The 258,713-nt window shown below is 47.0% G+C and overlaps 7 protein-coding genes and 1 pseudogene across 7 annotated transcripts; 7 read left to right on the forward strand and 1 right to left on the reverse strand.

Moving 5' to 3' along the window:
• The first annotated feature begins 3,966 nt into the window (after positions 1-3,966).
• Positions 3,967-27,313, forward strand: LOC146335410 (arylacetamide deacetylase-like 4). Its single transcript, XM_084821676.1, has 5 exons — positions 3,967-4,021; positions 7,828-7,934; positions 13,848-14,064; positions 20,333-20,396; positions 26,539-27,313. The coding sequence occupies exons 1-5, from the start codon at positions 3,967-3,969 to the stop codon at positions 27,311-27,313; spliced, it is 1,218 nt and encodes a 405-aa protein (XP_084677802.1).
• A 56,400-nt stretch (positions 27,314-83,713) lies between these two features.
• LOC146335411 (arylacetamide deacetylase-like 4) lies at positions 83,714-117,909 on the forward strand. Its single transcript, XM_084822248.1, has 4 exons — positions 83,714-83,887; positions 103,597-103,813; positions 107,423-107,486; positions 117,129-117,909. Exons 1-4 carry the CDS (start codon positions 83,714-83,716, stop codon positions 117,907-117,909), a joined length of 1,236 nt encoding a protein of 411 aa, XP_084678374.1.
• Positions 117,910-127,396: 9,487 nt separating this feature from the next.
• Positions 127,397-139,929, forward strand: LOC146335412 (arylacetamide deacetylase-like 3). The gene is made up of 4 exons (XM_084822225.1): positions 127,397-127,570; positions 130,502-130,718; positions 137,579-137,642; positions 138,416-139,929. The coding sequence occupies exons 1-4, from the start codon at positions 127,397-127,399 to the stop codon at positions 139,194-139,196; spliced, it is 1,236 nt and encodes a 411-aa protein (XP_084678351.1). The 3' UTR covers positions 139,197-139,929.
• Positions 139,930-155,627: 15,698 nt separating this feature from the next.
• On the forward strand, positions 155,628-169,239 carry LOC146335413 (arylacetamide deacetylase-like 3). Its single transcript, XM_084822272.1, has 4 exons — positions 155,628-155,801; positions 160,186-160,402; positions 164,350-164,413; positions 168,459-169,239. Exons 1-4 carry the CDS (start codon positions 155,628-155,630, stop codon positions 169,237-169,239), a joined length of 1,236 nt encoding a protein of 411 aa, XP_084678398.1.
• Positions 169,240-181,045: 11,806 nt separating this feature from the next.
• LOC146335414 (arylacetamide deacetylase-like 4) lies at positions 181,046-197,256 on the forward strand. Its single transcript, XM_084822392.1, has 4 exons — positions 181,046-181,564; positions 187,357-187,576; positions 192,250-192,313; positions 196,451-197,256. The coding sequence occupies exons 1-4, from the start codon at positions 181,388-181,390 to the stop codon at positions 197,220-197,222; spliced, it is 1,233 nt and encodes a 410-aa protein (XP_084678518.1). The 5' UTR covers positions 181,046-181,387; the 3' UTR covers positions 197,223-197,256.
• A 4,769-nt stretch (positions 197,257-202,025) lies between these two features.
• On the forward strand, positions 202,026-218,797 carry LOC146335415 (arylacetamide deacetylase-like 4). The gene is made up of 4 exons (XM_084822275.1): positions 202,026-202,305; positions 204,721-204,937; positions 208,705-208,768; positions 216,059-218,797. The coding sequence occupies exons 1-4, from the start codon at positions 202,129-202,131 to the stop codon at positions 216,831-216,833; spliced, it is 1,233 nt and encodes a 410-aa protein (XP_084678401.1). The 5' UTR covers positions 202,026-202,128; the 3' UTR covers positions 216,834-218,797.
• Positions 218,798-219,914: 1,117 nt separating this feature from the next.
• CFAP107 (cilia and flagella associated protein 107) lies at positions 219,915-225,940 on the forward strand. Its single transcript, XM_084821677.1, has 4 exons — positions 219,915-219,998; positions 222,456-222,569; positions 224,287-224,464; positions 225,671-225,940. Exons 1-4 carry the CDS (start codon positions 219,915-219,917, stop codon positions 225,877-225,879), a joined length of 585 nt encoding a protein of 194 aa, XP_084677803.1. The 3' UTR covers positions 225,880-225,940.
• Positions 225,941-233,592: 7,652 nt separating this feature from the next.
• Positions 233,593-234,471, reverse strand: LOC146335417 (F-actin-capping protein subunit alpha-1 pseudogene; annotated as a pseudogene).
• Between the last annotated feature and the right edge of the window lie 24,242 nt (positions 234,472-258,713).

Genomic DNA, 258,713 nt, shown 5'->3' on the forward strand with positions numbered 1-258,713 from the left:
ATATTTACATAGCCTATTACGGCAAAACAAAGGGGCACAAATGGCAGCCACTACACCATTTGCACCCCTCTGTTTTGCCATGATAGGCTACGTAAATATGTAGCCTCTCACGGCGGGGAAAAAAAGGGGACGCAAATGGCGGCTGCCGTAGCTGCTGCCATTTGCGTTTAAATCTTATATTTTTTAAAAAAACAGGACAGCACTTATAGTTGTTTGTGTTTTTGACAGAGTTAAATAATATTTACAGGCATATTTTCTCCTTCTGTAGGGATAAAGCCTTCCCAATTTCATTCAGGCAGGTGCAGGGATTTTGGTTTAAAGAAAATCTTTACAGTTTGGGGAGTGGTTAAAAAATCATTAATCCCACATCTTTTGTGGGTGGGCAATTTGGTGGGCAAATTTGTATGAAAACAGCAAACAGTATCGTGCCTTTTGGCGACCTGATGAATTATAGAAGCAGAAATGCATGTGCCCTTATGCTAGGCACCATCAAACTTGATTTTGTGCATGGACCCCCCGATCCACTTCCGATGCCACTTTGGATCCTCAGAAGCGACCCCTATCCTCCTCAGGCCGATTCGGCCCCCCTCTGCTCTGACTCAGATCCAAATCCAAAGCGACATTAAGATATCCGGATTGCCCGTTTTTGGCTTTTCCCATTGACTTGCATTTCTTTTTTTGTTTTTATGACACAGGCATGACATTTGGGGAATCTCTCCACACCCCTGGAGAGGAGGCCACCTGCAGCATTTCAGACAGTAAAATCTGATGTTTTCCACAGAAACTCTCAAAGCAAAGAGCTGTAATGTCTCACTTTTTCCAAGCACGCATGTGAAACTATGCCTCCCCCAGGCTGCCACAGAGATTACTGTACAATGACAGACAGGACACTCATGAGGTAAGACACTTACCTCGTAAGTAAGGTAAGCACAAGAACACCAAACCCAACCCAGGAGAATTTCTTCAAGATTTATCCTCTTTTGGATTTCTTTCTGAAAGCAATTCCTTTTCAATCAAATTGAATGAGAGTGGTTGAAAATAATGTGGGAGAAATTTTTGGCACAGCACGAGTGTGAATGTCTCCCACAGAAACCTCCTGGGACATAATGGTTTATCCCTTAAAATAATGCACAGCTCCACAGATTTCCTTAGGAGACCTCTTTATTTCTCTCTCTACTCCTTCCCCACCCCACCCCACCCCTCAGATCTGTTGTGGGAAATGTCACTCTGTTAGAATATGCTGGCTGGGGATGTCGGGAACTGTAGTACTTATTTCCATCTAAACAATCATAGGATTGTGCTTGTAGATAGTGAGTGAGATCTCTCCTCTCACTTGAAGTAGAAGTCCTATAATTAGAAAGTTACGAATTAATTTCTTGCCCCCTTTGTAGGAGTTCCACCCTCTGCACTCCTCTGGCCCATTCCAACTAATGTTCCCCAATGCCTCCCAATTTAATTTTCACTGTGTATCTATTATCTTACAAAGGTTCCCCCACCTCCCAATCCTTCTGCCTTGCCCACTCTTGGCTTTCTGCTTTGCTTGCTCAAAGACCTCCCTGCTCCTCTTTCTTTGGTGTGCATGTGTCATTTCCCCTTCCCAAGTCTGTCCTTATGCCTCTCTTATCCATAGTTTATACAGGCTTCCGGTGGGTTGCAAATTAGATGTGATCCTCTTCTTTGATGTACACTTGCTTTGAGCAATCCATCTTAGTAGGGTCCAGGTTATCTGAAAGACCATATTCTCCCCTATGAGCCTACTCCTGCCCTGAGATATTCAGGGCAGACACTTCTCATGGTCCCGCCACTGTCACAGACATGTCTGGTGAGAAGAGAACACGGGAGAGAGCCTTCTCAGTATCTGCCCCAAGGCTCTGGAACTCCCTTCCCAGGGAGGCAAGAGTGGCATCCTCCTTAATAAGCTTTCGCAGGCATGTAAAATCTTTTTTGTTCCAGCAGGCCTTCGGGGATAGCTAGTCTGGACCTGTGGGAATAGGAGGGATGGATACTATATTTCTTGTTGTCTTTGAACGTTTTGATATTTTCTACCATTTGCATACTATTGATGATTTAATTATATTTTTAACTTTTGTATACTTCTATTTATAGGTTTTAATTGTACAAGTTTTAATGTTGTAAAGCTGCTTTGAGTCCCAGTATTGGGGGAAAGGTGGGTATAATAATAATAATAATAATAATAATAATAATAATGCTGCTGCACATGGCATGTAGCTCATTAAAGTCTCAGGAGAGGCACTTCAGAGCCACAGCCCAAACTAAAAGCTGAAGAGTCTAAGAGCAACTCACCTGACTGCCATCCCCTTCTCTCCTTCTCTCCCCACTCCATCCTCCCTTTGCTGTGTGTGTCAGCCCCATAATATCACCTCCGTGCAACTTCCCCCTTCTAGGTGCACCACCTGCTGGCCACCAGTTTGGATGGTTGGACAAATTCCTGGAGGAGAAGGTTATCCAGGGCTACTAGTCCTGATGGCTCTGTGCTACCTCCAGTACCAGAGGGAACGGGCCTACTCACACCAGTTGCTGGGGAACATGGGCAGGAGGGTGCTGTTGTGCTCATGCCCTGCTTGTGGGTTTCCCATGGGCAGCTGGTTGGCCACTGTGTGAACAGAATGCTGGATGAGATGGACCCATGGTCTGATCCAGCATGGCTGTTCTTATATTCTTATGCTGTGATCTTGGGACTTTAAGCCCCAGCTCAGTTCCTCCACCCACTCTCTGAAAATAAGTTTCCCTAATGATGCTCTTCCCTTGTCTAACACCCATGGTATTACTTAAGCTGATGACTTCTGGGTGTTAAAGTTTGCACATGCTATAGAACCAACCAGGGACCTTTTCACCAGCAATTTTGCTTGCCTGAAAAATAAGAGTAGGCTTGCTAGATTTAAACCACTACTCCCTAAATCCCATCCACCTACAAATGCTGAAAGAGACAGCAAGCTTCGGGCTGAGCGTGGGTGAGTAAGAGAGAGAGAAAGAGACAAAAGAGGGAGGGTGCTTTAATGGCTACTCCCTGCGGTTAGTGATGATATTGTGCAATATCACAGATTGTGCTTGGTGACAACGTATTCTCCATGCAGTCACACTTCTCCTTGATCTTTCAGACTCAAATCCAGTTGGGGAGGATGGGGTGCCTGGGGCCAACAAAGACGTCCCACATCGTCCTATTCCTGTATTGCCTTAAGCATCTGAGTCTGACTGTGGTTCTAGACCTTTACTGCCATTTTTTTTCATAAACTCAGCAAGATGAGAGCCAGTGTGGTGTAGTGGCGAGAGTGTTGGACTGGGAGCGAGGAGATCTGGGTTCTAGTCCTCACTCAGCCATGGAAGCTCACTGGGTGACTTTGGGCCAGTCACAGACTCTCAGCCCAACCCACCTCACAGGGTTGTTGTTGTGAGGCTAAAATGGAGAGGAGGAGGAGAACGTAAGCCGCCTTGGGTTCCTCAAAGAGGAAAAAAGGTGGGATATAAATGTAATAAATAAATAAAATAATAAATAAAGATGACAAGAGCTGAATGTCCTAGAAGTCCTGACAAGGATGAGGAAGTTGATAATGATGTGGGGTCTTTCAGCCTTAGGCAGAGCAGTCTGGATCATTACTTTTTGCCTCCTGAAGTTAATTTAATACTGGAGCCTTTGCAATCCCATTGTCATTGCTGCTAGGGTTTATTCTGGTTGTACTTTTATATTGTAGTTTTAAGCTTTCATATTTTATATTGTTTTATGTTCAACTTTACGGTTTTACTTTTTGTGAACCACCCAGAGAGCTTTGGCTATTGGGAGGTATAGAAACGAAACAAACAAACAAACAAACACATTATGGGATTGTTTTAACTCTCTGCATGCAGAAATGGCTGAGCAGGTACTCTCAGGATCGGACGAGAAGGAAAAGGTTAACAACATGAACATTCCCTTAGGGAGCAATCCTATGGCTGCTAGTCAGCAGCTAGATGGCCATAGGATATGTCAATTTCCAGGCTCTGACCTCGGAGCCCATGCTCCAAGGTTGGTTCTCTGAGAATTGGCCTCCACCCCTCCTGCGATGCCTGGCAGGCAGCTCAGAAAGGCCCCATGCTCTGCACTTGGAAGAGGAGCACAGAGCGGCAAAAACAGGGCATTCCAGGGGGCATTCCAGGGTGAGGAAGGCAGAAATGCCGGTACGACACATCCAATGTTTCGTTCGGCAGCCACTTCCCCCACTCCGCCTTCCAGTGGCGAGACAGCTGAAATCGGCTGTCTAGCCGCAAATGCAGGGCAGCTCAAGTGCAGACGGGACGATCCCCTCCATGTTTCTCCTGCCTTGCGTTGGAGAGGCAGTCACCTCTGAGTTCGGAGGCAGCCACCTATCCCGGTAGGATTGCCCCCTTAATCGCTGAACAGAGGATGTTGGACAGAAAAGCAGAATTGCTAGGGGAGTATTGCTGGACAGTTCAAACCAAATCAAATACAACATCAAGGACAACAAAATACAGGGAAAAAATTAATCAATATCCTCATTCACAAGTTGTCACGCCTTAATGTATAGGGTTTTTTTTTTTAAGGTTAGTACGGGAACTTTTAAATATATAGATTTATTTCTTTATTGCATTTCTATCCCACTTTTTTCCTCTTGCAAGGAGCCCAAGGTGGCTGACATTATCCTCCTCCTCTCCATTTTATCCTCATGACACCAACCCTGTGTGGTAGGTTGGGCTGAGAGTCTGTGACAGGCCCAAAGTCACCCAGTGAGCTTCCATGGCTGAGTGGGGACTAGAACTCGGAACTCCCGGCTCCCAGTCCAACCCTCTCACCCCTACACCAGACTGGCTGCAAACCCACCCACCTCTGGAAAATGATATCATGAGTGAGACACAAATCTGATTGTGTGACCTCAGATTCCTGGCTGAGCTATCGCGCATTAACCACACCAGAAATAGGTAGTCATCTCCCTAGAATTCAGAAAGATACTGTTACCCAAAGATGGGTTTTCACCAATAAGAAGAATGGAAGTGTGTGTGTGTGTGTGTGTGTGTGTGTTTAGAGACAAGACTGGCAACTTGAGCAGGGTGGCTGAGAGCAGGGCCTTAAGGGACTCAGGGTTAAAATGGCTGACATGGAATATGGCAGGATGGCGATCAAAGCAGTACATTTATTGGACTATATTGAGAGTTTTGACATTCTCCTCCTACAGGAAACATGGCATAATGAAACTACAGTACTAAGGGTGCAATCCTATGGCTGCTAGACAGTGTTCAGGTGGCCATAGGATTTTCCAGTTCCCAGAAACCTGACTCCCTTCCCTCTCCCCCCCCCCCCATAGGCAGCATGGTTCATCTGCAGCTCTGCACTTGTATGATTAGCATGGAGCGGACAAAAAGGGGGCGTTCCTGGGGACAGGGTGGGGAGGAGACTGTGGAAGCACATAACAATGTTTCTTATGCACCATCGGACCTCTCCCCTCGCCCCCCACTCCAATGCGCCCTGGCTAGACAACTGAAATTGGCCATCTAGCCACAAAAGCAGGGTGGCTGGAGTGCAGAGGAGAGGATCCCCTCCATGGTCTGCCCATCCTGCATTGGATAGTTGGCCACCTCCGAGTCCGGAGGCAGCTGACTATCCCCATAGGATTGCACCCTTAATTGTTATAACTGCCATTCTATGGCAGCCATTCCCTCAAAGATGGGTGGGAGGGCCAGTGGTGGGCTAGCATGTTTCCACTCTACAAAGGCGAAGGCGACTCTAAGAGCTACGGCTCCACGCAGTTCTTTTGCAATTGCTGTTCTTGTTACATTCTTGGAAATGTGTTTAATGCTGGTCAATGTTCATGTACCACCGTGCTTTAAAAAGTCTACTGTGAATACTATTTAGGCAGAATTAGAGAATTATATGGAATCTTTGGAACGGTCATATTCTAATACAGTATTATTGCAGGAGAATAGTGAATACAAAAATGTGGCGGAACATTTCAGCACAACACTATACATTAGCAAACAGCACACACAAACAATGTCTACATTGAAGAAAGTGCATGTAAAAATGCATACTAATTGTCATGCTTGAGGGGTTCATAGAATCATAGAATAGTAGGGTTGGAAGGGGACTATATATAATACCATCGAGTCCAACCCCCTGCTCAATGCAGGAATCCAGGTCAGAGCATCCCTGACAGATGGCTGTCCAGCCCCATCTTGAATGCCTCCAGTGTGGGAGAGCCCACCACCTCCCTAGGTAATCGGTTCCATTGTCATATTGCTTTAACAGTTTTTCCTGATGTTCAGCTTGAATCTGGCTTCTTGTCACTTGAGCCCATTCTTCCGTATCCTGCACTCTGGGATGATCTAGAAGAGATCCTGGCCTTCCTCTCTGTTTCACCCTCTGAATTAAGGTATCTGAATCTGAACCTAAGGTTGGTATATCTCATGATGATTTTGAAATCACTGCTGTGTCTATAAAGGGAAGAGTCCTGCTTCTCTCTGAAAATCAGTAAGTGGTAGCAGTGATTATTTTGAAGAGTATTAGGGTATGTCTGAACTCAGTGGATCAGCTAGGTGATTAGGGTCTAGAGACTCCTAGATATGTCATAACTACGTTTAACTTAAAACCTGGTTCCCATCTTCCTATTACTAAGTGGGGCTGCAGTTGTATTGTGGATAGGGATGGCAGAGAATTCCGCCACGGATCTCGGGGAGGCCGAATGCCAGTGCATTCAGCCCCCCGAAATCTGTGGCGGAACGGCCTGCCCCCCGCCCCCCCCGCGGATCCCCCCAGGACGAGAATTACCTGGGGCGGATCTTCCGGGTGGTGGCGGCTCCGGCTCGGCAGCAGCGGCTGCGGCGGCTGGTCTTCCGACTGGCCGCCGCCATTTGCAGATTTTGGGGGGGTTTTTACACACACGTGATAGGCTACGTAAGTTTTCACGTAGCCTAGAACGTCTGGGGAAAAAAAAAAAAGTGTACGCAAATGGCAGCGGCTATGGCCGCTGCCATTTGTGTATGTGGGTTTTTGTGTTTTTTTTCCCCCCAGAGCCCTCTGCGGCCAGAAATCCGGCTGCGGAAGGCTCTGGCCTGGCTGGGCCTGGCCAGCTGCTCCGCAGAGCTGCCGCGGAGCACAGCCGGCTGCGGAGGATTCCGGGGGGGAGGAACGGAGCGCCTCCCACCTGTTGAGGATTCCGGGGGGAGGGACGGAACGCCTCCCCCCCCATAAACATAATCCACGAACAGGTAAGTGATTTTCGTACATCCCTAATTGTGGACAGAATTTTAGCAGAGGCTGAAACATCAGTGCAATTATGATGGATAGCTTGAAAAGATTAGGACAATGGGTGGAGACTGTTCTTATGAAATGAGGTATTTACATTTATATGAAATCCCTTCCCATAAACACTTCAGGTCAACACAACCTTACATGGAGAAATATGATGTGCTAACCATCTGAAGAACTGTACAACCTACTTGGCAAAAAAGAAAAGAAAAAGAGAGTAAGATCCTACACTTGGAATCTGGGGAAGAATTCATTGTGCAAGTCCTGATAATCTGGATGACTAATCCCATTTAAAATACTTGGAAACAAAATAACAATTGATTCAAACATCATAGATGGTGTCCAGCACCCAATTTCTAAGCCAATTAGTGTTGTTCTGAGGCAATAGTTATGTGAGCAGAAGGTTGTTTCAACAAACTCAGTGGTTATTAGGGAGAGTGAGCAGACCTAAGCCATTAGAAGTCATTGCTGCCACCAGAAGTAACATCTACAAGCCTCTAGAATGGCTTTTGGTCAGAGTCTATGGATGCTGGTATTATATATGAGCATTTTTATTCTATCATTGTTGTTAGCATGGGCAATTTATTATAATTTTACAAGGACACATATTCCCCATGGAATTAAAAGGCATAGACAACTTCAATTTGGTGTTTTACTTCTCAGTATTGCATTTGGAGTGGTAAGTTTCCCTGATTTTCTGAAGATCTTTGTACATAGCATGCAAGTTGTATTCTTTAAATACGGGATATGCAAATCTGTCAGTCTCAATCTCATGGTGTCTTCATCCCTCAGCATTGGATTCTGAGGTCCCTATGAAAACACGTTTGTATTTTCATGCACATTTTCTACTGTACACATTTTGTATGCATTTTCCATTGCTTAAAGCTTGCTGGTATGCATTTTTTGTAAGGTGTGCATTTTTAGAGATGCATATTTTTTTCAAATGTATGTATAGCATCTTGCACATCTCTCTCTCTCTCTCTCTCTCTCTCTCTCTCTCTGAAAGTCATTGCAAGTTTCATAAATGTACAGATTTCTGAGGCAAGATGTGTCCCATTTTGGAAGCAGTCCTGGGAGGTGTGATATGGGTATTTTTTATTCATTCATTTATTTATTTATTTATTTATTGCATTTATACCCCGCCTTTCTCCCTCTCGCAAGGAACTCAAGGCGGCTTACATTATCCTCCTCCTCACCGTTGTATCCTCACAACAACAACCCTGTGAGGTAGGTTGGGCTGAGAGTCTGTGACTGGCCCAAAGTCACCCAGTGAGCTTCCATGGCCGAGCGGGGAATAGAACCCAGATCTCCCGGCTCCCAGTCCGTCACTCTCACCACTACACTACACTGGCTCTCTGGAATGCAAATCAAACAAACATCTCACTCATCTCTAGTTTATAATATCTGTCACAGAGGAAGAGAATCCCCATTTGCTGAATTTACATACCTTGTGATATTACCTTCCACAGTTCCTATTTCAGTAGCATAATGCCTCTTCTTATACGTGGTAATGAGGAAGATGAAACCTTGTATTTTTCATCCCAGCTTGTAGCAAAATGTGTTGGTTACTATGCAGACGGCATCTCTGAATTGCTTTTTGTGACAGCAAAATGTGTGTTCACAGGTGTAGAGACATATGAAGAGAATTCAAGCTAAGGTATTCTCTGTTTTACCCTGTATGTGACACACATGGTGACGCTGGTGTGAAATCTTTATTACCATCAAGCAAAAGTAATTCGAGTTACACACATCATCCTCTTTCGCTAGCATCTTTATCATTGGGCCTGTTCAGATGTCACGCTAAGCCACGATGGTCTGGAAATTTCGGCAAACCGTGGTGGCTTAGCATGTCGTTAGCATGGGGGAGAAAACCACGTTCCCTGTGGTTGGCAAGCCACCCTGACTACCCCCCCCACAAGAGGGTTAAGGGCCCCTGGGGTGTCTTAATGTGTCATCTGGGGGGATCTCCAGTGGTTAAAATGGGCTCTGGAGGACTTCCAGGCAATGACCATAGAGTTTGCCAGCTAGACTGTCTGCCACTGTGGCCACCAAGAATCTGTTCTCACTGTGGAGGATGGGATACTGAGTAACATGTACAAGAGTCAGCGTGGTGTAGTGGCTGGAGTGTTGGACTGGGAGTCTGGAGATCCAGGTTCTAGTCCCCACTTGGCCATGGAAGCTCACTGGGTGACTTTGGGCCAATCACAGACTCTCAGCCCAACGCACCTCACAGGGTGGTTGTTGTGAGGGTAAAATGGAGAGGAGGAGGATTATGTATGCCACCTTGGGTTCCTTGCAAGAGGAGAAAAGGTGGGATATAAATGTAAATGGGATGAATAATAACCACTCTGGAAAGATATCCAGGTAACTATGGAGGGGGGTGATTAGTGGAACCACAGGTGTCGCATGGTTCTGTGATTGTCTGTTGGGCCAGCATGCTGTGGTTTCACCCCCCCCCACTCCATAGCTACCCTAACCACCCTCTCCCCAAGTGCGTCTGAACAGAGCCATTGTCTTTGTAGCTGGCTACCACAAAAGGAAAGTTAAAAGGAAAACTATCTTCTCTTATTCTTCCATTTCATTTCCACAGTAAATTGTTTACTCCACCCTTTTACTACTTCCTCCACCTTTGCCCCCAGCTCTTAACGGGCCTTCATGAGGAATGAGTGGATAATACTCTTAGGGATGTATGAGAATTTTGTTTCTGTTCACAAATGCCTCAAAAATGCCCTATTTGCAACCCAGAATGAGGCCCAGGTAAGTGCAGGCGGCTTGGCGAGCCTGGGGGGCGGGGTGTCGAGCAGGGGCAGGGGCTCGGTGGGAGTGGCTTGGTGGGGTGCAGGTGTGGGTGGTCTGCTGGACTCCCAGGCCAAGACAGGTGCCCACTCCGTCCCTAAACAATTGTGGAGGGAAATCTTAACCTGTGTCCCGAGCCCTCTTGACAGCCAGAAGATGGACATTGCAACATCAGAGGGATAAATGTTCACCTCCTATAATGCAATGGATTGAGGGTAGAGGTGGACTGGCTGAGCAGGTAAGGATAATGCCTCTTTAAGACCAGGTGTGGTTCTGTCTGTGGTCCTGTAAGGATAATGCCTCTTTAAGGCCAGGTGTGGTTCTGTCTTGCCTTAAGCAGGCAGTGTCAAGACGCTTCTTTTAAAAATCCTCCCTGAATCTTACTGTGTCAGATACCCCAGGGAGTGCATCCTTGTTAGATCTGCTGTTCCTTTTGGTGCCTTTCGATACCGTTGACCATGGTACCCTTCAGCAATATTTGTCTGAGGTGAGATGGGGAGGAACTGTTATACAGTGACTCCAGTACTTCTTGGAGGGGCAATCTCAGACAGCAGTGCCGGGGGATTCCTGCTCAACGCTGTGGCTGTTGGCCTGTGGTGACCCTCAGGGTTCCATCTTATCCCCTTATGCTATTTAACATATGCCTATATGTGAGTCTGCTGGGTTGGGTGCTGTGTGTGTTTTTTCATATCCCCCCACCCCTGTAATTATGTTTTTATTGTATTTCAGTGTGTGGCTTTCTTGTTTCAATCCATTTCAATTGACTTTGTAAGCTGCATTGAGGGCCATTTTTTGATAGCGAGGCAGGGTGCACATCAAATAAATAAATAAATAAGGGGGTGGGGAGAAACAATGTATGCTGCCACTGAGGGATGGGTGGGGTCAGATGGTCATGTCATCCTAGAAGCATAGAATCATAGAAGAGTAGGGTTGGAAGGGGCCTACAAGACCATCGAGTTCCTGCTCAATGCAGGAATCCAAGTCAGAGCATCCCCGACAGATGGCAGTCCAGCCTCGTCTTCATAGAATCATAGAATACTAGGGTGGAAGGGGCCTATAAGACCATCGAGTCCAACCTCCCACTCAATGCAGGAATCCAAGTCAGAGCATCCCCGACAGATGGCTGTCCAGCCTCATCTTGAATGCCTCCAGTGTGGGAGAGCCTACCACCCTATATATTAATAGCAAATGCTGGAGCAAGGCTCTTGACTGGGGCTGGTTAAAGGGAGCACATGACTCCTTTGCTGCAACAGCTTCACTGGCTACCAGTCTGTTTCTGGGTAGAATTTAAAGTGCTGGTTACAAACTATAAAGCCCTATACAGATTGGGAGCGGGCTACCTGAAAGATGGCCTTCTCCCATATGAGCCTGCCCGCTTCTTAAGCTCTTCTGGAGAGTACCTTCTTTTGAGACTGGCACCTTCAGAGGTGTGCTTGGTGGCAACCCACGAGAGGGCCCTTCCAGAGCTCCCAGGCTGTGGAACTCCCTCCCAAGGGAGGCTAGGTTTACTCCCTTTTTGCTGTCTACCCATCTGTCTGCCTGCAGGCAAAGACCGCTTTATTCAAGAAAGCCTTTGGCCTGTAAAAGGGTCAGTTGGGTTGCATGCTGTTTTTAATTTGTCATTCTGTAATTGTTATTTATTTATTATTTATTATTTAATTTATTAACCGCCCATCTGGCTGGTCACCCAGCCACTCTGGGCGATGTACAGCGTATAATAAAACAGTTTAAAACAATAAAATTCTACAATAAAAATGTTTTCTAAAATACCCTAGCCCACCCCAAATGCCATATATATAACATTTATATTCTGTTATTCTATATATTTTTCTGTAATATTATATTCTGTAATATAACAGTTATATTCTTACTGTCTTTTTATGTATTGCTCTATTGTTTCAATCCATTTTTAATTGTGTCTGTAAGCCACCTTGAGTGCCATTTTTTGGTAGAAAGATGGGGTACAAATCAGATCCAATGAATAAAATAAATATCTCTCCCCAAACCTGCCTGCCCATTTCCCCCCCTTCCAGCATTCCCATCTACTTCCCTTCCTGATCTTCGATGCCCCCTTTCCATATGTTTTTTGCCCCACTCTCCCATCCTCACCCCATGAAAATGTGCACCACTTCCATTCATTTTGAACTTAACTTATTGAAGTAATGATTAATGATGAATGAAATGATGATTAATGGGGTAATGAGCAGGGATGGATGGACTCAACTGTGCCCAGCTTCGTCAGGCACTCGCTGAGCCGTCATCAGCCCCTCTTCGCGGTGCTGTGTGAGCTTCTGGATGGTCTGGCGAGCACCTGCCAAAGCCGTGGGGCCTTACACCCTTATAGTGAGCCACCATTTTGAGCAACAATGGCAGGTGGGGCTCTTCCGGGAAGGTAATGTTGTCTAACTGGCTGCTGCAAAGGGGCCATTTACACAGCATTGCAGCATTTGTGCCTGTAATGTTGCATAAATTGCCCCTTTACTGCTGCCAATTACACAACATTACCTTCCCGGAGGAGCCCATGCTGCCATTCTTCTGCAAAAAATAGCATCTCACTATGAGGGCACATGGCTGCCGGGTGCTCACCGAGGTGTGGGGTGAACATAAGAGCATAAGAACATAAGAAGAGCCCTGCTGGATCAGTCCAAGGGTCCATCTAGTCCAGCATTCTGTTCACACGGTGGCCAACCAGCTGTCGACTGAGAACCCACAAGCAGGGCATGAGTGCAATAGCACCCTCCTGCCCATGTTCCCCAGCAACTGGTGTACATAGGCTCACTGCCTCTGGTACTGGAGGTAGCACATAGCTATCAGGACTAGTAGCTATCGATAGCCTTTTCCTCCAGGAATTTGTCCAACCCCCTTTTAAAGCCATCCAAGTTGGTGGCTGTCACTACATCCTGTGGTAGCAAATTCCATAGTTTAACTATGTGCTGTGTGAAGAAGTCCTTTGCTTTATCTGTCCTGAATCTCCCACCAATCAGCTTCATAAGATAATGCTGGGTTCTAGTATTTTGAGAGAGGGAGAAACGTGTCTCGCTAGCCACATACTCCACACCATGCATAATTTGGTACCCCTCTTGATGAGCAGATCCTCAAGTGCCCCATGGCTTGGTGAGCGGGGTCCAGGAGGGGGAGCAAGGGGGAGTCCATCGGGCTCCACCCACACACACACACCGTAGACTGTTGCGACATTCCTAGTAATTAATTGAAGGAAATTCATTACAATTTGGAGCAGGATCTGGATAGGAATTGGGAAATTGATTGGGGCTGAGCCCTTAATTTGACCTTGGCTTGCTTTTGGATTAGCACTCTTGTCAAATTTTTGAAACACAATTTTGGTGAAAAACTTTGTCATTTTAAGTGTGTGTGTGTGTGTGAGAGAGAGAGAGAGAGAGAGAGAGATCTACCAGCCATTCTTTTTTTTTGGGGGGGGGGGTTTCCACACTATTGCAAATTAATTGTAATTGAAGAGGAACTACTGATCGGATATTATCTGGGCAGGTTGCAAATTAATGGAATAATTTCTTTTACTTCAGGTGATTTGGATGAGAAATTAACTGGCTAGCTTTTTTTAAAAAAATCACCCACGAATACTTATTTCTACATTTATATATATATATATATATATATATATATATATAAATTACCATGTGCAAATTTATGCAGATTTGAATCCTCTGGGCCAAGGCCCCTAATTTCGTAAGTGCCTAGCAATGTCCCTGACGGCATTGATGGGACATAAATGCAAAATGCATCTTATGCTGCTTTCTTCCCGATGTCTTTCTCTAAACAGGCCATATTCCTTGAGAAACTTGGCATTTGCCATAGATATAAAATCTGGAGGGTTATCATAAATGGAATACCACCAAGGAAGAGCTCAAAACTCATAATCAAGGATCTGCTTTTTGATGAGGTGCCAGTGAGGGTGTACTGGCCTAAAACACCAACTACAGGTAAAAGAAGAGCGCTCATCTATATTCATGGAGGAATTGGCCTGTTTGGAAGCATCCGTAAGTACTTTTAAAGGAGCCTACAATTTTGAATTACCTTGCTTTAGAAGAATTTGGCATATCAGTTTAACATAAAGATTCCTGAAATGTTTGCTAGCAACTAGAGTTGGTTACATCTTTCAGAAAATGAAAACAGTTTCTCTCTGTTTCTCATTTTTCCAATCTTGAATTTGGCTCATCTCAGACTTTCTGAATTTCTGAAATTTTTGAATTTCTGAATTTCTCCCAGCTTAAGAGCATCCCTAACTTTGACATTTTTTAAAGCTTCTATGAAAATTCCTCAGTATTTTTCTGCACATTTCTCCCAATATATGCATTTTGCCTAATATACAGGGTGGCCCAAAAGTAGGTATACAGTTGTTTAGAATGTTGATGGGAGGGGGGGAGAATTTTCAGTCTTCCAGTACTGCTTTAGAATCCACGTTCTTTGTTCGTGACTCAAGTTCTCTGCCATCATTCACAATATCAGTAAAAAAACCACACCTAAACAACTACACAACTGTATACCTACTTAAGGGCCTCACTCCCCTCACTCTCTACACTTAACTGATTTAACTGTCACTCCCTGTCACTCACTCTTCCCAACTGTCATTCTGACTTTACCCACACATCTTCTATTCACACATTCTCTCCCCCTCCCATCAACATTCTAGACAACTGTATACCTACTTTTGGGCCACTCTGTATACATTTTGTCAAGCAATTTCCCCAATATAATGCATTTTCATGTTATTTCCCCTAATATATCAATTTTATACTTTTTTTGACAACACCATTGCAAAACTCAGAAATATGCAAATTGTGTATATTGTCTGTGTGCTTTTATGTAACTGGATTTTAATCTTTGTATGATGGATTTTAATGTTTAAACCACCAAGAGAGCTTTGGTTATGGGGCAGTATAGAAATGTAATAAATACTACCACTGCTACTCCTACTAATTTCAAAGGATAACTGAGTTTCAGTTCAGACAGAGATTCCAAAGTGTGAAATTAGGCAAGTTCACATTAAAATGCAAACTTGCCTTATTAAAATGTGAAGTGAACTAACTTATCTCTCATCCCTACTGGCATGCTGACAAAATTTTGTCCAGTTAACTGAAAATGAGAGAGACATCCTATTGCAATGATACACGATGCATTGCAAACAGATATTAAACAATCCTTAGAATGCTATAGGAGGGGCTTCTGCCTCACACCTCAAGGAACTTCTCAATATACTTTCAGAAATGGGTAGACATATTTGAAAACGATCCCCAAAATATGGGCTTAGATTTGTATCTAGTCTGCTTTTCACCCAATAACCTCATTTGATGTTAGTAATTAGGAAACTACAAAATTTACATGATATAGTTTTTATTCATGTGTCTTTTCAATTTTGGATGGTGTTGATGTTCCCCTAGCACCTTCTCTAATATGTCTTCTGCATGGGCATGTCAGTTAGAAACAAGGAGATCCAGTCAGTAGTATGGGCAGAAAATAGATCTCCAGAAGTTTTGGACTTCAACTCCTAGCATGCCTGACCATTGCTTATGCTGGCAAGGACTTACAAGAGTTGAAGTCCAAAACATCTGGAGATCTACCTTCTGTCTACCCCTATCCTAGGCTACCACTTTTGCTGAAATGAATTTCATTGACTTTTGTGTCCTCTACTGCTGCAACTTAATTGAAGACATTGTCCTTCAGCACTCTGAAAAATATACAAACTTTGGATTAGAGCTGTACGCAAATGTCAGCTCAAAATTCTCCACCAATTCGTGGGCAGAGAAATTGGGTGAACAATTTCACCAAATTTATCCAGGGGGAAGAGACATTCTCCAACACTTTCTCACAGGTGGGGCTCACCATTGTCAGCCATTGTTACACAACTCATTTCTCTTTACCTAGAGGGTTTGGGGGTTTTGTACTTCCAATGTATGTTGCGGGAGTAACAAGTGTGTTGGCAGTCTAGCCCCAGTTTTGCATCCTCCCCAATGCAGGTGTGAGGAGGGCAGTGGTGTGTCTAGCTCCAGAGATAGGGGTGTAAGAAACACTTACCTGGCTCTGCTGGGGCCATCCGCGGTGGGAGGGTAGGCGCTCTGTTCCCCCTCCCCTGGAATCCTCCCCAGCTGGCTCCACTCCGTGTCGACTCTGCGGAGCCGCCGGCCAGGGCGGCCCACAGCTGGATCTCCGTCCGCTGCTGGGCTGCGGCCGCAAATGGCGGCCACCATAGCAGCCGCCATTTGCGTCCCTACCACAGCCATGATAGGCTATGTATATATTTACGTAGCCTATCATGGCAAACGGCAGGGATGCAAATGGCATCCCTGCATTAGCCGTGATAGGCTATGTAGATACTTACGTAGCCTATCACGGCTTGGCAGGGACGCAAATGGCAGCTGGCGTAGCGGCCGCCATTTGAGGCCACAGCCCAGCAGCAGCCAGAAGACCACCTGGACCCTTCATCGCTGCCGGAGCCGCCGCCGGAGCTGCCACTGCTGCCCGGTAAACTCCGTCCCAGGGGAATTCCATGGGGTAGTGGGGGGATTGCACTGTTATGCCACGGACTCCGAGGGGGGCGATTCTAAAGAATTCTAAAGAATCTGGCCTCACTGGAGTCCATGGTGGAATTCTCCAACATCCCTATCCAGAGAACAGGTGGAAGTAATGCTATGTTAAAAATCTGTCCTCCAGTTACCTGAAAGTTTTCTTCCCCCATGAATCAGTAATAGAATAGTAGGGTTGGAAGGGGCCTATAAGACCATCGAGTCCAACCCCATGAAAGAGGCTACAATTTTTCTGTCTCATTCTTGGGGCAATTATCTTGGTGGAGTTTTTGAGCATACCTAATCACTGCAAGGTGGCCAAGGGTGCTGTGTGTGTGTGTGTGTGTGTGTGTGTGTATTTTATCTTACTATTGTACATCTCTCCATTGCTCTGCAACCTCCCAGGTTGCCTGTGCTTCTTGATCTGAAAAAGCCCTAGGGGAGGAATTACCTCATGGTGTCTTTCCTGGGGCTTTAACTGAAGTGCAGGAAGCCAAGGAGACTACAGGCTGCCAGATATATGATTGTACAATGAAAGACAGGACACACACACATATACACACTCCTCGGCCACCTCATAAGTAAGGTAAACACAAGAACCCTGACCCTAACCCATGATAATTTATCTGAAATTTTCTTCTGCTTTGATTTTTTTCCCCCCAAAAGCAATTCCTTTTCTATCCAATTGAATGAGAATGTAGGATGCATTTTTGGCACAGCACCACTTCAGATACATGGAAATGCCTCCTGACTCCCATGGCACCACCTGAGTCAAGCAACCCATGAGAGTCATTTTAAATTCCCTTGGCAGGAAATATGACTCCATCAGTATCCATCCTCACCTCATGGTAGAGCAGCAGGTTAAAGCATCACTTGAGTATCCTCACAGGATGGTTTTGTTATGACTATCTCTCCCTCACTGTCTCTTGGATGCATGGCTTTTGTAATGCATCAGTCAGCTAGCTTTAATGCAGTCAAGCATCCAGGAATGCAAAGAAAGGCCCACTTTTATCCTCCAGATTCAAAGTACTTCTGGAGTCCATCCAAAGTTGTTGCTCCTTTGTGATCCCACTTGAAGTCTATAACCGCACTTATGGATCAGGCACCCAGTATGCTTCTTGGGCAACTCATCATGGACAGATTCTCAGAGCAGCAACTCCAAGATCCAACTGGCTTGTAGCCCATCCATCATTCTGCTTCCTAACACTCTGCCTCCCTTCACTCTGCTTCCTAACGCTCTGCCTCCCTTCACTCCTCCCTCTCTGTTTCTATGATGAAAGTCCCTTTCTTCTTCCTTAAACTGCTTCACTCTCTTGCATGCCCATCCTCTGGTTTCCAAGTGGGCTTTCATTTCAGTAACGCAGCTCAAGCTCAGGGTAAAGCCAAAAGACCTACCTGGGACACCTGAGGGCCTCCCATCATGGGTACATGACCATAATCTTGGGCTGCAGATCTATTGGGGGCCTCTCAGAAGCTCATGGAGTGCAATGTGAGAGAAAGAGGTGTCAGTCACTTTCTTGCTGGAAACCTTTATTGAAAAATAACCCTTCTGCATTTCAGCTCTAAGTGTCCTCAAACTAGGGATGTATGAGAAATTAGTTTCAGGTCATTTTTGATCTGGATTTACTTTCCAGACTGAACATGGACTCAGACAAAATCTGTGGTCAAAGTCCATACATCTCTGAGCTTGAAATGTGATTTGCAGACCAAACAAAATGCATTCAATAGCCTCCATACATTTGGGAAATGTGCCTGAAAAATGCATACTTTTGAAACACACACACACTTTAATCAGTGGGAGAAGAATGCGGACTTTTAAAAGATGAGCACAACTGATAGGTATATTTGGAAAAATATGCATGGATTTTTATGAGAAAAAAAAGAAGAAGCTTTCAATGTGATACGGACTTTAGTCAGAACGACCCGAGAAATGGAATTTGGAGAACTTCGTTGAGCTTGAGTTTTTCTGATTCACAGATCCCTACCTTAAGCTAATTCCTCCATTTCGTCAAAGACATTATATAATAGAGCTGTGCACAAATGGCCTCTCAAAATTCTCCAGCCTATTTGCAGGCAGAGAAATTAGGGGACAATTTCACCAAATTTCTCCTAGGGGAGGAGAAATTCTCCAACAGTTTCTCACAGGTAGGGCTCACCGTTGGGAGGGCTTGTAGCTAGGGATGTCGGAGAATTTCTCCACGAATCTCCGGGAGGCCGAATGCCAACGCATTCAGCCCCCCGAAATTGGTGGAGAAATGGTACGCCACCCCCCCGCCACCCCCCGGGATGGGACTTACCTCTTGCGAATGTCCCTCGCGGCGGCGGGTCCCGGCGGCGGTGGGGTGGTGGCGGCGGCGGCCGGTCTTCCGACCGGCTGCCACCGCCACCATTTCCAAGTAAAAAAGAAGTAAAAAACAAAACAAAACGTGATAGGCTATGTAAATCTTTACGTAGCCTATTACGGCTGACTTTGAAAAAAAAATTGTGTACGCAAATGGCGGTGCCCATGGGCGCCGCCATTTGCGTTCCTTATTTGGGCACGGGTAGTCTATTTACGTAGACTATGGCGAAAATGAGGGCAACGCTATTTGCGTTGCCCTTATTTTTGCCGTAGTCTATGTAAATCTTTACGTAGACTACCCGTGCCCAAATAAGGAATGCAAATGGCGGCGCCCACGGGCGCCGCCATTTGCATACGGACTTTTTTTTTTTTTCAAAGTCAGCCGTGATAGGCTATGTAAATCTTTATGTAGCCTATCACTTTTTTTACTTCAGAAGAACTTTCGCAGCCGGAGAGGCGGGGCACTCCCCCCTGGCCAGAATTTCGGCGGGGAGGGATGGGGCGCCTCCCCACCCGCCAAGAATTTTGGGGGGAGAAACGGAGCGCCTCCCCCCCACCACGAAGCAAGCTGCGGGAACAGGTAAGGGACTTTCGTCCATCCCTACTTGTAGCACAGCTTCTTTCTTTTTTCCTCAGGGTTTTTGGTTTACTGCTCTGCTTCTGTAGGTGGCCACAGCATCAACTGTGGTGAGGCTTCTACTTTTCTGAGGCAGAATTTTGAATTTCTTTTGGCTTTTGAGCTTTCCTAATCCCTGTGAGGCAGCCGCGGGTGCTGTGTGTGTTTTCTCTCTCTGTTTCACACCTTTCCACGGCTCTGCAGCCCCCCAGACCACCTGAACTTCCTGAATTGAAAAAGCCCCCTGGGAGGAATGGCCTCACGACCTCTTCCTCATGATGGCTTTGACTGAAGTGCGGGAAGCCGAGGAGGCTACAGGCTGCTAAGAGATTATTGTACAATGACAGACAGGACACGCATGCTCACTCCTCAGTCACCTCACAAGTAAGATAAGCACAAGAACCCCAAACCCAGCCCATGAGAATTTATCCAGAATTTCTCCTCCTTTGAATTTTTCTTCCAAAGCAATGTCTTTTCTACCAAATTGAATGAGAACAGTTGAAAAAATGTGGGAGAAATTTTCGGCACACCACTAGTATATAATCTACCCTGTGTGCACCTCTGCAAAATATCCCTACGTTTCCGGGTTCGCCGGGTACAACGGTACACATGCAAGTTGACCTGTACTTGTGAATCATAAGTATATGGAAAACATGGTACCAGAGCTCTGATTTCCTCATTTGCATCATAATTGCTATGAGAATGGAACATAGCCTGAATGCTTTGTCTCTTGATAAATGGACAATAGCAACTAACACGTCATCTTTGGAACCGTTTATATTCTTCAGAATCGTATGAAAGGTGCTGCCGCTCTATTGCTGAAGAGACTGATTCTATGGTTGTGAATATAGAGTAAGTGTATTTACTCTGTTGTATAAAAAAAGAGACAAATTTAATCTTCTAACAGAGTATTGTCAGAGTTGTGACCCATGCTAGCTTTCCCATTCCCCTCTATAGTTCCCCCATTGACTCCTGTTGCCTAAGAGAGTAACACTTCCTGAACCAACAGTCTCCTCATCTGAGAAGCCAAAAGCCGCCTCCAGAACAGAAAGTAGGATCTGGGGTGGAGGTCGTGGTGGAGGAGATGCAAGGTCATTAAAACACGATCTGGTCTCTTCACTGCAGGGAGGAGCTGATGGAGAATGCTAGGTACATCGGAAGAGCCCCAAAGAACTGGCTGGTCTCATAAGAGCTGGAGGGCTCCTTTATCCATGCTCTGGCCTATCCTATGGCCTGAGCTGTGAGAGACCATGCAACAGTTCTATGTCGTGCTGTTCTCAAGTTATAGAATGGCTGTCAGGATGGTAGTGGGTATGTTTTTTATGATCTGTTCTCAAATTCCTTGGGCTTTTTTTCCCAAGCAGCGAAAAAGACAGAAAGTGGAAGAGGTGGGTAAGTGGGGATTGACAGGTGACAGAGTGAGTGCGGGATGGCAGATAGAAGGAAATGGACTGGCAAAAGTGAGACAGTATTTGGGATGTTGCATGGGAAGCAGAGCAGGGAGACCCTAGCTGTACTGAAGGATACGAAGCAAAATGAAAGAGAAGGCTACTCTTAGCTGGAAGGATTCACACTAATACTGTTTCCATACATGGGAAACAGTTCGCGCCCACCTCAGAGATACAAGTTAATCCATTCAAAGGTAGTGGTTGCTCTTTATTTTTCAGGTGCTGGGCTGGGAGCTGGGAGATTGGGGTTCTAGTCCCTACTTGGCCATGGAAGCTCACTGGGTGACTTTGGGCCAGCCACAGACTCTCAGCCTAACCTACCTCACAGGGTTGTTGTTGTGAGGATAAAATGGAGAGGAGGAGGAGGAGAATGTAAGCTGCCTTGGGTTCCTTGCAAGAGGAAAAAAGGCGGGATATAAATGCAATAAAAAATAATAAATAAATAAATAAATAAGACAGTTCTCCTTCCTGGGTGAACGTATGTGTTCAGGTTTCACCAAATAAATAAATAAATAAATAAATAAGACATTTCTCCTTCCTGGGTGAACGTATGTGTTCAGATTTCACCAAATAAATAAATAAATAAGACATTTCACCTTCCTGGGTGAACGTATGTGTTCCGATTTCACCAAATAAATAAATAAATAAATAAGACATTTCTCCTTTCTGGGTGAACGTATGTGTTCCGATTTCACCAAATAAATAAATAAATAAATAAATAAGACATTTCTCCTTCCTGGGTGAACGTATGTGTTCAGATTTCACCAAATAAATAAATAAATAAATAAATAAATAAGACATTTCTCCTTTCTGGGTGAACGTATGTGTTCCGATTTCACCAAATAAATAAATAAATAAATAAATAAGACATTTCTCCTTCCTGGGTGAACGTATGTGTTCAGATTTCACCAAATAAATAAATAAATAAATAAATAAGACATTTCTCCTTCCTGGGTGAACGTATGTGTTCAGATTTCACCAAATAAATAAATAAATAAATAAATAAGACATTTCTCCTTCCTGGGTGAACGTATGTGTTCAGATTTCACCAAATAAATAAATAAATAAATAAATAAGACATTTCTCCTTCCTGGGTGAACGTATGTGTTCCGATTTCACCAAATAAATAAATAAATAAGACATTTCTCCTTTCTGGGTGAACGTATGTGTTCCGATTTCACCAAATAAATAAATAAATAAGACATTTCTCCTTCCTGGGTGAACGTATGTGTTCCGATTTCACCAAATAAATAAATAAATAAATAAATAAGACATTTCTCCTTCCTGGGTGAACGTATGTGTTCAGATTTCACCAAATAAATAAATAAATAAATAAGACATTTCTCCTTCCTGGGTGAACGTATGTGTTCAGATTTCACCAAATATCATCAGGCCCTTCCCTCCTGTTTCCAAGGCTAAATTCTAGGTATAAGTCATATCCCCCCCACACACACACACCGCCCCCAGCTTATTTAGTGTAAGCTGTTGATATGCACTAAGTATGTGCCCTGTCTTATCATCAACCATTTTCATTTTTAATCAAAGCAACCAACACGTTGGACTACAGCAGCTGCTAGAGCTTGTAGTAGACCTTCCTCTTCATTGGACACACACAACACCTTTCTCAAAAGATGCAGTATAAACAGAGAAAATGGCTGATCAAGCCCAACCCCTGCAAGGCCATTGGGAGAAAACATGGACAAAATATGCCAAACTGCTGGAAGTCTCTTATTAAACTTTTAAATCCTAGAAATATACTATGTTTACCCTTTCTGCTACCAAGTCAACAGGGCCTGTCCTCAAACATTCCTCTCTTACACTGCCAAGTTTCAGATCAATCCATTGAGCTAGTTTCTAAGTGTACACCATCGCACCCACAGACCCCCCCCCCTGCAAATCTCTGGTTACGATTGCGGAATGTGATTCAGAAGAGGAATGAAAGTAGGAGCGTAAGAGGCCATCAAGACAATTCAGGGGTAATAACTGTGTTTGAATGGTGTAAGAGTCAGATTTGGTGCACGGGCATTTCTGCCACTGTGAGGAAAAATGGATGCCCATGGGTAAGGCAGGCCGAGAGTAATCTTTTACTGGACTGGAAGCTTAGGACCAATAGAGTTCAAGTTGGAGCTTCTGGAGAAAAAGTGAACTTAGGTACAGAGAAGCAAAACTATGCTCTGTGTGTGTGTGTGGGGGGGAGAGGCTGTATGTGCGTGTGAGCATGCATGCGTTGTCAATAAAGGAAGCATCCCTCTGCTCACTCACACATGTAAGCAGGCCAGAAATTGATACTAGAGCCGTGCGCAGATGGCCTTTCAAAATTCTCCACCTTATTTGCGGTAGGGATGTACGAATCCCTTACCTGGCTCTCCGCTCGGGCATCTGTGGTGGGGGGGAGGCGCTCCGTCCCTCCCCCCGGAATCATCCCTGGCTGGCTCTGCTCCGCTGCAGCTCTGCCGTAGCGGCCGCCATTTTCATTCTTGCAAGCAGCCATGATAGGCTATGTAAGTATTTACATAGTCTATCATGGCAAAGATAGCCATTTGTGTGGCTGCCTTTCCTGTGATAGGCTACGTAAATACTTAGGTAGCCTATCACGGCAAAGAGCAGGGGCACAAATGGCGTAGTGGCCGCCATTTACGTCCCTGCTCTTTGCCGTGATAGGCTAAGTAAATACTTACGTAGCCTATCAAGGCAGCAAGAACGCAAATGGCGGCTGCAGCAGCCCAGCTGCGGCCGGTTGGGAGACCAGCCGGAGATGCCGCCACCACCAGAGATGCCGCCGAGCGGCCACTGGAGTGGCTGCTGCCGCCGCCACATCTACCCCAGGTAAGTTCCATCCCAGGGGGGATTCCATGGGGGGGCGGGAGGCCATTCCGCCACGGATTCTGGAATCCGTGGCGGAATTCTCTGACATCCCTAATTTGTGGGGACATGAATTTGGGAGATAATTTCAGCGAATTTCTCCAGGGGAAGGATAAATTCTCAATCGTTTCTCATAGGGGTGTATGAAACCCTGCTTACCTGGCTCTGCCGGGTCCCGCAGGTGTGGGGAGGCAATCCATTCCTCCCCCCAGAATCCTGCCCGGCCGGCTCTGCTCTGCTGCCAGGCTGTGGAGCTGCCAGCCAGGCTAACCCGCAGTGGGGCCTCCAGCCGCTGCCGGGCTGGTGCGGACGCAAATGACATCCTGAGTGGGGGACACCATTTGCATCCCTATGGTAGCTCGTGATAGGCTACGTAAATATTTACATAGCCTATCACAGCTAAAGCAGGGACGCAAATGGCATCCCCTACTCAGGACGCCATTTGCGTCCGCACCAGCCTGGCAGCAGCCAGAGCCGCCGCCGCCAGAGCTGAAGCCGCCGCCGCAGCCAGGTAGGCTCCGTTTCGCGGGGCTTTCACAGGGTGGAGTGGTGGAGGTCTCCATTCCACCATGGATTCTGGGGGGCCGAATTCACTGGAATATGGCCCCCCTGGGATCTGTGTGGAATTCTCTAACATCCCTAGTTTCTCACAGGTGTCTCCCATTGGCAGTTTGTAGCACAGCTTCTTTCTTTTTTTGGTAAGGATTTTTTGGTTGTTCGTGCCGCAACAGCATCAACTGTGTTGGCAGTAGGGATGGCAGAGAATTCTGCCATGGACTCCAATGAGGCCAGATTCTAAAGAATCCCCCCCCCCAGAGTCCGTGGTGGAACAGAGCACTCACTTCCACCTCCCCCCGGAATACGCCTGGGCCGGATCCGTGTTGGCGTCAATCCTGCGGAGCTAGCCGCCTGCTCCGCATCACAGCTGAATGTCAATACAGCCAGCAGCCACTGCCGTGCCGTATCGCTGTAAGTCTCCAGATGTAAATGGCATACTGGGTGCCATTTGCGGCTGTAATGCTAGTAGATTAGCGTAAATGCAGCCCCCCGTGGAATGACAGGTAGGGAATCCACCCATCCCTAGTTGGCAGGCTGGCCCCCAATTTGCACCCACCGCAATGCAGGTTAATATGTTGGGGGGGGGCAGTGTTGTGTTGAGCTCCAGGGATGAACTGGAGTTAGTGTTTTGCTAAAATCTGTCCTCCAGTTTCTTGAAAGTGTTCTCCCTCCATGAAAGGGGCTTCCATTGTTCTGCCTCATTCTCAAGACAGTCTATAATTAATGTTGAATTTCTTTTGGTGGTGTTTTGAGCTTACCTAGTCACAGCCAGGCTCCCAGGTTGCCTGCACATCTTGATCTGAAAAAAAAAGCAAACCCCAAGGGAAGAATTACCTCATGGTGCCTTAAACTAGCCTTCAGTTGAAGTGCAGGGAGCTGAGGAAGCTACAGGCTGCCAGAGAGATGGTTGTACAATGAAAAAATGTACACTTGTGATCACTCCTTGGCCACCTCCAAGAAACCCAAAACCAACCCTTGAGAATTTCCCTGAAATTTCTTCAGTATTGAATGTCTTTTCAAAAGCAATTTCTTTTCTATCAAACGGAATGAGAATGATCGGGGAAAAGAATGTGGGAGAAGGTTTCAGCTCAGTGCTAATTAATACATAACGAATGCTTGAGAAAAAGACATGAGGAAAGAGTAGTTAAATCTCATTGAAGAGTCACTAGAGAATTGTAGGGAATCTCATTCCACGTGGACTGTTGCCTTTCCTTAGCTACTGTTATTTTCGTTTTCTTCATTTTACCTTATCCTGAGTGTTATTAAAGATCTTAAGAAGCTATTTAAAGTTTTAAGGAGTGGGATTATGCAGAGTTAAATAGCTGTATAATACTCCATAATCTGAGTATGCTTTATTTGTAGAAGTGATTAATCAACATCAGAAAACAGTAGCAAAGAGGAACATATTGCTATTAAAAAGTTGCTTCACTTAGGGATGGACGGACTCACTTCCATCCGGGGGGGGGGGAGCTGGACGAGCAGCTGCCCCTGTTCACACAGCCTGGACTTGCTCGGTGAACCTCCCTGGTTACCCCACCCCCACCCGCTAAACTGCCCAACCAGCCCCTCTTCTGTGTGCTGAGGACTCCAGCAGTTGTGAGCTCAAGGGCTTTATGCACACAAGGGCTTGACTGCTGGAGACCTCAGCACCACACACACTTCAAATGCTCTAGCCATCTCCTCCTCGCAAGGAGGAAATGGCTAGAGCAGTTGGGGCACATGTGGCACTGAGGTCTCATCCTGCCAGCTGTTAAGAACTTGCTTGACAGCTGGCAGGGGAAGGACAAGGCCTCAGTGCTGCATGCAACCCAACCACTCTAGCCATCTTCTCCTTGCAAGGAGGAGATAGTGAGAGTGGTTGGGGCACACCCAGCAACAAGAACTCTGGTCTGCTCCCGGCCTCTCACCAAGCTCTGGGGCACTCAGCAACCAGGTCCATCAGCGCCCCTCGGCTTAGCAATTGGGGTGCAGGGGGACAGGCACAGGGGAGTTGGCTGGCCTCCCAGACCAAGCCGGATGCTAGCAACATCCCTAGCTCAGCTTGGCAAATGTAGAAACACACATCATGCAGAAAAATGGTGCTTTCCCATAAAATGAATTCAGACAATTGTTTGCTTTTGCTTTAGATATCGTTTAGCTCCGGAGAATCCAAGCCTAACCTCAATACTGGACTGTTGCACTGCTACTGTACACCTTTTGAAGAACGCCAAAGAATATGGAGTGGACCCCAACTGCATCAGTATTGGCGGGGACAGTAGCGGAGGCACATTTGCCTCTGCAGTTTGGCAACATCTGTTGCCAAGGACGGATCTCCCAAAGCTAAGGGCTCAGGTCCTTCTCTACCCATTCCTCCAGGCGATGGACTTCAGCTTGCCTTCCTATCAGCAAAACCATTCAGTTCCTATCTTGTTCAAGAAAAGGGCTATCAAACATGGCTTCTTCTTTCTCTGTGGGAAATACGTTGATACTGATGCAGTTATGAAGAATGCCCATGTTCCTGAGGATATCAGGGTGAAGTATAGAAAATGGATTAGTGCTGATTACATTCCAGAAGAATTTAAGGCCACAGGCTATGTGCCACTGAGGCCAGCTCCATTTTCAGAAGAACTGCACGAAGCATGCAAAGCAGCATTTGATCCAATGTATTCCCCACTTTTAGCGGATGATTCTGTCATCCGCCAGCAACCCGAGACTTTCATTTTAACCTGTGAGTATGATGTTGTCCGGGATGATGGGCTGCTGTTCAAGAAACGGCTTGAGGACAATGGGGTGCCAGTGACGTGGTGTCATGTTAAGGATGGATACCATGGAATAATGTTCTTAACAGGTTTTGGCCCATTTGAATATCCAAGCACACAGAACTGTTTGCAACAAATAGCTAAATTCTTTGAACATTTGTAAAATTTTGCTCGGTGTGTTATTCTTTCACTTGGGTGGTGGGATATTTCTTTTGAGGTTAATAACTAGGGATGTCAGAGAATTCTGCCACGGATCTCAGTGAGGCTGAATGCCAGTGCATTCGGCCCCCCAAAATCCATGGCGGAATGGCCTGCCACCCCCCCGCGGATCCCCCCCGGGACGAGACTTACCTGGGGTGGATGTTCCAGGTGGCGGCAGCTCCGGCAGCTTCGGTGGCTGGTCTTCCAACCGGCTGCCACCGCCGCCATTTGCAGTCTGGTCATTTGGTTTTTTTTTTTTTTTTTTTTTTACAGAGACGTGATAGGCTACGTAAAGGCTTACGTAGCCTATCACGTCCTGGTTAAAAAAATAACGAACGCGTACGCAAATGGCGGCTGCTACGGCCACCGCCATTTGCGTTCCTTATTTTTTGCCGTCTTTGTCCACGTAAATATTTATGTAGATTATTACGGCGAAAATAAAGGGGAACACAAATAGTGTAGTGGGCGCCATTTGCATTAGGGATGGCAGAGAATTTCTCCCCGAAACTTCGGGGGGCCGAGCGCCAACGTGTTCGGCCCCCCGAACAAGTTTTGGGGAGAAATTCTCCACCCCCCGCCCCCCCCCCCAGGACGGGACTTACCTTTGGCAAATGTCCCTCCCGGTGGTGGGTCCGGCTGGCGGTTCGGCGGGTGTTCGTGTGGGGCGGGAGTGGCAGCCGGTCTGTCGACCGGCTGCCGCCGCCGCCATTCCAATAAATGAAAAAAAAACAAAAACGCCCCCGTGATAGGCTACGTGACGATTAACGTAGCCTATCACGGCTAGATCTGCAAAGTCAGCCGTGATAGGCTACGTAAATCGTCACGTAGCCTATCACGGGTGACTTAAAAAAAAAAAGCGCGTACGGATAATGGCGGCTCCCATAGGGAGCCGCCATTCCCATTCCTTATTTGGTCGCTGTAGTCTACATAAATGTTTACGTAGACTACGGCGAAAATAAGGGCAACGCTATTTGCGTTGCCCTTATTTTCGCCGTAGTCTACGTAAACATTTACGTAGACTACAGCGACCAAATAAGGAACGCGAATGGCGGCTCCCTATGGGAGCCGTCATTATCCGTACGCGCTTTTTTTTTTTAAGTCACCCGTGATAGGCTACGTGACGATTTACGTAGCCTATCACGGCTGACTTTGCAGATCTAGCCGTGATAGGTTACGTTAATCATCACGTAGCCTATCACGGGGGCGTTTAAAAAAAAAAAAAAAAAACTTTGGAGTTCGCGGCCGGGCAAGGCGGGAAGCCTCCTCCCCGGCCTGAATTTCGGCCTGGTGAGGTGGGAAGCCTCCTCCCCCTGGCCTGAACTTTGCAGGGGGAGCAACGAAGCGCCTCCCCCCCACCGCGAACGAGCTTCGACAACAGGTAAGTGACTTTCGTCCACCCCTAATTTGCATCCCTTTTTGATTCGCCATTTTAGCCTACGTAAATATTTACGTAGGCTAAAACGGCGAATCAAAAAGGGACACAAATAGTGCCCGTTACTCTATTTGCGTTCCCCTTTAGTTTCGTCGTAATAGTCTACGTAAATATTTACGTAGATTAAGACGGCGAAAAATAAGGAATGCAAATGGCGGCGGCCGCAGCCGCCGCCATTTGCGTATTTCGTTGTGTTTTTTTTTTTAACCCAGCAGCCACCGCGGCTGGAAATCCGGCTGCGGACGGCCCTGGCCTGGCCGGCTGCTCCACGGAGCTAACGCGGAGCAGAGCCAGCCGTCGAGGATTCCGGGAGGGAGGACCAGATCGCCTCCCTCCCCATCGAGGATTCCGGGGGGAGATGGAGCGCCTCCCCCCCTCCAGTGGACGCTGCCACCGGAACAAGGTAAGGGATTCGTACATCCCTATTAATAACCTCTTTGGAAACTGGTCCTTTACATCCCTCTAGTGGTCTAAACATGATGCTGCTATCCAATTATAAAGAGTTTATCTAAGTTATTTTGAATAAACAAATGCTACATTTGCCAACACTGGAAAGTAAAGTGGCTAGTGGTTGCCAATTTTGTATTTTATACTGCTCTCAAATCAAAGCAATACTAAATCGGTTCTTATTTCATCATATTGTCTAATGTAGTATTTTACTGACAACACAACCTTGCCTCATATGTAGTCAAGATGATAGTCAGGCAGGTCAGGCAGCAAAAGATATTCATGAGTGAAGAAGTCTCCACCTGTAAAGCAGGATCTGGTGGTCTAGCTTAAAGCTTTGCATCTAGGATTAGAGCTGTGCGCAAATGGCCTCTTGAAATTCTTCACTGTGCTTGTGGGCAGAGAAATCTGGGAGACAATTTTACAGAATTGATCCAGGGGGAGGAGAAATCCTCAGCTGTTTCTCCCAGCTTGGGCTCCCCATTGGCAGGGCTTGTAGCGCATCTGACTTTCTTCCTAGGGGTTTTGGGGGTCTTCGTGCTGCAACAGCATCAACTGTCTTACCATGCCAGCCCCTGGTTTGCATCCACCATGATGCAGGTGGGGGCAGTGTTGTGTCCAGCTCCGGGGATGAGGTGGAGTGAGTGCTCTGCCAAAATCTGTCCTCCAATTTCCTGAAAGTTTTCTCTCTCCCCATGAAAGAGGCTTCCTCATTCAGGATGTGTTATAATGTATTTTTGGGGTGTTTTTGCACGTTCCCAATCACAGCTAGCCTGGTCAAAAAAATGTGGGATAAATTTTTGGCACAGCACCATCTAGGATCAACTCTTTTAAGAGAAGGCAGGGGTGGGGGAGGAAAGCTTCTGCTGTTACTGCATATCTGCTAAGCCCCTGCCCTCCAAAATGTCTTAGATCGTCTTCCCACTCACCGCCAAAATACCTCCATTGTGAGTGGAGATGGGTTAAAGAAGACGCAGACAACAAGTTTTGGGGTTGAAAATTGGGCCACATTTATTGAAAATATCTGCAAAGGGGTACCTAGGGCGGGCACCTGACTGTGTCAGTGACTAGCTGGCACTTCCTAGGTGAAAACACACCCAGCCTGAGGGGTGGCGGTGATCTCGCCATCCCTCCGCACTGCCCCTTCTGGGGGAGGTAGACCTTCCCCTGTCACCCCCTCCTGGTGCCGCACACCACCTGGGCGAGTGAGGAGGGTTGGCCGGCCTCCCAGGCAACCCTTATCCCCCGCCAAGCCGCACCACCCCATCGGGGGGTTTGAGGCATCACCTGTCACCATAAGGTGCCTCTGCATGCACACCATCCCTAATCTCTTTCTGCTTTTGCCCGTCCTAGCCGCCACAGGAGTCACAAGCCTATTGCTTGTGAAACTCCCCCCACCTGCGAAGAAGAATTTCCCGCAGGCCCCTTTGCAGATCAGACAACAATATGTCGTTCCCTGCATCAGACAGGTGGACACCATCCTGCCTGTAAAGCTCCCTCCTTTTCCACAGAATTCCCTGGTGGGTGATGCACCCATCACTGTGTTCCAATAGCCGCTGTGCCAGTTCTCTGTTCACCTTCCGCCATGCCCGTTCTATGGCAGCATTACTCTGCGCCCTCCAAATAATTCTTGGGAGCATTGTGGACCACAATATGGTCACATCCCAGCCAACCAAGTCGGACTGTCTGTAAATGGACCAACGCCTGCTCGACCAAGCCCTTTCCCGGCTTGCAGCCCAGGTCGTTCCCTCCCAGGTGTAGCACCAGGACCTGTGGAGGAAATCTGACCAAACCTCGATGAAACAGGGTGGGAAGAAGTGCGTCCCATCGCATACCCCACCTGCCAAGCCACTGTATCGACACCTGTAAGGGAAACTGCAGCTGGGATCTGAAGGCCGATGTAGAAGCCCTTCAAGCAGCCCAATACACCATACTGTGCCCACAAATGAGCACCCGTACCGGCGTAAGTCGAATCCAATCTAAAGAATAAAACATCAGGGAAGGTGGAGAAAATCATTATGAAGTAGTGGGCAAATCGCGGACGTATGACCGGAAAGCTCTGGAGCAGCATCTCCCTACAGCCATCACGTGCCTGGATGAAAAACCTACAGCGGCAGCCGTAGAGACCACCCCAATGTGGAAAGAGTGGGTCCCAAAACGACAATGACCGAGACCCAGTGTGGCTAAGGCTGACTTAGTGACTGCCCAGAATTGAAACTTTGTCAGCAGTGAACCATCAGAATGGCAGAATAGGGGACCATTGCTCGCCCCGTGGTGTGTCAGAAACACCTGCAAGGCCCTGACAGGGCATAACTCCTTGGCCTGGGCTTGGCTGAGGGCCGCCAATGCTAGGGATGGACGAAAGTCACTTACCTGGTCCCGCAGCTTGCTTCGCGGTGGGGGAGGAGGCGCTCCATTCCTCCCTGCCGAAATTCTGGCAGGGGGGAGCCGCCCCGTCCCTCCGGCCAAAATTCTGGCCGGGAGGGAGGAGCCCCGTCCCTCCAGCCAAAATTCTGGCTGGGGGGGAGGCGCCCCATCCCTCTGGCCACGAATGCTCCTGGCCGGCCGGGACGCAAACGGCAGCGGCCGTAGCCGCCGCCGTTTGCGTCCCTGCAGTCAGTCGTGATAGGCTACGTAAATCCTTATGTAGCCTATCACGGCTGACTTTGGGGGAAAAAAAAAAGCTCGTACGCAAATGGCAGCGCCCATGGGCGCCGCCATTTGCGTTCCTTATTTGAGCACGTGTAGTCTATGTAAACATTTACGTAGACTACGGCGAAAATAAGGGCAACACAAATAACATTGCCCTTATTTTCGCTGTAGTCTACGTAAATGTTTACGTAGACTACACGTGCCCAAATAAGGAACACAAATGGCAGCGCCCATGGGCGCCACCATTTGCGTACATGCTTTTTCCCCCCCCCCAAAGTCAGCCGTGATAGGCTACGTAAGGATTTACGTAGCCTATCACGGTGTTTTTTGAAAATCTAGCCATGTTAGGCTACATAAATCTTTACGTAACCTATCACGTTTGCTTGTGGGTTTTTTTTTTCACTTGGAAATGGCGGCGGCGGCAGCCGGTTGGAAGACTGGCCGCCGCCACTGCCGCCGAACCGCCACCGGGAGCCGCCAGCGCCAGGGACATTCGCCAAAGGTAAGTCCCATTCCGGGGGGGGGGCGGGGGGGTGTCGGAGAATTTCTCCACCAATTTCGGGGGGCTGAATGCATTGGCATTCGGCCTCCTGGAGATTCGTGGAGAAATTCTCCGACATTCCTAGTACGTGGCAGGTGCAGAACCAGATGTTGTGGCGTAGACAATGGAGGGTAAATGCTCTGACCAAAACCATGTTTCTAGAGGGCAATGTGTTGATGACGTGCACAGCGGCCATGTTGTTGCACTAGAAGAGGGCAACGAAATTGGCCATCAGGTCAGCCCAAATGTGTACTGCTACGTAAACGGGGAAGAATTCCGGGAAGGTGATGTCCTGACAAATACCGGCAGTGGCCCAGCTTTCCAGCCATTGGCCAATGCACCACCGATCCCACCAAATTAGTCCGAAACTGAAGGTGCCAGCGGCATCCGAATGAATCTGCAGGTCGGCTTGAAGAAGCAACTAGCGCCTCCAGAAGGAGACACCGCTAAAATCCCTCAGGAATTTAAGCCATACTAGCAGGTCCATGCACATGGCGGAGGTGATGCGGGTGCGATGATGCGGACATTAGGACCCCGCATTGCCCAGCAGAGCTGTCGCAGGAAGGCATGGCCAGGGACCACCACCCTACAAGTGACATTCAAATGCCCCACTACTTCTTGCAGAGCTCTGAGGGAGACTTTACAAAGCTGCAAGGCGGTCTAGAGCATCTCCCTTAGGACCAGAAGTTTGTCCAGAGGGAGACGAGAGCACTGTGTGAAGGTATCCAATTCGATCCCCAAGAATGTTAACATAACAGATGGGCCCTCTGTCTTCTTGTGGGCCAAAGGGACACCCAGGTCAGAGGAAAGGGATATAAATGCACTGATTAAGTCAGAGCATTGACTGCTGCCCCCAGGTCCGGCAAACAGGAAATCATCTAAATAATGAATCATGTTTCCGGAGCCCGTCCTATCCCTTACGGCCCATTCCAGAAAGGTACTGAACCTCTCGAACATGGCGCAAGAGATGGAGCATCCCATGGGGAGGGCGCGGTCGATATAAAATTTGTCCTGGAAACAGAATCCCAGCAAATCGAAGTCCGTGGGATTGATAGGCAAAATGGGAAAGGTGGATTTAATATCACACTTGCCCATCAATGCCCCATGGCCGAGATCCCGGATCATGGCCACCGCCCTATCAAAGGAGGTATAATGCACGGAACACAGATAATCCAGGATCTCGTCGTTAACAGACTGGTCCTTGGGGTAAGAGAGGTTATGAATTAACCTGAACTCCCAGGGGGATTTCTTGGGGACTATTCCCAAAGGGGAAATCTGAAGGTTGGGTATGGGGGGGGCAGAAAAGGAGCCTATGACTCGACCCGCAAGATCTTCCTTGTTGATTTTATCCTGAACCAGGCGCTGCATGACAAGGATGGACCAGTGATTACCAGTGAAAAACTGCCTGCTCTGACCCCTGAAGGGAATCCTAAAACCCTGAGTGAAACCACGTTCCAAGTAGGGATGTACCATGTACGAAAGTCACTTACCTTTTCGAAGGGTGACATTCACGGTGGGGGGGAGGTGCTCCATCCCTCCCCCTGAAATTCTCTCCGGCCGGCTCTGCTCCGCGAAGATTCCGTGGAGCCGCTAGCCAGGGCCGCCCGCAGCTGGACATCCAGCCACTGGGCAGCCTGCAGGGACGCAATGGCGGCGGCCGTAGCCGCCGCCATTTGCATGCCTGTATTTTGCCATGATAGGCTATGTAAATATTTAAGTAGCCTATCACGGCAAAAAACAAAACAGCGGACACAAATGGCGGTGGCTACGGCGGCTGCCGTTTGCGTCCCCTTTTTTTGCCGTTTTAGCCTACGTAAATATTTACGTAGGCTATTATGGCAAAAAAGAAAAAAGGGAACGCAAATGGCGTAGAGGCATTTACGTAGGCTAAAATGGCAAAAGAAAAAGGAACGCAAATGACGGCCACTACCAAATCAACAAGCAAGTCAGCGCGGATGGCAGCAGGTAAGTGCTTTGTGGGGTGGGGGTGGGGGGGCTTCGTTCCACCACTTAACTGGGCTGGGGCCCTTTGGGAGGGGGTTGATGCCCACCACCCTGTTTCCTACTGCCATGGCCCTGCTTTGGGGGACCCCTCCATCCTCTGGCCCTTGGGCAGGAAGTGCAGGAGTGCTGCCCGCCACAAAGGGGGCATTTGTGATGGAAGCTGCATGGGTTTCGGGAGCAGGAACCGTTGGAGCTGAACTCTGAGCACAGCCTGCGGTGTTGAACCCCTGGACCTGCAGTAGGCCTGGAGGCCATTGCGGCAGACAGCTTGGCGAGAATGTGGCTGCTGTCGGATCTGTCACCGAAGCCCAGCCTGGAAGGGGTCATAAACCGGAGCCAAAGGTCCTGGGCCTTCAGAGCCCAGTGCATTGAAGTGTCAATGGCGGCCCTCCAGCGGAAGGCCTCATCATAGGCCAGCCATGCGCTCCCTTCATACAAGCTCTGTATATTATGCCCAGGCATTTGGTGAGGACCCAACCCCTTTTGTGAAATCTCTGTTGGTGGATGCCAGCATAAATTAAGAAACCTGGCAACCAGTTTGCCCAGGTACGCAGCACCTTACGACCCTTACTCTGTTCAGGTTCCTTATCACAGTTCTTATCTTTGTCATTGGAGTCGGGGTCCCGAAAGAGCAGGGGAAAGACACCTATAAATTCTAGGGATGTCAGAGAATTCCGCCATGGATCTCAGTGAGGCCAAATGCCAGTGCATTCGGCCCCCCAAAATCCATGGCGGAACGAAGCCCCCCCCATCCCACGAAAGGCATGCGGAATGGAGCACTTACCTGCTGCCATCCGTGCTGACTTGCGAATGGCGGCCGCGCTGCTGCCGCCATTCACTTCCTCATCATAGCTGTCATAGGCTACGTAAATAATTACGTAGCCTATCACAGCTAATGCAGGGACACCATTTGCATCCCTGCAGAGGCCGTGATAGGCTACGTAAGTATTTACATAGCCTATCACGGCAAGCTAAACAAAAAAAGCAGCGTACGCAAAAGGCAGCGGCTACGGCGGCCGCCATTTGCGTTCCCTTTATTTTTTGCCGTAATAGCTTACGTAAATATTTATGTAGGCTAAAACAGCGAAAAAAAGGGAATGCAAATGGCAGCTGCTGTAGCTGCTGCCATTTGCGTACGCTGTTGTTTTTTTGCCTGCAGGCTGCCCAGCGGCTGGATGTCCGGCTGTGGGCAGCCCTGGCTGGCAGCTCCGTGGAATCTCCGTGGAGCGGAGCCAGCCGGGTTAGGATTTTGGGGGGAGGTGTGGAGTGCCTCCCCCCCACCGCGAATCACCGCATCGAAAAGGTAAGTGACTTTCGTACATCCCTAATAAATTCTCCGTTCAAAATATTTTCCCTGGTGGCAACAGTCAGGTGGAAGCCAACAGGGGAAGAAGTAGCACCAGTGGGCATAGCTCCCCTACCAAGGTTAGTGCATGGATTGGCCAGAGGGATCTGCGATGTTGGTAGTGGGGGTGGCGGGGGGGCAAGGGGTCCTGGGCCGATCCAGCGGGTCCCTGCCAAATGCTGGCACAATCTACGTTAAGCGGCTGAGACTGGAGTGATGGTGTGGGCATAAGGGAGGTGTCTCCTGTAGACACAAGCGGGGGGGGGGTGAGGTGCAGAGCCCCACAGAAGTAGAGGAGTTGGGTGCGTGTGCAGTTGAATTGGGAATTGTGACTGGAGCCATGGGCTGAGGAATACTGGCTGTGGGGGCCGCTGTGACTGAAGGCAGTGGAAGTGGGGGGAACGGCCATCCCTGCAGGGTGAACCAAGGCATCCAGCCCCAGGGGTTGACACGCCCCGTGCCTGACCAGGCGAATTGAGGTGTGAAGGCAGTCTCACCTGAACCCGATGTAGCTGTGTTCTGATCCCCAACCGGCAAAGCGGATGGCGTCAGTTGGGTCACAGGGGATGAGGCAGCTGCAGGAGGGAGGAGCTCCTCTGGGGGTGGTGGGCTCTCGAGAAGAGCCGGCGAGGAGGAGGTGGAAGCTTCAACGGCGTCCAGACGTGCTGAAATAGAAAGTAGCAGCGAGCGTGGGGTCTGCTGTCGTGTTCTTTTGGGTTGGACGGCCGCGGTTTTCTTAGGCCTGGCTGGGGGAGGGGGAGGGATCCCTGAGGAATGCTCAGCAGCCTCCAGGCGAGCAAGGATTGACGCCAATACCGGGCCTGCCTCCTCTGACTCGGAGTTGGGCCTAGGCTGAGGTCTCTTGGAGGGGGGGCGCGGGGCCCTGCCTTTCCCCTTCTTTCCACCCTGGCCCTTCTTCGGGGGCATGATGTAAGAAAGGTGGGGTTTAGGGGTCAGCGCCAGAGGCCCAGCAGCAGGGAAGATAAACAAGGACCCAGGTCCCAGCGCAACACTCCAACCACCACATGGCCAATCCCTGTGAGCACAACCGTGGGCCTAAACCCACAGGAGATCCTAGAGAGGGCTAACAAGCAGGAACCCAGGTCAACCGAGGCAGCACCTATAGCCCCCTACTGTAGGGCGGAGGCAGGCCAAGGGTATGAATGGGCCGGATGCCCGGCAAGTGCAGGCTGGTCACTGCCCACCACCCTTAGTCAAGGACAACGCCAAGGGTGAACGGCTGGGAGGACTCCCCAGTTGTCAGTGAGGCAGTAAAGCGCGTCGCCCATGGGGATCACTGATGCCCCTGCAGCAGTGAGAGCAGCCGCTGCCGGAAGGAGCAGGGCCACTCACCATGGCTGACAGTGGGTAGAGAGGCAAGTGGCGCGCGCACCACCAAAGGCGGTCCAGCGCACCCGGTGGTGCAGCAAGAGGGCCGCGCTTCCCAGCGAGCTGGAGGCGAGGGGAGCGTGCACTGCCGCAGCGAGCGCTGGCACTCCCGGAGGCACGGCAAGTGCTGGCAAGAGGGCCGCCCCCCCCGGCGAGCTGGAGGCGAGGGGCACGCACGCCGCTGAAGTGAGCACGGGAGCCCCCGGAGACGCGGCAAGCACTGGCAAGGAGGCCGCAGCGAGCCAGAGGCAAGGAGAGAGACGCGGCGAGTGCCGGCGGGAGAGAGCCGCGTCCGCTGGTGAGCTGGAGGCAAGGGGCGCACGCGCCACCAAAGCAAGCGCTGGTGCACCCGGAGATGTGGCAAGAGCCAGCAAAAAGGCCATGGCGAGCCAGAGGCAAGGTGCGCATGCGCTGCTCAAGCGAGCGCCGGTGCCCCCGGAGGTGCGGCGAGTGCCGGCGGGAGAGAGCCACATCCTCCGGCGAGCCGAGAGGCAAAGGGCACGTGTGCTGCCAAAGCGAGCTCTGATGCCCCTAGAGATGCATCCCGGTGGCACCAGGACGGGCACGCCAGCTGCGCGCTGTATCTGGGTGGGAGCGACGAAGCAGGTCTGCCGAAAGCCAGGAGTCGGTCATCACTTCCAGGTCAGGCTCTCAAGCTGCGTGAGCCAGAGAGCTGAGATTGGGAGGGGGGCTGAGCTTAAGGCAACTCATCCTGCCCCTCCTTGCATGGTGGTGCCACTGGGGTGCACCAACTGCAGGCCCCTACGTCCTCTCACCCCACCCACCCGCAATGCTGCCCCCATCAGCCAGACAAGCTGGCACGGGGTTAGGGCATTTCTCTCTTCTGCCTTTCTCTTTAAAAAAGCAGCAATCTGAAAATGAACTCCCATCACTACTTGAACGTATTAAACTCACTAGGGTGTAGGCTTTCCCCCCCTTTGGCTTCTTGCTCCAACCCTGTCGTTAGACCAGTTCATGATGACCTCTGAATAGGGATGTTTATTTATTTTATTCATTTACAACACTCGTACACCGCTCCCCATCCAAACAGATTCTGAGTGGTGAACACAAGAAGTACAATAGTCAAAAAGAAGAAGAAGAAGAAGAAGAAGAAGAAGAAGAAGAAGAAGAAGAAGAAGAAGAAGAAGAAAGATAAAAGATTAAAACACCATATTAAAATTAGTAAAAACAGAATGCCAGTAAAAGCGTGGCTGGTCATTTAAGGAATGCTTCCTGGAACAGAACTGCTTTCAGGAGGTGCTGGAAGCAACAGAATGTTGGTGCCTGCCTGACCTCCAACGGCAGGGATTTCCACAGGAGGGGGGCCACCACGCTGAAGGCTCTTTCCTGGAGGCCTCCAACCAGGCCATGGGTCCATGTGGAACCACCAGGAACATGCCCTCTGATGACCTTAGTGATCAGGCAGGTTGGTAAGGGAGAAGGTGCTATCTCGGGTATCATGGTCCCAAGTTATTAAGGGCTTCGTACACTGGAATGAGAACCTTACACTTTGGCCGGTAGTGAATAGGCAGTCAGTGCAGTTCCCTCAGCAAAGGAGTTGCATGCTGAAAAGGGGCAGCTCCCGATAACAGATGAGCTGCTGCATTCTGCACCAGCTCCAGCTTCCGGACCAGCCTCAAGGGCTGCCCCACAGAGAGCACATTACAATAATCTGGTCTTGAAGTTACTAATGCCTGTACCACAGTGGCCAAGCTGTCCCTGTCCAGGAGAGGCCGTAGCTGGAGAACCAGTCGAAGCTGGTAGAAGGCACCCCGAGCCGCAGCGGCCACTTGGGCCTCCAGTGACAGTGTCTAGGAGGACCCCCAGACTATGAACCAGATCTTTCAGAGGGAGTGCGACCCCATCCAGAACAGGCAATGAGTTTCTATGAGGAAGAAAGCTGGGATAGAAATGAAATATTACAAGAGTTAGGAGCTTAATTTGTGGATACCTGGCCAACTTGCTTGGGGGAAAAAAGAGACAGTTTGGCACCAGTCCCCCCGCCACTCCGCTTGCCTCATGGTGTTCTTTCACAGTCTATGTACAAAAAAGTTGGGAAGAAAGGCAGCCACCAACTAGACATGGGAAAATATCGGTGGATACCCTTAACACAGACTTTTAACAACAATGCACTCAAAATCCTCTGCCTGGATAGATGAAACGTCAGTTTCACTTTCTCTCACATACATTTTTTTTTAAAAAAATCTCAAGTTCTTTCTGTCCCATCCATGAAGAAATCTGTGAACTTTGGTAAGCTGTTATCGAAAAGTGAACCAAGCGAAATTTGCACCAATCCCTACTCATAACAAAAGCATGAACCTTGCATTGTTGTTGTTGTTCGGTCCTTCAGTCGTGTCCGACTCTTCGTGACCCCATGGACCATACACGCCGGGCCTTCCTGTCCTGCGCTCTCTCCCGGAGCGTGCTCAAGTTCATATGCATTGCATCGGTGATGCTATCTAGCCATCTCATCCTCTGCCGTCCCCTTCCCCTTTTGCCTTTAGTCTTTCCCAGCATCAGGGTCTTTTCCAGAGAGTTTTCTCTTCGCATTAGGTGGCCAAAATATTTGAGCTTCAGCTTCAGTATCTGTCCTTCCAATGAGCACTCAGGGTTGATTTCTCTCTCTATTACACATAGAGAGTATGCAAGGTATGAACCTTGCATACCACCAATGAAAATTTCACTGATCTTTTCTTCTCCTCTGATTTTTTTTCCAGAAGGCAATTTATTTTCTATCAAATTAAATAAAAGAGTAAACAATGTGGAAGGATTTTTTTGGGGGGGGCACAGCACTAGATGAAATATCTCGCACACCCCTGTCTTCTAGAAATTAACCACAAGTGATTCTCCTGCTTTTACTAGCAAACCACAACCCTGTTCTTCTGTACATAGCAATGCACTTATTTTCTTCCCTCCCATTTTAATGTTTGTGAGCTGCCTTGGGGGCCTTTTCTCCAGAAATGCTGCACAGAAGTAGACTAGCATAACTTGCTCTGGCTAGACTGACTCATTAGAGTACATGGTTGAAATTAGTGCTGTGCCGAGAATTTCTCCAGCATTTTTTCTGACTGTTCTCATTCCATTTGATAGAAAAGAAATTGCTTCAAAAAGAAATTCAAAGGAGGAGAAATTGAGGAGAAATTCTCCTGGGTTGGGTTTGGGGTTCTTGTGCTTACCTTACTTGAGAGGTGACTAAGGAGTGTGCATGAGTGTCTTGTCTGTCATTGTACAGTAATGTCTGTGGCAGCCTGCAGCCTCCTTGGCTTCCCACACTTCAGTTAAAGCCATCATGAGGAAGACGTCGTGAGGCCATTCTTCCCATGGGTCTTTTTCAGTTCAGGCAGTGCAGGTGGCCTGGGAAGATGCAGAGCCATGAGAAGATGTGTAATAGAGAGAGAGAGAAACACACACAGTACCCTCAGCCACCTCGCAGTGATTAGGCAAGCTCAAAAACCAAAGAAATACAAAATTCTGCCTCGGAAAAGTGGAAGGCTCAATATAGTTGATGCTGTTGCCACTTGCAGGAGCACTGCAATCAATGCCAAACCCTTAGGAAGAAAAGAAAAGAAAAAACCTGTGCTACAACCCCTGCCAGGAGTGAGTCCTACCTGTGAGAAGCTGCTGGAGAATTTCTCCTCCCTTAGGAGAAATTCGGTGACCCCCCCCCCCAAATTTCTCTGCCCACAAATAGGCTGGAGAATTTTGAGAGGCCATTCGTGCGCAGCTCTAGTTGAAATTAGGGATGTCAGAGAATTTCGCCACGAATCTCGGGGAGGCTGAATGCCAGCGCATCCGGCCCCCCGAAATCAGTGGCGGAACGGTCTGCCCCCCTGCCCCCCCCCGGGACGGGACTTACCTTGGCCGAATCTTCCTGGCGGCAGCAGTGGCGCAGCGGCAGCGGCCGGTCTTCCGACCGGCTGCCGCCGCTGCCATTTCCAGTAAAAAAAAAACACGTGATAGGCTACGTAAAGATTTATGTAGCCTATCACGGCTAGATTTTTAAAAAACACCATGATAAGCTACATAAATGTTTACATAGCCTATCACGGCTGATTTAAAAGGAAAAAAAAACAGCGCGGACACAAATGGCGGCGCCCATGGGCGCCGCCATTTGCGTATGCGCAGGTTTTTTTTTTCTTTTAAATCAGCCATGATAGGCTATGTAAACATTTACATAGCCTATCATGGCTGACTGCAGGGACACAAACGGCGGCGGCTACAGCCGTCGCCATTTGTGGAGCCGGCCGGCCAGGATTCGGGAGGGGAGGGACGGAGCGCCTCCCCCCCCGGCCAGAATTTTGGGGGGAGGGATGGGGCGCCTCCCCCCCCACCGCAAATGTCACCCTTTGAAAAGGTAAGTGACTTTCGTACATCCTTAGTTGAAATACACAAAGTTTCCAGCACCTCCAATGAAGAGAACAATCCTGCGGACCTGGGAAGGGGGTATCAGGTGCCATAGGTCATAGTCTAGCTCCCCCTCTGAGGGTGGAGAGAGAGAGGTCGACCTTTGGAGGAGATCCAGTCTTAGGTTCCACCTCCCAGCCACCATGGAAATCTCCACGGTGGCTTCCTCTCCGAGGTTGGAACTCTGAGCTTGGGCAAGGGGGGCGCGGGGGGAGGCAAGCAGGGATATGATGGTGGGTGCAGAGGTAGAGCTATGACTCTCTAAGATCTACAGACCTTCTTTCTTCTAGCCCAAGGACTGGCAGAAGGTTACATTTACATTACCCCTGGAACTGGCATTACCTCTTTTCCTCCCTTTGCTCACAATGGGAGGTTGGGTTTGTTCATGTCACCAACAACAATGAAAAACCAGTGGAGGGGGAAAACACACATACACACAAAACCTTGGCTCCCATCTCCCTTCTGCCCTACTGGCAAGAAGAAGAAGAAGGCAAGAAGCAGGGCAGAAGATAGATTGGAGCTTGCAAAATTGGAGTGCTCTATCTCAGAGAATTGGGGGCTGCGGTGGCTTAGTGGTTAAGATGCTGAACTGCAGACCAGAAGGTCGGCAGGACAGCCGTTCGAGACCCGAGTGCTGCGTGATGGAGTGAGCTCCCGTCTTCAGTCCCAGCTCCTGCCAACCTAGCAGTTCGAAAGCAAGAAATTGCAAGTAGATAAATAGGCACAGCCTCGGCGGGAAAGGTAACAGCGTTCCGTGCACCTCGGTGTCCAGTCATGCCGGCCACATGACCACGGAAGTGTCTTCAGACATTGCTGACTCTTCGGCTTAGAAATGGAGATGAGCACCACACCCTAGAGTCGGACACGACTGGCTGGGGACACCTTTACCTTTTTATATATATATGGTAAATGTTCTCCAGTTCCCTTGTTTTTCGCCGTAATTGCCTACGTAAATCTTTACGTAGGATAAAACAGCGAAAAATAGGGAATGCAAATGGCGGCCGCCATAGCCGCCGCCATTTGCATATGCCATTTTTTTGGGGGGGCATGCCGTGATAGGCTACATAAATACTTACATAGCCTATGACGGCAGCCTGGAAGGACGCAAATGGCAGCCGTTGCAGCCCGTCGACAGCCGGAAGTCCGGCTGCGGACGGCCCTGGCCGGCTGCTCTGCAGAGCTGCCACGGAGCAGAGCCGGCCGGGCAGGATTCCGGGGGGGAGGACCGGATCGCCTCCCCCCTGTTGAGGATTCTGGGGGGAGGGAGGGAGCACCTCCCCCCCCCAGCGGATGCCCTGACTGGAACCAGGTAAGGGATTTGTGCATCCCTACGGGGAACTGTCAGTTGGTGCTGCGTGTTCTTTCTAGCAGGGAGGGGTGGAGCGAGTTCCTTGCAGCTCTTCCCACTGTGGCTGATGTCTAGGACCAAGTTGGTTTCCCGCTTGTGATGATCTACTTGAGAGGTGGGATACTCTACCAAGCACTAACTGTTCCTGAATTTTCTTTAGCCATTCCATGCAATGCCATCATCTTTTTTAGTCCTGCATTCATTTTCCAGTATTTAGCACACACACACACAAAAGTAAATACTTTCCCTTGGGGAAAGGCTGTAGCTCAGATTGCAGCCTTAGAGTGGTTGATGGCTGAGTCTGAATTCATAGAACCATAGAGCTGGAGGGTACCGTGGGGTTCATGTATTCCAACCCCCTGCTCAAGGCAAGATGTGCAATGCAGGATGAAGCTTGAACATCCCTGATAAATCCCCATCCAGTCTTTGCTCCCACGAAGGAGAGCTCACAATCTGGGCTTCTTCACAAGGAGCTTTTGTCATGCTATTGAGATTGCTCACTCACGGAAGTTTGTGGACCGTTTAGATGACGCCGTGACCCTCCAGGGCGTCTCCTGCACTACATGACCTTTATTCCATTTTTAAATATATCGGAGATAATGAGCTATCAAATTACTCCGCTTGTGTTCTCCTCGAGTTCCCTCCGTGAAAAAGGAGAAGCTGCAAGAAGAGGAGCGAGATCAGTGAAACATGTGGAAGACTCAGATAATGGGGAAAGGGGAGGGAGAAAAGGAATCACGTGTAAAGTGAGTCTGTTGTGATCCTGCATTTAAAATGGAAGCAGAATGCCCCATTTTGAATGCGAAATTTTAGGCTGGTGTAGAGGTGCTCTCTGTCTAGGCAGTCTATTCCATCGTAAGACAGCTCTTACCATTAGGAAGGTTCTCCCAAAGTTTAACGAAAGCTCTTCCCTGTAATTTTGGCTCAGTGGGTCTAAACCTGCCCTCTGGAGCACTGGAGAATCACTGTAGAAGGGACGTCTCTCTACATATGAAAAGAAAGGGGTGTGTGCGTGTGTGGTTTTTTTCTTGCAGAGTTCTAGAAGCTCGATTGAAAAGATAAAGGAATGTTCAAACACAGTTTCGTAAGAGCGTATCGCTAGCAGGAAGCAAGCTCCAGGTAGAGGTAGAGTTATGCTCTGATAACTTCTCATCTGGATTACTGCAATGCGTTAGACGTGGGGCTGCCTTTGAAAACGGTCCAGAAACTTCAGCTGGTCCAAAATAGGGCAGCAAGATTGTTAACAGGGACTGGCCTGCGAGCTCATATTATGCCAGTACTTTTCCAGCTGCACTGGCTGCCAGTCCATTTCCGGGCCCGATTCAAAGTGCTGGTCTTAACATTCAAAGCCCTTAACAGCTTGGGGCCAGGTTACCTGAAGGATCGCCTCCTCCCATATGTGCCTGCCCGGACCTTAAGGTCATCGTCAGCGGCTCTTCTCTGTGAGCCCCTGCCAAAGGAAGTGAGGCAGGTGGCTACTAGGAGGAGGGCTTTTTCTGCTGTGGCACCCCGGCTCTGGAATGAGCTCCCTAGCTAGGTTCGCCTGGCGCCTACATTGTATTCCTTTCGGCGCCAGGTGAAGACCTTTTTATTTTCCCAGGCATTTTAGCATTTTAGCTTTCTAAATTTTTATCTTTGCTGTTTTAAATCTGTATTTTAAACTCCTGCGCTGCTGCTAGGTTTTATTGTGGTTGTATTGTTATATTGTGGTTTTAATGTTCTGTATATTTTAAATTGTTTTATTGTGTGTTGTTTGGTTTTAATTTTGTGAACTGCCCAGAGAGCTTCGGCTGTTGGGCGGCATAGAAATAAATAAATAAATAAATAAATAAATAAATAAATAAGAGTTATGCACAAAATGCACAAAATGAGTTATGCACAAAATGACATCTTTAAATTTTCCATCCTCTTTGTGCACAGATAAATCTGAGAATCCATTTTAGCAGCTCCATTTTGGTTCCCTGATTGCTTTCAGTTCATCTGGGCTTGTTCATCAGATTAATACTCTGTTAAAATCCAGCCCCCCACAAAATGTTTGTAATTAGGTGCCACCCTCCAAATGGGCACTTAATACGTAATATTTCAGGGATGCACCCCAGAGGCTGACCTCAAAGGATATCAGTAAAAATGGAATTTGCTTGGTTTTCTCTTGGATTATCTCCACTGGGAGAAGGATCCATCTCATCAGTGATTGATCCCTTAAGGTGTTGGTCATTTGTGCCACTTCTGGTGAGAAATGGAGCTGTAACTGTTTAATTGGCGGCCACAGTGTTAATGTAGATGCTGCTGCTGATGATTTGCTGCAGTTATACATAAATAAATAATCTCCTAGCCAGGAGTGCCCTCTAGTGAACAAAGATAAGTACTGCAGGCAAGCCTTCTCAAGGCAAAAGTACGCCAAGTGTGCATGAGTTTTATTTATTTATTAATTAAATTTATTAATCGCCCACCTGGCTGGTCACCCAGCCACTCTGGGCGATGTACAACAATAGAACAGTTTAAAACAATAAAATTCTACATTAAAAACATCATATGTCTAAAAATACCCTTGTTGCTGCTCAGCCATTACGTCATGTCCGACTCTTCGTGACCCCATGGACTATAGCACACCAGGCCTTCCTGTCCTCCTCTCTCTCCCGGAGTGTGCTCAAGTTCATAAAAATACCCTAACCCACTCCAAATGCCTGCCTGAACAACCATGTTTTTAATGCGTGACAGAAGCTCATTAAAGAGGGGGCATGGCGGAGTTCCCTAGGGTGAATAAAACACTACACTACAGTACACACACACACAGCACATACATTTGCGAGCGGAGATGGGTTAAAGAAGACGCAGACAACGAGCTTGGGTTGAAAATTGGGCCACATTTATTGAAATAGCTGCAAAGGGGTAACTAGGACGGGCATCTAACTGTGTCAGCGGCTAGCTGGCACTTCTAGGGCGAAAACACACCCAGCCTGAGCGGTGGCGGTGATCTCGCCATCCCTCCGGACTGCCCCTTCTGGGGGAGGTAGACCTTCTGGTATCACCCCCGACCCGGTGCCGCACAACACCTGGGTGAGTGAGTAGGGTTGGTCTCCCAGGCAACCCTTATCCCCCCGCCGAGCTGCACAACCCGTTTGGGGGGCCTCAGGCATCACCTGTCACCATAAGGTGCCTCTGCATGCACACCATCCCTACTTTCCTGTTTTTGTCCGGCCTAGCTGCCACAGGAGTCACAAGCCTAGAGCTTGTGAAACTCCCCCCACCTGCGCAGAAGAACTTCCCGCGGGCCCCTTTGCAGATCAGACAGCAATATGTTATTCACTATATGAGACAGGTGGACGCCGTCCTTCCTGTAACGCTCCCTCCATGTCCACAGAATTTCCTGGCAGGTGGTGCATCCATCACCTCATTCGCATAGGCCATAAGCCATTTCTCTGTGCACTTTCCGATGTGCCCTGCCACTGGCAACGTCATACCATGCCTTCCCATTGATCCATGGGAGCGATGAGGACTGCAATAGGCTACTTCCGGCCAGGTATGCCGGACCACCTGCATCTCAACCAAGGCCTGTTCGATCAGGTCCTTGCCTGGCTTACAGCCGAAGTCGTTCCTCTCAATGTGCCGTACCTGGACCTGTGAAGGAAGACTGACAAACTTTGGTGGAACAGGGTGAGGAGGGGACTCCCACCGTAAGCCTCGTCTGTGAAGCCACTGGATCTCAATGTGTCAGGATGACAGAAGCTGCAGACGACATACAAGCCCATCGTGCAGCTCCAGACATCATAATGTGCCCATGTAAGAGCACCCGTTCTGGCATACGTCAAGTCTGCTGGTCTAAGGATTAAGCACATTAGGGCAAGCAAAGCAAAAATTGTGTCAGGAAGAAGCAGACCACTCGCAAACACAGGCCGGAATGCTGTGAAGCCCCATTTTCAAACTGCCATTAACGTGCCTGTGAAAGAAACCTCCAGCGGCTACCATGGAGACCGCTTCAATGTGACAACAGTGGGTTCTGAACTGCGAATTGCCTAGGCTTAGCGGGGTAGAGCTAAAGTAGAAACTGCCCAAATTGCCCTTATGTCAACAGTAAGCCATTGAAGTGATAAAACGGAGGCCCCTCCTCAGACCCGCGGCATTCCATAAAACCCATAAGTTGCCGACGGGGCATAACCCATTGACTTGCGTTTGGCCGTGGGCCACTGCCGTGCCCTTGCCGTATCGATCAGTTTGATCACCAAATGCATAAGTGGGTTACGTTGGGCCAGACCTGTACCTTGAAGTATATCAAGGCCCACCGGGACAAGTCGGACTTGGGAGCCCAGACCAACCCTGAATTCCTAAGGGGGGCTTGAAAAAGGCCGTTAAGTTTGCTGCATGGAACAGGGAAATGTCTTACTGGAAAGCGCAAATGGAGGGCCATTACCGCTGGAGCCCAAAAGGGGGTATCCAGGGAGAGAGGGTGGCTAAAATCTACTAAAGCAGGCGACATCTGTGCCCAACCCTGTATTGCATGCCGAACCCTAAATCTGACATGGAGTCAGTGAATCCCACCGTTGTGGGCCGGAAGGCTAAATGGCCAGCTTGCGACTTATGGGGCCAGATAGACTGTTGTTCCTTAAGGAGGTGCAAAATTGCGGCCAATGATCTATAGGTAATGGCCATGAATCCTATCGTTGAAGCTTTGCCTGATGCGCGGCACACCATACCTGTTCTGACGCAGGCAGCTCCTATACAGGGCGCCATGGAATGCAGGATGGCATGCCTGGCTTCAATCTCCCAGTCTCCCATAGTACTGCAAGGATGGGATCTGGGAATGGACGCATCTGCGGGACTAAGGCCCGGAAGTTGTTGACCTGATTTCGCGACAAAGCATCGACAATTGGGTTTGCCTAACCCGGCACATGGCGGGCCCAGAACCAGATGTTGTAACACCGACACTGGAGCGCAAACACACCGACACATGGCATGACCCCCTGATTTCAGGAGGATGGGGAATGAATAACGTGGCCATGTTGTCATACCGAAGGGGGGGGGGGGTTACTGACTTGGCTATGAGGTCATCCAAAATGTGCTTGGCGGCGGCAGCCTCCACTCTACAGGCAACTATCCACGGCACGATCAGACCTGCCCTATGAGTCTGAAACCCCCCAGGGTAGCGGCGGAACCCTGCGAACCGCAGTCCGGCTTTGAGGAGCGGCTCATGCCTCCAGAAGGAGGTGCCATTAAAGCCCTACTAAGTTGAAGCCATGCCCAAGGATACATGCACACAGCTGAAGTGACCCAGGGTCGATGGTGTGGCAGCCGCAGTCCCTGCACTACCCAAACTGAGCAAGCGTGAGAAGGCATGGCCAGGGGCCGCTACCCGACCTGTGAAAGGAAGACGCCCTACGATATCTTGCATGGCCCCCAAGGGAAAACCTAGGAAGAACTGCTTGGAGCTGTGCCCAAAAGACCTGTAAGTTGTCCTGAGGGAGGCGAGAATAATGCCTAAGGCTATCAGATTGGCTTCACTGAATGTTGATGTGTGACATGGGCCCTCAGCCTTTGTGAGCTAAGGGACACCGAGGTAAAAGGAGAGGGAAGCGATACTTGCGTTAGGTCAGAACATTGACCACCATCTTTGGACTCCATGTAGGATATGCCCGTCAGGGACCTGTGGCCGGGATCCCAAACCAAGACAACTGCCACATCGACAAGGTGTATCGCACTGCGCACTGATGATCAGGGATCTCGTGATTAACAAACTGGCCCTCAGGCAAGAGAGGTTAGGAATCAGATAAACACCCTAGAGGATTTCCTGGGTACCATTCCGAGAAGGGAAATCCCTAGACTAGCTATTGGGGTGTGGGGAAAAAAAAGGAGGGGGCTATAACCCTTCTGCCAGTATTGCCTTGTTAAACCTCTCATGAACCTGTCAACGCCTGGTGAGGGGAAATGTTGCTTACGAGGTAAGGATGGCCTATGTTGACCTAGAAAAAGGGGGAGGGGTCCTAGAACCTAGCATGAAAATGTGTTCCAAGTTAAAACGCGTTTCCCTTGTTGGGGTAGCGTCTTAAAGCTGGAGTAGCAATGCCAACCTAACCAGGCATGGGCCCACCGGAGGGAGCTGTAGCCTGCCCCCCGGGCTTCCTATTGCCTCGGCCTTTCAAGGGGGACCCTACCATCCCCAGGCATTGGACGAGAGGTGCACGAGTGCTGACTGCTATAAGGGAGCACTTATGATGGAAAAGGTAAGGTTCTGGCAGTATGTGCCTTTGGGGTTGTATTCCCAGCACAGACAAAGGTGTTGAAGCAGTGGACCCACCATAGGCCGAGGGCCAGTGCGGGAGACAGCCTGCGGAATGTGGCCACTGCCAGATCTGTCGCCGAAACACGGCTGGGAAGGAGTCAAAATTGGAGCGAAAGGTCCAGGTCCGTCAGGTCCCTGCACAGAGGAGGGTCAATGGTGGCCCTCCTGCGGAAGGCCTCGACATAAGCCAGCTACACACCTCCTCAGGTGAAAGCCATTATGAGAAGGAGTAGCCCTGGTGGCATTGCAAGTCATCAGATTAGCGTAGGGATCTAATATGCCTCTTACGTGGATGCCCAAGTGGGCGTGGGCAGGGCGAGGGATCCTGAATTAATCCAGCAGAACCCTGTAAGACGCTGAATTAAGCGGCTGGGGCTAATGTGGGGTGTGACTGATGGAGCTGCAGGCGGCCCGGGCATCGTATCGGGAGATGAAAATGGGAGGGACAGCCGCCCCAGGGAGGTAAGCTAAGGCAGCAACCCCAAGCCCTGAAGGTTGCCCATCTGGACAAGTGAGGCGAGGTGCAGTCATCTCACCCATATCCGGGGCAGCCGCATCCTGGTCCCCGGGAGCAGGGGAGACGATGCCGCTTGCAGTGCTACTGATGGAGATGCCCCAGGAGGGCGGACCGCCTCCAACTGTGGAGTGCCGCCTGGGCGTAACCACAAGGAGGATAATGTTGCGTGAATCACTGCTGACGGAGATGCTGCAGGAGGGTGGACCGCCTGCAGCGGCGGTGTGCTGCCATGGAGAGTCTGCGAAGGCGAGGTGGAGGCCTCAATGGCGTCCAGGTGCACTGTATCAATCGTGGGCGTGCTCTGATCCCCAGCTGAAAAACCGATGCTGCTGCTTGCGCACTTGGGGAAGATGAGGACACAGATGAGCCTTCTGGAATAGCCGAGGAAGAGGAGGTGGATGCCTCAATAGTGTCCAGGCAAGCTGAATTAGAAAGTAGTAGCAAGCGTTGTGTCTGCTGTCGTGTTTGCTTGGGCTGGACCACCAAGGGTTTTTTAGGCCTGGCCAGGGGAGGGATCCCTGAGGAACGCTCAGCCACTTCCAAACGAGAAAGAATTGATGCCAGTACCGGGTCTGCATCCTCATCAGACTCAGAATCGGGCCTTGGCAGAGGTCTTTTGGGGAGGGGCCCTCCCCTTCCCTTTCTTACCACCTTGGCCTTTCTTGGGAGGCATGATGCAGAAGTGAGTTAAGGATGGGAGTGCCGCTACTATTGTTTAAATAGGAGATCAGCGCTCCAGAGGTGCGGCAATTTTTTTTTGGGGGGGGAGCCGCACTTGAGTGTGGGCACCCTCAGCCGAGGGCACCCTGGCCCGGGAACAAAGGCAGGCGCCCAACAGGCAGCCGCAGCTGCTTCACAATTCAAGTAATTTATTAATTTTTTTATTATTATTATTATTAATTTTTTTGGGGGGGGAGCCGCACTTGAGCGCAGGCGCCCTCAACTGAGGGTGCCCTGGCCTGGGACAAAGGCAGGTGCCCAACAGGCAGCCACAGCTGCTTCAAGATTCAAGTAATCAATTATTATTATTATTATTATTTTGGGGGGGAGATGTCCCAAGCCCAGGGCAGCGACCAGCTGGCATGGATGCCTGCCGGAGGAAGGGCAGGCACACCACCGCCGAGAGCGCCGGAGCGCAGGCAGGCCAGTCGGCGCCAGCCAACACCGGCGCCGCTCCTACCGATACTTAGACCTCCGAGGCCGCGGCGGCACGAGTGCACAGCCGCGGCCAACAGAGGCCGGTGGGAAGGCGAGCCGGGAGGTTGGCGGCTGGATGAACGGGCCAGCCATCAGGCGGACCGGCAAGCCAACCGGCAGGCCAGCAGGCAAACGGGCAGGGGGGCTGGCAAACGGGTGGGGTGGGGTGGGCAAGTGAGCGATCGAATGACGGCGAGGGCGAGGAAGCAGGCGGGCGGGCACGTGCCACCCCCGCCCACCCGCCCCCCGCAGAGGAGAGCTACAGGCGGTGGCCAGATGGACAGGCCAGCTGACAGGCAGGGCGTGCAAACAGGCAGGTGAGTAAACGAGCGGGCGAGGGCGAGCGAGCGGGCGGGCGAGCGAGCGAGCGGGTGAGCGAGCAGAGAGAAAGGGACTCGCGCACGTGCGCCACCGCCGCCGCCCGCAGGCGCGACGAGTGACCAAGGAAGGTAGAGCCGGCGGGGGGGGCGGAGGGGGGGGCAGCACGATATCACCAAAACTACGGAGTCCCGGAGGCAGCTGCCGTCATAGACTGGCTCCACGACACTCCCTGTAACGCCAGCAACGTTGGCCCTCCCGACTGGCAGGCGCCGTCCCAGAGGGAGCTGCGCCGGGGCGCGTGAGACACGCCGCGAGCGTTGGCAACCCGATAGCCTCAGCACGGGAAGAGAAGCTTTTGAGCGCGCAGAAGCACGCTGAGTCCAGGTGGCTGGAACGACAACGAAGCCGGTCTCCAGCAGGCAGGAGTCCCTCGTCGATTCCAGGCGAGTCTTTAGCTCTTACTAGCTGCTTCGAGCCAGAGAGCTGAGATTGGGAGGGGGGCTGAGTTTAAGGCAGCTCAGCCTGCCCCTCTCTGTGTGGTGGTGCCACTGGGGTGCACCAATCAGAGGCCCCTACGTCTTGTCACCCCACCCGCCCGCAATGGCCCCCCCTTTCAGCCAGACAAGCTGGCGCCGGGGTGAGGGCATTTCTGTCTAGATCCTAAGGCAAGCCTATACACACCCTCAAAGCAACTGTCTGAAGATTCTCCAAATTCATTCTCAAAGCTCATTCCAATTTGTGTTCATATCCGATTGTGAGCTGTATTATTGTTTTTTTGCAGAGGAATGCATGTGTATTTTCATGCGCATTTTCCCACACGCATGCATCAGTTGTGCACATTTTTTAATGTTTACATTTTCCTCATCAATTAAAGTGTGTTTGTGTGCATTTGTGTGTGCCTATTCCCCTCTCCAGGAATACAAGAAGAACCGAAGCTGGTAAAACTCACAAGGAGTGTGGCTTAGGACTGCTGACTTTTATGCAGGGTCAGAATGTAGCATATAAGAGATGTAATGCTATTACATGAAAATGTGTATTTGTTGTTGTTCAGTCATTCAGTCGTGTCCGACTCTTCGTGACCCCATGGACCATAGCACGCCGGGCCTTCCTGTCCTGCGCTCTCTCCCGGAGCGTGCTCAAGTTCATATTCGTTGCATCGGTGATGCTATCTAGCCATCTCATCCTCTGCCATCCCCTTCTCCGTTTGCCTTCAGTCTTTCCCAGCATCAGGGTCTTTTCCAGAGAGTTTTCTCTTCGCATTAGGTGGCCAAAATATTTGAGCTTCAGCTTCAGTATCTGTCCTTCCAATGAGCACTCAGGGTTGATTTCCTTTAGGATGGACTGATTTGACCTCCTTGCAGTCCAGGGGACTTGTAAGAGTCTTCTCCAGCACCACAGTTCGAAAGCATCAATTCTTCACCGCTCAGCCTTCCTTATAGTCCAGCTCTCACAGCCATACGTTACTACTGGGAAAACCATAGCTTTGATTAGACGGACCTTTGTCGGCAAGGTGATGTCTCTGCTTCTTACTATGCTGTCTAGGTTGGCCATAGCTTTCCTCCCAAGGAGCAAGCGTCTTTTAATTTCATGGCTACAGTCACCGTCTGCAGTGATGTTGGAGCCCAAGAAAGTAAAATCTGTCACTGCTTCCATTTCTTCCCCTTCTATATGCCAGGAAGTGATGGGGCCAGATGCCATGATCTTCATTTTTTTAATGTTGAGTTTCAAACCAGCTTTTGCACTCTCCACTTTCACCCTCAACAAGAGGCTCTTTAGATCCTCTTCGCTTTCTGCCATTAGGGTGGTATCGTCTGCATATCGGAGATTGTTGATAATTCTCCCGGCAATCTTAATTCCGACCTGTGATTCATCCAACCCGGCGTTTCCCATGATGTACTCTGCATATACATTAAATAAGCAGAGTGACAATATGCAGCCTTGTTGTACTCCTTTCCCAATTTTGAACCACTCGGTTGTTCCATGTCTGGTTCTTACTGTTGCTTCTTGACCCTCGTACAGGTTTCTCAGGAGACAGGTAAGGTGGTCTGGTAGCCCCATCTCTTTCAGAATTTGCCACAGTTTGTTGTGATCCACACAATCAAAGGCTTTAGCATAGCCAATGAAGCAGAAATAGATGTTTTTCTGGAATTCTCTTGCTTTCTCCATGATCCAGAGAATGTTGGCGATTTGATCTCTAGTTCCTCTGCCTCTTCGAAACCCAGCTTGTACTTCCGGTAGTTCTCGGTTCGCATACTGCTGAAGCCTAGCTTGTAGGATTTTGAGCATCACCTTGCTGGGATGTGAAATGAGCGCAATTGTGCGGTAGTTTGAACACTCTTTGGCGTTGCCCTTCTTTGGAATTGGAATGTAAACTGACCTTTTCCAGTCTTGCGGCCATTGTTGAGTGTTCCAAATTTGTTGGCATATTGAGTGCAGCACTTTAACAGCATCATCTTTTAGGATCTTAAATAGCTGAGCTGGAATACTGTCATCTCCACTAGCTTTGTTGTTACTAATGCTTCCTAAGGCCCACTTGACTTCACTCTCTAGGATGTCCGGCTCAAGTTCAGTGACCGCACTATCATGGCTATCAGGAACATTCAGATCTTTCCTGTATAGTTCTTCTGTGTATTCTTGCCACCTCTTCTTAATCTCATCTGCTTCTGTTAGGTCCCTGCCTTCTTTGTCCTTTATCATGCCCGTCTTTGCACAAAACGTTCCCTTGAGATCTCCAATTTTCTTGAAGAGATCTCTAGTCTTTCCCATTCTGTTGTTTTCCTCGATTTCTTTGCATTGTTCATTTAAGAAGGCCTTCTTGTCTCTCCTTGCTATTCTCTGGAACTCTGCATTCAGTTGGGTATATCTTCCCCTTTCTCCCTTGCTTTTCGCTTCCCTTCTTTCCTCAGCTACTTGTAAAGCCTCATCAGACAGCCACTTGGCTTTCTTGCATTTCTTTTTCTTTGGGATGGATTGAGTTGCTGCCTCCTGAACAATGTTATGGACCTCTGTCCATAGTTCCTCAGGCACTCTGTCTATCAGGTCTAATCCCTGAAATCTATTCCTCCCCTCCTCTGTATATTCATAAGGGATATGATTTAGGTCATACCTGAATGGTTTAGTGGTTTTCCCTATGTTCTTCGATTTCAGCTGAAATTTTGCAACAAGAAGCTCATGATCTGAGCCACAATCAGCTCCAAGCCTTGTTTTTACTGACTGTATACAGCTTCTCCATCTTTGGCTTCGGAGAGCTTCAGCTATTGGGCGGTATAGAAATGAAATGAATAAATAAATAAATAAATAAATGAATAAATAAATAAAATTTGGCTGCAAAGGACATAATCAATCTGATTTCGATATTGACCATCTGGTGATGTCCATGTGTAGTCGCCTCTTGTGCTGTTGGAAAAGAGTGTTTGCTATGATCAGCGTGTTCTCTTGGCAAAACTCTATTAGCTTTTGTCCTGCTTCATTTTGTACACCAAGGCCATGCCTGCCTGTTATCCCGGTGATTTCTTGACTTCCTACTTTAGCATTCCAATCCCCTATGATGCAGAGGACATCTTTTTTTGGTGTTAGTTCTAGAAGGTGTTGTAGGTCTTCATAGAACCGATCAACCTCAGCTTCTTCGGCCTCAGTGGTTGGGGCATAGACTTGAATTACTGTGATGTTGAATGGTTTGCCTTGGATTCGTACTGAGATCATTCTATCGTTTTTAAGATTGTACCCCAGTACTGCTTTTCCCGCCCTTTTGTTGACTATGAGTGCTACTCCATTTCTTCTAAGGGATTCTTGCCCACAGTAGTAGATATGATGGTCACCTGAATTAAATTCGCCCATGCCTGTCCAGTTGAGTTCGCTGATTCCCAAGATGTCGATGTTCAATCTTGCCATCTCATGTTTGACCACCTCCAGCTTACCTTGATTCATTGATCTGACATTCCAGGTTCCTAAACAATATTGTTCTTTACAGCATCGGATTTTCTTTTCACCACCAGACACATCCACAGCTGAGTGTCCTTTCGGCTTTGGACCAGTCGCTTCACTCTTTCTGGCACTACTTGGAAATACCTTCTGCTCTTCCCCAGTAGTATACTGGACACCTTCCGACCTGAGGGGCTCATCTTCCGGCGTCATCTCTTTTAGCCTTGTGATACGTTCCATGGGGTTTTCTTGGCAAGAATACTGGAGTGGGTTGCCATTTCCTTCTCCAGTGGACCACATTTTGTCAGAACTCTCTGCCATGACCTGTCCGTCTTGGGTGGCCCTGCACGGCATAGCTTATGGCTTCACTGAGTTACGCAAGCCCCTTCTCCACAACAAGGCAGTGATCCATGAGAAAATGTGTATACACACATATTTTCCCTAATATATGCATTTTTGTATGCATTTGTTTTTACAAATTCAGCATTTTCCAAGCCTTTTCCCCAAATAGAATGCATTTTGTACTTTAGTTTCATGAATATGCAAATTTTTATATTATATCCTCTAAAATATGCATATTCGTATTCTTTAAAAAAAAATGGAGAACTGCATCACAAAATTCAGAAAAGAGTCAATATTGAAGTATAACCGCTTTTGCTTTCTGCACACTATGTTCACGTTAAAATGCAAACCTGACAAATTTCTCCCCATCCTTAAATGTAAGCCAGCAACACAGAAAAATGTTTCTTGGGGAGGGGTGTGGTGGTGGTAAAAGTAGGCAACAAAATGCAGATTGATGCAGACTGACTAGTAAAGACCATCTAAAAAATTGGCTGGTGAGGCTGTTGCTAGCCTGAAGACAGGGTGCAGGTGAGGCAGACGGTCACAAGAGACAATGGCTGCTGCCATCCAAGAATGGTGAGGAATATCTGGAGGGAAAAAAAAAGTGGCCTTCTTCTTTTCCTAGAAGGAAGGGGATCAGAAAACAGCTGACACCATCAAAGAAAGAATATAGATTCAAAATGATCTGGGTGGTATGGAACACTGGGCCTAAACGAACAAGATGGAATTCAAAAGACCTGGATTTAAAAGACTCTTTAAGACCTGGATTTCGCTGTAACACCACACACAACACACAAACACACACACACACACATACACACACACACATGATCCCAAAGTAGCGCTGTGCCGAAAATTTCTCCCACATGTTTTTTGGCCGTTCTCATTCAATTTGATGGAAGAGCAGTTGAATACTGAAGACGTTTAGGAGAAATTCTCAAGGGTCAGGTTTGGGTTTCTTGGGCTTACCTTACTTAGGAGGTGGCCGAGGAGTCCTGTTTTCATAGTAACATCATCTCTCTGGCAGCCCGTAGCCTCCTCAGCTTCCTACACTTCAACGAAAGCCCAGTTCAAGGCACCATGAGGTAATTCCTCCCTTGGGGCTTTTTCAGATGAGGACGTTCAGGCAGTCTGGGAGGCTAGATGTGATGAGGAAAGCTCAAAAACACCACAGAAATATATTATAAAGCATCCTGAATGAGGCAGAACAAGGGAAGCCTCTTTCATGGGGGGAGAAAACGTTCAGGAAATTGGAGGACAGATTTTGGCTGAGCACTAACTCCACGTCATCCCTGGAGCTGGACACAACGCTGTCCCCACCTGCACTGCAGTGGACGCAAACTGGGGGCCGGCCTGCCAAGACAGTTCATGCTGTTGCAGCACGAAAACCACAAAACCTGTACCAAAAAAGAAAGCAGTTGTGCTCCAAGCCCTGCCAATGGGGAGCCCTAGCTGGGAGAAACTGTGGAGAATTTCTCCTCCCCTTGGAGAAATTCAGTGAAGTTGTCTCCCAAATTTCTCTGCCCCCAAGTAAGGTGGAGAATTTCAAGAGGCCATTTGCGCACAGCTCTGCACCAAACACACCACACACAATGGCATGAATATAGTATGGGGAGAACTAGTTTGGCAGCAATACATGTGAAAAGGATTTAGGTTGTCTTAGTTGGTCACATACTGAACACTGATCTAGCAGTGTGATGTAGCTGCTTAACAAGATCAACATGTTGTTTGCAATTGAAGCATAGTGTCTAGATCCCCATAACTAATCGTTCCACTCTATCCTGTCCTGGTTAGGAGGATTGTGCCCGTTCTAGGTGCAGCATTTTAAGAAGAACGCTGACAAACTCTGAGGTGTCCAGAGGGGTGCAGCCAGAATGCCAATGGGTCTGCAAACCAAGTCCAATGAGGAATGGTTGAAAGGGCTGGGCATGTTTAGCGTGGAAAGGGGAAGATTAAGGGGGACGTGACAGTGGTCTTCAAATATCTGAAAGGCTGTCCTACAGAAGATGGAGCTGATATATTCTGTGTTGCTCCAGAGGGCAAGCCCAGAAGCAATGGGAGGAGATTCCAAGGAAGCAACCATGATCAGGGGACTGGAAACAATGCCTTATGAGGACAGACTGAAAGAACTGGGCCTGTTTAGCCTTGAGAAGAGAAGACTGAGGGGAGATAGGATAGTGCTCCTCAAGGCCTTGAAAGTTGTCACAGACAGGAAGGCCAGGATCTCTTCTCGATCATCTCAGAGTGCAGGACACGGAATCATGGGCTCAAGTTACAGGAAGCCAGATTCCGGCTGAACATCAGGAAAAACTTCCTGACTGTTGGAGCGATACGACAATGGAACCCATTACCTAGGGAGGTGGTGGGCTCTCCCACACTGGAGGCGTTCAAGACGAGGCTGGACAGTCATCTGTCAGGGATGCTCTGACTTGGATTCCTTCGCTGAGCAGGGGGTTCGACTTGATAGTCTTATAGGCCCCTTCCAACCCTACTCTTCTAGGATTCTATGATTCTATGAGGCTGGGCAGCCATCTGTCAGGAATGCTCTGACTTGGATTCCTGCATTGAGCAGGGGGTTGGACTCGATGGTCTTAGAGGCCCCTTCCAAGTTCCAACCCTACTATTCTATGATTCTATGATTCTAAGCCTATCCCCCTGATATCAACACATTAGGGGGAATGCCTAATGGTACCAGCTATTCAGCAATGGAATGGTCAGTCTCTCCTCATAGGGCTTTGTTTCCAGTCCCCTGATCGTCTTGGTTGCTTCCTTGGAATTTCCGCCCATTGGTTCTGGTCTTGCCTTCTGGAGCAATGCAGAATATATCTGCTCCATCTTCTGTAGGACAGCCTTTCAGATATTTGAAGACCACTGTCATGTCCCCCTTAATCTTCCCCTTTCCAGACTAAACATGTCCAGCCCTTTCAACAATTCTTCATAGGACTTGGTTTGCATATCCCCCTGATATCAACACATTAGGGGGAATGCCTAATGGTACCAGCTGTTCAGCAGTGGAACTGTCTGCCTCAGGAGGTGGTGGGCTCTCCTGCGCTGGAGGCATTGAAGAACAGACTAGGTGGCCATCTGCCAAGGACACTGTAATTATATCCTGTGCTGTAGATCTTGTGTTGTGCAGCTGGTTGGGCTAGATGACCTGTAAGGTACCTTCTGTCTCTGTGATTCTATGAGGGATGGAGAGAGGGAGAACGGAGACACCAAGGGAAAGGAAACTCACACAAGGCCCACTGGAAAGGGAGGCAGTCAGGAAAAACCCACATGCCCATAGATGTCGCCACCCTTTGGTGAGCCTCTTACTAACTAAACCACAAGGGGGCAGGAAAGAGACAAGGGGAAATTGGACTGGAAAGCATTTCCTTCTTCTGAGTAAAGGAGAGGGTGATCCTGCTACTTAAAAGGCATACCATGGGACAATTAATGATGATCTCAAATTGGAGCTTATAGATAATAATAGACTGCATAAGTAATACCTTTCAACAGGAGTATCTTTTGATGAAGTGCCCAGCATGATCAATACAGACAATTGCATCCATGCATCACGTACACCTTTCAGTTCAATATGGAACAGATTAAATCTTGCAACTGTCAGATTAAGTACATGATGTGAAGATTATTGTTGTTGTTGTTGTTGTTGTTGTTATTATTATTATTAAATTTATTAATCGCCCATCTGGCTGGTCACCCAGCCACTCTGGGCGATGTACAACATACAATAAAACAGTTTAAAACAATAAAATTCTACAGTAAAAACATTTCCTAAAATACCTTAACCCACCCCAAATGCCTGCCTGAACAATCACGTTTTTAATGCACAGCGGAAGCTCATTAAAGAGGGGGCATGGCGGAGTTCCCTAGGGAGGGAGTTCCACAGAGTGGGGGCCACCACAGAAAAGGCCCTCTCCCTCGTCCCCACCAGTCTAGCTATCCTGGCTGATGGGACAGAGAGAAGGCCATCCAAGGCTGATCTTGTTAAGTGGCCTGTCTGGTGTTGCTGGAGGCGCTCCTTAAGATAGGCTGGGCCGGAATCATATAGGGTTTTAAAGGTCAAAACCAACACCTTGAATTTGGCCCGGAAAACAACTGGTAACCAGTGCAACTCCTTCAGCACTGGAGTGATGTGATCTCGCCGGCGGCTGCCTTTAATCAGGCGAGCCACCATGTTCTGTACCAGCTGCAGCTTCCGAACCATCTTCAAGGGTAACCCCATGTAGAGCGCATTACAGTAGTCTAAACGAGAGGAGACCAGGGCATGTACTACCGATGGGAGCAGATGGTCGGGAAGGAAGGGGCGCAGCCACCGTATCAGATGTAGTTGATACAGCACTGTACGGCTCACAGCTGACACCTGAGCCTCCATGGGCAGCTGGGAGTCCAAAATGAACCCCAGGCTGTGGACCTGGTCTTTCAAGGGTAGCCGTACCCCATTCAACACCAGGTCAATATCCCCCAGCCTCCTCTTGTCTCCCACCAAAAGTACCTCGGTCTTGTCAGGGTTCAGCTTCAGCTTATTCCTCCCCATCCAGCCACTCACCGTCTCCAGACATTTGGACAGGGATTCTACGGCCAACCTTGGTGAAGATTTGAATGAGAGGTAGAGCTGCATATTGATGACACCGCACCCCAAATCTCCTGATGATAGCCCCCAGCGGCTTCACATAGATATTAAATAGCATCGGGGAGAGGATGGAACCCTGTGGCATCCCACAAGTGAGTGGCCATGAGTCCGAAACCTCCTCTCCCAGTGCTACCCTCTGGTACCTGCCGGAGAGGAAGGACCGGAACCACCGCAATACGGTGTCTCCAATGCCCAACCCCTCCAGGCGGTCCAGGAGGATACCGTGGTCAACAGTATCAAAAGCCGCTGAGAGGTCAAGGAGAACAAGGAAGGAGCATTCACCCCCATCCAGAGCCCTCCTCATATCATCTACCAAGGTGACCAAGGCCGTTTCTGTCCCATGCCCAAGCCTGAAGCCTGACTGAAATGGGTCTAGATAATCAGTTTCTTCCAAGTGTGCCTTCAACTGCACCGCCACCACCCGCTCAATCACCTTGCCCCAAAATGGCAGATTTGAGACTGGGCAAAAGTTGTTCAAAACTTGAGGATCCAAGGAGGGCTTCTTTAAGAGCGGTCTCATCACTCCCTCCTCAAGGAAGGCGTTCACCACTGCCCTGATCCCCTCACCCAGTCTCTCTCTGCAGTCCATAATGAGCCAAGATGGGCAAGAATCAAGTAAGCAGGTGGTCGGCCTTACAGATAAAAGCATCTTGTCCACTTCATCAGGAGGAAAAAGCTGGAACTGATCCCATAAAACCGGTTTGCCACAGGCCACCTCTTGCTCACTAACTGTATCCACAGCGTGCGGAGTAACACTCCTAATCTGATCAATTTTATCTGCAAAGTGCCTTGCCAAGGCCTCACAGGAGGCCTTAGAATGCTGCAGTGGTTCCGGAGCCACAGGACCGACCAGGCTCCGGACCACTTGGAACAGCCTCCTGGGACAGCACACTGCAGACGCGATGGAGGAAGCATAATATTCCTTTTTTGCTGCCTTCACCACCACGTGATAGGCTGAAGATACAGCTCTAGCCCGTGTCTGATGGTCTTTGGAGCGAGACTTCCACCACCGGCGCTCTAGCCGTCTCACCTCCTGTTTCAGAATCAGAGCTCATAACTGCGGATTGAACCATGGTGCAGTCCGAGCCCTGTTCAGGGGGAGAGGGCGTTTCGGAGCCACCTGATCTAATGCCCCAGTGATTGCGGCATTCCAGACACCCACCAGGGTCTCGACCGAGTGGCCGTTGGCATGTCCCAGAAAATCCCCAAGCGCGTTCAGGAATCCATTTGGATCCATAAGACGCCTGGGGCGGACCATTTTAATGGGTCCTCCACCCCTGCGGAGGGGCTGTGGAACGGAGAAGTCCAACGTCACCAGATAGTGATCTGACCATGACAAGGAGGTGGTGGATATACCCCTGACTTCCAGATCACTCCCCGCTTCTCCAGAAACAAACACAAGGTCTAGCGCATGACTGGCTACATGGGTGGGCCCAGTTAGAATATGGTGCAGCTCCCAGGAAGCCATGGTCTCCATGAAGTCCCGAGGTGCTCCTGTGAGGATGGCCTCCAAACGTACGTTGAAGTCCCCCAACACCAATAAGTTAGGGGACTGTACACGCACATCAGAGACCACCTCAAGCACCTCAGCCAAGGAGTCAGTCGTTCAGCGGGATGGACGGTACATGAGCAGAATCTCCAGACTGCCCTTCGGGCCCAACCTCCAAAACATGCATTCAGCAACCTTGGTCTCCCGGAGAGGGGGTCTGGTGAAGACCAAGGACTCTCGGTAGATAACAGCCACTCCCCCTCCCCGATCCCCAGCCCTCGGCTGCTGTGCATACGAAAATCTGGCTGGACACATGGCTGCAAGGGTTGGAGCAGCAGCCTCGGCCAGCCAGGTCTCCGTAATACATGCCATTAGGGATGGCGGAGAATTTCTCCATGAATCTCGGGGAGGCCGAATGCCAACACATTCGGCCCCCCGAAATTGTTGGTGAAATTCTCCACCCCCCGCCCCCCCGGGATGGGACTTACCCCCCTCGAATGTCCCTCTCGGCAGCGGGTCCGGGCGGGAGTTCGGCGGCGTTTCGTCAGGGGCGGGGGTGGAGGCTGGTCTTCCGACCGGCTAGGGATGGCAGAGAATTTCTCTCCGAAACTTCGGGGGGCCGAGCGCCAACGTGTTCGGCCCCCCGAACAAGTTTCGGGGAGAAATCCTCCGCACCCCCCCGCCCCCCGCACCCCCCCTGGGACGGGACTTACCTTCACCGAATGTCCCTCCCGGTGGCTGGTCCGGCCGGCGGTTTGGCGGGTGTTCGAGCGAGGCGGGAGTGGCAGCTGGTCTTTCGACCGGCTGCCGCCGCTGCCATTGCAATGAAAGGGGAAAAAAAAAAACGCCCCCTGATAGGCTACGTGACGATTCACGTAGCCTATCACGGCTAGATTTGCAAAGTCAGCCGTGATAGGCTACATCAATCGTCACGTAGCCTATCACGGGTGACTTAAAAAAAAAAAAGTGTGTACGGATAATGGCGGCCCCCATAGGGAGCCACCATTCCCGTTCCTTATTTGGTCGCTGTAGTCTACGTAAATGTTTACGTAGACTACGGCGAAAATAAGGGCAACGCAAATAAGAAATAAATCTTTACGTAGACTACCGGGACCAAATAAGGAATGCAAATGGCGGTGCCCATGGGCTTTTTTTTTTTTCAAAGTCACCCGTGATAGGCTACGTAACGATTTACGGAGCCTATCATGGCTGACTTTGGAAATCTAGCCGTGATAGGCTACGTTAATCGTTACGTAGCCTATCACGGGTTTCCCCCCCACACACTTTTTTATTTCGCGGCCAGGGAGACGGGGCGCTTCTCCCCAGCCTGAATTTCGGCCGGGCGAGGCGGGGCGTCTCCCCCCCCGGCCTGAATTTTGGCTGGGCGAGGTGGGGCGCCTCCCCCCCTGGCCTGAACTTCGGGGGGAGAACCGAAGTGCCTCCCCCCCACCACGAAGCAAGCTGCGGGACCAGGTAAGTGCCTTTTGTACATCCCTACATGCCAGGCCTGCACCCTCATCCAGGGTCATGTCATGGATGAGGGAGGTTTTCTGGGTAACAGACCTGGCATTGCAGAGCAGCAAACGAAGGCCAGAAGATGGGGGTCACGCCTCCCCCAGCCATCCTTTGGCTCTGGACAGGCCTGGAGCAGGGGACAGATACTACACATCTCTCCCTTGTTCCCCTTATCTTGCATGCCCTGCCCCTAGTGCTCTGCCAGTGCCTGCCGCCCAGCCTCGGTATGTTCTGGCCCCCAACACTTCCCCCACTGCCTCCATCAGGTGGACACATGCCCCCTCGCTCCTGCCTATCAGGCAGGCTACCCACCCCTAAAAACACAACAAAATCCCCCAGAAAAAACAACAACAACAACAACAAAAACAATTAAAAAATCCCCTTAAAAATAACGCCAGGCAGGAGTCCACAGGGAAGGCCTGGTGGTGGTGGCGGCAGCGGCGGCGGCAGCGGCGGGAGCAGCAGCAGCAGCAGCAGCAGGCCCGCCTCTTCCCCGGTGGTGGTGGTGGCCTCTCCTGCTGGCCCTGGCTCTCCCAGGCCACCTCAGCCAACCAGCATATGTAGCCCCTCCAGGGAGGGCCAGGTGAAGCAGCACAGCTGGCTTGGTACCTGGGGGCCTGGTCCGGCAGGGACTGGCGGTCTGCCAGACAGAAGTCTACAGGGAGGCCTGGTGGCGGCGGCGGCGGCGGCAGCAGGCCCAGCAGCAGCAGGCACGCCTATTCCCCGGTGGTGGTGGCTTCTCCTGCAAGCCCTGGCTCTCCACACATAAGATGACACAGCACTTATTTCATGCCATGTTGCTGTTGTTGTTGTCATTGTTGTTATTCCAGGATTATATCTGTTTTAGCTGGCATCGTTTCATTAGAATGACATTAGGGGGCGACCAGAGACTGGGCCTTCTAAGTTATGGTGCCCTGTTTATGGAAGCTCTCCCTGCCCAAGGACGCTCAACTGAGACCCACACGGTTATCTTTTCAGCACCAGGCAAACAGATTTCTCATCCCCCAGGCATTTTAGATTTCTATTATTGTGAATATATTTTTCCAAGGACTTTTACTTTTAATTGTATTCATTGTCTTTCACCTGTTTTTAACATGTTCATTATGTGTATATATTACATATATGCTCTCTCTCTCTTTCCCTCTCTCTCTCTCTCTCTCGTGTGTGTGTGTGTGTCTATCTATAGATCGATAAGTGTGTGTGTATGTGTGTGTCTTTGTGTGTCTGTGTCCTGGTTAGATTGTAAATCACTTTGAGCATATGCATCAAAACAAAAGGCAGGATTATTTACTAAATATATAAAATAGATAGGTAAAATATACTGATGGCTATACAATAGGGTTGGATGGGGGAGAATTCCGCCATGGACCCCAATGAGGCCGGATTCCAAGAATCCGGGCCCAATGGGGACCATGGTAGAATGGAGCACTCACCTCTGCCTTCCCCTGGTATCCTTCCGGGTTGGCTCCCTCCACGTGTTGATCCTGCGGAGCTGGCCGCCTGCTCCACATCGCTGGTGATATGGCCAGCCACCATTGCCGTGCTGTATTGCTGGGCTAACTCCGGATAAAAATGGCATCCACTACACCATTTGTGGTCGTATAGCTGTTAGGTTAGCTTAAATGGCTGCACTCTACCAGCTTTATGGCTGCAAATGGCGCCCACTACGCCATTTGCGTCCAGAGACTTAGCCCAGCCATATGGCACAGCAATAGAGGCCAGCTGTATTGCCAGTGATGCAGACCAGGGGGCTGGCTCCGCAGGATCAACGTGGAGCGGAGCCGGCCTGGATGGATTCCAGGGAGAGGGACGGATCACCTCCCCCCACCTGTGGACCCCCCAGCCGGAACGGGGTAAGTGATCCACCCATCCCTACAATAGGGATGTGGATGAGATGCAGACAAAGACCTGAACAGAAGCGTGCCTCTTCAGCCTCATTCTTTTGGGTCCCAAGGTGAAGTATGCTTCTCTCAGAAGCCAAGGGAACCAAAGCTGCCCCAGAATTGAGCTTTGTCAGTGCCTCATGTTTCAGAGACGGTTTCATTTCTCTAAATGCTGCAGGAGGACAGGGGATGGAAGGAGCATGGCTGAGTGACTGACAGGCACAACTTTGAATCATATGGCACATTTTACCAGGGGCTCCAATCACTGTGCTTTAGGAGAGGACTCATCCTTGCTGTCAAGGTTCCCCTTATGACTTGGACACCCTGAGCAATTCCTTAAGGATCTCTTGCCTCCTTAAGAGTCCCACCTTCCTTCTTTCACCTTCCCTTTTTCAATACCATAGGATTTAGGCTGTAGACATGGGGGGGGGGACTGACACTCTAGACACAGGGTTTAACCACAACCACTTACTTTAACAGTAAATTAAAACCAGCAAATCACAACTAAGGGTATTTGAACAACAGAGCTGAGTGATACAAAAGGCATTAAGAGAAAATAAAACTTGTAAAACACAAGTTCCTTTACCCTAACTGTACTTAAACTTTTCTAGGCTGCTTCTTCCTGCTCCCTCTTCAGTCTCTGGTCTCCCCAGCTCTGTTCTTACTGCCCTGGTCTTTCTGACTCTCTCTTTTTATACCCTCCTCCCGCAAAACCGATGGTACTGTTTCAAACCTGAAGAAATGAAACTTAACTGGGGAAATGATACTACTCCTCTCAGTGATAACTACCCCCCCCAAAAAAAAAAATCCCAGCAGGCCTCTAGGCCAAACCTTTTCCTTTGCCTCTGTAGGCCTCAAACCTTCATACTTGCCCCATTCTGTTGGATTGAACTGCCTCCCTAAAACACACAAAATGGAGGGAATTTCAGTGGGGAAGCTAATGAATAAAGAAATCATATTATAATTTATTCATGCTGATGTGATGCAAAAGGTACTGAATGAAACCATGAGCAAAAGGAGAATGTTGGGAGAAATCCAACAAAAAGCCTTTTTCTTTCATAATTCAATAGAGAGAAATAAGAACTAAGGCATAATGAATTGCCTGGTGAGAAAGCAAAGCACGAGACACAGAGAAAAATAATGATATGATATCACACAGACACACGCACATGAAAAACTGCAGGACAACAGGAACTAAATTCAAATTATTTAATTGTTTTTTTCTAACCAAGAGAAGGGGGAATGCATTCACCACCTAAATCTACACAAAGACACACTGAGACAACAATGCAGCTGAGAAATCAAAGGGTATCTCAAAAAGAAAGCGTTTTCAGGAAAAAGACTGACAAAAGAATTGTGTTAAAGCAGAAAGAGTGAAGTCATGAACAAATAAAACTTGAAGACAAGCCATCCCCACCCCACCCCAACACACCAGAACCTGTCACTTCACTTCCAACTCCCAAGCTGCTCCACTGTATAACTAAGAGAAAATAGTAGCGATGGGGACTTCCATTTGGACTTTGGAACACTCATTGGAACTCAATCCCTCCCCCAAAGCACAGTGATTGGAGCCCCTGGTACCATGTGCCCAGGATTAGAAGGTGGACCTATCAGTCCCTCCCCCCACTGCTCATTTTAGAGAAACAAAACTAAAAGATGCTATTTGCAGGAGTCATAAGGTATCAGCATCTCCTTGTCTCCAAACATGAGTTGGTAAGGAACACTCATTTGGCTCCTGGTTCGGTTCTGGCTGCTTCACCTTGGGAAGCACCAGAACCAAAGCAGGCCAGTTCTGCTCAGGCTTACAAGTTTCATCCAAATCCTGTGCTCATCACACACACACACACACACACACCAGACGTTACTTGAAGTCTGTGTCTAACAGCTACGTCTTTCATAATTATTATTTTTACTCTAGTGTACATGCAGCTGACCTGATCCAGATCTTAACATTTTCCTCACCTTCCACACATACTAGAGTCCTGATCTGAATTCATGGATCACTGCCTTGTTGTGGCGAAGGGGCTTGCGTAACTCAGTGAAGCCATAAGCTATGCCGTGCAGGGCCACCCAAGACGGACAGGTCATGGCAGAGAGTTCTGACAAAATGTGGTCCACTGGAGAAGGAAATGGCAACCCACTCCAGTATTCTTGCCAAGAAAACCCCATGGAACGTATCACAAGGCTAAAAGAGATGACGCCGGAAGATGAGCCCCTCAGGTCGGAAGGTGTCCAATATGCTACTGGGGAAGAGCAGAGGGTATTTCCAAGTAGCGCCAGAAAGAGTGAAGTGGCTGGGCCAAACCCGAAAGGACATTCAGCTGTGGATGTGTCTGGTGGTGAAAAGAAAATCCGATGCTGTAAAGAACAATATTGTTTAGGAACCTGGAATGTCAGATCAATGAATCAAGGTAAGCTGGAGGTGGTCAAACATGAGATGGCAAGATTGAACATCGACATCTTGGGAATCAGCGAACTAAAATGGACAGGCATGGGCGAATTTAATTCAGGTGACCATCATATCTACTATTGTGGGCAAGAATCCCTTAGAAGAAATGGAGTAGCGCTCATAGTCAACAAAAGGGTGGGAAAAGCAGTACTGGGGTACAATCTTAAAAATGATAGAATGATCTCAGTACGAATCCAAGGCAAACCATTCAACATCACAGTAATTCAAGTCTATGCCCCAACCACTGAGGCCGAAGAAGCTGAGGTTGATCGGTTCTATGAAGACCTACAACACCTTCCAGAACTAACACCAAAAAAAGATGTCCTCTTCATCATCGGGGATTGGAATGCTAAAGTAGGAAGTCAAGAAATCACCGGGATAACAGGCAGGCATGGCCTTGGTGTACAAAATGAAGCAGGACAAAAGCTAATAGAGTTTTGCCAAGAGAACATGCTGATCATAGCAAACACTCTTTTCCAACAGCACAAGAGGCGACTCTACACATGGACGTCACCAGATGGTCAATATCGAAATCAGATTGATTATGTCCTTTGCAGCCAAAGATGGAGAAGCTCCATACAGTCAGTAAAAACAAGACCTGGAGCTGACTGTGGCTCAGATCATGAGCTGCTTCTTGCAAAATTTCGGCTTAAATTGAAGAACGTCGGGAAAACCACTAAACCGTTTAGGTATTACCTAAATCATATCCCTGATGAATATACAGTGGAGGTGCGGAATAGATTTCAGGGATTAGACCTGATAGACAGAGTGCCTGAGGAACTATGGACAGAGGTCCGTAACATTGTTCAGGAGGCAGCAACTCAATCCATCCCAAAGAAAAAGAAATGCAAGAAAGCCAAGTGGCTGTCTGATGAGGCTTTACAAGTAGCTGAGGAAAGAAGGGAAGCGAAAAGCAAGGGAGAAAGGGGAAGATATACCCAACTGAATGCAGAGTTCCAGAGAATAGCAAGGAGAGACAAGAAGGCCTTCTTAAATGAACAATGCAAAGAAATCGAGGAAAACAACAGAATGGGAAAGACTAGAGATCTCTTCAAGAAAATTGGAGATCTCAAGGGAACGTTTTGTGCAAAGACGGGCATGATAAAGGACAAAGAAGGCAGGGACCTAACAGAAGCAGATGAGATTAAGAAGAGGTGGCAAGAATACACAGAAGAACTATACAGGAAAGATCTGAATGTCCCTGATAGCCATGATAGTGTGGTCACTGAACTTGAGCTGGACATCCTCGAGAGTGAAGTCAAGTGCGCCTTAGGAAGCATTAGTAACAACAAAGCTAGCGGAGATGACAGTATTCCAGCCGAGCTATTTAAAATCCTAAAAGATGATGCTGTTAAAGTGCTGCATTCAATATGCCAACAAATCTGGAACACTCAACAGTGGCCACAAGACTGGAAAAGGTCAGTTTACATTCCAATTCCAAAGAAGGGCAACGCCAAAGAGTGTTCAAACTACCGCACAATTGCGCTCATTTCACATGCCAGCAAGGTGATGCTCAAAATCCTACAAGCTAGGCTTCAGCAGCATGTGAACCGAGAACTACCGGAAGTACAAGCTGGGTTTCGAAGAGGCAGAGGAACTAGAGATCAAATCGCCAACATTCTCTGGATCATGGAGAAAGCAAGAGAATTCCAGAAAAACGTCTATTTCTGCTTCATTGGCTATGCTAAAGCCTTTGATTGTGTGGATCACAACAAACTGTGGCATATTCTTAAAGTGATGGGAGTACCAGACCACCTTACCTGTCTCCTGAGAAACCTGTACGAGGGTCAAGAAGCAACAGTAAGAACCAGAGATGGAACAACCGATTGGTTCAAAATTGGGAAAGGAGTACGACAAGGCTGCATATTGTCACCCTGCTTATTTAACTTATATGCAGAGTACATCATGAGAAATGCCGGGTTGGATGAATCAGAGGTCGGAATTAAGATTGCCGGGAGAATTATCAACAACCTCTGATATGCAGACGATACCACCCTAATGGCAGAAAGCGAAGAGGATCTAAAGAGCCTCTTGTTGAGGGTGAAAGAGGAGAGTGCAAAAGCTGGTTTGAAACTCAACATTAAAAAAACTAAGATCATGGCATCTGGCCCCATCACTTCCTGGCATATAGAAGGGGAAGAAATGGAAGCAGTGACAGATTTTACTTTCTTGGGCTCCAAGATCACCGCAGACGGTGACTGTAGCCATGAAATTAAAAGACGCTTGCTCCTTGGGAGGAAAGCTATGGCCAACCTAGACAGCATAGTAAGAAGCAGAGACATCACCTTGCCGACAAAGGTCCGTCTAATCAAAGCTATGGTTTTCCCAGTAGTAATGTATGGCTGTGAGAGCTGGACTATAAGGAAGGCTGAGCGCCGAAGAATTGATGCTTTCGAACTGTGGTGCTGGAGAAGACTCTTACGAGTCCCCTGGACTGCAAGGTGGTCAAATCAGTCCATCCTAAAGGAAATCAACCCTGACTGCTCATTGGAAGGACAGATACTGAAGCTGAAGCTCCAATATTTTGGCCACCTAATGCGAAGAGAAAACTCCCTGGAAAAGACCCTGATGCTGGGAAAGACTGAAGGCAAAAGGAGAAGGGGACGGCAGAGGATGAGATGGCTAGATAGCATCACGGATGCAATGAATATGAACTTGAGCACGCTCCGGGAGAGAGCGCAGGACAGGAAGGCCTGGCGTGCTACGGTCCATGGGGTCACGAAGAGTCGGACACGACTGAACGACTGAACAACAACAACAACAACCTACTCTAGAGTAAAAATGAAAACAACAACAACCCTGATATAGCTGATAGTACTGATTTAAAGTAATTGTTTTGGCCCATCTACATACTTGTAACCCACTTGTATCCCCTCCACTGCATAACAGCGGAGTAATAGGTGACCCAGAACTGAGCTCCCAGGACCAATGTGAGGGGGGGGGCACTTACCCTGGCTCCTACCCCAAATCTATTTAGACTGAGGTGGCATCAACTTCCTTTATACACAATGGTAAACCAATACACAGAAATAATCTTGATGCAAGTACACTGCTTTTTACACTGCTTTACCAATGCACACACATGAACATCAGCAAAAGGCCACACAAGAAGGATCTCAATGCAATCCTGTGCAGGATCACATCAAGATGCTTCGGCAATGTAGAGCCTCCACTCCTCTGCTTTGACCTATATAAAAGCAATTACTGTTCCAACTTTAATATGGGACCCTTACGTGAGTTCCCTCAGATATTGCGATCCTGAGATCAGAACAGCATAAATATCTGTCTAGAGCCCTAGGCATTCCAATATCATAGAATCACAGAATCATAGAATAGTAGGGTTGGAAGGGGCCTACAAGGCCATCGAGTCCAACCCCCTGCTCAATGCAGGAATCCACCCCCGAGACAATTGTCGGAAGGGAGACAGCCTTTTGTCTGCCTTCTGCCTTCTAAATATATCCATGACTTTTTGGAGGGGGTGCTGGTGAAAGAGGGTTACTTAAGTATGTGTGGCTAGAGTGCCTGATTGTGAAATCCTTTTGGGAACAAGTGATCTCTTTCCTGTCATGAATGACTAATCAGACAATACATTTCCAGGTGGAGCGGTTATTATTGACTATATTCTCTGGACAAAATGATCAGTTAAGACATAATGATTGGATTGGATTCCTCCTTGCTGCAGTTGGATCCAACATTGCTCAACAATGGAAAATTTCTAATGGAGTGTAACTGGTTAAATAGAGTCTGGACAACAGCTTTATTAGAAAAACGGACAAGTAAATTAAAATATGTTAAAGGAGAAAGCCATATGGACAGTTTTATACAGAAAACTCCCTATATAATTCTCCAGAACATCAGTTGACGTACTGGAAAGACACATGGATGGATTTGTCATCAAGGAAGTAGTAATGCAAAATTAATAGATTTTAAAATTTGATATTTCTGTTATATAGCCTAAAAGGCAATGATTCCCGATGTAACCCATTATTTATTTTTGTAACAGATAGTGAGAAGCATCTTCTGTGTATGTTACATTTTTTTGTGGTCTTGTTTTCCTCCTTTTCCTTTTCTCTCTCACCCCCTCTTGTTCGGGAGTGTTTGTTTGTTTGTTTGTTTGTTCATCATGGTTCTTTGTTGCCTGTAATTTGTATCATTGAAATAAATAAACTTCTCAGAAAAAGAAGGCAGATATCTATTTTTGGCTTAAATTAATTTTCCCATAGGCCTCCTACTGGCATAAGAAGTCATGGGGGCAGAATCAAGGGCCACCAAGATGTGTGAAATTATTTCTAAACTGGGCCTTTTATTCTATTCTATTACATTTATATCCCACCTTTCTTCCACCATGGAACTCAAGGTGGCTACATGTGGTTCCCAGGTGGTCTCCCCTCCAAGCACGGACCCAAACCTGCTTAGCTTCAGCAAGGTGGCTGCCTCATATGTCTTCAGACATATGGGACCCTGGGACCTTTTGTGGGCTATTTCATTGCAAGGGGCTATGACTGCATTCATCTGTAAGTCTCAAGACATTTGCCTGATGTTGATTTTCGGTCTACTACTGTACTAGTGGCCAAATGTTGTTTCAACATGGTGTATAAAGATCTTGCAGCCCTTCCTAGGAAATGGCCCAAAATGTGTCTCAAATTGAGTCAAATCAGGCCATATGGTTTTAGATGGTTCTTAACCAAATGCAGATGAAACACCCTATTGGTAATGGAGGATAAGGGTTTAGAAGGGGTAGGTAGGTAGGTAGGTTAGGACTAAGTATAAGATGATTAATTAATAATATATATATAACTCTTGTGTTTAGTTAAAAATATTTGGAGTGTGTGTGTGTGTGTATATATATATATATATATATATATATATATATATATTCCACATGTTGGTTTAATTTATGGAGGGAGCAAACCTATGGGGATAGATAGCCAACTCCAGACTTGGAGATGACTGCCTATCCAATGCAGGGTGGGTGGAGTGCTGAGGGAATCTTCTCCACGCTTCGGCTGCCCTGCTATCATGGCTAGAAGGCCAATTCTGACTGTCTAGCAGTGGGACTTTAGAGGGGGGCAGGGAGGCCGGCCAATGCATGAAAAGCATCATATCAACACTCCTGCACTCCCTGCCCCTCCCCACCCCAGGAACACCCCCTTTGCCCCACTCTGCCATGCTTATCTGAGTGCGGAGCCCAGGGATGCTACAAGGCAGCGGGGTCAGGGCGGGGAAATGGTTTTCTGGGAACCACCCTTGGGACCGGGCTGCAAGGTCGATTCCTGGAACCCAGCCAATCTGATGGCCATCTAGCCACTGCCTAGAGGCCACAGGATTGCGCCCTAACTGTACCAAATAGAAAATACTTTTTTTCTTTTACTACTTCTGTATTGGAGGAAACCATTTAATCTACTGGGTGTCTCCTTGACACAAAGAAAAGGGGTTGAAGCTCTGGGATTCAGGAAGGACAGCTGACCACAGTGGAGGCAAACATCTTGCTCCTTTTCTTTTCCCAGTTTTGACAGGTGGAAACTGGAGAGAGAATACCCCAGAGCAGGAATGTCTCACACACACACACACACACTGTGAGATATCTAAATATACACATCAGATTGCACTACAGAAGAGAGAAACACAATCTAGAATTGGCCTTCCTGCTTTATGTTATGTTAACTTGCATAAACTTCCTTAATGATACACAGAGAGATTCATGTGTTATTAAAGTTAACAAGGCTTGTCAGTGACATGCCAGTTGCTAAGTGCATCCTGTGCTTTACAGTCTAGGCTGTCATGTAATCTAATGACAATCCTATGCTCATATCCCGTAAAGCTTTCAGCGTTGCCAACTCATCAGGGGCACAACTTTACCTGATCTTTTTTCTCTTCTTTCTTTTTTGTCTTTTTGGCCCCTGAGATATTGTCAGAGGACTGGATCAAATCATGACAAGTTTACGCCTGAAGAGTTTGTGCCTCTCTTCCCTGCGCACCCACACATCTATCCCACAAGGGATGTATAAGAATTTTGTTTCAGAGCACAAATGGTTCGAACTTGTCCCACTTGCAATCTCGAATGCAAATGGGATGGTATTTTTTCCAGACAAGATGTTTGCAAACTCCCCAAATTGAGATCATGTCCAAAAATGTGTATTTTTTTAAGTGAACTTCAAATTGTGCATTTTGAAAGAAATACACATTTTCACATCTTAGTTAATAGGGGGAAGTGTGTACATTTGAAAATCACTCTGTGATGGACCCTAGCATCCCTCAAGTCATGCCCCTCATTCTCCTCCTCCCCCAAAACCTGGGTTCTCATGGAGGAGGAAAGGGGGCAGGGCCATTCAGGCTGAGCCATCTGTGTGTCAAGGTCTTGAGAGGAAAGTCTTGCTGTATCTGAGCTCACTAGGGAGGGCTGTTCCCATTCTGAATCTGAGCTGCTAGACATCTCCACATGCTACAGATTCATTCCTGAAACCCAGATCCTGTGTCAAGAAAACCTTCAGATCACCCCAAATCACTTTCTCTGAAACTCATTAGCCACACAAGTTCACCCCGGTCCATTTTTCCCAAACTTATTAGCCACCCAGATCCTCCCACCAAACCACCTCTGGATTACCCTCAAATCAGTTTACCCAAACTTATTTGCCACCTGTATCTTGCACCAAATGAATTCCTCTTCAAATCAATTAACTTTAAATCCACTCATTTCCCCTCAACCCCAAATGAAAAGAAAAATGTCCCTCTGTTCTCTAGTTCTCTCCCCATCCACACATGCAGAAAAATAACCCAGCAATGTGAACATCAATTTGAAGCTCATCTCTCCTTGTTTCCCATGTTGGGAATGTTGGGGGGGGGGGGAATATCAAAACTGAACTGAACTGAAATTCTCACCTATTGCTAAGAAATACTGGTCCCCCTGAGATCTGCTCCAGGACCAGTACTTTTAACTTGTTCGTAAATGATTGGAAGTTAGGGGTGAGCAGTGAAGTGGCCACGTTTGCTAATGACACCGAATTATTTACAGTCATTAAAACAAAAAGGGATTGTGAAGAGCATCCCTGCGTTAGCCGTGATAGGCTATGTAAGTATTTACGTAGCCTATCACGGCAATAACGAAGAAGCGAATGGCGGCCACAGACGCTGCCGCCATTCACAAAGCAGCGTGAACGGCACCAGGTAAGTGCTCCGTTTTGCATGGCTTTCGCAGGGTGGTGGGGCGGGGGCTTTGTTCCACCATGGATTTCGGGGGGCTGAATGCACTGGCATTCAGCCTCACTGAGATCCATGGCGGAATTCTCCAACATCCCTATCCAAAATGATTTCTCTAAACTGGGGGAATGGGCAATAAAATAGCAAAGGCAGTTTAATATAAGCAAGTGTAAAGTGATGCACATTGGGGCAACCCCCCCACTCCTAACTGTGTATATGCTAGAGATGGGTGAAGCTTTCAGTTCTGCTTCCCCCTGCATTCATTTTTTTTTTAAAAAAAATCTCTAGCCCTTTCACTCCCAGCTATGAAGAATTTTTCCATTTCTTGTAAATGAACAGGACAAAAAAAGAATGAACTGAAACAAAATTTTCACTCATCTGCACTAGCCAAATGTAATGGGTTTTGCTATTCCCAGCATGGAGAAGTCCATGAAGTACCTGTCTGCCACATAGCTGTAAAAGATGCAGTGTGTCAGAAAAAAAGGAGGAACCCCAATTAAGCATGTATAAGGTTGACTGCACTGAGATCCATACACAGAGGTTTAACAGCAAACACTCAAAATCTCGAGGCTCACTGAATGAATCCGTTTCTCCCACATTCAGTAAAAATTAACAATAATACAAAAATCTCAAGCTCTTTTTGTCCTGAATATGGGAAACGTCACCAAACATCACCAAACAAAATTCTGATCAAACCTGAACTGAACTGAAATGGTCACCTATCCCTAAATTTTGACCCATCCCTAATAAATGCTGTTGGAATGTGAGTTGGCAGTGACTGACCAAGAAAGATCATGGGGTTGTGGTGGATAGGGATGTCAGAGAATTCTGCCAGGACCCCAATGAGAATCTGGCCTCCCGAGTCCATGGCGGAAAGGATCCCTTACCTCCACCTCCCGCTGGAATCTCTTTGGCTGGATCCTCCCAGCAGCCGGCTCCTTATTGTTGGCAATACGGCTGCATTGGTGTGCCGTATCACTGGCTGAGGGATCTCCAGACGCAAATGGCATAGTGGATGCCATTTGCAGCCATAAAGCTCTTAGCTTAACCTAAATGCAGCCGTAAATGGCTGCAATTAGGTTAAACTAAGGGCTTTATGGCCGCAAATGGCGTCCACTACTCCATTTGCATCTGTGCTTTTTCCCGCGATAGGCTAGCCTACCTGGAACAGCAGGTGGAGAATCCACCCATCCCTAATGGTGGATAGCATGATGAAAATGTCACAATTGTATAGCTGCTGTGAAAAAGGAAAATTCTGTGTCGGGCATAATTAGAAAAGGCATTGAAAACAAAACTACAAATATTATAATGGCCTTACACACGTCTATGGTGTGACTACACTTGGAATACTGAGTACAGTTCTGGTCAGTAAAACTCGAAAAGTATATTGTTGATCTGGACAAGGTGCAGAAGCGGGCAACCAAAATTATCAAGGGGTGGAACAACCCCCCCATGAGGCAAGGTTAGAATGTTTGGGGCTGTTTTGCTTAGAAAAAAGTGAGTAAGGGGAGACATGATGGATGGTGTGGAGAAAATGGATAGGAAGAAGGGTTCCCCCCCCCACAATACTAGAACCTAGGCTCATCCCATGAAACTGAATGGTGGGAGATTCAAGACAGATAGAAGGAAATACTGATTCACATGGTGAATTGTTTACTTGCTACAATAAGATCTAGCGATGGCCACCAACATGAATCAATTTAAAGGGGAGGATAAATTAATGGAGGATAAAGCCATCAATGGCTATTACTCAAGATGGCTATATATAACTTCCAGTACCAGGGGCCAGTATGCCTTTGTATGCCAGTCTCTTGGAAGATGAGTGGGAGAGTGCTGTTGCATTCATGCCCTGTTTGTGGGCTTCCCATAGGCTTACGGTTGAGCACTGTGCAAACAGAATGCTTGACTAAGCACACTTCTGACCTGATCCAGCACTGTCACTATCTGCCACAACATGAAATGGTAACAACACAGTCTTACAGTCATGTGTTAGAGCACATGACTGTAAGACTGCGTTGTTACCATTTCATGTCATAGCAAATACTAGATTTCATCCAAACCTTTCTGACAGTCAGAGTATGAATATGTGCCAATAAAAGTAACAAGACAGAGATGTCTCATCAGGATATTATAACTGCATCATGAGGAACCTTTCCTGTGTTGTGAGGGTGAGTCTTGCGTCACCCTGTTTGTGGGAAGCCTGGAAAGATGTTACGTAATTAGTTATTATTCTTGTTATTAGATGATCTCACTTCAAGTGGATCAGCAAATGTTCCAGCTACCACAATGTCCTTGTCACTTAGTGCCTTTGCCATTCACTCAAATAGCTAGATATTTTGCCAGGTCCTCCTTGCTGTCAACTAATACCATGAAGTTCTTCCAGTTTGCAGGGGGAGGGGGAGGACATTTCCATGTTCTATCACTTGGCAAATTGTCCTGGCAAGTTCGGTTTCACACTGTCTTATCTCACCTTTTATGGATGCAACGTTCTATCCGTCGAATGCAACGTTAATTCCTCTGTATGCTCAAGCATAGAACTGGAATGAACACTATATAAGAGCTTGCCCATTAATAATTCCACATGCCTGCATGTTTGTAAGATTAAACAAGCTTTCTAGGCATTTAACAGCTGGAGTCAGTGCATCTGTCATCACATGTCTTAATGATACATTTCCCCTTGTGAGCATCAAGGGCGCTGTGAAAAGCTCATCCCATAGCACCTCTGACAGATCAGCCTGGTACTGTCCCAAATCAGCAGGAATGAGATGCTGGAATCTATGTCTGTCTAGTTTAAGTATGTCTTCTTTCCTCTAGTTTGCATCACCAAAGGATTTCTTTCAGCAGCTGTGCAGTGTATACCGTTCCTCACTTTGCATAATTGTAGCGATCATAACATGGGAGGAAAGGCGACATGAAGGTAAACAAATGCACATGCAGGTCCAATTATCTTTGTCTATGTGCTCTGGTAAAAAGAAGGAGAATCTGAACTGTTTCCAAGTATCTCCACCAGAGAGCAAAATTTGAATGAGTTGTCTTAAGGGTACTGCAATGCCTGGCTTTAAATTGAGGGCAGACGCCAGATGTCCACCAGACACTTTTGCATGCCGAAAATGCTGTGCATGGTTCCCTTTTAGGATCAAAGGCAGCTAGATGGACCAGGAATCAGATTCCTGGTCCATCTAGCCCAGTATTGTCAACACTGGCTGGCAGCACAGGGTCTCCAGGTTTTCAGGCATGAGTCTTCTCTCAAGCCCTCCAGACAATGAACTTTTGCATTTTGCAAATGTCCTTTTGCATGCAACACAGCTGCTCTTCTACCAAGCCACGACCCCTCCTGAATGCAAATTATCAGGTTGCAGAGGTTTGGTGTAAAATAAACAAAGCTAAATTCTTGGCTTTAAATTTCATGAATTTATAAAATAATAATAAATGGCACCATGGGGGCAGGGAGAAACGTATTTTTTGTAGTGCTGTGCTGAAAATTTATCACACATTTTTGGACCATTCTCATTTGATTTGATAGAAGATAAATGGCTTTTGACCCCTTCATGGATTACTGCCTTGTTGTGGTGAAGGGGCTTGCGTAACTCAGTGAAGCCATAAGCTATGCCGTGCAGGGCCACCCAAGACGGACAGGTCATGGCAGAGAGTTCTGACAAAATGTGGTCCACTGGAGAAGGAAATGGCAACCCACTCCTGTATTCTTGCCAAAAAAACCCCCATGGAACGTATCACAAGGCTAAAAGAGATGACGCCAGAAGATGAGCCCCTCAGGTCGGAAGGTGTCCACTATACTACTGGGGAAGAGCAGAGGGTATTTCCAAGTAGTGCCAGAAAGAGTGAAGCGGCTGGGCCAAAGCCGAAAGGACACTCAGCTGTGGATGTGTCTGGTGGTGAAAAGAAAATCCAATGCTGTAAAGAACAATATTGTTTAGGAACCTGGAATGTCAGATCAATGAATCAAGGTAAGCTGGAGGTGGTCAAACATGAGATGGCAAGATTGAACATCGACATCTTGGGAATCAGCGAACTCAACTGGACAGGCATGGCTGAATTTAATTCAGGTGACCATCATATCTACTACTGTGGGCAAGAATCCCTTAGAAGAAATGGAGTAGCACTCATAGTCAACAAAAGGGTGGGAAAAGCAGTACTGGGGTACAATCTTAAAAATGATAGAATGATCTCAGTACGAATCCAAGGCAAACCATTCAGCATCACAGTAATTCAAGTCTATGCCCCAACCACTGTGGCCGAAGAAGCTGAGGTTGATTGGTTCTATGAAGACCTACAACACCTTCTAGAACTAACACCAAAAAAAGATGTCCTCTTCATCATAGGGGATTGGAATGCTAAAGTAGGAAGTCAAGAAATCACCGGGATAACAGGCAGGCATGGCCTTGGTGTACAAAATGAAGCAGGACAAAAGCTAATAGAGTTTTGCCAAGAGAACATGCTGATCATAGCAAACACTCTTTTCCAACAGCACAAGAGACGGCTCTAGACATGGACATCACCAGATGGTCAATATCGAAATCAGATTGATTATGTCCTTTGCAGCCAAAGATGGAGAAGCTCTATACAGTCAGTAAAAACAAGACCTGGAGCTGACTGTGGCTCAGATCATGAGCTTCCTGTTGCAAAATTTCGGCTGAAATTGAAGAACGTAGGGAAAACCACTAAACCATTCAGGTATGACCTAAATCATATCCCTTATGAATATACAGTGGAGGGGAGGAATAGATTTCAGGGATTAGACCTGATAGACAGAGTGCCTGAGGAACTATGGACGGAGGTCCGTAACATTGTCCAGGGGGCAGCAACGAAATCCATCCCAAAGAAAAAGAAATGCAAGAAAGCCAAGTGGCTGTCTGATGAGGCTTTACAAGTAGCTGAGGAGAGAAGGGAAGCGAAAAGCAAGGGAGAAAGGGGAAGATATATCCAACTGAATGCAGAGTTCCAGAGAATAGCAAGGAGAGACAAGAAGGCCTTCTTAAATGAACAATACAAAGAAATCGAGAAAAACAACAGAATGGGAAAGACTGGAGATCTCTTCAAGAAAATTGGAGATCTCAAGGGAATGTTTTGTGCAAAGATGGGCACGATAAAGGACAAAGAAGGCAGGGACCTAACAGAAGCAGATGAGATTAAGAAGAGGTGGCAAGAATACACAGAAGAACTATACAGGAAAGATCTGAATGTCCCTGATAGCCATGATAGTGCGCTCACTGAGCTTGAGCCAGACATCCTAGAGAGTGAAGTCAAGTGCGCCTTAGGAAGCATTAGTAACAACAAAGCTAGTGGAGATGACAGTATTCCAGCTGAGCTATTTAAAATCCTAAAAGATGATGCTGTTAAAGTGCTGCATTCAATATGCCAGCAAATTTGGAACACTCAACAATGGCCGCAAGACTGGAAAAGGTCAGTTTACATTCCAATTCCAAAGAAGGGCAACGCCAAAGAGTGTTCAAACTACCGCACAATTGCGCTCATTTCACATGCCAGCAAGGTGATGCTCAAAATCCTACAAGCTAGGCTTCAGCAGTATGCGAACCGAGAACTACCGGAAGTACAAGCGGGGTTTTGAAGAGGCAGAGGAACTAGAGATCAAATCGCCAACATTCTCTGGATCATGGAAAAAGCAAGAGAATTCCAGAAAAATGTCTATTTCTGCTTCAATGACTACGCTAAAGCCTTTGATTGTGTGGATCACAACAAAATGTGGCAAATTCTGAAAGTGATGGGAATACCAGATCACCTTACCTGTCTCCTGAGAAACCTGTACGAGGGTCAAGAAGCAACAGTAAGAACCAGACATGGAACAACCGAGTGGTTCAAAATTGGGAAAGGAGTACAACAAGGCTGCATATTGTCACTCTGCTTATTTAACGTATATGCAGAGTACATCATGGGAAACGCCGGGTTGGATGAATCACAGGTCGGAATTAAGATTGCCGGGAGAATTATCAACAATCTCCGATATGCAGACAATACCACCCTAATGGCAGAAAGCGAAGAGGATCTAAAGATCCTTTTGTTGAGGGTGAAAGAGGAGAGTGCTAAAGCTGGTTTGAAACTCAACATTAAAAAACGAAGATCATGGCATCTGGCCCCATCACTTCCTGGCATATAGAAGGGGAAGAAATGGAAGCAGTGACAGATTTTACTTTCTTGGGCTCCAAGATCACCACAGATGGTGACTGTAGTAGTCATGAAATTAAAAGATGCTTGCTCCTTGGGAGGAAAGCTATGGCCAACCTAGACAGCATAGTAAGAAGCAGAGACATCACCTTGCCGACAAAGGTCCGTCTAATCAAAGCTATGGTTTTCCCAGTAGTAATGTATGGCTGTGAGAGCTGGACTATAAGGAAGGCTGAGCACCGAAGAATCGATGCTTTCGAACTGTGGTGCTGGAGAAGACTCTTACGAGTCCCCTGGACTGCAAGGAGGTCAAATCAGTCCATCCTAAAGGAAATCAACCCTGACTGCTCATTGGAAGGACAGATACTGAAGCTGAAGCTCAAATATTCTGGCCACCTAATGCGAAGAGAAAACTCTCTGAAAAAGACCCTGATGCTGGGAAAGACTGAAGGCAAAAGGAGAAGGGGCCGGCAGAGGATGAGATGGCTAGATAGTATCACCGATGCAATGCAAGGCCCATGGGGTCACGAAGAGTCGGACACGACTGAACGACAACAACAAATGGCTTTTGAAAAGAAATTCAAAGGAGGAGAAATTCCAGAGAAATCTTCCTGGGTTGGGTTTGGGGTTCTTGTGCTTACGTTACCCATGAGATGACTGAGGAGTGTGCATGAGTGTCCTGTCTGTCATTGTACAGTAATCTCTGTGGCAGCCTGCTGTCGCCTCCTCGGTTTCCTGCACTTCAATTAAAGCCATCATGGGGAAGACGTCATGAGGCAATTCACTTTTGCAGTTCAGGGAGTGTGGGTGGCCTGAGAGGCTGCAGAGCGATGGAAAGATGTGAAATAGAGAGCGAGCACACACAGTGCCCTCGGCCACCTCATGGTGATTGCGTAAGCTCAAAAACCCAAAATGAAATTTTTAAAAAATCAGAACTCTGCCTCAGAAAAGTGGAAGCCTCAACACAGTTGGTGCTGTTGCCACTTACAGAAGCAGCACATTAAACTCAAAACCCTCAGGAAGAAAGCACCTGTCCTACAACCCCTGCCAATAGCGAGCCCTCTCTGTGAGAAACTGTTGGAGAATTTCTCCTCCCCTAGGAGAAATTTAGTGAAATTGCCCCCCCCCTTCTCTGCCCACAAATAGGCTGGGGAATTTTGAGAGGCAATTTCTGTACAGCTCTAGTTGTTGGTTGGTTGGTTGGTTGGTTGGTTGGTTTATGAAATGATTTTTTTAAAAAAATTAATGTTCACAGTAATGCTTGTGAAGGTACCTACAAAATATTGCATATGAAAAAGAAAAAAAACCCTGATAGGTTCAAAAGATGTGTATGATAACCAAAAATGAATAATTGGAGTAGATGATCTAAGATGGTGAAAAATTACTAGGCAACTAATGGCAACTTAGTTTTTTTTAAATCAGCAGTTCTTTTTTTTTTTCATACTGAAACACCTGGTTGCCTCCAAATGCTACGACCTTCCTCAATTTTGAGAAGGTAGTCTAGTCTAAGACCAAGCTCAAACCCTTTGTAGCTCACCTTGCCACCCAAAAGAGTGAATTGAAAGCTTTTGCTAATACCAGTGAAGTCCTCCATGTTCAGCCCCCTAATATGTTCCTCATAAGGCTCACTGGCCATGTCCAGGTATTCAAGGAAACCCCCCCCCAACCCTAACAACATTATATAATATACCTTCAAAAGCACAGTACAGTTAGAGACTTCAGGTCAGATGTGGACTCAAAGCCCTGAGTCTACATTGACATATCAGTCAATGCTGGTTCCTCCCACATTCATTTTTTTAAACACTGTTGTCCTAAATGCAAAGGACTCCATGGATTTTTGTAAATTCTTATTACAGCCAAACCAAAATGAAATTCTCACCCACCCCTATGTGTAAGCACCTTTGGAGAAGTCCCTCCCCCAAACCCACCTTGAACAGTAAGCATTTGTCTCAATTGCCTATTTATTAATTGTATTTTTATTCATTTGTTTTCGAGATTTGTATACTGCTCCACATCCAAAGATTTCAGAGTGGTGAACAGCAGGTAGGATAAAAGAATAAAAATACCATATTAAAATAATTACCATTTTTAAAAAAGAAACAGAGTTTTCATAAAACTGAGTTCTGATAAAACTGCAGCCAGTCACTGAAGGAAGGCTTCATGAAATAACAATGTTTTCAGGAGGCGAAGGAAGCAACACAACATTGCCGCCTGCCTGACCTCCAAAGGCAGGGAATTCCGGAGGAAGGGGGCCACCACGCTGAAGGCCCTTTTCCTGGTGGACTCCAATTGGGCCATAGGTCCATGTGGAACCACCAGGAGCATTTCCTATGCCATGTAACTAACCCTGAGCAAGTACAGCTGAAAGACCTCCATACAGCTTCTCAGTTTACTCCTGTCTCTCTTTCTCTCCCCTTCCTTGTTATTTCCCCTGTGTCAAATTTTAGATTGTAAGCACCATGGGGCAGGGAACTGCTGTCTTTCACTTTGTAAAACTGCTATCCCCACTGATATTTATCTGTATCTATGACTATCTATCTCTCTATCTCTCTCTCATTGATTGGAAAAAATAAAGTTCTGAATATTAATGTATTTAGGAAGAAAGTTGTTTCCCCCTTGCTTTAAAATTGCAGAGCTGCTCCTCCTCGTGACATCTTTCCTACATTTCTATGCTGTTACTGTCTACTCTTGATCTTCCTGTGGGTGTTTTCTTATGGGCGGAAGCAAAGGCAGTTCTTAATAGCATATCATTATCAGACATATATATCTATGCCATTTGTGGTATGGGAATAGTGTGCCTCTGCTCTTTAGCCTCCTACAGGAAGAACCTGGTGGCGACACGAGAGGAGAAACGCGCATTCCGCTAGGAACATTGAGCGAAATCCATCCATTTTGTTGTTGTTCTGCCCTAGGAAAGCGGAATGGTGCTGTCTTGTAAGCTCATAGTATCCACTCTCATTACAGTTTCCATATTCCCAGCCGTGTTTCTGGTGTCCGCTGTCATCCAGAATGCCATAACTGTGCTACCTCCTGGAATTGAGCACCGGTTTAAGGTCCGCTGCTACCAGACTGCATTAATCTCGATACTCCTTTGGGTAAGTGTTCATGATCTTTACAGCTCAAAAGCCCATTGTGGAAACTTTATATACCGAGGTCTACCTTGGTAGGTCTCCCAATGGCTGTTTGGGATCTATGGAACTTCCAGGTTCAGGGGTATTGTACCCTGAGTGCCAGTTAATGAGGAGCCAAAGAAGGGGGAAGCCGTCACCTTTATGCCTCATTGGTGAGCTTCTCGATTGTTTGCGAGGTTCTTCGATTATGGAGCACCCTACCCAGTATGAATCTATCCATACACTGTGATCAACACCTGAGGCCCTCCTCTGGGAGCCTCCTTCTAAGGAGCTTTGTAGGATGGTAACAAATGAGATGGCCTTCTCAGTGGTGACCCCACTGATTGTGGAATGCTCTCCCATGTGAGGTCTGCCTGGCACCAACATTGTCACCTTTTTGGTGCCAGGTTAAGATTTCCTTCTCCTCCCAGACATTTGATGGAATATGACTGGGCCTTTTAGTTTTAATGTTAGCTTTTTTATCATGTTCTGGTAGTTTTATTGTTACTTGTTTTTATATTTATTTATTTATTTATTTATTCATTCATTCATTCATTTCATTTCTATGCGCAATAGCTGAAGCTCTCTGTTTAACTGTTTCAAACGTGTGTGTGTTAGTTAAAGGATTTAGATATATCTTTTGTCATGTTGTGGACTGCCCAAAGATCTTTGGCTACTGGGCAGTGTAGAAATGTAAAGCATTACCGACATATGAATTATGGCCACTGTTGGAAGGAGGATGCTGAACTAGTCTGATCTAGAGGGAACATTCCCATGTTCTTATAAAGGGTTAGATACCTTCACAATGGATAGCTCTTCCCATATTTTCCCATATTTTCCCTGACAGAACCTCCATGTCCAGGGGTACTTCACCTCTGAATCTCAATTGCAAGGGCACAAACAACTGGGTAGAGCTATTACCTGTATAGACTGTTTGTGGGGTTCCCAGATGCATTGGGCTGCCCAGTGTGGAAAAGAGGAGACTAGACTGGATGTGGATGGGCCCCTGGTATGATCCACCAGGGCTCTTCTTATGTTCAGATGTGCATGTACGTCAAAAAGCAGGAAGAGTGTGTTCTGATTTTCCTAACCAGAAGTGTCCTGCATTGAGCAGGGGGTTGGACTCAATGGTCTTGTAGGCCCCTTCCAATCCTATGATTCTATGATAAGGGGGGAGAAATAAGAGGACAAGGGGAGATGTTTGTTCAGTTTACATTTAATGCAGATTTCCTACTTTCAAACTTTTCACCTAAAACTAGGGATGGCATGGGTGCCCAATTCCATCCAGAAATCTGCTGGAACCACCCCTGCCCGCACCCTCGACCCCCACTCGCTGAGCCCCTTCCCCTGCTTGCCCTTGCCTGCAGTCAGCGAGTATCCCATGCTCACCACAACAGTCTCATCAACCTCCATGGTTGACATTTTTTTGAAAAATACAAGGGTGATCACAAAAATGTGCATCTTTGTGGATGCACAGATTTGCATATGTGAGAATGTGCATTTTGCAAATGGGCATATTTGTACAAGTGCAAAAATGCACACTTTTCAAAAATGTGCATTTCACGCATGCACAAATATGCACATTCACAAAAATGTACATCTTGTGAATACGCAAGGATACACTTTCTTGAAATCGCCATTTTCTTTTTCAAACAGTGGTGACCATGGAGCTTGACAATGCTGCTGGGTGAGTGCAGGCTGCTTGCTGAGCACAGGAGGATCTTGAGCGCAGTCTGGATACCAGCGAGTGGGGGCAGGGATTGGTTGGGCAGCCAGAGAACTGGACAGAGGTGGGTTTGCACATCCCTACCTAAAAGTCACTTCTCCTTCGATATTCATACTTCTCTAAATTCCCCGATGGAGTTCTCCAGTCAAAGTATACAGGCAAAAATCCATATGTTTGGGAAAATAACATTACAATGCATTATTATTATTATTATTATTATTATTATTAACATTTCTATGCTGCCCAATAGCTGAAGCTCTCTGGGTGGTTTACAGTAGTTAAAACATTAAATACACTATAAAACGTTAAAAAGCCATTTACATAAAAGCACACAGACAATATACAGAGACATGTAACTAAAAGCAACTTTGAACTGTCAGTCATAACTAAAAACACATCCAGGACCAGTTAAAACTCATCGTGTGCTGCCAAATGCCTGGGAAAACAGATAGGTTTTAACCTGGAGTTGAAAAGATAACAATGTTGGTGCCAGGCAGACCTCATTGGGGAGCTTGTTCCACAGATGAGGGCCCACCACTGAGAAGCACCTCTCCCTCATTGCCACCTTATGACTTTCCCTTGATGGAGACACTTGGAGGAGGACCTTAGATGCTGAACGTAGAGTATGGGTAGATTCATTTTGGGAGAGGTGTTCCATCAGGTATTGTGGTCCCAAGCCATGTAAGGCTTTATAGGTTAAAACCAGCACCTTGAAGTGAGCTCAGAAGCATATAGGCAGCCAGTACAAGTAGGCCAGAGTCAGTCTTATATGTTCGGAACTTCTGCTCCCCATTATCAATCTGGCCATTGCATTTTGCATGAGCTGCAGCTTCCAAACCATCTTCAAAGGCAGCCCCACATAGAGCGCATTGCAGTAATCTGACTTAGAGGTTACCAGAGCATAGACAACTGAAGCCAGGTTATCCCTGTCTAGATAGGGGTGTAGCTGGGCCACCAGCCAAAGTTAGTAGAAGGCACTCTGTGCCACTGAGGCCACCTGAGCCTCAAGTGACAAAGATGGCTCCAGGAGGACACCCGAGCTATGGACCTACTCCTTCAAGGGGAGTAAACCCCATCCAGAACAGGTTGAACACCCTCCATCAGGTTAGCAGGACCATCCAGCAACAGGATCTCAGTCTTGTCTGGATTGAGCTTCAGTTTTTTAGCCCTCATCCAGTCCATTATTGTAGCCAGGCACCCCACAGCCTCACCTGAAGAAGGCCAAAAGGAGAAATAGAGCTGCGTGTCATCAGCATACTGATGACAGCACACTCCAAAACTCCAGATGACCACACTCAGCAGTTTCATGTAGATGTTGAACAGCATGGGGGACAAAGCTAACCCCTGTGGAACCCCATATTGGAGAATCCACGGGGTAGAGTAGTATTCGCCAAGCACCACCTTCTGGAGCTGACCATCCAAGTAGAAGCAAAACCACTGCAATGCACTCCCAACTCAGAAAGCCATCCCAGAATGATACCATGGTTGATGGTGTCGAAAGCCGCTGAGAGATCATAGAATCATAGAACAGTAGGGTGGAAGGGGCCTACAAGACCATCGAATCCAACCCCCTGCTCAGTGCAGGGATCCAAGTCAGAGCATCCCTGACAGATGGCTGTCCAGCCTCCTCTTGAATGCCTCTCCAGCGTGGGAGAGCCCACCGCCTCCCTAGGTAATGGGTTCCATAATTGTCGTATTGCTCTAACAGTCAGGAGGTTTTTCCTGATGTTCAGCCGGAATATGGCTTCCTGTCACTTGAGCCCGTTATTCCGTTTCCTGCACTCTGGGATGATTGAGAAGAGATCCTGGCCTTCCTCTCCGTGACAACCTTTCAAGTACTTCAAGAGCGCTATCATATCTTCCCTCAGTCAGATAATGTAGCAGTCACAGGAACTCTGGGGGAAAGTGACCATGTTATATTTGAGTTCTTGGTTCTAAAGGAAGCAAAAGCTGAGTGTACCCAAACGCGCACCCTGGATTTTAGGACAGCTGATTTTAATGAACTCAGAACAATGATAAGTAAGGTCAGAGAATCATAGAAATTTATTACTAATACCACAAATTTATTAGCAGTCAAGTTTCCTGCCTTTGTAACTGTGCATTTGGTTTCTTTTTCCTAGGTGCAGAACTTGGCATTTATCCCTATTAAATTTCATTCTGTTGTTTTCTGCCCAGCACTCCAGCCTATCAAGATTGTTTTGAATTTTGTTTCTGACTTCCAGGGTATTAGCTAGACTGCCCAATTTTGTATCATCTGCAAATTTGATCAGCATTCCCTGCACCTCCTCCTCCAAGTCATTAATAACAGTGTTGAAGAGCACTGGGCCCAGAACTGAGCCCTATGGTACCCCACTCGTTACCTCTCCCCAGTTGGAGAAGATCCCATTGATCAGCACTCTTTGAGTCCGATTCTGTAGCCAGCTGTGGATCCACTGGATCGTTGTTTCATCTAGCCCACTTTTAGCTAGGTTGCTAATCAGGATATCATGGGGCACTTTGTTGAAAGCTTTGCTGAAGTCAAGGTATATTATTGTCCACAGCATTCCCACAGTCCACAAGGGAGGTGACCTGATCCAAAAATGAGATCAGATTCATCTGGCAGGATTTGTTGTTGACAAAACCATGTTGGCTTTGAGTAATTGCTGCATTGTTTTCAAGGTGCTTACAGATGGATTGCTTTATCATCTGCTTCAGAATTTTCCCTAGGATTGATGTCAGACTGACTGGTCTGTAGTTCCCAGGTTCCTCATTTTTGCCTTTTTGAAGATAGGGACATTAGCCCTCCTCCAGTCATCTGGCACTTCCCCTGTCCTCCATGATTTCTCAAAGAGAATAGACAGCAGTTCTGAGAGTTCTTCTGCCAGTTCCTTTACTACTCTAGGATGCAGTTCATCTGGCCCTGGAGATTTGAACTCTTTCAAAGTAATTAGGTGTCCCTTGACCATATGCCTATCAATTCCAGGCTCCAATCCTGCTCCTTCAGCCTGTATTTCGCCTTTGCCAGTGTCATGTTTCCCTTTGCCCCTCCTGTAAAACTTCAAAAGCCAAATCAAAACACGAACAAGAGACTTCAGTTCCAAGGCTTTTAATCCACTTAATTCAATGGGTCGTTCAGATGCTAATTGTCAATGAGCCACACAGTCTACAAAGGAAATACCTTCAGGGAGTTCAAAGGAAAATGACGAAAGTTGCCCGCCGTTTGAGGAACAGGCGAGTTTGCTGTCCTGACTTATGGGATGGGATCTGCGTCTATCTTGTGAGGACTCTAAGCACAGCTGTTCCCGCCGGGCCAATCGGGCAGATAGCCTAAGCTACGCCCCTGCCATTCCCCTCTTGTCTCTGCATCTGCATCTAGTGTCTAAGAATTCAGGCTCTACCAGCCCCCCTTCTCCCTGTTCGCTATCTGTCAGAGGGGTGGATGAAGAGGGGCCCTCTCCATCCAGCTGTGGCTTTGAAGCTTGAGGGGTAGGCCTATCCATCCCTGTCCAGGCCTGGGAAATTTTCTCCCCCACGTTTTGCGGTTCTTCTTCAGACTCTGAGCTATTCTGCCAATTGTTGTGCTCAGGGGCAACCCTGACAGCCGGGGGGGCGGGGGGTCATAGACCCTCTTTTGGGAGAAGACTGTTGAAGTAGGAATTGAGCACTTCTGCCCTTTCTTTGTCATCTGTTAAAATTTTGCCATCCTTATTTCATAGCTGAACTACCATTTCTGTCCTCTGTCTTTTACTATGGACGTATCTGAAGAAAGCCTGTTTGTTATTTTTAGCATCCCTCGCTAAAACCTCAGTTTCGTTCTCAGGTTTAGCCTTCCTGATGCCATCCCTGCAAGCCTGTGCTACCTCTCCCTTTGTAGCTTGGCCTTCCTTCCACTTCCCGTATGTGTCCTTTTTTGTTTTCAGGTCATCTCTAAGCTTTTTGTGAAGCCACATTGGCTTCTTCTGTTGCCTTCCACCTTTTTTTCTTGTTGGAATTGTTTGTAATTGTGCCTTTAGAATTTTATTTTTTTAAAACTCCCCAGCCATCTTGGACTCCTTTTCTCATTAGAGTCACTTGCCATGGGACCTGGCAACAGAATGAAACAACAGAATGAAATTTAATAGGGATAAATGCCAAGATCTGCACCTAGGAAAAAGAAACCAAATGCAGTTACAAATGCGAGAAACTCAACTGCTAATAAATCTGTGGTATTAGTAATAAATTTCTATGATTCTATGATTCTATGACCTTACTTATCATTGTTCTGAGTTTATTAAAATCAGCTCTCCTAAAATCCTGGGTGCACGTTTGGGTACACTCAGCGTTTGCTTCCTTTAGAACCAAGAACTCAAGTATAACATGGTCACTTTCCCCCAGAGTTCCTGTAACTGCTACTTTATCCACTAAGTCATCTCTGTTGGTTAGGATCAAGTCAAGGATAGCCGATCCTCTAGTTCCTTCCTCCACTCTCTGTAGGAGGAAGTTATTAGCAAAACAAGTTAGGAATTTCTGGGGGCAGGGGGAAGTTTTGCAGAATTCGTCTCCCAACAAATACTGGGGAAATTGAAGTCCCCTATTGCTACTACATCATGCTTCCTTGAAACAATTTAAAAAGCAATTTGCTTTTCAAAAGTTTCATCCTCGTCTTCTCCTTGATAGGGCTGGGCAGAATGCTTACCCCATTTTGGGTGGGGGGTTCCGCAGGGGGGGAAGGCGATCTGTCCCTGCCCCGGGAATCCGTCCAGGTCAGCTCTGCTCTGTGGCAATCCTGCGGAGCCGCCCACCATTGCCATGCCGTATTGCTGGGGTAGGGCCATTTGCATCCCTGTTAACCACAAATTTATTAGCAGTCGAGTTTCTCTCATTTGTAACTGTGCATTTGGTTTCTTTTTGTGGGGAAAAACAGGGACATAAATGGCATAGTGGACATCATTTGCGGCCATAAAGCTGGTAGATTAGCTTAAATGCAGCCGTAAATGGCTGCATTTAGGCTAATCTACCAGCTTTATGGCCGCAAATGGTGCCCACTATGCCATTTGCATCTGGAGACTCACTTACCCTACCCCAGCGATATGGCACGGCAATGGCGGCTGGCTGTATCGCCAGCGGAGTGGAGCTCTGCAGGATTGCCACAACAAGGGAGCTGACCCGCACTGATTCCAGGGGGAGCCAGAGGTGAGTGCTCCATTTTGCCACGGGTCCCAATGGGGCCGGATTCTTGGAAATGGGGGTCCGTGCTGGAATTCCGTCCTAGATTGGGTAGACCCTGACCACCATGTTCCTTTAATTCTTTGCTCCATTTATTTCAACCCAGATGCTCTCGATGGGGCTACCAAGCTCATCCTCCTGTATTTCTGTGCAGAGATATGTGTTTTTTAACATACAGTGCAACTCTACCTCCCTTTCTGTTCCTCCTGTTCTTCTTGAACAAGTTATATCCTTCAATTGCTGTATTCCTGTCATGGGAGTCATCCCACCAAGTTTCAGTTACCTCTATCAAGTCATAATTTCCCTCCTGTATTAAGAGTTCAAGTTCATTCTGTTTGTTTCCCATTCTCTGGGCATTAGTATATAGACATCAAAGACCATGTGCTTTATACTCTGGCTTTCTTCCTACATGTTTTTGAAGACTATTATTGGGCACTATTAGAGCTGTTCTCTCCATTGTGGTGCATGAGCCTTCATCCATTGTTACCCTCAACTTTATGTCTTCTTGCCCTGTAGGATTCAGTCTAAAGCCCTCCTGAATAAATTCTTCATGTTGTGGCCAAACACATTCTTTCCAGCCCTTGTCAGGTGCAACCCATCCCTTGTCAACAATCCATCTTCCAGGAAGTGTAACCCGTGGTCCCAGAATCCAAATCTTTCATGTTGGCACCACCTTCACAGCCAAATCAAAGAAAATCAACAGGGTTTCACTCCCCCTGTCTTCTCCCAACATAGGCCATCACACAGGGTGACCAAGGCTGTTTCTGTGCCAAAACCTGGCCTGAACCCAGACTGAAATTGATCCAGATAACTGGTCTCATCCAAGAGTGTCTAGAGCTGGTTCACAACCACTCACTCAAGGACCTTGCCCAGGAATGGCATATTTGCAAATGGCCTATAATTATTAAGGTTTTCCAGATCTAGGGAGGATTTCTTCAGGAGTGGCCCCACCACTGCCTCTTTCAGGCAACCCACTCATTTATTTATTTATTAAATTTATTAATCGCCCATCTGGCTGGTCACCCAGCCACTCTGGGCGATGTACAGCATATAATGAAACAGTTTAAAACAATAAAATTCTACAATAAAAATGTTTTCTACAATACCCTAACCCACCCCAAATGCCTGCCTGAACAACCACGTTTTTAATGCACGGCAGAAGCTCATTAAAGAGGGGGCATGGCGGAGTTCCCTAGGGAGAGAGTTCCACAGAGTGGGGGCCAACACAGAAAAGGCCCTCTCCCTCGTCCCCACCAGTCTAGCTGTCCTGGCTGATGGGACAGAAAGAAGGCCATCCGAGGCTGATCTTCTTGAGCGGCCTGTCTGGTGCTGCTGGAGGCGCTCCTTAAGATAGGCTGGGCCAGAACCATATAGGGTTTTAAAGGTCAAACCAAACACCTTGAATTTGGCCCGGAAAACAACTGGTAACCAGTGCAACTCGTTCAGCACTGGAGTGATGTGATCTCGCTGGCGGCTGCCTGTAATCAAGCGAGCGGCCATGTTCTGCACCAGCTGCAGCTTCCAAACCATCTTCAAGGGTAACCCCATGTAGAGCGCATTACAGTAGTCTAAACGAGAGGAGACCAGGGCATGTACTACTAGGGGTGGATGAAAGTCACTTACCTTTTCTCGCAGCTTGTTCGCGGTGGGGGGGAGCGCTTCGCTGCTCCCCCCGCGAAGTTCAGGCCAGGGGGGGAGGCTTCCCGCCTCGCCCGGCTGAAATTCAGGCCGGGGAGGAGGCTTCCCGCCTCGCCCGGCCGCGAACACGAAAGTAAAAAAAAAAACAAACCAACGTCCCCTGATAGGCTACGTGACGATTCACGTAGCCTATCACGGCTAGATCTGCAAAGTCAGCTGTGATAGGCTACGTGAATCGTCACGTAGCCTATCACGGGTGACTTAAAAAAAAAAAAAAAAAGCGCGTACGCGAATGGCGGCCCCCATAGGGAGCCGCCATTCCCCTTCCTTATTTGGTCGCTGTAGTCTACGTATATGTTTACGTAGACTACGGCGAAAATAAGGGCAATGCAAATAGAGTTGCCCTTATTTTCGCCGTAGTCTACGTAAACATTGACATAGACTACAGCGACCAAATAAGGAAGGGGAATGGCAGCTCCCTATGGGGGCCGCCATTATCCGTACACACTTTTTTTTTTTTTTTAAAGTCACCCGTGATAGGCTATGTGACGATTGACGTAGCCTATCACGGCTGACTTTGCAAATCTAGCCGTGATAGGCTACGTGAATCGTCACGTAGCCTATCAGGGGACGGTTGTTTTTTTTTTCTTTCATTGCAATGGCGGGGGCGGCAGCCGGTCGAAAGACCGGCTGCCGCTCCCGCCCCGCTCGAACACCGGACGAACCACCAGCTGGACCCACCGCCGGGAGGGACATTCAGGGAAGGTAAGTCCCGTCCTGGGGGGGGTGCGGGGTGCGGAAGGGGGTGCGGAGGATTTCTCCCCGAAACCTGTTCGGGGGGCTGAACACGTTGGCGCTCGGCCCCCCGAAGTTTCGGGGAGAAATTCTCTGCCATCCCTATGTACTACCGATGGGAGCAGATGGTTGGGAAGGAAGGGGCGCAGCTGCCGTATCAGATGGAGTTGATACAGCACTGTCCGGCTCACAGCTGACACCTGAGCCTCCATGGACAGCTGGGAGTCCAAAATGACCCCCAGGCTGCGGACCTGGTCTTTCAAGGGTAGCCGTACCCCATTCAACACCAGGTCAACATCCCCCAGCCTCCTGTTGCCTCCCACCAAAAGTACCTCGGTCTTGTCAGGGTTCAACTTCAGCTTATTCCTCCCCATCCAGCCATTCACCATCTCCAGACATTTGGACAGGGATTCTATGGCCAACCTTGGTGAAGATTTGAATTGTGTGTAGAGCTGCGTGTCATCTGCATATTGATGACACCGCACCCCAAACCTCCTGATGATAGCTCCCAGCGGCTTCACATAGATGTTAAATAGCATCGGGGAGAGGATGGAACCCTGTGGCACCCCAAAAGTGAGTGGCCACGGGTCTGAAACCTCGTCTCCCAGCGCTACCCTCTGGTACTTGCCAGAGAGAAAGGACTAGAACCACTGCAGTACAGTGTCTCCAATGCCCAACCCCTCCAGGTGGTCCAGGAGGATACCATGGTCAATGGTATCAAAAGCCACTGAGAGGTCAAGGAGAACAAGGAAGGCGCATTCACCCCTATCCAGAGCCCTCCTCATATCATCCCCCAAGGCGACCAAGGCCGTTTCTGTCCCATGCCCAAGCCTGAAGCCCAACTGAAATGGGTCTAGATAATCAGTTTCTTCCAAGTGTGCCTTCAACTGCATCGTCACCACCCGCTCAATCACCTTGCCCAAAAATGGCAGCTTTGAGACTGGGCGAAAGTTGTTCAGAACTTGAGGATCCAAGGAGGGCTTCTTTAAGAGCGGTCTTATCACTGCCTCCTTGAGGGCTAATGGCATCACTCCCTCCTCAAGGGAGGCGTTCACCACCGCCCTAGGGATGTATGAAAGTGACTTACCTTTCCGCGGATTATGTTGATGGAGGGGGGGAGGCATTCCGTCCCTCCCCCCCAGAATCCTGGCTGGGGGGGGCGCTCCGTTCCTCTCCCCCGGAATCCTGGCTGGCCGGCTCTGCTCCGCAGCGATTCTGCGGAGCCGCTGGCCAGCTCCACCAGCAGCCAGACATCTGGCTGCTGGCTAGCAGGGACACAAATGGCGGCGGCTGTAGCCGCTGCTGTTTGCGTCCCTGCAGTCAGCTGTGATAGGCTACGTAAATGTTTACATAGCCTATCACAGCTGATTTAAAAACAACAACAACAACACGCGCTTACGCAAATGGCGGCGGCCATGGCCGCCGCCATTTGCATAATTTATTTTGGCACCTCTTAGTCTACATAAACATTAGTCTACGTAAACAATGAGGGGAACGTAAATAGCATAGCATCTACGCTATTTGCGTTCCCCTTATTTTCGCCGTCTTAGTCTACGTAAATGTTTACATAGACTAAGACGTGCCAAAATAAGTAACGCAAATGGCGGCGGCCATGGCCGCCACCATTTGCGTAGGGATGTCAGAGAATTTTGCCACGAATCTCGGGGAGGCCGAATGCCAAGACATTCGGCACCCCAAAATCGGTGGCGAAATGGTCTGCCCCCCCCCCTTGAGCACACTCTGGGAGAGAGCGCAGGACAGGAAGGCCTGGCGTGCTATGGTCCATGGGGTCACGAAGAGTCGGACACGACTGAACGACTGAACAACAACAACAACAACCCCCCCCGGGATGGGACTTACCTTGGGTGAATCTCCCTGGCGGTGGCGGCGGTGGCGGCGGCTGCAGTGGCGGTTCAGCGGCGGCGGGTCTTCTGACCGGCTGCCGCTGCCATTTCCAGTAAAAACAACAACAACAACAAAACGTGATAGGCTACGTAAAGATTTACATAGCCTATCATGGCTAGATTTTTAAAAAATACCATGATAGGCTACGTAAAAACAAACCAACCGCGTGTATGTAAATGGCGCCGCCATTTGCATTCCTTATTTTTGGCACGTCTAGTCTACGTAAACATTTAAGTAAACTACCGCGAAAATAAGGGGAACACAAATAGCTATGTAAATGTTTACGTAGACTAGACGTGCCAAAATAAGGAACGCAAATGGTGGCGCCCATGGGTGCCACCATTTGCGTGAGTGCATTTTTGTTTTTTTTTTACTCAGCTGTGATAGGCTACATAAACATTTACGTAGCCTATCACGGCTGACTGCAGGGACGCAAACGGCGGCAGCTATGGCCACCGCCGTTTGCAGACCTGTCCGGCCAGGATTTGCAGTGGGAGGGATGGGGCGCCTCCCTCCCAGGCCAGAATTTCAGGGGGGAGGGATGGAGTGCCTCCCCCCCGGCTAGAATTTCAGGGGGAGGGACAGAGCGCATTCCCCCCACCGCGAATCAATTGCATCATAAGGTAAGTGACTTTCGTACATCCCTACAATTGCGTACGCGCGTTGTTGTTGTTGTTGTTGTTTAAGTCAGCCGTGATAGGCTATGTTAATCGTCACGTAGCCTATCACGGGTGACTTTTTTTAAAAAAAAAGCGCCTACGCAAATGGCGGCCCCCATAGGGAGCCGCCATTCACGTTCCTTATTTGGTCGCTGTAGTCTACGTAAAGATTTACGTACACTACGGCGAAAATAAGGGCAACACAAATAGCGTTGCCCTTATTTTCACCGTAGTCTAGGGGTGGACGAAAGTCACTTACCTTTCGTCGAAGCTTGTTCGCGGTGGGGGGGAGCCGCTTCGCTGCTCCCCCTGCGAAGTTCAGGCCGGGTGGGAGGCTTCCCGCCTCGCCCGGCCGAAATTCAGGCCGGGGGGGAGGCTTCCTGCCTCGCCCGGCCGAAATTCAGGCCGGGGGGGAGGCTTCCTGCCTCACCCGGCCGCGAACTTGAAAGTTAAAACAAAAAAAAACGCCCCCGTGATAGGCTACGTGACGATTAACGTAGCCTATCATGGCTAGATCTGCAAAGTCAGCCGTGATAGGCTACGTTAATCATCACGTAGCCTATCACAGTTGACTTTAAAAAAAAAAAGCGTGTACGCTAATGGCGGCCCCCATAGGGAGCCACCATTCGCATTCCTTATTTGGTCGCTGTAGTCTACGTAAATCTTTACGTAGACTACAGTGACCAAATAAGGAATGGGAATGGCGGCTCCCTATGGGGGCCGCCATTATCCGTACGTGCTTTTTTTTTTAAAGTCACCCGTGATAGGCTACGTGACGATTTATGTAGCCTATCACAGCTGACTTTGCAGATCTAGCCGTGATAGGCTACGTTAATTGTCACGTAGCCTATCACGGGGGCATTTTTTTTTAATTTTATTGGAATTGCGGGGGCGGCAGCCGGTCGAAAGACCGGCTGCCGCTCCTGCCCCAGACGAACACCCGCCGAACCGCCGGCCGGACCTGCCGCCAGGAGGGACATTCGGCAAAGGTAAGTCCCATCCCGGGGGGGGGCGGGGGGGCGGGGGGACGGAGAATTTATCCCGGAAACTTGTTCGGGGGGCCAAACACATTGGCGCTTGGCCCCCCAAAGTTTCGGGGAGAAATTCTCCACCATCCCTAAACACCAATAAGTTAGGGGACTGTACACGCACATCAGAGACCACCTCAAGCACCTCGGCCAGGGAGTCAGTTGTGCAGAGGGGTGGACGGTACACGAGCAGAATCCCCAGACTGCCCTTTGGTCCCAACCTCCAGTACATGCACTCAGCAACCTTGGTCTCCTGGAGAGGGGGTCTGGTGAAGACCAAGGACTCTCGGTAGATAACAGCCACTCCCCCTCCCCGATCCCCAGCCCTCGGCTGCTGTGCATACAAAAATCCGGCTGGACACATGGCTACAAGGGTTGGAGCAGCAGCCTCGGCCAGCCAGGTCTCCGTAATACATGCCAGGTCTGCGCCCCCATCCAGGGTCATGTCATGGATGAGGGAGGTTTTCTGGGTAACAGACCTGGCACTGCAGAGCAGCAAACGAAGGCCAGAAGATGGAGTCACGCCTCCCCCAGCCATCCTTTGGCTCTGGACAGGCCTGGAGCAGGGGACAGATACTACACATCTCTCCCTTATTCCCCTTGCCTGGCATGGCTGGCCCCTAGTGCTCAGCCAGCGCCTGCCGCCCAGCCTCGGTATGTTCTGGCCCCCAACAGTCCCCACACTGCCTCCATCAGGTGGACACATGCCCCCTCGCTCCCACCTATCAGGCAGGCTACTCACCCCTAAAAACACAACAAAATCCCGCAGAAATTAAAAACAAACAACCAATTAAAAATCCCCTTAAAAATAATGCCAGGCAGGAGTCCACAGTAGTGATAGTAGTGGTGGTGGTGGTGGTGGTGGTGGTGGCAGCAGTGCAGCAGCAGCAGCAGCAAGCACGCCTCTTCCCCTGTGGTGGCAGCTTCTCCTGCAGGCCCTGGCTCTCCCAGGCCACCTCAGCCAGCCAGCTTCTGTAGCCCCTCCAGGAAGGGGCAGGTGGAAGCAGCACAGCTGGCTCGGTACCTGGGGGCCTGGTCCTGCAGGGACTGGCGGTCTGCCAGGCAGAAGCCCACAGGGAAGACCTGGTGTTGGTGGCGGCGGCAGCGGCAGCAGGCCCAGCAGCAGCAGGCGCACCTCTTCCCCAATGGCGGCAGCTTCTCCTGCAGGCCCTGGCTCTCTCACACAAGGAGGCATTAATCACCTCCCTAGCCCAGCCAGCTGCTCCCTCCCTGTTAGTTTTTATTAGCCAAGAGGGGCAAGGATCCAATATGGAAGTGGTTGCATGAACCTGCCCAAGCACCTTGTCCATGCCCTGGAGCTGTACCAACTGAAGCTCCTCCAACAAAACTGGACAAGCCTGTGCTCTGGATACTTCACTAGATTCACCTGCAGTAATGCTGGAGCCTAATCCCAGTGGATGCAAGAGATTTTATTCTGGAAGTGCCTAGCCAGTGCATTATAGTGGGCCTCAGATGGTTCCGTAGCGACCATAGGCCCACAATGTGAAAGGCCCTGGACAACCCTAAAAAAGCTCCACTGGGTGGCATATATGGAAAATTGAATAGAAGCAGTGATTCCCCCCCCCCTCTTGCTAAGGTCACTGCCTTTGAATATATCTGGCCATAGGCATGCACCAGGGTTTGATTGCATCCACTAGGAGTTTTTATCCACCTGCACTCAAACCACCTCCTATTTTGTTTCATCATTCTCAGCTCTGGGGTATATCATGGAGTCGTATGAGCTCTACTCCAGAGTGGGCACTCAGGAGTGATCGTGTCAACCACCCAGGTCATGTCTGCATTCCACAGGTTGACCAGGGCTTTGACAGGAATGCCAACCAAATAAGCCAGAACACGCCACCAGCCCTCTGGAAACCATCCAGATCCATTAGCCTCTGGGGGTGGACCATCTTAAAAGGGCCCCCATCCTTGCAGGGGGGAAAAGTTGCTGTATGTCCAAACCTCAGCAGGCAGTGATCTGACAATGACAAAGGGAATGTTACAAAGTCCCCCACCTTTAGATTACCATCTACTACCAGGGGTTTCTAAGGGTTATGACGTCAGTTGGTCTCCGTTTGGAGAAAAGCATGGCAACTCTCTGAACTTAAGGAGTAGGAGGGGAAATTCTCCCCCTTTCCCATGGGGCCTCGGGGTGGAGCTGCTGATGTCAAGCCAAACGGTCTGAGCACCTCAGCTCACCTCGCACAACCTCTCGCTTGAGCCTGCGCCTGAGCCTCATGTCTAAAAGCTCCAGTTGTCCCTCCCTTTCCATGCCAGGGTCAGTATTGCTCCCAGGAATGTAAGCGGGGGGGTCCCCCTCCAGCTGTGCCTCTGAAACCTGAGAGGGTTCCTCTCCCTCAGACTCTATCTCCTTCTCAGAATCAGAACTATTTTGGGACTCTATGGGCTCAGATCCAACCCTGACAGGTGTAGGCACCCAATTCCATCTGGGAATCTGGTGGAACCCCCCTCTGCTCACACCCCTCAGCCCCGCTCGCCAAGCCCCTGCCCCCGCTTCCCCCTGCCCATGCTCACTGAGCAGCCTGAACTCTCCCGGGTGGCTTCATCGAGCTCTGCTGTTGCCATTTTTTGAAAAAAGGCGATCACAAAAATGTGCATATTTGGGAATGCACACCTTGGCATATGTGAAAATGTGTATTTTTTGCAAACGTGCGTATTTTCATATGTGCGCAAATTCACATTTTGAGAAAATGTGCATTTTGTGCAAATGCAAATATGCACATTCGCAAAATGCACATTTTTGCGCACGTGCAAATATGCACATTTTTGTGATCGCTGCTTTATTTTTCACAAAATGGTGACAGTGGAGCTTGATGAGGCTGCTGGGGTGAGTGTGGACTGCTCACCAAGTGTGGGAGGGGCTTGCAGGTGGTCCAGGGACTGGCGAGTGGGGGCAGGGACTGGGCAGGCACCCAGAGAACCTGGACAGGAGTGGGTTTGCACATCCTTATCCATGTCCAGTTGAGAAAACCAGGTCTAGAGTATGCCCCGCTACATGTGCTGGGGCAGTGACATATTGGGACAGTCCCATGGCTGTCATGGAGACCATGAAATCCTGTGCCGCCCCAGACAAGGTGCCCTCAGCATAAACATTGACATCCCCCAGATCCTACAGTCTGGGGGACCTCAACGGCACAACTGAGACTACCTCCATCAGCCCACCTGGGGAGTCTATTAAGCAGTGAGGTGGGTGGTACACCAACTAGGGATGGCGGAGAATTCCGCCATGGATTTCAGTGAGGCCGAATGCCAGTGCAGTTCCCCCAAAATCCGTGGCGGAACGGCCTGCTGGCCCCCCGCCCCCCCCGCGGATCCCCCCTGGGTCGAGATTTACCTGGGGCGGATGTTCTGGATGGCAGCGGCTCCAGCAGCCGCTCCGGCTGTGGCAGCGGCTGGTCTTTGTTTACGTAGGCTAAAACGGCAAATAAAAAAGGAATGCAAATAGCACCCACTGCACTATTTGCGTTCCCCTTTTTTTGCCGTAATAGTCTTATGTAAATATTTACATAGGCTAAAACGGCGAATAAAAAAGGAATGAAAATAGTGCCCACTACGCTGTTTGCGTTCCCCTTTTTTTTGCCGTAGTAGTCTACGTAAATATTTACGTAGACTAAAATGGCCAAAATAAGGAACAGAAATGGCGGCCGCCATAGCCGCTGCCATTTGCATACACCGTTTTGTTTGGTTGGGTTTTTTACCCAGATGTGATAGGCTACATAAAGACTTACGTAGCCTATCATGGCTCTCTTGCTGGACACAAATGGTGGCCGCTATGGTGGCTGCCATTTGCATCTGCACCAGCCAGTCCGCAGCCGGAAATCCGGCTGCAGACGGCCCTGGCCTGGCCGGCTGCTCCGCGGAGCCGCTGCGGAGCAGAGCCGGCTGTCGAGGATTCTGAGTGGGAGGACCAGATCACCTCCCCCCCACGTCGAGGTTTCCAGGGGGAGGAACGGAGAGCCTCCCCCCACGAACAAAATCTGAGAAAAGGTAAGTCACTTTCATACATCTCTCTTCCCAGAGGCATCAGGTTGGCCTGATCCAGCATAGACTTTTCTTATGATCTGATGTCAAATAAACAAATTTGACAAACAAACGAACAAATAAATAAATGGACAAGAATCTTTAAGGCTGCAATTCTATGCATGTTTAGACAGAGAAAAGTCCTGCAACACCCAGCATGCCTCAGCCAACATGGTTGGATGGGGAATGCCGGGAGTTGTAGGACTTTTTTCTGTCTAAACATGCATGGGATTGTGCCCTAAATAATGCATTTGACTATTACCCAAAAGACTAAAATTTAACTTAATTACTATAAGATACCTAAAGAATGGTATAAAGAGAAGACAGACAGGTAAGGAAATAAGAAAAAAAATCCCTAGGACTACATGAACAGTTGATAAAAAAAGTCACAGGGGGCAGGGTCAGAGGGAGAGTGATGAGACTGACATATATCAAACTTCCTCGTAGTTTAGAGAGCGGTTGTCCGTGTACCAATTTAAGCTGCTGATAAAATCAGGAAGTTTTTCCCAGGAAATGTGATGCTTGGGTGGGATAGTAGAATTTTGTACACCCTTTGGAACTGTATATATTTTTATTTGCACATTTTTCAAATGTGCAGACATTATTGAATGTGTTTGGGGGTGATGGAACACATTGCAAACTCAGAAATACTTGGATTTTTTTTTATTATTTACTGCAAATTGTATTTCAGTCAGTGTTCAGGTCTGGGAGTGGGAATTGGGTAAATCAGTTTTTTTAAAAATAAAAAATAAAAAATGGGGGATTGCATTTATCTCACAACCCTAGTTGTGACCTGTTTATGTGGATTAAGGTTGCACATAACCAAATTGTGAACGCAAAGGATGTGACAGGGGAGAATAGGCAAGAAAGTACCTTCCCTTCCTAAGGCTGCTTTAGCAATAAGAACTACGTAATTGCTATGTGGCTCTACTGATGATTAGGTAATTAGTGCATAGCCGTGGCATTGCTGCAGCCAGGAATTCCTGCTTCAGGGAACCTTATCACTTTCAGCAGGCTCAGCCACACCTAGGGATGCTGTGGAAATTCAAGATGGACTAAAATGAGCTCGGATTTCCAAGAACCTCACCTGCACAATCTGCTGCGGAGTGCCCCCCTCAGGCCGCAAGGAATCCATGGGCTTTCAGATGATTTTTTTTTTTTTTACTTTCCCAAAATTTACACATACAAATTCGTAGGAAAATATATATGTTTCTTCTGAGAAAGTGTTGAATGGAATGGGGGAGAATATGCTAAATGTGAAGTACTATAGTCAATTAAGGGGCCGCGGTGGCTTAGTGGTTAAGACGCTGAACTGCAGACCGGAAGGTCGGCAGGATAGCAGATCAAGTCCCGAGTGCTGCGTGATGGAGTGAGCTCTCGTCTTCACTCCCAGCTAGGGATGGCGGAGAATTTCTCCACGAATCTCCGGGAGGCCGAATGCCAACGCATTCGGCCCCCTGAAATTGGTGGTGAAATTCTCTGCCCCTCCCCCGCCCCCCCTCCGGGATGGGGCTTACCTCTGTCGAATGTCCCTCTCGGCGGCATGTCCCGGCGGCATTGCGGCGGCGTTGCGGCGGGGGCGGCAGCCGGTCTTCTGACCGGCTGCCACCGCCGCCATTTCCCCGTAAAGTTTTTGTAAAAAAAAAAAAACACGTGATAGGCTACGTAACGATTTACGTAGCCTATCACGGCTGACTTTGAAAATCTGACTTTGAAAATTTTTTTTTCCATTACTTTTTTATTTCGCGGCCGGGGAGACGGGGCGCTCCCCCCCGGCCAGAATTTTGGCTGCGAGGGATGGGGCGCCTCCCCCCCGGCCTGAATTTCAGCCGGGAGGAGCAGGTTGCCTCCCCCCCACCAAGAATTTTGGGGGGAGAACCGAAGCGCCTCCCCCCCACCGCAAAGCAAGCTGCAGGACCAGGTAAGGGATTTTTGTCCATCCCTAGTCCCAGCTTCTGCCAACCTAGCAGTTCGAAAGCAAGAAATTGCAGGTAGATAAATAGGCACTGCTTCGGCAGGAAAGGTAACAGCGTTCCGTGCACTTCAGTGTTCAGTCATGCTGGCCACATGACCACGGAAGCGTCCTTGGACAGCGCTGGCTCTTGGGCTTAGAAATGGAGATGAGCACCACACCCTAGAGTCAGACACGACTGGTTGGGGACACCTTCACCTTTACCTTTTTATGGTCAATTATGTAAACACTTGCATAAACACTTAGGGAATTATTTGAGTATTTTTCCAAATGACCCCATCCCCTAAGAAATATTTGCATCTGTCTCTGAGCGGACAATGGAACAAAAGGCACCTGACAATCTGCGAAACACAGATGGAGCAGATTTTACGCAGTCCGTACATCCCTACCTGCGCCTGCCCTTGATTGTCTTGGGCTGCAAAAAAACAGTACAGCTAAAAACAAAATCAATGTAACAGTATAGGTGACTGGACCTGCTCTAGTGCTGCAAAAGATGTGACCCACTTGTAGTGATTGACCCATAGGTTCTGATTTTCCATGTGCTTGAAGAGTCCCCTATTTTTTGTCATTTCAGGCTGGCTGCAAAAGCGGGAGGGTTCTTGAGCCAGTGGTTAGGGTTAGGGTCACCATATATATCTGGTGGGCTGCCTTTCATGTTTAATGACCACCTCAAACTAATTTCTCATACTTCTCCCTCTCTCTCCCCTCCCCTTTTTCTCTCTTTTTATTGTTGTCGTTGCAAACAGGGAGTAATTTTAGAGAAACTGGGACTGTACAATCGCATACATTTTTTACGATTTGCAGCACAAGGATTACCAGCCTGCAGGGATTCCTCACTTCTCATTCAGGACCAGAACTTTGATGAGGTGCCAGTGCGGGTATACCAGACTAAAAAACCTACCATCGCAAAACAGAAAGCTGTCGTTTACTTCCATGGAGGGGCTGGTATTTACGGATCCATTGGTAAGTATAAACTCCGTGTTTTAAGTGGCGACTGAACAAACACTTAGGTAGGGTGTTCTTATTTAATTAAGTAAAAATTGGGAACGCCCTCTTCACTGATTTTTTATTTTTAATTTTTGGGTGAAGTTCAGTTTTTCATTGAAAAAAGTAGGCTACCATGGGGATTGGGAAGCTTCTATCCACCTTCCAGGTTCACAGGCTTTTGTCTTCATTCACAGCCTGGTTATGCTGCTTTGCCTAAATTGTTAGGGCTTCTGTATTCTATTTCGCTGAATGATCCCAACCAATCAGGGATCAGAGCTTCTTTTTTTTTGAGGTCAAACAAAATCATTCTGTCACCCTCATTCTGATAGGGAGGGAAGAAGGAATGTGTCCACATTGTTCAATATCCCATTTTTGCTACACTGTGCTGGTGGTTTTGTTGTCTTCAGAGAGTTATTGCCCTAATAGGAGAACTTTATTCTTAGGGCCCTGAAGAAGGTTGTCATGAAGTGAAATGTGTTAGGCATTTTGTTGTTGCACAGGAATGATTAAAGATTCATTTTCCACTGATATTTTGAAGCTCTTCTTCTTCCTCTTCCTCTTCCTCTTCCTCTTCCCCTTCCCCTTCCCCTTCCCCTTCCCCTTCCCCTTCCCCTTCCCCTTCCCCTTCCCCTTCTCCTTCCTTAATTTGGTTATGTCGCCCACCAGCACTGCATGTGGCAAGGCTTTGTTTCACCTAGTACTTACACATAACTAGTTTGGGCAAAATGTTCCTGGGAGATGTGCATTTGGATATCCATCCATTTGAAAATAATAGCCCAAAGAAAGGTGACATCTGGATTTGAGTGTGCATTCTGGATACAAATGTTATCCATTCTATTATTATTTCTATGGAATGCCTATACATATACATCAAAAATACATATCCCCACCCCATATTACTCCAATGAGACACCAATGCACAACAAGATCAGGGAAGGAGGTATATTCTCACCAGCACCCACACCACTGCAAACAGTTCTTCATCTATTTGCAGCTACGGAATCAAATGAGTTTGGATTTCTATGAATACAGCACACCAATTCTGCAGCAGAATGGCTGTTCCTGATTCACACGGATTCCATGGACTTGCAGACCTTTTTAAAAAAAAACTTTCCAAAATTTCATGCAAATTTAATCATAGAAAAATGTCCCCCCCACCAAAAAACAAAGAAAAAATGTGCATTTCCCCTTTATGCTAAAGCATTAAAATACACACGTTGAGGGAATTTGTTCATGGAGGGGGGATATTATTCATTTTTGGTGGGGGGGGTGCGCATTTTTGCTAATGCAAAGTTGTCTATTAACTAGTGGATGATGGAACAAAAGGCATCTGATAATCCATGAAATGCAAGTGGAATGGATTTTAGAAAATCTGTACATCCCTATTTGCAGGAGGGTGCAAAAATGGTTAGAAATGGGGGAGGGCATGCATGTCTCAGGAAAATGCTTCAAAATTCACGTCTTCCCATTTTGGCTCTGCACTGGAAAATACATGAAATGCCAGTATGCCACTGACAATGTTCATTATCACTTTTATCTCAAATATAGAGAACTGCACACTTACATAGAAGCAACTGCCATTTGTGTTCCTTCTCTCCTGTGAATTAAAGCTGAGAAGAATTCCATCACTCTCGGCCTCTCTGTCTCTCTCTCTGTCTCCATCTCAGTGTGTGTGTCCTTGAAGATGCCCACCAAACATACCTCTGATGAATGATACAATAATGAGATAACTTTGGTCATTTTGAAGCCTGTGCAGACAAGTTGTAGGCCCTATAGTTATTATTTTCTGTATAAAATTCAACCTTGGGCTATATCAAGACTGAGTAGACCTATTGATTTCATCAATAAATCTGGGTCCAAGCTACCATAAGCAAGCTTCCTAACGTTACGTCCACTCAGAACCGTGTGGTTCAGTACTAGGGCGCTTCATGCATTTGGGTAGCATTTTCAGCAGGGTCAAACTATTCTCCCCACCTTCCCCACAACTCTATTGTTGTCTCAGTTTGTCCTCTGCAAGGACTTGTGACCTCGACACCCCTTGTAGAAGTTCCCCGAAGCCTGCTGATGCCTCCCTCTTGTGCATCGGTGGTGCACGTTTGGTGATACAAGCACTAGTGCTCACACCTGGGCTTTGAACATGAGGCAATAACCATGCACCATGCAACAAAGTCCTTCCGTTCAGGGTTCCAGCCCCTCCATCCCATTTGTCAGGATTGATTCTGAGCATATGGAGATAGTTAGCAGTTCAGACTCAGAAGGCGAACAGCCAGGACCGGGGGAGGCATCTTCCCAGCCAGTTCAGATATGGATAGGCATGCTTCTCAGGAGGCTAGCACCCAGATGGCTGGGCCTGAAGCCTCCCCCACCTCCTCTGTGAGAATCCAGGAGGAGGAGGAGAGCTCGGGGCATGACCTGAGGGATGCTAGACTGCGGCACAGAGCTAAGCAAGAAAAGCTAGAGGCAGAGCTCAGATGGTCGACCCTGTTGGCGATGCATGAGGGTCAATGTAGGGGAGCATCACTGAAAGGGAGGTGGTTCCCTCCCTATGTTATTCTAGCCATCAAGTCCCTGTTAAAACTGCTGGCAACATCGTAGCTCCCATTTGGATCCCCTGCCATTATTCCTTTGTAGCCTGAGAATCTTCGGGGATTTTCATCTGTAATGAACCTGTTGATAGTGACTTAATGGCGTGAGACTGAAGTCTCTCTTCTTGTCTGTGTGCATGAGGAAAGTGGGGGCCAAGAGAACACGAGACCATTTCCCCGTCCTCTCCTTTGCTTTCTATACCCAGCCCCCCGAAATGGCAGTCAGAATTCCACATCCACTAAGTATGCCCAGCCATTGGGCTGGGTGGGTTAGATGGGTTTTGGGGGTAGAAACATTGGTGCCCAATCCCAGCTGTATTAAAATCTTGGATCCCCCTATTGATTTATATGGACTCTCCCTTCTGTCACTTGGGACATTTTAAAAAAGTTTCTGTGAAACAGGAAATGACCTAGTCTGATAATGGGATGGTTGTCTCTATACTTTTTTTATATTTATGTATACTTTCTTCCATCCTTCATTCCTATCTGCTCCATTCCATTCCACCTCCCATGCTGTTTTAATCATCCCCTCAGCATTCCATGGACACTATCTTCCTTGGGCTGTTTTGGCATCTCCCCCCCCACACTTCTTTTGTACTTTTGAAAACCACAGGGCTGCCTGGAGTCTGCTAATATCCCCCCCCCCAATGCATAGCTTTTTCTATTTTGACTGCATAAGGGACAGCACTCAAATAATCAAATTGGAATTTGAATATAGCATCATCTTGGAGTCTGAAACAATTCAAACGACTCCAATAGTTATAGGAGGAGAGAAGTGGTGGGACTTTGGCAAAGTAATGACAGGAATTCTTGGAATGGGAGAAAAGCTGGAGACAGCACACTCATGGATGCAATATCTATGAGTATATCCACAGTGCCATGTCAGTTGTGCTTCACAACTTGCTACGGGCTGTAAACAGACCAACCCCAGAACCAGGAAATGGTTTCTTTGCTTGTTCAATTTTTCATGCATCCTAACTTGAAAAATGCTCACTTTCAGATGTCTATGAAAGAATTCTGCAGTATATTGCCAAAGAAGGCGATGCTGTGGTCGTAGCTGTTGGGTAAGTGCCATCTCCACACTGCTATTGCCCCCAAGAAGGCTGGGCAGAAACCTATCCATAGGGATGTACGAAAATTCCGCCACGGATCTCGGGGAGGCCGAATGCCAGTGCATTTGGATCCCCGAAATTGGTGGCAGAATGGCCTGCCCCCCCCCCGGGACGAGACTTACCTTGGGCGGATCTTCCTGGCAGCGGTGGCTCCGGCGGTGGCTCCGGCGGCGGTTTGGCAGTAGTGGCTCCAGCGGCCAGTCTTCTGACTGGCCGCCGCCGCCATTTCCAGTTAAAAAACAACAACAACGTGATAGGCTACGTAAAGATTTACGTAGCCTATCACGGCTAGGTTTTTTTAAAAAAACTGTGATAGGCTACGTAAATGTTTACGTAGCCTATCATGTCTGACTTAAAACAAAAAACAAAAAAACCACGCATACGCAAATGCCGTTCCTTATTTTGCGTTCCTTATTTCAGCACGTCTTAGTCTATGTAAACATTTACGTAGACTAAGACGGCGAAAATAAGGGCAACACAAATAGCGTAGCGTCCACTACGCTATTTGCGTTCCCGTTATTTTCGCCGTCTTAGTCTACGTAAATGTTTACATAGACTAAGACGTGCCAAAATAAGGAATGCAAATGGCAGCGGCCATGGCCGCTGCCATTTGCGTACGCACGTTTGTTTGTTTTTAAGTCAGCCATGATACGTTACGTAAACATTTACGTAGCCTATCACGGCTGACTGCAGGGACACAAACGGCGGCGGCTATGGCTGCCGCCATTTGTGTCCCTGCTAGCCAGCGGCCGGATGTCCGGCCGCTGGCGGAGCCGGCCTGCAGCTCTGCAGAATCTCTGCAGAGCACAGCCGGCCGGCCAGGATTCCGGGGGGGGGGGGGGATGGAACGCCTCCCCCCCAACCATAAACATAATCCACGAAAGGTAAGTGCCTTTCGTACATCTCTACCTATCCACCGCTTTCCTGGAAGTTTTCTTCCCCTGCCAAAGGTGCTTCTGTGTTTCTCCCACTTTCTCAGTGCTCTTTAGAATTTCTTTTGAACTTCTTGTGGTGGCACTTTTGAGCTTCTCTTTTCATTGCAAAGTAGCTGTGGGTGTCATTTTGTTTTATGTTATCCTTCAATCTCTCCAATGCTCCGTGGCTTCACCGGCTTCTGCATGTCCTGATCTGAAAAAGCCCCATGGGAGGAGTTGCTTCATGACAATGAAGGATGTTGCAAAAATCTGCTTGTGTCTTGAGTCTCAATCATTTCTTGCTGCCCCCCCCCCAGACACCAGTCCACAGATCCCCATGCTTGCCCTATTCAGGGATTGGACCATTTACGCCTTTAATTTTGCATAAATGGGGCTATTCTCATCTCAGTCACCATTTTATGCAGATGGCAACTTATGTAAATAGCGGAGCCACCATTTTTATACAAAATGGCGGCTCGCAGGTTGTCGGGACACCATGCACGATTTGCCAGGCACCCACAGACCACCCAGCAACTCATGCAGTGTGCCGAATAGGGGCAGGTGACTGGCCGGCTCTGGTGAGCAGCACGTGAGTTCACCCATCCCTAATGACATCTTCCCCTTGTCTTTAACTGAAATATCAGAAGTCAGGGAGGTTACAGACTAGGGATGGTGGAGAAATCCGCCATGGATTCCAGTGAGGCCAGATTCTTTAGAATCCAACCCCCCGGAGTCCGTGGCGGAATGGACTGCTCCCCCCCGCCACCCCGTGAAGCCCAGTCGGGACAGACCCTACCTGGCGCTGGCCAGTCTGGGTCCGTCATCTTCGTTCCACAGCCATCCGCTGCCAGGTAGGGGTGAACGAAAGTCACTTACCTTTTCTCGCAGCTTTTTCGCGGTGGGGGGGAGCGCTTCGCTGCTCCCCCCGCGAAGTTCAGGCCGGGGGGGGGAGGCTTCCCGCCTCGCCCGGCTGAAATTCAGGCCGGGGGGGAGGCTTCCCGCCTCGCCCGGCCGAAATTCAGGCCAGGGAGGGGGCTTCCTGCCTCGCCCGGCCACGAACACGGAAGTAAAAAAAAAAAAAGTCCCCTGATAGGCTACGTGACGATTCACGTAGCCTATCACGGCTAGATCTGGAAAGTCAGCCGTGATAGGCTACGTGAATCGTCACGTAGCCTATCACGGGTGACTTTAAAAAAAAAAAAAGCGCGTACGCGAATGGCGGCCCCCATAGGGAGCCGCCATTCGCGTTCCTTATTTAGTTGCTGTAGTCTACGTCAATGTTTACGTAGACTACGGCGAAAATAAGGGCAACACAAATAGCGTTGCCCTTATTTTCGCCGTAGTCTATGTAAACATTGACGTAGACTACAGCGACCAAATAAGGAACGCGAATGGCGGCTCCCTATGGGGGCCGCCATTATCCGTACACACTTTTTTTTTTTTTTAAAGTCACCCGTGATAGGCTACGTGACGATTCACGTAGCCTATCACGGCTGACTTTGCAAATCTTGCCGTGATAGGCTACGTGAATCGTCACGTAGCCTATCAGGGGACGGGGTTTTTTTTTTTCTTTCATTGCAATGGCGGGGGCGGCAGCCGGTTGAAAGACCGGCTGCCGCTCCCGCCCCGCTCGAACACCGGACGAACCGCCAGCCGGACCCACCGCCAGGAGGGACATTCAGGGAAGGTAAGTCCCGTCCCGGGGGGGGCGGGGGGCGGGGGGGGCGGAGGATTTCTCCCCGAAACTTGTTCGGGGGGCCAAACACGTTGGCGCTTGGCCCCCCAAAGTTTCGGGGAGAAATTCTCCGCCATCCCTACTGCCAGGCTGAGGATGCAAATGGTGTCTGGTGTAGCGGGCACCATTTGCGTCCCTGCCCCTGGCTTTGATAGGCTATGTAAATTTTTACGTAGCCTATCATGGCCAAGGGTAGGGACGCAATGGCATCCGCTACGCCGGATGGCATTTGCATGGCAGCAGATGGAAGTCCAGCTGTGGACTGGCCGGGCTGGCGGCTCTGTGGACTCACCATGGAGCGGAGCCGGCCGGGGAGGATTCTGGGGGAGGGACGGATCACCTCCCCCCCCGCTGACCCCTTCAGCGGACTGGTAAGTGGGTTTCATACACCCCTATTACAGACTGCTGGAGAGATTCTTGTACAATGAAAGACAGGCTACACACGAGCCTTGGCCACCTCGTAACTGAATTAAGCAGAAGAACCCAGCACTCCATCTACAAAAATTTCACCTTTTTGTTTTTTTCTATCTGCAAGCAATTTCTTTTTCCAGCAGATTTAATGACAATTGTTTGGAATGTGGAAAATGTGAAAAAGGTTTTGGCTCAGCACTAGGTTAGGGATGCTGGAGAAATTTCGGAGGGACTAAAATGAGCTCAGATTTCTAAGAATCCAACTTGTGGAATCTGCTGAGGAGTGACCCCCTCAGGCCACGCAGAGTCTGTGGACTTTTGGATGATTTTTTTTTTTACTTTCCCGAAATTTACACACATAAATTTCTTATATATTCTTATACGCCCACTGCACTATTTGCATTCCCCTTTTTTTTTCGCTGTAATAGTCTACATAAATATTTACATAGACTAAAACGGTGAAAAATAAGGAACGCAAATGGCGGCTGCCATAGCTGCTGCCATTTGCGTACGCCATTTTTTTTTTTTACCCAGACATGATAGGCTATGTAAAGACTTACGTAGCCTATCACAGCTCCCTGGCTGGACGCCAATGGCAGCCGCTATGGCAGCCGCCATATCCATCCCCACCAGCCAGTCCGCAGCCAGAAATCCAGCTGCGGATGGCCCTGGCCTGGCCAGCTGCTCCACGGAGCCGCCGTGGAGCAGAGCCGGCTGGCCAGGATTCCGGGGGGGAGGACCGGATCGCCCCCCCCCCGCGTTGAGGATTCCGGGTGGAGGGATGGAGCTCCTCCCCCCCAACAAACAAGATCTGTGAAAAGGTAAGTGACTTTCGCACATCCCTAAACAAAAGGCACCTGACAATAGGGATGTATGAAAGTCACTTACGTTTTCGATGAGGCGATTCGCGGTGGGGGGGAGGCACTCCGCACCTCCCTGCAAAATCCTTCTCCAGCCAGTTCTGCTCTGTGGAGATTCTGCGGAGCCGCCGGCCGGGGCCGCCTGCAGCCGGAAATCCGGCCGCTGGGCAACTTCCTTCCAGAAGAATAAGAAAAAAAAGTGTACGCAAATGGCGGCGGCTATGGCGGCCGCCATTTGCGTTCCCTATTTTTCGTCGATTTATCTTACATAAATATTTATGTAAGATAAAATGGTGAAAAAAAGGGGAATGCAAATAGTGTAGTGGGCGCTATTTGCATTCCTTTATTTTTCACCGTTCTAGCCTACGTAAATATTTCGAATGGAGAAAAATAAAGGAACACAAATAGCGCCACTATGCTATTTGCATTCCCCTTTTTTCACCATTTTATCTTACATAAATATTTATGTAAGATAAAACGGTGAAAAATAGGGAACACATATGGTGGCCACTGGAGCCGCCGCCGTTTGCATACGCATTATTATTATTATTATTATTATTATTGGCTTGCCGTGATAGGCTACGTAAATACTTATTTAGCCTATCACGGCAAAGACCAGGATGACAATGGCGGCTGCGGCAGCCGGTCGAAAGACCAGCCGCTGCCGCCGGACCCACTGCCGGAGCTGCCGCCATCCGGAACATCCGCCTTAGGTAAGCCTCGTCCCAGGGGTAATCTGCGGGGGGGGGGGCAGGCCTTTCCACCATGGATTTTGGGAGGTCGAATGCCGTGGCGGAATTCTTCGCCATCCCTACCTGACAACCCGTGAAACACAGATGGAGTGGATTTTACACAGTCCCTACATCCCTACACTAGATGAAATATCTCCCACACCAATCTCTTCTAGAAACAAAGCACTGGTCCCACTTATATTACTAACGAACCACAACTCCATCAATTTTATTCTCATCCAGTTTGGGATGGGGGAGAAATCTGCCATGGACCCTAATGAGGCTGGATTCCAAGAATCCGGTCCCATTGGGGCCCATGGCGGAACAGAGCACTCACCTCCGCCTCTGCATGGAATCCATCCAGATTGGATCCATCACTGCCTCGATCCTGTGGAGCTGGCCATCTGCTCTGCGTCCCGTGCTGTATTGCTGTAAGTCAGGCTCCAGACGCAAATGGTGTAGTGGGCGCCATTTGCGGCTGTAAAGTTGGTAGATTAGTTTAAATGCAGCCATTTACGGCTGCATTTAGGGTAATCTACCAGCCTTACGGCCGCAAATGACATCCACTACGCCATTTGCGTCCCTGTTTTTCGACGTGATGGGCTACGCAAATATTTGCTGACTCTGCAGGATCGAGGCGGAGCGGAGCTGGCCTAGACGGATTCTGGGGGGGAGGAACAGATTGCCTCCCCCCCCCCCGCGCACACCGTCATGGAACCGACGGTGAGTGATCACCCCTACCTCCAGTCAACAGTCCACTTGTCTTCTCTCCTCCAACAGCTCTTTTAAAATGAACAGATTCAATGAGAATTGGCAAAAAAAAATGCAGATGGGAAGGGAGCCACAAAATTATGAATAATGCCCTTGAACCACCTACGTGTAGCTAAAATGGAATTGTCTGGAAAATTGATTGTGGAATTTTGAAATGGTTAGATTTTTGTTAAATTTGGGCAGTACCAAGCTGGTAGCAAAGGGGCAGTTGTGGGTAAGGGACTAGTCCACTTAGTTTCCTCCTCTCCCCTGCAGGCAACCCATTGACTCACTGTCACCCTAGCCTAAGGTACTACAAAATAGCTCTAATCTAAGGATGCCAGAGGAATCCATCAGGCAGTAAAGTTTGCTGAGCTTTTTTCAGCTCCTCTCCCTGGACTGCGACTCACTTACCCAGGAGCCATCCCAACTCAATGCAGATTGAGTTGGGTCAGATTGCAGATATTCAGGGTTTTTTCCCCCCTCTTAAAGTGACATTTACACAAATTGCAGCCATGATTTGCATAATTTGCACAAATTGTAGCTGTGACATGCTTAATTTGTGCAATGTGCGTCCACAGTTTTGTGCGAACCGTGGGTGCCATTTCTGTAAACTATGTATATTATGGCCACAATTTCTACAAAGTACAGCTGCAGTTTGTGCAAATTACCCAAATCTCACCTCCAATTTGTCCAACTTGCGCCATTTGTGTAAATGTCGCTTAAAGGGGAAAAAAAAATGAGAAACATTGCCACATTCTGGGTAGACTATTACGGCGAAAATAAAGGGGAATGCAAATAGCGTAGTGGGCGCTATTTGCATTCCTTTTTGATTCGCCGTTTTAGCCTACATAAATATTTACGTAGGCTAAAACAGCGAAGCAAAAAGGAAAGCAAATAGCGCCCACTACGCTATTTGTGTTCCCCTTTATTTTCGCTGTAATAGTCTACGTAAATATTTACCGTAGCCGCCGCCATTTGCATACGCATTTTTTTTTTAACCCAGACATGATAGGCTACATAACTCTTTACATAGCCTATCACGTCTATGTAAAAAAAAAAAACAGATGAGACTGCAAATGGCGGCAGCGGCGGCAGCCGGTTGGAAGACCAGCTGCCGCTGCCGCTACTGCCGAAGCCACCGCTGGAGCTGCCTCCATCCGGAACATCCGCCCCAGGTAAGTCTCGTCCCGGGGGGGATCCACGGGGTGGCGGGGGGGTGGCAGGCCATTCCGCCATGGATTTTGGGGGGCCGAATGCCAATCCATTCGGCCTCACTGAAATCCGTGGCAGGATTCTCTGCCATCCCTACCACAATGCCCCACATCCTCAAAACTCCTTTATCAAAGAACAACTGCTCTTTGCAGGGATCGCTTTAGCTTCCACAACCAAATCCAGTAGTGAGTCTGGTCTTCATTTCACTTTTCATTTCATGAAGGGTGCAACTATATGCATGTTTACACACTGAAGAAGTCCTACAACTCCCAACATGCCCCAGCCGGTATGGCCGGCTGGGGAATACTGGTTGCTTTCAGATCTTGTTATGTATAAATAGGCATACAATTGGACCCTTATTGAATTTATGAGTCACTCTATAGACAAACCTCTCAGGCCAAAGTACATAAGCAATCCATCAATCAATACATTAATTAAACTAATGTAAAATACACATAATAAAACACATTAAGGGTTCAATCCTATCAAGATAGGCAGTCGAGGCAGGAGAGGCATGGGGGGGGATCATTCCTTCTGCACCTCTCCTGCCCTGTTATTTTCCGCTAGACAGCCGTTTTCAGCTGTCTAGCCATGGGGGGCTGACCGGGGGAGGAGGCTGCGTGTATGACACATAGGATGTGTTGTACATGCAGCTCCGCTCTCTGTGCCCTGGAACACCCCCAGCCCCACCCCTTTTCAGTCGCTCCACACTTCTCTTCTGAGTGCGGAGGATGGGGCTTCTCCACGCTGCCTCCGAGGCAGCACGGACATAGGGGGAGGTCAGTTTTCCGGGAACTGACCTCGGAGTGTGGGCTCTGAGGTCAGTTCCCAGAAAAAAGCATATCCTATGGCCCTCTAGACAGTGTCTAGCGGGCATAGAATTGCTCCTTAAAATACTGTTTTTAAGCAGCAACACAATTCAACATTTAAAAGAAATAAATAACCGAGCTAGGCATGGCAGAGAATTCCGCCACGGATCTCAGTGAGGCCGAATGCCAGCGCATTCAGCCCCCCGAAATCCATAGTGGAATGAAGCCCCCCGCCCCCCCCGCCCCACGAAATGGGCCCAGAACAGAGCCTACCTTGGTGGGCCAATCCGGTGCTCCTCGAATGGCATCTGCGTCTGCAGCCGCCATTCGCATCTTTGGAATAGCCGTGATAGGCTACGTAAATACTTACGTAGCCTATCACAGCTAATGTAGGGATGCCATTTGCGTCCCTGCTTTAGCCATGATAGGCTACGTAAATATTTACGTAGCCTATCACAGGCTGGCGTAGGGACGCAAATGGCATCCCCTACACAGGACGCCATTTGCGTCCGCAGCAGCCTGGCAGCGGCTGGAGGCCCCGCTGCGGGTTGGCCCGGCCGGCGGCTCCACGGCCTGGCCACGGAGTGGAGCCAGCCAGGCAGGATTCCGGGGGGGGGAGGAACAGAAACCCCCCCGTCGAGGATTCTGGGGGGAGGAACGGATCGCCTCCCCCCCACCTGCGGAACCCGGTGGAGCCAGGTAAGAGGGGTTTCATACACCCCTAGAAGCAGCTAAAAACATGGAGAAAATGACTGTAAAATGCCACGTCAAAGTTATTTTTTTTAAAAAAAGCAAAGACAAGTTAAAATATTTTTTAAAGGTCTGGGAGAATTAAAAGGTCTTTGCTTGGCTCTTCGTGGGGGTGTCCTAGCATCCAAAGATGTGCAGCACTTGCATATGATGATAAACGTACAGGGTATTTATTGCCCTTTAATCCAAAACAACCTTGACAGATGTTATGGACATGGAAGCAATGCATCCAAGAAGTGGGCTATTTGTCCTACTTTTCACGGCAGCAAAGTCCCAAACTGCAGTAAAATGAACAACTGAAAAAAAGCCTCTTACTATGCTAGGAAATATTAATTTTTTATACGATCTCACATGAGTTAAAGGCTACAGCTAACCTCCAGTTTAATGAGTTTCTATAAAATGGTATCCAAGTCTAAATGTGATTGAGTGATTGATTGATTGATTGATTGATTAAATTTCTATACCACAAGAGCTGAAGTTCTAACTAACTGGAAATACTAACTAGGAATACAAAAGGCCACGCAGATTCTCTTGAATACTACTTTATTAAGAACATAAGAACATAAGAAGAGCCCTGCTGGATCAGACCAAGGGTTCATCTAGTCCATTATTCTGTTCACACAGTGGCCAACCCACTGACATAGCTGTTGATGACACACATATTCATTACTCATATTCATTACTGAATACTTTATACATATATCCAAGGCAGCAAATCTTTTGCTCTTCCTAATTATTCTGATTTCTTTTTGTGATGCTTTTTTGGGGGGTTAATTTATATACTCTGCAATACAGTCAGACTTCGCCAGACTTAAACTAAACCCACTGAAATCAATGAGATATAAGTTTGTCATGTAAGTTAGTTAGATGTAAGATAGTCTGGACTGAACCCCCTGTTACTCTGAATTGTCCCCCACGTAAGAGGGATTGTATTGTCTCTATTCAGGACAGATAAAGGGAAGGACTTCTTCCCAAGGTGCATGGTTAAACTATGGAATTTAATACGATGTGGTGATGGCCACCAATTTAGATGGCTTTTAAAAGGGGTTCAACAAATTTCTGGAGAAGGCTGTCAACAGCTACTAGTCTTGATGGCTGGGTGCTACCTCCAGTACCACTGTCAGTTAGCCCATGTACACCAGTTGCTGGGGAACATGGGTGGGAGGGTCCTGTTGCAGTCATGCCCTGCTTGTGGGTTCCTGGTCACCAGCTGGTTGGCCACTGTGTGAACAGAATGCTGGACTAGATTGGTCTGATCCAGCATGGCTCTTCTTGTGTTTTTGTTTATTTAATTTTTAAAAAATGTCTAAGATAAAGGGTATTTAAAAAAAAATAAAAATAAACAAACAAACAGAAAATAAATTCTTCAGCATGTCACATCTGATCAAGAGCTATAGTAACTTTCTCTGTTCTCTTTAGATATCATCTTGGACCAGAACATCCCTACCCAAACCAGTATGCTGAATGTCTAAAGGCCACAGTCCACCTTATGAAGCACGCGGAAGATTATCATGTGGATGCTTCCCGTATTATCCTTAGTGGGGACAGCTGTGGAGCAAATTTTGCAACACGGGTTTGCCAGTTGCTGGTGGACAGAAAAGATCTCCCCAAAATTCAAGCTCAGGTTTTGATCTATCCAGGACTGCAGGGAATGGACTTTGATTTGCCTTCGTATCAACAGAACGTCAGAACGCCACTCTTGTGGAGGGAATTGGTTGCCTATTTCTGCTGCCTTTTCCTCAACAAGAAGACCTCCATTGGAAAAGACATCTTGGAGGGTTGCCACGTTCCTGAGGATGTGAGGCTGAAGTACCAGAAGTGGGTGAACGCAGACCTCATTCCTGAGGAATTCAAAGTCAGAGGCTACAAACCGCGAGAGCCGGGCTCATATAAATTCAAACCGAAGGTGTACGAAGAGATGAAGCACATGTTGGACGTAACATTTTCACCACTTTTCGCTGAAGATGCCGTCATCGGCAAGCTCCCACAGACGTGCATTTTGACCTGTGAGTTCGACGTGCTCAGAGATGATGGGCTGCTGTATAAGAAACGACTGGAGGACAATGGTGTTCCAGTAAAGTGGATCCACGTCGAGGATGGCATGCATGGAATGGGCATATTTTTTGACTATGGTATGCTGTCACTTCCATCATCAGAACGGCTTGTGCATGACATTGCAAAGGTTGTCAAAAACTTGTGAGGCAAAAACAAACTTCAAAGGAATTTCTCCAAATATTCTCCACTGTATTTATTTGTTTGGGTGGTGGCTGCCATCACACACGCACAACACGCACGCACGCACACACGTCAGTGCTCATGGTTTATTCTTACACTGCTCATGGGTGGTTAGACTACATGATGGATCTGTACATAACTCCTGTGTATAGCTTTTTAAAGAAAAGAAAATTGGTGCAGTGTGGGAAGGGCCAAAGCCCTTTAGAACCACATTATTTATTTACAGAGCAATCCTGGCCCGATGGCCTGGCAGCAGGGGGAGATCATATGATGGAGCAACCACCCTTCTAGTTTTCTTCAGCCAGGATAGGAGGTGGGGCAGATTTTTGTTTCATTTCCCCTCCCACTAACTCCAGTGGGAGGGAAATAAATAAGTATACCAACCCCAAGGTTGTAATGGCTCCGTGAATACCCTATATTGCCTTTCAGTATGCTCCAGACTTGAGCCCCTCTGTTGATCCTTGCTTACTGCTCTGGAAGTTCCCCCTGCCTTTTCTGGCCCATGCAGCTTCTTCTAGCTCCCTGGGATTGACAAGGGATTCCCCCAGGTCATGAAACCCAACAGGCTGAAGCCTGGCTCTTGGATCCCAAAGAGCCAAGAACCCTTCTCCAGCCCAGCAGGTCTTCCTGAACTCCCAGGAGACCGTGTGACCTCTCCCTCTCCAGTAGGCATTCAGGAAGAACTCCCAGTTGGAGAAGAGTCCTGGGATCCTGGAAGTGCAGGGAATGTTTAAAAAAAAATAGAAAGAAGACCCCTCAAGAATTGCCCACACTTAAAACAAGTATGTTGAAACCCTGTACCCCTCCCCAGAGAGAGGAGTCTCCAAAATCCTCCACCCCTCGCTGTGAAAGAGGCAGAAGAAAACACTGCCTCTTTCGCAGGGAGAGAAAAAGTTCCCCAGAACAGGAGACAGGATTTGGCACAGCACTAATAAAAAATATTTCAAATAAATAAATAAATAAATTTTGATGGGGGGGGGGGGGCTTTCCTATAAGTTATTTGTCCATCATTTGCTGATTATGATTCCTCCCTTGTTGAACAGTTTTAAGTGTGTTCTAAATAAAACAGAAGTTTTTAAAAGAGTTGTCCTTTCAAATAAATCGACTCTTTTTCCCTTCCGAAGTTTCCTCTTACAAGTATTTTCCCCTCTGAACATTCCTCTTGCATTCAGCTGAGAATCTTTTCCTTACTGGCGAGCTCCTTTCTTCTATGCCCACTGCTGGGAGTTGCAATAAAGGTTTGTGGATGGGGAGGGGGAAGAAGGGAAGAAGGACCTTGGGTAAAGCGTGTTAAAAAGAGCCCTGCTGGAGCTGAACGTGATCCAGCACAGTGATGTAGCTGCTTAAAAAATAATGAGCATGTTGCTTATAATAGAAGTATAGGGTCTTGATCCTGATAATCAATTGTTCTACTCTATTCTGTGTGTTTTAGGAGTATTGTGCACAGCTCTGCACCAAACACACCACACACAATGGCATGAATATAGTATGGGGAGAACTGGTTTGGCAGCAATACATGTGAAAAGGATTTAGGTTGTCTTAGTTGGTCACATACTGAACACTGATCTAGCAGTGTGATGTAGCTGCTTAACAAGATCAACATGTTGTTTGCAATTGAAGCATAGTGTCTAGATCCCCATAACTAATCGTTCCACTCTATCCTGTCCTGGTTAGGAGGATTGTGCCCGTTCTAGGTGCGGCATTTTAAGAAGAACGCTGACAAACTCTGAGGTGTCCAGAGGGGTGCAGCCAGAATGCCAATGGGTCTGCAAACCAAGTCCAATGAGGAATGGTTGAAAGGGCTGGGCATGTTTAGTGTGGAAAGGGGAAGATTAAGGGGGACGTGACAGTGGTCTTCAAATATCTGAAAGGCTGTCCTACAGAAGATGGAGCTGATATATTCTGTGTAGCTCCAGAGGGCAAGCCCAGAAGCAATGGGAGGAGATTCCAAGGAAGCAACCAAGATGATCAGGGGACTGGAAACAAAGCCCTATGAGGATGGGAGACTGAAAGAACTGGGCATGTTAGCCTTGAGTAGAGAAGACTGAGGGGAGATAGGATAGCGCTCTTCAAGGACTTGAAAGGCTGTCCCAGAGAGGAAGGCCAGGATCTCTTCTTGATCATCTCAGAGTGCAGGACATGGAATCATGGGCTCAAGTGACAGGAAGCCAGATTCCAGCTGAACATCAGGAGAAACATCCTGACTGTTGGAGCGATACAACAATGGAACCCATGACCTAGGGAGGCGGTGGGCTCTGCCACACTGGAGGCATTCAAGACAAGTCTGCTGGACAGCCACCTGTCAGGCATGCTTTGACTTGGATTCCTGTGTTGAGCAGGGGGTTGGACTCCATGGTGTTATAGGCCCCTTCCAACCCTACTATTCTGTGATTCTATTATTCTAAGCCTATCCACCTGATACCAACACATTAGGGGGGATGCCTAATGGTACCAGCTATTCAGCAATGAAACTGTCAGTCTCTCCTCATAGGGCATTGTTTCCAGTCCCCTCATCATCTTGGTTGCTTCCTTGGAATCTCTGCCCATTGGTTCTGGTCTTGCCCTCTGGAGCAACAGAGAATATATCTGCTCCATCTTCTGTAGGACAGCCTTTCAGATATTTGAAGACCACTGTCACGTCCCCCTTAATCTTCCCCTTTCCAGGCTAAACATGCCCAGCCCTTTCAACAATTCCTCATAGGACTTGGTTTGCATATCCCCCTGATATCAACACATTAGGGGGAATGCCTAATGGTACCAGCTGTTCAGCAGTGGAACTGTCTGCCTCAGGAGGTGGTGGGCTCTCCTGCTCTGAAGGCATTGAAGCAGAGACTAGGTAGCCGTCTGCCAGGGACACTGTAATTATATCCTGATCTTGTGTTGAGCAGGGGGTCGGGCTAGATGACCTGTAAGGTACCTTCTGTCTCTATGATTCTATGAGGGATGGAGAGGGGGGGGGGAAAGGAGATGCCAAGGGAAAGGAAACTCACACAAAGCCCACGGGAAAGGGAGGCAATCAGGAAACAGCCACATCCCAGAGATGTCGGCACCCTTTGGTGAACCTCTTACTAACTAAACCACAAGGGGGCAGGAAAGAGACAAGGGGAAATTGGATCGGAAAGCATTGCATTCTTCTGAGCAAAGGAGAGGGTGATCCTGCTACTTAAAGATAGGGCTGTGGCCACTGTGGTACGAAGCCTGAATAACGAGGCAAAGCGGGGTGATTCGGAGGTGCCTCAGTGTGATACAAAGTGGAGCAGACCGGCACCGAGGCACCACGTAGTGAAGCAGCTCCTCCACGAAGCGCCTCATCCACCTCATATATTTGGAGCCCTTCTTACGCCTTCTGGGAAGCCTTGACAAGCTGTCTCCAAAAGCTATCAAATTCTGAAAGATCATATGGAGGGGCAGGAGGAGGAGGGGGGGAAGGGGGGAGGATGCCGAGATGCCAAATGTATCAATCTGACAGAGATCCTGGGAGAGGCAGGGGAAGGGGAGAGGAGAGGAAGGAGTAGGAGGGCGCGAGCTTTGCTGTGAATCAGCCTCTGTTTGTTCCTTGTGAGAGAGATGGCGTTACTGTGGAGGAGAGGACTGTCTGAAAGTTATTTGGCTACAGCAGTGGTCTCCAAAGAGGGGTGCAGTCATCCCAGGGTGGCGCAAGGCAATCCATTGGGGTGCACAAGCCACCAGAAATTGAGCAGCCTCCCGCTGCCCTGACAAGCTGCCATTATGTGCAATGATGGGGGGGCAGCGGCAGCAACAGCAGGAAGGGACGGGAGCTGAGAGGGAAGCTCCAGGGCTTTTCTCTCTCCACTCCAGTCCTAGCCACTAGGAGCCACTGCCCCAGCCTCTGCCAGGCATGGCAGGGCAAGCCTTAACCCTTCCTACTCTCCCTTGGCAGAATGAAGCTGAGAAGAAAGTGTGTGCTGTGGGATCTGACTGGGTGAAATGAAGATCTATCAAATAAAGAAAAGGGATCCGTTTCATATGATTTTTAAAGGAGACCACCATCCAGTTACAGAGCACACCTGCCTCCATGTCCTGAACCAGCAACATCATAGACCTAGGGATGTACGAAAGTTCTGCCACGGATCTCGGGGAGGCTGAATGCCAGCGCATTCGGCCCCCCGAAATCGGTGGTGGAACGGCCCGCCCCCTGCCCCCCCCCCAGGATGGGACTTACCTTGGGCGGATCTTCCTGGCAGCGGCGGCGGGGCGGCGGCGGCGGACGGTCTTCCGACCGGCTCCCGCCGCCGCCATTTCCAGTTAAAAAAACAAAACGTGATAGGCTACGTAAAGATTTACATAGCCTATCATGGCTAGATTTAAAAAAAAACACCGTGATAGGCTACGTAAATGTTTACGTAGCCTATCACGGCTGACTTAAAAAAAACACGCATATGCAAATGGCGGCCAGTAGATTCTATGCTATTTGCGTTCCCCTTATTTTCACCGTCTTAGTCTACGTAAATGTTTACATAGACTAAGACGTGCCAAAATAAGGAACGCAAATGGCGGCGGCCATGGCCGCTGCCATTTGCGTACGCGCGTTTTTGTTTTTTGTTTTAAATCAGCCGTGATAGGCTACGTAAACATTTACGTAACCTATCACGGCTGACTGCAGGGACGCAAACGATGGCGGCTATGGCCGCCGCCATTTGTGTCCCTGCTAGCCAGCGGCCGGATGTCCGGCTGCTGGCGGAGCTGGCTGGCGGCTCCGCAGAATCGCTGCGGAGCACAGCCGGCCATCCAGGATTCCGGGGGGGGAGGAACGGAGCGCCTCCCCCCCGGGCCAGGATTCCGGGGGGAGGGATGGAACGTCTCCCCCCCACCTTCAACATAATCTGCAGAAAGGTAAGTCACTTTCGTACATCCCTACATAGATCTGCCACCCATGGGCGCAGCGAAGGCACAAAAACGTGGGTCCTTGGCAGGGATCCCCTTGATTTCAGGTGATTTTTGTGGAGCAAATCCCCCACACCACCATCATATTGCAGAGCACATCTGCCTCCATGGGCTGAACCAGAAAAATCATGGATCCGCCGCTCATGAGTGCAGCCACAGTGCACAAACAGGGAAACATGGCTCCCCGCAATTCCCCGGAAGACAACGGCTGCCGGCGCACATCCAGAGAGCCCAGGAGCTGGCAGCGGCGGGGGCAGCAGCCCGCCCCCATTGCAAGCTGCCACCACTGACCTCCTGCAAGCCTGCACAGGCTCCTCACAAACAAGCAACATGTGAAGGCTTGAGCAGAGGCAAGAGTCATCCTTCAACTGGGCATATTGCCCTCCTTCCTGGTGATAAACCCACTCCCTTAAGCAGTGTGGGTTTATCACCGGTTGCCCTTTTGGGATCCATGTAGGAATTTTTGGCTCACAGTTCAATTGGGTTTCTACTGTGAGTCTTTTTGCCTATGTCACACTGTTATTGGGGTAGGTTGTGTCCTGTAGGCGATTTAGGTCCAATCTCTCATAGGTAACATTTCAGTTGGCAGCTAGGATGGGCAAAAGCAGAAAGAGATTAGGGATGGTGTGCATGCAGAGGCACCTTATGGTGACAGGTGACGCCTGAGGCCCCCCGATGTGGTGGTGCGGCTCGGCGGGGGGATAAGGGTTGCCTGGGAGGCCGACCAACCCTCCTCACTCGCCCAGGTGGTGTGCAGCACCGGGAGGGGGTCACAGGGGAAGGTCTACCTCCCCCAGAAGGGGCAGTCCGGAGGGGTGGCGAGATCACCGCCACCCCTCAGGCTGGGTGTGTTTTTGCCCAGGAAGTGCCAGCTAGTCACTGACACAGTCAGGTGCCCTAGGTACCCCTTTCCAGATATTTTCAATAAATGTGGCCCAATTTTCAACCCAGACTTTGTTGTCTGCATCTTCTTTAACCCACCTCCGCTCGCAAATTGTGTGACTGCTTGAGCTTTGTAACCCCTACATGCTGCTTTTCTCGGCACAGCTCACCATTTCACATGTTGCCACAGGAGAAACAAATTGTAGAATACAAGTAGACACCTCTAGCCACCCCCTTCTTTTTCCAACTCAGCAAATATCTATTTGTGCCCCCCCCAATGAAAAAAGTCCCCGAAGTTGGGGAAACACCTGCAGCTTGGCCTGTAAATGTGAGCTGCGTGAGGCATGCCCAGGAACGCCATCAAGCCAAAAATGAAACAGATTTTCCAGAGATGGAGATCCACACTTATTCCCCACCCGTATCCTGCACCTAATGAATTCCTCTTCAAATCAGTTCACGTTCAATCCACTCATTTCCCCTCAACCCCCAGTCCCCCAAAGGAAAAAAAACCCTGTTCCTCTTTTCTCCATCTTGCTAAGTAAACAAGTGTTGTTCATGACAACCAAGATTCTCTGAACAACAGTTTGAAGCTCATCTCTCCTGGTTTCCCATGTTGGGAATGGTGGGAAAATTCTTATCGAAACCACAATGAAATGAAATGTGTCCCCATTCCTAATACATGTGTTTGCGAGACCATGGAGGTACTGGCACCGTTCTTTCCATTCTGGCTAAATAAGGGAGAGGGCAGGGAGAAGGACTCTGACAAATGCTCCTCCCCCCCATGCTGTCTTGAGGCCATAGGATTAGGGATGGGGGAGAATTTCTCCCCGAAACTTCGGGGGGCCGAGTGCCAACGTATTCGGCCCCCCGAAGTAGTTTCGGGGAGAAATTCTCCGCACCCTCCCGCCCCCCCCCCCCGGGATGGGACTTACCTTTCCCGAATGTCCCTCCCGGCGGCGGGTCCCGGCGGCGGTTCGGCAGGTCTTCGTCAGGGGCGGGGGTGGCAGCCGGTCTTTCGACCGGCTGCCACCGCCGCCATTCCAATAAAAGTAAAAAAAATAAAATGCCCCCGTGATAGGCTACGTGACGATTAACGTAGCCTATCACGGCTGACTTTGCAGATCTAGCCGTGATAGGCTACGTAAATCGTCACGTAGCCTATCACGGGGGCGTGTGTGTTTTTTAACTTTTTATTTCGCTGCCGGGCGAGGAGAGGCGCTTCCTCCCCGGCCTGAATTTCAGCCGGGCGAGGCGGGAAGCCTCCCCCCCGGCCTGAATTTCAGCCGGGCGAGGCGGGAAGTCTCCCCCCTGGGCTGAACTTCGCGGGGGGAGCAGTGAAGTGCCTCCCCGCCACCGCAAAGCAAGCTGCGAGACCAGGTAAGTGGCTTTCGTGCACCCCTACATAGGATTGCTCTCTTATCCTGTTTAAAATTAGCTTATTGATCAGTGCTTGATGTTTTCCCCTGCTTTGTTAATGTGTGAGTAGATGAGCAAATCTGTCTCGCTTCCTCACACGTTTGGATTTTTTTTTTAAAAAAAAAATATTGAGCTTTCTCTCCTAAATATGAAGATGCTTGCAAAGTCCTTAATATGAAGAACTTCATGAATTTTGGTAAGTTCTTACCAAAGCCAAACTAAAATGAAATCCTCACCCATATCAGCCAAATTGAATAGGCACAGCTATTCCCAGCTTGTGGAGGACCGTGTTGCAGCTGCCGTCCATATATAAGTTGTGGAGCCTGTCTGAAAAAAAGAGGTAGCAACCCCAATTCAACAGTAACATGGTTAAATACACAGGAATTTAAACCCAGAATTTTGTGACCTAAGAACTCAAAGCTCTGGGCCTGGATGGACATCTCTGTCAATTCTGGTTTCCCCCACATTCTCTCTCTCGTTGTTGTTGTTCAGTCGTTCAGTCGTGTCCGGCTCTTTGTGACCCCATGGACCATAGCACGCCAGGCCTTCCTGTCCTCCGCTCTCTCCCGGAGTGTGCTCAAGCTCTCTCTCATTACTTTGTCCTTATTATCAAGGACTTTATGAATTCTAGTAAATTCTTATTAAGGCTGAACTAAAATAAAATTCTCACCCCTCCTCAAAACACAACTTTTACAGTAAGCATCTGGCTTAACTGCCTATTTTCCTATGCCATACTTAGTTGAGCCTGGCTGCCTGTAACTAACCCTGCTGAAAGTCCTCCATACAGCTTCCCAGGTCACTCTGGCCTCTCTTTCCCTCTCTTTCCTTGTTATTTCCCTGGTGCCTGATTTTAGATTGTAAACTCCACGAGGCAGGGAACTGCTGTCTTTTACTTTGTAAAAGTGCCATGCCCACTTATATCTCTGTCTATCTGTCTACCTAGAATTGATTAAATAAAGTTCTGAATATTAATTTTATTAGGAAGGAAGTTGTTTCTAGGGATGGACGAAAGTCCCTTACCTGTTCTCGAAGCTTGCTCGCGGTGGGGGGGAGGCACTTTGCTTCTCCCCCCGAAGTTTAGGCGAGGGGGGGGAGGCGCCCCATCCCTCGCCGGCGAAATTCAGGCCGGGTAGGAGTGCCCCGTCTACCCGGCCACGAAAAAAAAAGTAAAACAACAACAACACACACACACCCGTGATAGGCTACGTAACGATTTACGTAGCCTATCACGGCTAGATTTCCAAAGTCAGCCGTGATAGGCTATGTAAATCGTCACGTAGCCTATCACGGGTGACTTTGGGAAAAAGAAAAAAAAAGCGCGTACGCAAATGGCGGCTCCCATGGGGACAGCCATTTGCGTTCCTTATTTTGACACATCTAGTCTACATAAAGATTTACGTAGACTATGGCGAAAATAAGGGCAACGCAAATAGCGTGCCCTTATTTTCGCCATAGTCTACGTAAATGTTTACGTAGACTAGACGTGCCAAAATAAGGAACGCAAATGGCGGCACCCATGGGCTGCCGCCATTTGCGTACGCGCTTTTTTTTTCTTTTTCAAAGTCACCCGTGATAGGCTACGTGACGATTTATGTAGCCTATCACTGCTGACTTTGGAAATCTAGCTGTGATAGGCTACGTAAATCGTTACGTAGCCTATCATGGGTGTGTGTGTGTGTTTTTCACTTTACTTTTTTTTTTTTGCAATGGCGGTGGCGGCAGCCAGTTGGGAGACCGGCCGCTGCCCCTGCCCCCGATGAAACGCCGCTGAACTGCTGCTGGGACCCACCGCCGAGAGGGACATTCGGCCACGGTAAGTCCCATCCCGGGGGGGGGGGCGGGGGGCCGGCGGAGAATTTCCCCACCAATTTCGGGGGGCCGAATGCATTGGCATTCGGCCTCCTGAAGATTCGTGGAGAAATTCTCTGCCATCCTTAGTTGTTTCTACTTTACTTTGTAATTGCAAAGCTGCTGCTTCTTGTGACATCTTCCTTACGTGTCTATGGTTTTATTATCTACTCTTGACCTTCCTGTGGGTGTTTCATTATGTGCAGAGGCAAAGGCAGTTCTTAATAGCATATCCTTATCAGATTATCTATATCTATATCTATATGGGAACAGTGTGCCTCTGCTCTTTAGCCTCCTACAGGAAGAACCTGGTGGAGACACGAGAGGAGAAACGCTCATTCCACTAGGAACATCGAGTGAAATCCATCCATTTTGTTGTTGTTCTGCCCTAGGAAAGCGGAATGGTGCTGTCTTGTAAGCTCATAGTATCCACTCTCATTACAGTTTCCATATTCCCAGCCGTGTTTCTGGTGTCTGCTGTCATCCAGTATGCCATAACCGTGCTACCTCCTGGAATTGAGCACCGGTTTAAGGTCCGCTGCTACCAGACTGCATTAATCTCGGTACTCCTTTGGGTAAGTGTTCATGATCTTTACAGCTCAAAAGCCCATTGTAGAAACTTTATATACCGAGGTCTACCTTGGTAGGTCTCCCAGTGGCTGTTTGGGATCTATGGGACTTCCAGCTTCAGGGGTAGGGATGTCAGAGAATTCCTCCACGGATCTCGGTGAGGCCGAATACCAGTGCTTTCGGCCCCCTGAAATCCATGGTGGAATGAAGCCCCCCCGCCCCCCACCCCACGAAAGGTGCGCGAAATGGGACACCTACCTGCTGCCGTTCACACTGACTTGCGAATGGTGGCCGTGTCCGCCATTCGCTTCATCACTATGGCCGTGATAGGCTACGTAAATACTTACGTAGCCTATCACGGCTAATGCAGGGACGCCGCCATCTGCATTCCTGCGGAAGCCAGGATAGGCTGCATAAGTATTTACGTAGCCTATCACGGCAAAAAAAAGGGAATGCAAATGGCGGCGACTATGTCAGCCGCCATTTGCGTCCCTGCAGGCTGCGCAGCGGCTGGATGTCTGGCTGCGGGTGGCCCCAGCTGGCAGCTCTGGGGAATGTCCGTGGAGCGGAGCTGGCTGGACAGAATTTTGGGGGGAGGGATGGAGCTCCTCCCCCCCACCGTGAATGTCACCCTTTGAAAAGGTAAGTGACTTTCGTACATCCCTATTCAGGGGTATTGTACCCTGAGTGCCAGTTAATGGGGAGCCAAAGAAGGGGAAAGCCATCACTTTTATGCCTCATTGGTGAGCTTCTCGGATTGTTTGCGAGGTTCTTGGATTATGGAGCACCCCACCCAGTATGAATCTATCCATACACTGTGATCAACACCTGAGGTCCTCCTCTGGGAGCCTTCTTCTAAGGAGCTTTTTAGGATGGTAACAAATGAGATGGCCTTCTCAGTGTTGACCCCACCATTTGTGGAATGCTTTCCCCTGTGAGGTCCGCCTGGCACCAACATTGTCACCTTTTTGGTGCCAGGTTAAGATTTCCTTCTACTCCCAGGCATTTGATGGAATATGATTGGGCCTTTTAATGTCAGCTTTTTTATCATGTCCAGGTAGGTTCATTGTTAATTGTTTTTAACTGGATAAAACTGTGTTGTAAAAAAATCATGTTAAAGGTTTTAGATGATGTTTTGTCATGCTGTGAACTGCCCAAAGACCTTTAGTTCTTGCCCAATATAGAAATGTAATGAATTAACTACTTATGGATTATTGCGACTGTTGGAAGGAGCATGCGAGGAACATTATTTGGTTCTTAGAAAGGGTTAGATTTATCCACAGTGGATAGATCCACACACTGCTATTTTCCCTGATAAAACCTCCATGTTCAGAGGTAGTTCACCTCTGAATCTGAATTGTAGGGGCACAGAGAACTGGGTAGAGCTATTATCCTCATAGCCTGTTTGTGGGCTTCCCAGAGGCATTTAGCTACATGATGTGGGAAAGAGAAGATTGGACTGAATGGGCCTTAATCTGATGCACCAGGGCTCTTCTTATGCTCACTTGTGCTCATGCATGTGGAATGCTTTCCCCTGTGAGGTCTGCCTTTTTGGTGCCAGGTTAAGTTTTCCTTCTACTCCCAGGCATTTGACGGAATATGATCGGGCCTTTTAATGTCAGCTTTTTTATATCATGTCCTGGCAGTTTCATTGCTCATAATTCTTAACTAGATGAAACTGTGATGCAAAAAAAAAAATCATGTTAAAGGTTTTAGATGATGTTTTATGTCATGTTATGAATTGCTCCATGATGTTTTGTCATGTTATGAATTGCTGGGCAAGACCTCTGGCTCTTGCCCAGCATAGAAATGTAATGAACTAACTACTGAGGGACTATTGTGAATGTTGGAAGCAGGGTGCTGAACTAGTCTGATCTAGAAGGAGCATTATTTGGTTCTTAGAAAGGGTTAGATAGATCCACACGCTGCTATTTTCCCTGATAATAAAACCTCTATGTTCAGAGGTAGTTCACCTCTGAATCGGAATTGCAGGGACACAGAGAACTGGGCAGAACTATCATCTCCAAAGCCTGTTCGTGAGCTTCCCGAAGGCATTTGGCTACACAATGTGTGAAAGAGGAGATTGGGCTGGATGGGCTTTTGGTCTGATGCACCAGGGCTCTTCCTTTGCTCACTTGTGCTCATGCATGTACATCAGAAAGCAGGAATGGCGTGTGATCCGATCTTCCTAACCAGACATGGGGGAACAATCAGAGGACATGGGTATGGCTTTCATGCCCTTGTTGTGGACTTCCCTCCAAAAAATGGCAGAGCGAATTTATCACAGAACCCTAGCTGTGACCTATTTCTGTAGATTAAGATTGCACATAACCAAACAGTGAAACCGACCGACCATCAAAAAAGGTGACGGGGAGAATTGGCAATAAAGTATCCTCTCTTCCTCAGGCCAGTTTAGCAATAAGAACTATGTAATTGCTATGTTACTCCATTGGTGGTTAGGTAATCCTGCACTTCCAGCAGGATTAGTGGGTAGCCACAATGCTGCTGCAGCCAGGAATTGCTACTGCAGGGAATGTGATCCCCATCACTAGGCCCAGCCACACCTGCCTTTGATTGTCTGGGCTGCATCTGAAAGCAAATTCCTTTTTCTCCACTCATGCCACTCCCATAAAATGTGATAGGATAGGGTGACTGGACCTGCTCTAGGGTTGCAAAAAATGTGACCCACCAAGGCACTTGCAGCAATTGATCCATAGGTTGTGATTTTCCATGTGCTTGTTGAGCCCCCTGTTTTTGTCACTTCAGATGGGCCACAAATCTAGGAGGGTTATTGAGCCACTGGTAGGTCACCAGATATATATTTAGTGGCCTGTCTTCCTTGTTTGATGACCTCCACACACTAATTTCTCATACTTCTCCCTCCCTAATCTCCCCGCCCCCTTTTCTCTCTCTTTTTTTGTACTTTTTGCAAACAGGGACTCATTTTAGAGAAACTGGGACTCTGTAACCGTGTACGTTTTTTTCGATTTGCTATGGATGGATTACCAGCCATCAGAGATTCCTCACTTCTCATTCAGGACCAGAAATTTGATGAGGTGCCAGTGAGGATTTATCAGCTGAAAAAAATGACTGCCACAAAAAAGAAAGCTGTCATTTACCTCCATGGAGGGTCCGGTATTGCTGGCTCCATTGGTAAGGGAAAAAACAAACAAACAAAACACCAACTTCATGTTTAAGTGAGGATTGAACAATTAGGTACAATGTTCTTCTTAGTTGAGTAAAAATGGGAAACTCCTCCTTCTTAACTGAATTTCAGTGAAGTTCAATTTTTTATTGAAAAAAGTGGGCTATCACAGGGATTGGAAAGCTGCTATCCACCTTCCAGGTTCACAGACCTTTGTCTTCAGTCACTGACTAAATATCCAGCTTTGTTTTATTTGTTAGGGCATCTGTATTCTTCTTCACTGCATGGTCCCAATCAATCAGGGATCATAGCATTTGGCTACATGACTGAGGTCAAACAAAGCCATTCTGTCACCCTTACATAGAGGGAAGAAGGTAGGGATGGCCGAGAATTCCACCACAGATTTCAGTGAGGCTGAATGCACTGGCATTCGGCCCCCCAAAACCCGTGGTGGAACGGCCTCCCACCCCTTGCCCTCCTGCGGAATCCCCCCGGGACAAAGCTTACCTGGGGTGAATGTTCCAGTGGCGGTGGCTCCGGCAGCGGCTCTGGTGGTGGCGGCGGCAGCTGGTCTCTTGGCCGGCTGCTGCAGACTCAAATGCCGCCATTTGCGTCCAGCCAGGCTGCCGTGAAAGGCACGGCAAGCTAAAAAAAAACAAAATAGCATACGCAAATGGCAGCGGCTAGGGCAGCCGCCATTTGTGTTCCCTTTTTTTCGCTGTTTTAGCCAACGTAAATATTTACATAAGCGATTACGGTGAAAAAAAGGGGAACGCAAATAACGTAGTGGGCGCTATTTGCGTTCCTTTCTTTTCCTGCCGTAATAGCTTACGTAAATATTTACGTAGGCTAAAACGGCAGGGGGGAAAAGGAATGCAAATAGTGCCCACTACGCTATTTGTGTTCCCCTTTTTTTCTCCGTAATCGCTTACGTAAATATTTATGTAGGCTAAAACAGTGGAAAAAAGGGAACGCAAATTGCGGCCGCCGTAGCCACCATTTGTGTATGCTGTTTTTTTTTTTCCGGAAGGCTGCCCAGCGGCCGGAGGTCTGGCTGTGGGCAGCCCTGGCTGGAGGCTCCATGGAATCTCTGCCAAGCGGAGCTGGCCGGAGAGTATTTCGGGGGGAGGGACGGAGCGCCTCCCCCACACCGCAAATGTCACCCTTTGAAAAGGTAAGTGACTTTCGTACATCCCTAGAAGAAGGAATGTATAAACATTGCTCAGGGAATTGGGCAAGTATTCTTTTCTTTCTTTCGTTTTTGCTAAACTGTGCTGGTGGTCTTGCTATCTTCAGAGAGAGATTGCTCAAATAGGAGAACCTTATTTTTGTGCCCCTGAAGAAGGTTGTCACTAACCAAATTGTTTTTGGAATTTTTTGTTGCATAGGAATGATTATAGATTCATTTATCACTTTTATTTTTGAGGCTTTACCTTTCATTTTGCTTCATTTGGTTATGTTGCCCACCAGCACTGCATGGGAAGGGTTTTGTCCTAGTCCAGCCCTTGTTGAACATAGCTACCTATGAATAGTTTGGCTCAAATGAGGATGGAGATGTGCATTTGGATATCCATCCAGTTGAAAGTAATAGCCAAAAGAAGGTTGACATCTTTATTTGAGTGTGCATTCTGGATGCAAATGTTATCCATTCCATTATATTACTCCTTAATGGAATGTCTATGTACATCAAAATGCATATCCCCACCACATATCACTCTAATGTGTCAACAGTGCACATCAGGATAAGGGGAGGAGGTCTATTCTCACCAGCAACCTTCAAATGTTATTTCATCTATTTTCAGCAGGGTGCAAAAATCGTTAGAAATTGGAGAAGGCATACATGTTGAGTGATTTTTTCTCTCTCTAAATGCATGTCTTCCATGTTTGGCTTGGCACTGGAAAGTGGAGGAAATGAAACTGATAATGTTCATTATCACTTTTGTCTCAAATTCATAAAACTTTACCACCTACTGAGAACTGACCTGAACCCCTTCCTGTTCCGCCTCATAGGCAGCGTGGAACGGCCCCGTGGTCAGTGCTCAGATGACGAGCATGAAGCGGCAAAAACAGGGCATTCCTGGGGGCGTGTCGGGGTGGGGAAGTCAGAAATGCCGGTACGACACATCCTATGTGTCGTCCGGCTGTCGCTTCCCACACTCCAAGGTCCCACAGCTAGACAGCAGAAATCAGCTGTCTAGCTGTAAATGCAGGGTGGATGAAGCACAGAGGAGATGATCCCCTCCACTCATCTCCTGCCCTGCACTGGATAGGCGGTTGCCACCAAGTTCAGAGGCAGCCACCTATCCAGATAGGATTGCGCCTTTAGCCATGCTAAAGGGGGAGTCAAGAGGGTTACATCCCTTCAAAATGCTTTGGAGATTATTCAAAATCTCAATAATAGAAGCCCAGCTAAAATGTATACCACAGGTTAGGAAAGGTAGCACCAAGTCCAAGAGGGCACTGGCATGGTTAATGAGCAGTGCCAAAGAAGCTATTAGAGAAAAGAAGGCTTCAGTTAGGGATGGGCAGATTCCCTACCTGTCGTTCCATGGGGGAATTCTCCCCCATCCCTAGCTTCAGTCAGAAAATGGAAGGAAAAAAGGAAATGTTCCTCCTGTGCAAGCACCGGGTCATTACTGACCCCTAGAGGCACGCCGCTTGCGCTGGCGTTTTCATGGCAGACTAGAGCGGGGTGGTTTGCCATTGCCTTCCCCAGCTGTGACTAACTTTCCCCCAGCAAGCTGGGTACTCATTTTACTGACCTTGGAAGGATGGAGGACTGAGTTGACCAGAGCCAGCTACCTGAGACCCGGCTTCTGCTGGGATCTAACTCAGGTCATGGGGAGAGTTTTGGTTGCAATACTGCCGCCTACCACTCTGCACCACATGAGGCTTTAGAAAATGGAAGTCTTGCCCAAATAAGGAAAACAAAAAGGGAGCACAGACTTCCACTGAGGTGATCCAAGCAGACAATAAGAGATGCAAAAAAGCATTTTGAAGAGCATGTCGCTAACACCATCAAGGCACACCAAAAAAAAATCTTTAAATATATCAGAAGCAGGACAGCTGCTTCTAGGGAAGCATTTGGACTGTTGGATGGCAGTGGAGTTAAAGGAGTACTAAAGGAGGACAAGAGACTGCAGAGAAGCTGAATGAATTCTCCTCATCTGTCTTCACTACAGAAGATATAGGACCAAAAGTAGCACTGTGACAAAATTTCCTCCAACATTTTTGACCATTCTCATCCAATTTGATAGAAGGGCAATTGCTTTCGAAAAGAAATTCAACAGTGAAGAAATTTCAGAGAAATTCTCATGGGTTGGGTTTGGGATTCTTGGGCCGACCTTACTTGGGGGGTGTCCAAGGAGTGAGCACAAGTGTCCTGTCTTTCATTGCACAGTTGTTTCTTTGGCACCCTGTAGCCTCCTCAGCTTCCTACACTTCCATTAAAGCCCAGTTTAAGGCACCATGAGGTAATGCCTCCCTTGTCCGATCAGGACATGCAGGCAGCCTGGGAGGCTATCAGTGATTAGGTAAGCTCAAGAGCACCACAAAAACAAATTATATAACACCTTGAATGAGGCAGAACAATGGAAGCCTCTTTCATGGAGGGAGAAAACTCAGGAAATTGGAGGACAGATTCTGACAGAGCACGAACTCCACCTCATCCCTGGAGCTGGACACAACACTGCCCCCACCTGCATTGTGGTGGACGCAAACTGGGGGCCCGCCGGCCAAGACAGTTGATGCTGTTGCAGCATGAAGACCCCCAAGACCCTCAGGAAGAAAGAAAGAAGCTGTGCTCTAAGCCCTGCCAATGGGGAGCCCCACCAGGGAGGAACTGTGGAGAATTTCTCCTCCCGCTGGAGAAATTTGGTGAAATGGTCTTTGAAATTTCTCTGCCCACAAGTAAGGTGGAGCATTTCAAGAGGCCATTTGTGCACACCTCTAACACATACCTGTGCCTGAACTGACGTTTTCAGGAAGGGAGTCTGAAGAATGGAGGCAAACAGTGGTGACAGAAGATGAAGTTCTCAACATTACTGACAAATTCAAAGTTAATAAGGGACCAATCCTATGGCCGCTAGACACTTTCTAGAGGGCCATTGGATTTTCCAGTTTCTGGGAACTGGGATTGGAACCACTTCTGACTTCAGTTCCCCAAAACCATGCTCCCCACTCCCTCCCCCCCACCTCCTCATAACTGGAGCCAATTTCTCCATGCTGGCTACTTCTCCGTGCTCAGAAATGGGGGGAAAGGGGTGGTCCCGGGGGGAGGGGACTTTGTAAGTCATGTTACCCAGCTTCCTGGACACTGCACAGCCTCCTTCACTCTCCTGCCCTGGAGCCACAGCTAGACAGGCAAAATCACCCATCTAGCCAAGAAGGCAGGGTGGCCAGAGCATGGAGGCCAGGGTTACCTCTGTGGTCTGACCACCCTGCATTGGATACTCAGCAGCCTCTGACTTTGGAGGCTGCCAACTATCTCAATAGGATTGCACCCTAAAGAATCAGGGCCAGATGGTATCCATCCTAGAGTTCTTAAAGAACTCAAATACGAAAATGCTGATCTTCTAAACAAAATATACAACATGTCTCTGTAGGGATTGTAGCAATTTAGAGACATTCCCTTACAAGAAACATCGGGATAGGAATTTAGAGATCATCCCTGGAGAGTGGGGTGAGGGGCTGGAACCAGGCCTGGCTGAGGGAGCTCCGACAAAGAACTGTTCATTGTTGTAACTCTACTTAATAAAACCACCATGTTATCTTCTTAAGATATGGACCCAAACTTGTTACAGTCCCTAAGATCAGCTTCTGTACCAGAGGACTGGAAGATGACCAATGTAACACCAATTTTTAAAAAGGGATCCAGGGAAATTCCAGGCCAGTTAGCTTAACGTCAATTCTGGATAAATTGGTTGAAAACATTATTAAAGGTAAAATCAGTAAGCATATCAAAGGACAAGCCCTGCTGAGAAAGGATCAATATCCCCAAAGCTAAGTCCTGTCACACTAATCTTTTAGAGTGTCAATAAACATGTAGACAGGTGTGATCCAGTAGACATTGTTCACTTGGACTTCCAAAAGGCTTTTGACAAAGTCCCTCAGCAAAGACCCCTGAGCAAACTTAGCAGTTCTGGAATAAGAGGAGAGGTCCTCCAGGGCGAAAAATCCCAACTTCAAGTATAACTTGGTGGGACCTGACTTAGCAATGACTGACCAAGAAAGATATCTTGGTGGACAGCTCAGTGAAAATCTTGGCCCCATGTGTGGCCACTGTAAAAAGGGCAAACTCCATGTTAGGCATAATTAGGAAAGGAACTGAGTATAAAACTGCCCAGGTCATATTGTCCTTAAACAAATCTGTGGTGCGACCACACTTAGAATACTGTGTACAGTTCTAGTCACAATATCTAAAATACGATGTTGTAGAGCTGGAAAAAGGGCAGAAAAGGGCAACTAAGATGATCAAGGGCTGGAGCACCTCCTCTATGAGGGAAGGTTACAACAGCTGGGATTGTTTAGCCTGGAGAAGAAGAGAGAGTAAGGGGAGACATGATAAGAGGTGTATAAAATTATGTATGTTGTAGAGAAATAATTTTTTCCCTCTCTCATTATACTAGATGCCAATGGGGTCATCCCATTAAGCTGATTGGTGAGAGATTCAGGACAGAGAAAAGGAAGCACTTCTTCACACAGCACATAGTTAAACTATGGTACCTGCTACCACATGATGTGGTGAAGCCCACCAATTTGGATGGCTTTAAAAGGGGGTTAGAGAAATTCCTGGAGGAGAAGGCTATCAATGGCTACTAGTCCTGATGGCTATATACTACCTCCAGTATCAGAGGCAGTATGCCTCTGTGTACACCAGTTGCTGGGGAACATGGATGGGAGGGTACAGTTTGACTCAAGTCCTGCTTGTGGGTTTCCCATGGGCAACTGGTTGGCCATTCTGTGAACAGAACTGGATTTCCCCATTGATTTCTATAGGCTCTCCCTTCTGTCACTGGGCTGGGGACATTTTTTTTGTGTTCCCCCTGTGAAACAGGAAATGACCTATTTTAATAATAGGGTTGTTGTCTCTATACTTTTTGTATCTATGTGTATTTCCTTCAGTCCTCCCTGTTCCATACAGTCCATTCCACCTCCCACTTGGTTTTAATGCTCCCCTCCCCTTTCAGTCAACATTCTGTGGATATTCTTCCAGGTTCTTTACAAATGCAAATCCTCGGAGACACTCGGGCTACAAAGGAAAACAGCTACTCCACACAATTATGAATATCAATGGAGGAGCCAAGTGGGAATCAGAGATGTTGCTGGCAGTTTGAACAAGAACTTGCCAGCCAGAAATAATAACTTGGGGGGATGCTCCTCCCTTACAGTTGTGCCCCCCTATGTAGGCTATCATGCATAGCCAACTGGGTGGAACGTCTGAGTTCCACCTCTAACATGGGCTGACCTTACTTGGGCTGATCTTACTTAGAGTTCTGCTTTGCTCTGCGCTGGACTCTAGCATCCTTCAGGTCACACCCTGCACTCTCCTCCTCCTCCTCCAAGACCTGGGTTCTCATGAGGGAGAAAAAGGGGGGCCTTCAGGTCGAGCCATCTGTGAGCCAGGTTCCTGAGAAGAATGCCTATCCATATCTGAGCTCACTAGGGAGGAAACCTCCCCCTGTTCCAGCTGTTCCCATCCTGAGTCTGAGCTGCTAACCATCTCCACATGCTCAGAATCATTCCTGACAGCTATATATGTGATGGCACTCAAACAATTAAATTGGAATATCCCTGCAATCAGGATATGGTTTGTTTGCTTGTTTGATCTTTCATGCATTCTGACTTAATGAAAAATGCTCGCTTTCAGATGGCTATGAAAGAATTCTGCAGTATATTGCCAAAGAAGGTGATGCTCTGGTCGTAGCTGTTGGGTAAGTGCCATCTCCACACTGCTATTGCCCCTGAGAAGGCTGGGCAGAAAGCTCTCCAACACTTTCCTGGAAGTTTTCTTCCCCTGCCAAAGGTACTTCTTTTTGCCTCTTTCTCAGGGTTCTTTAGAATGTCTTTTGGATTTCTTCTGGTGGTGTTTTTTAGCTTCTCTTATCATTGCAAGGTGGCTGGGGGTGCTCATGTGTTTGTCTTCTCTCATCCAATGCCTTTTTTTGAGAAGGAAAGATTGAATGAGAATGGGCAAAAAAGAAGAAGCAGATGTGTAGTGGTGCTCTCTGAATAATACCCTACATAAGAGCTAAAACTGAATTTTACAGAGTGTTAAGTGTGGAATTTTGGAATGGTTAGATTCTGCTTTAATTTTGGCAGAATCCAATTAGAAAGAAAGGGACAGTTTCCAAGAAGGGACTAGTTCACCTAGTTTTCTCCTCTTCTCCATTCCTGATTATTCTGATTTCTTTTTGTGATGCTCTTTTTGTTAATGCTCTGCATTAGAGCCAGACTTCACCAGACTTTAAGTAAACCCACTGAAATCAATGAGATGTAAGTTTGTCATGTAAGTTAGTCTGATGTAAGTTAGTCTGGATCAAACCCCCTGTTATTGTCCCCACATAAGAAGGACTCTATTCTTTATTTAAAAGAGTGATGAAAAATGTCTAAGATAAAGAGTATTCTTAAAAAGAAAACAGGAAATAAATTATTTGGCACATCACATCTGATCAAGAGCTATAGTAACACTCTCTCTTCTCTTTAGATATGGTCTTGGACCAAACAATCCTTATCCAAACCAGTATGCTGAATGTCTAAAGGCCACAGTCCACCTTATGAAGCACGCGGAAGATTATCATGTGGATGCTTCCCGTATTATCCTTTGTGGGGACAGCTTTGGAGCAAATATTGCAACACAGGTTTGCCAGTTGCTGGTGGACAGAAAAGATCTCCCCAAAATTCAGGCTCAGGTTTTGATCTATCCAGGACTGCAGGGAATGGACTTTGATTTGCCTTCGTATCAACAGAACGTCAGAACGCCACTCTTGTGGAGGGAATTGGTTGCCTATTTCTGCTGCCTTTTCCTCAACAAGAAGACCTCCATTGGAAAAGACATCTTGGAGGGTTGCCACGTTCCTGAGGATGTGAGGCTGAAGTACCAGAAGTGGGTGAACGCAGACCTCATTCCTGAGGAATTCAAAGTCAGAGGCTACAAACCGCGAGAGCCGGGCTCATACAAATTTAAACCGAAGGTGTACGAAGAGATGAAGCACATGTTGGACGTAACATTTTCACCACTTTTCGCTGAAGATGCCATCATCAGCAAGCTCCCACAGACGTGCATTTTGACCTGCGAGTTCGACGTGCTCAGAGATGATGGGCTGCTGTATAAGAAACGACTGGAGGACAATGGTGTTCCAGTAAAGTGGATCCACGTTGAGGATGGCATGCATGGAATAGGCTTAGTTTTTGACTATGGCATGCTGTCAATTCCATCCGCAGAACAGCTTGTGCATGACATTGCAATGGTTGTCAAAAGCTTGTGAAGCAAAAACAAACTTTACAGGTTTTTTTCCAAATATTATCCACTATTTGTTTGGGTGGTGACTGCCATCTCTCTCTCTCTCTCTCTCTCTCTCTCTCTCTCTCTCTCTCTCTCTCTCTTGCACACACAATATCCCAGCTCAGATAAGTCCAGGGTGTTGTAAGCACCCAGCAAACACTGCAAGGCTTTATAGCACTCATCATAGCACTCTGCATTTTGCATAAAATTGGTGGCTCAGGGTTTTCCAGTTGTGTTACGTTACTTCAGTGGCACCCATAAAGGGGCCATTTACACAAGATAACAGGCATAAACAGACCAGGCATGCCTGTAGTGTTGTGTAAATGACCCCTTTATGGCCACCATTTATGGAATGTTATATACCTGGAAAACCCTGAGCCGCCATTTTTATACAAAATGGTGGCTCGCTAAAAGGACGGACGGCCACCAGGTTTCGTGAAATCTGTCCTGTGTGTGTTTCATGGATTTTGCAGTGTCATTCACTCTGGCTCTGTTCACAGAGGGATTTGTTTTTGTTTTGTTTTCTGTTATGCAGAAAACTATGCAAGTCGTTCCACGAGAGGGTTCCCAGCAACGTACCTAATTTACATTAGTACATAACATTTTGCTTACTGTCCCCCATTGCATTCAACTTTATTCAGTCTATTTTCCAGGATGGCATATGTGTCAGCAGAACCTCGCGTATTTTCCTATGAATATATTTGCATAAATTTTGTTAAAGCAAAAAAAAAAAAAAATGAACCCAAAGTCCATGGACTCTGTGCAATCCTAAGAGGCTACTCCGCAATGGATTGCGCAGGTCAAATTCTTAGAAATCCAAACTCATTTTAGTCCATCTTGAATTTCTCTTGCGGGGGGGAGGGTGTTCCAGTAAGTGGTGGCGGCTTGGTGAACGGGATCCGGGAGGCCAAGGAGGGGGGGAGTCTGTCTCATTCCACCCCTTTCTTAGACTCCTGTGACATCCCTAACTGCAGAAGCATCTCAAAGAAGAACAATCAAACCTTAGGAAAAAGCTGCCCACCCTTGCTCTTGAGGAACATAGAGAGAGACCAACCCCTTCATGACAAGACCCTTCCAGCAGCTTGTGACTTCAGCTTGCATAAATGAATCCAGGGTTGCTTGGAATGGAAAACTAGGAGCTTTATGAAGTGTGGACTAGGGATGCTGGAGGAATTCGAGATGGACTAAAACGAGCTCAGATTTCTAAGAATCCAACTTGCGGAATCTGCTGTGGAGTGCCCAGCTCAGGCCGCACGGAGTCCATGGACTTCTAGATGATTTTTTTACTTCCTGAAATTGATGCATATAAATTCATAGGAAAATACATACATTTCTGCTGAGGAAATATTGAATGGAATGGGGGACAATACGCTGAATATTACGTACCGAGGTAAATTATGTAAATACTTACATAATTTTTTGCGTATTTTTCCACACAATGAAAAAAAAAATTGCATCCATCTGTGGGTAGACAATGGAACAAAAGGCACCTGACAATCCACAAATCACAGACGGAGGGGACTTTACACAGTTCATACATACCTAGTGTGTACTAGGAGGTTATACATGAGCCAGTAGAAAGAAAAGAAGAGTGAGAATCATCACATCCTTCTCATAATGAACTCAGCGGCTGAGTGGCATCAAGACAGGAACCCAAAGGCATCAGCCTTGGGAACCTCAAGATTTGCAGAAATATGAAGAAACTTAAAAGCCGGCCTGGGAAACCACAACCCAGTGAGGAATGGAGGAATTTGCCTGCTCAAGTCCTTAATGGCTTATTGCAAGTATCTGAGAAGGGGGATCAGGATTTGGGGATGTGTGATGTGCAGTTAAAAATATGCAGCCCTTCTCTGTAAATGATGTTCTAAGAGGGGAAAGGGGAAAAGGCACCTTGTCCTTTTCACAGTCTTGAGAATTCTTTGGTTCATCATTATTTTTTATTGATTACATTCCAAGAGCTCTCCTTCCTGCCTTAAGAATGGACCAGCCCAAAGGAAAGGTGCTTTCACCTTGTGCCATGATGAGCACTCCGAAGCATTTTTCATTCTTAGGCAGAAAGGAAGGGGAGCTCCTCAGACACATTGTGAGGTTGAGTGAAGGAAGCATAGCTGCCACCACCACCACCCTGAACATTGGGGGGGGGGGTTCTCCTGTTGATGTCAAAGACTTCTTCATTCCAACCCCAAGCCCTCATGAGTGCCAGAAAACAGCTAAACTGAAAATTTCAGCCCACCATTACCATCCAGCCCTCAGCTCAGAGCCTGCTCCTTCGATTGAACAAATTGTCTCTGGCCTGAGAATGCTGCCAACGCACCTGTTCCAACTTCCTGGTCATTGACTTGGATCTTCAGCCTTGCCTGTCTTTCCGTATGCTTCAGTCTTGGCCCACTCTGTTGATCCTTGCTTGCTGCTCTGGAACTCTCCCCCTGCCTTCTCCGGCCCATGCAGCTCCTTCTAGCTCGCTGAGATTGACAAGGGATTCTCCCAGGTCATGAAACCCAAAAGCATGGAGCAAGGACATGAAATCAGCTTCAGGGATGGGTGGAAATTCGAACCCAGGTCTTTGTGGACCTAACCCAACAGTCTAAGCGCTACACTACATTGACTTCATCTCTCATTAATTGCTTGGTTTTATCTTAAAACAAACAAGTACCTTCCATAACATTGTGTTGGATATTCCCAACTCATATCAGCCGGCCCAGAAGAGGAGTCTTATAGGAGGCTCAAAAGGTGGGGAGGGTTGTGAATTTTACAAATGTCTATATGAAAATATACAGATATTTTCAAAAAGACAACAAAAATCAGACACATTTTTGTGTGCAAATACCCCAAATATAAATTTATTTACAGAGCAATCCTGTCCTTGTTGGGGGACAGGGAACATCATGTGGTGGTTTTCATGGCTCCTGGAATGCCTTATATTACCTCCTCCCACCATCAGCTTATTATTGATACACAGGTATAGTGGGAGGTGCAGGTATTTTCTGGTAAGCTGAACCAGAACCACCTCTGGTAGTGGGAGGTGCAGGTATGCTGGACCTCCCCTCATATTTCACCTCCAATGACCCCTTCAGCTGGCCACCCAGAAGAGATAGGATTGCTCCCTTCATCACTCAGTATATTTATATGGAAACTCAGATGATGTACATGAGGGTTCCCAGGTGGTCTCCCATCCAAGCACTATCCAGATCCAGACCAGCTTAGCTTCAGAAAGTTGGTTGCATCTTGGGCCTTCAGGAAACAGGAACAGCCGGGCTTCCCATGTCAGTCTCATCTCAGATAGGGCAGTGCCATGGCACAGAGAAAGGAAAGGGGAGCCAAAACGGCTCAGTTCATGTATGTGTTTCATGGATAAGGGAACCAGGGCTTGGAAACATGACCTTGTTCTTGCATTGGCTTCTTTCATATAGGGATGTATGAGAAATTCAATTCCATTCATTTTTTAGTCAGGATTTGCCCAATTCGCACCTTCCAGACTGAACATGGAGTCAGATGCAATTTGCGGTCGAAGGCTGTATATTTTCGAGCTGGCACTGTGATTCACAGACCCCCCCCCCAAGTTCCACAAGGTACATACAGTTTGAAAATGTCCATAAAAACATGTGTATGTTTTTAAATGTGCACAAATATAGCTTACGCAATGAGAGCAGATGAGAGCAGATACACACAATGGATGCATACATACGGACGCCATATGCACACAAATGTGCACAGACGTTCATGCAAAAAGAAAAAAAAAGTTTGCAATCTGATATGGACTCAGGTCAGAACGAGCTTCAAGATGCAATTTGGAGAACTTCATCAAGCTCAGCTTTTGCTGATTCACACATCCCTACTTTCAAATAGGTGATATCCATCTTGTAATCCCTGTATGAATTCGACTGAGTTTATTGATGTAAAGGATTCCTGTGAATGTATTGTTGTCTATGTACATTTACTGAATGCTGGAAATAGCCTATTCAAATAAACATGTGAGAATATCTTTGGGGTTTTTTGTGTTGCTTATGAATGATATAAACATCCCTTTCTGATCCTCCACCCCCTTTTCCATACAGGCTACTTGTTCTGAGCTGTCAGATCTGTGGCCTAAATTTATCTCTCCCTCTTTCATCACATTTCTTATCACACTGGCCTTCTTACTTACCCAATGCTTGAGTTGTTACTCAGCGACGAAGTTCTACCAATTCCACATGTGGTAACCCTGTAGGATCCTGATAATGGTTTACTTACACAGCTCCTAATGTGTTCTGAGGCACTGTAATATAACTCTGTCTTCCTACATACACAGTGCCTGAAATGTGACACAATTTCTGCCATCTTAGAGTACATACGTATGCTGCAACTAGGGATTGGAGATAAAGTCATTCAGTTCACATTGCTTTATTTTTTATCATTTCATTTCTGTCATGTTTCTAATAGTGCTGTGCCAAAACTTTCTCCCACTTTTTTTTTTTTTTTTTACCATTCTCACTCAATTTGATAGGAAAGAAATCGTTTTCGAAAAGAAATTCAAAGGAGAAGAAATTCCACTTCCCACGCTTCAGTTAGAGTCATCATGTGGTGGCCATCATGAGGCAATTCCTCCCATGGGGCTTTTTCAGTTCAGGAAAGGCAAGTGGCCTGGGAGGCTGCAGAGCCGTGGAAAGGTGTGTAACACAGAGAGAAAACACACACAGCACCCTCGGCCACCTTGCAATGATTAGGTAAGCTCAAAAATACCACCCAAAGAAATACAAAATTCTGCCTCAGAAAAGTGGAAGCCTCAACAGAGTGGATGCTGTTGCCATTTTGCAGGAGCACCGCAGTAAACCAAACACCTGTAGGGAAAAAAGAAAGAAGCTGTGCAATAACCACTCCAGAGAGTGAGCCCTACCTGTGAGAAACTGCTGGAGAATTTCTCCTTCCCAAGGAGGAATTCGGTGAAATTCTCCCCCAATTACCCTGCCTACAAATAGGCTGGAGAATTTTGAGAGGCCATTTGTGCACAGCTCTGGTTTCTAATATACTAAATATTTTACAATATTTAATATCGGCATTTATTTCGTGATTTATGTATTTCTTAGGTAAATTGCTTAGATATCTTTTGATATAAAACAGTATATAATTAGTTTAAATACATAATAATAAACGATTTTGATGTGTGAATCATTTCCAAATGTCATTCTCTGTACATATGGAAAGAAATGTGTGCTTGTTTTTTCTTGCATACACATCGAAATTCGTAGGAAAATACATACGTTTCTGTTGAGGAAATGTTGAACGGAATGGGGAACAATACGCGGAATATTACATACCAAGGTCAGTTATGTAAATACTTACATAAATACTCACATAAATATTTGCGTATCTTTCTGCACGACAAAAAAATATATATTTGCATCCGTCTGTGGGCGGACAATGGAACAAAAGGTACCTCACAATCCACGAAACACAGACGGAGCGGATTTTACACAGTCTGTACAAAGCTATTTCCCGCCCTTCAGTTAAAGACATGATGACCAGCTATCATGAGGCCATTCCTCCCATGGGGCTTTTCCAGTTCAGGGAGTGCAGGTGGCCTGGGAGGCTGCAGAGCAAAGGAAAGATGTGCAATAGAGAGAGAAAACTCACACAGCACCCTCGGCCACCTTGCAATGATTAGGTAAGCTCAAAAACCGAAAGAAATTCAAAATTCTGCCTCAGAAAAGTGGAAGCCTCAACACAGTGGATGCTGTTGCCCTTTTGCAAGAGCACTGCAGCAAACCAAAAACCTGTAGGGAAAAAGAAAGAAGCTGTGCTACAGCCCCTGCCAAGAGTGAGCCCTCTCTGTGAGAAACTGCTGGGGAATTTCTCCTTCCCAAGGAGGAATTCGGTGAAATTGTCCCCCAATTACTCTGCCCACAAATAGGCTGGAGAATTTTGCGAGGCCATCCGTGCACAGCTCTGGTTTCCACTATATTTAATATTTAATAATACTTAATATTGGCATTTATATTGTGCTTTATGTATTTCTCAGGTAAAATGCTTAGAGAGCTTTTGATCTTAAGCAGTATATGAGTAGTTGAAAAATAATAATGCACAGTTTTGATGTGTGTTTGCTTTTCTTGCATAATTCTAGAAGACTGATTGAAAGATAAAACAATAGATTTTTCAAACTTAGTTTCATAACAGCACATCACTAGCAGGCAGAAGGCTCCAGGTAGAAGTTATGCGTATAAGACCCCTTTCAATTCTCCACCATATTTCTGCATAGAAATATTTGGAAGCCCACTATAGCAGCTCCATTTAGGTTCCCTGATTGCTTTGAGATCACAGATCAGCTAGTTTTGTCCCTCAGATAAATGCTACGTTACAGTTCCCAAACCCACAAAGTATTAGTAATTGTGTACCGCCACCCGACCATCTGCTCCCATCTGTAGTACATGCCCTGGTCTCTTCTCATCTAGACTACTGTAATGCGCTCTACGTGGGGTTACCCTTGAAGACGGTTCGGAAGCTGCAGCTGGTGCAGAACGCGGCGGCTCGCCTGATTACAGGCAGCCGCCGGTGAGATCACATCACTCCAGTGCTGAAGGAGTTGCACTGGTTACCAGTTGTTTTCTGGGCCAAATTCAAGGTGTTGGTTTTGACCTTTAAAACCCTGTATGGTTCTGGCCCAGCCTATCTTAAGAAGTGCCTCCAGCAACACCAGACAGGCCGCTTAACAAGATCAGCCTTGGATGGCCTTCTCTCTGTCCCATCAGCCAGGACAGCTAGACTGGTGGGGACGAGGGACAGGGCCTTTTCTGTGGAACTCCCTCCCTAGGGAACTCCGCCATGCTCCCTCTTTAATGAGCTTCCGCCGTGCATTAAAAATGTGGTTGTTCAGGCAGGCATTTGGGGTGGGTTAGGGTATTGTAGAAAATGTTTTTATTGTAGAATTTTATTGTTTTAAACTGTTTTATTATATATTCTGCACATCGCTCAGTGTGGCTGGGTGACCAGCCAGATGGGTGATTAATAAATTTAATAAACAAAAAAACACCACTCTAAATACGCACTTAATAATTACTATTGCAGGGATGTGTCCCAGGAGTTGACCTCAAAGGATATCAGTACAAATGGAATTTGCATGGTTTTCTTTGAGGTTATCCCCACTAGGAGAAGGACCCATCTCATCAGTGATTGATCCCGTATAGAGTTTTTCTTGTCTTTTGTGCTACTTCTGGTGAGAAATGGTGCTGTGGCTGTTTAATTGGCTGCCACAATGTTAATGGTTTTATTTGCGGCTCTTATACAGAAATTGAATGAATGACTGAATGAATGAATGACTGAATGAATGAATGATGTCCTATGTTCCTTGCAACAGGAAAAAAGGCGGGATATAAATGCAATAAAATAAAAATAAATAAATAGGAGTGTCCTCTAGTGAACAAAGGAAAGTACTGCAGGTAATGCAATCTCTATGCGATTGTAGCTATGTGTGCAAGAGTGCATAAAACAGTACTCACACAGAGCATCAGTTTCTGTCTAGAGCCCTGAGCATGCCTATGTCCATCCCCAAAGCTATTGTCTAACGATCCTCCAAATTCCACCTAGATCCTCGTTCCAACTCAGATCTGAATCAAATTGCATGCTGTATTTTTTCCTTCATTTTATACAGAAATGCATGTCCATTTTCATGCACATGTTTCCAAATCTATGCACGAATTGTGGACATTTTTGCATGTTTGCATTTCCCTCATCAATTAAAGCATGTTTGTGTTCATATTCCCCTCTCCGGGAATACAAAGAGAACCCAGGCTGGTAGAATTCATCTGGAGCATGGCTTAGGACTCCTGATTTTTATGCAGGGTCAGAACATTGAGTATAAGGGACATAATCTTATTGGATGAAAAATTGTGTGCATACACATTTCCCCTAATATATGCACTTTTGTATGCATTTTTTTTACTAGTATGCATTTTTCCAAGCAATTTCCCCCAATATAATACATTTTTGTACATTCTTTTCATGAATGTGCACATGTTTATATGTACACTGTCCTAAAATGTGATATTTGTATGCATTTCTTAAGCTACAAAGCTGAATCACAAAATTCAGAGTAGTGTCAATACCGATACTGCAGACTGAAGCTATGTGATTAGTAAAGGCCATCTAAAGTATTTGCTGGTGAGGCTTTTCCTGGTCTGAAGACAGGGTGAAGATGAAGTCATAAGCGACGATGGCTGCTGACACTAAAGAATGGTGACGAATATCTGGAGAAAATGTGCCCCACTTTTCCTAGAAGGAAGGGGATCAGAAAATAGATACCACCATCAAAGAAAGAAAGAAAGAAAGAAAGAAAGAAAGAAAGAAAAGGTTCAAAATGATCTGGATGGGTGGGAACACTGGGCCAAAATGAGCAAGATGAAATTCAGATTCTGCAGCAGATTGACTTTGCCCAACTCATGTGGATTCCGTGGGCACGTGGCCCATGTTTTTAGTTTGTTTGTTTTCCTTTCTGGAATGTTACGCAAATTTAGTCACAGAAAAATGCGTAAAATAAAAAGCACAGGCTGAAAATGTGCACTTCCCCCAAAGGCTAGAACATCAAAATGTGCATGGGTTTTCGGTTGTGTGTGGTTTTTTTGCACATTTTGGGTTTATTTTCACATTTCAGGGGTGTCATGTGCATTTTTTGCAAATGCGTATTTGTGGAAATACAAATTTGCGCAAATTGAGGAAATTGGAAAAATCTAATTCTGTCAATGAGGGGACAACAGAATGAAAGAGACATGCCTATCTGTGAAATGCAGACAGAATGGATTTTACAAAATGCATACATGTCCCCCCGTCTAGGGATGTACGAAAGTCACTTACCTTTTCGCGGTTTGTGTTCATGGTGGGGGGGAGGTGCTCTGTCCCTCCCCCCGGAATCCTCAATGGGGGGGAGGCAATCCGGTCCTCCCCCCCAGAATCCTCGATGGCCGTCTCTGCTCCGCGGCGGCTCCGCGGAGCAGCCGGCCAGGCCAGGGCTGTCCACAACCGGATTTCCAGCCGCGGACTGGTTGGTGCAGAAGCAAATGGCAGCCGCCGTAGTGGCCGCCATGTGTGTCCAGCCAGGGAGCTGCGATAGGCTACGTAAGTCTTTACGTAGCCTATCACGGCTGGATAAAAAAAAAAAACGGTGTACACAAATGGTGGCGGCCATGGCGGCCGCCATTTGCATTCCTTATTTTTCGCCGTTTTAGTCTATTTACTAAATATTTACGTAGACTATTATGACGAAAAAAAAGGGGAACGCAAATAGCGTAGTGGGCGCTATTTGCGTTCCTTTTTTATTCGCCATTTTAGCCTATGTAAAAATTTACATTTTTACATTTACATTTTAAATGTAAAAATTTACATAGGCTAAAACGGCAAATAAAAAAGGAACACAAATAGCGCCCACTACGCTATTTGCGTTCCCATTTTTTTTGCTGTAATAGTCTATGTAAATATTTACATAGACTAAAACGGTGAAAAATAAGGAATGCAAATGGTGGCCGCTGTAGCCGCCGCCATTTGCGTATGCTGTTTTGGGGTTTTTTTGGATTCGCTTGCCGTGATAGGCTACGTAAATACTTACGTAGCCTATCACAGCAAAGACCAGAATGCAAGTGGCAGCCGCAGCAGCCGGTCGAAAGACCAGCCCCTGCCTCCGCCGAAGCTGCCGCTGCAGCAGCCGCCATCTAAAACATCCGCCCCAGGTAAGTCTCGTCCCGTTGGGGATCCGCGGGGAGGTGGGGGGGGGTGGCAGGAAAAAGTCACACAGAGCCCTTTGGAAAGGCTTGCAGTCAGCAAACACCCACAATCCCATACATGTTGCCACCCTTTGGTGAGCCTCTTTCTAACTAAACCAGAACTGGGCAGCAAAGAGAGAAGGGGAAATGGCTGGCACTCTTGAAGGGTACTTATTTTCTAGACCCATTCCAGCCTGGGTTTTGATCTGGCTATGGGACTGAACTACCCATGGTGGCCCTGATAAATAATATTTATTGAGGGAAGGATAGGGGGAATGCAACCCTGTTGATTCTGTTCGACCTCTCATAGGCTTTTGATTTCATCAGTCATGGTCTCCTCCTGGATCAACTTCATGGGATGGGCATTGGAGGCACCATGTTACAGTGGTGCTGCTCCTACCTACAGGGCTGATTTCAGAGAGGAACATTGGGTGACTTTTCCTCTGCCCCTTGGCAATTGTGCTATGGGGTTCCACAGGGTACCATCTCGTTCTTATTGTTGTTGAACATCTATATGGAGCCGCTGGGAGTGGTAGTGATGTGCGGACTGTGTAAAACCCGCTCTGTTTGTGTTTCATGCATTGTCAGGCGCCTTTCATTCCGTCATTTGCCCACAGACGGATGCAAATATTTTTTTCGTCATGCAGAAAAATATGGAAATAGTTACTAAAAAAATATGTAGGTATTTACATAATTATTTCCATAATTGACCTTAAAGGTAAAGGTAAAGGTGTCCCCAACCAGTCGTGTCCGACCCTAGGGTGTGGTGCTCATCCCCGTTTCTAAGCCGAAGAGCCAGCGCTGTCCGAAGAAGTTTCCGTGGTCATGTGGCCGGCGTGACTGAACACCGAGGTGCACGGAGCGCTGCTACCTTTCCTGACGAGGCGGTACCTATTTATCTACTTGCAATTTCTTGCTTTCGAACTGCTAGGCTGGCAGAAGCTGGGACTGAAGACGGGAGCTCACTCCGTCACGCGGCACTCGGGTCTCGAACTGCTGACCTGCCGACCTTCCGGTCTGCAGTTTAGTGTCTTAACCACTAAGCCACCGGGCTTAGTACATAATATTTTGCGTACTGTCCCCCATTCCATTCAATGTTTCCTCAGCAGAATTGTACATATTTTTCTATGGATTTATATGCATAAATTTCGGGAAAGTAAAAAAATCATCCGAAAGTCCACGGACTCCTCATGGCCTGAGGGGGGCGCCCTGCAGTAGATTCTGCAGGTCGGATTCTTAGAAATCCAAGCTCATTTTAATCCATCTCAAATTTCTCCAGCATCCCTAAAAAAAAAGAAGAAAAGGTAAAGGTGTCCCCAACCAGTCGTGTCAGTATGCCAATGATACACAGCTCTATCTCCCTGAGACATCTCAATCGGGAGAGGCTGTGCAACTCCTGGATCAGCCCCTAGGCCCAGAAATGGGCTGGATCAAGGCGAATACACTAAAGCTGAATCTTGGCAAGAGGGAGGCCCTGTGGGTGAGTGGTTCCCTATTCCTGGAGAAAAATTGTTGTAGATGGGCTTGCACTCTTTCTGAAATATCAGTTCCCTAGTTTGGGGGTACTCCTAGATCCATCATTGCCCCTAGAGGACCAAATGTCTCGGAATGCCTTTTACCAGGTTTGTCTGGTTTGCCAGCTATGGCTTCTCCTGGGCAGGGATAGCTTGGCCATGGTGGTACAGGCACAAGTAAGGCTGGATTACTGCAATGTGCTCTGTGTGGGGCTGCCCTTAAGGCTGCTCTGGAAGGTGGCAGTACTGCGCAACGCAGCAGATCAGCTGTTGCTGGGAGCTGCCCCTTTCCAGCATGTAACTCCTTTGCTGAGTGACCGGAAAGCATTGCATTCTTATGAGCAAGGGAGAGCATAATCTTGCCACTTAGATGCCATACCTTGGGACAATTGAAGATGGGCTCAAATTGAAGGTAATGGATAATAATACACTGTGTCAGCAATACCTTTCCCAAGGAGTGTCTTTGATGAAGTGCCCAGCATGATCCGTACAGACAATTGCATCTATCCAGGAGGTACACCTCTCCATTCAATCTTGAACAGATTAACTCTTGCGACAGTCGGGATGCAGACAGGATGTGAAGATGGACAGCAGTTCATTCACACGTGATTGTTATTTCAATTAGAACTGTTTTAGCTGGAATGTTTGAGTTTGAACGAGCTTAGGCAGGTGGTGGAGAGGGAGCCCTCTCAAGTTTGCTGCCTTGCTTATGGAAGACACACAGACCCTGCCCCAAATGATGCTCCTCTTGGACCCACACTGTTATCTCTGCAGCACCAGGAAAAGAGATTTCTCCTTGCCCAGGCATTTACATTTCTATTATTGTGAATTTATTTTTCAAACCCTTTGACATGTTTATTGTATTCATTGTTTTTAACATGTTTTTAGTGTGTGTGAGTGTGTGTGTGTGTGTGTGCGTATTAGTGCTGTACCGAAAATTTCTCCCACACTTCTTTCAACCATTCTCATTGCATTTGATAGATGAGAAATGGCTTTCAGTGGGGAAGAAATTTCGGAGAAATTCTCAAGGGCTGGGGTTGGGTTTCGTGGGTTTGTCTTACTTAGGAGGAGTAAGCACAAGTGTCCTGTCTTTCATTGTATCATCATCTCTCTGCAGCCTGAAGCCTCCTCAGCTCCCCATACTTCACCTGAAGCCCAGTGGAAGACACCATGTTCCTCCCTTAAGGCTAAGGATGTTCCCTTAAGTTCCTCCCTTAAGGCTAAGGATGTACAAAAGTCACTTACCTTTTCACAGGTGTGATTCGCGGTGGGGGGAGAGGTGCTCTGTCCCTCCCCCCGGAGTTCTGGACGTGGCTGGGCTGCTGCGGATGCAAATGGCAGCTGCCATAGCGGCCGCCATTTGCGTCCTGCCAGGCTGCCGTGATAGGCTACGTAAGTATTTACGTAGCCTATCACGGTAAAGGCAGCCACGCAAATGGCGGCCACTATGCCATTTGCGTGGCTGCCTTTACCGTGATAGGCTACGTAAATACTTACGTAGCCTATCATGGAAAGAGCAGTGGCGCAAACAGTGTAGCAGCCGCCGTTTGCGTCCCTGCTCTTTGCCGTGATAGGCTATGTAAATACTTACGTAGCCTATCACGGCAGCCTGGCAGGACGCAAATGGCAGCCACTATGGCAGCCGCCATTTGCGTCCGCAGCAGCCCGGCCGAAAGACCAGCCACTGCCGCCGCCGCCCCAGGAAGTTTCGTTCCAGGGGGATTCCGTGGGGTGGCAGGGGGGTGGGAGGCCGTTCCGCCACGGGTTTCGGGGGGGCCGAATGCCAATGCATTTGGCCTCACTGAAATCCATGGCGGAATTCTCCACCATCCCTACTTAAGGCCTTTTCAGATCAGGAAGTGCAGGCAGCCTGGGAGGAACGCTCAAAACCCCACCAAAAGAAATTCAGCACACACTATAGACTGTCCTGAGAATGAGGCAGAAAAATGAAAGCCCCTTTCACAGGGGAAGAAAATGTTCAGGAACCTGGAGGACAGATTTTGGCAAAGCACTAACTCCACCTCGTCCCTGGAGCTGGACACCACACTGCCTGCCCCCCCACACCTGTATCACAGTGGATGAAAACTGGAGGCCAGCCTACCAAGACAGGTCATGCTGTTGCAGCATGAAAAACCCAAATACCCTTGCCAAAAAAGACATCAGCTGTGCTGCAAGCCCTTCCAATGGGGAGCCCTGCCTGGGAGAGACTGTGGAGAATTTCTCCTTTATCTGGAAAAATTCAGTGAAATTATCTTCCGCGTTTCTCTGCCCAGAAATAAGGTGGAGAATTTCAAGAGACCATCTGTGCACAGCTGAAAAAGATATAGATATAGATACAGATATATGCACATACACAGGATAGATGGAGAGAGAGAGAGAGAGAGAGAGAGAGAGAGAGAGAGAGAGAGAGGTCTATCTATCTATCCATCTATCTATCTATCATTTCAGATTGTCAATCACTTTGAGGGTATAAATGAAACCAAACAGCAGGGTCATTTACTAAATACTTAAAATAGATATATAAGAGATAATGATGGCTATACAATAGCAATGTGGATGAGGTTTGGACGAAGACCCAAGTAGAAGTGGGCTGCTTTGGTGTTATTTTGTTGGGTCCTGAGGTGAAACATGCTTCCCCCAGAAGCCCAGAACCAAAGCTGCCCAGAACAGAGCTTTGTCAGTGTCTCAAGTTCAGAGCTGTGCCAAGCCTTCTGTCTCCAGATTACATCTTTTGCTTTCATTTCTCTGAATGCTCCAGGAGGATGGAAGGAGTGCGGTTGAGGGACAGAGATTGAAGGAGTGTGGTTGAGTGACAGAGAGGGACAACTTCTAATCCCAGGGCACATTATACCAGGGGCTCCAATCACTGAGCTTTGGGGGAGGTCCCAACTTTGCCCTATCCTCTTGAACTGAACCACCTGCTTAGGATACATAAACAGAGGGATTTCAGGGGCTAAACTAATGAATAAATAAATAATATTGCATTATTTATTATGAATAAATAAATAAATAAATAATATTGCATTATAATTAATCCATGCTGGTGTAATGCAAAAGGTACTGAATGAAACCAGCATTTTCATGCAGGTTTGTTTTTGTTTTAAATCTACAGATGAATGCAGGAATGTGGTGAAATGGATTTCGGGGGTGGGTGGGGGACTGATGTGAAGTGGCATGGAGTAGAAATATCCTAAATTATCCATATTAAGAATTCTCATTGTTCCATCAGTACTTGTATTTCCAAGCTGTATGCAAAACTTTTACTTCATTGGTGCCTTTCCATCTCCTCCTCTACGTTTCTGATGCTTGCCGATTAAACATCACAGAGATGCAAACTTGTTTTGATTCTCATAAGATATACCAGAGAACTTTGCTCTGCTCAGACTTGGAAACAGGTTTCAAGGGCTCCTGTAGAGCTTCCCTCAAGAAACCCCTTTATGCTTCTTTACGGTGGGTTTAAATTAGGGGTGTGTGTGACAGGATTGTATGTCCAATTATATCCAGGGGTCAACCAATGTTGGCTTTCCTTGATAGTCAGCCAAAATTTGTTCTCACCATGACCTCACCATATCCCCCTTTCTACTGAGAGAAGGAATAGGGTCTTCTGACATTATGCTGAGTTCCAGCAGAAATGTGGGGGTGAACAGATGCCCTCCTTCATAACTGAGGAGAAAAAGGGGAGCTGCTGTGCTAAGCCTCAGATGTCCAGAAAGTAGCAAGTACTCCCTCCTTTCACCAGGGGGAAATATGTCCTTGCCAGTGGCAAGCTGGCAAAGGCAAATTCATTCCTGGATCCTGGGTTATTTCAAGACTCTCACAAGATGTTCCAGTAAATTCCACTGGGTTCAGGCTCAGAAACCTGAGCATAATAGGAGCATAACTTCCTGCCAAAGCAAAGATGGGGCAGAAATATGTAGTGGGGGGGGGGATTCAATCCTCTTAGTACAAAGGACGACTCTGGGGGAGTTAGTTTTGTCTCTCCCTCCAGTCTGAGTATTTCCCAGGGAAGCTCCTCTTAGAAATCTCTAGTCAAGACTTTTTAAGTGACAGTTTTGAAGAGGTTGTCCTGGGGAAACTGGAGGATCATTTGTCTCTGTTCTGCACAAGAAGGAAATGGATATGAATTGCTCATCATCTGACTGGGTGGTCTGTTTGGTACCAAAAAGAAAACGTACACATTTGGCTAAACAAAAAGTGCTGGGAGATGGGTCTACACAATTTTACATTTAGTGCATTTCTACACAACTCTTTTATTGTACACTCCTGAAGTTTGCAGGTCCTTTATATGATGTCATCAACTTTCAGGGCACTTCCCATGCTTTCTGACCTTTATCCCACTTTTTAAAAGACAGAGGATAACCCGATAAGGATCATTAATGGGATACATCTGTCGTGTGAAATTGCACAGTTCCGCTATAACCATAGCATCATCTAGATGCTGTAAAATAAAACATATAGAACTTGCCAAGAAATGAATTCCCAGATTCAAAGCATGTTTCTGCCTGTGTAAAGGATCTGATCTTAATTCCACAAAGAATTCAGAAGCAAAAGCCCGGGTAGGGATTTTAGCCATGTATGATGAACCCTTAACTTTCAATAAACCTAAACACACTCCCTAGTGAAGAAACTCCATTGAACACACTGTGACATATGTGTTAGAATATACAGCAGATCGTACTTCACAAGAAAGGAACACAAACTAGAATTGTCCTTCCTGATTTATGTGATGTTAATTTACGGAAATTCCTTAGTGAAACAGGAAGAGATACATGGGCATGCATGTGCACCAGTGTGTTATTAAAGTTAACAAGGCCTGTTAATGACATGCCAGTTGCTAGTTGCTTCCTGTGTTTTACAATCTAGGCCATCATATAATCTAGTGACAATGCAGGATCATATGACATAAAGCATTCAGCCTTTATAGGGTGCAAGGTAAAATTCCCTGATCATTTTGTCTTGTGTTTCTTAACAGCTATCTTTAATATATATATATATATATATATATATATATATCCATCCATCCATTTGTGGGCAGTATGACAGTATGGGAACAGTGTGCCTCTGCTCTTTAGCCTCCTACAGGAAGAATCAGGCAGAGTCTCGAGAGGAGGAACGCACATTCCACTAGGAACATTGAGGGAAATCCATCTGTATTGCTGTTGTGGTTCTGCCCTAGGAATGGTGCTCTCTTGTAAGCTCATAGTATCCACTCTCATTACAGCTTTCATATTCCCAGCCGTGTTTCTGGTGTCTGCTGTCATCCAGTATGCCATAACCGTGCTACCTCCTGGAACTGAGCAGTGGTTTAAGGTCCGCATCTATCAAACTGGAACAATCTCGACACTCCTTTGGGTAAGTTTTCATGATCTTTACAGCTCAGAAGCCCATTGTGGAAATTTTAGATACCAAGGTCAACCTTGGTAGGCCTACCAATGGCTGTTTGGGCTCCATGGAACCTCCAAGATCAGGGGTATTGTACCCTGATTTCCAGTTAATGGGATGCAAAAGAAGTGGAAATCCATCACCTTTATGCCTCATTGGTGAGCTTCTTAGATTATGGAGCACCTCTCCCACTAGGAACCTCCCCTTACACTGTGATCAACATCTGAGGCCCTCCTCTGGGAAACTTGTTCTAAGGAGCATTGTAGGATAGTAACAAAAGAGAGGGCCTTCTCAGTGGTGACCCCACCAATTGTGGAATGCTCTCCCCTGTGAGGTCTGCCTGGCACCAACATTGTCACCGTTTTGGTGCCAGGTTAAGATTTCCTTCTCCTCCCACGCATTTGATGGAATATGATTGGGCTTTTTAATGTCAGCTTTTTTATCATGTCCAGATAGGTCCATTATTAATTGTTTTTAACTGGATAAAGTGTGTTGTAAAAAAAGTTACCTTTTCTATCATGTCCTGGCAGTATCATTGCTCATAATTCTTAACTAGATGAAACTGTGCTGTAAAAAAAAAAATCATGTTAAAGGTTTTAGATGATGTTTTATGTCATGTTATGAATTGCTCCATGATGTTTTGTCATGTTATGAATTGCTGGGCAAGACCTCTGGCTCTTGCCCAGCATAGAAATGTAATGAACTAACTACTGAGGGACTATTGTGAATGTTGGAAGCAGGGTGCTGAACTAGTCTGATCTAGAAGGAGCATTATTTGGTTCTTAGAAAGGGTTAGATAGATCCACACGCTGCTATTTTCCCTGAAAATAAAACCTCTATGTTCAGAGGTAGTTCACCTCTGAATCGGAATTGCAGGGACACAGAGAACTGGGCAGAACTATCATCTCCAAAGCCTGTTCATGAGCTTCCCGAAGGCATTTGGCTACACAATGTGTGAAAGAGGAGATTGGGCTGGATGGGCTTTTGGTCTGATGCACCAGGGCTCTTCCTTTGCTCACTTGTGCTCATGCATGTACATCAGAAAGCAGGAATGGCGTGTGATCCGATCTTCCTAACCAGACATGGGGGAACAATCAGAGGACAAGGATATGGCCTTCATGCCCTTGTTGTGGACTTCCCAGATAGGGGAGAAATTTGTTCAGTTCGCATTTAATGAAAAATTTACCCGACGTTGAACTTCTGAACAAAAACTCAGCTATCCTTCACTTCTCTGAATTTTACACTGGAGTTCTCCAATAAAAAAAAAAAGTATGTAAAAAATCTATATATTGGCAGAAATAACATTAAAATGCATTGATTTAGGAAATTGCTTACAAATATGTGTATATTAAGAAGCAGTGCTTACAGAAATGCATATCTTTGGAGGGATGTGCATAAAAACACTAATTTTCATGCAAACCTTGCTTGCTCAAAAAAACTCAGTGTTTTGGATGAACCAAACTTAGGACTGGAGGAATTCTGATCATTTGAGACAAACCGAATGTAAGATCAGGAAAATGAAAAAGTGAGAGCATCCAAAATGTACAGACTCACCCATTCCTAATCCCAGAGTCATGTGGTTGGCCACTGTGGCCCAATTCAACAAGAATTTTCCTTATGATCTGACAGGAAGAAAGAAAGAAAGAAAGAAAGAAAGAAAGAAAGAAAGAAAGACCAAGAATATTTCAGTAATGAATTTGGTTATTATTTGAAAGGCTAAAATTTAGCTAAATTACTATAACATATCTAAAGTATGGTAAAAAGAGAAAAAGGACAGAGAAGGAATTTTAAAAAATTGCCTAGGACTAGGGATGGCGGAGAATTTCTCCACGAATCTTCGGGAGGCCGAGTGCTGACGCATTCGGCCCCCCGAAATTGGTGGGGAAATTCTCCGCCGGCCCCCCGCCCCCCCCAGGATGGGACTTACCTTCGGCGAATGTCCTTCTTGGCGGCGGGTCCTGGCGACCTTTCGGCGGCGTTTCAGCGGGGGCGGGGGCGGCGGCCGGTCTCCCAACCGGCTGCTACCGCCGCCATTGCAAAAAAAAAAGTAAAGTAAAAAAACACACACACACCCGTGATAGGCTACGTAACGATTTACGTAGCCTATCATGGCTAGATTTCCAAAGTCAGCCGTGATAGGCTACATAAATCGTCACGTAGCCTATCACGGTGTGACTTTGAAAGAAAAAAAAAGCGCGTACGCAGATGCGTTCCTTATTTTGGCACGTCTAGTCTACATAAAGATTTACGTAGACTACAGTGAAAATAAGGGAACGCTATTTGCATTGCCCTTATTTTCGCCGTAGTCTATGTAGGGATGGCAGAGAATTTCTCCCCGAAACTTCGGGGGGCCGAGCGCCAACGTGTTCGGCCCCCTGAACAAGTTTCGGGGAGAAATCCTCCGCACCCCCCCACACCCCGCACCCCCCCCCGGGACAGGACTTACCTTCGCCGAATGTCCCTCCCGGCGGCGGGTCCGGCCGGCGGTTTGGCGGGTGTTCGTGCGGGGCAGGAGCGGCAGCCGGTCTTTCGACCGGCTGCCGCCGCCGCCATTCCAATAAAAGAAAAAAAAATGCCCCCTGATAGGCTACGTGACGATTAACGTAGCCTATCACGGCTAGATTTGCAAAGTCAGCCGTGATAGGCTACGTGACGATTGACATAGCCTATCATGGCTGATTTTGCAGATCTAGCCATGATAGGCTACGTTAATCGTCACGTAGCCTATCAGGGGGCATTGTTTTTTTTTTTTAAACTTCCGAGTTCGCGGCCGGGCGAGGCGGGAAGCCTCCCCCCCGGCCTGAATTTCGGCCAGGGCGAGGCAGGAAGCCTCCCCCCCCGACCTGAACTTTGCGGGGGGAGCAGCGAAGCGCCTCCCCCCCACTGCTAACATCCTTCGAGGACAGGTAAGGGACTTTCGTCCACCCCTAAGTCTATGTAAATCTTTACATAGACTAGACGTGCCAAAATAAGGAACGCAAATGGCGGCGCCCCATGGGCGCCACCATTTGTGTACGCGCTTTTTTTTTTTTTTCAAAGTCACCCGTGATAGGCTACGTGACGATTAACGTAGCCTATCACGGCTGACTTTGGAAATCTAGCCGTGATAGGCTACGTAAATCGTTACGTAGCCTATCACGGGTGTATGTGTGTTGTTGTTTTTTTACTTTTGGGGGGGGCCGGGTAGATGGGGTGCTCCTACCCGGCCTGAATTTCGGCCGGGCGAGGCAAGGCGCCTCCCCCCCCTCGCCTGAACTTTGGGGGGGAGAAGCGAAGCGCCTCCCCCCCACTACGAAGCAAGCTGCGGGATGAGGTAAGTCCCTTTCGTCCATCCCTACCTAGGACTCTATGAACAGTTCATCAAAAGATCACAGTGATGGGAGAGTGTGAGAGAGTGGTGAAACTGAATATGAATGATATGAATGTTTCTTTCAGTTTAGAGAGTGGTTGTTTATGTACCTATTTTCAGTTATTATAAAATCAAGAGTTTTTATCGAATTTATCTGAAACTTGATGCTGGGGTGGGATGGTCAAACTCTGGACCCCTATGCCTGTATTTTTTGTTGCACATTTTCCAAATGTGTGCACATTGTGAAATGCTTTTTTGGGCTGATGGAACACATTGCAGGCTCAGAGAGGAATGCATTTTTATTTTTTTTTTACTGCAAATTGTGTCTGTGTCTGTGTTCGGGTCCAGGAGTGAGAACTGGGTAAATCAGGTGGGTTTTGTTTAGTTTCTTTTTCTTTTTTTAATTGACGGAGTGAATATCTCACACAACCTAAGCTGTGTCCCCTGTTTATGCAAGTTAAGGCCGTACATAACCAAATATTGAACCCAAAGGATGGGACAGCAGAGAATAGGCAAGTATCCTCCATTGTCAGCAGGATTAGTGGTGAGCCATGATGCTGCTGCAGACAGGAACTGATGCTGCAGGGAACATGTTCACCTTAAACAGACCCAGCTATATCTTCCTTGGATTGGCTGGGCTGCAAAAAAAAACAGTGCAGCTCAAGACAAAATCCCTTTGCCTCCTCCCCTCTGACACAAAATGTGATAGTATAGGGAGCCCTATTTGTGTTACTGGACCTGCTCTAATGTTGCAACATGTATTACCAAGTCACCTGGAACCATTGACCCATAGGTTCTGATTTTACATTTGCTTGAGGAGTCCCCTGTTTTTGTCATTTCAGCTGGGCTGCAAAACTAGCAGCGTTACTGAGTCATTGGTAGATCACCATATAGATATCTATTGCCCGGCCTTTCATGTTTGATGACATCCTCAAATGAACTTCTCATACTTCTCCTTCTCCATTCCTGCCCCTCCCCCTGTTTTTTCTCTCTCTCGGCAAACAGGGAGTTATTTTAGAGAAACTGGGACTCTACAATCGCATACATTTTTTACGATTTGCAGCAAAAGGATTACCAGTGCCCAGGGATTCCTCACTTCTCATTCATGACCAGAAATTTGACAAGGTACCAGTGAGGGTTTATCAGCCTAAGAAAATGACCACCACAAAAATGAAAGCTGTCATTTACTGCCATGGAGGGGCTGCTATTCTGGGATCCATTGGTAAGAAGAAACCCCATGCTTCAGTGATGATTGACCAAACAATTAGGAAGAGTTGTTTTAATTTAATTCCTGTGAAGATAATTGTTTCATAGAAAAAAGTGGGATATCAAGGGGATTGGAAAACCTCTACCCACCTTCCAGGTTCACAGGCTTTTGTCTTCATTCACAACCTGAATATCTAGCTTTGTTTTATTTGTTAGGGCTTCTGTATTCTTCTTCACTGCATGGTACCAACCAATCAGGGATCATAGTGTTTGGCTTCATCACTGTGGTCAAACAAAGTCATTATTTCACCCTCACTCTGAGTGGGAGGGAAGAAGGAATGTGTCCACATTGCTCAGGGAATTGGGCAAGTATCCCTTGTTTTGTTTTGTTTTGTTTTGCTACACTTTGCTGGTGGTTTCTTGACTTACGAGAGATATTGCCCTAATAGGAGAACCTTATTCTTGTCCCCTTGAAGAAGGTTGTCACCAAGTAAACTGTTTTGGGCATTTTGTTCTTGCACGGGAGTAAGTCTAGATTCATTGTCAACTAATATTTTAAAGCATTGCCTCTCTCTCTCTCTCTCTGTCTCTCTCTCTCTCTGCTTCATTTTGTGATGTTGCCACCAGCATGGCATGGCAAGACTTTTGTCCTGGTCGAACTCTTATTCCACATAGTTACACATGACTAGTTTCAGCAAAATGTGGGTGGAAATGTGAATTTGGGTATCCATGCGATTGAAATATAATAGCCCAAAGAAGGTTGACATCTGCATTTCAGTGTGCATTCCAGATGCAAATGTTATCCATCCCATCCCATTCTAGTGTTATTTATATGGGATGCCTATACATATACATTGAAATCCATATCCCCATCCCATATGACTCCAATGAGGCCACAATGCACAATGAGAGCAGGGGAGGAGGTATATTCTCACCAGGACCCATCATAGTGCAAACACTTGTTCATTGATTTTCAGCAGGGTGCAAAAGAAGTTCGGAATGGGGGAGGGCATTCACGTTTCATGAAAATGTATTCAAAATGCATGTCTTCCCATATTTGCTCAACCCTAGCATATTCAAGAAATGCAACTGACCATGTTCATTATCACTTTTGTCTCAAATTAGAAGATTTACCACTTGCATATAAGTAACTGTAAGTTGTGGTCTTTCCCTGCTATGAATTAAAGCTGAAAAGAACTCCCATCTCCCCACTGTGTGTCTTTGAAGGGGCCACCAAACATGCCTCTGATGATGCAATAGTGAGACAACTTTGTCCATGCTGAAGACTGTGCAGACACAGGTCCTATTTTTTTTTTTAATTGTATGTATAAAATTCAAGTTTGGATCATGATGGAGTCATTTTTAGAGGAGACCCACTGATTTAATCAATGGATGACGAAGTATGGATCAAACCTACTGTAAGCAAGCTTTCTAACTTTATATCCACTCAAAACCTTGTGATTCAGTATCCGGGCAGAGCTAATAGTACTTTTTTGCATTCGGGTAATATTTTCAACAGTGTCTAGAAGTGTGTGGATGTGGAGGCGGGGGTGTCTTCCTTTAAAGGAAAAAAATGCTTTTTGGTCCATGGCCAACCCTTAATTCCAATGAAAGGGGAAACAGCCATGCTGGTCCAAGTGTTGAGGGAATGTTTCCCTCTTATTGTTGCATTTTGGAGGACAGAAGGACTTTGGATCCCACATATCCAAGACCTCCTGTTATCCAAGCTCTTATGCCATGAAATGTCACCTCGCAACCCCAAATGCCATTCGAGGGACAGTAAGTGACAGCAGCAGGGCTTTCTGCAGCCCAGATGAGGTTCTGATGGCCTCCACCACCAGCTGTGGTTCTCTCTCTCCATCCACAAGGATACGAAACAAGAACAGCAAGAACAACATCCTCAACAATGGAAGCAACGAAGGACATGCTAAATCCGCTCCCCAGCAATTCACATGTGTTAGGAAATGTTCTGAAAAGTTAGCTATTTAGGTTTCCAGGGGGGAAAAAAAACACTTCACTGGGGACTAGGAGTGTCCATAACGGGGAAATCCTGCCCGTTGTGGGCCTGACTGAACCACATGAGGGACTTGGCTTGGCCTACATCCTGTAACTTGGCATCTTTACCAAGTGTTGTTGTTGCACAAAATGGTGGCGGGTGGCAGCAGCAGTAGCCCCATGACTACCATTTTGTGCAAAGCAGTCTGCTGCTGTGTACAGCTGGCTTCTTCTCCCCCTCCCAGGTCCCAGGAGAGGGAGAAGGAGCCGGTTGCACACAGAGCCCCCACTGCTCTGTGCAATGTCTTTCATTCTTCCTCCCGACCCTGGGAGGGAGCACAACAGACTTGCTCACCGAGGCCCTGCTGTGTGCAAAATGGAATAGAGGGGTTAAGCTCTCCCTCTCTTCCTCCTCTGGTAATGCCACCACCACGATGCTCCCATCTCCTCCACCCGCCCCTGATACTGTAGCAGCAGCAGTGGCAGTGCAGCAACGAGGGCAGGAGGATTCTTCACCACAGAGTGGTGCTCCCTTCTCGTCGTCCTCCTGTCCTGCCACAGTAGTGGGGATCAGGGGAGGGGGTGGCCCTAGGCTCTGAACTCATAATTTAGAGGTGCCAAGATAGTGATAAATCAGATCCATAGGTTTATTTACAAGGAGTACTTTATTGGGTAACTTACAGCACACAGGCGTACCCAATGGTTGGATCAGACAGCTTCTCTGAACCCAGAGCCACGGGGTACAATGGGTCTTATACCATATATGTTAGCAATGAGGCAGCATAACAGCAGCAAGCGCCCCCTAGTGTTCATTCCCAGTATAGACTAACAGCACTTTGTTCTCAGCACTGCCACCCGCAGCTTTAAGGCAAACAACCTTCGCTTCCCGGGCACACTCATTAGTATGGAATGTGCTAGGCTGCGCTATTGGCCCTTTGACTCATCTTCACATGCTCAGAGGCTTACTAGCAAGGGAATTGCACTAATAATGAACTTAAGCAAGGCATTATGGATCTCTGGGCCCCTCTAACACTACAAATGACTTGGCTATGCTCCTGGGGCCAATACGGGGGGGGGAGTTGGGGGAGGGGTCAAGCCAGCTTTCATGCTGCCACTGCTGTTGCCAGAGTACACTGGATAAGAGAAGGCGAGGGGAGTGGCATTCCCCTCTCTTCCTCCTCCCTTCTACCATGGCAGCAGCAGTAAGGGCTGAGTCGGGCCACCTGGTGGGTGTTGGACTGGAGTCCAGGGGGGTTGGGTCGACCCAGCAAATCTCACTGAGCTCCACCCATGAAGCAGATTCCTCCAACATCCCTACTGGGGACATTTTAAAAAAGTTTATGTGAAACAGGAAATGACCTATTCTGACAATGGCAAAGTTGTCTCTAGGCTTCATATCTCTCTGTGCATTTTCTTCCATCCTTCTTTTTCTAGCTGCTCCATCCAATTCTGCCTCCCACCTGGTTTTAATCATCCCTCAACTGTCAGCCAGCATTCCATGGACATTAGCTTCCTTCAGCTGTTTTGGGGTCTCTCCTACACTTGTCGGGGGGTACTTCTGAACACCAAAGGGCTCCCTTGAATCAACGGATGTACCTCCCTTGGGCATAGCTGTTGTTTTATTTCCCTACATGAGGGGCAGCACTCAAATAATCCAGCTTGAATTGGAATGTAGGATGATTTGCTGGAGCCTGAAACAATTCCATTTACTCTGATAGTTACAGGAGGAGAAATGTGGTGGGACCTTGACAAAGTAATAGCAGATGTTCTTGGAATGGGAGAAAAGCTGGAGACAGCACAGCCATGGGTGTGAGGCTAGCCAGACTAGAGCAGTATCTGCAGCGCCATGTCAGTTCTGCTCCACCACTTCCTATGGGCTGTAAACTGACTGACCCCCCAGAACCAGAATATGGTTTCTTGGCGTGTTTAACTTTCATGCATCCTAACTTGAAAAATGCTCACTTTCAGATGACTTTGAGAGATCTCTGCGGTATATTGCCAAAGAAGGCAATGCAGTGGTTATAGCTGTTGGGTAAGTGACATCTCCACAATGCCATTGCCCGTGACAGGGCTGGGCAGAAATCTCTCCACCTCTTTCCTGAAAGTGCTCCCCTGTGAAAAATGCTTCTGCATTTCTGCTTCTTTCTCAGGGCTCTTTAGAATTTCTTTTGAACTTCTTCTGGTGGCATTTTTGAGCTTTTCTTATCATTTCGGGGTAGCTGTGGGTGCTGGACTTTTTTGGGGGGGGTCTTCTCTCCTCCATCAATTCTTTTGAAAAGAAAAATGTCAATGTCCCCAATATTTGTTGGGAGACAAATTCTGCAAAACATGGCCCCTCCAGGAAATTCCTGACTTGTGTGGCGGACAACTTCCTCCTACAGAAAGTAGAGGAAGGAACTAGAGGATCGGCTATCCTTGACTTGATCCTAACCAACAGAGATGACTTAGTGGATAAAGTAGCAGTTACAGGAACTCTGGGGGAAAGCAACCATGTTGTAGTTGAGTTCTTGGTTCTAAGGGAAGCAAAAGCTGAGTGTAGTCAAATGCGTACCCTGCATTTTAGGAAAGCTGATTTCATAAACTCAGAACAATGATCAGTAAGGTCCCATGGCAAGCGACGCTAACGAGAAAAGGAGTCCAAGATGGGTGGGAGCTTTTAAAAAAGGAAATTCTCAAGGCACAATCACAAACAATTCCAACAAGAAGAAAAGGTGGAAGACAACAGAAGAAGCCAATGTGGCTTCACAAAAAGCTTAGGGATGACCTGAAAACAAAAAAGGACACATATAGGAAGTGGAAAGAAGGCCAAGTAACAAAGGAAGAGTACAGGCAGATAGCACAGAATTGCAGGGATGGCGTCAGGAAGGCTAAATCTGAGAATGAGCTGAGGTTAGCAAGGGATGCTAAAAACAACAAAAAGGCTTTCTTCAGCTACGGGCATAGTAAAAGGCAGAGGAAAGAAATGGTGGTTCAGCTATTAAATAAGGATGGCAAAACGATAACAGATGACAAAGAAAAGGCAGAGGTGCTCAATTCCTACTTTGGCTCAGTCTTCTCCCAAAAGAGGGTCTATGACCCCCCTGACAAAGGCGAAGTACAGGCTGAAGGGGCAGGATTGCAGCTTGAGATCGACAGGCATATGGTCAAGGAACACCTAATTACTTTGAATGAGTTCAAATCTCCAGGGCCAGATGAACTGCATCCCAGAGTAATAAAGGAACTGGCAGAAGAACTCTCAGAACCGCTGTCTATTCTCTTTGAGAAATCATGGAGGACGGGCGAAGTGCCAGATGACTGGAGGAGGGCTAATGTTGTCCCTATCTTCAAAAAGGGTAAAAAGGAGGAACCTGGGAACTACAGACCAAACAGTCTGACATCACTCCCTGGGAAAATTCTGGAGCAGATGATAAAGGAATCCATCTGGAAGCACCTTGACAACAATGCCGTGATTACTCGAAGCCCACATGGATTTGTCAAAAACAAGTCCTGCCAGATCTAATTTTTTGATCAAGTAACCTCCCTTGTAGACCGTGGGAATGCTGTAGACATCATATACCTCGACTTCAGCAAAGCTTTCGACAAAGTGCCCCATGATCTCCTGATGAGCAAACTAGCTCAAAGTGGGCTAGATGAAACAATGATCCGGTGGATCCACAGTTGGCTACAGAATCGGACTCAAAGAGTGCTGATCAATGGGACCTTCTCAAACTGGGGAGAGGTAATGAGTGGGGTACCGCAGGGCTCAGTCCTGGGCCCAGTGCTCTTCAACATTTTTATGAATGACTTGGAGGAGGAGGTGCAGGGAATGCTGATCACATTTGCAGATGACACAAAATTGGGCGGGATAGCTAATACTTTGGAAGACAGAAACCAAATTCAAAGTGATCTGGATAGACTGGAGCGCTGGGCAGAAAACAACAGAATGACATTTAATAGGGATAAATGCCAAGTTCTGCACCTAGGAAAAAGAAACCAAATGCACAACTACAAGATGGGGGATACGTGGCTCAACCACACTACAAGCGACAAGGATCTTGGAATTGTTGTCGATCACAAGCTGAATATGAGCCAACAATGTGATGTGGCTGCAAAAAAGGCAAATGCTCTTTTGGGCTGCATTAATAGAAGCATAGCTTCCAAATCCCGGGAAGTCCTAGTTCCCCTCTACTCAGTGCTGGTTAGGCCTCATCTGGAGTACTGTGTCCAGTTCTGGGCACCACACTTTAAGAAGGAAGCAGACAAACTGGAGAGGGTTCAGAGGAGGGCAACAAAGATGATTAGGGGACTGGAAACAAAGCCCTATGAAGAGAGATTGAAAGAACTGGGCATGTTTAGCCTTGAGAAGAGAAGACTGAGGGGAAATATGATAGCGCTTTTCAAGTACGTAAAAGGCTGTCACAGAGAAGAAGGCCGGGATCTCTTCTTGATCATCCCAGAGTGCAGGACACGGAATCATGGGCTCAAGTTACAGGAAGCCAGATTCCGGCTGAACATCAGGAAAAACTTCCTGACTGTAAGAGCAATATGACAATGAAACCAATTACCTGGGGAGGTGTTGGGCTCTCCCACACTGGAGGCCTTCAAGACGAGGCTGGACAGCCATTTGTCAGGGATGCTCTGACTTGGATTCCTGCATTGAGCAGGGGGTTGGACTTGATGGCCTTGTAGACCCCTTCCAACCCTACTATTCTCTGATTCTATGATTCTATGATTCTATGAAAAGATTGAATGAGAATGGGAAAAGAGATGCAGATGGGCAGGGGAACCCAGAACTATGAATAATACCCTACATGTCAGCCAAAATGGAATTTTACAAAGTGTTGATTGTGGGATTTTGAAATGGTTAGATTTTGCTTTAATTTTGGCAGAATCCAACTGGAAAGAAAGGGACTAGGGGCTACCAATAAGGGGCTAGTCACCTAGTTCTCTCCTCCATTACAGAGTTGTTGTTGTTGTTCAGTCGTTAAGTCGTGTCTGACTCTTCGTGACCCCATGGACCATAGCATGCCAGGCCTTCCTGTCCTCCGCTCTCTCCCGGAGTGTGCTCAAGTTCATATTCATTGCATCATATTCATTGCAACTGCCCAGAGAGTTTCGGCTATTGGGCGGTATAGAAATGAAATGAATAAATAAATAAAATAAATAAATATCTAGCCATGTCATCCTCTGCTGTCCCCTTTCCTTTTGCCTTCAATCTTTCCCAGCATCAGGGTCTTTTCCAGGGAGTTTTCTCTTTGCATTAGGTGGCCAAAATATTTGAGCTTCAGCTTCAGTATCTGTCCTTCCAGTGAGCAGTCAGGGTTTATTTCCTTTAGGATTGACTGATTTGACTTCCTTGCAGTCTAGGGGACTCGTAAGAGTCTTCTCCAGCACCACAGTTCGAAAGCATCAATTCTTCACCGCTCAGCCTTCCTTATAGTCCAGCTCTCACAGCCATACGTTGCTACTGGGAAAACCATAGCTTTGATTAGACGGACCTTTGGCGGCAAGGTGATGTCTCTGCTTCTTACGCTGTCTAGGTGTGCCATAGCTTTCGTCCCAAGAGCAAGCGTCTTTTAATTTCATGGCTACAGTCACCGTCTGCGGTGATCTTGGAGCCCAAGAAAATAAAACCTGTCACTGCTTCCATTTCTTCCCCTTCTATATGCCAGGAAGTGATGGGGCCAGATGCCATGATCTTAGTTTTTTTAATGTTGAGTTTCAAACCATTATAGAGTACTTTTATACATATGTCCAAAGCAGCAAATCTTTGTAAGCCCTTTTGCTCTTTTCTTGATGATTCTTCATTAATTCATATACTCTGCATTGGAACCAGACTTTGCCCAACTTAAATTAAAGCCATTGAAATCAATGAGATGTAACTTAGTCATGTAAGTTAGTTAGATCCAAGTTAGTCTGGATCAAAATCTCCTGTTATGGTGAATTGTGCCCCACATAAGAGGGACTCTATTGTTTATTTAAAAGAGTGATGAAAAATGTCTAAGATAAAGAGTATTCTTAAAAAGAAAACAGGAAATAAAAACTTCAGCACCTTACATCTGATCAAGAGCTATAGTAACACTCTCTCTTCTCTTTAGATATGGCCTTGGACCAGAAAATCCTTATCCAAACCAGTATGCTGAATGTCTAAAGGCCACAGTCCACTTTCTGAAGCACGCGGAAGATTATCATGTGGATGCTTCCCGTATTATCCTTTGTGGGGACAGCTGTGGAGCAAACTTTGCAACACGGGTTTGCCAGTTGCTGGTGGACAGAAAAGATCTCCCCAAAATTCAAGCTCAGGTTTTGATCTATCCAGGACTGCAGGGAATGGACTTTGATTTGCCTTCGTATCAACAGAATGCCAGAACGCCACTCTTGTGGAGGGAATTGGTTGCCTATTTCTGCTGCCTTTTCCTCAACAAGAAGACCTCCATTGGAAAAGACATCTTGGAGGGTTGCCACGTTCCTGAGGATGTGAGGCTGAAGTACCAGAAGTGGGTGAACGCAGACCTCATTCCTGAGGAATTCAAAGTCAGAGGCTACAAACCGCGAGAGCCGGGCTCATACAAATTCAAACCGAAGGTGTACGAAGAGATGAAGCACATGTTGGACGTAACATTTTCACCACTTTTCGCTGAAGATGCCATCATCAGCAAGCTCCCACAGACGTGCATTTTGACCTGCGAGTTCGACGTGCTCAGAGATGATGGGCTGCTATATAAGAAACGACTGGAGGACAATGGTGTTCCAGTAAAGTGGATCCACAACGAGAAAGGCTTTCATGGAGAAACCTTGAATTTTGGCTATGGTATGCTGTCACTTCCATCAGCAGAACGGATTGTACATGACATTGCAATGGTTGTCAAAAGCTTGTGAGGCAAAAACAAACGTTGCTGAACTTCCTCCAGATATTCTGCACTGCATTTATTTGTTTGGGTGGTGGATGCCATCTCTCTCTCTCTCTCCCTCTCTCTCTCTCTCTCTCCCTCCCTCTCTCTCTCTCTCTCTCTCATGCACACACACATACACACAGACACACACACACACACTGCTAAGTCCAGGGTGTTGCAGAGCATGGTGGAAATGCTATCAACACAGCTGCTATTGCTGGCAATTGCAGCAGCAGAACTAAAAGGAACAATAAAACTTAGGCAAAAAGATGCCCACCTTTGCTCTAGGGGAACATAGAGAGAGATCAATCAACCCCTTAATGACAAGACCCTACCAGTAGCTTGTGACTGCACTTGCATAAATGAATCCAGGGTTGCTTGGAATGGGAAACTAGGAGCTCTATGGAGTTTGGACTAGGGATACCGGAGAAATTAGAGCCGGACTAAAGTGAGCTCAGATTTCTAAGAATTCGACCTGCTGAATCCGCTGTGGAGAGACCCCCTCAGGCCACACAGAGTCCATGGACATCTGCATGATTTCTTTACTTTCCCAGAATTTATGCATATAAATTCATAGGAAAATACGTATGTTTCTGCTGAGGAAATATTGAATGGAATGGGGGACAATATGCTATATATTATGTACTAAGGTAAATTATGTAAATTCTTAAGTAACTTTTTGCATATTTTTCCGCACAACGGAAAATAATAATATTCGTATCTGTCTATGGGTGGACAATGGAACAAAAGGCACCTGACAATCCACGAAACACAGACGGAGCGGATTTTACACAGTCCGTGCATCCCTAGTGTGTACTAGGAGGTTGTACATGAGCCAGTAGAAAGAAAAGAAGAGCAAAAACCACCACATCCCTCTCATAGTGATCTCAGAATCTGAGTGCCAACAAGTCAGGGACCGAAATGAAAAAAGAGGGAGGGAGGCGTCAGCCTTGGGAACCCCAAGATTTGCGTAAACACGAAGAAACTTAAAAGGAGGCCTGGAAAACTATGGCCCAATGAGGAATGGAGAAATTTCCCTGTTCAAGAGACCATACTAGCTTATAGGACGTATCCAAGAGGGGGGATCAGGATTTGGGGATGTGTGATGTGCAGTTAAAAATATTCCTTGCACTTCTCTGTAAAGGGACATTTTAGGAGAGGAATTGGGAAATGGCACCTTTTCCTGTTCACAGTCTTGAGAATTCTTTGGTTCATTATTATTGATTTGTATTGATTACATTCCAGGTGCTCTCCTTCCTGCCTTAAGAATGGCCCAGCCCAAAGGCTTTCACTTCATGCCATGGTGAGCATTCCGAAGCATTTTTCATTCTTAGGAAGAAAAGAAGGGGAGCCCCTTGGACACACTGTGAGGTTGAGTGAAGTAAGCATAGCTGCACACACCTAAAAAATTGGGGGGGGGATTTCTCCCCTCCCTCAATTTCAAGAGCTTCTTCATTCCAACCCCAACTGCTCATGAGTGTCAGAAAACAGCTAAACCAAAAATTGCAGCCCAGTATTATCATCCAGCCCTCAGCTCAGAGCCTGCTCCTTGAGTGAACAAATTGTCTCTGGCCTGAGAATGCTGCCAACTCACCTGTTCCAACTTCCTGGTCATTGACTTGGATCTTCAGCCTTGCCTGTCTTTCCATATGCTTCAGCCTTGGCCCACTCTGTTGATCCTTGCTTGCTGCTCTGGAACTTTCCCCCTGCCTTCTCTGGCCCATGCAGCTCCTTCTAGCTCGCTGGGATTGACAAGGGGCTCCCCCAGGTCATGAAACTCAATAGTCTGGAGCCTGGCTCTTGGATCCCAAAGATCTCAGGGTGGCATTCATGCTGGTGTTCATTCTGTCCTCACAGCAACCCTGTGAGGTAGGTTAGGTTGAGAGAGAATCACCTGCCCAAGGACATCAAATCAGCTTCAGGGATGGGTGGAAATTCAAACCCAGGTCTCTGTGGACCCAACCTCACACTCTAACCACTAGACTACATTGACTTCATCTCTCATTAATTGCCTGATTTTATCTTAACAAATGAGGACCTGCGATAACATTGTGTTGGATATTCCCAACTCATACCAGCTGGCCTGGAAGAGGAGTCTTATAGGAGGCTCAAAGAGTGGGGAGGGTTGTGATTTTTTTCCAAAGTCTGTATAAATCTTACATACATTTTCACAAGCAAGCAAGCAAGCAAGCAAGCAATAAATAAATAAATAAATCATATTCATTTCTGTGTGCAAATACCCCCAATATTTACAGAGCAATTCTGTCCTTGCTGGGGGACAAGAAACATCAGGGGACATCATGTGGTGGAGGAAACATTCCCTGTTTGCGGCAGCCAGGGCAGGACTGGTATGCTGTGTATGTTTTCTCTCTCCATTGCACATCTTTCCACGGCTCTGCCGCCTTCCAGTCCACCCGCACTTCCTGAACTGAAAAAGCCCCATGGGAGGAATGGCCTCATGATGACGTCTTCCTCATGAAGGCTTCAACTGAAGTGCGGGAAGCTGGGGAGGCTACAGGCTGCCACAGAGATTATCGTACAATGACAGACAAGACGCTCATGCACATTCCTCAGCCACCTCACAAGTAAGGTAAGCCCAAGAACCCCAAACCCAACCCGTGCAAATTTCTCCAAAATTTCTCCTCCTTTGAATTCCTTTTCTAAAGCCATTTATTTTCTATCTAATTGCATGAGATTGGTCAAAAAAGACAGGATATATTTTCAACACAGCACTAAGTCAGGTAGAATTCCATGAGCAAATGGGGAACAAATACTGTTAAACAGAGAATATAGACGTTGTCTCTCATGAGTTATTGATTTATTATTAGCATTTAAATACTGCCTTACCAGCTAAAAAGCCATCAGACTAATGCACGACAATTTAAAACAATAAAACTTGCAACAATAAAAACAAAGGCGTTAAACACCGTCAGAACTTTAAAATGTTGAAAGCTACCCTTTTTTGAAAGGCTGAATTGAAACGATGTATCTTTACATCTATTCTAAAGGACAAGAGAATGGGGCCCAATCGTAGGTCTTGAGGGAGCACATTAAATATTTTGGGGGCAACAGAGGAAAAAGCCATTTCACTATATAACTGTACTTCCCTCAAAAGGGCCTCTCCTGCAGATCTTAACACCTGGACAGGTTCATAGCGGGACAGGAGGTCCCTTAGGTAGTCAGGTCCTAAGCCATTCAGAGCATTGAAGTTAAAGACCAACACCCTGAATTGAACCTGGAAAGCAATAAGGTGACCAGTACAGGTCTTTCTGGACAGGTGTAACGCAGTCCCGATACTGTACGCAAGTTAGCATCCTAGCTGCCGAATTTTGCACCTGTTCAAGCTTCTATGCACTCTTTGATGGCAAATCGTGTGGGGCAGGGAGGCAGGGTGTTTCTGTTCATAACTGGGCCCACACTGAAGTCCTAGTATTGACCTACATGGTTTGGTTTCCAGAGTATTTGAAGGACCACTTATACCCATATGAACCCACTTGGGCCTCATGCTCAGCCTCTGAGGCCCTGAGAGGCCATGCTCAGAGGCCCTGAGAGGGCCCTCAGGCCCTGAAAGACCTCATGCTCAGCCTCTGAGGCCCTGCATGATCCCTGCTCACCCCTGATGCCCCTGCTCACCCCCCCTCCCCGGATCCGCACTCGAGCCCCCGTGAACTCAGTGAGTCGCCCACACTCACTCCTGGCCCATCAAGCGAGCACCCGCCATTTTGCCACTTAAAAAAAACAACAATGGAAAAAGCGAGTTTTTAAAAATGTGCATATTTAAATACGTGCAGTTTGGGGTCGGGAAAGCTTAATATGCTCAATATTAGAGGCATTGCGGGGGATGAGGGCACAAGAGCCATGAAGGAGGTGCTGGGGGGGGGGGGCATTGGCAGCACTGTTGACAAGGGCCTATTGAAGGCTGGTGCTGATCCTGTGTGCACATCACACCCTGGTGAAAGGCACCTTTATACCTGCATTCGTCATCACACATGTATACATGGAAGTTACATGTCGATGTGAATGAGGACATGGGGAAGCATGAGTCACTATTTTTCAAGGGACTTCAGTTGGTTTGACCTCAGGGAAGGAAAAGTAAATTCCACCAGCCTGACGTCCGCTCACCCCTTTGCTCTTGAAAGAACAAAGGCATCTTTAGGCACGTTCAAAATTCTATTTCTTGACAATATCCTGATCCTCATATTTTATATGGAGAGCTTCCCCCTCACCTTTCTCAGCTATATAAAAGACGGAAATTCAACCTTGCATGCATCTCTACACAGGTTAAAGCTACGGATGGCACAGGTGCCCAATTCTGTCCAGGAATTTGGTGGAACCCCCCTGCCCGCACTCCTGAGCCCTGCTTGCCAAACCCCTGGCCCCACTCCCCCCCCCCGCCGCCTGTGTTCGGCAAGCAGCCCGCACTCATCCCAATGGTCTCTTTGAGCGCTGCAGTCACCATTTTTTAAAAAATAAAATGGCGATCGCAAAAATGCGCATATTTACATATGTGCAAAAATGTGCATTGTGGAAAAAATGTGCATTTTTGCACAGACGCAAATATGTATGATTTTGCAATCACCATTTTATTTTTTTAAAAAATGGTGACTGCAGCGCTCAACTAGGCGACCAGGGTGAGTCTGGGGTGCAGTCCAGGGACTGGCGAGCGGGGACAGGGGCTGGGTGGGTGCCTGGAGAACCCGGGTGGGGGTGGGTTTGTACATCTCTAGTTAAAGTTTTCCTCCTTCATTTCTGCCTGTTAAAGGCACAGAGCCCTGAAAGGTAACACAATTCCCAAGAACAGAACACCCATCTATGGCACTGCAAATGTCAGATGCTCTTTTTATGTGGATTAGGGGAAGGGTTTGGGTGCCTCATGGGTTCTGATCAGCTGGTTATACTGTGTGCGTGGCAATGGCAGCAAGAGACAGCTTGCCCTGTGCTGAATTTTGTAGTTTCAAAAGGCTGGGGGGACGCAGATTGGCTTGTCAAGAGTCTTTGCGGCCATCAGGCATCACAAGAGAGCTAGAGAAAGTTAAACATGCTGATTAACCCTCCTTAAAAGCAATAACAAAATACGGTGGGGGTGATGCTGATGGAATCCTCCTGTGCTATCAGTGTGATCCTGTGCATGTCTATACCCAGGAGTAAATCCCATTGCCTGGGGCCTAATCCCAGGTAAATGGGTATAGGATTACAGCCTAAATCACTCCCTAATCTGGGGGATTTTACAGTCCCCATAGCTAGGCTGATGGTGTTTCCTTGAGACAAAAATGGGATATTGGGATGACAAAAACAGGACGGGGTTTTTATTACAGCGGAGAGTTCCGCTGTAATAAAAAAAAATAGCTAACAGCCTGTTGAACCGAAATGTGAGTCTGAAAAGTCTGAATCAAACTGAATGTAGGGCAGAAAGAATCTCTGTGGGTGGATCGATGGTAGAAATAACAGAAGGCTCAGGCTCCTGGCTACCCCATGCCGAATGGGCTCAGTGACCACCTCTTGAATTCCCTGCCGCTGCAGATAAGCAAGGGGGGGGCATCTGATCGGCGCTAGCTCAAGAAGCCTGGCCCTGACTGGATACAGTAAACGGGACTTCCTCTTTCATCACACTAGTAGTTTTACTGCACGCATTGATTAGCAGAGAGCCTTATGATGAACGCATTCAGTTTTTTACAAAAAATTAAAAACGGGACAAAATTGACATTTATATTAAAACAACAGGACGGACAGGAAATGTGAAAAAAACGGTACTGTCCCATTTAAAATGGTAAGTATGGTCAGCCTACCCATAGTCTATGCCTCCACGTTGCATCCAAAAATGTAGCCAGCTGTATTGATCCATATCAACAAACCAGTTTTGGTAGTTTTCATCACCACCAAGAGTAGGTCTTTTGTAAAGCTAATCTGTCCCTATTGCCCATGCAATCCTTCCTGCACTACTTTGCATTGCAAGAGGGATAGCTCACACAAAAAAATACAATTGCTGGTAAAATTAACCCCCCTTCAGCTACTGTGAGGGTTGTAGATAAGCTCAGAGGTAACAGGGAGTTCTGTTGGGGGCGGGTTGCAGAAGACATCAGCACCTCTGTCAATCAAACAAAGTGAGCAGGGATGTACGAAAGTCACTTAACCTTTTCGAAGGGTGACATTGCTCTGTACCTCCCCCCGAAATCCTACCCTGGCCGACTCCGCTCTGCGGCGACTCTGCAGAGCTGTCGGCTGGGTGCATCCGCACAGCAGGTCTGCAGCCGCAAATAGCGGCCGGCGTAGTGGCCGCCATTTGCATCCCTCAACTGAGCCATGATAGGCTACGTAAATATTTACGTAGCCCATCACGGCAAAAGCAGGAATGCAAATGGCGGCCGCTACACCATTTGCGTCCCTGCTCTGAGCTGTGATAGGCTATGTAGATACTTACTTAGCCTATCATGGATTGCCAGGGATGCAATGGCAGCCGGCATAGCAGCCGCCATTTGGGGCTGCAGCCCGGCAGTGGCTGGAGCCGCCGGAGCTGGCGGCGGAGATGCCGCCGCCGGTGGAGCCGCAGCCAGGTAGGCTCCGTTTCGTGGGGCTTTCATGGGGTGGTGGGGCGGGTTGCTCTGTTCTGCCATGGATTCTGGGGGCCCAAATTCACTGGAATTTGGCCTCCCTGGGATCCGTGGTGGAATTCTCTAACATCTCTGAAGGTGAGAACTTTTTGTGCTGGCAACAGTTCCATTACACTGCTGTGTATGTCACATTGAACTCATTGAGCTGAAGCAGTTTTTAAATCAACAATGTTGTTTAAAGAACTGGTTCCTGAGTTTGTGTGTTTTCTAGGGATGGCAGAGAATTCCACCACGGATCTCGGTGAGGCCGAATGCCAGTGCATTTGACCCCCCGAACTCCGTGGCAGAACAGCCTGCCACCCCCCTCCCCCTGCGTATCCCCCCCGGGACGAGACTTACCTGGGGCGGATCTTCCGGGCGGTGGCAGCTCCGGCGGCGGTGGCTCCGGAGGCCGGTCTTCCGACCAGCTGCCGCCACCGCCATTTCCAGTGTTAAAAAAAAAGACGTGATAGGCTACGTAAATCTTTACGTAGCCTATCACGTCTGACTTTTTTTAAAAAAACATGTGCGTATGCAAATGGCGGCGGCTATGGCCGCCGCCATTTGCGTTCCTTATTTTGGCCCGTCTTAGTCTACATAAATATTTACGTAGACTAAGACAGCGAAAATAAGGGGGAACGCAAATAGCATCCGCTACGCTATTTGCGTTCCCCTTATTGTCACTGTCTTAGTCTACGTAAATATTTACGTAGACTAAGATGGGCCAAAATAAGGAACGCAAATGGCGGCGGCTGTAGCTGCCACTATTTGCATACGCATGTTTTTGGTTGTTTTTTTTTAAAGTCAGACGTGATGGGCTACGTAAAGATTTACGTAGCCTATCACGGCTGACTACAGGGACGCAAACGGCGGTGGCTACGGCCGCCACCATTTGCGTCCCTGGTAGCCAGCGGCCGGATGTCCAGCTGCTGGTGGAGCCGGCTGGCCAGGATTCCGGGGGGAGGCGCGGAGCCTCCCCCCCCAGCGGAACCCGGCGGAGCCAGGTAAGGCCAATTTCATACATCCCTAGTGTTTTCCTCTTCCCTCGCTGTATGGAATCTAAGTATGGATTCCAACAGACTTGGGGCAAAAACAGAGCCACTGAGAATAAAAAGGAGGGAGGTATCATCATGCTTGGTGGAACCCCAACATTTATAGAAGTATACACAAAAATTTTAAGGCCACAACACTATGCATGTTTACAGAGCAGAAAGTCCTACAACTCCCAGCATTCTCCAGCCAGCATGGTTGGCTGGGGAATGCCGGGAGTTGTCGGACTCTTTTTCACACTGGCTGGGGGATGCTGGGGGTTGCTGGACTTTCTTCTGTCTAAACATGCTTAGGACTGTGCCCTAAGGGTATCCGAAGACCGATTTTAAAAACCTACTTTCTCTCACAATACACATTTTGAAATACATTTTGATTTTTAATGAAAGGAGTCAAGAACTGTTTTGTGATATTTGGAGGCATGTGAAATCCAAGTTGGAGATCTGTCTGGCAGGTACGGTTCAGAACAGTTCATATCAGAAGTCACAAAGATCAAATTCCTCAAGCATTCCAAGATTAGAGTTGGTAGCTGGAGCGGGGAGTGAGTCTCAGCCAGGGTAAATTGGCTACATTAATCACCCACTGAAGGCATTCTAGAATTTGTTGAACTTTTTTCTTAAAGGTCATATAAGTAGGACAAGCAGTAATAATACTTTATGTATTTAACTTTTTTTAAAAAAGAACAAGTTTAGTAACTATCGCCACAACTAGGGATGTCGGAGAAATGCACAATGGAATCAAATGAGTTTGGGTTTATATGAATCTAACTCATGGATTCTACAGCAGGGCGGCTTTTCTTGAGTCGCACCGGTTCTATGGACTTGTGGACCAAGTTTTTTTATGCAAAAGTAGTCATAGAAACATACGTGAAATTTAAAAACAGTGCTTGAAAAGGCACATTTCCCTGTGGGATAAAGCATGCAAATGCACATTTGGGGGGATTTGCACATTTGAGGGGATTCGCACATTTTTGCAAGTGCAGATTGGTGCAAAAGCAAAGTTGCACAATTATGGGAAATTGGGAAAAAGTCCACTTCTTCCAATGAGCATATGACAGAACAAAAGGTACCTGACAGTCTGCAAAATACAGGCACAACTGATTTTAATAAATCTGCACATCCCTAATCTGAAGCTGCAACATGAGATGCCAGGGAATTGCTCAGAAATTTAGGATATCTTTTAATATGGTACTTGCCTTCATTTGGCAGCAGAGTCCTTGTGTCTTTTGCATTGGTGCCAGATTGGACTTTCTCTAAACGGGCATAAATCATACATTAACAGTGCATTTCTATGCACATCTCAGCAGTAAGGCCTCTCAAATTCAAAGGAGAACTCCTGGGTCATTGTGTGTGGGATTACATCCTATCAATGGTAATACTCATAAACTGATATAGGGCAATTTCAACCTCCCTGGACATTCAGTAGCAAACTTGAAAGTTGTGATACTTCAGGGAGAGGGCAGGGTTGCAAAGGGAGTTTCCAGCTGTGTGAAGCTGCAAAGCTGGAATTAATTTGCAAATTTGATACTATCAGAGCAGAGTTGGGTTAAATAGAGATTGGGAGTGGCTCACTCATTGCAAAATGTGGTTTGTCTCTCCTTATGTTTATGCCCACTATTCATCTCGCTTTGCCCATTCATTAGGAGGTGGAATGTAATCACACCCACCATTATTGGGTCATTTATCGTCTGGACCAGTTCATATTTCTCCGTAGTCTATGTAAATGTTTATGTAGACTACACGTGCCAAAATAAGGAGTGCCGCCATTTGCGTACGCGCTTTTTTTTTTTCTTTTCAAAGTCAGCCGTGATAGGCTACGTAAACATTTACGTAGCCTATCATGGTGTTTTTTTAAAATCTAGCCATGAGACAGATTTACGTACAGATTTACGTACAGATTTACATAGCCTATCACGTTTGTTTGTTGTTGTTGTTGTTTTACTTGGAAATGGTGGCGGCGGCAGCCGGTCAGAAGACCGGCCGCCGCAGCTGCCGCCGCTGAACCGCCGCCAAACCGCCGCTGGAGCCGCCGCCGCCAGGGACATTCGCACAAGGTAAGTCCCATCCTGGGGCGGGGCGGTTGCAGACCGTTTCTTCACCAATTTCGGGGGGGCCGAATGCGCTGGCATTCGGCCTCCCCGAGATTCGTGGAGAAATTCTCTGACATCCCTACTTTTGTATCACTCAGTTCTATTGTGTAAACACCTTTACTTGTGATTTGCTTGCTTTCATTTACCAGTAAACTGTTGTGGTTAAACACTGTGTTCAGAATGTCAATCACCCCACGCCTACAACCCAAACCCCATGTTACTGGGAAGGGGAAGTTTAAAAGAAGGATGGTGGGACTCCTAGGGAGCAATCCTATGGCCACTAGTCAGTGGCTAGATGGCCATAGGATATGTGGTTTTCTGGGAACCGACCTTGGAGCCAGCACTCCGAGGTCGGTTCCTTCCCCCCCTTCTGTGCTGCCTCGCAGGCAGCACTGAACAACTCCGTGCTCTGTGCTTTGAAGAAGAGCACGGAGTGGCCAAAACAGGGCATTCCGGGGGGCGTTCCAGAGCAGGGAAGGCAGAAATGCCGGTGTCACTTCCTATGTGTCATCTGGCAGCTTCCTCTCCCGCTCCTCCTTCCTGTGGCTAGAGAGCTGAGATCGGCTGTCTAGCCGCAAATGCAGGGCAGGAGAAGTGTGGAGGGAATGATCCCCTCCGTGCTTCTCCTGCCCTGCATTGGATAGCCAGTTGCCTCCGACTTCGGAGGCAGCTGCCTATCCCCATAGGATTGTGCCCTTAAGGAGGCAAGAGATCCTGAAGGAGTTGTTCAAGGGGTCCAGGTCATAAGGGGATGGGGAGGGGCAAATTCACCCCCACCTGGTATCAGTGGGTGCCTGCTAAAGCACCGCCCCTGCTTGTATCCAAAACAAGAAGGAGTCCTGTGGCACCTTAAAGACTAACAAATTTATTTTGTCATGAGCTTTCATGGATTATAGCCCATTTTATCAAATGCATGGAGTACTGTGGATATTTTGATCGTTTTTATACAGTACATTCCATGGTGGTGAGAGGGGGAATTAGAGATGATGAGGTGGGAAGGAAATTCAGTGCAGAAAACACTGATGGTGACAATCACATTATTAAAAGTGGTCATTACAACACAGCCATTCCTGATAACTAGGGATGGCGGAGAATTCGAAGTCCTCGCTGGCTGGATCCTGCCCACCATCGGCTCCAGAGTGCCAGCGATATGGCCGCCATTGCCGTATCACTGGCTGATGCTGATTCCACTCTGGATGCAAATGGCGTCCAGTACGCCATTTGTGGCCATAAAGGTCTTAGATTAAGCTAAATGCAGCTGTAAATGGCTGTATTTAGCTTAAACTAAGGGCTTTATGGCCACAAATGGTGTCTGCTATGCCATTTGCGTCTGTGGGTTTTCACGCGATAGCCTATCACGTGAAAACCCGCTGGTGCCATTTGCTTGTGCTTGTTTGGAGATGAAAGGGAGAGTGTGTTCTCGAACCCCACTGAAATGGGCATTGTTAAGGCACACTTATTCTCCTTCTCCTCCCCCTCCTCCTCCTCCTATGATTGATACAGGTCGGGAGGGATGAGGCTAGCATCCACGAGGAAGCAAGATAAACAAAGGGACATAAGAAAAACATCCACAAGCCTGTGCCTCGAGATTCCCAAGTTGCACGTGCTATGACTAAGGCATCCCTATTGGCTGACATCTGGAAATTGCACACTGATGACACATCATGACTAATTTCATTCATTCCCCTCACCCTACCCTTGCCACCAGCTCTGTAGAAGCTTCATTCATTCATTCATTCTGGTTAGGTGAAAGTACAGCATAACATTGGATCTGGCCCTCAATATTGAAAAAAAAAAACGAGTATGTGTTCTGCTACATACAGAAAAAACAAACAAACAAACTACTGAGAGAGCTAGATGAATCTTGCTGAGATACCAATTCCATACAACTTATTTCAGCCACGTGAATTCAGTTTTTTAGTTACAGAAATCATGAAATGGTTATATGCATGGTTTCAGTAATTTGCCCCACCCATCTGCGTCCTTTGCAATTATTGGTTGCTTTGACATGCCTCTGCAGGGAGTAATCTGAGATAACCTCTGTTAAGCCAGGTTTTCCTGATCTACTCACACCGGCAATGAGACATCTACCTTTGCACCTTCTCAGAAGTAAACAAACAACGACACATGGAATCCAAGGAGGCACATGTCCAAAGATCAAATGGTCACATTTTGCTAATCTTCCTCACTTCCTGAACTCTTAAGAGGCATCTTATTGACTTCACCTGCACACTCTTCTGAAAAGTTTTGCTTGGTCAACATCCTCTTTTCAAAAAGCTTTTCCTGTGGTTTTGTTGCAACGATGCAATTTCCAGTAGTAGCTTGTTTGCATCACTAGAAAACAACAGGCACTGGAGAAAACAAGCATCTGGAATCTGCAGCTAACTAGACCACATCGCTTTGAAGAGAAAATGGAGCTAAGCTATACCTTTTTGGTGATCATTTTTGAAATACTGATCCTTCCTTTGGTCCTGTTGTTAACTTGGGCCATTTATTATGACCTCTCCACTTCAGATATTCCTCCTGGAATTGACCAGCCAATGAAGCTTCGTATTCTTCATTGGCTCATGATCCTTTCTTCTTGCCTGGTAAGTTTAATAAGCTTTTTCATTCTTCCACCTGCCATCTGATTATGGTGTGATGGAAGCTTGCCTATGTTGGGATTTCAAGGTTGTATATTTATACAGCCATCATTTTAGCTGGTGAGTCAAGTGGGAAGAAGAAGAGCCATTGGAACACACCTGTTGTATCTCTGTACAACGTGTACAGAAGGTGTCCTGGATGTAGTTGTGGATAAGAGATCCATTTGTTGGGTGTAGAACAAAAAGTACTAATATAATGTGATAAATTGGCCAGTTCCTTTTAACCATCATGCTGCTGTATTTTGGACCACCTGAACTTTCCAGATCTTTTTCAAAGGCAGCCCCACTTATCACATGTTGCACTACTCCAGACAGGAGGTTACAGAGTGTGAATAGCTGTTGCAAAGCTATTTCTGCCCAGATAAGGTTGTAGTCGGCACATAACTCTAAACCGATAAAAGGTGCTCTGAGCCACTGAGGCCACCTGGGATGGGGGTATCCAATGTTATATCCAAGAGCACCCCAGATTATGAACCTGATAACTGAGGGGCAGTTTAAGCCCCGCTCCAGAACAGATTAGTTTGGGCAAGTCTCCCTTTACCACTCCAATCCCTCAGGAGGTCCAGAACTGGAAGAGCCAAAGCTCAGTGGTTGAACACATGCTTTGCAAACTGAAGGCCTGAGGTTTAATCCCTGGCCTTTCCAGCCGGACTTTGGAAAGACCCTTCTCTGAAGCTCAGTCAGCTGCTGCCAGTCAGTGTTGATCGTACTGAGCTAGATGGACCAAGGATCTGACTCGGAATAAGGCAACTTCATATGTCCATTAGGAGCCTATTTGGTAAATTATGTTGCATGCCAAAAGTTGCAGGTTCAAGTCACCAGGCTGGGGTAAGACCAGCCTGGAGAGCTGCTGTCACTCAGTGTCGACAAAACTAAGCTTTTGTATGAAAAATATGTGCTGTATCACTGAGCTAAAACCCTGACCAAATGTTCAGCTATAGTATTACTATAAATACAAGAGGATTTTTTTTTAAGGATATGATTATAACACTGATCTAAGACTGCTAATAGCATCTTCTGCATTCAAAGCAAATTAAAAGCTATTCTCACATAGAAGGGGTTTTCATCCACATATTTACATGTTATCGTGCCATACATACCATGCATACCATTGCATCTCGGAATGAGATGCAAACCACGTTGCATGAAATTATTGTAAATTTCCTCCTCTTCATAACTTACCTTGTCCGGTCTAATTCCTCAAAGCTATTTTATGGGAAACTCATATGTTTGGATCATCACACAAATGTTCAGTTTATATTGTTCTAGCAACATTGTTAACTTGGAAAAATGGGTTTTAATCACATAATTAAGGACTGATATACCTTGATTATGACAAGTGAAATAAAGTGCCTGTTTTAGCCTGTAATATAAAAATTGGGGTGCCTTTCAGGGTTCCCAAGATTGGTCTTAAATAGGGATGTCAGAGAAATCTGCAATGGAAGCAAATGAGTTTGGATTTTCATGACTCTGACCCATGAATTCCTCAGAGGACTGGCTCTTCCCCTTTCAGGTGGTTTTCATGGACTTACACACAGGTTTCCTAACTTTCCCAAATTTCATTGTAGAAAAATATGCAAAATTAAAAAAAAAACCCAGCCCAAATGTGCATTTCACACATTTTTTTTCACACATTTTTGCTACTGTGATTTTGCACAAATTTGGAAACAAACAAACCAAAAAAGATTCCAGTGACGAGTGGGCAACAGAACGAAAGCGCCTGACAATCCAGGAAACACAGACAGAATTAATTTTACGCAGTCCATACATCCCTAGTCTTAAAAGCCAATTCTGAAACATTTCCAGCCCAAGGTACAATAAGATCTCCATATCTCCATATTTTCCTATATCGGCCTGCCTGTTCACTGAGTTCTACAGATCAGAGCCTCTCGGTTGTCCCATCACAGCACAGGTTCATCTGCAGGAAACTGGGGGAAGGCCTTTTCTGTTCTCTGTCAGTGAAATTCTCTCCCCACTGCAGTGTGACAGGCACTCTTGTGACAGTGTTTAGGCCCTTGTTGAAAATGTGTCTTTATATCCAGGCATTTGAATATCTTAATACCTGGCTTGTATGTTTTCTTTGTTGTTGTCTTCATATTTTATTGCAGTTGTTGATTTAATGCATTTTGTAAACCACCCTGTGATTCTTCGATAATGAAGGATGGTAGATAAATGTTTAAAATAAATCATATCTCAGGTCCATAAAATAGTTGGGAAAATAAATTTGATACTAAAAATGGATTAATATTTGAAACACACGCATACACACACATATCATAATATACCAGAAAACTGGTTGGTCTACGTTCAACTTAGCTACTTCTAGACGCTTTCACCAAGATCAAAATCTACAGTACAAAACACATACACTTCAGATTAAAGAAATCTGAGCCCAGTAATTTGTATTTGAGTACCAGAACCAAACCAGAACTCAATGGAGCTCACAGTCCTTCAACACAAAAATCTAATCCTCGTGACCCGAGTTTTATTTTGCCAGTATAACTTAGGACAGGGGAGAGTTATCTTGTTGCAGCTGTTGTTAAACAGTTGGGAGTCAGAAATCCTTGCTTGTCTACTGCAAGTGGGCCAGAAATCTAACAATATATCTGCCTAACCATGCTCAAAACAGCCGAATGACTGGGCCTATATTCTATCTATAAGGCAAGTTGCCATGGCAGAAAAACAGATTTACAACCAAGGGCAACAACCCCTTCCTCTAAAGTTAGCACTCAAGGAGTTTTCACACACAAAAATTGTCCAGACATCTCACAGCCTTTGTAACCCAATGTCCATGTGAGTTTGAATCACCATATAATTCCCATAAAACAGGTTGGATACTTTTCCAGTAAAAGGCAGGCCAAAAGCATCATTCTAATCCACTCTGATTTCATGTATTAAAGAACAGGGGAAGAATACAGCCTTAGTTCACACAGCAAGTCACAAAGATCCTATTAAATAACCAGAGGTGTAATATCCAGCCCTGAGCTAGGTGTTGGAACAACAACAACAACAACAACAATGTAAGCCAACTTCAGCAAGCAGAAATCAATACTAATTGATGCAACTTCTGTCCATAACATGCCATTGTGAGTAGCAACAAATGCTTCCCAAGATCTACTCTGTATCATGTAATTTAGATTTTCTGGATGTTCACATACTTGAATAACGCATGGGTCAGGGACAAAGGAACCTTGAAGGTCATTTAGTCCACCCTTCTGCTCAATAATGCACGAGGTAACGACAGCATATTTAGCTTTAAAAAATACACAGCCCTGCTGCAAACAAATTTAGCCCTTAAAAGATTGACTGGCCCACATCAACGTGGCAACTACCACCTCCACAGAATAAAAGGAAGAAAATGAAATAGATGAACATATGATTTGTAGTTGTTCTTCAGAGCTGGCTTCCACACATAATGGTGCCTCCCTAGGGAACTCCGCCATGCCCCCTCTGTAATGAGCTTCCGCCATGCATTAAAAACGTGGTTGTTCAGGCAGGCATTTGGGGTGGGTTAGGGTATTTTAGAAAATGTTTTTATGGTAGACTTTTATTGTTTTAAACTGTTTTATTATATGCTGTACATCGCCCAGAGTGGCTGGGTGACCAGCCAGATGGGCGATTAATAAATTTAATAAATAAATAAATAAATAAATAAATAGCCTGTCGGCTCCATCCAAGCGTTTTGGTGCCTTGCAGGGAACTCTGACCTATATGTGAGTTGCTGGCTCTGAGTTCAAAGCTGGAACTGATCCTGGAGGGAGTATACAGCCCTGGAAAGTGCTTATCAGGAAGCATCAAGCTGCATGCACAGTGGCTGGATTTCATTGCAAACTCTAAAGAGTATCCCCGCAGCAAGGCTCCCGGACCCCATCGAAATTTGTTTTTTTATCCAACTGTTGGTGACCCTACAGTGCCTCAGATGGCTTAGTCTCTGCTCAATCTACCCATCAACACCTGTCCAAAGGCCTTTCTGTTGGATATCTTTGGACAACACGTTGCTGCCAATTGTCATCATGGCCAGAGCAGCTCGGCTTCAATTTGGGTGTAAATCTGAGAAACCTGAGGGCAGTCTGTGTGCACAGCTTTCTTCTTAACTTTTTGCAGCCCAGCAGTGGGCTCGCTTCCTTTGAAGTCGGATAATTATCACCTCTCCTCCTGCCCCGTTTATTTTCTTCCCTCCTGAAATTACATATTTCTTCCCCTGTGTACCACCCTTACTACCAGCATCCAAGCGTCACTGGGCAATTCTCTCTCCGCCATTTACAGAACACCCCCTTCCCCTCCTTATTCGGCAAACACTAGTAATTTCCCCAATCTCCGTCTTTGTCTATCTTTTCTACTTAGGCTTATTAGAACTAGTATACTGGCCCATGTGGTAGGCGGTGAACTTCCATCACGCATTAAAAATGTGGTTGTTCAGGCAGGCATTGGGGAGGGGGGGGCGGGCATTTTTAGAAATATGAAGTTTTAATGTGGAATTCTATTGTTTTAGACTGTTGTATTATTGTACATCGCCCAGAGTGGCCGGGTGACCGGCCAGATGGGCGGTTAAGAAATTCAATAAATAAATAAACTAACTAACCAGGCCATTTTCTTTTAAACTGTTGTACATCGCCCAGAGTGGCCAGCTGACCGGCCAGATGGGTAATTAAGAAATTCAATAAATAAACTAACTAACTAACTAACTAACTAACTAACTAGCCAACCAGGCCATTTTGTTTTAAACTGTTGTATTATTGCACATTGCCCAGAGTGGCTGGGTGACTGACCAGATGGGCGATTAAGAAATTCAATAAACTAACTAACTAACTAACTAACTAGGCCATTTTGTTTTAAACTGTTGTATTATTGTACATTGCCCAGAGTGGCCGGGTGACTGAAGCCTTCCTTGACTGACCAGCCATGATTTTTTTATTGGAATTCTGATTTTTTTAAGAAAATACAAGAAATAATACTACTACTACTAATAATAATAATAATGAGTTTGATTCTTTTATCTTATCTTTGCATCCTTTATTGTTCACCGCTCTGCAATCTGTCTAGATGTGGGGTGGTATACAATAAATAAATAATTACTTATTCAAGACCAATCCATCCCCAAATACTTTGTGTTATATAACATGGATAGCTCATGACAATATAACATGGATAGCTCACCTCCGCCCCCAGCTACCATGAAGATTGCAGAGAAGCACAGAGGGAACAGGGAAGCCTGAGTGGGGTGGCAGAGATGACATCAGTGTCCCTGCTCAGTGCTGACGCTGCGTCCCTGTGAGTCCTGGCTCCACTTCATCACTGCTAATACAGCGCTAGTCCAGCAATCTATGCAGGGAAGTGGGCAGGGCTTCTCTGTGCTCACGAGGTGTGTGGTGAAGGGCACAGTCCGAAGGATATTCCAATGTGAAACCAACAAAACCTTGACCTGAACTGAGAATATAAGGGACAGAAGTCTAACTAGCACTTTTCCGGAACCATGGCTAGGAATAATGCTAGTGCCTGATTCTGTCTGGGGATCTGGCATAACCCCCCTTGCCTGCACCCCTGAGCCCCACTTGCCGAGCTCCCCAACTCCTACTATAGTTGAGAGGCAAATATAGGTGTGGACCATCCTCAAAGGGGACATGGTTGGGGGATGGGGAAGTTGTGATGGAAATATCCATCACATGAAGCAAAATATTCCTGCAGTTTCCTAGAACCTTCTCCCAATATTTTGTTTTTCTTTCTTTTCATCCCAACAGGGCAAGATTCTGGAGAACCTATCCCTCTGCTCTGAGATTCATTTCATCCGATACACCCAAGAAGGGAAGAAACTGGGGGAGGACCCCAAACTCAACATTAAGGACCTAACATTTGAGGACATCCCCGTCAGGGTTTACCAGCCAAGAGGGTCAACCTCAGAGCAAAGAAGGAGAGGGGTCATCTACTTCCACGGAGGAGGCTGGATGTTTGGGAGTATTAGTAAGGCATCCTGAAAAGTCAGCGGAGCTGGGGAACCAAATGTGGTTGTACTCCTTCTCCGATCAGTCTCAGCTAGTATGGCTAAAATTCATGCATGATGAGAATTGCAGTCCAACAGCATCTAGAGGCCTACGTGTCCTGCACCCTTGCTTTACAACTTTTACCCCAATTGCATCACTACAATTTTAGGTTTCAGCCACATTAGGCCTTTCTTTAATCCCTAAAAAATGTCCCCTCTTAGTTCTAATTATAGTTATAATCCTTCGCCTTCATTTCTATTATCACTTATCGTTATAGATAATGAAAAACATTAGACCACCATTGAATGTGGAGATTCCATTTGGCTGTCATGACTAACATCCATTGACAGACTTGACCTCTGTAAAACTGTCAGTGGGGGGAAATCATGGGACCTACACAGAAGAAGCACTCAATGGGCTGATGCAAAGATGGAGTTTTCCACACCCGTGTCATGTGTGTTTTTAGGGAAGCCCCTTCTGGGAAAATGTGTGACCCCACTTTGGGATAAAAGTGAGTAATAATGGTGCAATCGTATGCATGTGTAGGCAGAAAAATAGTCCTACAACTCCCAGCATTCCCCAGACAGCATGTGCCCTAAATTTAATAAATAAAGAACATCTGATGTTCTTGTGCAGGTGTGCGTAATGGTCAGGATGAGGCAAACAGGGGAGCAAGGGGTAAGTAGGGGGTGCATGCATTGTTTCCCTCAATGAGAGGGGGGAATCAGCCCAACAGGGAAAAAGTGCCCTTCTTCCATGTGGGTTTTCCAGCTCAAAATGCAGCTTATTTTGTTAAAAAACCAGCAACAACCTTTCAGAAAATTTATACAGGAAACAGTGTCCCATACAATTTGGCCCACAGGTCAGCATCATTGTTGAGTTTGTTCTTTAGCAGATAAAATATACCTACTTGGCAAAGGGAATCAGAAACCTTGACCTGATCTGAACTGAGAATATAAGGGACAAAAGTCCGACTAGCACTTTTCCACCATGCCAGAATCATGGCTAGGGATAACGCGGGCCCCTGATTCTGTCCGGGAATCGCATGTAACCCCCCCTGCCCGCATCCCTGAGCCCCACTTGCTGAGCCCCTGCCCCCGCTTGCCCCCCTGCCAGTGCTCGATGAGGAGCCCACACTCACCCTGGTGGCCTCATCGAGCTCCACGGTCGCCATTCCTTGAAAAACAAAACGACAATCGCAAAAATGCACATATTTGCTTATGTGTGAAAATGCACATTTTGCAAATGTGCACATTTGTGTATGCGTGGAAATGCGCATGTTGAAAATGTGCGTATTTGCGCACGCACGAAATGTGCATATTTGCCAAAATGTGCATTTTCACACATACGCAAATACGCGCATTTGCAAAAAAAGTGCATTTGCGAGCAACCACAGATATGCACATTTTTTGCAATCGCTATGTTATGTGTCAAAAAATCAGCAGCCGTGGAGCTTGATGAGGCCCCACGGGTGAGTGTGGGCTTCTTGCCGAGCGCTGGAGGGGCTCAAGTGCAGTCCGGGGACCGGCAAGCAGGGGCAGGGGCTGGGCGGGTGCCCAGAGAACCCAGACAGGGTGGGTTCACACATCCCTAGCCACGGCTGGCATGATGGGGCCTGCTACAACTCCCGCTGTTGCCACATCGTCCTTTCTTCTTATCAAAAAACAAATTATATTCAAGGGGTGGCTGATAAGGCATTTACATGGTTCCTGGTGGCTGCTTTTCTTATTTTTCTTTAAATAATTAATATTATCCTTTCATGAAGGAAAAAAAGTGCTTATTTCCGAGTAAATGTGTTTAGCATCAGTGCAGCAGAAGGAAACTCAATTTTATTCCTGTTAGTCATGATGGTGCTTTGATTTAAGCGAGTTTAAAAGGTGAAACTGTTCGTGCAGGTTTTTGTTTCAGATTTTTGCTCAAAGAAGGAATGAAGAAGCAGGTGTGAAGCATGGAATGGTGGGAGTGGGGAGAGAAGAGAAATGTTAGTTGTGCACTTCACAATGGGAGGAATACAAATGCATATGGCCGTGTAAAGCCCCCACCCCACCCTGCTCCCTGGTAAGACCATTACATCCAGGGTCTAAAATTGCCTGCCTGCACTACTAGCTGGAGGAAAGTCTGAAGCGAGATTTTAACAACCATCAGAAACCCCTCTACAGCCAGTGTTCCTGACCACAGAGAGGATTGTAACCACATTCTGTCGAGTGGATTTACAATTCCCTTCCAGACCTTCCTGAACTACGTGGGAAGGTCAGGGCTGGAGTGGGGCACAAATGACCCCAGCCCAGCCCCTCACAGCCCCATTCAGAACTCTTCAATAGAGTGTCCATATGGGTTGAGATACGAACTGAGATTTAACACCGAAGCAGTCTTTCCCAACCTTGGGTACTCAGGCGTGTTGAACTACAGCTCCCTTCATCCCTGACACTGTCCACAGTGGCTGTGGATAATGGAAGCTGAAGTCCAACAGCATCTAGGCACTGACGGTTGGGAAAGACGCTGAGTCACAGCTTCATCAATTCCCTTTCAGATTTTTTTTTTCAATGAGAGCCACGTTTAAAACCATCTCCAGTCAAGCTTCTAAAACATCTGGCTGTTCTTCCATTTATCTCAACTCCTGTCATATGTAGGTTTGACATTAAAGGGGAGTCACACACCCCCAATGGTTCAGCCATTGTATGTTTCAAAACCTACTGTTTATAAAAATGATGCCTGTAGAGCTAATAACTTGAAACTTGGCATCCATCATCTACCTGATGAGGCCTGCAATCAGTTTAAAAACTGACCCGATATTAGGGATGTACGAAAGTCACTTACCTTTTTGCGGATTCTGTTCATGGGGGGGGAGGCGTTCCGTCCCTCCCCGCGGAATCCTCAACGGCTGGCTGGGCTCCGTGGCAGCTCCACGGAGCAGCCAGCCAGGCCCAGGCCAGGGCCATCTGCAGCCAGATTTCCAGCTGAAGAGGGCTCTGGGTAAAAAAAAAAAAAAAAAAAACGCATACGCAAATGGCGTCGGCTACGGCTGCCGCCATTTGCGTTCCTTATTTTTCGCCGTCTTAGTCTACGTAAATATTAATGTACAGTAAGATGAAGACAAGAAAGGGGAATGCAAATAGCGCCCAGTACGCTATTTGCATTCCCCTTTCTTGTCTTCGTACGTAAATATTTACGTAGACTAAGACGGCGAAAAATAAGGAATGCAAATGGCAGCGGCCATAGCCAGCTAGCCGCCGCCATTTGCGTACGTGTGTTTTTTTGTTTTTTTTTACCCAGATGTGATAGGCTGCGTAAGTCTTTACATAGCCTATCACGTCTATGGGGGGGGGGAGAAAAAAATACAGACTGCAAATGGCGGCGGCGGCTGGTTGGAAGACTAGCCGCCGCCACCGCTGAAGCCGCCACTGGAGCCACCGCCATCCAAAACATCCGCCCCAGGTAAGTCTCGTCCCGGGGGGGATCTGCGGAGGGCGGGGGGGGTGACAGGCCATTCCGCGATGGATTTCGGGGGGCCGAATGCACTGGCATTCAGCCTCACCGAGATCCATCGCGGAATTCTCTGACATCCCTACCCGATACAAATTGCCACAGATACAGCAAGTGAAAAAGTGCTGAAAATCGAGACATTTGTACCTTTCACCAAAGCTAGGGCACAGCATGCCATATACATATTTCTTTCACGTTCTGGGGGAAACTACTGATGTGCTTTATTCAGGCTTATTGAGGAGGTGTGCCTTCCGTTGCATTGTTAAAATTCTGAGTCACAGTTTAAAAATCATCAAGGTTGTTCTGCCCCGTGAAAGCCTATGGCAGCAACTGCTGGCGAAGTTTTGTTGGGCATGCTCAGTTTTATTCTGAAGCTAGAACGTTGCCACTTCAAGTGTTCCTGTCAGCATTCTGAGAGCAGGAGTGAGGCAACAGAGAGCTGTCTGTCAACTGATATAAGATGTAGGGATGTGCAGATTTCGTAAAATCCATGCGTCCACCGTTTGCAGATTGCAATGTGCCTTTGTTCTGTCCTCCACTGGTTGACAAAATCAGATCCTTTCTAATTTCCTGAATTTGGCCAAATTCACATTTGTGCAAATTCACCCTCATGAAAATGTGCAAATCCACCCCCCAATGCACAAATCTCCCCCCCCCCATGCACATAATTATTCTTCAGCCTATGGGGGAAATGCACATTTCCAGCTGGTGTTTGTATGACTCAGTAAAACCCGGTCCACTGTGGAATAAATTTGCTACCACAGGATGTAGTGATGGCCACCCATTTGGATGGCTTTAAAAAGGGGTTGGAGAAATTCATGGAGGAGAAGTCTGTCAATGGCTACTAGTCCTGAGGGCTATGTGCTCTCTCCAATGAGCCTATGTACAACAGTTGCTGGGGAAGATGGGTGGGAGGGTGCTGTTGTGCTCATGCCCTGCTTGTGGGTTCCTCTGCCTCTGAAACTTCTAACATATAGACCTCATGACTGGGACCCATCCTCATCCTTCATGAAATATCTTCAGTCAGAATGCCACATTTTAATCTCGCCTTTCTGACTAGATTTGGTTCAGAAACAAATATGGCCATTAGGCCTTTGTGGTAATGTGGGTCCTACTAACGTGTCCACCATTGTGGTAATGTGGGTCCTTCTAACATGTCCACCTTTTCAGATTCCTACGATCATGTGTGTCGCTACCTTGCCAAAGAAAGTGATTCAGTGATTGTGTCTGTTGGGTAAGTAAACAGATCCTACCCATATTTCGCTGATGAATTTGCCAGACCTACAGCAAAGAGATGACAGACATTAATGGGACATTAAGTGCCTCATCATGTACTCACTTCAACATCAGAGGTCCTGCCACATGTCCAAACCCCACTCCCCCACAGTATGGAAAGAATCTGGCTTTTCTGGAAGGCTTTGAGGGCTAATTCTTTTACTCTCTATTAATTAATGGGGATTTTCCAATGTTATCATTAAAAAAAAAGCCTTCAATCTATAGTCTGTTACCTACAGTAACAGTACCCCACTGAATTTAATGGGATGTATTTCTGAGTAGGCATGACTGTGGCCAAGTTCTGGTCATCCCAGAATCTCAAGTGAATCAGATATTACTCCTCATCCAACACCGTTGACTATAGCAGCTTGTTCATCTTGTCCTATAGAACATAGTAGGAGACAATAAGAACTATGGTTGCCTATATTTGCATAGCTCCACCCCTTCCTCTCCATATCTGCTGAGGTTAATTTCTGGTGATGCTTGAGTGAAACAAAGAAGACCTTAGGGACCACCTATGAATATACATATACTTGTTATGTACATCAGCCTTCCCCAACCTGGTGCCCCCAAGATGTGTTGGAAGCTGAGCCAGAAGCTGAGAACATAGGGCTTACCTGAATTCATGGCACAAGAAGTTTCAAACTCAGGGCTTCCAGCTCTGGCCACTCACTATACTACCTCTTGCAAAAGAGCACCTGGTGATTGAGGGGCAGAGAACCAAGACAGAAAATAATCTCTCTTCCAGAGGGGTTAGCAGCTGCCATGAATTTGTTTTGGATGCTTTGCCATTTGCTGGCTGCCTATGATGCAGGATATGACAGCATCACATTCCAAATTCCCATGTTGCCAGAAGTAGAGCATTAGATGAAGGAAGAGGGAACACTATGCCAAAGTAGACATGGAGCAGATATCAAGAAATGACTTCTGTTAAGACGACATTGCACTCCTGATGATTTCTCAAGTTCTTCCAGTTCCATAAAAGCTCAATGTTTTGTTTCTTTTTGCTGTCTACCCAAGTTGTCGAGCAGATGGCAAAGCACCCAAGATGTCGCTGCTAAGCTGAAGTTTAGCTGGATGGGTCACACAGCCCATGCAGACCAGTTCCAACTAGATTCATGGTTCTGTATTTTCCACCAGTCAGATCAGCTCATAGTAGTGACCCATCCTCATTTGTTTTGTGGTTAGGTATGTGCAAACACCTGCCCCCACCCCCATTCGGGTTCTTCAGGCACCCACATAGTCCCTCTCCCCGCTCGCTGGTCCCTGGACTGCATTCCACCCCCCGCCCATGCTTGGCGAGTGGCCCACACTCACCCCAGTGGCCTCATTGAGTTTTTGAAAACTAAAATGGTAATCACAGAAATGTGCATATTTGTGCATGTGCAAAAATGCACTTTTTAGCAAATGCACACATTTGCACATGTGCGAATATGCACATTTGCAAAAAATGAGTGCAGGCCACTTGCAGAGTGTGGACAGGTGGCAAGCAGGGGCAGGGCTCAGCAAGTGGGGCTCATAGGTGTGGGCAGGGAGGCAGGGTCAGCCAGATTCCCGGGTGGAATTGAGCACCCGCACCATCCCTAGTTGTCGTATCCTGAACCATGGGCAGCCAGCCAATTGAGAGGTTTGTAAAATGAATTCTACAGTAGAGCATGCCAGCCATTGACCCCTGTGGAAGAGGGATTATTTTGTCTCTTGGCTCTCTGCCCTTCTATGACCAGCTGCTGTTTTTCAAAAGCTAGTACAGGGAGTGGGTAAGAGTCTGCCCTGGGAAGCTCTCAGTTCATATCTTGCCTGTGCCATGAAATCAAGCAAGCCACACATTCTCAGCTTCCACATCTCATTGAAGAAACAGGATAGCAGGTAGAGTGCTGGACTTAGAGAAGAAAGATGTAGATATAAGTCCAACTTTACCCATACATCTCCCTGAATGACTTTGGGTCCATCATTGTCCCTCAACCTAACCTACCTGAAAGGGTCAAATAGGGAAAGAAACATAGAAAGCAACCTGAGCTCCTTGGCTGAAGGTAGACTGTCATTTTATCAAAATTATTTATTACTAGTAGGGATGTTGGAGAATTCCGCCATGGACTCCAGTGAGTCCGTGGCGGAACAGACTACCCCCCGCCACCCCCCGAAATCCCCCCAGGAATGGACCTACCTGGCGGCGGCTCCGGCTACGCCATTTGTGTCCCTGTCTTTTGCCATGATAGGCTACGTAGATACTTACTTAGTCTATCATGGCTTGGCAGGGACACAAATGGCGGCCGGCATAGCGGCCACCATTTGCAGCCACAGCCCGGCAGCAGCTGGAAGTCCAGCTGCGGCCGGGGAGTATTCCAGGGGGAGGACTGGATCACCCCCCCCAGACCTCCAGTGGACTTAAGGTAAGGCTAACCCCTTACCTTGGCTAACACCCCTAATTACTAAGGCTAACACCCCTAGGGATGGCGGAGAATTTCTCCCCGAAACTTCGGGGGGCCGAGCGCCAACGTGTTCGGCCCCCCGAACAAGTTTCGGGGAGAAATCCTCCGCCCCCCGCCCCCCGCCCCCCCCCGGGACGGGACTTACCTTCCCTGAATGTCCCTCCCGGCGGCAGGTCCGGCTGGCGGTTCGTCCGGTGTTCAAGCGGGGCGGGAGTGGCAGCCGGTCTTTCGACCGGCTGCCGCCCCAGCCATTGCAATGAAAGAAAAAAAAAAAACACGTCCCCTGATAGGCTACGTGACGATTCACGTAGCCTATCACGGCAAGATTTGCAAAGTCAGCCGTGATAGGCTACGTGAATCGTCACGTAACCTATCACGGGTGACTTTAAAAAAAAAAAAAAAGCGCGTACGCGAATGGCGGCCCCCATAGGGAGCCGCCATTCGCGTTCCTTATTTAGTTGCTGTAGTCTACGTCAATGTTTACATAGACTACGGCGAAAATAAGGGCAATGCTATTTGCGTTGCCCTTATTTTCGCCGTAGTCTACGTAAAGATTGACGTAGACTACAGCAACTAAATAAGGAATGCGAATGGCGGCTCCCTATGGGGGCTGCCATTCGCATACGCGCTTTTTTTTTTTTTTAAAGTCACCCGTGATAGGCTACGTGACGATTGACGTAGCCTATCACGGCTGACTTTCCAGATCTAGCCGTGATAGGCTACATGAATCGTCACGTAGCCTATCAGGGGACGTGTTTTGTTTGTTTTTTTACTTTCGAGTTCGCGGCCGGGCCAGGCGGGAAGCCTCCTCCCCGGCCTGAATTTCGGCCAGGCGAGGCGGGAAGCCTCCCCCCCCGGCCTGAATTTCGGCCGGGCAAGGCGGGAAGCCTCCCCCCCCCGGCCTGAACTTCGCGGGGGGAGCAGCGAAGCGCTCCCCCCCACCGCAAAAAAGCTTCGGCGAAAGGTAAGGGACTTTCGTCCACCCCTACATACAACAATACATGTATTAGGAGAAACATGCACAAAAACGCTTATGGATTTCCATGCAAATATTTTAAAAAATCTCATAGCGTAGGACGAACCAAATTTAAGATTGAAAAAATGAGAAACTGAGAGAAACCAAAATTGACAGATTTGGCAATCCCTATTTATGACATAAAAGAAAATGTCATACAAAACTCTGATAAAATGAAGATACTGACTTCATTAGACAAATATTATTTACTCATTTTATTACAATATTTTATGCCCTGCTCTTCAGCCAAACAATACTTTCATAACATGGCTGACATGGCTGAAAACCTAACAATAGCGATACAATCCGGGGGAAAGTTGTTGAACAGAAAAGCAGCCCATAAACAGCTCCACAGTAAAAATGAGGTAAGTAATGGATTCTAGCTCTAATAAGTCTAACGTATCAGAAAGGCATGGGGAAATAACAGTGTCTTCTCCTGGCTTTCTTCCAGTCTTTTTCCCCAAAGAGACATCAGGCTCAGAGAGTATTTGAAAATTAGGTTGCCACCTCAGAGAAGGCCCTGTTCACAATAATCTTTGTGGATGGAGGAACCTGGAGAAAAGTCATCCAAGTCATCTTAATAGTCAAAGAGGTTCTTGGGGAAGGCTAGGTTCTTGATGCCTCTCAAGAAATATGTGTTCTGATATTCCAGGTATCATTTGGCACCTGAGGAGAAATACCCATCCCAGTTTAAGGATTGCCTGACTGCCAGCATACATTTCATGAAGACCACAGAAGACTATGGAGTAGATCCTGCTCGCGTTATCATCAGCGGGGACAGCGTTGGAGGGAATTTTGCTGCCTCTGTTTGCCAAGCTTTATCAAGTAGACCCGGTCTCACAAGACCAGTGGCTCAGGTTTTGATCTATCCTGGCCTTCAGGCAATAGATTTCAATTTGCCTTCATACCAACAAAACCGGGCTGTCCCGATCTTGTACCGGGAACATGTGATCTGTGCTGCCTTGCAATATCTCAATAAGGACCTGTCAGTGTTGGAAAGTGTTATGCAGGGGTGCCATGTTCCCAGAGACATAAAAATGAGATTTGGAAAATGGATCAGTTCAGAGAACATCCCCAGTGAATTTAAGGTCAGGGGTTACAAACCACAGTCAACCACTTCCTTCTTGCATGATGTCTATGAAGTGGTGAAGCAAGCTTTAGAGACAACTTTCTCTCCGCTTATGGCAGAAGATGCGATTATTGGACAACTTCCCAAGGCATGCATTGTAACCTGTGAGTATGACGTTTTAAGGGATGACGGCATCCTCTACAAGAAACGTCTGGAGGACAATGGGGTGCCGGTCACTTGGTACCACATTGAAGATGGATTCCATGGGGTGATAAACCTGTTTGATGGATTTTTGTCATTTCCCTCTGGCAAAAAGGGAGTGGACCACATTGTAACGTTTCTCAAAGGCTTATGACAGTGTTTGGTTTTAATTAAATTCTAGATTTCTGTCTCTGGCTGCTTATGGTTAACCCCAAAGTAGGCTACCATTTGAATGCAATCCAAATGAAACAGTGCTAAAAAGCAAATGACGTACAAAAAATGAAAGAGGTAATGATGCAATTAGTAACAACAAATAGGAGCAAACCAGCCAACACTATATGAAAACTAACGTAGCGTGAACCCCACTAATTACATTACAAGATAAACCAACCAGGACTAAAACATACTGGTACAAAGGCAGACCAACAATGCATGCAAACATTGAAGCACAAATGCAGTCATTACAGGAATCCAGTTTCAATCCTGTTCCACCATAAACATCTTCTTCAGAAGGTCAGAACGTAAAGTGTACAATTTAATTCACTGAAAAACACAGCGTACTATAATATAAATCCCCATATGGGGTTACACAGTTCCAATATAAGTGTAAGGTATTTGAAATAAAAATGATACAGATAACAGCTTCAAAATATTCTAAAACTCACCGCAGCTAATGAGTGCATGCCAGGGGAGTGAAAATAAGACAATAATTTGCAATGTCTCTCCAACTGAAAATATCCTATTGGTTCTCCCAAAGGAAGATGAACTACGAAACAAATACAATAACATGGTTAACCATGTTATTGAAACTTTGTATTTGCGGGAGATCACATGTAGAAGTCATGAGTAAGAGAGTGCCCATTTTTAATCCTACTGGGACACTCAGCTTTAAAGACAACAGTGAGTTTATGTTGCACCGTAAAAATAAAGCAAGGTTACTAACATGTTAGTACTAACTGGCATAAGCTTTGAAGGGCTATAACCAATTACAGTCACACACAGAGAGACACTCCATATATCATATAACTGGTTGCACTGGTTACCAGTTGTTTTCCGGGCCAAATTCAAGATGTTGGGTTTGACCTTTAAAACCCTATATGGTTCCGGCCCAGCCTGTCTTAAGGAGCGCCTCCAGCAACACCAGACAGGCCGCTTAACAAGATCAGCCTCGGATGGCCTTCTCTCTGTCCCATCTGCCAGGACAGCTAGACTGGTGGGGACGAGGGAGAGGGCCTTCTCTGTGGTGCCCCCCACTCTGTGGAACTCCCTCCCTAGGGAACTCCGCCATGCCCCCACTTTAATGAGCTTCCGCCATGCATTAAAAACGTGGTTATTCAGGCAGGCATTTGGGGTGGGTTAGGGTATTTTAGAAAATGTTTTTATTGTAGAGTTTTATTGTTTTAGACTGTTTTATTATATACTTTGTACATCGCCCAGAGTGGCTAGGTGACCAGCCAGATGGGCGACTAATAAATGTAATAAATAAATAAATATAAATAAATATAAGTGCGCGCGCACACACACACACACACACACACAGATGTGCAGTTGAGGAGTGTCTGAAAACATGATGGTGGAAGGATAGAGCTGAAGCAGGGATGCCTCTCTGCCATTGGAATACAGACTTAAGAAGGGGTAGTGGAGGGCCAGGAAAATTGGGGTGGTGGGGTGGATAGAAACAAAACTGAGGGGAGAGAGTGGGGAAATGTCCTAGCTTCGCCCACACCAACCCCCACTGCTGCATGAAGTGCCAATCCTGGCAGCTACCACCAACAGAAAGGAGTTGGGTGTGCAAGCAAGCAGAGAAAGGTTTCGGCTTCCCCCTCCCCTATAAAAGGCCTCCATCATCAACACCACTGCAAAACAAATGGGGCTTGGTGGATCCGCCAGAAATCTAGCACGCACAATGAACAAAAACAGTGTGGGTGTGTGAGCGAGCATGCAGCAATGTCCTTAACTTTGCACGTGCTCCCCACATGCAAAGCCAACAAACAAGATCCAGAGTGCCACAGCAAACACAAGGCAGGCAGGCAGGCAGGCACTGGGGAGAATGGGAAATGCCCCTGCATCACCACCACCCCAAATACAAAAGCCTGGAGGTAACTCAATGTAGGCAGAAGAGTGAACAGGCTCGAAATTCACTTGCTTTACCCACCCCCAGCAAACAAAAAGAATGGCACAGAGGACAAGTACCACACCTCCTAACACACAAAAATAAAGGCTTGGAGACCAAGCACCAGCCCCCTCACTCCAAAAAAACGCAGATAGGAGGGTGAGCAAGCAGGCAGGAAATGCCCTCTCATTGCCTCTGCTCCCCTTTCAGATGGAAAAGACCCCAGCCCACTGGTTCCCATCCCTGTACTGCTGCTTTGCATTCATGCAGAACACTTACCTTTCCTTTCTGACCCAGCCATCCACCGCTCACACCTGCTCCTAGCAGGCACAGAATGGGAGTAAGGACAATGTAACTTATTACTTTGGCCAGTCAGAGAGCAAGGGGATGTGTCAAGACTGCAAGTAGAGGTCCATAGACTTAAAAAAAAAAAATAGAGCAACCAGATCCGTAAACTTAAAAACATAGAGCTACCAGGAAGTTTGCAGATATGCCTTGTATACATATAGATCACCTCGAGGGCACCATCAAAAGCCTCACACGTGCACCCGCACAGTTGGGAGCCCTGTTGGGGACCCCTGAGCTGGATAATGTTTCATTGCACAGTGGCTGGAGTTGGCTGGCAACCACCCACTCAAGCACCTTGCCCAGGAAGGGGATGTTGGCTACCGGCCTATAGTTATTAACACCATCTGGATCCAGGTTAGGCTTGTTCAGGAGTGGCCTGATTACTGGCTCTTTTAAAGAGGCCAGCACCATCTCTCAAGAAGGAATTTACAACCTCCTGGACCCAGCTGGATATCTCCTCCTTATTAGTTGTAATAAGTGGTGAACGGCATAAGCCATGACAGCCAGTGTGGTGTAGTGGCGAGAGTGTTGGACAGAGAGTCAGGAGATTTGGGTTCTAGTCCCCACTCAGCCATGGAAGTTCACTGGGTGACTTTGGGCCAGTCACAGATTCTCAGCCCAACCTACCTCACAGGGTTGTTGCTGTGAGGATAAAATGGAGAGGAGGAGGATAATGTATGCCGCCTCCGGTTCCTTAAGGAGGAGAAAAGGCAGGTTATGAATGTAATAAACAAACAAATAAATAAGGACAAGGGTCAAGCACACAGGCAGTCAACTGGACTGGGCCAAGCATCTTGTCCACATTCTTGGACCTCAACAGCTGAAACTCATCCCATAAAACTGGACCAGACAGTGCTCTGGACGCCCCTGTTAATGGAACCGCATTAATTGCGGTGTCCAAATCTATGATGAATTTGAGCAACTTCATCTTCAAAGTGCCGTGCAAACCTGTCACATGCTACCAAATGTATGCCATTTGCGGCCATAAAGTTTTTAGATTAAGCTAAATGAAGCTGTCCCTCCCCAAATGTGGCCCTCATACCTGTTCCTGGGTCTATCTGCAAAGAGCAACTTGGTTCACTAATGGCTGCTTACAAAGTTCTCCTCAAGTGAATGTCTCCCTAGCCTGTCTGTCTGTCTGTCTGTCTTACTTATTTATTTCTATACTGCCCAATAGCTGAAGCTCTCTGGGTGGTTCACAAAAATTAAAACCAAACAACACACAATAAAACAATTTAAAATATAAAGAACATTAAAACCACAATATAACAATACAACCACAATAAAACCTAGCAGCAGTGCAGGAGTTTAAAATACAGATTTAAAACAGCAAAGCTAAAAGTCCAGAAAGCTGAAATGCTAAAATGCCTGGGAAAATAAAAAGGTCTTCACCTGGCACAGAAAGGAATACAATGTAGGTGACAGGCGAACCTCGCCAGGGAGCTGGTTCCAGAGCCGGGGGGCCACAGCAGAAAAAGCCCTCCTCCTAATAGCCACCCGCCTCACTTTCTTTGGCAGGGGCTCATGGAGAAGGGCCGCTGAGGATGATCTTAAGGTCCGGGCAGGCACATATGGGAGGAGGCAATCCTTCAGGTAACCTGGCCCCAAGCCGTTCAAAGTGGAACAGGTACATTAGGAATCCACCGTTCCTTAAATAAGAAAAAGACAAGGGAAAAAAAATATTGCACATGTGCACCATGGCACAGCTTTCAGTCCCTTCACGTCGTTCATGTCTCTCCTGTGGCCTTCATTACAGACGCACGAGTATGCATTGATACAACACTGCAAAGAAGCAAATTCTCCTAAGGCTTAACAATTGGTAGAAGAGCTTTAAGCTGCACCAATGTGGTGGTATTGGCTCTGCCCCTTAGGCATTCTGCTCCACCCACGTTTTACCTTTGTCCCAACCCACCACTGGAATCTGAAAGCTTCTCCAAAATGGAATTCAGCACTGGGGCTGATAGGGCTTTTGCAATCCCGCCTTCTGAAAGGATGGAGAGGCAGGACTTTCCTTTGCAGTGGCAGTACTGATCCTTCCAAGGCTTCTTCCATATCAGCCTTTCCCAACCTGCTGCCCTCCAGATGTGTTGGACTGCAAATTCCATCATCCACAGCCACCATGGCCAATGCCTGAGCTGGCTGACTGAGCTGGGAGAGAGAGAAAACAGGCGTGTCAGTCTGTGAGCCTGTTAAGACACATGTTGCCATATTCTTTGCAATACTTAATCTTTCCAATCTCATTAAACTGTGCTGAGAACAAAACTTTACGTTCACCTGTTGAGCTGCAGCTTCAAAGTCACGGGGACGAGCGAATTAATTTGTTACTGTCATATGCATCATCCCTTTCTCAGCCAGTAAGCTGTGTTGTGTAAGGAAAGGAGACGCCAGCTACCTCGAAATGTTTGATCAAGGGTCATAGTTGCCCTCAAGAGAATGCAGCTGCCTTTTTCCAAGGGCGTGGGAGGAGATTAGAAATGTTTTTTTGCCTGTGCTGATGATCTGGATTATGTGACTGTAGAAGAAAACAGGAAATAAAATCACACCCGAGGACTGTGAGGAGGCAAGGGCGAAGCCAGATTTCCCCCCGAGCAACTACGAAATGGGTTTTCTTTATGCATTCCTGGTGTTAGTGGTGGCTGTGTTCATCGCAGCTGCGATATTGCTGGTTGTGGGGAGCATTTATTTTGATGCCACCAACTCCGAGATCCCTCCTGGAGTTGAACATCCGGCAAAGCTCCGAATGATTCATGCCTTTTTGATTGGCACTGCTGTTCTGGTGAGTGAATTCTAGACTTTGAATGAAATGGGGGGAAGTTCCTATACCCCATAGCCTTCTTTAAAATAGCTAAGGTGGGCATCACAAGATGGCACCCCCCCCCTGCTCCCCTGTAAATGGAGAATTGGTAGACTAGATTCAAAGCAGGGGGGGAGGGATCTAACAAGAGAGAAGAGAGAAGAATGTCTGGGGAGGGGCGGAGGGACAGAGAGAGAGAGAGAGAGAGAGAAATGACCTTGTTAATTAAAGTTAAAACAATACTGATAGAATAGATCAGAAAAAATGTTGGCTGGACAGTATTAATTCTCAAGGTTCAGGAGATGCCTGGATCCAGGATTCAGCCAGAGTGGAACTTTCCTGAAGTGAGTTGAGGGAATCTTGGTGGGGGGGGGTTTAGAAGTAGAAATCATAGAATCCTAGAATCATAGGACTGGAAGGGGCCTACAAGGCCATCAAGTCCAACCCCCTGCTCAAGGCAGGAATCCAAGTCAGAGCATCCCTGACAGATGGCTGTCCAGCCTCGTCTTGAATGCCTCCAGTGTGGGAGAGCCCGCCACCTCCCTAATGTTAGTTCTCCTTTTGAACATCACCCCCCCCCACACACACACACACACACACCAAAAGAACAGTCCCACGCTGTGGGAGCAAATCTTTGCAGAAAGAAACTTCGGGAGAGGAAAATATTGGACAGAGAAGTGATGGGGAGAAGAAGTGCATTTAACTCTTTTTCTGTCCCTTGTCCACAGTTTCTGCACTCCAGCCGCCCTCCCCTCATAACTGCTTTCCCTCCTCCACTGAGTTCCAAATGCATGTTTGCTAGGAGGGAAATGAAAACAGGCGTTCCAAAGTCCACAGCAGAAAAAGTGGCTTCAAGCCAGGTGCTTTGGAGGTTGCTATTCTGGTTTTCGGTTTCCTCCATCCCACTCTTCCTGAATTCTGGTTTAACTAAAGCCCCTTTTCATGTGTTACTCATGCGAAGGGGCCATCACATAGATGCATGTAATCAACACAAGATAAATGCGTTCATAAGGAAGGGATACAAATGAACTGAAGGAATGAAAATCTGTGGCAAGCTGTGCAGGCACAGTTCTCTGCAAAACATGCAGAAACAAACAAGCTAAATGAATGAATGAATGAATGAATGAATGAATAAATAAATAAATAACAATGCAAAACTGATCACACTTTGGAAACAATGCCAAGCGATCCAGAACTCCACAATCCAGGGAGAAATTTGGATAAAGAGAATTTCAGAAGTATCCTGAATCTGAGTGAAGGAATGGCGGGGAGTGCAAGATTAAAACCTAGCAGCAATGCAGAGATTTGAAATGCAGATTTTAAACATCAAAGTTAAAGACTAGGGAGCTAAAATGCTGGAAGAATAAAAAGGACTTCACCTGGCGCCGGAAGAAGTACAGCATAGGTTCCAGGTGAACCTTTCGAGGGAGCTCATTCCACACCTCATTCCATTAGCCACTCGTAGACTCTCCTCCTGCTTTTCCTCCTCCTCCTCTTCCTCAAATGCATCTAATCTCCTTATAAGTCTTTCTCAACCAGTGGCTTTCATAATCTTTTTTGGTTGCAAATTCTTCAACTTGCTTTAGTTTGTCATAGAATAGTATAGAATCAATCATAGAATAGTAGGGTTGGAAGGGGCCTACAAGGCCATCGAGTCCAGCCCCCAATGAGTCCATCCAGTGCCTCTCAGTTTGGATGACCGAGTTCCAATAGTTTGAGAGAGGGAGCAAACATTCTCTCGATCCATTTCCTCTGCCCCAAACTGCTGCCCTCCAGATGTTTTGGATCAGAGCTCCCATCATTCCTGACTGTTGGGCATGCTGGCTAGGGCTAATGGGAGCTGCACTCCCAAAGTTAGAGGTTACATGCATAATGCTAGAAGTCTCTGTCACTTCTTCCTGCTCATCTTTCTCCCCAAACTAGAAAGTCCCAAATGCTTTAGGCTTTCTTCACAGGAGATGTATGTCAGCCCTTTCATAATTTTGGTTATGAAATGTCCTAGACTTTGAATGTCTTGATAATGGTTTAAATATGTCCTGAGCTATTGTCTAATACGATAGCATCACTGATGCAATGAATATGGACTTGAGCACGCTCCGGGAGAGAGCACAGGACAGGAAGGCCTGGCATGCTCTGGTCCATGGGGTCACGAAGAGTCGGACACGACTGAACGACTGAACAACAACAATTGTCTAATACAGCCTCCCCCAACCTGGTGCCCACCAGATGTTTTGGACCGCAAGTCCCACCATCCATTGCCATTGCCCATACTGGCTGGAGCAGATGGAATTTGTAGTTCAAAACATCTGGAAGGCACCAGCTTGGGGGCGACTGCTCAAATAAATATATGGACATGACTTCTTTTTTTTCCTATCCCACCCTATCCTCTCTCAAAAGGGAAGGATTTTGGAGAATCTACATATCTGCAAACAAATCCAATTCATACGGTTTGTGAAGAATGGATGGAAACTAGGAAAAGATCCCACGCTCTTCATCAAGGATGTGAAGTTTAAGCATGTTCCTGTACGAATTTACCAGCCGAAAGCTCCCTCTGCTGGCCGAAGGAGGGGTATTGTTTACTTCCATGGCGGTGGCTGGGTGTTCGGAAGCATCCGTGAGTTACTTCAGAACTTACTCTGAATCATAATCAGAATGAATTATGAAGTGCCCCCTCCCTGCCCTTGCCAAGGGCATTTGCATAGAGATCTCCTGATAAGGAAACCAATTTTCTTCTTATATTCCATAAAGGATCTTAGCAGGAGTTTATGTTCATTAGCATCCCTTCCCATCTTTTCTTTTAGCATCCTTGCCCTCCAGATGTTTTGAACTACAACTTCCATCAGCCCTGGCCTTTGGTCATGCTGCTGGCACTGAAGGGAGTTCAAATCCAAAAATATTGTGGCTTTTGGATCAAATCCAAAACATTTTGGAGGGCATCCAGTTGGGGAAGGCTGCTGTTTACAATAATGTATTGCCAGGATGCGTAGGAGATACCAATTTCTATGCCGTCCAACTCAATTAATTGGCAAGGAGGACTGAGGGTGAGCTGAGTTGTTGTTGTTGTTGTTGTGCCATCAATGGGCATCACACTGTTTTTGAACAATACAAATAAAGCAACACTTTTAAAAAACTAAAAAAAACTAAAAAGGGAGAATGAAAATAGGGAAGGAGGGCATATGACAGATGGGTTAAGGTGTTTGAGCATATATATTGTAGGGATGCTGGAGAAATTGGAGATGGACTAAAATGAGCTCATATTTATTTCCAAGAATCTGACCTGCGGAAACTGCTGCAGAATGACCCCTGTAGGCCACGTGCAGTCCGTGGACTTTCGGATGATTTTTTTTTACTTTCCAAAAATTTATGCATATAGATTTGTAGGAAAATATGTACATTTCTGCTGAGGAAACCTTGAATGGAAAGGGGGACAATACGCTAAATGTTACGTACTAAGGTAAATTATGTAAATACTTAAGTAAATACTTACATAATTATTTATGTATTTTTCCACATGACGGAACAAAAGGCTCCTGACAATCCGCGAAACACATATGGAGCGGATTTTACACAGCCCGTACATCCCTAATATATTGGAACAACAAATGTACTGGATGCTGACCACAATGCATAAGTTCTGTATACTGCCCAGACAGCTTCAGCTCTGGGGTGGTATAGAAATGTAAACAACAACAACAACAACAATTATTATTATTATTATTATTATTATTATTATTATTATTATTTCAAGAAAAGCTGTCCAAATGTTCTCATAGTTATCTTCTTTGTATCACATTGATACATTGCTAAAAACTAGGGATGTATGAGAACATCATTTCAGTTTGGTTTTGATCAGGATTTTACATATTTCACATCTTCTGGACTGAACACAGCCTCGGACGCTTTCTGCAAGTGAAGACATTTACATTTCTGCCCATGTAAAATGTTTTGCAGACCAAAATAAAATGTGTTCAACAGCATGCATACATTTCAAAAACGTGCGTTAAAAAAGCGTCCTTTTAAAAAATGCACACAGATATGCTTCAATCAATGGGAGGAGTATATGTACATTTGAAAAATGTGCAGGATTGATGTGTAAATTTGAAAAAAAAAGAATGAAAATACACACGGATTTTCATGCAACCCCCCCCCCCCACCTCACACTCTGATATGGTCTAGAACCAGCTTCAAGATGGAATTTGGAGAACTTCAGCAAGCTTGAATTTGGGTGATTGGCACTTCTAAATAAGGATGGACGAAAGTCCCTTACCTGGTCCTGCAGCTTGCTTCGCGGTGGGGGGGAGGTGCTTCGGTTCTCCCCCCGAAGTTCTTGGCGGGGGGGAGGCACCCCGCTCCTCCTGGCTGAAATTCAGGCCAGGGGGGAGGCGCCCCATCCCTCGCCACCGAAATTCAGGCCGGTGGGGAGTGCCCTGTCTCCCTGGCCGTGAAATAAAAAAAGTAAATTGAAAAAAAAAAACGTGATAGGCTACGTAACAATTTCGTTACGTAAAATCTTTACGTAGCCTATCACGGCTGACTTTGAAAATCTAGCCGTGATAGGCTATGTAAATCGTTACGTAGCCTATCACATTTTTTTTTTTTACTTTACGGGGAAATGGCGGCAGCGGCAGCTGGTCGGAAGACCGGCCGCTGCCCCCGCCACCGCCGAACCGCTGCCAGGACCCGCCGCCAAGAGGGACATTCGACAGAGGTAAGACCCATCCCGGGGGGGTGGCGGAGAATTTCCCCAACCATTTCGGGGGGCCGAATGCGTTGGCATTCGGCCTCCCAGAGATTCGTGGAGAAATTCTCCGCCATCCCTACTTCTAAAAAACAGGATATTGCTTGGAAAGCAAGTGCCACACAGCATGCTGAATGGAGAAGATAATGCCTCTCAGCATATATACTGTTTCACACACAGACACCCTCTTTACCATTTTATAATTAAGTCTGTGTATATCCTACAGGTATGTTCTACAGGTATCTCTCAGAAGTCTGGGCTCCAACTCCAATATCTAATGCAAACTCTGTCCTTTCAAGAAATCAAACTTTTGTTCAGTGAAATGACAGGCTTCTAGCTTTCTTGGTTCGGGGGGGGGGATCTTTGAAATCTTTATTACTTACAGGGCAACCCTATGCATGTCTGCATGTCAGAAATATCCGCAATGGATCAAATGAGTTTGGATTTCTATGAATGTTTCTATATTTCTTGCTTTCCCCAAGTTGCACAGAATCCACGGACTTGAGGACCGTTCCCCCGAACCCCGGAACTTCATGCAAATTTAGTTGTAGAAAAAGATGTAAAATTAAATAATAAAAAACCACTGGCCCAAAATTGTGTATTTCCCCCATAGGCTAATGCTTGAAAATGCACATTTTGGTGGGCATTTGGGGGGATTTGCACATTTTCGCGAGTGCAAATTTTTGCAGATGAGGGAACTTGGAAAAAATCTGATTCTGCCAATGAGTGGACGATAGAGCAAAAGGCACCTCACAATTTGTGAAATGCGGACAGAATGGATTATACAACATCTGTACATCCCTATTGGGAAGTAAGCCCCACTGAGTTCAATGGGGCTTATTTCCAGGTGCATGCCTAAAGCTGCAATCCTGCTTACCTGGAAATGAGTCATACTGAAGTCAATGGGACATACTTTGCAGTAGACATATATAAGATTGCAGTGTTAGAAAACAAAATGGCTACAGTAGGCTTCCCAAGGGAGCTAGGTTTTGGCATTCTGCATGCCTACGAGACGACGATGACGATGATTACCCATTGCCTTTTGTTCCCCGTATAACTCCTGTCAACCCTTATCTCAGCTCTTGCTTTCACTCATTGGGAAGTAATTCCCATGTCCTTGAAAAAGCTTGATTTGAGATATAGATCAAAAGATTGCTATGAGAGCATTTTTATTTGGACCTTCCTTATTGAAGGAATAGATTGATTTTACATCCCTAGGACGTTTATCATGTGCAGTTTCTTCCTAGCTTGTTCTCAGGTTATCTTCATGGCATATCTGATGGCTGTCCCCCCACCACCAACCCCAGTGGCTACTAGTCCTGATGGTTATGACCTGCCTCCAGTATCAGAGGCAGTATGCCAGTGTACGCCAGCTGCTGGGGAACATGGGCAGGGAGAGTGCTGTTGCACTCATGTCCTGCTTGCGGGTTTCCGGTTGACAGCCAGTTGGCCACTGTGTGAACAGAATGCTAGACTAGTTGGACCTTTGGTCTGATCCAGCAGGGCTCTTCTTATGTTCTTATTGATCATTGCATTTGGGAGGGGGTGAGAAGTATGTGATCAGATCTTTAAAACATATCACTCTCCCTCCCTCTCTCCATCCATTCATTAATAAGACAGCCTTGAAAATATTTGTATTTCAGGATCTCATGAAAATATCTGCCGCTATTTGGCCAGAGAAAGTGAATCGGTGGTTGCGTCTGTGGGGTAAGTCAGAGCAAATGTGTTTCAAATCTGGTGATGGGTCATTTTGTGTAGACTGAGAACAACAACTTGGTAGAACATTGGGGAAGAGCAGCTTCCGTGACAGTCAAGCTGGAGAGCTTAATGGTGGATCAGCCATGAGCTACAACTGTCTACAGCCCTCCAGTCACCCCTAGGAGACATGGAGCAATTCAGGCACCCAAAACAGGGACATCTGAACATGTCCATTCAATGATATTGGACCATCTACCTCAGCATTGCCCATACTGACTGGTAGTGTCTCCCCAGGGTTTCAGACAGGGGTCTTTCCCAGCCCTCAGTGGAGATGCCAAGGACTGAACCTGAGGCCTACCATCTGCATATGATGTGGTGTACCACTGAGCTATGGTGGGGTCCCTCCCCAAATGTGGCCCTCATACCTGTTCCTGGGTCTATCTGCAAAGAGCAACTTGGTTCACTAATGGCTGCTTACAAAGTTCTCCTCAAGTGAATGTCTCCCTACTCTTCTTTTCAAAGAGGAACAAGTACATTTGGAATCCATCATTCTTTAAATAAAGAAAAGACAAGGAAAAAACCTCTCCTAGTTAAACAGGAAGTCAAGAGGGGTGGAATGCAGGGTAGAAAAAAGGAACAGAATGGACTGGGACCAGGGGCTTTGCATTCCCCCCACCCACCACCACCAGTCATACCACTTGCACACCTGAAGAGTAGAGACGGACAGATCAGATTCACTTGTGTTAATTCATACATCCATTCCATTCCATTACACACACACACACACACACACACACAACATTGAAATTGAATTAATTTTTCTTAAAATATGCACCTTTTATCTTAAAAGTCATTTTTATATGCATTTTGTAACTTTTTTTGAGCTGAGAACTGCATTGTAAAATTTGGAGGCATGCATGATCTAAATAACTACTGTGTGCCAATCTGCATGTGACTTTGGGAAGTGTGAATCAGATTGGTTTGCTTAAAAATGTAAACTGAATGAAAAAAGTTTGAATGACCATCCCTTCTGCAGAGTCTTCATGTACAGATTATTGGTTATGGTGTTCTGTATTCCCTGGTCTTTGAAACAGTCTAAAATAACTTTGAAACAGTTATTTTAAAAGGCAGTTTAGTTATTGAATTATATATTTGTTCAAATTAATCTGGAAATTATAGATAAAGATAGATAGATAGATAGATAGATAGATAGATAGATAGATAGATAGATAGATATTAATGCAGGGCATCATAAGATAGTGCAAACACCATGTATGTGTGTTAATTAGCATGGATGTCGCTCTTTTGTGGGACTTCTGAACTAAAACAAGGATGGGGAGAAGGTAGATTCCCAGGTGTTTTGGACTTCAACTCCCAGAAGCCCCTGCCAGCATAGCCAATGGTTAGGAACATTGGGAGTTGAAGTCCAAATCAACTGGAGATCTACTTTCCGCCCACCCATTCCCTAAAATATGGAGTACCCTTCACAAGTCATTGTGACCCCAGGTCATGTCATAAAATCAGGGAGAGGGAGGCTGAAGACATGAGCAAGCTTAACCAACCCACCCACCCCTGACACCCACCCACCCCAGACACTCACCACTGCAAGATGAGTGAAGGGGATTACAGGTGGGAAGCGCAATTCTAAGCTTTATTATAGAGAGCACTGATGTTGCAGCCTCTAAGATATCCAAGGCCTTGCTGAGCTCATGCTGGCAGAGGAGAAGGAGAAATTGGGTTTCTGCCCATGTTTCCCCTACCAAGCCATTAAAAAAAACAACCTGATTCCCTTCCACTGAAACCAATGGAAGAGAATTAAACTATGCCAGTTCTAGCGATGGTATAAATTGCTGGCCAATTTGGGAGTGTGTCTAGGGCCAGGAGTGCTATGGATCCATCAGATCCACAACCATTCCCAGGCCAGCTCCTGACATACACCTGGTATGCCTCCTTTTTCACATTCTCTGACATCAGATGGCTGATACTGGAGAAGTACGGGCTGCAGAAATTTCCATGGGAGCTGGGAAGGGGAGGGGGGGATCCAAGGACAGATCTCCCCATTCTATGGTATACTTCTCTCTCTCTGCCCTCAAGAGGGTATCTGATTTATCCCATTGTCTCTAGGATGCCTTCCCAGGATCCATAAAATTGCAATTTTAAACTGGTTTAATAGTAATTCAATCTCTCCAGGAATGTCTTGGAACTGCAGTTTGGGGAGAAGCAGGGATCTCTTGCAGAATTCTCTTCAGCAAACTACAATTCCCAGGATTTTTGAGGGGAAATATGACCATTAAGCCAGTATAAGACAACAGCTGCTGGTAGATCTCCTAGTCCATTGCAGGCGGGGCCGGGTGTGTGTGTCCAAAAACAGGAGTGTCATACTTTTAATTCCAACTAAAAAATCCCAAAGCAGTGAGCAAGATGTTGACTCCTCTATTAATAAAAGAAGAAGAGCTGAGGGGATCTCAAAAGCTTGCTTGCTATTTTGGGATATTTTAGTTGGTGCTCATGAAATGGATGATGTGTCTAGGTTTTTTTGTTCTTTTGTTAAACTTGACTACAGAATCGGGCTTAAAGAGTGCTGATCAATGGGACCTTCTCAAACTGGGGGAGAGGTGCCGAGTGGGGTACCGCAGGGCTCAGTCCTGGGCCCAGCGCTCTTCAACATTTGTATTAATGACTTGGAGGAGGAGGTGCAGGGAATGCTGATCACATTTCGGGATAGCTAATACTTCAGAAGACAGAAACAAAATTCAAAGTGATCTGGATAGACTGGAGCACTGGGCAGAAAACAACAGGATGGGATTTAATAGGGATAAATGCCAAGTTCTGCACCTAGGAAAAAGAAACTAAATGCACAGTTACAAGATGGGGGATACGTGGCTCAACAACACTACAAGGGAGAAGGATCTTGGAATTGTTGTAGATCGCAAGCTGAATATGAGGCAACCATGTGATGTGGCTGCAAAAAAGGCAAATGCTAATCAGGGCTACATTCATAGAAGCATAGCTTCCAAATCCCATGAAGTACTAGCTCCCCTTTACTCAGCACTGGTTAGGCCTCAGCTGGAGTACTGTGTCCAGTTCTGGGCACCACACCTTAAGAAGGATGCAGACAAACTGGAGAGGGTTCAGAAGAGGGCAACGAAGATGATCAGGGGACTGGAAACAAAGTCCTACAAGGAGAAACTGAAAGAACTGGGCATGTTTATCCTTGAGAAAAGAAGGCTGAGGGGAGAATATAGGATAGCATTCTTCAAGCACTCTTCAAGTACTTGGAAGTCTGTCACAGAGAGGAAGGCCAGGGTCTCTTCTTGATCATCCACAGTGCAGGACACGGAATAATGGGCTCAAGTGACAGGAAGCCAAATTCCGGCCAAACATAAGGAAAAACTTCCTAACTGTTAGAGCAGTACAACAATGGAACCCCTGACCTAGGGAGGCAGTGGGCTGTCCCACACTGGAGGCATTCAAGATGAAGCTGGACAGCCATCTGTTAGGGATGCTTTGACTCGGATTCCTGCACTAAGCAGGGGGTTAGACTCGATGGTCTTATAGGCCCCTCCCAACCCTACTCTTCTATGATTCTACACTTCCAATGTGCAGTGTACAGAAGGTGATGGCAGGTGGCCAAGCAGTCTAACTAATGCAACCAAGTGGGATAGTTTATGACCAGGGTTGGAGACTGAAGGCCAATTGAAGAAGAAGGCAATGAAGGTTCCTATTGAAGCAGACAAGCAGCCTAACCTAACACACTGAGATGGCTTTTTTTTGGGGGGGGGGGTGATAAGCCTCTCTCTCATCCATGTCACTTCCACCTGTGTTCATCCATAAGCCTGTTCCATCTCATTTCCCCATTAATCTGCATTTTTAAAAAGAGAATTTGTACAAATATTCACATTGCATTGTGTGAACCGGTGCACCATATCACATTTGGTGCACAGTATCTGGACCATATTTCACCTGCCCTGAAAGACCTGCACTGGTTGCCCATTGTTTTCTGGGCTCAGTTGAAGGTGTTGGTCTTAACCTTTAAAGCCCTAAGCAGCTTAAGACCTGTCTGCCTATGGGACCACTTCTCTTGTTATTGTTGTTGTTGTTCAGTCGTTCAGTCATGTCCGACTCTTCGTGACCCCATGGACCATAGCACACCAGGCCTTCCTGTCCTGCGCTCTCTCCCGGAGCGTGCTCAAGTCCATATTCATTGCATCGGTGATGCTATCTAGCCATCTCATCCTCTGCCGTCCCCTTCTCCTTTTGCCCTCAGTCTTTCCCAGCATCAGGGTCTTTTCCAGAGAGTTTTCTCTTCGCGTTAGGTGGCCAAAATATTTGAGCTTCAGCTTCAGTATCTGTCCTTCCAATGAGCAGTCAGGTTTGATTTCCTTTAGGATGGACTGATTTGACCTCCTTGCAGTCCAGGGCACTCGTAAGAGTCTTCTCCAGCACCACAGTTCGAAAGCATCAATTCTTCAGCGCTCAGCCTTCCTTATAGTCCAGCTCTCACAGCCATACAGGAGAGACCCTTTTGAGGGTGCAATGACCCACACAAGCTGGTTTGTCAATCACATGTGGAAGGGCTTTCTCCTGTGTTGGCCCCCAAGCGTGGAATGGGCTCCCTCAAGAATTACATTTTCCCCCCCCCCACATCCTTGACCTTTAGAATAGGAGTAAAGACACATCTTTTTTTTTTTTTTTTTCTATTCAGCCTTTTAAAACGTACAGCTTTAATTATGGATAGTGCTGCCCAATTCTGTCTGGGAATCTGGCAGAACCCCCCTTGCCTGCACCCCCAAGCCCTACTCGGCGAGCGCCTGCCCCCACTCTCCCCCTGCCTGCACTTGGCGAGCGGCCCACACTCACCCCAGTGGCCTCAGCGAGCTCCGCGGTCACCATTTTTTGAAAAATAAAATGGCAATTGCAGAAATGCACATATTTGTGCGAAAATGTGCATTTTTGAGAATGCGCAAATGTATACATATGCAAATATGGGCATTTTTGCGATCACCATTTTATTTTTCAAAAAATGGTGACTGCAGAGCTCAGCAAGGCTGCCGGGGTGAGTGCGGGCCACACGCCAAGTGCAGGAGGGAGTCGAGCGCAGTCCAGGGACTGGCGAGTGGGAGCAGTGGCTGGGTGGGTTCCCGGAGAACCCAGATGGGGGTGGGTTCACACATCCCTAGTTTTACTGTTTTTACTGGTTTTTTATATTCTTGTTTATATTGTTTCAGGTTTTTATTGTTTTAAATTGTTGGACACTGCCTTGATGGCTTTTTGGCACATAGAATCATAGAATGGTAGGGTTGGAAGGGGCCTACAAGGCCATCGAGTCCAACCCCCTGCTCAGTGCAGGAATCCAAGTCAGAGCATCCCTGACAGGTGGCTGTCCAGCCTCGTCTTGAAGGCCTCCAGTGGGGGAGAGCCCACTGCCTCCCCAGGGAATTGGTTCCATTGTCATATTGCTCTAACAGTCAGGATGTTTTCCCTGATGTTCAGCGGGAATCTGGCTTCCTGTCACTTGAGCCCATGATTCTGGGTCCTGTATTCTGGGATGATCGAGAAGAGATCCTGGCCTTCCTCTCTGTGACAAACTTTCAAGGATTTGAAGAGCGCTCTCCTATCTCCCCTCCGTCTTCTCTTCTCAAGGCTAAACAGGCCCAGTTCTCTCAGTCTCTCTTCATAGGGCTTTGTTTCCAGTCCCCTGATCATCTTTGTTGCCCTCCTCTGAACCCCCTCCAGTTTGTCTGCATCCCTCTTAAAATGTGGTGCCCAGACATAAGGCAGTATAAGGATAATGATGATGATTGTAAATATGTTGGGTTGGAACCAGGTTTAGTCAATGGGCTTAGGGTGGACCTGTTGAAATAACTGGAACATAAGATAGTCATTGATTTCACTCGGTCTACCCTAAATATGAGTAGGTCTGGATCCAGCCCATTTTCTCACAAAATATCCATTTCTAAACATATTTTCTCTGAAAATACAGATGTTCACACCCATTTGTTGGGAAAGCTTCAGCTATGGCTTTACTGCATGGAGCAGGGGGTTAAATTGGATTTATTATTTTATTCATTTAAATTTGATAGTGTAAGCTCTCTAAGTGGTTGACATAAGAAACACATACAATACGACATAAAAGCCAGCATCAAGGCAATATCAAATAATAAATACATTAGAAGCATCACAGAAACCATAAAACACAGCAGTGCATTCACATAGCAGGGAAAGCCTGAGTAAACAGGGGCATTTCCAAGAGTTCTCTAAAGTTTCTGCCTCTCAGACCACATGTGGGAGAGCGTTCCAAAGGGTGGGTGCTTCTACAGAGAAAGCCCACTTTTGTGCCATACCTGGCAGCATGCTATTGGTCACTGAGAGGCCAATAAGGCCTCCTCAGAAGATCTCAGGGGGCAATTTGGTGCATATAGCGGAAGACGGTTTGCTAGGCAGGCAACAAGGCCCGTTCCGACTACATGATTCTATGATGCCATGTTCTTATTCATATCTAGTTACCCTGCTGTCAGGGTTGTTTCTGAGCACAGGGAGTGGGATAGCGGTTCAGATTCTGAAGGAGAACCGCCAGACATGGGGGAGGTGTTTTCCCAGGCTAGTCCAGACATGACCGGCCCAGCTTCTCAGGTTAGAAGTGCCCAGCTGGCTGAGGATGAGGGTTCCTCTTCACACACCCCTGTGAGAGACAGTGGACAGAAGGAGTGTGTGTGGGGGATGTTGGAGAGTCTGATCTAATAGATGCCAGGTGCAGGCGCAGAGCAAACAGAGAGGAGGTGGGGCAGAACTTAGACGGTCTACCCAACTGGCCCTGCATGAGAAGCTGTGCTCAGAAGCCTCACGGGAGAGAGGATCCCCCCCCCATAAGTTAGGCTAGTGAGACTGCCTCCCTCTTCAATGGTGGGCAACTTTCTTAACTGCCTTTCAAATTCCCCTGAAGGCAGTTCCCCTTTGTAGATTGAGAGTCACTGAGAATTTGCATCTGTATGACCCTGTGAAGTAATGGATTAAAAGCTGTAGACTGAAGCCTCTCCTGTGTGTTTGTCTTTGGTGTTGAAATAAGGGGAGGGTTAAAGGAATCCCGACAGCTGCCTCCTCACTTTCCACATTTCTCTCCTCACCATCAAACATGGCACTATGAACTTCTAGAAGATGTTCTGGAAGACCCTCTGCCCTTTCTTTCTCTTTTCCTCCTCTCCCAGCTTCCTTAGGTTTATAAAATGCTATGCCTGCTCTGACCACAAACAAATACAGATGAACACTGTTTCCAATTTGTCTCAATTGCCTTTCCTTCAGGTACTGCCTGGCCCCTGAGCACACCTATCCAGCCCAGATCAATGACTGCCTTGCTGCCACCACTCACTTTTTGGAGGCTGCAGAAGACTATGGGGTGGACAGTGCCCGTGTTATCATAGCCGGTGACAGTGCCGGTGGGAACCTTGCTGCCGCAGTTTGCCAGACCTTAGTGAACAGACCAGATCTTGCAAAGGTCCGTGCTCAGATCCTCATCTACCCTGGCCTGCAGGCTGTAGATTTCAACTTGCCTTCCTATCAGCAGAACCGAGCTGTGCCCCTTTTGTATCGGGAGCGGTTGGCTTTTTACGTGTTGCAGTACCTGAATGGAGATGCTTCACTCCTTGAAGAGGTCTTGGAAGGTTCTCATGTTCCTGTACACCTCAAGCTGCACTACAGGAAATGGCTGAGTGCAGACAACATCCCTAAAGAATTTAAGAGCAGAGGTTACAAGCCCCCTGTGACTGTTAGCGGTGAGGATGAGGTCTGTGAGATACTCAAGAGCCTGTGTTTACCGGAAAGTTCTCCACTTCTGGCTGAAGATGCTGTTGTTCGCCGGCTCCCTGAAACATTCCTTGTGACCTGTGAATATGATGTCCTGAGGGATGATGGACTGCTTTACAAGAAGAGATTGGAGGACAATGGCATAGCAGTGACTTGGTACCACATTACAAATGGGTTCCATGGGATCATAAACTTCTTTGATAGGGACTGGCTCAGTTTTCCATCTGGGAAAAAAGGGATGAATGAGATCGTCAACTTCATAAAGAGCTTATAAAACACACACAAAAGCTTCTCACTGCATCTTGACATTTGAGATATTTAGATGGGAAATGGAATAAATAAACTGTGTGTGCTGCTCTTCAGGGATAAAGTACGGCTAAGTTGTTTCTTGTCTTGTGGCTTCTTCTCATGGAAACATTGTGTCTGTGGATGGTCTTGTAGGGTAGAAGAAGACATCCTTGCCAAATCAATCCTGAGTACTAGAAAAGCTTGGATGTTTTTACAGATAAGCAATAAGTGGTTTGTTTGTTATTTCGCATGAGTATATTGAATGCCATGCTACACATATATGGTTGGATCCATACTTAGTCATGCTTTGCATAGACCCATGGAAATCAATGGGACTCGAGGTAATCTTGACTCACCCATCCTATGGATTTCAATGGCTCTGCTCTAAGCATGACTAAGTATAGATTGAACTCATACCCTCCAGAGGTCTCCTCAGCCATTTCCCCACTTAGCAGGTGAAGGCAGGGGGTAGAAGATAAGACCAGAGGTGATGGGTAGGAGGGAATGTGGCTGTCTTTTCTCCTGATTCAACTAGAAATTAAATTCATATTTGCTGTTTAGTTATAACAGCCTTTCCCACCCTCAGGCACCCAGATGTTGTTGGATTACATCTCCCATTATCTCCAGCCAGCATGACCAATGGTCAGGGATGATGGGGGTTGTAGCCCAACAGTATTTTGGGACCTGAGGGTGGGCAAGACTAACAGAACAGGATTTCCCTGTTCCATTTCTTTGTTCCTCTTGTTTATTGTGCCTTGAGTGTCACTCCTCCTGAATTCTGGTTTAAGCAGAAGACGTTCTCAGATTACTTGATTCTCAACTTGAAGAATGTGCAGATGACCACAGCTGGCAGTACTTCCCTTGATTTGCCTCCCCCTGTCCCACCCCCAATACATTGTTGTAAAGTATTTGTGCACTGATAAACACTGCCAAGAAAATAAATAAAGCTTGATGCAACTTTGGGGACAATTGCACCAAGATTCTTTCTGTGCAGTGTTTTACTGACACTCACATTCACTTCTGCACATCCATAAAACACATACAATCACATCAAGCTTGCTTTTGCAGGGGGGGGGAAGCATTTTATCAATATGCACATGCCTATTGCCAGTGTAGGGGAGTGTACAGTAACACTGTTTGCTTTCTTTGTGGTGTTTTATCAATGCACTTTAGTACATGTGTTCCCTGGTAACCATTTCTCCAGTTCTGGAAGGTTTTGCACTGGAGATCGGAGCTCTTAGGGAGATGTTGCTGCAGCAAGGATGCAGTTCAGACTGAGGACTTGTATAGAAGGCGCTCATCCCTCCCAGGCGCCGCAGCTGGCAGAGATTCCTCCTGCCGGCATTCCAGACATAGATAGCGGTACTGGGAGTGAAAGAACGTGGGAGGAGGGCTGGCTGGATGCTCGACACAGACGCAAAGAGCGACGAGCTATGGAGGGCACGGAAAGGAGGCGTAGCGCCCGTTTGGCGCACAAGCAACGGTTGTGTCCAGAGGACCCAAGGGAAAAGGGGAGGGACTCTCCCTAGCCCATAAGTTCAGGGTCTGCAAGTGATTCTCGTTCAAATGGGGACCAACTGTTTCCAACCCGGGGCATAGATTACTCTGCTGTTCATAGCTTAGTCGCTGGTGATAGAGATAGAGTTATTAAGTCGTAAAAGGAATAAAGCCTTGAAAAGAATCCTTTGTCTGTGTCTGGAGTTGGCTACTGGAGTAGACTGAAAGAGGCCGGCTAGGGCCTCCTGACATCATCCAAGCCTAAGTTCAGCTTAGTCCAACCAACCGTCTACCCATTTTTTGATCGTGCTTGTTTGTTTTTCTGTTTGTTTGAACAGGAAAAGTGCTCATTTTGAATGGGAAATGTGCACACTTTTGTTCAAGTTCATCTCCATTGACTAAAGTGCGAAAATGCAATTTTTTAAAAGGGTGCATTAAAAAAGAAGAAGAGGCAAATCTTGAGTAGAGGCCTCCTTTAGACCTTCCTCATTAGCAAAGCAAGTTCAGAGACTGAGCAGGTCAGATGCTGGGGTGAGGCTTACCTGCATACCCTCACTCCTGCTACCCTTTTAGCTTTCATATGAGCAAGCTAAACACCTGAATAGGGCTTAGGAAGCAACTTTAAGCAATCACTCTGTCGCCTTTAATACTTTTCTGCCCTAGGGATGGCTAAGAAATGTGTGGGGTTTGTGCTGAAATGTGAAATTACCAAATTCACACTTCCCATGTCACTGCACAAACCAGAATGCAGTGATACAATGATCGTCATGCTTTCCCAAATGTTGCGATACATCTTGCAAATGTTAAAAAAAAATCCACACCAAGATGTGTATAATAAAGGGAACAGAGCACACACATGCATACAATAGAGGCAAGTGTACAAATATGTATATATTAGGGGAAAGTGTGCACAAAACCAATATTAGGGGAAATCACTTGCAAAAATGCATATATTGGGAAAGTGTGTACAAAAAGGCATGTTGTTCAGTCGTTCAGTCATGTCTGACTCTTCGTGACCCCATGGACCATAGCACACCAGGCCTTCCTGTCCTGCGCTCTCTCCCGGAGTGTGCTCAAGTCCATACTCATTGCATCGGTGATGCTATCTAGCCATCTCATCCTCTGCCGTCCCCTTCTCCTTTTGCCTTCAGTCTTTCCCAGCATCAGGGTCTTTTCCAGTGAGTTTTCTCTTCACATTAGGTGGCCAAAATATTTGAGCTTCAGCTTCAGTATCTGTTGTCTGTCCTTCCAGTGAGCACTCAGGGTTGATTTCATTTGGACTTTTAAAAAAACTGTTGTGGAAACAGGATGGGGTAAACTTAATGTGGGAAAAATGAGAAACTTAGCACAATCAAACCTGACTTATTTCTCCACCCCTTTTCCACCCATACACAGACTTGATCACATCAATCCGATAGTAATCCTACAACCATATCTCACTAAACCCAACTTCACAAGAAGCTGTGGACACCCCCTTCTGCTTGCATGCATTCACATGTTTCATTGACTTCAGTGGAATAACAGCATTGATTTCACTAAGGTAGAATCGTGTGTTGCCGTGAGGGTTACCATGGGGACAGTCAACAATAGAGAACCTGAGATCGAGGCATGCCATAGGTCAAATGTCTTGCTGTGCACGCACATAGATGGAAGTGTAGGACCTTCTGAGTTTGCTCTTTGCCAAAGCATGTGCAAGAATCATGTTCACTTCATGCAGAGATGTTCAGGATTGGTACATTCCCAGCTGGAGAACAGAGCCAAAATATTCTACTAAAGTACTTATCGGAAACTGGCTGGAAGAAAGAAAAGAGGTATGTCTGGGAAAGAAAAGAAAACTAAGTAAAGAGAAGCCCTGGGGAGTGGGGAAGGAAGAGGTATTTAGGAAGCATCACCACCAAATGTACAGTTCAAGGGGACATATTACATCATTTGAATGCTTCTACAGTGGCTCCCAGTCCATTCCCAGTCCTGGTATTCCTATAAAGCTCTGTATGGGTTTAGGGAGACATTCCTATAAAGCTCTGTATGGTTTAGGGAGAACCTCTTTCAGCCAAAGGCCCAAATTCAATTTCACATAAGTTCTTGGGGGGCACATTCCAGTGGTATGTTGAACATTCCAGTGGTATGTTGCAAAGACAACAAGGGTAGGACCAAAAATGCTTAAATATTGTAGCTTCAAGGTCTTACTGCCAGCAGTTAGGGATATATGGACGGTGCAAAATCCATTCCATCTGTGTTTCACCGATTGTCAGGCGCCTTTCATTCTGTCATCCATCCACTGAAGGAATCAGCTTGTTGTTGTTGTTGTTGTTGTTTCAGTTTCTGAATTTACACAAAATTGTTGTGCATAAACATGCAAATTCCCACAAAATGCACAAATCTCCCCAAAATATGCATTTTCACACTTTAGCCTATGGGAGAAATGTGCATTTGGGGGCATGTTAAATATATATATATATTTCTATGACAAAATGTGCACAAAATTCCTGAAGGTTAGAAAAACAGTCCACATGTCCATGGAATCTGCTGGGCAGGGGGAAAGCCGGTCTGCTGTGGAATCCGTGGTTTGAATACATAAAAGTCCGAACTCACTTGGTTCTGTTCCGGATTTCTCTGACATCCCTACCAGCAACTATGCCTCAAGAGAGGCAATTCAACCTTTCAAAATGGGGGTGGGGGCTGCACAAAAGCTGGAAACCACCAAACCATCAATGATGAGGAAAAGGGGGTAAGGCCAAGGACAGGGGGCATGCCCAACTGGGGAAACCCAGAGGGCTTGGTTTAGAAGCTTCATTCTGTAGCTCTGTAGCACAGTGGTAAAGCAGATAAGTTGTATGCAAAAAGGTTCCAGATCCAATCCCTAGCAGTATCTCCAGGTAGGGCTAAGAAAGTCCTCTGTCGAAAACCCTGGAGATGGCGCTGCCAGTCAGGTAGACCATATCTTTCTGAACAGACCAATGGTTTGACTCACAATTTGTTCCTACCTACCTTCCTATGCATAAAGATTTGCCTTGGAGAGCCTTCTGTCCAAAGTGAGATGAGAGTGGGGCACAACAGGGCCTTCCCTGTGGTGGCACCAACCTTGGAACTTTCTCTCCAGCACTGAGAGCTTGTTGGATGCCAGGCTTATATTATGTATTTATTTCTCCTGGGACTTTTTTTTTTTTTTTTTAAGTGTGTACAAAAATGCATACTTTTAGGGAAACGGACTAAAACTACATGCAAATTTTTCTTCAATGTACATTCCTCAATGAAAATGCCCCCATGGTTGGAGGAAAATGTTTGCCACAGCCACAGGGGAAATTTGGCTCAGCAGTAATTATGTATTATAGAAGATGTTGGAAGTGTGTGTTAAACAACCTGTCTAGGAGTAATACTTCCTTGTTCTTCAAAGCAGTCCCATGGGTTGAAAGTGTGTGTGTGTGTGTGTGTGTGTGTGTGTGTGTCCATGTGGGAATTTTGCGAGGTCAGTACAAGTCTCTCAGTTCCCACAAAATGAAGACCCACCCCCATCATTGTAGAGTGATAGAGCTGGGATTTTTAAATTTATTTTTTGATCTTGGCCCCCTAGGTCTGAAAGACCATATTCTCCCCTATGTGCCTGCTTGTGCCCCGAGATCTTCAGGGGAGGCCCTTCTCATGGTCCTGCCACCATCATAGGCTCTCCTGGTGGGAATGCGGGAGAGGGCCTTCTCGGTGCCTGCACCAAGGCTCTGGAAATTCCCTCCCCAGGGAAGTGATAGTGGTGCCCTCCTTGATATGTTTTTGCCGGCAGGCAAAACCTTTTTTGTCCCAGCAGGCCTTTGGGCATAGATAGTCTCGACCCGAGAGAACATGATGGATAGAAGCTATGGTTTATATTGTCATAGTTTTTTAAAAAAAAATTGGTATTTTATACAATTTTAATATTATAGATGATTTAATTATATTTTTGACTTTTGTATTTTTCTATTTATATGCTTTAACTGTATAAGTTTTAATGTTGTAAAGCCACCTTGAGTCCCAGTATTGGGAAAAAGGTAGGATATAAATATAACAACAACAACAGGTGAGTGAATGATCCATGTTTGATTCAAAATGAGTGACTTGCCTTTTGTCTGAATTGGCTTAGTTTATAAGAGATCATGAGGGAACTGGCAAAAGCGTCTACGGACGGGACTTCGTTTGCTTCCCAACTGAGGTACCAGACCGAACGGAAGCAAGGAGAATGATGAAGAAACTGGATGTAAGTAATGACAGGGGCCAGGCAGTTGCAAGCCTTTGGCCACAAGGGTGTTCAAAAGCAGCACTATCCTTACTGGGTGCACACCTGGGAGAAAAAGGCATGAGAGATGGGTATTGGTGCACTAGGGCTAGGGATGGCCAGGCATCCCCCCTCCGATCTGGGTTCTTTGGTCGCCCGCTGAGCTCCTCACCCACTTGTGCACCCCTGGACCTGTATTTGACCTCCTCGCTAGTTGACAAGCTGTCCACACTCATCTGGGACCTGTTTGCGAGCGCCACAAGCTCCATTCTGCAGAAGAAAATGGGAATCGCGAATATGCGCACATTTGGTCTTACGCAAAATGGCGCCGTGAATAGCCCGTATGCGCAGGATGACAGATGTAAATGGGCCACTCGTGGACAGGTCCTGATTGAGTGCAGAAGGCTCAGTGAGCACGGGGGGGGGGGGGTGAGCAGGGCAGGGGCTCGGTGGGCGTGGCTTGGGGGCATGGGTATCTGCCAGACTCGTGGAACCAATCGGGCACCCACGCCATCCCTAATGAGGGCTACAACTTCATTTAACTCATTACAAGTAAGGTCTGGAGTAAGAACCAGCCAGCGCTGCAGGACTCAGCTGAGGTGGAGGCAGGGCTCACCTTGCTGCCTCCCCATCACCTGCATATTACAGGTAAGGTTTTCCCTGCCCTGGGCACAATCAGTACCCACCCCCCAGTACAAGCCCCAGACTTTGAGTGAATGCTTTGGGGAGGCCTCAAATAGGGGGTTCCTTTCCCCATCCCTGGGGGCCATAATCCTTAAGGACAAGTATAGAGAACGCCCTTCTCCACAATGGGGTCTCTAGGTGCTCAGTGGTGAGTGGCATGCTGGTCTTTTCCCCACATTGCCCTGATGTTACAACTAGGGGTGTATGGAATGAATAAACTCCATTCCGTCTGTGTTTCATGGATTGTCAATTGCTTTTCTTTCCATCCTCTGCTCATCTATGGAATCAGATTTTTTTCTGTTCCCAATTTTGAGTAAATTCTCACACAATACACAAATTCTCTCCCCGTGAAATGTGCATTTTCATGCTTTAGCCAGTGGGGGAAATGCACATTTTTGGCCATGTGTGTATGTGTGTGTTTCTCTGAAAAAAAATTGAGCAAAATTCAGGGAAGTTAGAAAACTGGTTCACAAGTCCATGGAATCTGCCCAACAGGGGGAAATCTGGTCTGTTATGGGATCTGCAGATCAGATTCATGAACATCTGAACTTTTTTGGTTCCATGTGGATTTCTCTGGCATCCCTAGTTGTGACCAACCTACTAAACATCAGTACCACCTATACCAATTGCCCTCAACTCCCTTTCAGAATCAGTGTAGAGTACCCCCCGCCCAAAAAAACACCCAACAGCCCTGCTTTCCAGTGCCAATCGGGGTCATAAGTAAAAACAAACAAACCCTACTCTGCCCTAGAGTGACCAGTTCCACTCACACTCATCCCATTGAGCAGGAGGGTTGATGCCAAGCAGAGGAGGTTGCATTGGGTGGAACGGTCCCACATAGTCCTACGCTCCACCCAAATGTGGACAAGTATGTCAACACATCATGCATCCTCACATATGTCCATCTGCCCTTTCTCCCCCAGGAGTGGACACCATGCTGCCCCCCCTCTATTCACCCACATTGGGCTCAGGGAGAAGCAATACCAACGTTAACATACCACATGTTGTATTTTAGGGCCTGCCAAGGAAGTATCTACTGACCCATCATGAAGAAGCAAATCACCGAAACCTAGTAACACAGTATGATGATCAATACAACAGGCATGGCTATAACTCTTTGCTGCCTCCACTTCGCAAATGGAACGGGCACAAAATGGCATGGACTCCGGAGAAAACAGACTATCCCCTTGTCGGTATGTGCTTGCATGTCAGAAAAAGAAAGGGGGCAACTCAAGCATGGAGGTGGGGCAGTAGCTGTCTGGGAAGTGGGTATTTCTCGTCACGAATGTCAACTCCACTGATGGGCTTTGCGGTCTCTTCTGATGATGATTCTGTCATTGACGTCTCCTTCTGCGGCAGATTCTTAAGTTCAGTTCTAAACTGGCAGCGTATCTCATCAGCATCATGCCAGGAAAATGTGCTCCATTTACATTTCCCCCTTATCCTTCCATCATGGAACTCAAGGTGTCTATATGTAGTTCCCAGGCGGTCTCCCCCCAAAGCACTGACCAGACCCAGACCTGCTTAGCTTCAGCAAGGTGGCGGCCTCCTGTGCCTTCAGACTATGACCTGGTCTTGCCCAAGAGCCCTCCAAAACCTGGAACTGGCGTTGTTGGGTGTCAAGGCTTCCCCACTTCCCATTGATAAAATGATGCCCCTCTTAAACTTCTGGAGGTTCCCCTGTTTATCAACAGATGTTAAAAGCAACAGATCTTTTTTCATGGATCAGACCAAAAATCTACTGCAAGAGTGATGGCACGTACATCATGAAGGTGATGTTCATCCCAGGTGGATTCTCAGCAGAATCTAGTGCTCAGAGGTCAATTGCTTCCAGACATATTCCACTCAGCTACCATGGACAACACCTATTGATAAAGCTGTCTTGTGATATTCACCCATATCAGTCTGCCCGCACTTTAAGATAAGAAAGACAGGCCCTTCTCTTTTGCCCACCCATGCAATAAGTCAGGTGGGTGATCACAAGGGAGACGGCCTTCTCTGCAGTGGCACCACAACTTCAGAACAAGCTGCCATTGGAGGTCCACTATGCTCCGTCACTGCGGACTTTTAAGAAGGCCTTGAAAACGTATTATTTTACCTTGGCCTTCTCATGATATGTCTGCTATTGTTGCTGGTACTGCTGTTAACATTGTTGCTGGTTTTATTGTTGGTTTTTATTGTTTTTTATGTTTTTATCACTTTTAATATTTTAACTGTTATGGATTTTATTGCTGTAAGCCACCTTGGAAGGGCTTCTGCTCTGAAAGGCAGCCAAGAAATGTTATAAACAAACAAACAAATAAATGTATGTGTGATTCAATGTAAGCTGCAACCTTTCTTTCTTTCTTTCTTTCTTTCTTTCTTTATCTCATGACTTCTAAAATCATTTCCCATTTCAGAGCCTCCAAGTAACTATGGCCTTTTTGAGCACCTTCTGAAAAAATGGACTCACAAGGGGCCTGGGGTGATGAAGAGCGTCTATACCATATCCTACACCAAGCCTCCAATTTCAGCGCATGCCATCCGCCAGCGGCCCATCACGCGGCCAATTGTGGATCCCAACCGTGAGAAGCAGTGGCTGCCGAGAAGTCTTGATGCATTTGGGTGAAGGGGTGGAGAACATCCACATTTCTGTGCAACACTGGATTAAATATGGCACATTTCTCTCCAACTGACACCAACAAGTTTAGTGCTCTTTCTCTGATTGCCAGAATTTGGTGGGAGGTCAGTTACGACCACGCCTGGAAGTAAGGAAGTGAGATGTGAGACAGTGGGCAAGTGAGAGCTGCAACTTAATTCAAGAGATTTGAAACAAAGGTAGTTGTGTGAGCACAGTTGGGTAGGTGATATGGGTAAACTTCACCCAGCCCTGAGTTGGAGACAATGGAGTGGCTTGGCTATACCTAGAAGGGTGCCCTCCTGAACCTCAGCCCCCTCATGTCCCACAATTCTAAATGTGTGACCCACTCAGGCCCCCTTTCCCTGCCCCCATCTCCTACAGCTCTGGCAAGCAAGCCACAGTAACCCACTTTCACCTTCTTGGCACCTTCTGGACCTCACTGATAACGTGCACCCAGGGATGTCGGAGAAATCCGCAACAGGCCCAAATGAGTTTGGATGTTGATGAATCTGGCTGGGGGATTCCGCAGCAGACCAGCTCTTCCCCTGTCAGGCAGATTCCGCCAACTTGCAGACCGGTTTTCTAACTTTCCCAATTTTGCGCAAATTTTGTCGTCAAAAAATACACATTAAAAAAATGTGTAGCCAAAAATGCACATTTCCTTGTAGACTAAAGCATAGAAATGAAAATTTGGGGGGATGTTGCACATTTTGCACATGCAAATTTGCACAAATGTGCATTTGTAGAAATTCAGCAACTAAAAAAAAACCCCGATTGCATTGATGGGCAGGCTGCGGAATGAAAGGCGGCTGACAATCCAGGAAACACAGACAGAATGGATTTTACACAATCCATACATTCCTGCTTGTACCTATGTGCCCTCCTAATGCTGCAATGGCCATGTTGTGACTGATCTGATTATTTAGAAACACCAAACCTCCTTCTAGCTAATTACCCCCAAAGCAATGCACACCACCAACCAATCATGGTGTATGCCAAAAAAAACCCCAATTTTGCTCCGTTGCGACCAGCAATCAACCAACATGGCTCCTAACCAGGAAAAGAGCCTTCAGTGTGGTGGCCCCCTTCCTGTGGAGCTCCAGGTCTGCAGAGGTCAGGCAGGCACCAACATTGTGTTGCTTTCAGTGGCTCCTGAGGTCATTGTTATTTCAAGAGGCCTTCCCTGAGTGACCAGCTGTTTATTAAGTTCAGAATCTGTTCTTCTCAAATGTTTGTTTGTTTGTTTTAATTATGGGGTTTTATTCTTTTATCTTATTGTTCACCACTCTGAAATCTTTGGTGTGGAGTGGTATATAAATATTGTAAATATCAAAACATCACCATCATCATCTGGGCGGGAGAGAAGATGCCAGGCTTTAATGGTCCATGTAGCCCCTTCCCCTGACTTTGATGTGGCGATACTGTGTGCATCTATACACCAGGACCCAACATTCCTGCCTTGCTGTGGGGGTGTCTGTAAAGGCCACGTACAGGAATTTCGCATCTCTTTGCAAAATATGCAGACATGTCCCATTCGCAAAGATGAGTAAGAGTGCCTTTTTAAAAGAAACGTTCACACATGATCAAATTCGGATTGTATTTGAAAAATGTGTTGATGTTGTTTTTTAATGCACACTTTGAAATGCACATGGGGGGGTGTTTTCATATCCTTGTCAATGGGAGGGAAAATGTGCGCTTTTGAAGGAATACACAGAGAAATGGGTACTTTTCCCGTTCGAAATGCATACCTTCCCTGTTTCAATGAACCCCAAAACAGGTCGATGACAAAAACGGGAACAAGATTAAACAAGATTCAGAATGATTTCTGGAGAATTTAGGTGAGCTCAAAAATGGCTGGTTCTCCCAACCCTACATACAGAGGCATGAGTTCCCATGGGGTGAGTACTGGGCCTGTATGCAAGGAACGTTGGATGCAGCAATGACATTGGCTTTCCCTGTTCTTGTTTTTCGTTTTGTAACCTTCCAGTGAGTTTCTAGCCCTCATGATTGCAGAGAAATGGTAGGGAGGGGGCTTGGAGGAGAGGATTTCAGCAGCCAAAGGGCTGAGCTTCTCTTTTCAGCAATATGCCTATATGTCTTAGGGCTTCTCTACACCAGGGTTTTATCCCACACCTTTACTGGGGCTTCCGCTTCCATATTTTCCGTGGGATTAAGAACGGTTCTTTTACACATGCTTACACATGCTTTTTTTCTGGGGATTTCCTTTCTCTGCAAGTTCTATATGTTTCATTATACAGCCACTAGATGGTGCTGTGGTATAGTGGAACTGCGGGAGTACATGCAGCCACTGCAGCACTTCATTTTTATTTTATTCTATTTAAAACTTTTCTTGGCTGCCTTTCAGGGCAGAAGCCCTCCCAAGGCGGCTTACAGCAATCACACTTCTAGAGAAAACACCATACTTCCTCCTATCTTTAAAAAAATGGGGTAAAGGTTATAAAGCACGGGAGGGGCCCTGGAGGTTGATGATATGTGTAAAGGACCCACAAACTTCTGTGAGTGACCAATCACAAGTTCATGATAAAAGCCCAGTGTAGAGATGCCCCATATCTCTGTGACCTTCACATATGTACCCATCAGATTTCCCCAACCTGGGGCCTTCCAGATGTGTTGGACTGCAAGTAGGGATGTCAGAGAATTTCACCACAAATCTAGGGGAGGCCGAATGCCAGCGCATTCAGCCCCCTGAAATTGGTGGCGAAACGGTCTGCCCCCCCGCCCCCCCCAGGACGGGACTTACCTTGGGCGAATCCTCCTGGCAGCGGTGGCTCCGGCGGCGGTTTGGCAGCAGTTTGGCAGCGGTGGCTGTGGCGGCCGGTCTTCCAACTGGCTGCCGCCACTGCCATTTCCAGTAAAAAAAAACCACACACCCAAAAACGTGATAGGCTACGTAAAGATTTACGTAGCCTATCACGGCTAGATTTTTAAAAAAATACCGTGATAGGCTACGTAAATGTTTATGTAGCCTATCATGGCTGAGTAAAAACAAAAAACAAAAAACCACGCGTACGCAAATGGCGGCGCCCATGGGCACCGCCATTTGCGTTCCTTATTTTGGCACGTCTAGTCTATGTAAACATTTACATAGACTACGGCGAAAATAAGGGCAACGCAAATAGCGTCGCATCTACACTATTTGCGTTCCCCTTATTTTCGCCGTAGTCTACGTAAATGTTTACATAGACTAGATGGCCCAAAATAAGGAACGCAAATGGCGGCGCCCATGGGCACCGCCATTTGCATACGCGCAGTGGTTTTTTTTGTTTTTTTTACTCAGCCGTGATAGGCTACGTAAACATTTATGTAGCCTATCACGGCTGACTGCAGGGACGCAAACGGTGGCGGCTATGGCCGCCGCCATTTGCAGCCCGGCCAGCCAGGATTCGGGGGTGGAGGGACGGAGCACCTCCCCCCCTGGCCAGAATTTCGGGGGGAGGGACGGAGCGCCTCCCCCCCCCACCGCGAATGAAATTTCGTTCAAGGTAAGTGACTTTCGTACATCCCTAATCAACTCCAATCATTCCCAGACAGCATGACCACTGTGGAGGGGGGGAGATTCCAGGAGGGTGGAGAGGAAGTGCCCCCCCACCACTTCCAGAAACCTCAACTCCTGCCAGCTCCAAACAGTAAAACAAGGTTCCTACTCCAGGTTGGCAGAAGCCCTGCTAAAAAGAGCACTCTTGTTTTAGAAACTGATCTCAGGGAGGCCTAATATGCTGAGGCCTCAACCCTCTCCTTAGCTCGGAGATAGGTGTTTTTTCATGCGATAGACTATGCAAATATTTGCATAGTCCATCGCATGAATGAAAAGCAGGGACGCAAATGGCGTCCAGGACACCATTTGTGGCCGTAATGGTCTTAGTTTAAGCTAAATGCAGCCTTTTACGGCCGCATTTACCTCAATCTAAGACCTTTACACTGCAAATGGCGTCCTGGACACCATTTGCATCTGCAGTCAGTCCCCTTCAGCCAGCGATACGGCATGGCAGCTGTATCGCTAGCACTTCAGAGCCGGCCGGCAGCTACGCGGAATCGCCGCAGAGCGGAGCCCGGCTGAAGAGGATTCCAGGGGGAGGAAGGGATCGCCTCCCCCCTGCGGGCAGTTACCCCATGGACCAGCAGGTAGGGAATCTGCCCATCCCTAGAATTGGTTCCATTGTCATATTGCTCTAACAGTCAGGACGTTTTTCCTGATGTTCAGCCGGAACCTGGCGTCCTGTCACTTGAGCCCATGATTCCGTGTCCTGCACTCTGGGATGATCGAGAAGAGATCCTGGCCTTCCTCTGTGGGACAACCTTTCACGTACTTGAAGAGCTCTCTCCTATCTCCCCTCAGTCTTCTCTTCTCAAGGCTAAACATGCCCAGTTCTTTCAGTCTCTCTTCATAGGGCTTTGTTTCCAGCCCTCAATCTCAAATCCTCAGGTATTCAAAAGGTGGATTCCATTGCCAAAACTGGCTGAAGCTAAGCATCTCCTAAGGGACTTCCTTCCCTTCCACTCCCACCCACTACATCCCCAAATAGGAGGATGCAAATCATCCCAATACTCACACTTGGTCTTCTCACTCTGCCTGTCCTTTGTCTCAGGGACAAGACCACGGGACACAAAAGGAGTGGAAGGCAAACAGATAGGTCTCTCTTTACAAGCTTGTGAAGCTGTCCATAGATTTTGTCTTTTTCTTCTCTCCCACCCCCCAGTCATTTATGTAACATTTATACAGAAGGATATTCTGTAATATATATTTCACTATAGAGAAGAATTCCAAATGGTCTCTTGCCTGGTAAATGGCTTTGCCCAAATAATATATAAGAAGCATTAAATGTAGCATGCCTTTACTATCTAAAATAAACAAATAAATAAATGAGAAGAAACAAATAATGATAAATAATCAGCAATAATAAATAACGATAGGGATAAATAATTAATAAAGATAATAATGATAATGATAATGATGGCGATAATAATAATAATAATAATACAAAATGAAATAATAGAAAGGATAAATAAATGAATAGAGGCAATTCTATATCTAGATATAGTTTGCAAACACAGAATAAACCTAGCTAACTAACACAAATAAGATAAGCAAATGAACAAATAAATATCTCAAAGCAACAACTCCCTAAGCCACTGATTTCTCTAACCTCACCCATGGCCCAGTTACAAAGGGGGAAATTGTAGCACAGAGCTGTACTTCTTCCATTTCATGCACAGCTTTCTTTATTTTACATCGGTCAAAGGAACTGTTTTGAGTTAATGGTATGACAGCAAGGGGCTCAAAGGAGGCTGTGTATGGCCACATCGACTCACCTCCCTCTTAAGTCGTGTCAGATAAATGTCTTTCTGACAGCATCCCATCCCATAGAGGACGCTGTATACAGAGTATACCATCCCATAGTGGACACTGTATACAGAGTTTACCACCTCATAGTGGACACTGTATACAGAGTATATCATCTCATAGAGGACACTTTATACAGACCATACCACCTCACAGAGGACGCTGTATACAGAGCATACCACCTCATAGAGGACGCTGTATACAGACCATACCACCTCATAGAGGACGCTGTATACAGAGCATACCATCCCATAGTGGACACTGTATACAGAGTATATCATCTCATAGAGGACGCTGTATACAGACCATACCACCTCATAGAGGACGCTGTATACAGAGCATACCATCCCATAGAAGACGCTGTATACAGAGCATACCATCTCATAGAGGACGCTGTATACAGAGTATATCACCTCATAGAGGACACTGTATACAGAGTATACCACCTCATAGAGGACACTGTATACAGAGTACACCACCTCATAGAGGACACTGTATACAGAGTACACCACCTCATAGAGGACACTGTATACAGAGTACACCACCTCATAGAGGACACTGTATACAGAGTACACCACCTCATAGAGGACACTGTATACAGAGTACACCACCTCATAGAGGACACTGTATACAGAGTACACCACCTCATAGAGGACACTGTATACAGAGTACACCACCTCATAGAGGACACTGTATACAGAGTACACCACCTCATAGAGGACACTGTATACAGAGTACACCACCTCATAGGGGACACTGTATACAGAGTACACCACCTCATAGGGGACACTGTATACAGAGTACACCACCTCATAGGGGACACTGTATACAGAGTACACCACCTCATAGGGGACACTGTATACAGAGTACACCACCTCATAGGGGACACTGTATACAGAGTACACCACCTCATAGGGGACACTGTATACAGAGTACACCACCTCATAGGGGACACTGTATACAGAGTACACCACCTCATAGGGGACACTGTATACAGAGTACACCACCTCATAGAGGACACTGTATACAGAGTACACCACCTCATAGAGGACACTGTATACAGAGTACACCACCTCATAGAGGACACTGTATACAGAGTACACCACCTCATAGAGGACACTGTATACAGAGTACACCACCTCATAGAGGACACTGTATACAGAGTACACCACCTCATAGAGGACACTGTATACAGAGTACACCACCTCATAGAGGACACTGTATACAGAGTACACCACCTCATAGAGGACACTGTATACAGAGTACACCACCTCATAGAGGACACTGTATACAGAGTACACCACCTCATAGAGGACACTGTATACAGAGTACACCACCTCATAGAGGACACTGTATACAGAGTACACCACCTCATAGGGGACACTGTATACAGAGTACACCACCTCATAGAGGACACTGTATACAGAGTACACCACCTCATAGGGGACACTGTATACAGAGTACACCACCTCATAGAGGACACTGCCTTGGCTCCGATGATCAAGCGCTTTGGCAATTATTAAAAAACTTGCTGATGAACCATGGCTGTTCCCAACAATTTTCTTGTTGAAATGTTGTTGTGTTTTTTATAATGTTATATTGCTTTATTATTTGCTGTAAACTGCTTCAGGGTTTTTAAAGTGCAAAGTGTTAAATGAATATTCTAAAATAATATATGCCAGTCTCACATACTTCGCTTTTTGTGCACTCGTGCAGAGTTGCGGGGGGCACGTAACTCTGTTTTTCTTCTCCCGCTTTTCATGACTTGCACTCAGATGGCTAATGAAGGAGTGGACTCGAATCTTCCATTTTCCAGGACATGCCCTAAGGTAGGGATGGTGGAGAACTCTGCTGTGGATTCAAATCGGGCCGGATTCTCATAAATCTGACCTCCGAAGTCTGCAGTGAACCTCCCCTACCCACCTCCGGATCCGTTGGATTTCCCGCTGGGCACTCTCCAGTGCTGTTGGTGCCACCAAGGCCCTTCCGCCCCATGCCAGCGGTCAAAGGCTTCCTTAACAGCTGGCATGGGGAAGAGTCACTGTGTGGCCAGGAGGAGAGCCACCCTGCGAAATCTGATGGATGCAGTACAGCTCTAGGGAAATGCGCAGGGCCCCAAGCATCCTGGATTTCCCTGCCGCAGACCTCCCCCTGGACCGGAAGTTGCAGGGTTCATACATCCCTCCCCTAAGGTTTATCAAGGGTAACGACCATGTTTTGTTCTTGTTTTCATCACACCGCTCTTCCTTTATTACTCCTTTACTTTAAAAGATTATTCCAAACAATCCATCCCCACTTTTTTTTTTCTCTGCTCAGTTAATCTTCTTTCAGCTGGACTTTCACTGGATGGCACGAGCCTCCACAGTCTTTGCCATCACGACCTTCTCCCAGTCAAGGCTGGTGTGGGTGATGGGTAACTGCCTCCGAAAGGACTTCACGTAGGTGCCATTCATGTGCTGATACTCTTCCATTAGCCCATGCTGGATATCACTTTCCGCTTTTGCTACCAGCTTCGCAAAGTCTTGGGCCGTCTGGGTCTCGTCGGTGGTGACCAGCAGAGTCTCCTCTACATCCTTGATGACCCTCAGATGGGCATTGCCATCCTCATAGTAGTGCGCTTGAACCATGATGGCCCCAGTCACCTGGGTGGAAGTGGAGGCAGGAGCCAAGGCAAAAGTCCATTCTGACTTCCACAGCCCATTCCAGAAGGCTGAGGGCTTGTGCTGGTGGCTTTCAATGCAAGCCACAAAGATCTTCCGCACAGCTGTGTCCTTGATGAAGACACTGCAAAGCCCCTCAGGGTAGTGGTTGCAAATGTAGGCCTTCAGAGCCTCGTGAAGTGCTTTCCTCCATACCTCCCCTTTCTCGTCCTCTTCAGGGTGAGCCTGGAAATCGCTCGGCATTCTCCTCAGATGATCGTACTTGAAGGAGACCTGGTTCTGAGGGTCCAGGAAGCGGTTCTCCTCTAGCTCGTTGTGACGGGTCAGCAACACCTCACACTCTTCTGCTTGGACTGGAGTAAAATGGTCCTTGTTGTGCACAGCACAAAGACTGGCCGCTTCCTCACACATCATGGCGTCATCATCCACCAGCATGCGCAAGTCACTGAAGGCCTCGTTGAACTCTCCAGGGGGGGCTTGCTTCAAGAGCCGCCTCACCACCTGGACTTTATCTGGCTGGGCGAGGATGTGGTCTCCAGACAATTGCTCTTTCGACATGATGGCTTTGCTTGCAAAGGCAAATCTGGGAATCCTGGAGACTGCTGTCCTGAAGGTGAAAAAGACCCAAAGGGCTGACTTAAAATACATTACAGCAGCATGCTGAACCATTGCCACTGGAAGCCTCCTAGAATCCAACAGTAGTTCAAACCTTCTCCATTCAGCCTTAATCAGATGATGACTTCAGTCATCATCATGTGAAGCATAGGCATGGACTCACATCATGGAAGGCATTGTCATTAGAGCAAGACGACAATGGAAGCAATTACCCAGGGAAGTGGTGGGCTCCCCCACACTGGAGATGTTCAAGACGAGGCTGGGCAGCCATCTGTCAGGGATGCTCTGACTTGGATTCCTGCCTTGAGCAGGGGGTTGGACTCGATGGCCTTGTAGGCCCCTTCCAACCCTACTCTTCTATGATTCTATGATTGATCCAGGTGTCAACCATATTCGTTTACAAGATACAGAGCAAGGAATGTTTCCAGCTCAGTTCAAACTGAGCAACCACAAATGATTGTGTCAATTGAATGACTAAACCACAGGATAATCTTTTCCCCCATACATTTCGCTTCAAGGTTCCCTTTTTCTTCCTTTAAGAGCAACAACAGCCAGTAAGGAAGAAGCCACCCAAGGTTGTGAAACAGTGTGCAAGTGAATTGTTAATGCGAAGAGAAAACTCCCTGGAAAAGACCCTGATGCTGGGAAAGACTGACGGCAAAAGGAGAAGGGGACGACAGAGGATGAGATGGCTAGATAGCATCACGGATGCAATGAATATGAACTTGAGCACGCTCCGGGAGAGAGCGCAGGACAGGAAGGCCTGGCGTGCTCTGGTCCATGGGGTCACGAAGAGTTGGACACGACTGAATGACTGAACAACAACAACAACAACAAGTTTGAATTAGGAATGGTGCAGGCACCCAGTTCCATCTGGGAATCTGGTGGAAATGCTCCCCCCCCGCCTGTGCCCCCGAGCCTCACTTACCGAGCCCCTGCCCCCACTCACACTCACCCGAGCGGTGGCGTTAAGCTCCACGATCACCATTTTTCGGAAAACAGTGGCAATCACGAAAAAGCGCATATAGGCAAGATTACAGGTGTTTGCCTGCCTGCGCTTTTTCATGAACACCATTTTATTTTTCCAAAAATGGTGATCGCGGAGCTCAACAAGGACGCCAGGGTGAGTTCGGGCGGCATGGAGAGCGGCGGGGAGCTCGAGTGTGGGTCTGGGTGTATGTGAGCATGGGCAGGGGCTGGGCGGGTGCTCAGACAACCCGGACGGCGGGGGCGGCCACTCATCCCTAGTTTGAATCCACACCCACAAGATTAACTACAACAAAGCAAGGATGCAGGGTTTAGCGGGAGTTTTCTTGTGATCTCAGCCTGGTAACAAGGAAGTCATCCCAGAGAGCTTCGGCTATTGGGCGGTATAGAAATAAATAAATAAATAAATAAACCCAAAAAGATAAGGAGCAATGGAATGTGTGTAAATGGACTGCTGTTGCTGGTGAGTAGCATGCTTTAGATTTAGATTCCTCTTTGTTTGTTTGTTTGTTGTTTGTTTGTTTAAAAAGCTATATGAAGATAGAACTATTATTAAACACTTTGGAGCCCTCCATAGCCATGTACTAGATCCCTGGGTTTCTTCAGGCCACTCACTATTTCACACCTCAACCACAAGGTTTTTGTGAGATTTTGGTGGGGTGGTGATGGTGGTGGGATCCCATTTGACCTCATGGAGTAGCCTCTGATGTGTTCAATGCATAACAGTGCAAAACTTTTGAACTGTGCTTGGTTTCAGCAGATCTTTTATAAACCCACTCTGAATGAATGAAAACACTAAAATGTCCTAAAAGACTAAACTATTCTCACTTTCTCACCTTTACTTTCCTCAAGGATAAAATCATGGGATGACATTGAAGAGTAGGTAATCCCATCCCTTTTCTGCAATGTTAGAAGTTGGCAATTGACAACAAAATCCTACCCCAAGAGAAAAACACTTCATCGGACAGCAGCAGTGTAAGGGAGACCACAGACATCCACTACATCTCCAGAGTGATCCCAAGCGGATGAGGAGGAAAGAAGCAAATGTGAAAGCACCAAGCGGCGGATCCATATTTCCATACACAAATCACCTTCTCATAAAAAGAATGTAAAAAAAACTACTGTACTTCAGCAGACCTACATCCATCTAGTGCACCCGGTTGAACAGGCAGGTAGCCTTAGCTTTTCCTTCATCTATCAAGCCAAGGAGGAGACCAACCTGGCCCATCCATCGGCCAGGGAAGGAGAGGTTGCAGGGCGGTCATTTCCCCCTCCCTGCCAGAAAGAACACCGGCTCCAACAGGCAGTTGCCCTGCTGGGACTGCAGAAGGAAGAGGGAACAGCACTCTGGCTGCATCCGTTGGCCAAAGGAACAAGAGCCACCAATCGCTACTCGAGCAACATCATCAGTAGAGATATTAGAGAATTCCACCACGGACTCCAGTGAGGCTGGATTCTTTAGAATCCGCCCTCCCCGGAGTCCATGGAGGAATGGAGCAATCCCCCCTTCCACCCCACTGAATCCCCCTGGGACAGAGCCTACCTTTGTTAGCCATCCGCTGCCCTGAAAATGGCTGCCCCGGTCTGCGGCTGCCATTTCCATTCTACTTTAGCTGTGATAGGCTACGTAAGTATTTACATAGCCTATCACAGCTACCGCAGGGATGTAAATGGTGTAGCGGCCAATACGTGATAGGCTACATATATATTTACGTAGCCCATCACGGCAAAAGGCAGGGACGCAAATGGCGTAGCGGCCTCCATTTGCATTCCCGCCTTTTGCCGTGATAGGCTACATAAATATATACGTAGCCTATCATGGCTACCGCAGGGATGCTAATGGCAGCTGCTACAGCAGCCGCCATTTGCGGCCGCAGCCCAGCATAGGGATGGCAGAGAATTCCGCCACGGATCTCGGGGAGGCTGAATGCCAGTGCATTCGGCCCCCCAAAATCTGTGGCAGAATGGCCTGCCCCCCCGCCCCCCCTGCAGATCCCCCTGGGACGAGACTTACTTGGGGCGGATCTTCCGGGTGGTGGCGGCTCCGGCGGCAGCTTCAGCGGTGGTGGCTGCGGCGGCTGGTCTTCCGACCAGCTGCCACCGCCACCATTTGCAGTTGTTTTGTGTTTTTTTACACACATGTGATAGGCTACGTAAGTTTTTACGTAGCCTAAAATATCTGGGTAAAAAAAAAAGGCGTACGCAAATGGCGGAAGCTATGCTATTTGCGTTCCCCTTATTTTCACCATCTTAGTCTATGTAAATATTTACGTAGATTAAGACATCAAAAATAAGGAACGCAAATGGCGGCGGCCATAGCCACCGCCATTTGCGTACGCGGGTTGTTGTTGTTTTTTCCCAGAGCCCTCCGCGGCCGGAAATCTGGCTGCGGACGGCTCTGGCCTGGCTGAGATGCGTTCCTTATTTTGTTCCTGGCTGAGATGCGTTCCTTATTTTGGGCTGTCTTAGTCTATGTAAATAATTACGTAGACTAAGACGGCAAAAATAAGGGGAACGCAAATAGCGTCCACTACGCTATTTGCGTTCCCCTTATTTTCGCCGTCTTAGTCTACGTAAATATTTACGTAGATTAAGACATCAAAAATAAGGAATGCAAATGGCGGTGGCCGTAGCCGCCGCCATTTGCGTACGCGGGTTGTTGGGTTTTTTTCCCAGAGCCCTCCGCGGCCGGAAATCCGGCTGCGGACAGCTCTGGCCTGGCTGGGCCTGGCCGGCTGCTCCACGGAGCTGCCGCGGAGCACAGCCGGCCATGGAGGATTCTGGGGGAGAGAAACAGAGCACCTCCCCTGCCGTTGAGGATTCCGGGGGGAAGGACGGAACACCTCCCCTCCACCATAAACATAATCCACGAACAGGTAAGTGATTTTCGTACATCCCTAGCCCAGCAGCGGACAAATGTCCGGCTGCGGGCGGCCCCGGCTGGCAGCTCTGCGGGCTCTTCGCAGAGTGGAGCTGGCCAGGGAGGATTCTGAGGGCGGAGGGAACAGATCGCCTCCCCCCCCCCAGCAGACAGCCCCAGAAGAAAGGGGTAAGTAATCCGTACACCCCTAATCACCAGCAAAGGACGACCAGCCTGGCCTGAAGTGCATTTAAATGCCCAATGAGAGCTCGCCACCTCATTCTGGCGTTGACGTACTGATCTCCCGCATCTTCCTTTCCCCTCCACTCCCCTTCCCTTGCGTGTCTTGCCTTTTTAGTTTGTAAGCCTGCCCTGATGGCAGGATCTGTCTGTCTGTCTGTCTGTCTGTCTGTCTCTTTTTTTTACAGATGTGAGCAGCTTTGGGAGACAACAATTGTCTGAAAAAAGGGATAAAAATACAGTAAATAAAATAAATAATCTATTTGTCTTCTCTCTCTTCTTTGTTCTGCATATTCCCATTCCAGCCTTGCAAAAATATGGCCCTTCCTCTCAGCAACCTCAGCAAAAGCTCTGCTCCGTGCCCTGTCATCTCTCGCTATGCCAAGTTCAGGCTCCTCCTCCCTCATCTTCCGTTATCCCACCTTGGTGTCTTCATCTGCATCCAGCACTCTGCTGCCAAAGGCATCCAGCTCACATCACATCACTCTGATCACACAACTCCTCTCCCCAAGTCCCTTTCTTCCCCCTTATCACTCAGCTCTTCTGTCCTGACACATCCTTACCACAGAGTGTAGTGATGGCCACCAATTTGGACGGCTTTAAAAGGGGGTTGGGCAAATTCCTGGAGGAGAAGGCTATCAATGGCTACTAGTCCTGATGGCTCTGTGCTACCTCCAGGACCAGAGGCAGTGAGCCTATGTACACCAGTTGCTGGGGAACATGGGTGGGAGGGTGCTGTTGCACTCGTGTCCTGCTTGTGGGTTTCCCATGCTGGTGGGCCACTGTATGAACAGAAGGCTGGACTAGGTGGACCCTTGGCCTGATCCAGCAGGGCTCTTCTGACGTTCTTATCTCTGCTTCTGATAGTGGCTCCTCCAACTCCACCTGGCTCCTTGTGTGAGGCAGCGTGGTGTAGTGGCAAAAGCATTGGACTCGGAGTCGGGAGATCCGGGTTCTAGTCCCCACTCAGCCATGGAAGCTCACTGGGTGACTTTGGGCCAGTCACTGCCTCTCAGCCCAACCCACCTCACAGGGTTGTTGTTGTGAGGATAAAATGGAGGACTATGTACGCCACCTTGGTTTCCTTAAGGAGGAAAACAGGGGGGATATAAATGTAATAAATGAATGAATGAATGAATGAATGAATAAATAAAATCCTTGACTGGCCAATGTTCTCCTGCTCCACCTCTTCTTCCTTCCCTGCTTGGAACTGCCCCCCCCCCCGCCCCCCGGACACCTGTTTGATGCCACCGCTCTGAATTGCTTCAAGTCCTTCCTCAAAACCCACCTTTTCCATGAAGCCTTTGGCACAATCCTTTTGCCCCCATGCCCAACTGCAGCCTTCACCCAACCTGATGCCCTCCCTCTGTGTTGGACTCCAACTGATTCCCAGACAACATTGGCCATGCTGGCTGGGAATTATGGGAGTGGAGGCCAACACATCTGGGGGGTGGGGGGCTTTAGGTTGGATGAAGGCTGCCCTAGTGCAACAAAGGCTGTAAGCAAGCATAAGCAGATGTAACTGAAACTATTATCCATATTATAACAACACATAACCCTTATTACAGCTCATGTCCCAGAGCATAGTCTAAAGGCACACCAGGCAGCCACCTTGCTGAAGCTAAGCAGGCCTGGGTCTGGTCAGTGCTTGGAGGAGAGACCACCCGGGAACAACATGGAGCCACCTTGAGTTCTACGATGGAAGAAAGGTGGGATATAAGTGTAATGAATAAATAATAGTTTGATAGATGATAGATTAGGTAGGGAGGGAGGGAGGGAGGTAGATGATAGTTAGATAGATAGATATCCCAATACATGGTCTGAAGGCACAGGAGGCGGCCACCTTGCTGAAGCTAAGCAGGTCTGGGTCTGGTCAGTGCTTGGAGGGGAGACCGCCTGGGAACCACTTATAGCCACCTTGAGTTCCACGATGGAAGAAAGGTGGGATATAAGTGTAATGAATAAATAATAGTTTGATAGATGATAGATTAGGTAGATAGATAGATAGATAGATAGATAGATATCCCAAGACATGGTCTGAAGGCACAGGAGGCGGCCACCTTGCTGAAGCTAAGCAGGTCTGGGTCTGGTCAGTGCTTGGAGGGGAGACCGCCTGGGAACCACATATAGCCACCTTGAGTTCCACGATGGAAGAAAGGTGGGATATAAGTGTAATGAATAAATAATAGTTTGATAGATGATAGATTAGGTAGGTAGGTAGGTAGGTAGGTAGATGATAGATAGATAGATAGATAGATAGATATCCCAATACATGGTCTGAAGGCACAGGAGGCGGCCACCTTGCTGAAGCTAAGCAGGTCTGGGTCTGGTCAGTGCTTGGAGGGGAGACCGCCTGGGAACCACTTATAGCCACCTTGAGTTCCATGATGGAACAAAGGTGGGATATAAGTGTAATGAATAAATAATAGTTTGATAGATGATAGATTAGGTAGATAGATAGATAGATAGATAGATAGATAGATAGATAGATAGATAGATATCCCAAGACATGGTCTGAAGGCACATGAGGCTGCCACCTTGCAGAAACTAAGTAGGTCTGGGTCTGGTCAGTGCTTGGAGGGGAGATCACCTGGGAACCACATATAGCCACCTTGAGTTCCATGATGGAAGAAAAGTGGGTTATAAATGTAACTGAAACTGTTGCCTGTTCCTTTACTATTTGCCTTGTCTCCACTTCACTCTCCTTCCTCTGTTGTTTCCCCTGTACTGTATCTTATATTGCAAGCTCCAGGAGGTAGGGACCTGTAATGTGCCATGCATACTGATGGCACCTATTTCCAGCAGGATACCTCAAAGCTCACAAGCACCTTTGCCCTGCCTCCAGCACCTGCCACTTTCAGGTATACTGTGTCCGCATATGGAGGATCCCCATAGCTCTCATGGTAAAGAGCCACAGTTAGACACTTCCTCCTCGTGTATACATTTGCCTCACCCTGTCCTTAATGTGATCTGGCATTAGAAATGGCAGGCACTGGGGGGAGGGGGGACTCATCCAGATTGGGCCCAGAGCTGGGGGGAAAGGGTTAAAACCCCCCTATCCCCCTCCAACTAGGGTCTCAGTCCAGACTGGGAACCCTGCGCTTACTCTAAAATAAAAATAAATGTAGCTGTTAGCTACATATTTAATGCCATGCACTAAGCCTGCCAGCGGCCCACACCACATCTTGTCGCTGTGACTTCTCCAAATTCCTTACATGTTGTGGGAAGAGAGATGAGGCAGGTGGGTGGGTGAAGACTTGATCTAGCTGGGCTGACCTTCCCCACACAGGGCCATTACCACCAACTACTCTGTGGAATGGATCCCAGAAGAAGGAGGCAGGCAAGCGAAGACTCCCTCAAGCCCCTGCTCTTCCCTCTCCTACCATCAACTGCCATCAACTGCCCTGTGGGCTGGATCCTTATCCCAAAAAGTGGAATAAAAATAACTGTAATAAGTAAATGAATATTCCCTTTCTCTGATCAGGATCTACTGTCAGCAATGTCAGTGGTAACCTTGAGTGCTGGTCTTACGAGAGGGGAGAAAAAATATGGTTATCTGTTGTTTTTGCACCTTTCATATTTTTTTTTAAACTCTATCATTCTCCCCACTAACCCCCACTCCATCATCTTAGTTACCTTTGTCTCAATTTGTCCTTACTTAGACAATACGACTCGCTTAAAGTGGCAAGTAGCCCAGAAGACGCTGCACTACCGAGAGAAGACCCTCAGAGAATGTACCTGACCTGTTTCTGTGGCCCTTCTGAATGTAGGTTTTCCAACAAGCACATTCTATGTTCCCATAGCAACCCACAGTAGTGGAACCCACCCACTGCATCACACATCATCTGATAGGAAGAAAGGGTGTTGAGCTTGAATCGCCTCTTAAAGAACTATTTATTTACAGAGGTTTTGCTTTGGGTCTTTTTCACCTTCAGGCCAGCTGTCTCCAGAATTCCTAGATTCACCTTTGCAAGCTGACATGTCTAAAGAGCAAATGTCCAGAGAGCTTCTAAAAAAATATGTAACATGTCCTCGGTACCAGAGGACTGAAGAATGGCCGATGTAATGCCAACCTTTAAAAGGGGATCCAGGGGAGATCCGGGAAATTACAGGCTGGTTCACTTAATGTCTGTTTGGGATAAATTGGTTGGAAGCATTGTTAAAGATAAAGTAGGCATATAGAAGGACAAGTCCTGCTGAAAAAGAATCAGCATGGCTTCTGCATAGGTAAGTCCTGTCTAACTAACCTTTTTGAGTTCTTTGAGAGTGACAATAAACATGTGGAAAGGGATGATCCAGTAGGCATTGTTTACTTGGACTTTCAAAAGGACTTTGTGACCAAGTCCCTCACCAAAGATTCCTAAACAAACTTAGCAATCATGGAATAAGAGGAGAGGTCCTCTTCTGGGTCAGTAACTGGTTAAAGAACAGAAAGCAGAGAGATGGAATAAATGGTAAATTTTTCCCAATTGAGGGATGTAAACAGTTGGGTCCCACAGGAATCTGTATTGTGACCAATACTTTTTAACTCATTCATAAATGATCTGGAATTAGGAGTGAGTAGTGAGGTGGCTAAGTTTCCCGAAGACACCAAATTATTTAGGTTGGTTAAAAGGGGGCGGGGTTGTGATGACCTCCAAAAGGATCTAGGTAAAATGGGAGAATGGGCATCAAAATGATAAATGTGGTTCAATGTAAGCAAGCGTAAAGTGATGCATGTTTGGGGCAAAAAAAAAAAAAATCCCATCAGTATAAGCTGATGGGATTTGAGCTATTGGTGAGTGACAAAAAAGAGATCTTGGAGTTTTTGTGAACAGCGTTATGAAAATGTCAACCCAACGTGTGGCTGCTGTGAAAAAGGCAAATTCCATGTATAATTAGAAAAGGAATTGAAAATAAAACTGCCAATATCATACCTTAACCTTATACAAATCTATGCTTCAACCACACATGAAATACTGTGTACAGTTCTGGTCATGGCACCTCAACAAGGATGTTGTATTGCTGGAAGAAGTGCAGAAAAGGGCAACTAAAATGATCGACTGGAGCATCTCGCCTTTGAGAGAAGGTTACAACAGCTGGGATTGTTAAGCTTAGAAAAGAGGTGTGTAAGGGGAGACGTGCTAAAGGCGTACAAATACTGCATGATGTGGAGAATGTGGATAGGGAGACATTTTTCTCCCTCTCTCGTAATACTAGAACCCAATGGGGTCATCCCATGAAGCTGATTGGTGGGAGATTCAGGACAGATAAAAAGAAAGACTTATGCACACAGTGCAGAGTTAAAGGATGGAATTCACTTCCACAAGATGTAGTGATGGCCACCCATTTGGATGGCTTTAAAGGGGGATTAATGGAGGAAAAGGCTAAATAAATAAATAAATAAAAATAAGGCTATCCATGGCTAGTAGTTTTGAGGGCTATGTGCTACTGTGTCCAGTTCTGGGCACCACATTTTAATAAGGATGCAGACAAACTGGAGAGGGTTCAGAGGAGGGCAACAGAGATCATCAAGGGACTGGAAACAAAGCCCTATGAAGAGAGACTGAAAGAACTGGGCATGTTTAGCCTTGGGAAGAGAAGATTGAGGGGAGGTAGGATAGCGTTCTTCAAGTCCTTGAAAGGTTGTCCCAGAGAGGAAGGCCAGGATTTCTTCTCGATCATTCCAGAGTGCAGGATACGAAATAATGGGCTCAAGTTACAGGCAGCCAGATTCCGACTGAACATCAGGAAAAACTTCCTGACTGTTAGAGCAATACGGCAATGGAACTCATGACCTAGGGAGGTGGCGGGCTCTCCCACACTGGAGGCATTCAAGATGAGGCTGGACAGCCATCTGTCAGGGATGCTCTGACCTGGATTCTGGCATTCATCAGGGGGTTGGACTCGATGGCCTTGTAGACCCCTTCCAACCCTACTATTCTATGATTCTACCTCCAGCACCAGAGGCAGTGAACCTATGTAAGCCAGTTGCTGGGGAATGTGGCAGGGAGGGTGCTGTTACGCTCATGCCCTGCTTATGGGCTTCCGACTGGGGCATCTAGTTGGCCACTGTGCAAACAGAATGCTGGACTGGTTAGGCCTCTGGTCTGATCTATCCTGGCTCTTCTTATGTTCTTATGACTTGGGTCCAGCAAATGCCAAGTCATACCTATTTCTCTCCTGCCAATATCTTCCACTATTTGTGCTACTGCTGCGAAGTCAACTCAAGGACGTGTCCGACTACAGAGCCCTGCCAACCTGATCGGTGGGACCGTTCATGTAAATGTTCTGTCCCATGCAGACTGAAGTTCAACATGCACAGCTAGTGATGGTCAAGAGGGTCATGTTCAAGAGGTTGTGCTTCTGTGCCCTCCAAAGGCTGCCTGTCATAAGAACATAAGGAAATCATAGAATCATAGAATAGTAGGGTTGGAAGGGGCCTATAAGACCATCGAGTCCAACCCCAGTCAACTTTGCTGGACCAGACCAAAGGTCCATCTTGTCCGGAATCCTGTTTTCCATTGTGGCTGACCAGATGCCTTTGGGAATCCCACAATATGACCTCAATAGAATACTCCACCCCCCGCTGTTGTTCCCCAGGAGGTAGCACCTAGAAGGTGTGGACAGCCTTCAGCCTTGCAGCATGTACTTAGGGTTCAATCCTATGGAGATAGACGTCAGCCTCTGAACTCTGAGGCTGGCACCTATCCAATGCAGGACAGCTGTAGGATGGAGGGAATCCTCTCCTCTGTACTCTGGCTTCCCTGCATTTTCCATTGGCTGCCTAGCCAGGGCATGTCGGAGCAGGAGGGAGGGAGGCTGCGCAGTGCATAGGAAGTCTTGTAAAGAGGCTTCTGTGGTGTCCTCACCTACCCACCACTGGGAATGCCCCCTTTTCACCCTCTGTGCTCCATTTCCGAGCGCGAGAACCATGCCACCTACAGGCGGCAGGGGAGGGGGAGCGTGGTTTCTGGGAACCAGGGCTCTGAGCTCGGTTCCCAGAAACCAAAAAATCTTATGGCCCTCTAGACACTGTCTGGTGTCCACAGGATTGCTCTCTTAGTTTGTGATTAGAACTCTGTGATCCACCAACCAGGACCTGGTGCAAAAAGTGGACATGGAGAATTAAAGAAGCTATGAAGCTTGTTTGGAATATCAGAACTGAACAGAGCCCCAATGGCTACCAGCCATACTATTAATTCTACACAATGCCTAGAAGCCATCAATAGACTTTGTCATGGATTTAGCTAACCCTTTCCAAAATCCCTTTAGCTGGGGTTCATCACCACATATCGAGGCAGCAAAATCCATCATTTCATTATGTACTGTTTGAAAAGTTAACAATGTTAACCGTGCTCTGCTTCGGCTTCATAATTTAGTGTGTTTCTAGTCCTTTCCTCTTACCCATACCTAAAATGTACATCATAAAAATATTTCATAGATTCACAGAATTGTAGGGTTGGAAGGGGCCTATAAGACCATCGAGTCCAACCCCCTGCTCAATGCAGGAATCCAAGTCAGAGCATCCCTGACAGATGGCTGTCCAGCCTCGTCTTGAATGACTCCAGTGTGGGAGAGCCCACTGCCTCCCTAGGTCATGGGTTCCATTATCATATTGCTCTAACAGTCAGGAAGTTTTCCCTGATGTTCAGCCAGAATCTGGCTTCCTGTCACCATTATTCCGTGTCCTGCACTCTGGCATGATCGAGAAGAGATCCTGGCCTTCCTCTGTGACAACCTTTAAAGTACTTGAAGAGCTCTATCATATCTCCCCTCAGTCTTCTCCTTTCAAGGCTAAACACGTCCAGTTCTTTCAGTCTCTCCTTGTAGGGCTTTGTTTCCAGTCCCCTGATCATCTTCGTTGCCCTCCTCTGAACCCTCTCCAGCTTGTCTGCATCCTTCTTAAAGTGTGGTGCCCAGAACTGGACACAGTACTCCAGATGAGGCCTAACCAGTGCTGAGTAGAGGGGAACTAGTACTTCCCGGGATTTGGAAGCTATGCTTCTTTCTATTCATGCAGCCCAAAATAGCATTTGCCTTTTTTGCATCCACATCACATTGTTGGCTCATATTCAGTTTATGATCTACCACAATTCCAAGATCCTTCTCGCTTGTAGTGTTGTTGAGCCAAGTATCCCCCACCTTGAATCAAGATTCTTGTTGTGTGGTAATACAAACCATGTGGACAATCTGGATCTAAACCAGCATTTCTCAGAAGACTTTTTTTTTCCTGAGAAAATGTCAGAGATTTTGTTTGCATGCTGCCTCACCCTCACTGAAGGCCAGTTTACACAATTTCTCCAAATAGCCTCCAGCATTTCTTTTGTGGTGGCCACCATTTTCCCCCAACAGTGATCTGGAATGACATGAGGTCATAGTGGAGGGTGGAAAATGGTGGCCAACACAATTGCTGCAGCTGCTACCCATTGCAGTGGGGGCCAAAAAACCCACACGACACTTTAAGAAAAATAAGATGTTGTGCGCTCTTAATTTATTTTATTTAATGTTATTTCTAGGCCACCTTTGAGGGTGGAACAATGGCTTTGCTATGCAGAAACATGTTTGGAGCATGCTAGAGATGTGTTCAAAATTCAAAATCAAATTTCTTCTCAGATTTCAGAGTTCTAAATTATCCAGTCCTGTAGCCAAAGTGGAAGCAATGAATTAGGTACCCTCCACTCTTCTGCTTTTGTGTTTCTTTGTTTTCTGTTCCTTGAGTTTCTTCATATTTTTCTCCTCTGCATCCCCAATGTCCATATGCTAATGGAGGTAACACTGCATATACACAAAGAGGATCTGATGTGATGTTTGCTGTACTTTTCAGTTCCTTGAGTTTCTTCATATTTTCCCCCTCTACGTCCCCAGTGTGCTAACGGAGGTAACTGTTGTAAGTTACTCAAGTTGAGAGATAAGCAACAGCGAGAGTTACTTATTAAACAATCCAAGGTCAAGAAACCAGGAGTAGCAGTCCAAAGCCAAGGAAAACAAAACCAGATATAGGGACGTGTTGAAGAACAGTCAGAGTCATTCTGGGTTTGAGAATAATCAGAGCTGGGTCCAAGAGCTGGCAGGAAAGTTTTCTGCTATGGATCAGCATCCACAATTGCTTCCAGCACCTGCACTAGGTTTGAGGCTCGTCTTTGATGCAGAGGCCGATTAATAAGTAGATGATGATGATGTGAGGCCAGCTGGGTCGAGCTGCAGATGTCTTCCGTCTGCCCGTGAGCTGGGCCCTTCCCCAAACACTCTCAGGCTGGGGCTTTCTGTGTCCTCCTCCATTCCAAACGGAGGCACAACAGGGCCCTCAACAAGTGCCTGATCATGCCCACCCTTGATGGGCAGGCATGGCCCTACCCTGGCCCATTCATGAGACACAGATGCTTGTTTTCAAAGGAAGTGGAGATGATTGGTCCCAGGGCACAGTCTGAAGGCACATGAGGCAGCCACGTTGCTGAAGCTAAGCAGGTCTGGGTCTGGTCAGTGCTTGGAGGGGAGACCGCCTGGGAACCACTTATAGCCACCTTGAGTTCCACGATGGAAGAAAGGTGGGATATAAGTGTAATGAATAAATAATAGTTTGATAGATGATAGATTAGGTAGGTAGGTAGGTAGATGATAGATAGATAGATAGATAGATAGATATCCCAATACATGGTCTGAAGGCACAGGAGGCGGCCACCTTGCTGAAGCTAAGCAGGTCTGGGTCTGGTCAGTGCTTGGAGGGGAGGCCACCTGGGCTGGGAACCACATGTAGCCACCTTGAGTTCCATGATGGAAGAAAGGTGGGTTATAAATGTAATACATACATACATACATAGTACATTTTATAAGTGAGGCCAGCTGTGTTGAGCTGCAAATGTCTTCTGCCTGCCCATCTGCTGCCCCCCCCCCCCAACATGCTCAGGCACTCTGAGTCTCCTCCATCCCAAACAGAGGCATAACACTAACACTGCATACACAGAAAGATTTAATGTAATGTTTACTGTACTTTTCTGTTCCTTGAGTTTCTTCATATCCCCCACCCTTTAAATTCCCAGCGTGCATATAGAATTCTAGAATCCTAGAAGAGTAGGGTTGGAAGGGGCCTAGAAGGCCATCGAGTCCAACCCCCTGCTCACTTCAGAAATCTAAGTCAGAGCATCCATGACAGGTGGCTGTCCAGCTTCATCTTGAATGCCTCCAATATGGGAGAGCCCACCACCTCCCTAAGTCATTGGTTCCGTTGTCGTATTGCTTCCTGATGTTCAGCCGGAATCTGGCTTCCTGTCACTTGAGCCCATGATTCCATGTCCTGCACTCTGGGATAATCGAGAAGAGATTATGGCCTTCCTCTCTGGGACAACCTTTCAAGGACTTGAAGAGTGCTATCCTATCTCCCCTCAGTCTTCTCTTCTCAAGGCTAAACATGCCCAGTTCTCTCAGTCTCTCTTCACAGGGCTTTGTTTCCAGTCCCATGATCATCTCTGTTGCCCTGCTCTGAACCCTCTCCAGTTTGTCAGCATCCTTCTTAAAATGTGGTGCCCAGAACTGGACACAGTAGCACATAGCCCTCAAAACTACTAGCCATGGATAGCCTTATTTTTATTTATTTATTTATTTATTTATTTATTTAGCCTTTTCCTCCATTAATCCCCTTTTAAAGCCATCCAAATGGGTGGCCATCACTACATCTTGTGGAAGTGGATTCCAGTCCCCTGATCATCTTTGTCGCCCTCCTCTGAACCCTCTCCAGTTTATCTGCATCTTTCTTAAAGTATGGTGCCCAGAACTGGACACAGTACTCAAGATGAGGCCTAATCAGTGCTGAGTAGAGGGGAACTAGTACTTCCCAGGATTTGGAAGCTATGTTTCTTTCTATTCATGCAGCCCAAAATAGCATTTGCCTTTTTTTGCAGCCACATCACATTGTTGGCTCCTATTCAGCTTGTGATCTACAACACTTCCAAGATCCTTCTTGCTTGTAGTATTGTTGAGCCAAGTATCACCCATCCTGTAACTGTGCATTTGGTTTCTTTTTCCTAGGTGCAGAACTTGGCACTTATCCTTACACACGAAGAAGATTTGATGTGATTATACATAGTGCCGTATCAAGATGTCTTTCTTTGTGGCGTGTAGTAAATGAGCAGGAGTGTATATATGCACCATCAAAACACAAAATACAGAAATTTATCTCAGTGTAGTCATAAGCACAATCATATCCACCTTGCTTTCTTTGCAATGTCCTTATCCATCCACAGGTTCATATTGTCAATGTGGAGGGGGGAGGGAGATGCGAAGGAACTGAACTCTGTGGGAAACGGTGCGTGCTCCAATTCTGGAATTCATTTTAGAATTTATCTTACTTGAACCAGAATTCAGGAGAAGCAGAACACAGGGGAGAGTGAACCAGAGGAAACGGGATGAATGCAAGGTGAACTAAGATTGGAACATCCTTCCCCCCCTCTCTCTATACAGCATGCAAACAAACCTTTATATGCTCTTGGCTGCAACAGACCTTGAATCACCGTTGACTTTAACTTTGTGCAAATCCCATGGGGCTTGGGGAAGCAAGCTACCTACAAAGCTATTGAAACGGTGGCAAACCAGCATTATTGCCTTTTTTTTTTCTTAGAAATCCCTTCCCTCCTTGTTTGGCCTGCCTGGCCGTGGGATTTTGCTGGTGGGGCGGAAGGGGAGATGACTCGATGAGTGGCACGCCATTGACATTCCTGGGTGGCACTACCGGGGAGGGGAAGGGCTTACTGGCCATTTTTAGGCCGAGGGGGCCTTCCCTCTAGCCTCTTTGAAGTGTGGCTTCCTCTCTCCCGCCCTGTATACAGTGTGGGGTTTCGCTGGTCGTCCTTTTGGGGGCCAAGTAGGAATTTTTGGCTCATACTCTGAGTGGCCTTGGCTATGCATCTTTTTGCCTACTCCACACTGTAAGTGAGGTTTGGGAGTTGATTTAGGTGTTTTGGTTTTATTTAATCACTTAGGCTAATTGGTCACATTCAAATAGGTGGTTATGTGCAGGCACCTTGGTGGGTTGTAGGGTTGGTGAGCATTCAGAGGCACAGTTTCAGGTGACTGGTAAGGCCCGAGGCTTCCAGCTAAGGATTTTGCTGCCCCAGTCGGGAGATAGGGATTAGAGGCCAATTCTCCTCACTCACTACAAATTTTGTGGCTCGAGGGGAGGTGACAAGGGAAAGCCTCCTGATCCAAAATTTGGGAGTCCTGAGGGGTGGCGATCAAAGACACCGCTCTATGGGCAGCGAATGTCTCTCCCAACACAATGCCAGGCTACGCTGGCTTAGAGAAGGTGGCCACTTAGTTTCCCCTTCACAAATCTGAGCAACGTCAATACATGTGGCCCAAATTTCATACCAAATACTTGTGTCTTGTCTCTGTATCCCCCCCCCTTTCACCCACAAAACAAGGACACGGCCATTGGATGAAGGTTGCCAAAAGCATCTGAGCAGCTTTTAAGAACTGAGTAATTTCCAAAAAAACTGGGGTCCATCTAGCCCAGCCTCCTGTTTCCCACAGGGACCAATCAGAAGCTCCTGGGAAGCCCACAAGCAGGATGAGAGCTCTAGTCTTCTGCTGTTGTCCCCCATGATCTGGTCCTGAGAGGCTTGCGGCCTCTGATCCTGGAGGAAGCATATAAAGGCATCGTGTAGGCATGGACAGCCATATCCTGATATGCATTATCCCTTTGTATATCTGCAGAGCAAGCATGTTTACCTTGAGGTAGAGCGCTGAGGGAGAAGCAGGGGAGGTAGGGGTGCTCCTCATCCCCAATGGAAAGTATTTTCCCACCAGAGACTGGACCAATGGCTCCCAGGCTCCTCAGCAAGAAAGTGGTGCTGCATACATAATTCCTGCTGGGGATTCTGGAATTCGAATTCACTGTCTGGAAAAACACCACCTTCCCCGGCCCCAAAGTACTTCTCTGAAATAACTCATTTTGGCATTGTCCTCCTCCTCCTCCAAGGAGCTAGAGATGTCAGGGCTGAGCCCCAGGCCCCTTGAGATTTCTGAGGACTCTGATTCCAAATCAGAGCTGGAACAGCTAGATCAGAGAATGGAGGAGCAACCTCCCCCAGAGCGCCCAGGCACTGGGAGAGAATCTTGTCAAGGCCTTGACAAACAGATAGCCCAGGCTGAGTCACCACCTCTCCCACCCACCGTGGGAACCCAAGTTTTGGAGGAGGAGGAGGAGGAGGAGGAAGAGGGGTGCAACTTGGGAGACGGCAGAGTGCCTCACAAGTTGAAGTGGGCAGAGTTAGAGATGGGGATCAGATGCTCTCCCAGGATAGCCACTCTTAGAAGCCAGCATAGAAGGGAGCTACCATAAGGGAGGGGCATCACTATTAGGCAGGTTTGATTGTTGGTGTCCACAGGCAAACTGTTGGCAACTTCACTACCATGTGGATTGTTTTCCCTAAATGAGAGAATAGTCATTTAGAGCCTGGGTTTGAGAACTTCCTTGAATCGGCATTGAAGCCTGGGTTTGAGACCTTCCTTGAATCGGCATTGTGGAAAGGCTTGCCTAGTAATGTCGTGATAGCTTGAACTACAAGTCTCTGTTTTGTTGATCGCAAAGGGAGAGGACGATCAAACACAGCAAGAGCTTCCAGGGACACGTGACACCATGGAACCACCCATATCAGGAGACCTGGGGGAGCCTCTCCCTCAGAGGCAGAACTCCCCTTTTCCTGCAGGGACAGACCTGCAGTCATCTCCCCTGGGGGCCCATGTTCCCCCAGGACAACTAATACAATTGGTTCTACCTATGGTGTCATCCATCTTTAGCTCCTTGGAGAACAAGGATTCATCCAGTAAGGGCCAGTGACAGGTATTGCCTCATCATTTTACTTCTAAATTGACTGACACTCTCAGCCACCCAGACTTGCTATTAGAGGGGAGAATCCACTGAAGCCATTTAGATATTGCTTTTCCTGTGCCTGAAGTGCAGCTTTCTCCATCATTGCAACTTTTTGTTAAGAAAAGCTGCACGTAACGGACTTTAGCTTGGGATCAGCTGTTAAAGGAGTGCAGCCAGCAGAGGGAAAAAGTACCAGTGGTGCCCTTAAAACAGTGTACATCCTTAAAAACAGTGAACCTTTTAAACTAATTGACAAGCTTCTTTTTCTGGGATCTGGACACTTCACGCCGGCTGGCTCATCCATTTTTATTTATAGGAGATGTGTCACAAAGCCACCTCACCCGGTAGCGCCTGTACATCTCGAATCAGCAATGTGCTGGAGGCAACATGATGTTCCAGTTAGTACCAAAGAGAATGTACATTGGTGCTGCTCTAATAATGCTCCTCCCCCCTGCCCCAGCTGCTAATGAGAAATCAAAATAGCATTTCCCACCAACCTGATATCACCTTTAAGGTGCTAAAAAGATGAAACTTCAAACAAGTGCAGAAATAGCCACCTACCAAATCCAAACACAGAAATAGCTACCCATAATGTCATCCCACAAAAGACCCAAACATTCTGATTTGTTGTTCAGTCGTTCAGTCGTGTCCGACTCTTCGTGACCCCATGGACCATAGCACGCCAGGCCTTCCTGTCCTGCGCTCTCTCCCGGAGCATGCTCAAGTTAACATTCTGATACAACCTTTTAATAAAAGGAGAGCTGAACCCACATTTCTCAGAAGACCTTTTTCCTTTTTGTCTCTCCCCTATCCTGTCCCACCCTGCAACCTAGAAAAAGAATCCCACTTTACAGAATTTGTTTGAATATGCTCTACCTTTTCCTGCCTTTCCGCTACCATTGCCAACACCCGTGATGTAAACTACCAGTGCTGTTTTGGCCAGGCGGCCAACACAAAACCTCAGGGGAAGGAAGAAAGGATATTGATAACCCCCCACCCACCCTACCCTCTCCCAAAAAAACAAGTTCAGAACATTGACAGTGTGGCCAAGATTTTGCATTTAACAAAGAACCATTTTCAGGGTGTTCTCTTTACTGAAAGGCATTTCATTGATGAGAAAATTGTGCAAACAACTGAGTATTTTTCAAACCTGCACAACTTTCCCTCATAGATGAAAGCATGAAATTGAGCTCTCTTTTTTTTTTTTTTACAAAAACGCACAATTCCAAACTGATTTTTCTCTGAAATTTGCACAATTTTTGAAAGCAAGCACATGCTCTAGAGCCTGTGACATTTTTTGGAAGACACATTGTCCTACGTGTGCTTGCATTTGGGGTTGCAAACAGGGCGCGCTTCACTGTTTCGTGAGCACAAACGAAATTCCCGTGCATCCCTAACATTGGCATTTTTGTGACATCTTATTATGCATCATACACACAACCCTTATTTCTAACTGGAAAAGTTCTGCGAATAATTTATTTAATGATATGTATGAATTGTTTACATTAAAGGACATTTCTAAGCAATGCACAAAAATACAGTATAAGATTATAATTACATCCCTTCCTGGGAATCGTTGTTGGGAAAAGTATGTTTTCAGTAGGCCTCAAACTACTGTCAAACTTGGCTAATTGTTGGAGGTGTGATGCAGTTAATGCGTCTAGTGGCTCAAATGCTGGACTGAGAGTCAAGAGATCCATGGCGTTGGACTCGATGGTCTTATAGGCCCCTTCCAACCCTACTATTCTATGATTCTATGGAAGCTCACTAGGTGACTTTGGGCCAGTCACAGACTCTCGGCCCAACCCACCTCACAGGGTTGTTGTTGTGAGGATAAAATGGAGAGAAGGAGGATTATGTATGCAGCCTTGGGTTCCTTAAGGAGGAAAAAAAGGCAGGATATAAATGTAATAAATAAATAATATTTTTATTCACATGTTTTGGAAATGCCTAATAGTTGCCTCCTTTTGGGAGGAAGTTATTATATGGATAAATTTTGTATTGGAAAGCTCTTTAATATTTACTGATGTAAATGTTCTCTTAAATTACTTACCTGCTTTTTGGAATGTAACACATGGTCAGCGTAAATGAATCTTTCACATCCGTTTGGCTGCTAAAAGATAGCACTATGATACTGGAAGGATAAAAGCTCACCGCCTATAATGCGATGGATTGAAGATTTAACGATGCCAGCAACATTTGAAAGAGTGGTATATAGGCGTAACTTGCTAATGGATTTATATCTGGATATCTTGGATATCAGTATGCTTTTACTGAAATTTATGTCTGATCTATTTTTCTCTCTTTTTTCTCCCTAGAATATTGTAATATTTGAAACTGAGGATTTTAGAATATGTTGTTATTTTTTTATTATTTGGGCGGGTTGTTAAGTTATTGTGTTTGTTTTGTTAAATCTCTCTCCCTCCCTCCCTCCCTCTCTCTCTCTCTCTCTCTCTCTATATATATATATATATATATATATATATATATATATGTTGTCTGCAGGCCTCAAAATCCCCAAAGGATTGGCATCTGTCTAATTTGTAGTGGCAGGTAGTTCCAGAGGGTAGATGCTATGACACTAAATGAGCGATCCTATGCCCAACAGACAGCATCGGGGGGGCATATAGGATTGTTTGGTTTCTTGGCTTCAAGCTCAGAGACAGGAAACCGTGCTCCCATCCCCATCTCCCTCATAACTGGCACACAGAGAACTGTACTGACTACCACTCCATGATCAGAAAATGGAGCACAGAGACGGGGAAAAGGGGGTGTTCCCAGGGGCTGGGAGGGAAGGAGACTGGAGCAGCTGCCTTACACTGTTTCCTATGGCCGCCCCAGCCTCCTTCTCTCCCACTCCCACTGGTAGCTGGGCAAAATCACCCATCCAGAAGAAATGCGGGGTGGTTGGAGCACAGAGGTAAAAATCACCCTGTACTGGATAGTCGGTAGTCTCCAAGTTCGGCTGCCAATTATCCAGATAGGATTGTGCAATCCTATGCAAGTTTAGACAGAAAAATGTCCAACAACTCCCAGCATTCCCCAGCCAGCCATTAGACTGTATTCTGTCTAAACATGCATAGTATTGCACCCTATGGAATAGGACATTCCAAGCCATCATGGACTGAACCTTTTAGCCAAACTTGAAATGAAAGACTGGGCTATGATACCACTGCTTCCCCCATGTTCGTTTTGTCATCTAGTTGGATTCCCTTGTTCTCATTTCTTTTGAACAGCCAAATTAAATGGAAAGGAAATTTAAAATGTGCACGAATCCTTTTGGGGGCTTAGCAGGGAATCCATGTAGCAGAATCTATTGTGTGTTGTATGCATCCTGCACACCCCCCGCCAATTTCCCCCACCCTCTGTTGAATTCAAATAGTCCTTTGCAGAATGTTCTTGTTTTCCACTTCCAGTGACTGATCAGGAAAGCTATAAATGCTGGAAAAACTCTTGGCCAACCCAGCTTATCTTGTCAGTCTCCTTGTACTCCTTTGGAAAGTCACCCAATTCAACATACCCTCCTTTCATAAGAGCCATTTGCTCCGATGTGAGAAACTGGCTGATTATTGTGATGCTGTTAATGGTTTCATGTGAGTCTCAGTTTGACAGAGGTGACCTTCAAATATTAGCTTAGGACTCAGAGCCAGGGAGGAAAAGTCAGGGTACAATTGGCCCCTAGGAACATTTAGCACTCCACAGAAGCTCCTGAAAACAAATGTTTAATTGCAGAAACCCGTCATGGTAATCCCTTTTGCTGCACCCTCACAAGAATCCATAGCCAAGCTCCCAGGATGTAGATATAGATAGATGCAGATACAGATAAAGATGTGCCTAAGGGTGGGATGCTGGGGAAATTCTGCAACAGAACCAAATGAGTTTGGATTTTTATGAATCTGACCCACAGATTCCACAGAGGACTGGCTTTCCCCTTGTTGGGCAGATTCCAGAGACTTGCGGGCCATTTTTCTAAGCTTTGGGAATTCTGTGCAAATTTTGCTGTAGAAAAATATGCCAAAAGAAAAAGAAAACTGGCCAAAATATGCATTTCCTCCATAGGCTAAAGCATGAAAATGTGCATTGGGGGAATTTACGCATTTTGTGGGAATTTGCTCACTCTTTCATGTGCAAGCCTCTCTCATTTGCTGAGCACCACCTACTTGGTGGATGTCATTCAGTTCTAATTGTTGGACTCCTTCTACCCAGCCCTGAAGTATAGTGGCTTCAAGTGTTGTTTGACCCGTGAAAGCGGGTTTTTAGTGCATATGCTACTTTCCTTGCTTCGTGAGCTGCTGATGGACCAAGCAATTTTATGAAAAAAAATAAGATCTGAGTTCTAGTTCCCACTCAGCCATGGAAGCTCACTGGGTGACTTTGGGCCCATCACAGACTCTCAGCCCAACCTACCTCATGGGGTTGTTGTTGTGAGGCTAAAATGGAGAGGGGGAAGATAATGTAAGCCGCCTTAGGTTCCTTGCAGAAGGAAAAAAGGTGGGATATAAATGTACCAGGCTCCAGTTGGTGGATCTTTGGATGCTAGGAGGAGGATGAGGAGAAGGACTCTCAGAACCACTGTCTATTATCTTTGAGAAATCATGGAGGACGGGTGAAATGCCAGATGATTGGAGGAGGGCTAATGTTGTCCCTATCTTCAAAAAGGCAAAAAGGAGGAACCTGGGAACTACAGACCAAACAGTCTGACATCAATCCTGGGAAAATTCTGGAGCAGATTATCAAGCAATCCATCTGTAAGCACCTTGAAAACAATGCAGTGATGACTCGAAGCCAACATGGGTTTGTCAAGAACAAATCCTGCCAGACGAATCTGATCTCATTTTTTGATCAGGTAACTTCCCTTGTGGACTGTGGGAATGCTGTAGACATCATATACCTCGACTTCAGCAAAGCTTTCGACAAAGTGCCCCATGATACCCTGATGAGCAAACTAGCTCAAAGTGGGCTAGATGAAACAACGATCAGGTGGATCCACAGTTGGCTACAGGATCAGTCTCAAAGAGTGCTTATTAATAGGATCTTCTCAAACTGGGGAGAGGTAATGAGTGGGATACTGCAGGGCTCAGTCCTGGGCCCAGTGCTCTTCAACATTTTTATTAATGACTTGGATGAGGAGGTGCAGGGAATGCTGATCACATTTGCAGATGACACAAAATTGGGTAGGAAAGCTAATTCTTTGGAAGACAGAAACTCGGATCTCCCGGCTCTCAGTCCAACACTCTCACCACTATACCACACTGCCCATGCCTGTAATAGGTGTTACTTTTGTCTTCTCTAGAGAACCAGATCAAAATCACAAGTTCTACAATCATGTGCACACCGAAAGACAACACAAGTCACAACACAACTTTGGATATAATTAGAAATATATTTTTGTTCTTTGTATCCGTGGCACTTCATTGTGAAAAAAATAATTTTGCTCCAGAGAAAAAAGAATCAATAGGGCCTGCAAAATGTCTCCTTCTGTGTCTCCCACCACCCAGCATCACCCACATCTTCCTCTTGCCTTTCTTCGAGCAACAGGGAATATTAGGAGGAAACTAGTCACAGTACGTTTGGTTAAGTAAAATGGAGACAGAGAATGGCATTGAAAATGGGGAGAACCTTGGAGAATGGCATTGAAAATGGGGAGAACCTTGCAGAGGGTTGCTCTTCATCTCTCCCTGGGCCAAATCAGAAAGAACTCCATGTAGAGATTCATATGTGAGTTTGGAAGCAGACTTGTTGTATGGCTATTGCTAGAACTCCTATTCAGAGGAAAAGGGTGGCTCTGAAATGTACAAGTGACCCAAGTGGTCCCTTTTAGCAGTGATACCCATTTTGCAGGAAGGATCCAGGAAGGATCTCTTGCAAGAGGGTTGTTCAGGTGATAGCCCTCCATGTGTTTGGCATACACATGGTGGCTGGGGGGTGGAGGGACAAGACTGCACCTGGAGACACTACCAGCTACATCCACATGCCCACCAGCCCACCCTGACATCCATGCATTCAGGGGATCATCAAAAAGAAAATCCTGTGTGTGTATCCTTGCATGGGTGCAGGTTTTCCACTCAACTGTGAATTCACTGAATGTGTGGATATTGGTAGACATGGGCAACAAGTACATAGATGAAAAAAGCAGGGCTGGTGAGTGTGGTCCTCCCCTCTATGCATACATTGTAAGCATGGAAGACTAAGCACTGAATTGACCTCATGACACAGAGGAAAGTGATGTACACATCTTGGATTATGAAGCCA

The sequence above is a fragment of the Heloderma suspectum genome, chromosome 15 (assembly GCF_057233095.1).
Source record: "Heloderma suspectum isolate Gila_16-S chromosome 15, 16-S_ref, whole genome shotgun sequence".
Lineage (NCBI taxonomy): Eukaryota > Metazoa > Chordata > Lepidosauria > Squamata > Helodermatidae > Heloderma > Heloderma suspectum.

Excerpts from the sequence above, each read along its gene's own strand:
- LOC146335410 (XM_084821676.1), top strand. The coding sequence starts at position 3,967 with ATGGCCATAGGATATGTCAATTTCCAGGCTCTGACCTCGGAGCCCATG. Across the intron at positions 14,065-20,332 it reads TGGCCTGTTTGGAAGCATCC|AATCGTATGAAAGGTGCTGC; the intron begins GTAAGTACTTTT and ends TATATTCTTCAG. Across the intron at positions 20,397-26,538 it reads TCTATGGTTGTGAATATAGA|ATATCGTTTAGCTCCGGAGA; the intron begins GTAAGTGTATTT and ends CTTTTGCTTTAG.
- LOC146335411 (XM_084822248.1), top strand. The coding sequence starts at position 83,714 with ATGGTGCTGTCTTGTAAGCTCATAGTATCCACTCTCATTACAGTTTCC. Across the intron at positions 83,888-103,596 it reads TAATCTCGATACTCCTTTGG|GGAGTAATTTTAGAGAAACT; the intron begins GTAAGTGTTCAT and ends CGTTGCAAACAG. Across the intron at positions 103,814-107,422 it reads TGGTATTTACGGATCCATTG|ATGTCTATGAAAGAATTCTG; the intron begins GTAAGTATAAAC and ends GCTCACTTTCAG.
- LOC146335412 (XM_084822225.1), top strand. The coding sequence starts at position 127,397 with ATGGTGCTGTCTTGTAAGCTCATAGTATCCACTCTCATTACAGTTTCC. Across the intron at positions 127,571-130,501 it reads TAATCTCGGTACTCCTTTGG|GGACTCATTTTAGAGAAACT; the intron begins GTAAGTGTTCAT and ends TTTTGCAAACAG. Across the intron at positions 130,719-137,578 it reads CGGTATTGCTGGCTCCATTG|ATGGCTATGAAAGAATTCTG; the intron begins GTAAGGGAAAAA and ends GCTCGCTTTCAG.
- LOC146335413 (XM_084822272.1), top strand. The coding sequence starts at position 155,628 with ATGGTGCTCTCTTGTAAGCTCATAGTATCCACTCTCATTACAGCTTTC. Across the intron at positions 155,802-160,185 it reads CAATCTCGACACTCCTTTGG|GGAGTTATTTTAGAGAAACT; the intron begins GTAAGTTTTCAT and ends CTCGGCAAACAG. Across the intron at positions 164,414-168,458 it reads GCAGTGGTTATAGCTGTTGG|ATATGGCCTTGGACCAGAAA; the intron begins GTAAGTGACATC and ends TCTTCTCTTTAG.
- LOC146335414 (XM_084822392.1), top strand. The coding sequence starts at position 181,388 with ATGGAGCTAAGCTATACCTTTTTGGTGATCATTTTTGAAATACTGATC. Across the intron at positions 187,577-192,249 it reads CTGGATGTTTGGGAGTATTA|ATTCCTACGATCATGTGTGT; the intron begins GTAAGGCATCCT and ends CCACCTTTTCAG. Across the intron at positions 192,314-196,450 it reads TCAGTGATTGTGTCTGTTGG|GTATCATTTGGCACCTGAGG; the intron begins GTAAGTAAACAG and ends CTGATATTCCAG.
- LOC146335415 (XM_084822275.1), top strand. The coding sequence starts at position 202,129 with ATGGGTTTTCTTTATGCATTCCTGGTGTTAGTGGTGGCTGTGTTCATC. Across the intron at positions 204,938-208,704 it reads CTGGGTGTTCGGAAGCATCC|GATCTCATGAAAATATCTGC; the intron begins GTGAGTTACTTC and ends TTTGTATTTCAG. Across the intron at positions 208,769-216,058 it reads TCGGTGGTTGCGTCTGTGGG|GTACTGCCTGGCCCCTGAGC; the intron begins GTAAGTCAGAGC and ends CCTTTCCTTCAG.
- CFAP107 (XM_084821677.1), top strand. The coding sequence starts at position 219,915 with ATGGGGACAGTCAACAATAGAGAACCTGAGATCGAGGCATGCCATAGG. Across the intron at positions 219,999-222,455 it reads GCACGCACATAGATGGAAGT|TTTATAAGAGATCATGAGGG; the intron begins GTAGGACCTTCT and ends GAATTGGCTTAG. Across the intron at positions 222,570-224,286 it reads GAATGATGAAGAAACTGGAT|GGCCTGCCAAGGAAGTATCT; the intron begins GTAAGTAATGAC and ends GTTGTATTTTAG.